This window comes from Mauremys reevesii, linkage group 9, assembly GCF_016161935.1.
Source record: "Mauremys reevesii isolate NIE-2019 linkage group 9, ASM1616193v1, whole genome shotgun sequence".
Classification (NCBI taxonomy): domain Eukaryota; kingdom Metazoa; phylum Chordata; order Testudines; family Geoemydidae; genus Mauremys; species Mauremys reevesii.
Window position 1 is genome coordinate 98,180,068 of NC_052631.1, and position 214,343 is coordinate 98,394,410.

At 43.3% G+C, this 214,343-nt stretch overlaps 5 protein-coding genes, 1 long non-coding RNA gene and 1 pseudogene across 13 annotated transcripts; 2 read left to right on the plus strand and 5 right to left on the minus strand.

The window, feature by feature from the left end:
* The first annotated feature begins 12,678 nt into the window (after window positions 1-12,678).
* ARHGEF6 (Rac/Cdc42 guanine nucleotide exchange factor 6) lies at window positions 12,679-69,545 on the plus strand. 5 transcript variants are annotated; one of them, XM_039488148.1, is made up of 22 exons: window positions 12,679-12,843; window positions 14,003-14,086; window positions 25,768-25,852; window positions 31,840-31,967; window positions 32,384-32,585; window positions 36,988-37,058; window positions 38,567-38,661; window positions 40,496-40,591; window positions 41,985-42,107; window positions 44,168-44,306; window positions 48,499-48,558; window positions 51,806-51,952; window positions 52,785-52,871; window positions 53,763-53,841; window positions 55,009-55,133; window positions 56,493-56,618; window positions 60,952-60,972; window positions 61,872-61,965; window positions 63,237-63,326; window positions 64,984-65,083; window positions 65,865-65,919; window positions 66,801-69,545. In XM_039488148.1, the coding sequence occupies exons 1-22, from the start codon at window positions 12,679-12,681 to the stop codon at window positions 66,939-66,941; spliced, it is 2,313 nt and encodes a 770-aa protein (XP_039344082.1). In that variant the 3' UTR covers window positions 66,942-69,545. The 5 variants fall into 5 exon arrangements, with proteins under 5 accessions (XP_039344082.1, XP_039344084.1, XP_039344083.1 ...); XM_039488150.1 differs by lacking the exon at window positions 66,801-69,545 and adding an exon at window positions 65,191-65,283 and having other exon boundaries at window positions 65,865-65,911; XM_039488149.1 differs by lacking the exon at window positions 60,952-60,972.
* An 11,346-nt stretch (window positions 69,546-80,891) lies between these two features.
* On the plus strand, window positions 80,892-178,981 carry LOC120371367. 2 transcript variants are annotated; one of them, XR_005584306.1, is made up of 4 exons: window positions 80,892-81,094; window positions 102,330-102,506; window positions 135,841-136,058; window positions 177,417-178,981. It is a non-coding gene; the product is annotated as an uncharacterized LOC120371367 (long non-coding RNA). The 2 variants fall into 2 exon arrangements; XR_005584307.1 differs by lacking the exons at window positions 80,892-81,094; window positions 102,330-102,506 and adding an exon at window positions 135,035-135,563.
* CD40LG (CD40 ligand) lies at window positions 84,047-101,006 on the minus strand. 3 transcript variants are annotated; one of them, XM_039487023.1, is made up of 6 exons: window positions 100,923-101,006; window positions 100,317-100,372; window positions 96,776-96,913; window positions 92,845-92,890; window positions 90,797-90,862; window positions 84,047-86,394 (listed from the first exon to the last, which is right to left on the minus strand). In XM_039487023.1, the coding sequence occupies exons 2-6, from the start codon at window positions 100,329-100,331 to the stop codon at window positions 86,024-86,026; spliced, it is 636 nt and encodes a 211-aa protein (XP_039342957.1). In that variant the 5' UTR covers window positions 100,332-100,372; window positions 100,923-101,006; the 3' UTR covers window positions 84,047-86,023. The 3 variants fall into 3 exon arrangements, with proteins under 3 accessions (XP_039342957.1, XP_039342956.1, XP_039342955.1); XM_039487022.1 differs by lacking the exon at window positions 100,923-101,006 and adding an exon at window positions 100,751-100,903; XM_039487021.1 differs by lacking the exon at window positions 100,923-101,006 and having other exon boundaries at window positions 100,317-100,682.
* On the minus strand, window positions 121,920-128,706 carry LOC120371361 (annotated as a pseudogene).
* On the minus strand, window positions 153,996-165,723 carry VGLL1 (vestigial like family member 1). Its single transcript, XM_039487024.1, has 5 exons — window positions 165,388-165,723; window positions 160,180-160,409; window positions 158,959-159,375; window positions 155,446-155,505; window positions 153,996-154,890 (listed from the first exon to the last, which is right to left on the minus strand). The coding sequence occupies exons 2-5, from the start codon at window positions 160,388-160,390 to the stop codon at window positions 154,850-154,852; spliced, it is 729 nt and encodes a 242-aa protein (XP_039342958.1). The 5' UTR covers window positions 160,391-160,409; window positions 165,388-165,723; the 3' UTR covers window positions 153,996-154,849.
* HTATSF1 (HIV-1 Tat specific factor 1) lies at window positions 169,515-186,683 on the minus strand. Its single transcript, XM_039487020.1, has 9 exons — window positions 186,368-186,683; window positions 182,686-182,884; window positions 182,295-182,342; window positions 180,185-180,339; window positions 178,975-179,138; window positions 177,800-177,899; window positions 172,780-172,869; window positions 172,022-172,159; window positions 169,515-171,527 (listed from the first exon to the last, which is right to left on the minus strand). The coding sequence occupies exons 1-9, from the start codon at window positions 186,536-186,538 to the stop codon at window positions 171,246-171,248; spliced, it is 1,347 nt and encodes a 448-aa protein (XP_039342954.1). The 5' UTR covers window positions 186,539-186,683; the 3' UTR covers window positions 169,515-171,245.
* Window positions 186,684-197,376: 10,693 nt separating this feature from the next.
* Window positions 197,377-202,023, minus strand: BRS3 (bombesin receptor subtype 3). Its single transcript, XM_039487026.1, has 3 exons — window positions 201,442-202,023; window positions 198,538-198,889; window positions 197,377-197,878 (listed from the first exon to the last, which is right to left on the minus strand). Exons 1-3 carry the CDS (start codon window positions 201,873-201,875, stop codon window positions 197,483-197,485), a joined length of 1,182 nt encoding a protein of 393 aa, XP_039342960.1. The 5' UTR covers window positions 201,876-202,023; the 3' UTR covers window positions 197,377-197,482.
* Between the last annotated feature and the right edge of the window lie 12,320 nt (window positions 202,024-214,343).

A 214,343-nucleotide genomic window follows, 5' to 3' on the forward strand; every position in this document is an offset into this window, starting at 1 on the left:
TCTCACTTTTAAAGGAACATCTTTGATTCCAAAGGCAAATGGAGAAAATAAGATAAGCAAAGAAGTCTTTCTCTCCAACTTCTCAAAGGCTTATGACTTCATAAAAACAAGTGAATCTTTCAGCATTCCACAACAGATTTAAAGCATCAAATGCCTGTGAAACAGCAAAGATGGGTAAGCAAAGCAAACTAGTTTTTCAGTCTGTCAAAATTGAACCAAATTACCTTCCTCTTAGTACAGTAAGACATGCTGTACGTCATGGCAATGGAAGTGCTTTCTGTATTTAAAACAATATCTTATGGAAAAGCAATGCTGGAAAGCATTAGAAGTCTTCCAAATTCAACATTTCTTCTTATGGATATAAAGCATGTATGGCATCAATTTTGAAACTAAAGCGTTTAAGAATGCAGCTCGTAGACAAAATATGTTGCAAAGTAGGGTTGGGAGGGGGAATTCTATGCTCAGTATGTTTCATTGAAGACACTTAAAACAAGCTGCATATACTATATTTCTAACAAATATTAAAATCCTGATGAAATCAGGAATTGGCTTAGATTGCCAAATATATCAGCTCGGATATTGGGCATTTTCAAGCAAGCCATTGCAAACTTGACGTTTAGTTGGATGCCTGACTTTATTTTAGTTTTGTGAAACTGCATTATATGGGGAAATTCTAGTACAAGTGGCAGAACCTGTGGTGAGTTGTCATGTCCCAGGTAGAGCCATGAAGTTCAAAAGATGCTCTTGAATATAGTAGACTTGAAGACCTCCAACTAAAAAAACGTTGTTACTACTCTAGTCCTCAAAATAAATTTGCCGTTCATCTTATGGATTTAACATGGCAGTGCACCATTGGAAAGGAATGAGAATCCATAAGCCATGCAACCTATCACTAAGCCATTCCAGTCCATTCCAAGCCAGTGAACCTTCCACCACTTAAAGAGAAGTAGTAGAACTTGACACACATTAATCTGCAAACCCAAGCTTGTGACTTTTCTGGGACCGGGACAGTTATAGGTTGGATAACCATTTTAAATCTGTTCTAGCTCTGTCATATCTGTTTTAATTGTTGCAGGTTGATTACCGTCAAAGGCGTGATGGTCTGAGGTACAGTTCTGACACATCTGCATGGATAAGTGACTGCAGCTGTAACAGAAGGAAAGGTAAATTATATAATAGCATTGTAACTTTACAGAAATTAGCTTTTTTTCCATGCTCAAACTTTTGATCTCACTTTTTTTGGGGGGGATGGGGGAAGACCATGCCTGTTTTTATGCTTGAAAGCAAAATTTTTAGGACGTTTGAACAGAATACTTTAGCAGGTTGGGAAGTGGCAAGGATTACTGGAAGGGACTTGGACCAAATGCATACACAGAGGCCTTGTCTGTGTGAGATACACTAGCTTGGCTAAGAGTTCAGTAAAGAGTAGTTAAACTAGCACAAACTGCTGTATGGATGCTTATTTTGTTTGTTGAGTTTGCTTTTTTAGCTTTAAATTTACTCCTGAGCTAATGAAGCTAAGCCAAAATAAGCCTGTTTAAAAGAAAATGGCCATGCTGCTTTTGCAGTTTAGCTTTAATTTTTAAGCAGTGCCACCTTCTTTATGGAGATTTGATCCAAAATCATATGACTAAGCTTAATTTAATATCTAATGATCTTTGAGTTTGCCTTTGAGGTTCTCCTACTAAACTGGAATAACAGACAAATGAAGCAAAACAGCTCAAGTTCTGTAGGTCATTTGCTTATTGTTTAGCGCAACAAAGCCTACCTCTTTCACATCAGTGCATGTTCCCTTTAATCAGGGGCCCAGCAGGCACAGGAACAGATGTTTCCAGTTTGCTGGGACAACTGAATAAGGATGAAAGGATCACTGAAACAAATATCTTCCCCCCCCCTCCCCAAAAGCAGATGGATTATTGCTCTGTTAACACAATTTTACCAAAAAGCCTCCAACCAAACAGTTGCAGTAGCAAAGATGTGGGTTAACTTGGATGTTGGGTGAACCTCAAAACCTAACAAAGCATAGAAAAGATGGAACATTCCCATTTAAAAGAAACGTGAAAAATCTATACTCTAAAAGAGAACTTGCAGTAAAACATTGGCTTCTTGTTTGCTCTCTAAAATGCTGCTTTAAAAAAACTGAAATAGGGAAGCAGGTACTGCCTTGTGCATGTGACTTTCACTATTTGTTTTAGGAAAGTTTTTTGGAGAGTTTTTAGCTGACAAAGGTGGAACATGTCGCATACCAGTGTGACTTACTGTGTTGGGTGTTTTCACATTATTGTTCTGTTGGAATTGTCATTTAAAAGTCCAGCCCCCAGGGGCTTACATAGCTGCTCGATTCCCTGTCAGAATGTTATAATATTGCTTTGTAACTTACCTTGACTACTTAAAGCTATTTTGACATGAGGAGGAAAATATTTACTAACTAGGGTGCACTATTAATTTAGAACACTGTTTTACTCTAGGATTTGTTCCTGCACTAATTTACTTTTTCCCACTACATATCTAGGACAGTATAGTGGATGCAACAAAGTTGTGGGCAGCCTACATTCCTATTCCTTATCAATAATATGTGACTTTGGAAAAGCAAAATTAATTAAAAGATCTCAATTTGCCATTAGGATCAGTATTAACATCTCTAAGCCAGTGGTTCTCAACCTTTCCACATTACTTCAGGAGTCTGATTTGTCTTGCATATTCCAAGTTTCACCTCACTTAAAAACTACTTGCTTACAAAATCAGACATAAAAAATACAAAAGTGTCTCAGCACACTATTTTAATGAAAAATTGCTTGCTTTCTCATTGCCATATAATTATAAAATCAATTTGAATATAAATATTTTACACTTCAGTATATAGAGCAGTATAAACGTAATTGTCTGTATGAAGTTTTAGCTTGTACTAGTGCATTTCATATAGCCTGCTGTAAAACTAGCCAAATATCTAGATGACTTGATGTACCCCCTGGAAGACCGCTGTGTACCCCTGGTTGAGAACCACTGCTCTAAACCACCACCAACTGGAGCCCAGAGTCAGGGCTAAGGTCCATCTGGGAACCAGGAAGCCCAGTTTTATTACCAGATTGGCTACAGGTGATTTTTGTGGCATTATACAAACCACTTAATCTCCACTTTTGTTTCCTTACCTATAAAAGTTAACCTCATGGGGATAAATGACAGAGCTGTTCGAGTGCTCTGAAATCCTCTCATGGAAGGTTTAGTACAGAATTAACTTTATCTGAGTCTAGGGCTCAAAAAAATCTTGCCAGTGGCAAATAGGAAGACAAATTCCTAGCTTTAACGGCTGTTAATATAGCCATCAAAAGTAAATCAGTAGGTTTGCAGAATCTGGAAAAGTACTCAACTGCTGCTCCGTTTTGCAGTGCATCTCTAGTGTGAGACTGACACTTAAATATGTTTCAGTGACGGTAATTCCAAACCTTGTGGGTGAACAAACTCTTAAATTGACACTGTTTAGAAAACTTACAAACATCAGCAAAGGTAGACATTGATCCTTCCCTATAAATTACTCACCCCCCTCAAACTTCTGTTTCTGGCATTAAGAAGCAGGCGTCTTTCCTTACTGAGTCCTCTTTCCCACTTGCATCAGTGAGAGAACTGGAGAGTTGAAGAGATGGTATGTTTTTTCCTGCTAGGGAAGGTGGAGCTTAATTTACAAAAAGCCAGAGCCTTGATCAGAACATGAATTTCCCCAATCAAGAGGAAAGAGCCCAGTTAAGTGGTGCAGCTTGGACTGCTTGCCAGGCTTTTGCCAAGGCATCTTGCTGGTAGAGCTCACTTCTCTTCATCTTTCATATAATTATCTGGCTTAATAGATGTAATTCTCTAGCCATATTAAATGTATTACAAAATTGTCATGCCCATGTAGAGTTCAGTTACTGCAATGAGCAGTTATACTCTTGGCAATTGAACAACTCCTAATGTTTTGGATAATGGAGCTGATGCTTATGTCAATAAATATCTTGACTTGTCATCTACTGTGTACTGGACCAGTTGTAATTCAGAATATGTTACATGTAAGCATTGTGTGAGGTCTACTGCAACCTGTAGATTTAATATACACTCGTGCCTTATTTTTCTAATTCTTTCCTCCAAGAATGGCAGCTGTGCTAATGGAGTAAACCATTGCAATGGGCATTAATGCAACAAGTCATTTGCCTCTACTTGAAACAGTTTTCTTATAAACAGTGTCTTGATGATCCAGCTGATATACTTATCACTCCTTGTAGTCATGGTTGTCCCAGAATGCACTGGTATTCTTCGAAATGGTCCTAATGATCAGCAAGTGACTTTGGTTCTCTGCAACAAGTGTGGATCATTTCATGTGTGGGGAGTGAATTAGCAGATGGACATGTAGCTGTAATGTTTTCGTTCCCACAGTTGTATCAGTTTGGTCTGAAAGCTTTGTCCCATGTCTTAGTTAATTCAGTAAGTCATAACCTTTGCACATTCCAGCTACAATTAGTGCAAGAGCTGTGCATATCTTGGGTCACACTCGAATGTTCCAACCTAGTGGCTTTTGCCATCATTTCTTCTAGTGTGAAACGGATGCTGAAGAGCATTCTGCTTCTTGAAGTCTAGCCTAGGCCTAAACTTATTCAGTTACCACTTAAGGAGAAGAAACTACATTACCTCATTGTTCTGCAATACACAATGTACTAACACATTTCCTTTCCTCAGTTACAGAGTGACTGGAAGAAAGCGATGGAACAATGGATGCGTATTGGGAAATCGAAGGATAACTAGTGCAACACACAAATTTTAACCACCTCTAAAAGTGGTCTTGGCCAGCATTCAGCATGTGCAGATGTTAATGTTCGCTTTGAAGAAAAAGTTGTTAATTACTATTTTAGAGCTGTTCTTGTTGAAGCGTTGCTGCATGAAAGGTTACTAATGGTAACATCTGAGGGGAGTATCTCCTTTATAGATGAAAAGTGTGAACTAAGTTGCATTTTTCTGGCTTTTGTAACTGTCCACTTCCAAGAAGTAAGTGTGGGTGTGCTCATGTTGATGCTGCAGCAGAACAAACATTCCTGTGCTACTTTTAGGCCTTGTCTACACTGCAGAGTCTTATCCAGAAAAGGCAGCCTTTGTCAGCAAAACCGTGAAGGTGTAGACACTGCAGTGCCACTTCTGGCGACAAAGTGTCAGTGTAGATGCTGCTGTTCATTAGATTGCCAGTACTGGCCTCCCCCAGTATCTTATCAGTGCCCGTTGTGACTGATCTGCTCACTGTTTGGAACTCTCCTGCCCTGCATGCATGTGCCCCTCCCCTTTCAAAGCTCCAGGAAGTTCTGGAATTTTTGACAGTTAAGCTCCAGCAGCAAAGAGCAAATCATTAATGTGGAATGCTGCTGTCTTCTGTACTAGGAACATAGAGGCAGGGGTGTGTGATGAGAAATTGCTGTGCAGAGCCAAGTGGGAGCTGAGGTATGCATGGGGGGAAGAGGGAGGGTGTCTCCCTGCCTCAGGACTGGCTGATTCTAGCAGCTGTCTGAACTTAAAGACAACACGTCTACACACACTCTCCCCCCCCACCCCCCATACCCTTCAGTTAAAAAGCAATGCCCAAGGAACCATGAGCTTCAGAAACCTGCATCATGTGATGCTGTTCTGTACCTGACCCATGAGACATTGCAAATCCTTCCTAAAGCACCCTATGGCCAGTTGCACAGTGGGATAGCTACCCACAATGCACTGCTCTCTCTGTCAATACAAAAATGGCTAGTGTGGATGTGCTCCAGTGACACAAGGAGCATAGTGTGGACTCGCAACAGTGGTTTAATTGAAGTGGCATAACTTCTGTTGATAAAACTCTGTAGTGTAGATAACCTTAGTGAACAGTTTGCAGAAACTGTCCCTCTGAGCTGAAAATGGAATGTCAGGTCACTTAAGCAAAAGCAACTGCCCACTCACAGTAGAGGGGAGGACTTGCAAGCACAAGAACATTTTTATGTTTCAGGGTATTCTGCATAAGCAACTTAATTTTCCAACCTTTAGATCTTTTTTGGGTGTAGGAGATGGGAGCGTTCTTCCATACTACATGCCACTATATGACCTATGAGTTATGGTGGCAGTTTTGTAGGGAGTTGTCCACCACCTAACAAACTGCATTTGTCCTCTAAAGTGAATTTTTTGGACATTGCAAGAGAGCAGAAATAGGTTTTTCCCTTTTGGGTCAGAGGTAATATTCATAAACCTAAAATAAGGTGTAGAGGACTTCTGGGGAATGTTCAAATCCATCCTTGGAGTTATCGGTACCCTTGTACCAGGTATCATCTTTCATAAATGATTACTTCCAGATGTGATCCTTCTAAGATAGAGCTAATTAGTTTGTATGGAATCTTGTCTTTTAAGTACATCTCCAGGTTGTCTGTATTGCGTTTGTATTCTGTATTACTATGTTTATTGCTTATTTTGCCAATATATGGTAGAAGTGAAATCCAGTTTTCAAGCATCAGTAATTCTATATGCTATCCCTCATCTTTCTCATTCGTGAAAATGCAGTGTCATGGTTAATAAACTTTACATTGACTGAACGTGTGATAGATGTGTAAGTGAAGCAGCTAAGCTTCAGTTTACAAATACGGTCATTGAGCATGTTCGTGCCTGTCCCTGACCTAGCTGTCCAGACAGGATGGCTTGAAATGAAGATACTAACTTTGTGTGAAGTACTGTACAAATCTAGTTAAAGTGCAGAGTTGAACTCAATCTTACAGAAACAAGTGTAGTGGTATGTTGTTCATTCAGTTGGGGTGGGGGGACTAATTCTAAAATTTGAAGGTTAAGCAGAATATCCACCGTGTTCATCCTGTGCGCCCAAACGCCAATGTGTATGTTCCCTGGTGCCCAGTATCTACCTGCTAAAAATCCATCTCTCCCCTCCCTTCTACAGTTGATGTAGGCATTATGGATGCAAAAAACTAGGCCATGTGATTTAGTGTGCCGGGAAGTTCTGGATGGTGGACTTAGTTTGAGTCTACGCAATTTGTAGTAAGAGTGCTGCTGTAGAATTTTAGGTCCTGCTTACCATATTGTGCATAGGTTGTAGACTTCTATATTGATATGTATATTAAAGGTGCATAACTCCTGGAATATTAAACAGAATCCAGTTTTTGCTTGGAATAGTGCTGATCTCTGATGGGATTGACTACAGTTACATATAATACAATGAACCTTTGTATTATGTACGTTACAAGTAATTGTCTTCTAAATTCTGGTGCTAGTCTTAGTATTTTGTAATTGTTAAGCAAGTGTAAGGTTAACGGAACTCTTGAAATGTCTGATTTTAAACACATTTCTTAACTACCAAATACCTCAGCTTAGTTCTGTACCTGCCTCTATTCTTGTACACGTTTTCTGTAGTGTAAAGCTGTTTAACAAAACTGACCATAATATAAAAAAAGAACATGTGGGAATTGGGAAACAGTCTTAATTAACATGAATAGCTATACCACACCCCTTTCAATTCACCTTGTCAGCTGACCACCAAAGTCAGCCCAATGGATTCTTGATTATGTTCAGTAGCTGTGTTTTCAGTACCCAGAATTCTGGTACCAAAGAATCCATATCACTAGTTAGGTGAGCAACTTGAGGCATGCTGGTGGGGCTTTCTTTACTAGAGAGGGATGAGCACTCATGGAAAGATAAAGTGGCACACTAAAAACTAATTTTTAAATCTTTGCTTTAGTCTTTCAGGCTGCCTTTATATATCATAAAAGAGGGCACCAATTTATTTTTCTCTGTACAGGTTATCATTAAAACGTTATAGAAATTCAGGGTCTTTTTTATTTTTAAAACATGCAGTTGCATGCAAATCATGAAGGAATGGTTGCTTATTCAGGCAATCATGGTAATTGTGGATGCAAATTACGGATAGGCACTGAAAAAACTAATGGGGTCCACAAAAAACCCATGGCACTGCTATGCTCCCCCCTTTTAAAAAAAACCCACCTTTTTAAAGTATTAAATGTCTAAATCCCTGGGGTACTATATTTCCTCAAATGTAAAATCTAGTTTGGAAATATTAACTCGAGAAACAATTACAGCTAGGTATGTTTCCCTTTGAACAACACGTTTAAAATATCAGAGGGGTAGCTGTGTTAGTCTAGATCTGTAAAAGCAGCAGAGAGCCCTGTGGCACCTTAAAGTAACAGACGTATTGGGGCATGAGTTTTCGTGAGTGAATACCCACTTCATCTGATGCATGTGACATGCATCCGACAAAGTGGGTATTCACCCACGAAAGCTCATGCTCCAATACGTCTGTTAGTCTATAAGGTGCGACAGGAATCTTTGCTGCTTTTCAGTTTAAAATAGACTGAACATCTTTTCGCTAGGCATTGATAATTCTCTAAACCAGGGGAGCGTGTATTTTTGTGGAAGAATGGTGTCTTAGGCAAAGGAGAATTGTCAGGTTACCTTAAGTTCCAAATATAGGTCTTTCGGGGGAAGAAAAGTCTTAACACCAAAGATTAAAAACTGATGCAAATAAGTGTACTGTTTTGAACCTAGATACTACATAACAGCTAAAATATAAAACTCAGGATCACGTGTGAGAGAGAGGCCTTGTAATGGGCCCCAAATTTGAAGTTTGCAGTACATGTTTATATGGCAATAGGCATGTGATTAAGTTTTACTGTTTTTGTAGTTTAGACTGCGAGCTTGTTCATCTGCTTCAATACTGCTGCTACTGTACCTGTTCTTAATATTGCAAACCTCCAAAACACCTGTCATCTTTCTAAAGTAACCTCTCAAACATCTCTCCCTTCCCCCAACAGTGTGTTAGACAATTATTAGGGTTAAAATACTTTATGTGCCTTCCTGCTTACTGCAGTGTTGTGGTCTTGAGGCTTACTGGCTAAAAGGCTGTTGATTAGAAAGTAAATTCAAGGCATCTTTAAAATAGTCCATAGGGGGAGTCATTGACTAATGTTCCCTGAGACTCGTCGCTGGTGCGCCTTTTTAAAATTGTCTAGTGGTCAGTGCTGGAAAAAGAAACCTTGAAAATGCATACCAGTTGTAAACTATTGCATTGATACCTGCCATAGAATGTGAATTCAAACTTGATTATAAAAATCAGCACTGAATTATTCATTGCTCGTGTCTTAAGGAAAGACATCTAGTTTAATGTTCTTATCCCAAAGTGCCACACCTTTAGGTGTCAAAAGCCTCTACCAAGCTGCCAAAACTCAAGATTCTGATAACTTCTTTGCCAGGTCTATACTAGAGGCCTATATCTGTATAATTGCATTGTTTGAGGGATGTAGTTATACCGACCTAATCCCCTGTGGAGACAGTGCTATGCTATGTCAAGGAGAGAGTGTCTCCTGTCCACGTAGTTACCGCTTCCGGAGGTGGATGATTATGCTGATGGAGCTCTCCCTTTGGCACAGTGGTACAGCGGCATCCTGTGCTGCTGTAGCATTGTACATAAAGACAAGTCCTTTGCAGCTAGGTGTTGTCATTGCAAAAACAGTAGGAATAGCTTAGAATAAATTGGGACTCGGTGCATCTTTTAAAGTACATTTCATACCCAATTCAGTAAATAAAAACCTAACTCAGGTGTTCTCAAACTAGGGGTTGGGATCCCTCGGGGTCATGAGGTTTCAACCTCCACCCCAAATCCCACTTGCCTCAGCATTTATAATAGTGTTAAATATATTAAACTATTTAAACTAATTAAACTATTAGGAGGTGTTGCACTTAGAGGCTTGTGATGTGAAAGAGGTCGCCAGTAAAACAGTATGAGATCCACTGCTCTAACTGATCTGAAGTTGCTGCAAAATTTTGACTTGTGTGCTGCAGAATTCAGACTTATTAGCTGTGTGAGGTGCCCAACTGTCTAATCCTGGGGCTTTCAACAGGACTTTAGTGTGGTAGATTGGTATTGGATACTTATGCAAAATTGCCCACAAATTGGGAAAAGTTGTATTTTAGATCAACTTCATTTTGAAACAAAACTTGGTTGACTCAGGAAAGTGTTGCGTGCCTTTAACTTGCATGGAAGCCGGCAGGCTGTGCAGGAATACAGGCCACAATTTTCAGAAGTGATCGTTAATTGGAGGGGTTCTCTATTTGCAACACATTATGGGGGTTTGATTTTTAGAAGTGCTGAGGCCCCTCAAAACCACTAGTCACTTGTGTAAATCTTGGCTGCTGCTTACTGGTTCTGTGGCTGTTATCAGAAGACCTTTGAAAAATAAAACAGGAAATGGAATAACATTTAAAACTGACAAGATCACAACAGGCAGTAGAATGGGGGTTTACTCCAGGGGAGGATCACACTTTTCAAAAGATGGGGAGTCTGAGCTGATATTAGAAGTTCCAGTGTATAGAAGAAATGTATAGTTACTGAAATACCTGCCTACTCTCCTACCATGAAAACGCCTACAGGGAATGTGGGAACAAGGCCTCTTTGATACCTGGGGAAGTGCATTTTGGATATTCAAGAGCCAGAGAGGACTCCTGGGCCTTGCTATTTTTGCCTCAGTCACTCAGTGTTATCAGATGACCAAGATGCAGCAGAGGCGATATCTGCCACAAAGTTCCACCCTTCAGTAATAGTAGGAGAGACTGCTGGTGGCTGGATTCCTATCTTCCAGATACAACAAGCAGTCCACTTTTCTCCATGCAAACTCTTCCCCATGGCAACACTCCTTGTCCGATGCTTGGCTTCCTATGCAGAATCTTGTGTCCAGTCACCCCAACCCTCTCCAATTTAGGCTTCCACTGTAAGACATTCATTTGCTCTCTTGCCTCCAAGAGATACTCCACCCAATAAGAAGTGGAAGTGTTGCAACTTATTTCCCAGTTAATAGCGAGAAGCAAAGAGGCGGCCTTTCATAGCCAACTTTTGCTTCAATTGCTGCAAAGGCTTGGTGGGAACAGCCTCAGTCCCCTGCTGAAGAAGGTGAGATCAGTGACGCACAGTACTGCCTGCTCTTGCAGGAGATTAACCCTTTTTTCCACTAGAGAGTGTGCTGCCTAGTTTTGAACAGTACCCAAATAACCTGGGAAAAGAAAAGAAAAAAAAGAAAAAAGCAAGACTCCAATAGTAGAGCTGCTGGTGCTACTGGACTGTTGTAAATGATCCACACAGCCTGTTGTGCCATCATTTCAGTGCCACTGTGGCTCCATTTAACTGTTAAGGTGCCAATCCGAGAATAGACTCCCATATTTTCAGAGCTAAACAAGAAAGGAGGTACAAGTTCAACATGCAGAAATGGTTGTGCAATTGTGTACCTGCAATTGCTTGGGTAACTCCATGCACATTTTTGCATGTGGACCTTAGTGACTCAAATAAGGTCACACTTTCCCTGAAAATGGCACCTGAAGTAGTAAGCCTCAAACTGCCAATTAGTAATTAAAACTTTATTTTCAAATAGAGCTTATTCCTGCTGAGTGTTTCTCCCCAGCTGAGCTGTCAATTACTGTTTTGAAGGAGATAGTTACAGGTATCCAGATGACCATTTGTAACTGACTTTTCCTTGATGAGCCAGATTCCCTCTGCCATTTGAACCATGAACTTGTTAATAGATAGGATGCAGGTTCTGGCTCTGCTGGTGCAAGCTCTGAAGAGAACAGAAGAAAGGACAGCTGCTCTGTTCTAAATTACTACAAAGAATGAATGGGCTTTACTTTCTCTGAGATCTGTCTCATGTGAGTTCTTTATTCACACTACAGTAGCCAGATTTTCTTTTAACTTTCCAAAGTAGAGTGGAGTAGTTCATGTGTTTTAGAATGGTGTGTTCTGAGTAGAACTTGTTGAAAATAGTTCAAACTTCTGTTTCCAGTGGAAAATGTGCTTTTTTTCTGTTGTTTTGTGAAACTTCATGTTCTCAATATTTTTATCTAAAATGTCCATTTATCATTTTTCTGTGCTCAAAATAACTTCAACAGTGATATTTTAAACAAGGGGTGTAGGGGTGGGGGAAGGAGAGGGCAGAAGAAATCTCACTGTGGCTAAACTGCCTGAAAAACTAATTCTAACATTTAAGATTTTGAAAATGGAAAAATTCAATGTGTTCTATAAACACTTTATGTAAGAATTGTAAAAAATTGTCACAAATTAAACAATATTTCAAAATGCTTTATTGATTTTTTCAATTAAATTTTCAAGCTCTTAATTGTTTACTGTAGTCCTGATTCTGCACAGACTTGCAAACACTTAAACAGATGCATAACTTTACTCACATGTATTGCTATTGACTTCAGCGGTACTATAGTGTATATATAGTATAGGATAATTACTCACATCCTTAAGAACTTGCAGGATTGCTCTCCTATATTAGGATAAAGTACTCAGATAAGATACTGATGGGTGTGATATAAATATCTAAACAGAGAGGATATTCATTTTTATTTACAAGCAACCGTTCAACACAAAAGTTCTACTTACTTTCACCATATTTAAGCACAATAATAAAGGACCTGAAACCATTTATACAGCCACAAACTTGTTTCTTCATTTAGAATGAGCAAAGCTTCTGTTTTTTAAAAAATCACACGTTCAGAGGCTTTCAATGCAGAATTAAAAGTTGTTTCAAACCTTAGCTCGGCAGTCACTAGAAGAGGCAGGAAGATGCAATCACGGATGTGGGTTAGAGCTCATAGCTGCACTAAACTTCTGCAGTGAAGGCAGAATTCTTAACGATGAATCCAGAAGAGCGAATTGTGACATGGCTTATTTCATTAGGAGTTTTAAATTCCCCCAAAAAGATGATAGGTGATCCAGAGCAGTTCCTGAAAGCTTCTCTGAAAGATGGAGTAGTACTTTGCAAATTGGTTAATCGGCTTCTTCCAGGACATGTGGAAAAGGTAACTTCTTAAGTGTATTTTGGTAGTCACTATGGCAGGAGCATCTTGCCACACTGCTGCATGTCTCTAATACTCTGAGAAACCAAAGCACAATATTTTACCAGCAGGCACTGTTTCTAATGACTTTTTAGAGAAGGGAAGCAAGGAAAGATGCCATCTGAGTTTCAGAGAGACTTCAGTATTTGTCAAAGATACTGTATTGTTAGTTGGATATAAGTAAAATATAAATTTGGATTGTAGCTTTTTAAAAATTTGTAATTTCTTAGAGAAATGTTAGCAACAAGAAACAATCACAAAAGCATACTGCTTGCATTTACAATTGGAATTGGCTGAATTATGCATGCATGGCGTAAATCCTGGCATGACTTTCATGCATGCTCTTGTATTTGAAGTAGAAATACTTATTTACTCAACCAGAGGTCAAATCTCCAAGTTTTAGATAATGTATCTATGACTTGTAAATATAATGCTTGAATTTTCAAGACAATTCCATAAAGAATGTACTAATATCTTGCTAATCGGGAAAAATAAGAAGATAGAGAAGGGACTCAACTAGGAATAAAAGTACCTTTCATCAGTGCCAGTTTGTATTTGGTCTGGCCAATACATTTGCAATGTTTTGAAGCTGCTAAACCAAATCAGTACATCGTGTTATAGTTTTACTTGGTACGTAGGCAGACAGTTCAAATCAGCAATAAGTAACTGCAAGCAGAAAAGCGGAAGGAGCTTGATGAGAGATAGGAAATGGCAACACAGAGGACAGGCTGTCAGTAAAATGATAGAAAAAACAGATTCCTCCCCATCCTATAGAACAGGAGCCTTTAAAAAAAATAACTTGAGCTAGCTGGATATATATCTGCATTTATGTATGTAGTGGTGGTTTTGGGCAGTGGGCTGATAAAGGTCAAGCATCTCACTATCACTTAGGGCAGTGTCATATGCTGACATTCAAAACAATATGCCGACCATTTAGATTTATGCATCACTTCCTCCAGTGGCTCTTCCTGGTTCAACAGCTTGCCAACCACCCCCATACCTCCCTCTAAAAAGCTTCCCTAATTCAGAATAAGATGCATATGTCAAATATCCATGCAAGCCTGCTGAGCAGAGACTATCCTGATGGTAATGCAATAATAATGTCTGGGTTTTGTTTCTTTAGTATTGTCTGGAGCCCAAAAATGAAGCAGATTGCATCAGTAACATTCAGGAGTTCTTAAAAGGCTGTGCCGCACTCAAAGTGGAGGTAAGTTATTCCACTTCTCTCCATTACACTTTTTAAAATTATTATTCTGCTAATCTGTTTCCTTTGTGAATGTTCCTAAATGAGACCACATAACAGGAAATTAAATTGATCATTATTGATGATCTCTTGTTTTAGTAAAATACATGAGAGTCTGGATTCCTTAATATTCGGGACAGGGATTCAGAGAGATGTTGCAAATGTAATAGTTTCTCAGAGCTGAACAGACTACCTTTCAAGTCTTTGAGATGAAACTAAATGTTGAAATAGAAACATATACTAAAAATATCATTCTTTCTAGAGAGAGCTGAGCAGTTTGATCCTGTTGAAGATTTTTTGGTACTAAAGAAAAGTTCATGCAATCCTCAGCCCTGCTTGAATTGGCTTTATGTTGTAGTAATATTAAGACTACTTTACATTTATCCAAGGTCTTTCCTCACAATTGTGTTAATTGTGATAGAATAAATGGTTCCAGGGAGTCAAAGGTATTAACATGACCCTGTCTCTGTACAACACTAAATGGTTAAATAAGACTTCAGGTTTTGAGTACAGAGACCTTGGCCTAATTAATTCCAGGGCAAACATACTAGAAAATTCATGCCAAAGTTAGACATTTATTGATCAGGATACACAGGAGGAAACGAAGAATCAGAAGAAGGCATTTTGGAATTCAAATTGCCTGGTTAACCGAACAAAATCAAAAACTATCTAAAGCCCTTTTTCACGTAGAGCATATGTTAGTCTTATTTTGTCAGGCAGCCCTTCTTAGTGTGGAAGAAAGTGTTATAAACTTTCACCTACTTTCCAACAGCTAAACTTACAATTGGGGTAGGCCTGATAGACCCCAGTTATTACAACAGGATCCTAAAATGCTGTACAAATATTGGGCCTGATTCTGCAAAACATGCTTGTATAGATGTAGCCTTTATTCACACAAAAAAAGTCAATGAAATCAAAGAGATTATTTACGTAAATATTATCTGTTTAAATGAGATGGGGTTGCGGAATGGGCCTTTTATATGGTCCCAATGAGTGCAAGCTGATTCCTGTGCCCAAGCCTAACCCCAGTGTGAGTGGAAGGGTGTGCCCACACACAACAGGTTGTGGGATCAGGGCCTAAATGACTGTGCTGATTCTTAAAAATAGAAGTTCAGCTAATTTTGCTGTGTTCTTTCAGATTGGTCATGTGGCATCCCTTGAGTTGATTTAAAACAGCATTTAAAAAAAAAGCCTCTTATTTCACACAGTTACAATGACATCTTACTATGGAAGTTTATTTGAAAATTTGGCATTAACTTCCTTAGAGTGCTAATGATGAGTCTGAGGAAAAAATACTGTTTTCGAGGGAAATAAGTAGAGCTGGTTGGGAATTTTTTGACAAAACGTTTTTTGTCAGAAAATGCTGATTTGCAGAAACATGTCAGTTTAGACCAAACTTTCTTCTGAAAGGCTTTTCGGGTCCAGGATGGAATTTCTGGTCAAAATGAGGGAGAACGAGAGACCCACACCAGAATATCCAAGTACACTCACCTGGGATGTGGAAGAATTACTCTGCCTGATTTGGAGTAGGGACTTGAACCAGGATTGCCTACATCCCAGATAAGTGCCCAAAGCACTGGACTGGTGGCTAGTCTGTATATTAATTGAAGCACATGGCATTAATAAAAAGCCATTATTTAAACAAACAATTCCTTGGTTTTCACGTAATTATCAGAAATACCAGAAATAGTCATACTGTAAAAACATCTCTGAAAACAGGAATTTTGCTTTTCCTTAACTTTAGCACAAAGGGGCCAGATACTGCAAAGCCTTACTCACTCAGGTACCGCCACTGAATTTTACTTATGGAAAGTATCATTTCTGAGGCCAATAGGAGAACTGGCACTTACTTCAAAATTTGAACAATGTAAACTAGCACTATAGTTAGTCAAAAATGGGAGTTTAGCAAAAAAAATCATGTCCCCCTTTTTTTCCAATTTCAATATTATGTCTAAATTGGAAGAATTTCAGCCAGCTGTATTCAGTGGGAAGAGATGGGGAGGGAGATGAAATGAATGAACTTGGTGAGATGTAGGGAGGGTTTGCTCTCCCCAGGGAAAGCTCAGACCCACTCAGGCATGAGGGAAACAGCAAGCCTAGGATAGAAAATACAGAGAAGAGAGAAAGTCAGGTGAGACAATGGGAAAACCTGAGCTACCTGACTGAAAGGTAGGCTAACTGAAGAGAATTAAAAACTGGAAGGAAGGAAGGAAGGTAAGAAAAAAAAGAAGACAGGGTGTTGTATGCCATCTGGTATTACATAATCTACAATAAACTCCCTCCCACCTCAACATACCCAAGGCTTGTTCTGAAAGGACCATTTCTAGGGAGCGAGAAGGTATTGGCACATTCCTTATTTTCTCTGTTGGGACTGCTGGGTGTTAATTACACTGGTGGTCTCTTGTGGAGTAACACCTGAACCTGACCTCCATGAACCAGACTCAGAGCACCAACAGATCATTGGAGATCCTCCACAGAGCACTGGAGAGCCGTCAGGTGGTCATGACTTACAGTCACTATTGACTTTATCTGAGTTAAAAAGTGTAAATGCTTTCCCCACCCACCATGATTCAGATGTGAGGCAGGGCTGTGTAAGAACCACTTACAGTGCGACCAAAAGATTTGTGATGAAATTGGGTGCAATTTGAGGTGCAGTAGAAAGGACAATTTTTTAGGATGCCGTGGGATACAAAGCAAGAAGAAAGCTCCTGCACAGTCTCACCAGATACTATATACTCACATGCTCAAGGACACACTTAAAAGTCCAAGCTAGACCAACTGATAAAAAGCATCTTATCCCTTTTCCCATCTCCATTCCCTCCAAACCCATCTCCTGAAATACTGTTCCTTTTGAGGTCATCAGCTTCTGCACTTTCTTTCTACCTCATGTCATAACATTTTGTTGGTGACTTCACATCAGTTTCCACAGTAATAGTGACACCACAAGCAAATCAAGGATAGGTTTATTCAGGTGGAGAATCAACAGCAATATCTGTTTTTGGTACCAACCATTACCATATTCTTTGAGTTCCTCACAAGCTTTAATGTATTTATCCTCACACCAGCCCTGTGTGAGAGGGCAATGCTATTATCCTCATTGTACGGACAGGGAACTGAGGCCTAGAGAGATTGAGTGACTTGCCCAAGGTCATGCAGGACATCTGTCATGGAGCAAGGAATTGAATTTGGGTCTCCTGAATCCCAAATTTGCACCCTAGCCACTGGGCCATCCTTCCTCTCCAGTAGATTATTAAATTTTACCTTCACATGCTTATATGCAACTCCTAGCATGCACAGATATGTGAGGGCTGAATTTGACTGGATGTTTGTTTATTTTAACAAGAAGGAGAACTTTATTTAGCGAGGTAAAATGGTTATTGGTGTGAGAAAATAGTTCCTGCAAATGGCTGGATTTCTGAACCAAGCCAAGTACCTGCAAAATTAATCAAATGTTTGGATTAAATCATATAGTCAATATTTGGATAGTAGAGTATGGAACATTAATGCTGCAGTTCTGAGCAGTTGGAAATCTGGACTGCAGGTTCTAAGACCCTGATCCTGTAAACACTTTTGCATGTGCTTAACTTTAAGCTTATGAGTTAGTCTCATTGACTTCAGTGAGACTACAAATCGGCTTAAAGTAAAACATGTACAGAAGTGTGTAGCAGGATTGGGGCTAAAATTTTGATTTTTTATATTAGATCTCAGTCCAATACTTCCATGAGCCAAGAGGATGATTTAGTTGGTGTTGGTCCTGCTTTGAGCAGGGGGTTGGACTAGATGACCTCCTGAGGTCTCTTCCACCCCTAAGATTCTATGATTCTATTCTTTCCTTTCCAAAATGCAGCCAAATACTTTGCTGAAGTGTACTGGGAATTTCACACTTCATGGAAGCAGGGTTGTAATTGAACATAAGAACATAAGAAAGGCCGTACCGGGTCAGACCAAAGGTCCATCTAGCCCAGTATCTGTCTACCGACAGTGGCCAATGCCAGGTGCCCCTGAGGGAGTGAACCTAACAGGCAATGATCAAGTGATCTCTCTCCTGCCATCCATCTCCATCCTCTGACGAACAGAGGCTAGGGACACCATTCTTACCCATCCTGGCTAATAGCCATTTATGGACTTAGCCACCATGAATTTATCCAGTCCCCTTTTAAACATTGTTATAGTCCTAGCCTTCACATATGGAAACCCAGAGCCAGGAGGCTTTGAGTTTGCTATCTTGTGGCAACTACATTTTATTTTTTAAAATGTCACTTCCTTGATTAAACTGTGACTCTTTCACAAGGCCCTGCATAGCAATTTGTCTCTATTTTTAAAAAGTTTAGAAAAGGGGACGCTTTCATTTTAAGTCTGTTGTCTCTTTGCCTTTGTTCTCTTGATATTGGGCTTTTATTGGATTTTTTTTTCTGCCTTTATCCCACCTGGATATCAGATCCATATTGGTTTCTATCACCTTCTCTTGATATTTCTGACAGTTCTGTTGGTCATTACTACTACTAATTTCCCATCTTAAGGTATTGCGATAGTGGGAGCACCAGCATGTGCTGTTGCATATAGTCTGACAAGTTCTTTTTCCTACCGCAGGAGCACTGTTGGCTGGCTATGGGGAAAAGCTGCAGTGTTAGTTTGGTGGGTTTCTATTTGAGGGAGCTGTGGCAATTAGTAGGAGAGCTGGTTCTCCTGCGGTAGAGAACCGTGCGCTGGCGTTTGGGTGGAGAATCCCGAAAGCAAGGATTCTCTGGTTGATTTTGTGACCACCTTTGTTCCAGGACTGATGCAAATCGTGTAAATAAAACAAGTTGCACTAAGAAAATACCTTGACTTCAGGCCCTGGCATATGCTACTATTGGGCAGAGGGATGACAATATTTTAGAGGTAGTGATTAAAATAGATGGAAACAGGATGGGTGAGCTCCTGCACAAGCCAGAGCGCTTCCCCGTTCCCCAGCCAGGGCAAAGCGAGGGAGCGCTTTTTCCTTTGGCAGAGGGGAAACTGAGTTTCTCCCTTATTTAACCTGTTCCCAGGGCTGCCTTCCGCGCGGGGCTGGTACGAAGCTGCTAGCCGATGCACCGAGCGTTTGGTGAGGCTGCAAGCTGGATACACTCGCTTTGGCGAGAGATGCACTGGGCACTAGGCATCTCCGGGTGCTGAGTGTGGGGTGCAGTGCCGGGGAGCAGCTCTGTGCGCCGGGAACCGCCGGTGGCGCGCCAAGGAAGGGGGCAGCCGCAGCTCGTCCTGGGCTGGGGCGCCCTGGCCGTGCGCTCCCCGGACCCGGGCGCAGCGTGCGCGCTGGGGGGAGGCGCTCCCTGTCACTTCCCCTTCCTAGCGCCGCGATCCGGCTCCGGGTCAGAGCCAGCAGCCGCCTTCCGCACCCAGCAGCGCCGCCTCCGCCGCGGACAGACCCGGGGGCCGCTGTCATGCCCCGGGGGTGGCCGCCACGCCCCCCTGCGCCGCGTGGAGACTGAGTGCCCGCTGCTCCTGCCGTGAGTGCCCGCCGCCCCCGCGCCGCTCCCTGCCCTGGGTGCCCCGTGGCAGCCCCTTCGTGCCCTGCGCTGCCTGCACGGCCCCCGTGCTGAGTGCCCGGTGCCCCCTGCCCTGCTGCCCTGTTCCCCCCGCGCCGGGCTGCCCCCTCTTCCCCTGCCCCGCAGCTGGGGTCTGGTGCCCGCACTGCTCGCGGTAGGGCGCGTGGGAAGTGTCCCGTCCCCACCGCAGCCTCCTCTCTGCAGCCCGGAGCACGTTGATTCAGTGACAGCCTCTACCACCAAGTCCCTTGCTCGCCGCCTGGCATTGCAGACCCTTCTCTGACCTCCCGTGGCAGCCGGTAAAGCGACCCGCCCCTTGTGCCCGGCTTCCCACCGTGTGCTTAGTGCACGCAGAACTAGGGCGGTCCGTGCCCCGTACTGCCCGAAGCCGCTGTCTACATATTTTAATGTTCGGTGCTATTTACGTTTGGAGAGAGGATGCAACCAAGGCTGGTGGGGAGCAGAAACAATTGTTCCGGGGCCCTGAGCTCAGCTCTGGGTGATGGGTACTGGGTGAAATAGGAGGGGGTGGGGCCCAAGCAAACAAGAAATACCAGGGTCCCAAATGTCTCTGGACCGGCACAAGTTGCATAAGTGACATTTATGGTGGTCAAGTTGGAAAACGGATTTGCTCTTTGTGAGCAGAAGGCGCCATGCACAGAAGTGGTACAGTGCACAAGGACTGGCCGGTACCTAGGGTGTTAGGAAAGGAGGAGGTGTGACCAAGGTAGTGCTGCTAAGATTGTGGGACCAACTCTTTTGTGCTGTGCAGAATCTTCCTGGAGGAAATTCTCTCCATTAGAGCAAGGACTGGATAGTGCTGATAAAAACATTCCCCACTGTTCTGGAAAATCTCAGTTTTGCTGGTTTTCACAGATACATTGTGCAGATATAATATTTTCACAGATATAGAAGTTTGGACTTGTTCCTGCTCTCACTGAAATCCATGGCAAAACTCTCATTGACTTCAGTGGAAGCAGGATTAGGGTCCTAATTGCCAAAAAGGACTGACTGCGTAGTAGTTAGAGCAGCAGGTGGGACTACAGCTGTTGTTTTAGTTCACAAATCTTTGTTCTGTTTTGGTCACATGGGTCTATATCCTTGCTGTCTGTTTCACTTTGGGTTTTGGGCTTGTGCTAATGGTCTGAGTTTTGCTAGTTTCATGTTAGAACTATGCAAATCTGCCTTCTTTCATCCAAAGCCCTAATTCATTTCTAGTTTGCTAAAAGGGTCTTAACCCTTGGTGAACCTCATTCACGTACTGAGTTTATAATAAATCCAGATACTCCAAAACTTTCACACACATCCCTAGGTTTTGTTCTCAGTTAGTGACTTGCTAAATATGTTAGGGCCTGATTTTCAGAGGTGCTGAGCAGCGACAGCTCTCATATAATATGAGTGGACTGTCTCTCCCTTCTGCAGACCGTAAGAAATTAAAAATTGCCAGGCTGGGTCAGACAATGGTCCATCTAGCGCAGTATCCTGTCACCTGACAATGCCCAGTGCCAGATGCTTCAGAGGGAATGAACAGAACAAGGCAGTTTATCAAGGGATCCATCCCCTATCATCCAGTCCCAGCTTCTGGCAGTCAGAGGTTTAGGGACACCCAGAGCATGGGATTGTGTCCCTGACCATGTTGGCTAATAGGCTCATCAATGGCAATCCTCCATGAATTTATCTAATTCTTTTCTGAACACACTTATATATTGGCCTTCACAACATCCCTTGGCAACATGTTCCACAGGCTGGCTGTGTGCTGTGTGAAGTACTCCCTTCCGTTTGTTTTAAATCTGGTGCCTATAAATTTCAGTGGGAGACCCCTGGTTCTTGGGTATGTGAAGAGGTAAATAACACTTCCTTATACATTGTCTCCACACCATTCATGATTTTGTAGACTCTATTATAACCCCCCCTAGTCATCTCTTCTCTCCTCTCAGCTGAACAGTCCTAGTCTTTTTAATCTCTCCTCAGACGGAAGCTATTCCATCCCTTAATTATTTTTGTTCCCCTTTTCTGTATATCCTTTCCAATTCTAACATATCTTTTTTAGGTGGAGCGACCAGACCTGTACACTATATTCAAGGTGTGGGTGTACCATGGTTTTATATAGTGGCATTATGATATTTACTATCTTATTACCTATTCCTTTCCTAATGGTTCCTAACATTCTGTTAGGTTTTTTGACTGGATATTTTCAGAGAACTGTCCACAATGACTCAAAGATCTCTTTCTTGAGTGGTAACAGCTAATTTAGACCATATCATTTTGATTGCATAGTTAATTAATAAAAATTAATTAATAATTTAAGGGAGATATACCTATCTTCTAGAACTGGAAGGGTCATTGAGTCCAGCCCCCTGCCTTCACTAGCCAGACCAAGTACTGATTTTGCCCCAGATCCCTCAAGGATTGAACTCATAACCCTGGGTTTAGCAGGCCAATGCTCGAACCACTGAGCTATCCCTCCCCCATAGTTGGACTTATGTTTTCCAATGTGCATTACTTTGCATTTATCATCTGAATTTCATCTGCCATTTTGTTGCCCAGTCACCTAGTTTTGTGAGTACCCTTTGTAACTCTTCACAGTCTGCTTTGAAATAAACTATCTTGAGTAATTTTGTATCATTTGCAAACTTTGTCACCTCACTGTTCACCCCTTTTCCCAGATCATTTATGAATATGTTGAACAGCACTGGTCCCAGTATAGATCCTTGGGGAAGTCTGCTATTTACCTCTCTCCATTCTGAAAACTGGCCATTTATTCCCACCTTTGTTTTCTGTCTTTTAAACGTTATTGATCCATTAATTGGACCTTTCCTTATCCCATGACTGTCTACTTTGCTTAAGAGCCTCTGGTGAGGCTTTCTCAAAATTCAAGTACACTATATCCACTGAATCACCCTTGTCCACATGTTTGTTGACCTCCTTAAAAATTGGTGAGGCATGGGTTCCCTTTACAAGAACCGTGTTGTCTCTTCCCCAACATATCATGTTAATCTGTATGTCTGATCATTCTGTTGTTTACTATAGTTTCAACCAATTTGCCTGGTACTGAAGTTAGGCTTATTGGCCTGCAATTGTCAGGATAGCCCTCGGAGCCTTTTCACAAAAATCAGCATTTCATTAGCTCTCTGCCATTCATCTGATATAGAGGCTGATTTAAATGATAGGTTACATACCACAGTTAATAGTTCTACAATTTCATACTTGAATTCCTTCAGAACTCTGGGGTGAATCCCATCTGGTCTTGGTGACTTATTACTGTTTAATTTATTTGTTTGTTCCAAAACCTCTTCCACTGACACCTAATCTGAGACAGTTCCTCAGATTTGTCACCTAAGGAGAATGGCTCATGTGGGAATCTCCCTCACATCCTCTGCAGTGAAGACTGATGCAAAGAATTCATTTAGCTTCTCTACAATGGCCTTGTCTTCTTTGATTGGTCCTTTAGCACCTGGCTCCACAGGAAAGGATTGCTGCTCTTCTAATCTCCCTCCAATCTCCCACCTCTATCCACTTCCTCTCTGCCCCTTACAGCTGAGGACTGGGAAAGCTGTAGTTGATTTTATCCTAATATGATGTCACCAGTGCGGCCACATGTTTCCACAGGAGGAAGCCAGGATCTGTTATTTCTAATGTAGGAAAAACACCATGACTCCGTTTGGGTAAATTGGCGTAGGTCCGTTGACTTCAGTGAAGCTACACTGATTTACACCAGCTGAGGAGCTGGCCTCTTGTCTTTTACTATCATAAAGTATCAGTGGAAAGTGCCACACACACTTCTCCTTTTGGATTTGCAGCTCATCTTTAATTAAGAGAACAAAATTAGGGACAGGAGAAACAGAAGGAAAAGTGTTTATATCTTACAAGTAAGGGCTTGTCTACACGGAAAGTTATTCTGGAATAAGCTATGGAGTGAATTTCAAGTGCAGTAGTTATTTCAGAATAATTCCCTACGTGGACACAGTTATTTCAGAGCGCTATTCTGGTCAATTTCCCCCATGTAGATAAACCTAAAAGTTGTTTTCTTTCCTTCCATCACCATCTCTTTTGCACATGTGCGTGCGCACACACACAGAGGATAAGTCTAATGAAGATGAGCGCACCCATTCATTCTGGGTCTGGAGAGATCACGGCTTTCTTGAAGAATTGTTCTCAATCACTCCTTTAAAAAAAAATACTGATGCCACCATTGCAAGTCTGGACTTGTTTTCCTTGACTGCTGAAGTGGAAAGAAAAGGACATGACCCAGAAAATGACACAGCAGAGAAAACATAAGCAAACATTGCAATCCCAGTGTTTCCTTTCATCTTTGGCTTGGCAGAATGAAGCCGTGTTAATGTGACATAACATACACTAGTCACTGCCCATGGGGTCACTGTACTCATGAGCTTTTTTAGCCTGTCTTTTGAGGGAGGAACTAATGTTACTATTTAAAGCTGAAACCCTTGCTCAAGTGGCACCTACTGCAGGAAAACTACTTCAGACACCAGTGGATCGTGTATGGCCCACTCCTGTGGGAGTCTGACAAACAAACCCAATAATAGATTCAGCACACGCATTAGAAGATCTGCTTAGAGTATCCCCAATATATATGTGGAAACTTCCTTCAATCTTAGAGTTATAGAAGCATCAAAGGGATAAGTCTGGGTAGTTTGGAGTAGTGTCGTTTGAAAAGAGAGCTAAGTTTAACACACTCTTTCATACAACTCTAAATGGGGAGGCTTCTGCTTCCACTTATTAGAGTTTTATCAGGGGTGGTTTTAATACCTCTTCTTGCAGATGACATTCTCCTAGAATGCCTGACTGCAAGGATCCAAGTGGTTATATAGATTTTTAAAACCGAGAACTGCATGTTATTGTCTTCCTCACCTATTGTGTAATGCCTACTGCTCAGCTGCTCTGCGATGTGTGTGGCACATACGTCTAGAGAGAGAGAATATAGAAACTTGGATTCGGAGGAGGGAAAAGGCACTTTTTACTTCTGACTTTATTAGGAATTTGGTAAACGTGCATGAGGAACTCTATGTAGGAAATGAAAAAGGGCCCTATTAAAGAGTAACCCCTCTTTCTGTGAGTTTTTTAAGATAATGAATGATCTTGTGCTTGTTTTCACTAAGTACTTTTTAGTGCACCGGGAGAATCTGTCAGTGGATAGTGTCTGACTGGACAGTGGTTAAGGCCTTCCGTGCTCATTGGCTTTGCAGAACTATAGCTCTAGCTCCAGTACAAAGTATACCTCCGAATGAGCAGGTGGTGTCCCCACACAAGGCTTCTTGTACCTCTTCAACCCCACTCAAGTGGTTTGAAAGGATTTTCACAGACCCTCTGCACTAAGGTGAATTTCTCCCATATCAAAGAGTGAGACTGACGCTAGAGTGCTTTGAAAACCCCAAAAGCATCTCATCTGTTATGCTGGATCAATGTGTAACAGTGAATGCCACTTACAATGCAGAATTTTATCTCCATGGTGATGATGGTTTCTAATAGGCCAGGTCCAGAAGATCCACTGAACCCAACAGGTTACTGGCATGAAAATAAAACCCTTCCCATTGATATATATTTTTTCCAGCTGCTAACTGGAGCAATGAATCCTTTTGAATGGAATGTCTTGTATACTGGATAGTGAGTGCCGGCTGCCTGGGATAACTGTCAAGGTGTACTGCATGCCAGGTTGTAAGTGCAGAACATCCTGGTTTGGGCCCCTTCGCTGTTAAAGTATTTACACTCTCAGTCCCATTAGCTTAGATAACTAAAATGGCAGTGAAATCATTCCTTTCCTCCAAGCAAGTGACAAAACTCTGAATGACTTCAAGAGGAGCAAGATCTGACCCTCATTTGCAAACGTCACACAGTTGTTCCTTTCGTGTCCATAGCATCCTGCTCTGAATGGGTACATGCACCTTTTTCCAACATCGGTTGCCAGTTTAACCCCACTAAGCTAAAAGGAAGCTGAACAAATCAACTCCAAAACCTCTTCCTATATTTGAAATGCCACAAAGATGCTTAGGGGTTTTTGACCATTTAATAATCACTGTCGTTGCTTACCAGAGTGAGCCAGTAAGACTGGGATTATAAAATGTTTTGTGTTAAACTGACATAGTTCCTTTTTTACAGCTCTTTGATGCACGCGATCTGTATGCCGGAGAAAATTTCTCCAAGGTGCTGAGTACCTTAGCAGCTGTAAACAAAGCTACTGAAGGTATGAAAACTCTTATCTTTTTTTTAAAAAAAAAAAATACTACCTCTAAATATGATCTGCTATTTTTAGTAACTCATGATTTCTAATTATTTTCAAAGGTTTGGCAGACAGAACTGCCCACCTGGAGCGTGTGGTACAGTGGGATTAACATTTGCATGTCTAGTGATTTAGTACTGAAATGTGCTTCCTGAGAGATGTATTTTGAAGCTTAGAATCTTGTTTACACTATGGCCCTTTACATGGTTCTGGCTGTATAGATGGACCTTCAAGTGCATCAGCATAAATGGGCCTTAATATAAATGAGACTCTAGCCCCAACAAATGCAAGCATCGAATTTTAAATGGTACATTTTAAAGGTTGAACAAAAAAGTAGACCCATCTGCATTGGACATTTGTCAAATGTCTAAACACACAGAATTCCCAGACACTCAGTCCAATGTGTCAATGACCTTTGCTTTCCTTTGTGTAGGTCTGTGAAGTGTGTGTCCCTGATCAGGAATCAGATGCCCACTATGTGCACTGTGCCACTGACAGTACTGTCTGCTCTGGTCAGTGCAGGAGCAGGTCATCCAGGCAAAGCAAATCTGGTTGGTCCCTTCTCCATATTTAGCTGTTCTCTCACATTTTCCTCATTCTTATTTTCTGTCAAATCAGATATAAAGTGAGAAGGTTCAAAAGCAAACCACTAAACACCATGAGTGGGGAAACAGTCTTACTTTATTAGGTAGAACTCCCTGCACTCCGTACCGACCGTAGGAAAGAATTACATTCCTGGCACAGTCTATTCTGGAGAGTGGCGGGGATGGGGGGGTGAGAGGAGCAGGATGCCTTAATGGGTAGGTTTGGCAAGAGATCTGCATTTCACAGATCTGAAAAGAGGTTGGAGGCGGGAAGGTAGTTATGGCCCTAATCTTGCAACTGGATGTACACAGGCAGACCTCTGTGCCCAGTGATGGGATCAGGGCCCAGAGAATTCTGCAAGGTTACAAATGACATACTTTAAAGCCTCTCATATTTCCTGATTATGTTGCAAATTGCATCTCAGGTTATTCATGCAGAAAGAATTTTAAAATCCAGTTTGCATTTCTCTCAGGGTGGGAAGGGACAATATGCCCACTCTTGCCTAGTTAGTTGTGCTGTCAAGTCCTCTTGCACTAGTGCAATGCTGCAGGGGAACACTGACATACAAGGAAGAAACCTTCTCATTGGAATTAAAATGCTATAGAAACATTTTTGCTGAGCTGAGGTTTTATAAAACCACATTTATACAAAACCTAATTTTTGGGCCTGAGTTGACCTGACAATGCCCCTTTAAAAGAAGTCTCCCTTTCCTGAATGCTGCTCCTCTTAGATAAGAAAATACAAGTTCTTACCTCCAGGTCTCCAGCTGATCCACTGCTTCAGCTGGTTAGTCAGCTGTCTGAGAAGCTCACGATCAGCAATTCATCCTCAGTGCATCTTCTTAGTGGGCCTATTAAATGAGAAGATCTCATGGGGCCAATTCAGAAGATCCTTGTGGGCCAATGGGATGCTAGTACAAAATGCAGGTCAGTTGGAAGGTATGCAAGGCAAATTTGCATGAAAACAGGATCTTTTGTTTTCAGTTTTCATCTGCTCTGGTGTTTTTACCCACCTGAACTCAGAATCCTCTCTGATATTGACTGGTTGGCTTTTGAAATTATGATGACCATCACAAATGAAGATTTATTTCAGCTAAGGGATGAACTTCAGGAACAGATAAACATTTACAAAACAAAGATCCTGTTTTCAGTCAGTTGAAACCATCTCCTGTACCCATTAATTCCTTAGTGCCTTTGGATGTATACAACATACATCAAGCAAAATAGTTCCCATATGGCCTCAGCATATGTCCTACATCTCAGAACTGGAAAGGAAGAAAGTCTGATATGGTAGCAGAAATGTTACCAAACATAATGTAACTGGGAAAAGTTCTGTAGTGTCAGCAAACTTCATAACAAGTGATGTAATTATAGAGCTAGTGATATATGCTATACTCTGGATTGTTGCATTAGCTATCATCATTATTATTATTTATTATGAAAATGTAAATAACAGGACTATTTGCCAGCAAACTAGATGTTTTAGGAAAGAAGGTTTCTGCCTAATACATTTGGGCGATCGTTCAAGACTATTATAATCTCTGTCTGCTGTATATGTCTCAGGTATTTCCAGAGCACCAATCCTTACAGTGTTTATGGTCTAATAACAATAGTTTTACATCGATATAGCACCTTTCTGTCCGAAACTATTTACAAGCTATTTACATATAGAGCATCTGAAATGCATCCACCCGGGGCGGGGGGGGAGGGAGGAAGAGGGCACCAACTATCTGGAATGCAGTAGGCTGCATAACAGTGAAAATCTATTTTGTCTTGTGAATGTTAGTGCTTTTGCTTTCATGAGCACTGCTTGCTGGGGGTAAGCTGTCTCACTTTCCCTACACATCTGTGCTCGTGCAACTGAAGTGCCAAAGCACAATTGCTGCATTCACCCATTTCAGAAGCTAGTCGCCCCACGAGCCTGCATGAACATGGTAACAGAAGACTTTGTTCGTACAGTCGTTGTAAAAGTTGGAGCATCGCTCTGCTGTGTAATAGTCACTGTTGTTACTTTACCAAAAGGGCCGGTGAAACTGGAATCAGAGGAAGTTTCATGAGAAACATCAGTTTGAACACGTGCTTTTTCTGTTAAAAGTTAGCATAGCTTGATGCCTGTGACATAATTCATTGCTCAGAGGGAAAAAACCTTTGGGAAAAGGAGAGAGGTAAAAAGCTATAGTTCTAAAATGTCAAAGCACTGGCTTGGCCCAGTTCCCAGGAAACAGGAGACCTTGTCCCAGAAACCACCGCCACAGATGGCACAGATTGGCTCCCAGGTGTGTGGTCTCACCAGAGAGGCCCAGGACTGAGTGGAGCACTGGGGTGAAACGCCTCCGCATCCTGGGGTCCCTCCAGTTGGGAGCTGAGTCATCTTAATGGGACAGTGCAGGGAAGCTTGCCCTGATGCTGCCTGGCTGTCCTGTGGCAGGAACAGAGGTTCCTCTTAGTGGCTGCTCTGAGCACATACTTCCCCACACACTCCATTTCCTCATGTAAAGGACTTTGTGCTCGCCCTCAATGCATTTGCACACCCAGACCAGTGTATATTTGTGAAGCCCATATGCGTGGTGACTTCATGGATACAGTCGTGCAAGGTAACTCTGGTTTTCCATAATAGTGTGTAAAGGTAGAATGCAGGAGCTCTCTGCATTGCATATCAAGTGTTAGGCTTTCATTTTAGGGAAAAAAATCAGGCTATAATAATATGATCTATCAGGCTGTGATGATATGCCTAAAATAGTATCATCCAACTCTGAACAGAAAACTCAGCTAGTTTAACCATATTTTGACAACATATGGCGAGCTACATGCAGCACCATTCCATTTTGGAGCAGGCGTAAAGTAGGATGTCAATTTGATGTACCATAAATGATAGGTTTTGCTGCCAAACTGTCAGAGTCAGTTTTACATTTGTCCCTGGATATTTACGTACGTACAGAACTAGTAATACAAGGAGGTAAAACTTTAAAATCTACAGTAACCAGATAAAATTCTTGATACTGTTGTTCATGGCTTGGATAGGTTGAGGAATAGAGACTTGTGGTTTATGTACTCTGTCTTTTCAAAACAAATCATGGGGAAAAACATCTAAAATTGGCCACATGCCAGTCCTGCCAGCTTGCCCATCCTCAGAACACTGAAAACAGCTGAAACGAGTCTGATCAAATGTCAGTACATTTTAGAGAAAAACACCCTGTCTTTGCAAAGTGGGTTTTCATCCTGTTAGTTATTGCTACCAACAGTACAATTCAAGGAGCTAAGAATTAGATTTCACTTTGTGTGCATCAGGCAATGCGATTACATGGGGGTGAGGAAAAGAATTCAGTCAAGAAGGAGTGGTAGAATTATTCATGAACATTGCCACAGATAAGGTGGCACGCAGTGTAACTGCTGTTCATCGCCATGAGAGAGCTCTCCCACCAACAAAAAACTTCCACTCCCAATGAGCGCCGGTAGCTTTGTCAGCAGGAGAGCGTTCCTGCCGACAAAGCGCTGTTCACACCAGCACTTTTTGTCAGCCAAAAGTTTATCTTTCGAGTGTGTGGTTTTTTAACGCCTCTGAACGACAAAAGTTTTGTCATTCAGTTGCCAGTGTAGACATAGCCTTAAATGATCTGGAAAAAGGAGTAAACAGTGAGGTCGCAATATTTGCAGATGATACAAAACTACTCAAGATAGTTCAGTCCCAGGCAGATTGCAAAGAGCTACAAAACTGGGTGACTGGGCAACAAAATGGCAGATGTTACCACTCAAGAAAGAGATCTTGGAGTCGTGGATAGTTCTCTAAAAACATCCACTCCATGTGCAGCGGCAGTCAAAAAGGCAAACAGAATGCTGGCAATCATTAAGAAAGGGATAGATAAGACAAAAATATTATATTGCCTCTATATAAATTCATGGTATGGCCACATCTTGAATACTGCGTGCAGATGTGGTTGCCCCATCTCAAAAAAGATCTATTGGAATTGGAAAAGGTTCAGAAAAGGGCCACAAAAATGATTAGAGGTGTAAAACGGCTTCTGTATAAGGAGAGATTTATAAGACTGGGACTTTTCAGCTTCGGAAAGAGACGGCTAAGGGGAGATAATATGATAGAGGTCTATAAAATCATGACACGTGTGGGGAAAGTAAATAAGGAAGTGCTATTTACTTCTTCTCATAACACAAGAACTAGAGGTCATCAAATGAAATTAATAGGCAGCAGGTTTAAAACAAACAAAAAGAAGTATTTCTTCACACAACGCACAATCAACCTGTGGAACTCTTTGCAAGAGGATATTGTAAAGGTCAAGACTATAACAGAGTTTAAAAAAAAAAAGCTAGATAAATTCATGGAGGATAGGTTCATCAATGGCTATTAGCCAGGATTGGCAGGGATGGTGTCCCTAGTCTCTGTTTGCCAGAAGCTGGGAATGAGCGACAGGGGATGGATCACTTGATGATTAGCTGTTCTGTTCATTCCCTCCGGGGCACCTGGCATTGGCCACTGTCGGAAGACAGGATACTGGGCTACATGGACCTTTGGTCTGACCCAATATGGCCGTTCTTATGTTATATTTAAATGGAATAAGAGTACCTACAGCAAGTCTTTAAATCCCCTATACTTTACAGCTTCTTGAAATAATAACATCTGCCTTTGCTTCATTTGCAAATGACAGCATATGAAACTCACATGATTTGATTATTTTTCCGATAACATGGAAATGTGACACAGTAGTAGAGGGTAAATGAGAGTGATAATTTCTTGAAACATGATTTCTCTGCTTGGAAGCATACGAGTGAAAATTCTGTTGTGCAGATGACCGGATAGTTCATGGGATTGATAGTAGTATAAGCAGTTTCTAATACTTATGCCGCTGGTTTAAATATAGCTCAGGTCTATAGTGACCAACAGGTTTTTATCACCTGACAAATATTTTAAGTGGCTAGAGTAGAAACAAGTAAACTTATTGGTCATGAAATATAGCCATAAATACCAGCCACCCACTTATCTCCCACATCTTATGCAGGTGGCATTGAGAGTAGAGACCAAGAACTTAATTCCAAAACTGCAAGCTCTGTCTGTTGGAACGGAAGAAGAATCTCCACTAGCTGTCTGTAGGGATTTATTTTTTCTGTCAGTCATTAGAGGATGACATATCATAATCTCTTATGCTAAAATGTAACACATCTTAAACTATTTATTTACATGGTTAATGGCATTGGTCCAGTCAAAATAAGCACTGCAGCATTCAGCTGTCTGCTCTGAGCCCCTAAATATTTGGGGACTTTATAGTTCTGTGCATTTATTTGTTCTCTTAATTGTGAGGAAATAGAGACAATTTTGTAAAACACATTACATTTCAGTTTATGTTTTTCCTTCAACAGATCAACCATCAGAAAGGCCATGTTCACGTTTATCATCTCATAGCGCGGCTGCCAGCAGCTCCCAGACTAATTTACACGGAACAACATCTATAACTTCAAGAGTGTTAAGGAGGCAGTCGAAACCTGTGGTACTCTTGATTTAAAATCTAATATCAAGCCTAATGGTGACAACCATTGATCTATCATAGAGAGAGGGAACACATTCTAGTGACGAGAGCAGAGGACTGGGAATCAGAGTTTAAGTTCTCTTCCCAGCCCTGCAACTGGATTGCTATATGATCTTGAGCAAGTCAAAGGACTTCTCTGAGCTTCAGAATATCTATCTGCAAAATGAGTATACTAATACTTATCTGCCTCTCATGCTATTGTGAAGATTAATTATTGCTTGTAAGAGACATTATGGTCCCCTGATGGAAGGTTTTAGATAAGGGGGTGATATTATTGGTGGTATAAAAATGCAAAGAATAGTATCCTCATGACCTTAGTATAATTTTGGTTACCCCTTGAATTGGTTTCTAATGCTCTTTAATGTTTGTTTCCTTAGGAGATGGTCGAAAATGGTAGTTATCAGTTGGTGGTAAAGGCCAGATTCAATTTTAAGCAGACCAATGAAGATGAGCTCTCGGTGAATAAAGGAGACATTATTTATGTCACCAGAGTTGAAGAAGGGGGCTGGTGGGAAGGTACATTGAATGGAAAAACAGGCTGGTTCCCCAGTAACTATGTCAAAGAAATCAAGTCTGCCGGTAAGCAAATCTTCAGTGGCTCATTGAATAACAGGATAATGCAGTTTGTCCCCTGACGCCTTTCAGGAATTGCAGTTGTTTGTTAAGCACTGTTAGCGTGCTCAGTGCTGTACCAGAAATAGTGACCGGACTAGGGACAGAAGGAGACAGGCCCGCTCTTTGCACGCCTTGCTCTGCAGCTTCTTCCCACCTCAAGCCAGCACTCCCGTCTGAAACTGCACAGCCCCAACAGCACAGAGTGGGAGCAGAGTAGCTTCCATGGCTTTAGAAACGGGCAGAGCATGCTGTGTTGACTCCATGGCATTTGCCTTCAGTTTTAAGTGGGGGCCAGTTGGTCTCTCCAGTTTCTAAGCACAGAGCTCGCTTTCTGTTGAGGACCTTTCTATGTGTCTGGTGCATATTTTCCTTTTGATGTATCATGAACGCTCACAATTTCAGCGTGGAAGCCAGCAATAACTACATGGCCATAGGGAACGATGCCTTTGTTTATATGGAGCTCTGGCTGATTTCACACAGTATGCTTTATGTAGATGCATCTTCAGCTGCAGGCAGCATAAGAGAAGAGAACCTGTCTGATGAAATCTTAACTCCTTTCAGTTTTGCCTTGAATTTCCTGTAAATTTTCAGAAATGTAACTTTTCATAATTATGCAACAATCATGACGTCAGAACTCATCCTGGTTAACTGCCCTCTTGTGGTTCCAATTCCTTTTAAATAGAGCTCCCCATGTTAGATGTGTTACGCGTTTGGTGCCACTTTGTGATGACGAATGTTGTATTTTTGAAAACAAAGTTTTACCTTTCAATTATTATTGTTTATTACAGCAGGGTCTAGAAGCCGTAACCAAGATCAGTATATTATTGTGCTAGGCGCTGGACATAGGTATAGTTAGAGACAGTCCCTGCCCTGAAGAACTTACAATGTAAATAGACTGCGGGGGGGAGGGACTGAGCACTGAGCGAGGAAGTGACTTGCCCAAAGTCTCCCAGCAGGTCAGTGGCAGAGCTGGAAATTGGTCTCCTTATTCCCATTTCAGTGCCTGGTCCACTAACCCACACTGCCTCAGTGTATCTATGAGTTTATATCACTACTGGTGCAAGTAGCGATACAGAGAACCCATCGCTTTGATACATGCGACGTTACAAGCCGCAATATAAACATGGGCATAAGATCAGTCCTTCCGCTATTTCCCTTTGTCTAAGGAAAATGTAAGAGCTGCACCAAGATTTTACAGTGGAGTCATAGGGTCCGTCTCCACTGCAACTCCCCCTTCCCCCAGGGGCAGCGGGTCTCAGAGCTTGGGTCAACTGAGTCAGGCTTGTACAATGGGGCTAACGCTAGAAGTGTAGATGTTCCTGCCTGGGCTCTGAGACCCACCCTCCTGGCTGGGTCTCAGAGCCAGGCTCCAGCTGAGCGGGAACGTCTGCACTGCTGGTTTTAGCTGGGTAGTGTGAGCCCCGGGAGCCCAAGTCAGTTGACCAAGACTCTGAGACTTGCTGCTGCAGCTTTTTCAAAGAATGAGTCTATCAGGGAAAGCCGGGGGAGGGAACAAATGTCAGTCACATGAAGCAGAAAAATGAAGGTTTCATAAAGTAAGAGGAAGGGGCCACACTGGAGCTAATCTCCCAGCGAGCCCAAGAGGAGCATGACAGCCTTTAGATCTGTAAATCTGTTCGCCTCCAATCCTCCCTCTAGCACCCAGCTCAAGTAGCTCCATGGGGTGCTAGGAATTCACTGGGCAAAGGCTGCAGGGCAAGAGCAGCAGGAATAAGTAGCCTGTATGCCAGCTCTAGGCCCTGCCCCCCTTCCCCTCCCCCACCATATCTGGGGGTGGAGATGGACTAGAGAATCCACATAGCTGCTAAACCTGTAACCTCACCCTGCCTCCTGACACCCCCCAGTCCCAGCGCCCTGGTTCGTGTGCTCATGCCAGGAGCCCTTCCAGAGCTGGGCATGCGGAAGGGATTGGCTGTGTTTGTCAAGGGCCTCCAGGCGTCTGGAGGAGGGGGCAGGTTTGGGCTGTCAAGCAGGAAGCAGTGACCTGTTCGCCAGGTAACTGCAGACTGGCTTGTGACGTCTGAGTGGAGGTGGGGGTGGTTTCAGGGAGCTGATTTCCCTCCTCATGTGCTGAGTTTTGAAATCTGCTTTCAGCAGATTTTTAAATAGTGGGGAAAGTTTTCAAAGGTGGGAGCTTAAAGTGAGGTCCCTTAGATCCATATTTAGGCACCTGCCTGATCCAACTCTCATTAAGTCAACTGGAGTCTTTCAATTGACTTCAGTGGAGTGAACCAGGCCCTTTGTGGCCAGTATTTTGGAGGTGAGCCCCAGCTGTTGCCATGGATTTTTTACCTATTTTGGGGATAGATGGACCTTGTGCTGGCCCTCTGCACAGGCTTGACAATGGCCTAGCACGGAGAGGCCCAATTTGTATAGAGAGCCAATGAACCAAACTAAACCACTTCAAGCCGGCGGGGGGGAGCAGCAGCCCCAGCGCCCTTAGTTCCAGCACCTATGGGCAGGGCCTGTGCCTGCTGCTTTGCTAACCTCTTGCAGGGCTGACCCTGCACACACACTCTAGTGTCATGCAGGCACTGCTCGTTGTGCCAGGCTTCATGGAGGGTTTGCAGTCTGCACGGAAGGGGAAGGCTCTAAAATGACCTAAGTTCTTTACCTGTGACGTCTGCCAAGACATGGACTCTGGTATCCCGACGGAAAAAGCCAGTACATACATACGCACCCCTCTACCCTAGAGGCTCTAGGGTGACCAGATGTCCCGATTTTATACGGTCAGTCCCGATTTTTGGGTCATTTTCTTATATAGGCTCCTATTACCCTCCACCCCCTGTCCCAATTTTTCACATTTCCAGTCTGGTCCCCCTACCTAGAGCCCTCAGAGCCTAAAGCAAGTTAAAGCTCAGAAAGGACCTGAACCAAAGCCCCCTAGGCCAAGTTTAATAGAGGCTGTAGATAAATTTGCTGCAGGCTTATAATTAAAGTCTCTAAATAACACGATGGCAGATGTTAGAACACAGACATTAACTCTCATTGATTCAGTTACCATTGCAGCCCGAATGCATCTGCACAACAGAGTCGCTCTGCCTTTTTTCAGTGCTGCAGTCGCATGATGCTATTTGCTCTCGCGCTGTATCCTCAGTGTATTTTGGGGCCATAATATCTACCGGTGTGGAGTAAAGCATCATCAGGTGCTTTAAGTGATGCACAGGGACCCTCTGTGGAGGAGACAGGAAATGCCGCAAGGGCAATAAATAGAAAATACAACAAGCTGCAGTCTGAAATATGCTCAGTTTATCAGCTTCGGCTTCTCCCCTATTGTCTGCGTGACTGTGAGTGTGCTTTGGAGATTGCAAGAAGAGCACACACAGGACAAAATACCACTGTCTATTCTGCCTGGCAATGCTCAAGCTCTTCCTATATGTTCAGAGCTCCCACTAACACCAAGGGGAGCTTGGTACACCAAAGGAATGCAGGAATGAGCCCGTGGGCAGCCCATGTATGGGCTGATTACCCTGTACAGGTGGAGGAGCAGGGCATACCATCAAACCCGTTCTTCTAGACAGAGGAAACAATGCCCGAAATGGAAACGCCTCCTGGCAAGTACCATGAATTGCAGAGTCATAATGTGGTTTTTTAGGCCCTTAAAGTTAAGAGCCGCTTAAGGCAGAGGTATTGTTCTCTTCCTTGTGAACCCACAGCAATTTACCACTGCACGTTGTTGGCATAGTTAGCTTTTTCTAGGGAAAAGAGCAGTGCAACAGTGACTGGGAGGTGTGGGAGGAGGGGACAGACCAAATGGATAAAAGGGGCTACTGTGAGTCATCTTAGCAAATGGATGTAAGAGAAAGATGTATAGATTGAACTTTGAGCCTTTCAGCTTTGGTCTGTTCCTTATTCACTCAAAACTCCCTTAATTTCAGTGAGGATTTTGCCTTTCAAAGGACTGCAGGGTTGAACCTCAACTTGCAACTACTTATTAAGGTGTGTTTAAATAAATCATGAATTAGAGATCACCCACAGCAAACCCAGAAGTCCCCAGAGTTAGGAGTATGACATCTGAATTCTGCGGATTGGCTGAAGCAAAACCCCTGCTGCAAACCCCACCTGCCGTTGCACGGTTGCCAGTTATTTTAGAAAAAAACTTGTAAATATCATAGAATGGCTGTGTTGCAGTTCTGTCCAGACTTACACAGCTGTCAGTTTCATGCATGCATTCACTTTGCTTCAAGTTTAATTTAAAAATCCCTGCAATTGAGCTTCTCTTTTTTCTGTGACTATGTGACTTTTTGCAGTCTGCTGGACAAGATACAGATGTGGATTTTCCTGATAGGATGATAGCAGTTCTGCTTTATCATTTACAGGGTTTTTTGTTGTTTTTTTTGTTCAGATAAACCACTCTCTCCCAAAGCATTAAAAGGACAGGAAAGCCCTCAACTTACAAAGAATTATTATACGGTGGTAAGTTTTAAAGCACTGGTTATATGTTTTAATAAGCAGAGTATTATTTTTATCCTCTGGACCAGATCCTCAGCTGATATAAATTGTCGCAGATTCACTGAAGTCCTTGGAGCTAATTTAATTTATGCCAGTTGAGGATCTGGCAGTTTGTGTTTAAATTTAACTATTGAGACTTCACTGGTTCAAGATGTCTGCTTGGTTATTGAGATGATAAACTACACATATAAGATGCTACAGTATGTGAGAGAGAGAGAGACTCAAAATAGAGAGCCCAGATAGAAGAGCGAAGATGGAAGTTTAGTAAGTTGCGAGATTGGTATTTTAAAAAAATAATTTGCCTTTGTTCCATTTTATTATTTCTGATGTAAATTATGTACCTTCATATAAGTCAGAAAGTAATCGGGTTTGTGATGGAGCAAGGCAAATTAAACTGAGAGGTAAAATAAGCATTGCACCATGGCATAAGAGAGAGTTAAAATGTCTGCATTTGGACATACAGACTGGCGGAGGTTAAATGCATTTGTCAAGATGGCAAAATATATTTTGTACAAACCAGCTGAAACAGCACATGCCCAGGTGCTGAAAACCTCGACTAGGAACAGCCTCATCTGTCTCTAGAGCTTGATCTACAGTAAGAAAGCTGCTGTTCACTGACAAAGGGTGACTGCAGTGGGTCTTGCTGCACCAGTGCTGAAAAGAGATTAACTGCCAAGGTAGGCAGGCAAGGCGTGAACCAACCATCAAGTGATGACTGAGCCCTGGTCTTGGTTGAACTGGGCTTAGTCCTGTCTACTCTTGCAGTTACACTGTTTTCATCTAGCACTAGTCCAGTTGCATGTGATTTGTGTGTAGTTACTGTGCCTGCATGCTTCCCCAGTCAGTATTGGCATAGCCAAATAGCCACTTATTCATGCAAATGGCCTTTTGTGGGAACAAATACCTAATCTGCCTGTGCATTTACATTATGTTCCAATAGCATCAGGGCCGGCTCCAGTGTTTTTGCCATCCCAAGCAGCAAAAAAAAAAAAAGCTGCGATCGGCACTTCAGCAGCAGCTCTACTTCATTCTTCATTCAATGCCGCTGCTTCATTCTTCAGTGGCAATTCGGCAGCAGGTCCTTCCCTCCGAAAGGGACTGAGGGACTTGCCACCGAAGAGCCGGACGTGCCGCCCCTTTCCGTTGGCCGCCCCAAGCACCTGCTTGCTGTGCTGGTGCCTGGAGCCGGCCCTGAATAACATAAAAGAGAAGTCAAGAAGGAGCAGCTCCTAAGGCTTATTTTTACTGCTTTCCTGGGACACTCTGCACCTTGTGAGATCAAATCTGTAATTTGAAACCTCATTCCTGTTTTGCACAGTTTCTGTCTTGCATTAGCATGTTCTTTAGGCATTAATAAGTTCAGAGGTGGATTTAAAATATGTTTCCAGGTTGCTCTGTTGTTGGAAGCTGATGTAGTCACGCACCTAGTCATTAGTGCTGAGATCTGCTCTTTGTTCTGTCTCTCACTGTAGGTACTGCAAAGTATTCTGGAAACAGAACGTGACTATGCTAAGGAACTACAGTCCCTTCTGGGAACTTACTTGAGACCCCTCCAATCCTATGACAAGTAAGACCCAAGTCAGTCTGTGATGACACAACACTTCAAAGCCTTTTCACTTTTGAATATTTAGGGGCCAGTTCTGCTCTTTAAAGGTACTCATGCAAAACCTCAGAATGATCAGGAAAACAAAGCTTGTGATAGCTTCTGACTCTTCCTTTTCCTGCATTTTTGCGTAGACATCTGATTGTGCGATGGATTATTAAACATGCGATTCTGATAGATATGATCACTACAGGCTCATACATGGAATTGTTCTCTCATGTGTATTCTCCTCCAATGTGCCTTATTTTGGCTGCTCAACTTCAAATGGGACCTCCTAGTCATTTCTTCAGTGGACTTTACTTAGACCAGGCTATGATCTAGGAATTGCATTAACTATGGTTAGTCTGGCGCTTGTTTATTCTGAACTTGCTAACTAGTAAGCATTGCCCCGCTCTCTGTACATTGATCTGCTTGAAGTGTTTTCTTGTTCTCTACACATCATCCTGCAGCTATGGATAGCCAAAGTGATGTCTGGACAACTGAGGGTCATTGTCAGGGTCTAGGTGCAGAAATAAGACATAGTCCAAAATGTTTTCCATCACTATCATGAGAAAAGCTGATGTGAAAATTTCAGATTCCATCTACATCCAATCACAAATTTAGGATTTTATCAAACCTTTGTCTTTCATTTGTCCAAGCAAAGGCATGTAGATATCTCTCGGTTGCCTACACATCAATAGTGTCACTGTGCATAAATTATTCCAGTTTCAGTAACCTGTCTCTTATGCTTACTGCATTGGCTTCTCTGTCCTAGGTAGTAGCATAAATAGGCACAATATGCATGCTTGGATAATTCCATCTAGTAGAGCCAGCCACCCCCTCTTTAGAAGTTGTGCAGTTGTAACCGTGGAGTAGCGGTATCTCTGGATTTTGGTGCTGCATACTGTGAGGAGAAAGTAGAACTCCAGTAGGTTACAAGCGCAGAGGTCAAACACAGCCTTTTTCCAGTTTAGAGAGATGTGAGGGCAGAATCTCAAGCCCTTCATATTTTCTATGGGAACAAAGTTTCTGTTTTTTAAGTCACATGGTGTCCAGATTCCTCAAACCTTTGGAAATATTTGTGTGGATAAATTCAGCAATGGAAAAGTCTCAAGATCCCAGCCTTTCTTCTCCACAGGATGCATGTTGGCCTTCTTAGTCATAGCTCTTATCCTGGGATCCAGGGGCACAACACTAGGTGATGTGACTTTCTCATATTGCTGTAACAATTGTATCTAGAAGTCTGATTTATCACAGAACTGTAGAGAGCACAAAGGGAAGTAAGGCTGAAATGACCGAGGGTGCTGAGCTGATGGTGGGAAGACTAGCAGGAAGTGCAGGGAGCACAGAGATTGTCATTGTAATTTGTGTGCAATAGCTCCTAAGTGCTAGGTGCTGTACAAAGTCCATCCCTGGAAGAGGTTACAATCTAAAGCTCCAATCTTGCAACATGAGTCAGGGTTGGCCTGCCTATGAATACTATTCTGCCCGTATCTCTGTGTCTACATCCTCCTTCTCTGCCCCCAGAAGAAATCCTGTCTATATCAATGAGGACAATTAAACAATGTGAGACGATTACGGGATTAAAATACAATTCAGTTAAGCCTTGATAGCAATCTTCTATAAGGTATTATTTGTGTATCATGAATTTTGGTTTTGTATTTCATTACATTAATTTGTGATTCTTAATACTTTAAATCTCCCATATTTTGAACAGGTTATCTGGAGATGTTCTCAGATGGTTTTTTTTTATATGAGATTTGTTTTGAATCATTCCAAAGTACCTATCAAGTACTATTCAGTATTTTAATTCTTTCAGGCTAAGTGTGGTGGATATTGCATCTTTACTGGGAAATGTTGAGGAAATATGTTCGTTTCAGCTAACACTGAATCAAGCCTTGGAAGAATGTGCAAAGTAAGCATCTGCCATTGCAATTAAGGGTGATGAGTTACTAACCTGTGGTTAAAAATAATACAAAGGCCTATTTATTAACCTTGCTCCTAGCTACTGTCTGTACATTTGTTTTAATATAGAAGAAAGAGGAGCTAGAGAAGGCTGTCATCAGTGCTTAGAGGGTAAGAGAAGGTAATAGAAATAGTGACATGTGTACTTCTGAGGTGTCTTCTGAACTGCCCTGCTTATAAACAGAAAGTTAAGACTGGCATTTGCCTTTAGGAGACCGATGCCAAGTCCCATTGGAAGTCAGGGGAAACTAGGTGTCTAACTCTCGTAAACCTTTTTGAACAGTATCAACCTAAATCTTTTCCTTTCATCTCAAGTGAATGCACCATCCCCAGCTGTCAATGTGACCAGGGCAGAACCTGAGCTAGAACTGGGAGAAATGGATAGTTCTGTCTCATCCCTCTTACTGGGGGTTGCTGAAAAGAGAAAAAGAAAACTGACTAATGGGATAGGGGTGCGGGGAAGCTGGTCAAAATAGCAGAATCATTTCAGACCCTGGGCTTCCTTTCTCTTTCTCATCTCCTATTCAAGCACTGCACAGAGCTTCTGAGGGAAGGAGCCATGCAGGACAGGGGCTCCTTTGCCCCAAAGCAACAGGCCAGAGATGTCAGAGAGAACACTCACACTTCATTAAGCAGCCACAGCAGAGACCTGAGAGGCACTTCCATGTGTGTCCTCAGCTATGGAGTGTTTGACCAGCTAAAGTTACAGCACCCCAGCTAGAATTCTGAATTCTGTCACTGAAAAGCTCTAAGTGTGTTCTGTCTTACGGTGGGCTACATCAATGGCTCTCAACCATTCCAGACGACGGTACCCCTTTCAGGATTTGCCTTGCGTACCCCCACATTCACCTCACTTAAAAAACTACTTGCTTACAAAATCAGACATAAAAATACGAAAGTGTCACAGCACACTGTTACTGAAAAATTGCTGACTTTCTCATTTTTACCATACAATTATAAAATAAATCAATTGGAATATAAATATTGTCCTTATGTTTCAGTGTATAGTATGTAGAGCAGTATAAACAAGCCATTGTCTGTATGAAATTTTAATTTGTAGTGACTTTGCTAGTGCTTTTTATGTAGCCTGTTGTATAACTAGGCAAATATCTAGATGAGTTAAGGTACCCCCTGGAAGACCTCTGTGTACCCCCACGGGTACGTGTACCCCTGGTTGAGAACCACTGCTCTACATAGCTGAATTTCTACCACAGCTAGCACTGACAGCTGGTTATGAAATAGTGTGTGTCCATTTCACTGATGCTTTGTCATGTCTGAGGACCTGGCTCATGAACTCCTGTTTCAATGACATGCTCTGAAGATGTTGCTGCTTATATTTGCAGGCTTCCCGAGAACCAGCAGAGAGTGGGAGGCTGTTTTATGAACCTGATGCCACAGTTCCGATCTCTGTACCTCACGTATTGCGCTAACCACCCTTCCGCTGTTAACGTGCTAACCCAACACAGGTCAGGAACGGCTTGTGTCGAAAGAGCAAACCATCCGTTTTTTAACAGTGCCAAGTCCAGCCAGGGCCTTTGCCTGGGATCTCGACAACAGGATCCAAAGGCAACATGTTTGCACAGAGCCTTTGTGCAGAGGAACCTGCCACCACGCAGATCAACTTGTGCTCACCTACCTCCACTGCAAGGACACACAAGCATCCCACATGACACTGACACGCCGATATCAGGGGTCTGATCCTGTGAGGTTCAGACACCTTCAACTTACATTCACTTACTTGAGGGTGCTCCACACCTCTCAGAACCAGGCCCAAAATATGGCGTGAAGAGACTTGAAACAGAGGTTTGCTCAGCAAACCACAAAGAGGCCACACAGTTCTGTACATTATTGCACTAGTCACGGCAACATTCTCATTCAAGGTGTGACTCCTGGGCAGACACCTGCCTGTGCCTTAGCTTTATACTGTAAACTGAGAACTAAGAGAGTCCTCTGAGCTGACAGGCTACTGCTGCGTTCCTCCCAGTGCTGCTTAGCTCTCCTGCACACAGCTGGGAAAGCAGTGACCTCAGCCCAAGGCCTTTCAAATGTTTCTCTTGTAGCACATCTGATTGTAATTTAGTCTAATTACAGTCCTGGCTATTGTGAGTGACTCCTTCATTCAGTTCATTAGCCAGAGAATGTTTCAAATGCGCATTTAACTGATCTGTTTTGGTGAATATGCTGGTACACACACAATGTGCTCTCCAAAGTGCTGTGAGCCAAAGCTGAGCATGCTGTGCATGTTTAGTAGGTGCCAAGGCCAAACCAGACCATTGTGATCATCCAGTCTGATCTGTTAAACACAGATCATAGAACTTCCCCAAAATAATTCCTAGAGCAGAGCTTTTAGAAAACCATCCAATCCTGATTTAAAAATGGCCAGTGATGGAGAATCCACCACAACCCTTGGAACAACTTCCAATGTTTAATTAGCCTGACTGGGTAAAATTTACGTTTTATTTTCAGTCTGAATTTTTCTAGCTTCAGCTTCCAGCCATTGAATTGTGTTAGGTTGGATTGTGTCCACTGGGTTATGTTAGCCCTTTCTCTGCTTGATTGAAGAGCCCATTTTTAAGTCTTTGTTTCCCATGGAGGTACTTATAGACTGTAATTAAGTCACTCCTCAACTTCCCTTTGTTCAGCTAAATAGAGCTCTTTGAATCTGTCACTGTAAGGTGTGTTTTCTAACCCTTTAATCGTTCCTTGGCTCTTCTCTGAACCCTCTCCAATATAGCAACATTGTTCTTGAATTGTGGACACAGTCTTCCAGCAGTGGTCACTGGTAACTTAGTGATCGCTATAAAGCATGTTCTCTAGAAAGGAAATCCTGCTTACTACTCCCAGTGGGTTGTTCAGGCACCCAGCAGCAAGTGGATCCAGGGTGCCCAGGCCTCATGCCACAGGAGAGAGGCCTAGTGGTGGTAGGCAGAGCCCTGGCAGTACTTGGCATGCCTACGCTACAGCAGCTTGTAACAGCAGTCCCTACTTGCCATCTAACATGAGCAACTGTCATTACAAACGTGTTCTCCGGAACTGTACATTGGGCCTGCGTTGTGTCTGGGTCCTGGCACAGGTATGTGGGGGTGGGGGAAGGGTGCTAGGAGCCATCTCTCACTGGGGACTCCATGCGAGGGCCAGCTGCAGTGGGAGGGAGCACAGGTACTGCTCCTTCCTAGTGTTCCTGGGGCTCAAGTCACCCCAGAGGAACTTGGTTTCCTACCCCTGCAGAGCTGGCCAGTGCACTAGTGTGTGGAGGTGGCTGCACCTACCTGTGGTGGTTGCACAGCATGCACACGCCTGCAGAGCACCAGGGTTTTCCAGAGGCATGATTTCCCCCCTCCCCAAGCTCTCCGTGGGGAGCAGTGGCTTTGATCTGCCAGAACCCCAGCCCGGCCCTCTCTGGCCCACTGTGTTTGCGTCAGCTGGAAAATGTAGAAGAAGCTGGGCCACCGTTCTTTGGACAGTGAAGGTGTTAGTAAAACATGGCCCTTAAAGGCTGGTGAACTTTCCTTGTCTCTGTTTATAGTGATGAACTGGAGAAGTTTATGGAGAACCAGGGCGCATCCAACCCAGGGATTTTGATCTTAACAACAAGCCTCAGCAAACCCTTCATGAGACTGGATAAGTACGTCACCCTTCTCCAAGAACTGGAGCGGCACATGGAGGTAAATGAAACATAGTGTCTGCCGGGCAGATCATAAGTGGGGTTTTGTGCTGCCAAAAAAACTGCATTGAGAATTGCTTGTACCCGGGGTCCTTCTGTCTAGGGGGGCGGGGGAGCCACTAATGTAGTAGCTGAGCACCCCACATGCTTCAACATATTTCTCCTCACACGCCCCTGTGAGGTAGGACAGTGCCATTATCCCCAGTCTTCTGGCACGGAGGAATTAGAGACTGGCCCAAGGTCACACGGGAAATTTGTGGCAGAACAAGAAACTAAACTTGGGTCTTCCAAGTCAGAGACTAGCACCCTAACGGCTGGGCCATTTTACTCTCAAGCTGCGGCTAATCATGATGCGTAATCAGGTTCAAGGTGCTCTACTCTAACATGGGTCAGCTGAGCAGTGAGGGCAGTGAGCCACTGGGCTGTCACTCACGTAGAGACTTAGTGCATCAGCTCTCCCTCCTCAAAGCTACAGGCTCTCAGCTGCTCATCCTCCAGCCCCTTCCCCATGGAGCCTCGTGACCCTGAGCCCGGCCCTCTGGACACTGCAGCAGCAGGAGGGAGATATGGGAGGGCAGGGGGCTCTTGGACACCGTGGCAGTGAGGGCTATGAAAGTACTGGGTGCCTAGGCTAACGAGATAGGAGGTTGGCCAACAGTCTCGTTTTGAGCAGGACAGATTTGGGCCTCTGTCCTGGGTCCCCATGTTGTGTCTTTGAGGAGCTGGACCAAAATAGATGTTTTGTTTGCAATTCTTGTCTGTGGCCACAAGAGGCCACTGCTCCCAGCGTAGCAACCAAAGGCTGCTCACAAGCGCGCTCATACCACCGAGGCAGCTGCTCTGCTCAGGCCCCCGGTGTATCCATGAACAGACCCTCCCAGTGGCAAGCGAGAACCCTGCAGGCAGCAGGCGCACACAGTGGGGCGAGGGCAATGAGGAAGGAGGGGATACAACCAGGGTGGGGCAGAGGAAGAGTGGAAACGGGGCTAGTGCAGGCAAGGAGGAGCTAACCCGGGAAAACGGCTGAGGCACAAGCAGACCTGGTGGCACCAGATGGGGAGCAGGCCCCTAGAGGATGGATGGGAGAGGCTGCTCACCCGTTGGGAGATGGGGATTTCTGGAGAAGGGTCTGGTGAGGCTCCGGCGTTAGGCCCCTCTTCCGGAGGGTTTGCCCAAGGCAGCTCCCACGCGGCTGCTTGGGGAGTTGCTGCTGTCCCATGTGCTTGCAGCAGTGGGTGAATTGGCGAGGAGCTGTGGTGCTCTGCGGCAGTCATGGTGGGCCACACCATGGTGGGCTGAACGCAGGAGGCAGCAGAGGGTCCTGAGAAATGCCCAAAGAAGGCTCAGTTTTGAGGCTTGCTAAATAAGATACTTATATTTTTGGAAAGCTTCTACAGTTCCCCACAAGCCCCCATGTCACTGGCTTATTTGGAAATTTGGCCTTAGCAAAATCTATCAAATGCTGACAGCAGCAGAGGGGTGAGAGAGGAGAGATCCGGTCGCCTGGTTACCGCACCGGGATAGGATTCAGTCCCAGAGGACACATTTTATCCAGACTTTTTTATCCAAAATACAGCTCAGCTCTGGATGGGCAACTAGAAGCTTGTTCACACCAGGGAAGTGTCCTAAAAATGTCCTACCATTGTTAACCTAGGTTCAGGTGAGCCGCTGTGTTAAAAACTTTGAAAGCCCTAGTACAGATAATCCATCTGGTTGCTGACCCAGGCCAGTTATATCTGTGTAACCCAGTGGTCTCCCACCTTTTTATGCCCAAGATCACGTTTTGAATTTAAGGGCAACCCAGGATCTATCCTGCCCCTTCTCCAAGGGCCCCGCCCCTTCCCCAAAGCCCCGCCCCACTCACTCCATGCCCCCCTCTCTCTGTCGCTCACTCTCCCCCACCGTCACTCACTTTCATCAGGCTGGGGCACGGGGTTGGGGTGCAGGCTCTGGGCTAGGACAGGGGGTTGGGATGTAGGAGGGGGTACAGGGTACTGACTCTGGGAGGGGATCATGTGGGGGCAGAGGGTTGGGGTGCAGGAGGGGGTACAGGGTGCTGACTCTGGGAGGGGGTCATGGTGGGGGCAGAGGGTTGGGGTGCAGGAGGGGGTACAGGGTGCTGACTCTGGGAGGGGGTCCTGGCGGGGGCAGAGGGTTGGGGTGCAGGAGGGGGTATGGGGTGCTGGCTCTGGGTTGGGGTCAGGGCTGGGGTTTGGGGTTGGGGTGCAGGAGGGGGTATGGGGTGCTGGCTCTGGGTTGGGGTCAGCGCTGGGGTTTGGGGTGAGGCCTCCCGCTGGGCAGCACTTGCCTCTGGAGGCTCCCAGTCTGTGGCTCAGTGTGGCTGCCGCTGATGCAGGCTCCCTGCCCACCCTGGCCCCACACCACTCCCGGAAGGGGCCAACGTGCCCCTGGGGCTGGGGGGGGCACATGGCTCCTCATGCTCCCCCTCTCTGCAAGCATCACCCCTGCAGCTCCCATTGGCCCCTGCTCCCGGCCAATGGCTGCTGCGGGGACAGTGCTTGCAGGCAGGAGCAGTGCGTGGAGGGCGACACCTTCCTCCACCCCCGGGGCTGTGGAGCCGCGCTGGCCACTTCCGGGAGCAGCGTGGGGCCCGGGCAGGCAGGGAGCCTGTCTTAGCGGCAGCCCCACTGCGCCGCCGGAGCTTGCGATTGACTGGGAGATCCTCTAGGTGTAACCCCTGCCTGCTCGGTGTGGCGCCCTGTCCCCCTCTAGTGGCCCCTCGCCCCGCTAGAGATTGACGAGTCTGCTACAGCCTTAGCTAAGCGACACGTGGCTTTTAGCTCGTGCAGTAGAGGCTCCTGCACGACGTTTCCCAGGTCCCAGGTTCGATCCTGCCTGCTGATGAGTGGGGTCTCTCCATGTTACATCTGCTCCAGGGAAAGCTCAGCCGTGTTTTCTATAGCTGGGCTAGGTCTGGTCTGCACTTTGCACTTACGTTCCTTCCAGCAGCATCCCAGCTGTGCATGTCAGCAACGGCTAATGTTTCTAGTGTAGGGCCCAGGCTAGCGAGGGAATGGGGAAAAGAGAAACTCCCCTAATGCTCTCACTGACTGCTGCCCATGCTCCTCTGACTGCATGTCCGCTGTGGCCAACACCCTAACCAAGGTGAGAGAAGAGCTGGAGGGTTGCTCAGACACAGGTCACCTATTTTTGTTGGTTTCTAGATTGCGAACATGGTGAGTGGGTTTATACGTGCTGCACCTTGTATGAACCTCATGCCTGTATGAGTGTATAAATCAAGGGTATAAGCAAATGTGATAGACGTGGGAGTGGCTGTATGTTGTGAGCTTAATTTGTGGTGTGGCCTGCCAGGGCTGAGCCTCTGGGTCTGCTGCATCAGTTATGAAAGTAAAAACATTTTATTTGAGCCCCCGGCACCTATTCGTGTGAGTCCCAGCACCTCTTTTGTTACAATTTAAGCACTGTTCTTGGCCCATCTGCCCATGACTGGGCCAGCTACTATGTCCAGCGACTGGGCTCTGGAGTTTGGTTATAAAGAGTGTATGATGTATAGGCCAAATTCTGCCCACAGATCTGTGTGAACTACTCCAGTGGAAGTTGATGGGAGTTGTGTGTGTCTGTTCAATATCAGAATGGCCATATGCATACAGTGATGGAGGCAGAGACTAAGGGCAGTGTCCTGCCCTGATCTCTGCCCCTCTAGCCTTCTGTTCTCTGTGCATGTGCAGAGCTCCCACTGACGTTAATGGGAATTCCATACATGGGAGGTGATGTGGTGGAATATTTCATATGAGAGTCAAGATGTTCTGTGGACAAGAGAGCAGAACTTTGCCCTATACAATCTGGCACTGGGCTGTAGTTTTCTTAAAAAGCAACGTTTGGTTGAGCTGAAATGATATCTATCCTTGATCCCTTTTCTTTTGTTGAACAGTTTTGCATCAGCACCTCACTTAGTTGCTTTATATCATATGAGGATGACGAAGGCAGTAGAAGAGTGTAGGATAGAATTGGGGGGTGGGGTCCTTCACCCTACTGGAATGTGCAGTTCCCTGGGCCATACTGCATCCTCCCCTGTGCTGAAAGGCTGCAGCCCAGCTCCATATGGCCATATAGAATTTCCATGGCTTTTAAACCATGGCAGTAATGGGGGAAATCTGCATTTCCAAATGCTGTTGCTATTCGTAAGTAACAAAGATTTCTTCCTTCACTAGGAGGCACATCCGGATCATGAAGATGTTTTGAAAGCATTCACATCTTTCAAGTCCCTTGTGGTAGGTGGTGATTCTCAAAATAGAGTGCTCCTTCTCTGTGCTGTGTTTCACAAAGAGTGAGTCAAGCCTGACATTTGTCTCCTTGTGAAAAGGTCTTTTAGAATGGAAAAGATGGGTTATGGAGACACCTTATTTGAAATTTTGCCTGACTTTGCCATCTGGCAGCATGTTCCAACAATTGCATTGTGATCTTTGTAGTGTAGGACCTAACTAGATAAAGAAACATATTTTAAATGTGTGCCACATAAGGAAGCCACGTGTGGGTGGGGAGTTTCCTTTCATCTCTTTCCCCTTTACACCTTTGTCATTTTTGCTGCATGTAATTGCACAATTCCTTACTCATTAAAATGAGCTGTGAAGGATTAACGCAAGTATATGACTCAACTGCCACTTCTAATAAAGAGATGCATTCCGGGGCTGATCCAGAGCCCATTGATTTAATTGGGATTCTTTCCACTGGTATCCATGGGCTTGGGATCAGGTCCTTGTATATTAGAAACATTATAATATAAACATATAATAAACAGGTCCTTGTATATTATAAATATTATAACACCATGTGAAATGGCAATACGTAGAGAAGTTATTAGTCTACTGTCTCTTTGTGTCTTTATAAATAACAGGAAAGCAATCAGTAGCAATTCAATAGTGAACATATTTCAGTTAATCGTTCCAAATCACTTTAGAACCTTTTGGCAAATGAAAGGAGAAAGAAAACCTTCCACATGGTTGACCGTTTTACTGGGGAAGGTTTAATCCTCAGTTATCAAGGAAGTTATGTTCTGTGTCTGTTAAGCTACTGAATACCTTTCACTATAACCACTCCAGATGTGGTCCAGCTTGCTTCCTTCCTTCCTTAGCAGAGAAGATGCAAGTTTACAATGATTAGTGATGCCGATGAAGAAAGGAGGGAGGAGAAATTTCATAGAAAACAGGAAACGGGGTGTCACGTTACATTTACTTAGCAGCTCAATGATTTGCATTCGTTATAGCAGATAATAGGGGAGTAATTCAGTTATATTAACTTCAAAATGGCTTAAAGCTTTAGAGATACTAGTAATGTAAGGAGATTTGTACTTGAGCTATTCATGTATTAGGTCCTATTGTTGAACTCTCTGTGGTGCATAAGGTAAGATAAGCACTTAATTCTGCAAGGGGCTCAGCATCTGCAAATCTCGTAGGCTTCAATGGAATTTGCTGAAGCTCAGCACCTCTCAGGATTGGGCTCTTACTTATCACTGTAGTGTACTTACTATACGTCTGAGGTTAGATGGTCAAAGAGTTAAATTCTGCCTTCAGAAATGCGTGCATGACTTTCATGGAGTCAGGGATCAGTCAAGTGTATGCTTCCAAGCACAGTGTATGAGTTGCACAAAGCTAACAAAAATGCTATTTGTAGCCCTGTCGTAGCAGCAGGGTGATAATACAGTGGTTTCAGTTTATAGGGATTGCAGAAAACTTTTGTAGGTTTTATGTGGGTTTGCATCTCCTGAACTGCAGGTTCAGCCAATCAGGGTCACAGAAGATCTACCATATGACTTGTACCGCATGACTTTTGGCACAAAGTTTTGCAAACCAAAAGGAAACCACTAAACTCTGGTTCTAAAAATGAGTGCTTCAAGGGTACAGCCAAAAGGGGCTCCTCCTCCAGTCACAGCGAAAGGGTCACAGCCCCTGAAGGATTTGTACAAAACTGGCTTAAATCCTGAGTTTGAAATGGAATAAGAAATAAGAGCTTGGCCAGTGTGAGTGAAAATTGAGCCAAGGCTTGGCCTTGCAGGATTTTTCCTCCCAAGTCATGAGAACTTCACCCTGTATTAGGTTCCATAATGAAATGCTTCCACAGCCCCACTGAGTAGTGCATGTGCTTTAGGACAATATCCTGCAATCCTTGCTCAGTCAGCCCCTCCATTGACTTCACTGGGAATTTTGCCTGTGTATATACGGTATGAAGACTTCAGGAGTTAGGGCCTATTGAGGTCAATGAGAGGTTTCCCATTGACTACAGAGTGTTTCGGACCAGGCCCTTTGCCCTCAGAGAGTGAGATCAGTATGTCTAATCAGAACTCCTGAACCTAGATACAATTAATAAAAATAAATGTATAATGACGTTCTTAGGGTTTTTTAAATGTAAATTTTTCTCAGCAGCTCTTTCTTTTTCTTTTCCATTTGCATCTTGTATAATTATTCCCATGTGCCAACTAAGGCAGCAGGAAAGAAGAGCAACACATTTTGTTCATTGGAGCCATACGCATTTAGACAGGCCGAGCGTTTGGCCCATTCTGTTGAACTATAACGAGATATTCTGGTTTTAGATCAACTTAAATGGATTCCTTTTAAGTTATTCTATTCCTCTATCTACATACTCAAAATGTGCAAAATTCACAGTTTTTGTTGTGCAGTATTTAATAGGAAAATATTTGCTGATTTGCTTCATGCAGTTTTGCACTTTATTTACAGTTTGGACAAAATTGCTGTTTTCCCATTAAAAACCTACAAAAACAGAAAGTTCACAATTCCCGCTCTGTGGCCACCTTGGCTTAGAAAATGGGTACATTTTTCACTTAGATACAGGGCTGGTTTGACAAAAGGACATATACCTCAGTGCCCTTTATTTTCTCTTTTTCTAATTTTCATGTTTAAAATATCTTCTGACTTTGTAATTCGTCAAACTGTTGTGACTTTAACAAACTTAGAACAATAAAGCAAATTTCAGATTTCCTGCCTGCTTGAATTCTATGGTATAAAGCTGAGTGATGCTGTTCATTTCTCACTGAGATAATTGGTGGTGGCCTGGTCTCTTCTGGTCTTCCTCTAAGGCCAGATTTTTGATACTTTTTATTAAGGGAAAGTTACAATAAGCCATAATCTTTAGCCAGGTTCATGTGACCCTAAATAAGTAATGAGTAATATACAATGCAGAATGTTAGGGCCAGATTTTTAAAGGTATTTAGGCACCTAGTTGGATTTTCAAAAGCACCTATGCACCTAACACCCATTGAAATCAATGCATTTTAGATGTCTAGATGCCTTTCAAAATCCTAAATACCTTTAAAAATCTGCCCTGTAGAAAGACATTCTCCTTGTGAAGTGGTCACACTAATGACTGCATTTGGTGTTAGCCCTCAGACTGATAGGAGCATTGCCAGAAAATCTTTTCTTGGTGGACCAGAGCAGGTTTGATTCTGAAGTTTTCCTGTTCTCATTTGAACAAAACTTTTTTTTGTCTGTGATATCGGCTTTACAGTCACAGTGCCAGGAGCTGAGGAAGAGGAAACAACTTGAATTGCAGATCCTTTCAGAGTCCATTCCAGGATGGGAAGGGGAGGATATCAAAACCATGGGCAATGTAATCTACATGTCACAGGTCATGGTACAGTGCGGGGCAAGTGAGGTAAGGTGTTTAACATGGCAAAAGTCCTTCTCTCCCTCTCAATGCTAAAATGGTAAAAGAATGCTCAGGTCTAAACATTTTCTTTATCATGGTCGTGTTTGTGAAAGATACTAAGAGCTCTGGTCCCAGCCCAACAAAGCACTTAAGCATCTGCTTAACTTTAAGTTCAGGAGTCAATGGGACTGCTCATATACTTAAAGTTAAGCATGTGCTTAAATGCATCCCTGGATCAGATCCTGAGTGCTCAGCCCCATGCAGGCTCATGCCCTATCTGGCTGGCATTTATCTCTCAAACAAAAAGCTGTTTTCATATTGTCAAGCGAATGTGTTCTGTCATCAATCTATATGCACTACTCCTGTTGCCGTTACCCGAAGTTCTGCGGGTAGAATCAGGCCAGGTTTTGACCTTTAAGTTTTAAATAAACAAGTGAGATGTGGTAGTTCTAATGCTCTCTCTCTGTATATATATTAATATATGTGTTATATATTCTAGTACATATATATGTGTACGTGGGTGTGTATTATATATGAGTAATTTCTTACTACAGTAGCTCTTATTGGTTTTGATTATTTACCTAGTTAGAGCATTGGTACTTCTCACTACCAGCCAAATTAATGCTTGGGAGGATGCATATATGTTTATAGTCTCTGAAGGGATATTAAGTAAAGAAAATAAGTAAATTTCAAATTAATAGGCTCAGTTCTGGTCCTGTTATGATCATTGGGAACATTGCCTTTGATTTCAGTTGAAACTGGATCGGGCCCATTATACTAATGTCTCTGAGGAAAATCTTTGTGATGCATTGTAAGATGGACGTATTTTTCACTTTAGGAGAAAGAAGAGAGGTATTTCATGTTGTTTTCCAATGTTCTGCTAATGTTGTCTGCAAGCCCTCGGATGACTGGGTTTATCTATCAGGTAGGCACATTTGATTTGAAGTTGCAAGTATTTGGGCGTAAAGAAGGAAACCAAATGTCTGTAATCAGATTAAATTCCTCTGCTTTCTGAAACTCCTCTGTTGTGGTGCTAACCCCCCACCGCCAGGAAACTGAGAACTCTAGCTTACCATACATACAGCATGGGGAGTCGTTAGACAGTTTCCACCAGCGTGAGTGCCCTTGAATTAAAATATCTCACTTTCTTATACTCAGAGAGTTCTGAGCAATTACTTTGGTGCATGCACAATAAATGCTGACATGGCTTTACCATTCTGAACCCAAATAGAAACTTCAAACTGGGTGTCAGTGGCGTATACCACCCCCATCTCAATAATGACTGGTTAAAAGCTTTCATTATGACCTTTTTTTTTTTAACCATAGGCTGATAATTTCCATTTTACATAATGCGATGCTCCAGGCAATGAGTTTTCTGGGGCTTACTACACGACTGAGTGGTGGAAATCATTCTCTTTTGGCTTTATTCTCAACAAGCTACTGGAGGCATGAAATAATTCCCAAGAAAGGAACAGCCTCATGCCAATTTATCTCACACAAGCACACGTGAACATGAGCAATCATGATAATAGTAAGGAGTCATGATGGGTATTCTTTGGCATTGATTTGAGACTGACAGCTCAGTTGTGCAATGTGACCTTTCCTATTATAATTAAGTTAGCATGGGAGTTCCTTTAATGGACTTGACCTTGTGTTTGGCCAGCTAAGGACAGGGAAATCTAGATCCACAGACTGAAGGGGAATCTTTTCTGGTTTTCTGAAGCCTTCAATGATTTCTGGTGGTGATTCCTGAGAAAGGTAAATTGGCTAAAAATGATAGATGTAGAGTCTGAATCATTCTCATTTCTTTTTGTAGGGAAAACTGCCATTAACAGGAATGACGCTGACAAAATTAGAAGGAACGGAAGGGACCGAGCATGCGTTTGAAATCACAGGTCACTACACTTTTTGCATTTCCTGTCCAGTGGGAGCAGCAGCTATTGTATAAGTAGTTCCCAGCTGCTACTGCATGATATGCTTTACACTTTCACTGGTATGATATGCTATTCTTTTCTTGTTCTTATGCTACAGTGACATCTGAGTTGTGTGTGTCCAGCTCCCTTGATGAGCAAGAAGGGGGTCTGCTTTTGATCCATCTGTGTGCAGTTTAATCTGCCATGACTGGGCTTGGGCTGCTTCAGACTCCATTATGAGTTACCAGTAGCTTGTATGCTGAGGAAAGAGGGGAGTGTAGGGTACAGCCAAGGTCTGCTTAAGTTGGTAATGTCCTCTGAAAATGTTGGGAGCCACTTCCATAATCTACTACCAGTTTATTCACAAGCTACTACTTCTGCGCATTGAGTCAGAGTATCATCAGAGCTAGAAATGGAAAAAGATCTGGATCATCCAGTCCATCCCTGACCAATGCAACATTGTTCCCTGATTTATATTTCCTAATTTCTTGTCCATTCTAGTTATAAATGTCTTGTGCTTTGGGGTCCCTTGACAGATCATGCTACAGCCCAAAACATTTCACTGCTCGGAAGCTTTTCCTAATAGTCAATCTAAATTTTCCCCTTTCATAATTTCATCCCACGACTCCTAGTTAGACCAACCTTGTACCATGCTCAGTACTTTGGCTGCATCATTAGCATTTGAACCCTGTAAATATTTGTAGACTGTTATCATGGCCCCCATTAGCTACTGCTTAGTGAAGCTACATTTATCTTTTAATAAATCCTCACAAGTTTATCCCTCCAGTACCCTGGTCATTTCTGCTGATCTTCTCTGAACTCCCCCCAGTTTGTCAGTATCTTTCCGGCAATGAGGTGCCCTGAATCGAGTACACTGTTCCAGATACATTCATACCAGAGTCACAGAGTGCTTGATCCCCAAAGCCCACTGACCCTAGAAGAAAAGCTCCCATTGACTTAGTTGGGCTTTGGAACAGGCGCATATAGAGGCGCTTGCACCTTCCTCCTCTGGGATGCAGTGCTTTTTTTGCAGCCATATAGCATTGCAAGCACAGGAGGTGCTTGTTGTCAGAATGAGCTGGGCTGAATTTCTCTCTTCTGTGGATTGATGCTATTTTATAAAGAATGTAATTTAATCCTCTAATTCAGGGAACATGATAGAACGAATCACAGTGTCCTGTAACAGCAGCCAGGATTTGCATGAATGGCTCGACCATTTGCAAAGGCTAACCAAAGGGACAATATCCAAAACACAGTCCTGGAGTCCTCATTCTGTAAGTATGTTGGACCATTCCAGCCCTTTCTGAATTTATTGCATCTCAGTATTGTCACTAGGCTTCTTACCTAATGTGACAAAAGCAGATGGTTTTGTATCTAGCCAGTTTCACAGAATCATAGAAATGTCGGGCTGGAAGGGACCTCGAGAAGTCCTTAAATCCAGGCCCTTCTGCTGTGGCAGGACCAAGTAAACCTAGATCATCCCTGACAGATGTTTGTCCAACTTGTTTTTAAAGCTTCCACAACCTCCCTTGGAAATCTATTCCAGAGCTGAACTAGCCTTGTAGTTAGAACGTTTTTCCTAATATCTAACCTAAGCCTCCCTTGCTGCAGATGAAGCCCATTGCTTTTTGTCCTACCTTCAGTGGAGATGGAGAACAATTGATCACCATCTTCTTTAGAACATCCCTGAATATATTGGAAGACTGTTATCAAGTCCCCCATCAGCCTTCTTGTCTCAAGATTAAATGATTTTCTAAACCTTTCATCATTTTGTTGCTCTCCTCTGAACTCTTTCCAGTTTGTCCACTTTTTTCCGAAACTGTGGTGCCCAGAATTGGACCCAGTACTCCAGCTGGGGCCTCCCCATTGCTGAGTAGAGTGGTACAATTACCTCCTATGTCTTACATACAACACTTCTGTTAATACACCCCAGAATCATATTTGCCTTTTTTGCAGCTGCATCACATTGGCCACTCCTATTCAGCTTGTGGTCCACTATAACCCCCAGATCCCTTTCAGCAGTACTGCCACTTAGACAGTTACTCCACATTCTGTAGTTGTGCATTTGATTTTTCCTTCTTAAGTGAAGTACTTTGCACTTGTCGTTATTGAATTTCATCTTGTTGATTTCAGATCAGTTTATAGAGCTACAGGATTTTTCACATTGAGGTCATGGTTCTGGGGCCTCCTCATGCCTGTGACTGTAGAGTTCACACCTAACACTATAGCTAGCTATTCGTGTCATTTTTCTAATGTCCCTTGCTATCTTTGTGGTAAGCCGTGATCTTACAGTAATTCAGATGGAGAAAGGTCCTTTTTTTCCTCTCACATATTGTAATGATTCTGATTTAATTAAAATGGGGAGGAGACTTCAGGCAAGAGACTTAAATTTTACAGACACTTAACATCAGTACTGGAATGGGTTACTTAGGGAGGTGGTGGAATCTCCTTCCTTAGAGGTTTTTAAGGACAGGCTTGACAAAGCCCTGGCTGAGATGATTTAGTTGGGGATTGGTCCTGAGTTGAGCAGGGGGTTGGACTAGATGACCTCCTGAGGTCCCTTCCAGCCCTGATATTCTATGATTCTATGTGAAGGCAAACAGCCTTCACAATCTCATCAGGTATTTTCTCAGACTTTTAGTTCTACTGGACAGCTTCGTGGACCACTGGAACCGCCCAAAATCCTTAAACCCTGGACCTTAAGTTGTCTCCGACCTGCTCCTCCACTCAGACCATCAGCAGCCCTAGGTTACAAAGAGGTAATCTTGGATACATGCAGCGTATTGTGCTTTTCATAGAAATCTTTAACGTTTGTGCACAGAGTTGTTTTGCATGATGATAGTAGAAAGGAGTAGGTTGAATGACCTTTAACGAAGATAGGTGTTAAATTAAAGGACTCCACAAAATAAAGCCCCGATCTTGCAAACACTTATGCAAATGCTTAACTTTCAGCATGTAAGTCCCACCAAGTCAATGGAACTGGTTTCGTGCTTTAAGTTAAGTGCATACGTATTTGCAGGATTGAAGAGTTAATATTTTCCACTGATTCCAGTCCTGCAGTCTTTAGGCAAAACTTCCATTTGAGAGTTTTACGTATGAGGACCTCAGAACTGGGCTTAACACAGAAAGTTGGGGGAAGGAAACCACCATTAATTTTGATTATATTTCTCCACCCTGTATTTTTGGTGCTAGATCATGGATCCCCTGTCAGTATTATTCCCCTGGGGAAACTCAGTTTCCAGGGCTTAGGTGACACACGGGAAGTCGGTGGGGAAGCCCATAACAGAACCCAGGTCTGATTCTTAGTCCCCTGTTTTAACCACAAGACCATCCTTCCCTCCCTTAGAATAAACTGAGAAATGGTGTAATGTTCCCGGTAGCAGTAGATGACTAAACAGCTGAATCACCAATCATCCTGGTTACAGCAAAGGTGTGAACATTACTGTCTCATGGTCCTAGAAGCATCCTAGCCTTGTGTCATCCACCCTTCTGTTATAAGGGCCTGCAATATTCTGAAACCTGGTGGGCAGGGGGTCAGCGGGCTGCAGGAGCGAATTATTTAGGAGGAGGGTTGAGACATCACTGTGGCAGTTGAGATGATTTTTTTAATTTAAAAAATTCAGAAATTTTATTTTGAAAACTAAATTGGGTTTTAAGACCCCTTAATCTTTGCATGCTCTGAGTCCCTAATGTTGACTAAGCAGCTTCATACTTGCATGGCAAACTGTTGCCCACTGACTACATTTTAATCTAAGGATGAATCACTGCTTTGCAATAATAAATGGATTTTTTTAAAATAGGCCAAAAATGTATAGGTTGACCAATATAACTATTGACACCACAGCCCTTTGAATCCCATTCACAAGTTATTACTGGGTAATTGCAACACAGCACATGTTAGACTATATGTCTAGAAAACAGTTTAAGATTTCTCAAGAACAGAATTTATTATTGGTGATTCCATAGCAACTGTTGTGTGATAAGAGAATGACCATGTGACTTAGGGTCAAATCCTGGTGCGTGAAGCCTACGGTACAATGAAAAACTCTCCGCAGAGCATGGGGGCAGGCTGCGATGATCCCCCGCACAAAGTGGATGTCAGCAATGCCCTGTGTGCTAAGCAGAGGCATATTATCGCCTAGGCCAACAAATTTACAGGGGCAGCACATTTATAATAGCAGCATTTTTGTAATCACGGCATCAGGGACGCCGCGATTCTACCACGCATAGCGCGTATTGAAACCACCAGTGACGACGCAACACCATTTAGTAAACATACTCACGAGAATCCTAAACATCAATAATATGACCGGAAGGAAGAAATTAAACAGTTCTCAGTTTAAAAAAAAAAGCTATACAAAAGAAAGAAAGGGAAAATGAAATGATAGCAAAAAATGTGCAAAATAGATTCCTTTGTTGTATCAGTTAGTGCCAACAGTGAGACAGAAAAAATAGTTGAAAGTAGTAGTGAAGTAAAAAGTGAAAATATTGGTGTTGATATTGAAAATATTGATGTTTAATAAGTTCATATGGGGCCAGGGGTGGCAATTATTTCAGGGCCTAGGTCGGCAAAATAATTAATCCACCCCTGGTGCTAAGGGGCAACGTTCTGGTGGCAGCCCCCAGCCACACAAACCTTAAGGTAAAATGTGTAAGTGAAGTTAGTGTTCTTGGAAAGATGCCAGGTTGACAATGAAAAGCCACTTATTTAATGTCTATGGACCAGGCCCAGCATGGGCAGTTGGTGTGTCTCTCACTGCCCTATCAGCATGCCTCACGTGCATTTTGGCAGGATTGGATCTAGGAATGAGCCATTCAGCTCAGACCCACTCTACTGAGGTTCCTGGCAGGGTGCTCTTTAGCGCCAATTGTGAAGAGGGGTCTTGGGAAGTGGACCTCACCTGCTAGGATCTGTATGTGGACCCTCCCCGACATCATTTTGTAGCTTAAAGATAAAAAACCTTTTCAGAGCTGTTTGCGTTTTGCAAATCAGAACCCCAATTCCAAGTAGAACCAGATCCGACATGACTCATCTGGAATGTGCACTAATTGATTGGCCCACGTTGAGCAGGAAGGAAAAAAAGTAAATTTTAAACACATAAGGCAACATTCTGATCTTGGTGTTACACCTGTGTAAATTCAGATGAACTCCAACTGGAGCTATGTTCATGGACTAGAAGCCAGTACTCGGCTCTGTTTTTAAAGGCATAACATTTCTGTTCATACACTAAGTGACTCAAAGGGCTCCAACACAATGCATTCTTAATTCACACCTCCCGCAATTACCTAGCGCACAGTAATGGCTTTGAAAGAGACCTTTTAAAATTTAGGCTGCACCTCATGAATACAACCATGTAATGGGGATGAGAAATCAGACCAGGTCAGGTTCCTGTTATGAGACATATAAAAGTGATTTTAAAAATCCATTTCTGAAAAGAGAATTTAGAGCTTCAATTGAAAGAAATTCATTATTGCCTTGGGGGGGCGGGTGTGGAGTTTGATGGAAAGAAAGGAGATTTTTAGACATCCACTGAGATTTCAATTGGTTTCTTGTTCGTAGGACGGAATTTCACAGATTTTTGTGCTCTTTCTCATAGCTAGCTGCATTCAGGAAACCCCAGAACCTTGCTTACGCACTGTGTATCAGTGTTGCCATTTCCATGTAAACTGGGTCATTTTTCCTGTTCTGTTTCTAGTCATAATTTGAAATTACAGAGCAGGTGCCCATCAGTAAATTCTCATGTCCATATTTGGGGTAATGGGGTGTGACACACATTTCCTAGCTTGAAAAATTACCTGGTTTGCATGACTTGTAAGGTTTCTTCTTACAGCAGCACATTTCTGTGCAAACAGCAACTTCTATTGGGTCAGAGGGCACCACGTGCGTGAGTGCACCCGGAGGAGGAATCTTGCCTCAAAACCCATATCATATAGGTTCTCTGGGTCTTTCCCAGAGACCCCACAAAACCATTTGTAGTAAGAGCTGCTTGTAGGAGCAAATCTGGCCCTCAGTACTTCGGCTATGAAACTTGTCTAACTGCTGGGGAACACCTGACAGCAGGTTATCAGGCAAGGAGCTACTTTGCTAATCCATCCTAAGGACTAGAATAGTGTCTGTGGCCTTTGTAGCCCACACTAGGGAAGGGAAAAGTAGAGGTTCAGTCAACCCCTGTCCACACCACACTGTCCTCAGAGCAAATGGATACCACAGAAACCCATGGTACGGGACCCTATTGGATGCAGCGTGTGTGGACACCTCCCTGCAAAATCTCCTGGCATCTTTCTGTCCTCTTCTGCAACAGATCCACAGTGGTTCCACCGTGTTGCTGTGTGCCTGCTGAGGATTGGGGCCATATTGATGATGGTTGTAGGGGAAACTCTCTATTTCTAGTGAAGTAGGAGGAGAGTTCTGGTGTATTTCAATGCCTCGCACTGTAGCAGTCTCCCATTTAGGGGGACGTTGATCAGGAAAAAAAAAATTCGCTGGGAAAGGGTCCCATTCTGCTTTAGAAAACACAGTTCACAGCACGCCAGGGCGCATTGCCACCTTGACACCAAATGTTCCCTCACCCCCATTGACTTGAAGAAAGGGTTACTGTTCTTGAAACAAATCTGAGCCTAGAGCAACACCCCTGAGCCTGACCCTACAGCTTCTCCGCAAGTCTGGGTGGGTGGGAGTTGTGGATGCAGAGCAGCTGCAGAGTCAGTGCCTTAGCTTGCATATTGAGGTTGGATTTTTCGTGATTTATTGCATTTCTAAGATGTATGGTTATAAATAGGCAGAATTTACTGACATCCTACTACTGCTCATTGAAGCATGATCACTATTTTTGCTGTATTAGGAGTATATGAATGCCTGCTTGCCATGTATTTCATATTTCATTTATTTTTCAACATTCATAATTTTGCATGAAACCATGCCCTTTTTGGTTCTTTTGCATGTTGATATTGAGGGTGTGATAATCCTTGTAGCACATTAATTGCAACACTAACATTTAAATGTTGTTTTAGAATTATTGATTAAATAGACTTGGTCAATAAAATCATCGACCACTCACACTCATCTTCTCTTTCTTTACATATTCATTTTAGAGGATGTCTTATATCTTAAAGGTAAGGGTAGATACATCTCTTTGGCTTATTGTAACATCGAATGCTTGTGCTGTGACCTTTATTAAGCAGATCCTTCCTCTCCTGTTTGCTTTTTCCTAATTGTGCCTGCTTTTAATAATTTACAGTATGACTCAATTCTGATTGGTATATACATTTTGAACAGGCTCACCAAAAATATTTAGGACTGTGACACAAAGGCTGAATTGCATGAAAAACATGACACTCCTGTTATTTGTATAGTTACCAGATCTTTTAGCCTTGATATATATATATATATTACACATAACCTGTCATATACAAATGCTTTCAAAATCAATCAGAATGATTGTGGCTCAACAAAAGAACTAAAAACTTGTTTCTTATCTTTACAATCTTATCAGACACTGACTCTGTGTGTATATGCCTATATTTCATACACATGTGTGTGGGAAGGTGTTTATAATTATACACACACAGATATAGTGTGTGTGTATATATATATAAACAAACACTATATCATTTATGATATGTTCTATATTATAAACAAAAATGTAGTATAGGAATTAACATGCATACAGTTCCATAGGGAATTTTATAACTGACCACAGAAAAGTTGATCATACTGATATTTCTAGTGAATTTATGTGAGTCACTTACCAAAAGATTATATTTCATCTGATTGCGTTTTATTCCCCAGTCATTTCCCTGAGATACATGCACAGTTCCCGTTGCTTTTACTGGGATTTGTGCACACAGACCTACTGCAGGGAATAGCCCTAAGTGCTGTGAAGTTCCTTAACTTTATAATTGCGTGCAAAGGAGTTTAGTGCATAATGCAAGGAACCACCTTCAGTCTGAATTGCTCTGCTATTTTAGCTACCTTTGGCTCTTATTTAGAAGGAAAGTCTGTTTCTCTATAGGATTCCAGCAAGAGTCCAAAGACAATGAAGAAGTTTCTTCCTAAAAGGAAAACGGAAAGAAAAGCATCTGATGAGGAGTTTGTTATTAGAAAAAGTAAGTGTTTTCTTTTCTGTAGGGGAATTCTGTTTGCAGAGTAATTTACATGAGATTTTAAATGAAAACAGAGCCATTTGTTCAATGCATCCTATGTTGCACATAAATAACTAAAGGTACTTTGTTTTTGAGATTTTTTGAAAGCCTTCGTCATACTCATAAGCTTCCCACTATGTCATGCACAGCTGCCATCTATCTTAGTTTTGTGAGACCCTTGTGAGAATGCTTAGCATTTATATCACTTTTACCATTGATTTAAGCATCACAAAATCATGATGAGGTAGGTAGGGAAGTTATTATCCTCATCATACAGATAGGGAAACAGGGACCGAGATGATAATCTTCAAAGCAGTTAATGGGTTAAATTGAATTTCAGTCTATGAAGGTCACAATAGCTGTGCTCTTCTAGGACAATGCAGATCACAAAGCCCAAGAAGGAAGCCTGAGAGAGCTGGGGACAAAACTTTCTTTGTCAAGGGGATCTGGCTATGAAACTAACTTTCAGAGGAGATCAGGCCAGTTCAGTGTCTGCCCATCTTTAAGGAACACTGCAAAACCTATCTCTTCAAAAAAGCTTTCCAACATAAGAGTAATATTCCCAATGCAGGCTTCTTCTTGTACTGCTAAACCCCTGCCAACAAAAAAAAATTGATAAAATCTAACTCTCCTTCTCTCCCTCCCCCGCCCAAATGTTTTTATCATGCTAAGGGAGATCTGTTGGAGACTCCATGAGGTCTACTTAGGACATAACTTTTGATTTTTACATGGAAGGGGATCAGATACTGTGATGAAGAGTGGCAGTACAAAACCCTAAAACAGATAAGTGACTTGCCCAAGGTCACAGAGTGAGACAGTGGCAGAGCCAGGATTAGAAATCAGGGCGTCCTGGTTCTTAGCTGTACCTCTCTCGAGGATCCTGGCAGTGGGGTTTTAAGCCTGCAGCTTCTTAACAAGTGCACTTATTTCCCCTGCAAGTCCTTCATACCGTGGGTAGTAGCTACCTCACTCTTCACAGCACTTGCTATCCAGTATCCCCATCATTCCTTTAGTCAGACCTCAGCCAGAGGTAGGCACCACTCCACTTAACTGGCCTTCATGTGAAATACAAAGCTCTCCGTCCCTATCACCTCTGCCTCACTCCCAGAGACAATACCATTTGTCATACAAGCAAGGCTGTCTCTCCTCATAAGTGAGTTTGTTGCAAGGGTTTTGAAAGAGAAAAAAGAAGCCAAAATATATTGCTTTTAGCCAATATTTGCAATGTTTTACAGGTACTGCTGCACTAGAAGAGGATGCCCAGATTCTGAAAGTTATTGAGGCCTATTGCACTGGTGCAGGTTTTCAGCAAACTCTCAGTTCAGGTAGACACACAAATCTATTACATAATTCACAAGGTATCTGAAATGATCATCACCTCTTAGGAAAAAAACAGTGTTGCAACATATGGCAATCAAGCTTGTGCAAAGAAACCATGATGTCTGAATCATCAAGATAAGGACATTTCATACATCTAGTGGTTTATTTGCTATTGTTTTTCTTCTGTCACAGAGGATGAGCAAGTAGGAGGTAAGATGGCAGGCGCTCTGGGTTGTAGAACACAGCTACTTCACTAGCACTTGATAGGAATTAAACAAACCTAGTTTGTGCCTGTGGCTGTGAGTAAGAGAAACTGATGCTAATCTCAGGTTGGTAGGTAGCTTTTGAAAGGAAGCTTGAATATTATCTCTTGATCAGCCGCATGTTTAAGAAGAAGCTGCTTCATGAGAACCCGAGTATCTAACATTTTCTGAAACTCTGGAACTACAGCTATTTATCAGTGCTGGTGAGAGATCAGAGTCAATTGGTGAACTATCAGATGAGGAAACATTTTTAAATTGGTACCCGTGAAACATGTATCTTCTAATGGTTCCTACCCTAAACAAATACTTTAATTTATAAGCAATCAAATAATTTTAGATTCAGGCAGTGCCTCCAACAACTTGCCATTTACTGCTTTAGCCTCAGTTAACTTAAGCACATGCTTAAGTCCATCCTTCTTCAGCAAAGCACTTAAGCACTTGCTAAAGTCCCATTGAAGTCAATAGGATTTAAACACATGCTTATATTTAAGCATGTGATTTAGTGCTTTGCTGAATTAGGCCATTGCCCATAATGTACCTTCTTTCAGTATTCCTGCTGCTTAGATTGAGAATGGCCACAGCTATCATGGGGATCGCTCAAAAAACAAGTTTTTAAGGGTGCTGACTCTATGTGGGTATTTAACGTACTGCAGTGTAGGCATTGTGGGGATCTAGTGGAGTCACTTCTGCTCTCATTGTTAGCGGGCTTGGCCTGTCTGGCTCTGCACATGCTGTTGAAAGTTTTACTCCTGGATGCACATTGTTTGTGCAGAAACTAGTGCGTTATCAAGGTTTAAATGGCAAGTTAGCTCAAAGGAGGAATGTTGATCGTGGCCTTTGAAGAAACCCCCTAAGACCTGGGCTACACTAGTGGGGGGGTTCAAACTAAGATACACAACTTCCCGTAGCTGAAGTCGAAGTATCTTAGTTCGACTTACCTGGCCGTCCTCACGGCGGCGAGTCGACTGCCACAGCTCCCCCGTCAACTCCGCTTACTCCTCCTGCCGAGGTGGAGTACGGGCATTGATTAGCGGATCGATTTATCGCGTCCAGACGAGAGCGATCCTCGATACATCGAACACTACCCGCCAATCCAGCGGGTAGTATAGACGTACCGTAAGGCAGGGGACATGTGTAGACAACAGGGATCCCATCCTGCCTGGAGCTTCTGGGTGCTACTGTCATATAAATACTAAATAATGAATGCTAGCAGGCAACACAAGGACCTAATTCTGCCTTCAGCAGTTTCACAATGATCTATCCTCATTGGCTTCACTGGAGGTGTTCCTAATATAGACTAGGGTGAGCCAGTTCACAAGTAGGCTTGTGATTTCTAAATGGTGTCAGCTGATGTGGAAGGTTTCAGTTTTTCTTTTTGTTTGGCAACTCTCGTTTATAGGCTCTCGTAAAGACTCCCTACCCCAGGTCCTACTGCCCGAGGAAGAGAAAATCATCATAGAGGAAACAAGAAGCAATGGTCAGACTGTCACAGAGGAAAAGTGCGTGAGGCTTCCCTGTTTGCGTGTTCAGTCTTTAAACTTTATGATAAATTCCAGTGGATTTTGGGTGATACCTTAAAAACCAAGGCCATGTCTTCTCTGTGTAGGTGTCATTGGAAGGATATAGGTACTCAGGTCAGAACATGCCCAGTGCATCCTTACAAACTATGGCCCTTGACAGTCACTGTGAGTTTCAGGTGGTGAGGACTATAAGATTGATTCCAATTTGTATTTAGCTCCTTTTCTTTTTAAAATTGGAGGCCAGATCCTCAGCTGGTGTAAATCAGCATCATTCCATTGGAGGCTGTGCCAGTGTACACCAGCTCAGGGTCTGCACCTGGATTTTTCACTGTGACAGCTAAGGTAAATCCTTTTTATTTATTTGTAAAATCGTTACTGCTCCTGCCAAGCCCCGACAGATTCATTCATCCATCCATATTCCATGCATACCATTCGATGTAAATGCCTTGTATGTTTTGTTGTTGAGACCTAGATAAACAATATTTTCTAAAATTTGAAAAGATATCTAAATTTTGATGGTTGTGAGGTTTAAATGCTCCTCTGCTAAGACTCCAGAACAAGGTCTTATGGATGGACCCTCAGCACTGAAGTGGTGGCACATACTTAGCTCAAGAAATGTTAATAGCCTTGCTGGAATAAGCAGCCTAAGATAAAATACAAACTGCCAGCACCTCCCCCAACTATTTGTATGCAGATCTCACTCTGATGTCGATTTACTGCACCTCAGCTCTCTTATCTTAATTTTCTGCTTATTTTCTAGAAGTCTGGTAGACACGGTTTATGCACTGAAAGATCAGGTCAAAGAATTAAAGCAGGTAATTAGAGCATTTCTGCATGTGATGTCAGTAAGGAGCGGTGATTAAACAAGTGGCCTTGCTCTACCAACATTCTATCAATTAGCTGATCTTTGTTTGAGGGCTCAGATGCCTTCAGAATGATGGGTCTGATCCTGCAGCTGCCTGACAGGGACACTTCCCATTGATGTCAACACGAGTTCTATGTGCCAAGTGGCTGCAGGATCCATGGGGCTCTATGCTTTGTCTCAGTATATGAAGAGTACAGAGCAGGTTTAGCTTCTCTCAGCTGTATATTGGCTTTTTAATTGTCCTGTCCTTTAATCTCTATTGTCCGTAGTGTTCCTTTTATAGGATTATGATAAACAGATGTAAAAATTAATGCCCGTTGGGGTAGGAGAGGGAAGCATCCCTCCTTCCCCTCCCCTGCACCCCAGTTCTGGATCTTCTTGACTCACTCCACTACCAGAGGGCCTTGAAGTCCCGGTCCTGGAATGGATTCCTGCAGGTGGATGCTTATGCCCATGTGAAGTCCCAGTAACTTCAATGTGGACCTGTACAGCAGCACAGCTCTTGCTGAGCAGGATCAGGCCCTTAGTTTATTCCAAACCACAAGTGACCCGGTCTGCGAATCGTTGGAAACCAGCACTAAATTTTGTCAATTGTCCCTGTTTTGGGTGTGTTTGGGTTTGGGGGCTTCCACCCACCACCACTTTTCGGCGACGATTAAGGCCATGGTACAGCAAAACACTTAAGCACATGTTTAAGTCTATTACTGTTCAGCAAAGCATTAGGCCTGCACTTAACATGAACCGCGTATTTAAATGCTTTGCTCTTTTGGGCCTATAAGGTTTTTGAACGTTGCTAAGAATAAATATAGCGGTTTGTTCTTCCCCCCACAGGAGAGTAAAAAAATGAAACAATGTTTGGAAGAAGAGCTGAAGTCAAGAAAAGATTTAGAGAAGTTAGTCAGAAGGCTATTGAAGCAAACTGATGAATGTGCCAGGGATGAGACTGGGCGCAAGTCCTCGGTTTTAGCTTGAATTCTGGACGAAGCTGCTGGCAGTTGCGTGTGACCTCAGGCGTTCTTGGGAAGCAGAACTGGATGCTTTGCCTCTTCTTGCTCCTTATTTTATTTTGTTGTGGGGTTTGGTTTTTTGTTACAAAAAAAAAAAAGTGGTAATGAAAAATAGTTTGTTTCTATTCCATAAGGATATAACACATACCACAAACAAGTAAATAGTCAACAGCTAAAATGGTCAGCAAGGGGTCTACGATTCACAATTCATCTGCAGCAACTAATACCTCATTGTACCTGCTACTGGAAGCAAATAAGAAGTCTGCAAATGACTGCCACTCAGAAGAGGGGTTTGGCAGTGGTTTCCTATAAAGGAAATGTAAGCACTTTTTATGCTTTCCTTTTTATGCTTTTTAACGTGCCCGGTACTTAATTTATTAAATGGAAATGTTATTGAGCTGGAGTCAGGTAAAAACCAAAAAGCAACAAGCACTTGTTTTCTGAAAATCAAGAATGGAAGTTTTCCCCTCCAAATATTCCCCCCGCCCCCCACTAGTTGTCTGTAGCAAGATAGTGCTCTGCAATAGTGTGGTTCCCATGTGGCCTTTATACAGATGAAAATGTGCAATTAACATTTTAAGACATTTTTAATTTAACTCCTTGGAGCAGTAGGATCTTCTTCTGTCTTTAGCACATCAGGAAGTCACATTGGATTAAACTGCCTCTTAGCAGCTAATGGTTAACACAACAGTTAACGTCTCTTTTGCCCAAAGGCCTGTTTCTAATGCATGACCTCTAATACTTGGGTCCTGTTACACTTTCACTTTCTAAACCTCCATGTAGTGAATACGTTTTATATTTTCCCACTGCTTTTACCTTGCCATATGTGCTCCCCCCCTTTATGGAATGCATACTTGGCTTGACAAGGGGTTGCTAGGGTTTTTTCCCCCTACTTAAAACATTTGCAGTTCCTTCACCTTGGTTATGAAAAAAAGACAATGACCACTAATTACTCCGTCCACCCCAAAGGGGCTTTATAATAGGAAACAATGTTCTGATGCAACAGGAAAAATATTTACATTTATGCTTTGACGAGAGCTGCAATGGTCAATCTCCCTCCTGTGTAAGAATTTATACAGTTTTTACAAATTGCTGGCAGAAATACCAGCTAAATCAAAGAACACATACAGTGTGTATATATAGACTATCTGGCTCTGGGTTTCCCTTGTTTTGTTGTTGTTGCTTTATTTTCCTTGCTAGCAATTCATCATTCATGGTAGCAGAAGGTCTGGAGTATTCTAACTGGTAAGAATGAATATCAAGGGGCAGTGTCCCACAGTGATGTAGACACATATCATAGCACATTACTCTTTAAGTTCTTCATGAAGGAAATAGTACAGGGAATAATTATTACCCCTCATATTGCAATTAAAGTTCAACCTGAGTGGTGCAAATTGCATTTGGGGTTGAGAAGCAATTAGGCTGAAAAGCTTGATTCTAAAAGCGGCGGAGCATTTTCAAATGGGTTTTCATTTTATTGTGAGTTTGGGGTGATTTTGTTTGTTTGTTTGATTTTGATTTTTTTTTTTTTTAAATCTTGGCCCTTGTTTGCTTTGGCCAACATTCACTGTCCCTGTCCTTACTTATCGATGGTAGGTGGTCCCTGAAGCAACCAGCTCTCTGACTCCTCGCACATCGGCAGCGAGTGTGTGAAGCTGAGATGTACTCAGCTGACCACTAACCATGGCAATCTGGCCATGCCCCATTGCACGGGCACTGGGCTTTAACATGCATTCACTTCTGAAGGGCAGAAGTGTGAAATTTTGGTGTGTGGCTGGGTGTCATGAAGCTGGTTCTCTGACTTCCCTAGTAACATCCCTGTGCTTAGGGTGACCAGATGTCCTGATTTTATAGGGACAGTCCTGATGATTGGGCTTTTTCTTGTATAGGCTCCTATTACCCCCCACCCCCTGTCCTGATTTTTCACACTTGCTGTCTGGTCACCCTACCTGTGCTGCTCCTGTCAGAGTAACTTCTCCACTGATTTTTGGGGAGCCAGAGTAGGAGAGGCAGTAATCTACCCCATGCTCCAGCAGCAGGCCAGCTGTGTCTTCGGACTCGCTGGGCTGGCATGCACTTACGCACCCAGGCCACATTTGGCTCATGAACTGTAATCAATAAGTGAACTAAACCAGACTGTGACTTATAGTCCTGAGCAAAAGATATAAATATATCCATCTAGTTAGAGTTTATTTGAACCCATGCTGTGTACATATGCATGTTTTATAGGATTTTTGATGTGCTGGAGGATGTGCTAGTACGTTTTTGGAACAGACGCATGTACTGAGCGTAACAAGCCAAAAATAAAATAAAAGAAATAAATAAAGGAAAGGAAGCCATGTCAAACTGATAGCAGTGTTGCCATAGTTACTTTGTTTACAGTACTTTGTAAATAGGTTCTGGTTAGTCTGTCTTAAGATGGATGCTCTGTGTCAGCTGCCTTCCACTTGATCTTTTGTCATGTAGATTTATTTACTGTTACTACTTATGCAAGTTCAATTTTTCTAATGTTTTTATTTTGAACTATTTTTAAGTGACATTTTCAACAAATAAAGAAGGATAAAAATGGCTTCTTTGCTACATCTGTTGATTTCTTTGTGTCCAGTTCCCCTCGTCCCCGGGATTGGAATCCTCAAAATACAGCACCTGTTCGGTTAGGCTTTGTGTCTGGTCACAGGATCGCTGGTTTCTGTGGACAGACTGAGCCCAGGGCTACTGGACTGGAGCAGGGGAGCCCAGTCCAGCTAATTGAAGAGGGCTGGGTACACCTGGGCCTGTAAAGTGCAGCTAGTAGGCAGCTGGTGGGACAGGGCTGAGCCCCAGTCAGCAGAGGTCACACTGGACTGGAGCTGACCCCTGTGGTGGGTCTCTGGAGCAAAGGGGCAACTCCACAGCTCCAAGATGGGAGCAGAGCTGGAGGAGACAAGGTGCTGCCAGGAGCTGGAGAGCCAGAGACCCCTGGGAGGGGTGACTAGCAGCCTGGGGACCAGGTGTTGGCTTAAGACTGTGTTCACTTTGCTTGTTAACCTTTGTTAGAAAAGGCCTGGGCCTGGGCCTGGGCCTGGAATCGCATGCTTGGCGACAGGGCAGGGATGCCCCCCCCTCCCGTGTGCCCACTGACAGTCTGGCATTTGGCCCAAAGGCCATGCCAAGAACGAGTTGCTATGGCAATACAGAAGTCAATCTAAGGCTAGAGTTTGCAGGCTCAGGGTCCTATCTTATCTAGGATACAGGCTGTTGGCAGGCTCTGGCATCAGTGGATTTTACTGAAAATCCTGCCGCGGTGAAATCTGGAGGTGTTCAAAATACTGCCCACAGTCAACCAGATTTATATGGAGAAGGTGAGTTGTGTGGTGATTGCAGGCTGATCTCTGCTTCATCCTCTGCAGCACAGAGAGGGGTGGTGGGCTGGGATGTTGGAGAGCTGGCCACTCCCTGAATCTCTGCCTGACTCCAGCCATAGGTTAGAACAGCCTGCTCAAGCCTATGTCAGCTGGCAATGGTCCCACCCTGCTCACGTCATGCCCCCTGTGCTTGGTCTATAGGGACGTGGGTGGAAGTGCCTGCTCAGCCAGTTCTGTCCACTGGGCACTCCTCCATGCTGGGGGATATTCCAGCAAGCAGAGGAGTTGAGTCTCTGCTCCATTTGTGCTCCTCATGGATAATATGCTCCTTCACATGCCAGCTTACAGTACTCAGCTCTGGTCTTTCTCACTGGCTTCTGGCAGTGTAATGATGTCCTGCATGGACATCTATCTAGGTAAGTACTCTTGCATGGCGCCATTACTGTAGTATCTGAGTGTCTCACTATCTTTTAATGTGTTTATCTTCACAACCCTCTGTGAGGCAGAGCAGTGCTATTATCCCCATTGTACAGAAGAGGAACAGAGAGGCTAAGTGACTTGCCCAAGGTGTCACACAAAGGCTGTGGCAGAGCAGGGACTTGTACCCAGGTTTCTCAAATTACAAATTACTCAATCCTGGCATAGATCTGCTGTAATTTACCTGCATAAGCGCTTGCAACATCTACCACTAACCTGTCACCCTCTGAAAAATGAGAAAAGCCCTTCTAGCTAGGACACGTGAAGACAGCAGTGAAGCTTTGGCTCTCAAAACCTTGCCTGTGCCCCATATTCATTCTTGTAAAGGTTTTCTAACAAGGGTATTTTACAGAGAAGTATCTGTTCTTTCTACTGCATGAGTCACTTGCCTGTTATACAGTATGTTACTTTCTGCCCAGGTGGAGTTTATTGCTCCTCTTTGCAACAGGATTTCCGTTAGTCTCCCACTTGGACAAAACCTCTAGTACCTGCCCATGTTTCTACTACATCTGTAATAGTACATTGTGATTTTAATTAATTCAACCATCCTAAAGGAACTGGTGCTCCCCATAAGTGGTTTACTGGTGTAAATTCAGGCTTAAAGTCAGTGGAGAGCGTGGCTGTGAGGGTAGTTGTGGAAGGGAATAAGTTCTTGCATCGTGTGACAATCAGCGTACAGACACCCTCCTGGTAATGCTTTCATGGGGCGTCCAGAACAGTAAGTCACCTTGTTACCTTTCTGCCTCAGCAAGAGAGATTTGCTGCTGCTAAACTGCATCAGCTCCATGTCACTCCAGATTGTTAGCTAGCCCAACAAACTCCTCAGGACTCTGCTAGTCCTTGCCTGGCAGCTAATTGTTGGTGCCCCTAGTTCCTGAGCCCTGCTGGAAGAGTGTTCCTCTGCAGAATCCAGGCCCTCTTGCTGGACACGCAGAAATTACCAAGCCTGCTGTCTCCAAAGAGACCGAACACACACCAGCCTGCTGGCTCAGCAGAGGATGCACACATCACTGTTATATAACTGCACTGAGATGAGTTCATAATAAAACTAGTTTATTAATAAAGAACAGAGATTTATGTGATACCAAGTAGAGATAACAGAAACAGAAAATGATTACAAATAAAACAAAAGTATAACATGCTTCTAGGGGACTCCTAGCAGGCTCCATGCTCTGTCTAAAGCAGTTTTCTCCCCTACAGTTTCTCTTCAGCGTCACCAACCCACATAGCGGGGGAAACCCACTGTTCAGAGATGCAAAGAGAGCCGACCTCTATTCCCTCAGTGATGGATGCCAAAATGGTTTTTGTTCTTCTCCTTATGTTTCCCAAAACTCATTTTTGTAGCCAGAGACAGGATGACTCCCACCACCCCATCCCACGCCACCCTCACGGTTCTTCTCTTCTTCTTGACTCCTCTGTAAATAGAGCTTCCAGTGTTTCGGTTCCACTCCACAATGCTTAATTCACAGTGCAGACAGGGAGATAGCTGCCTGCCCTCCTGCCTGGGAGAAAGCCTCTTTCTCCCTTTGTTTGGTCACAGACTTTAAAACATAATTCAGTAAATAGACAGAATTCCTCATATAGTGCTGAAACATACAGATCATGCTGATATGCATCACCAGTAAAAGACCTTACTGGATACACTTTTTTAGGACAATAATATTGTATGCAATCAATTGATTCATTGCTTATCCTTCAGGATTCAGACCCCTGTTCTCACCATGCGGTGTCTGGACCCTGATTGTCACAACTCCCTTTTGGCCACTGGCCATGATGTAAGCTTCACTTCTGCCCTCTCTTTTCTGGACAGGGCATTGACTACTTTGTTCTCCAGTCTCACTGTTGGTTTAATGATATCTGAAATGACCATCCTAAATAAGGTGACCATATTTCCCTATGCTAAATACGGGACACTTGGTAAAATTACTCATATTCAAGCGAATTCAACAGCAATCATATGCAGTACAAATGTTCAAATTAACATCAAGTTGACTAAGCCTGTGTTAAAAAGAAATACTGCATAGTTGGATTCTTTTTATTTACTTCCTTATCTTTAAGGCTTTAGGGTTCACACAGGGAGGGGTGACACACCCAACTCTACCCCACACACAGGGAGGGGTGACACACACACTCTCTTGCACACCTCTCTCACACCAGGGGGAGGGAGTGACCAACCGACTCGAATCTCCCTGGCCAGCGCTCTCTGCCCTCCATGCCTACCTGGGCCCCTGGCACAGACACACCTCTTTACTCCTGATGGAGTCCTGGCCCACAGTAGATTCTGGGCCACAGCATCTTTGAGCTGTGCCTGCTTCCTTCACTCAGACCAGTGAAGGGTTCTGTCACCCCCTTAAGGTGTGAAACCAGATCTCTTACCACTCGGCAGATGGTTCCCAGTAGAGTCCAGAGCTTTACTAGCTGTACCAGTGACTCACTGACCCCAGCAGTCCACTGAGAGCAGGGAAGACCCCTGGGAGTGGTCAGACTCTGGCACAGCTGGGAAAGATGTGAGCCTGCATGCCACTGAGAGCAGGGAAACTGAGGCACGGTTGGATGGGGCCGTGAGCCAAAACTGCTGTGTCAGCACTCATCGCATTTCTGAGCAGTAGGTCCCTGATTCTGTGGCTTGGTGATGCTGGAAAAGTAACTAGGTGAGAAAATTGCTTTAGACAAAGCTTTGAAGCATGTCATACTTTTAATTTATTTGGAACCATTTTCTGTTTCTATCATCTCTGCTTGGTATCATGTAAATCTCTGTTCTTTATTACTAAACTTATTCTAGTTTTATTGTAAATTCATCTCAGTGCTGTGATATTCCAGTGTGGTGCCCATCCTCAGCTGAGCCAGCAGGCTGGTGTGCGTTCTGTTTCTTTGGAGACTTGGTTATTTCGGAGAGTGGCCAGTATGGAGGAATGTTCTTCCAGCGGGTTTGGGAGCTGGGGGAACCCAGGGTTACCTGTAAGGCAAAGTTTGGATTGGCAGAATCCCAAGGCGTTTCTTTGGCTGGCTGCTATCACATGGCAAATCACTCTCTTGCTGAGACAGAAAGGTGCCAGTGTGACTTACACCTCAGGACTCGCTGAGAAAGTATCTCACATAGTAACAGCAGGCAGAGACAAGCATCTGTTCTTTGATAATGCACATGGCGCTTCATCTGACACCAGTGGAAAGACTCCCAGTCAGACTCATGAAATGGAGCTATACTGAATAACAGTAGAGGGCTGTAATCTGCTCTTTCCTTCAGTGATTCTGTAGCTGTAGTTTAATGCCAACAGACCCCAGTCAGTGGTGTGTGGGATTGAACCTAGGACCTCTGGAGCTTAGTGCATGAGTCTCTCCACCATGAGCTAGAAGCCAACTGGCTGTTAGCTAAGGGTGAGAGCAGACTCCTTTTCTCTCTCTCTAAGTGGTCTCGGTGCCACTAGATGGGACAGAGCACCACACCCAGGAGGTGTGTGGGTTACACTAGCACTAGCGTTTGTTTTAAGGCGAGGAGAAACACATCAGCCTTGCTGTGGAGGCAAATGTTTGAGGCTTGGCTGTGAGGTGCATTGGAAGGGATACTTGGTGCTTAGGCTGGACTGTGTTCAGAACTGCACAGCGTGAACACAGCTGAGTGCGGGGCAACACTGGTGTTTCCCAGCAACTTTTGCGGTTTTGATATTTGTTTTCATTCTGCTTTGGAACAAACAAGCCCTTTCGAAAGGCTTCGTGAAAATGGGCCTCTGTCAAAATGGTCATTTTCAGCTGGAAACCTGAGCAGTTTGGGAGGCAACGGGGGCCACCGCTTCCTCCATTCAAGTTCAAGTCTCTGCACTTCCTGATTCAGAGCTGAATATTTTGTCCCCAGATCACTATGAAAGAGTCTGTCTCTTTCTCTTCCCACTCTTCCCTAAGCAGCTTGGATCATGAGGCCAGATGTCTGGGACCCAATTGTCCCCTTGGCTGCATATGCACAAATCTCAGGAAGTTACTAGCAGAATCTAACCCTTCTAAATACCTGGTCTTTTGAGACCATCTCCTCTCTGATGCCTCACAATGGTTTAATGTGGTTCTCAAGTCTGACTGAAATGTTAACATCATCTTGTTCCCATGGCAGGGGAAGAAGAATGTGACCACAAAAAACCAAATTGCAGCAGGATGGGAATTCCCCTCCCCTCCCCCAGGTCATACGCACTGAGCCTGGTTACCTGTTGCCCTGAACCTTGTGTTGCCACTGACATCAGAGCAAAATGGGTATAAAGCTCCGATTCTTTCCCTGTACTCAGCACGGATGAGGCCTCAGCTGGAGGACTATGTCCAGTTCTGGGCACTGCACGTCAGGGAAGATGTGGACAAATTGGGAAAAGTCCAGAAAAGATCAGCAAAAATGATTGAAGGTTTAGAGAGCATGATCTACAAGGAGAGATGGAAAAACCTAGGTTTGTTAGTTTGGAGAAGAGAAGACTGAGGGGAGACATAATCTTCAAGTATGAAAAGGTTGTTGTAAAGAGGAGGGTGATAAATTATTCGTTTTAACCACCGAGGACAGGAAGTAATGGGCTTAGGGAAGCAAGGAAGATTTAGATTAGACATTTAGGAAAAACTTCCTGTCAGGGTGATTAAGCCCTGGAATAAATTGCCTAGGGAGGTTGTGGAATCTCCATCAGTGGAGATTTTTAAGAGCAGGTTAGACAAACACGTGTTAGGGATGGTCTAGATAATATCTAGTCCTGCCTCAGTGCAGGGGACTGGACAAGATGACCTCTGGAGGTCCCTTCCAGTCCTACATTTCCTTGATTCTGCTTTGGTGGAGTTTGACACCCACTTTGCACTGGTGTCAATGACTGCACAAGGTGTACAGGCATGGAGACTCAGCCCCCCTGTGTCTAGTTGCAGGGCTTCCTAGCAACAGGAATTTGACAGGAATTAGGCAGATTGTCCCTTCAGAGGAAAAAGGAAGAATAAGCACCAAACCTAGGCAGGAAACCGTGTGAATATCAAGAAACGGTGCCCTCAAAGCCACTGCAACCATAACCTTGCTGAGATACCAGTGTGAGAGGTGGGCTTGGGGGTGGGGAGAGGGAGAGGCTGTAACTGAGCAGAACATGTGCTACTTGAGGGAGTACCTAGTACAGCTTCAGTGTTTTCCTGAGAATGAACATAAGAACATAAGAAAGGCCGTACCGGGTCAGACCAAAGGTCCATCTAGCCCAGTATCTGTCTACCGACAGTGGCCAATACCAGGTGCCCCTGAGGGAGTGAACCTAACAGGCAATGATCAAGTGATCTCTCTCCTGCCATCCATCTCCATCCTCTGACGAACAGAGGCTAGGAACACCATTCTTACCCATCCTGGCTAATAGCCATTTATGGACTTAGCCACCATGAATTTATCCAGTCCCCTTTTAAACATTGTTATAGTCCTAGCCTTCACAAACTCCTCAGGTAAGGAGTTCCACAAGTTGACTGTGCGCTGCGTGAAGAAGAACTTCCTTTTATTTGTTTTAAACCTGCTGCCTATTAATTTCATTTGGTGACCCCTAGTTCTTGTATTATGGGAATAAGTAAATAACTTTTCCTTATCCACTTTCTCAACATCACTCATGATTTTATATACCTCTATCATGTCCCCCCTTAGTCTCCTCTTTTCCAAACTGAAGAGTCCTAGCCTCTTTAATCTTTCCTCATATGGGACCCTCTCTAAACCCCTAATCATTTTAGTTGCTCTTTTCTGAACCTTTTCTAGTGCTAGAATATCTTTTGTGAGGTGAGGAGACCACATCTGTACACAGTATTTGAGATGTGGGCGTACCATGGATTTATATAAGGGCAATAATATATTCTCAGTCTTATTCTCTATCCCCTTTTTAATTATTCCTAACATCCTGTTTGCTTTTTTGACCGCCTCTGCACACTGCGTGGACATCTTCAGAGAACTATCCACGATAACTCCAAGATCTTTTTCCTGACTCATTGTAGCTAAATTAGCCCCCATCATGTTGTATGTATAGTTGGGGTTATTTTTTCCAATGTGCATTACTTTACATTTATCCACATTAAATTTCATTTGCCATTTTGTTGCCCAATCACTTAGTTTTGTGAGATCTTTTTGAAGTTCTTCACAATCTGCTTTGGTCTTAACTATCTTGAGTAGTTTAGTGTCATCTGCAAACTTTGCCACCTCACTGTTTACCCCTTTCTCCAGATCATTTATGAATAAATTGAATAGGATTGGTCCTAGGACTGACCCTTGGGGAACACCACTAGTTACCCCTCTCCATTCTGAGAATTTACCATTAATTCCTACCCTTTGTTCCCTGTCCTTTAACCAGTTCTCAATCCATGAAAGGACCTTCCCTTTTATCCCATGACAGCTTAATTTACGTAAGAGCCTTTGGTGAGGGACCTTGTCAAAGGCTTTCTGGAAATCTAAGTACACTATGTCCACCGGATCTCCCTTGTCCACATGTTTGTTGATTGCATAATGTGCATACAAGCTGCCACAGTTCCCTGCGGAACAAAGAACCATTAGAAAGGGCAAGGCACTGAAGAAGAGCCCATAGTCCAAGGCAGGAGACTGACACCACCAAGAGTCCTAGAGGCAGAGTGTAGGGAAAGGGGTGGAAAGATCCAGTGCCAAGAGAGCAGAGACCCAGTTGCTGTTTCCCTGGGTTCCCTGCATGCTGTCCACAGGTGTGGCTGCATGACTGTCTTCCACCTGTGCACCCCATTCCCTCTGCGGGGAGGGATAGCTCAGTGGTTTGAGCATTGGCTTGCTAAAGCCAGGGTTATGAGTTCAATCCTTGAGGGGGGCCACTTAGGGTTCTGGGGCAAAAAGCAGCACTTGGTCCTACTAGTGAAGGCAGGGGGCTGGACTTCATGACCTCAGGGGGGTCCCTTCCAGTTCTATGAGATAGGTGTATATCTCCATATCTTAATATATACTGAGACTCAGTAGGGGGCATCACGTGGAGGCAGAGCTTTCTACTGGGGTCCTGCAAGGATCAGTACTAAGCTCAACACTATGTCACAGATGATCAGGAAGTAACTGCTGATAAAATTTGTGGATGACACAAAGATTGGTAGAGTGGTAAATAAGGATGAGGACAGAGCAGTCCTACAGAGTGATCTAGATTTAAATAAAATACATCTAAGAACAAGGAATGCAGACCGTACCTACTGAATGGAGGACTCTGTCCTGGAAAACAATGACTCTGAAAAGGATTTAGGGGTCAGAGAATCATAGATATGTAGGACTGGAAGGGACCTCAATAGATCATCAAGTGCAGCCCCTGGCACTGAGGCAGAACCAAATACACCTAGACCACGGAGTCTCAAACTGGGGGTCGGGACCCCTCAGGGGGTCACAAGATTATTACAGGGGGGGTTGCGAGCTGTCAGCCTCCACCCTAACCCCCGTTTTGCCTCCAGCATTTATAATGGTGTTAAATTAAAAACACTTTTTTTATATATTTATAAGGGGGGGGTCACACTCAGAGGGTTGCTATGTGAGAGGGGTCACCAGTACAAAAGTTTGAGAACCACTGACCTAGACCATCCCTGACAGGTGTTTGTCCAACCTGTTCTTAAAAAGCTACAGTGATGAGGATTCCACAACCTCCCTAGGAAGCCTATTCCGGAACTTAACTATCCTTATACTTGGAAAGATTTTCCTAATATCTAACCAGAATCTCCCTTGCTCCTTCAGTGGGCATGGAGAACAATTGATCACCCTCCTCTTTATAACAGTCCTTAACATATTTCAACACTATCAGGTTCCCCCTCAGTCATCTTTTCTCAACACCAAACATGCCCAATTTTTTTAACCTTTCCTCATAGGTCAGGTTTTCTAAAACTTTTATCATGTCTGTTGCTCTCTTCTGGATGCTCTTCAACTTGTCCACATCTTTTCTGAAGCATGGCACCCAGAACTGGACACAGTGCTCCAGCTGAGGCCTCTCCAGTGCCCAGTAGATTAGAGCAGTCCAATTATCTCCCATGTCTTACATGTGACACTTCAGTTAATACATCCCAAAAAGATAATAGCCTTTTTCACAACTGCATTACATTGCTGACACACATTAAGTTTCAGAGAGGTAGCCGTGTTAGTCTGTATCAGCAAAAACAATGAGGAGTCCTTGTGGCACCTTAGAGACTAACACATTTATTTGGACATAAGCTTTTGTGGGCTAAAACCCACTTCATCAGATGCATGGAGGGAAAAATACAGGAGCAGGTATAAACACATGAAAAGATAGGAGTTGCCTTACCAAGCGTGAGGTCAGTCTAACGATATCCTGCACACAGATCGCTGCCATTAGTCGTAAGGGATGTGGCAGGCAGACCAGCTTATAGGACAGATCTTTGCTGAGCATACATAGAGGCCAGCGTTACATGCTGAGAGGCCTGTGCTAGCTGGCAGCCTGGCCCAGATCATGTTGCCAAGTCTCACAAAGGGGAAGAAAAGTGGCACTGCCTTTCAAAACAACTTCACCCTGTAGCAGGGTGGTTACCCGCTCCTGCCCTTTTGGGGCTTTAAAACAGCCCAAACTTTAGGTTGGGCTGATTGGGGAAGTGGCTGCAGCTGGGGCCACGCCCCAAACTGAGCCACAGGGCCTTATAAGAAGGCCAGGGAAGCCAGAAGAAAAGACGGTCTCTTTCTGCATTCAGAGGGAGATGGGCCTGGCTGCAGGGAGCTAGATCAGGTACCTGAGTGGAGCAGGGCTGGGGAAAGGCAGAGGAGCTGGGGAGCTCTAGCCTGGAAAGCCCCAGGCTGCGGCCTTGCATTGGGCTAACAGGTACTGGTGGTTGCAGGGGGCAACCCAGGGGTAGGCCAAAGCAGCAGGTCCAAACCCTCCTTGCCAGTGATGAATAGGCTGATACTGCAGCCTGCCTCAGGACGTGGGGCTAGACAATGACTGACAGTAGCCATACAGTGAGGCAAGGTGGGGATAGTGGGTGGGGGTTCCCTGGGGAGGGGAGACCCTGAGAGAAAGGGGTTACTGCTAGGGGGGCAGCACCCTATGTAAAAGGGCACTGGGGTCCAGGGAGGGACTCGGGGCCAAAGAACAGGCAGATCACTGGCCTTCAGAGGGCGCTCCGTGCTGGAAACCAAGCTAATTCCCAGGGATCACCAGCAGGAGGTGCTGTAGGGGTTAGTCCGACCCATTACACACCCCATTTCAGAGGAAGGGGAGTGTGTGTGTGGGGGGGGGTATATAAATGTCATTTTTTTTAGTAGTTCTAGTTTTGCTGCATACAGCATTGTGACACATGAAAAATAATACATTTGTCTGTACTTACATTATTAAAAAAGGTCATCCTTGTTCTCTCCATCCTCCATGGTCTCTGTTGCCTCAATGTGGTATATGCCTGTGTTGAACTGTTGAAGCATATCCCGGTTTGGGACAAAGAACTGGAACATAGGCTGTGTCAAGTGGACGGGTCAGAAAGTTCACAAACTTGGGTGTGTTTTCTTAAATGAATGGGCGTGGGGATAGGAGGATTCTAAAATTCTAATGAAGTGCATATACCTTGATGCCAGTCAATCACCGAAACCACTCCCAGAATCGTTTTTAAACTATAACTTTGTGTTGAAGTCGCCTGTTACAAAAAAGCCCAAAATAAGGAGTGATTTGGTGTCACTTTGCACCAAACCCCTCGTGAAGCCAGACCCTCCCTCTCCAATTCTACTCCTCAGACTACAGCTCTGTCACTACAGTCATGGTGCACTGTGGGTAGGGATCCCAGAGTCCTTCACCTCCTTCCCAAACCCACCCTCATCCCACTCTCCCTGGTGGGATTACCGGGGGGAGTGTCATGGCTGACGGGAGTGGTGCAGTGTAGGATTGCAGCGGGGGGGGGGCTGCCGGCATGGCGTCAGTGTGCACGTGCCCGACACCGCCACCTTCTCAGCCACAGGGCCTTGGCCTGGGCATGAGCCATTCTGGCCATGAAGTGAGGCACTCTGGCCTTTTGGGGAATTTGAGCCCTCTGATTGGATGCCCAGCCTGCTTGCCTGCCTCTTGGGGCAGAATAACCAATCAGAGCTACTGCAGGCTGAGCTCGCTGGTGTGCTCGCACTCTCTCTCTCTCTCCTCAGCAACCTCAGGAGGGGGTGGGGTAGCCCCACCCCCTCCTGTGGGCAATGGGGACAGGATGGTTCCTCTGCCCCCTGCAGCATCGCCTGGGGAGGGGCACTGGGGAGTGAACAGCCCATGAGCTGCCCCCCGCACCCCCAGCCTGGAACCAGGAGGGGACCCCACTGCAGTCCCTAGGCCTGGAGAGGGGTGTGAAGAACCCAGGAGGAGCAGAGGTGAGGTTGGGGGGCTGAACTTGGGGATGGGGACAGAACTAAGGGGGAGGCTGAACTAAGGGGGGCTGGAGGGCTGAACTGAGCAGGGGGCTGAACGGAGGGGGGCAGAGGGGGCTGAGCTGAGGGGCACAGGGGGCTGAACTGAGTGGGGATTGAATAGATGGGGCTGAGGGGGCTGAACGGAGGTGCTGGGCACTGAGGGCGGCTGAACTGAGGAGGGTCTGAACAGACAGGGCTGAGGGGCTGAACTGAGGAGAGTTTGGGGGGGCTGAACAGAGGCGCACAGGGAGCTGAACAGATGGGGCTGAGGGGGCTGAAGAGATGGGGATTGATGGGGCTGAATGGAGGGGGGCAGAGGGGGCTGAACTGAGTGGGGATTGAATAGATGGGGCTGAGGGGGCTGAACGGAGGTGCTGGGCACTGAGGGCAGCTGAACTGATACAGGTAGGAGGACTGAAGGTTCGAGGGGTGGGGACTGAACTGAGGGGGTGGGAGCTGGGGGGCAGAATTAATTGCTGGGTAGAGGACAGGCAGATGTGGGGGTAAGAGCTTCTGCAGTATGGGACAGAATCAGCTTACCCAATAAATTTGGGAGAGTGGACAATAGTGATTGACACACACACACACACACACACACACGCTGGGGATGGGCCAGGGGAGATCTGTGGAGATTGGCAATACAGTACTGATGTCTGTGTGTCCATGTTGATGTTGTGCCAATATAGGTCTGCCATTCGGGTTTTGTGCCACTCCGAAAAGGGGAATAACTACACTGAAAAACCTGAAGGATATTTTGGTGGTAGACACACATGAGTTTGGATGTATGTGTGCTGCCACCGAAAAAAGATGAATTCTACTGGTGCAGCTCTTGTGTCTATTGTATTCTATTCTATATAGAGTTTTACACCCACTTTGCACTGGTGTCAATGACTGCATAAGGTGTACAGGCATGGAGACTCAGGACCCCTGTGTCTAGTTGCTTGGCTTCCTAGTAGGAATTTGACAGGAATTAGGCAGATTGTCCCTTCAGAGGAAAAAGGCAGAGTAAGCACCAAACCTATGTGAATATCAAGAAACGGTGCCCTCAAAGCCACTGCAACTATAACCTTGCAGAAATACCAGCGCGAGAGGTGAGCTTGGGGGTAGGGAGAGGGAGAGGCTGGAACCGAGCTTAGTACTAATCCTTGCAGGACCACACTAGAAAGCTCCGCCTCCACATGAACTCATGCATGCCACCCACTGAGTCTCAGTATCTCACCCTGCAGGGAACAGTGTGCACAAGTGGAAGACAGTCATACAGCCACACCTGAAACCCTATTCTATATAGCTTCTTCTACCACCCTCATCTCCATGGTATCTGAGCACCTTCAGTAGAGTGCATTAAGCAAAGTGACTAACATCTGTCACATGTTATGTGTTCTCTCATCCTCTCTCCAGGGGCGAATTGTGTGTGCAGTGGAATGTTTTGTTTTGATAGGGTTTTTTGTTTTTGTTTTTTAATACACATTACTCTGTCAAATAAATGCATCTTGCATTTGGAGTAAAAGGTAGAGAGATTTGTAATGATCCTTCGTTCCTGTGGGCTACAATAGCTCGCTGCTCAATGGGAGCATCACGGTATGAAGAGTGTGATTATGTATCGGGTAATGGCTCTGAATGTAGAGGACTCTACTTTCAGTAAGTGCTTGAGGAGAGAGTGCACTATATGTGGAGGAAGGATTAAAGCCTGAAGGATGCTCTCTGTTTTTATGCTCGAACACAGAACACTGGGGGAGTTTGTTCCATAGTCTCCGACCAGTCCCCAGGAAAGCTCTGTGTCCCACACAGAAGAACCTTACCCTTAGTGCAGAGAGTTCCATCGTGCCTGAGCAGTGCAAGTGTCGACCACTGTCTTCATCCCAGGTCTTTAGGCTCTTTTAGATGTCTTGGGACCAGGCCATGGAGTTCCTTGATCATAGTGCTTTCCCCTGGATCCCTGCCATCTCTTTCAGGTGAGATGGCAGTATCTCATGGTCAGCGGTGTTGACTGCTGCAGAGACCTGGTAAAAGCCCCTGCTTCAGGGACAGAAGCCTTGATAAGTTAATTGTTTCCCAGCTGTAGCTGATCTTTGGCGTGAGATATCTGCTGTCCATTCCCATTGGCTTCTTTAGCGGGGTTCAATTTCTATGACAATGTGAAATGATTTTAAAAACTCCATAAATTTCCATTGTGCTAAATATCCCATATTGTTTCTTATTTTAATATTGGTTGTTGAATGCAATAGACACCTCTATGTATTACATGCTGCAGCTGCCTCTTTCCCCCCCCCCATCACAGGACTCACCACTGCTGCATTGAAGAAATGAGAGTGCAAAGAGTTGCATTCACAGAACAATCTGTGAGAAATAACTATCCAGTGGTTCTACAGATCCTTGTTCTTTAACTGGTTAATAATGGCTGGCAACCAGCTAGGGTACATATATTTCCGTACTACGTAGTTATTGCACAGAGTCAGTATGCAAGTAAGATTCCCTAAATCAATCAGTGTGAAGAGAATTGTACGTAACTGCACTCTGATTGGCTGAGATAATTTCACTTTTCCACTTCCGTCTGATGAAGAGTAACTTTTGCAGGAGGAAGAAGTTATGCAAAAAAGAGAGATGGGAGGAAACTCATACAGAAAATACACAGGAAATACATGGATAAAAGAAGCACAGGCATATTGTGTATGGCAATAGAGGAAAAGTCAAAATCCCTGTCAAACTGCAAGAGTACATATAATGTTGAGTGTCATGACTTCAGTTAGGAAAGCACATACAGTATCCTGTAGTGTAAGTACTCAGATGATACAGTGATGGGCAACAGTACAGAACTCTACACTAAACCCCAAATCAGAGTGGCAAACTCTGGCATATTTTTTAAAAAATGCAACCACGTTAAAAACTGTATAAAATGAAATTTTATTGGTTAATTTATAAATGGTTTGTTATTTGTAACACTACAGTATGCAGAATTCTACACCAACTGTTGTAGCGAGACTGCAAATTAGCTCAGTGCTGTGATGTGTAAGCAACACAGCACTTCCTGTTTAGCACTTCAGAACTCAACATTCAATACTGGGGCTCCAACATTACTGCACAAACATAACAACAGTCATGTTTATTCCTTGCATACTTTCTATTTTTCAATGCAACTTTGAGTTGTTCCCTCCCTTTGTCCATTAATATAATACAGCTTTAATTAAATAAATAATTTTTACACAATTCATCAAACAAAAACATTTCACTGACTCCATTCTCTAATAAAGTTATGCCACCAACACTACATATAAAATTAGACTGGCAGATTCTGAGCATGCCTCCCATTGACATCCATAGGTACAGCATCAGGCCTTAAATCCACAGTCACTGGTATTGGTGTGTTCTGCATGTAAAGACTACTGCTTTCCATCCCAGAGGTGGCTACATATTGAAGATGGGGCAAGTGACCATGCTATGCTATATGGGCCAATCTCGCAATCTTTACTCAGGCAAAAATCCTATGTCCCAATCCTGCAACCTTTATACAAGCAATTTTATTTACTTCATCCGAGCTACTCCCATGAGTGAGTACTACTTGAGTGAGTCAGAGTTCCAGGATCAGGACCGTTAAAAGTCTCTTGGTTTTGGGGATCTTTGGGTGCAAGGTGCTATGTAATTGTCTTAATTTATTATGGGCCGGATCACCCTCTCACACAGTCCATGGGAGGAAGGTCTCGGGGAGAAAATCTCAGCAAGGACATCCCATATTACCCATTGTTCCCACATGGAAAAGGCTCTGGGGCCTATCCATAGAGGTCCAGTCCCTCTGCACCAGCTATGGCCCTAGTGACTCCAATGGAGCCTCTCTAACAGGACCTACCCTGGCAGTGGTAGCCCCAAAATGTCCAGGGGAGGCGCTACACAATAGATAATACAGCTTGGAGATGTATCATAGGACTGGACAAGGGATCCTGCCTGGTCCAGCCTTCTGCCTTCTCATTTCTTCCCCTAGTGTGGAATAAGGGCCCATGGAGGAGGCCTGGAGAGACGGGGTCGTGGTATGGGGAGGGTGGCTGAGGCTCCCTTCCACATGGTTGTGGGTTGTTCCATGAGCAGTGTCCCCTTCGTTCACAAATCTATACAGGACAGTCTAGGCCTGTGGATGAAATTCACCCTGGGGCAGAGGACTATTTACATCTCACTGAAGCCCTGTTCTGAGGACAGGAGTGGCACATGGACCTTGTGCAGGCCCTTCTGCTCCAGAGTGAATTTCACCCAGTGTGAACAAACCCCAGCAAATATCACATGATTATAAAAGGTACAAGGCTCTGCTGATTGTATATTGTACATATACAGAGATGAAAAGAAGGGAGACTTCAAGTGAAATACACGATTTAAATGGTAAATATGTGTCATTGGCAGTTACCGCTTAAGGATGGCAATTTGCTGATTGCTTTTTTCCTAGAGAACATATTTCTAAACCATTAAAGTTTTTCCATTGTTACTTTATAAGCAGATTGAAAAAGAGGTACATATAATCTATCTGACTGGAGTCCCCTGAGAGATACATAATGTTGTTTGGAAAGAAACACTCATATTATGTTCTACTAAATAAGCATATCCACTCTGTCAGACAAGTGATAGCACACGGGGCATGGAGGCTTAAATACATATGATACAGATGTGTACAGACATTCCACAATGAGTAAAGGTGAGAACAAAGTGCACACAGTAACAGCTCCAAACTTTGTTCTGTTTCTGTTCTAAGGGCTCATTCTGCCCCCGTTAATAAATAACAAAATATACAGAACTAGATACAAGAAAACTAAAGATGCAGAGGAACATAAATATTGGAAACCAGGATTCACTTTGTTCAACAAAGTTGGGATTGGGCCTCCTGCAGTTCTGTTCTTCGTGGCAGGTCACTTCTCAATAGAGTTTAAACATACCAAAGTATGTGTTTCCATGATCATAGTTCACTTGAGTCGAATCCGTCACATTAACAAACACCACGTCACCTTTCCGGAGTTCAAACACTCCTCCCAGGTGAGTGGATTGTAGGGCACAGTAAACACTGGATGAGCTGTGTGTATCCTGTCCCTTCAATAAGAGCCGATCAGATTCTGATGGTAGGTTCAAATAAATAAACACTGTAAATGGCGCCCCAGGTGCTGTCTTGGTGCAGAAGCTGACCTGGGAGTAGATGTAGTAGAGCCCTTCTTTTTCCACCTTCAATTTCCCTCCTTTGTAGGATATCAGGTTGCTCATAGGGGCATACCCAGTTTTCTGCCATTGTAAAACTGTGGAGGGAAAAATATCACTTTTGAGTTGAATGAGTCAGAAATCACATTAGGAGAAAAAAATACCATTAGAACGTTTCATGTGAATGGAATCAATCCCACCCCGAGTCTCTCTTGTCTGTTTAGACTGTAAGCTCATTGTGGTAAGAACTGTCTCTCGAAGTGTATCTACAGCATGTAGCAAGATAACTGCTCCCCAGCACAGCTTCCCAGTCTCCATCCTGCTCCTGCCCAGACGCTTCTCCTCTGTGGCTATGAGCGCTGCCCACAGCACAGCACAGCCTCCCTCTTTCTGCTCTGGGAGAAAGGGGATCCTTGTTCTTCATGGCAAGTAATTGTATCAGTTGTCATCAGGATTCTCTGCAGCTTGAGGTCTTCAAACCACAATTTTTGAGGACTTCAATAACTCAGACATAGGTTAGGGGTTTGTTATAGAAGTGGATGGGTGAGATTCTGTGGCCTGCATTGTGCACTGCAGGAGGTCAGACTAGATGATCATAATGGTCCCTTCTCACCTTAAAGTCTATGAGTATGTGAGGTACAAGCTGATGGGAATTATTAGAGCTGGATTGGGAGCTCTAGGTGGATATTCTGTCCTTCCCCTCTGCGCTCTAATGGGATCCCAGCACTAGAGTGGCCTTTTGCCCTGCTGTGTTATTTATACACGGGAAGGAAGTTGGGTTTTTCTGGTTCTTAACCCACACTGTCCCCTCTGATTGACCTGGTGTGTGGCTTAGCATTTGGCCTTCTTTACGCAGCAGAGAAGTAGTCATGGTTATAATATGTTTTGCTACAAATAATAAACACAAAGAGCCAGATTCTCAGCTGGTGTAAATGGGCATTGCTCCATTGAAATCAATGCAGCCTTCAGGTGCTCCGGCATTGCCTTTGAGAGGAGCTGACTCATAGCCATGAAGAGTCCCTCTGAAATGAATGATTGTTTTTATGTTATCAGGTGTGTTCAACACCCAGGTGCTGACATTTGTTTCTGACCTGTACTCTGTACTTAGATTCCTCCTTCCATCACCCTCTTCCAGCTACTGAAGAGGGTGAGAATCAGGTGAGGAAGTATAAAAATAAACTTGCTGCAGGTTTCACTCTACAGTTGTAGTGGGTGCCTCCGAGCCTAGCAACTTATGTACCATAAATGTTCTTGTGGCAAGACACAAATCTCCACCAACAGCATCTGCAGCACTATCTGCTGCATGCCAGGCTGGGCTGTTGTGTGTGCACCAGTTGCCACAGCTAGTGGGGGTGAGTGGAGGTGCCAAGGACATTTTCGGAGTACATCCTTACTCAGGTAAAATGCCCATTAGAGTCAAAGAGAGCTGAGTAAAAGAGCACAGGAGGGGCCTTTTCTTGGCTGACTTGTACAACCACCTTGAGCATCGTCAAATAACTAAACTAAACTAACTAAAAACCCTCTCTAATTTAGAACATGAAATATGACAAGCGATTAGAGTACGCACCTACACAGCCTGCAGCAGCGAGTCTCCGCTGCAGACTTGGTCTCACACTACAGCACTAAAAACTGCGGCGCAGATGTTGCAGCTTGAGCTCTGAAGCCCACCCTTCTCCCTAGGCTGCAGAGCCTGAGCTCCAGCTTGAACCCTTTGGATATGTCTGCCCAGCAGCTAGACGCTCGTGGCTGGCATGTGCCAGCCGAGAGGCTTGCAGGCCTTGGGCTGCAGGGCTGTTTCATTGCTGTGAAGATTTCTGGGCTCGGGCTGGAGCCCGGGCTCTGGGACCCTGTGACGTAGGAGGATCCTAGAGCTCAGGCTCCAGCCCGAGCCCAGAAGTCTACGCAACAGTGAAACAGCCCGAGTCCCACGAGCCCAAGTCGGCTGGCGCAGGCCAGCCATGGGTGTCTAGTTGCTGTGTAGACATACATTTAGAGGGCTTTTTTCTCTGCGGGCCTGATCCTGTGCCCATTGAAGTCAATTACAATGTTCCATTGACTTCTCTAATGCAAAATCAAGTCCTATTGAAGTCTACCGAGCAAATACCCATTTTCAACTTTAAATTAAAAAAAAAAAGTCTTGATTTTTTTTTCCTAATAGGAAAAAAAGAGTGAGAATCAGGTAAGGAAGTAGAAAATAAATAACTAAGGTTTTTGGAAGTTTGCTAGACCTGATGGAGTTCTGAGAGTGGCACTGCAGCACAGAGCAGAATTTAAACACCCAAGGGCTGATCTGGATTTAGGGCACACAAATAATCCCATTGACAGTTATGACTGTTCCAGAGCAAGCTATGTATTGAGTGACCCTCGATAATCCAGTAAAGAGAATAGAATGAACTCCAGCTTCAGATATTAATATGAAAATAATATCCAGTATCAGTGTTTCTAATTACCTCACCAAAAAACCCAACCCTGGAGAAACTGAAATACCATTCACTGCAATGGGAGCAGGATGGATATCTTGTCCTTTAATGAGAAGTTCTGTTAGTGAAGGAATAATCCAGCATGGGATCTATACATGTGCATGTTACTACTGTCTTGTTTTCTTTTTCCCCAATGGCTGAGTCTAAGCACTGAGTTCCAATTTCTGAGTGTTTGTTAGTTTGCATTATAATATCAATAGGATTACAGAGAGTTTTTTTTGTGATTTTTATCTGATACTAAGGTTTCCCCAAGGTTATGGGTTGAGCTATAAAGTGGAATAAAGTCTGTGTGAGTTGTAGCGTCAGAGATGGAAAGAGCAATTTCTGTTTACTGGTAGTTACTCCAGAGTCAATCGAAATGTGCTTAGGTTTAGAGATTTTTACCAGATTATAGGTCTGATCTTGCAGACGCTTACTCATACACCTTTGCTCTTGCAGGCTGTCTCCTGGGCCAGGACTACTCTAGAAAATTTACCTATTGCTGACAATTAGTGCAGCCGAACCAATGATGAATATGGTATAAATGCAAGTGTAGACAGGACCACAACGTATTGAGCAGTTTCAGAAAACTGTTCTAGGTAAATGTAATTGAGGTGGTACAGAACATGGCTCCGTGGTGTCTAGACGTTCATTGTAGTGACTAAGGATATGTCTACACTACAATTAGACACCCGTGGCAGACCTGTGCCAGCTGTCTCAGGCTTGTGGGGCTCTGGCTAAGGGGCTGTTTAATTGCAATAGAGAGGTTCAGGCTCAGGCTACAGCCCGAATTCTGGGACCCTCCCACCTTGCAGGGTCCTAGAGCCTGGCTCCAACCTGAGCCCAAACATCTACACTGCAATTAAGCAGCCCCATAGCCTGAGCCCCGCGAGCCTGAGTCAGCTGGCACAGGCCAGTCATGGGTTTTTAATTGCAGTGTAGATATACCCTTTAAAGCCAGTGACCATCAGCGCCTTATCTAATGAGTGTTCTCACTGTTGCTATCAAAGGGGGGAAATGTGGAGACAGCCTTGAGAAGAGTGAGACGCTTTGCATGAGTAAGGACTACACTCATGACGAAGGGTTTGCAGGACTAGGCCTTATTTTGCCTATGCCATGGGCTATTTCAGATTCTGCATATGACGAACATTACCCTTCACTTAAACCAGCCCTAACCCTCTCCGCTCACAGCTGACCCTGACAATCCCTGGTATGATGCTATTCTTCATTTGGCATTTATCTTGTAAAATGACCACCAGAAATAACGTTACGAAAAGCACACACATACACTACACACACATATACCACACACACACAGTCTTTGCGAAAGGCACCCAATTCCCCAGTCCTTCAAAGTGTGTGACATGCCTACAAGATCAAATGTATTTTAGCCAGGTTGCAGCAGGAGGGTGGTCCATTTGAAAACAATGACATTATTTTCTTTTCTTAAAGAAAATGTATTATTTATTTCTAGGAAACATGATATTAAAAAAACCAGAAAACAACCAGGAATGAAGCAAAAGGAAAAACGTTCATTGCAAGGTTTAGTTTATGTTGTCACCAACCTCCTGTGCTAGAATTATTGTCTTCTAACTCTCTGTAGCCCTTCAATTACACTTCACATAGGACCAAACTAAGCCCACCTTATTCAAGTGCATTGACCCAGTGGAGTCCAGTGGGCAGATGCGCATGAGTAAGGCAAGCAGGAGTTAGCCTACGTGCAATATCATCATACTCAAGAATAATACTCTACATAGTTACCGCTGAGTTTGATTCCCTGAAGAGCAAAACCCCACACAGGAAAATGTGTGCCCAGTGGCTAGAGCAGAGGACTGGGACTCGAGATCTGAGTGCCATTCCTGGCTCTGCCACTGGGCAGCTGGGTGTCTTTGGGCAAGGACTGACTCCTGGGGGACTCCACTAGATATGCCCTCCGAATTATTATAATAATTACTATGATTATTTCACCACTTATAAATCCCACTTTCCTTCTCCACCGCTCTGATTTGTGAATAAGGTCTGGCAAAGCTGAGTTCCTTACCTGATATTTTCTTGGTGCTGTTTTTGAACCCCATTAGGTGAGCTGAAATTGGTTGCTGCCTGTCATCTGCAATCAAACAAGGCCAGTGATTTATTCATGTATTTATCCTTATTCATTATCTTGGGCAGTACAGCAACTGCCCTGGACGCACTGTGCTGTGTAATAATATTAAAGTACACAAGAGCCAGAATCATCAGGACTGATTTTAAAAAGCCCCACCCCGACAGAAAACTTCCCTGTCTAATAGAGTTAATGGCCCCGATCTTGCAATGAGCCCTATGGAAGCAGCCCCCTGTGCCCATGCTGAGACCTGCAGGACCAGGGCCTAAATTAATATTCAGTCAAAAGTCTGACCGAACAAAACATGTACAAATTTCCATGTGTACGAATGCAAATTCAAGCTTTGATGGGCACAGCAAGGTGGGGACTTTCAGCTCAGAGTGCCTTGCTGCTGACCTGAAAGGCACTGACAGCAGAGACATCTCATCAAACGTCAAATGTAAGGTTCAAATGAGGTGACAGATGGTGCATTAAATAACCAACTCCCAGACCCTGAAGGGCTGGCTCGCACGCTGAATTACCAATAGGTTGCTTGTGGGGCACACAGTGTAAAGGTGTTATGCGCTCACAGAAACCAACCTCACCCAGACAGTAGGATGCTGTGTACTGCAGCGACTAACCACTTCAATAAGCCTTACCCTAACACCCTCTGCTTGGGGTGAGCAGGGAATGTCTTCACTGCAGAGTTAGCTCAGGCTCTGACTCAAATATTGCCCCTAACTCCCCTCCCTTCCACACGCAAAAACCCTTTCACCCCAGTTTGATGGTGCTTTCACCCCGGGTTAGCTGGGCTGGCTGGGGTGATGGTTAGAGCCTGGGTTCCACTTTCACTCGGGCTGGTAATGTGCCCGCTTTGCAGAGAGGACACAGGCTAAATCACTGAATGCTGATAGTCCTCCAATGCCTTCCCATAATTCCCCATGTGCCTAGAAGGACAGACAAATCCTCCCACAATTTACTGGGAAAAAGTGGCTCAATTTACTGCAGTGCCAAGCATTATGGGATGTGCCCCCAGCAGTCCTAGTTACACACATAGGTGAGTGTAGCATCAGTGAGGATGCAGTAATACAGGCATAGCTTTGCTGTGTGGCTGCCCACATCTGAGCTAGCCTAACTTGAATGCTCAGACTCAGGTGCTAATCACCTGGGCTAACTCTGCAGTGAAGACATTCCCTTATAGGAGCCCAGTCAAGATATGACAGATGCACAAACAGGAATCCATCAGGCAGGACTGTAAAATGCACACCACCAATAAGTATTTACATGCATGCCACCTTGACACTCCTTCTGTATATGCTGTGTTTCAATCCTCCCTTTGGTTGCAAGTGTACAGCCCCATTGACTTCAAAAGGGCTTTAACTCGCTGGCTTTAATTAGCAGCAGGAACTCTTTAATTTGTTTGGTACAAACACTGGCCTCACACAGATGATGGGCATACAATACATAGTAAATAGTTGGTAAAATATTTTCTGCCTATGTAAACTAAAGGATTAGCAGCATGGGGGCACTGGCAGAACAGTGCTTCGTTACTGGCTTATATACCAGCAGATTTAGCAATTCAGCACTTTTTGGTCACTTTCCTGGCAAGCACTTTCTATTCTTCTGACATCTTATCCTTCTTACGTTCGTAGAGATGTTCTGCTGCCTCATGCTATCATGATATAATAGCACTGAAAGAGCCAGATGCTGAGCAAAGGACGCCTCAAATCTTGTTCCAAAATGACACTGTAAAGCTAACGTATTGCCAAAGGTATTAAGATACTGACTCTAGACCTTCTGAACCATAAGGAACAAAACCTGCTGCATGGGAGTGTTGCCATTGACTTCACTGGGAGCAAGATCAGGCTCCAAGCAAAGTGCAGGCCATTCCCAGATTTCCTATGTTATCTTTGGTGTTTTCAGTGATGCAAAGAAAATTGTCTCTTAACAGACCTAGTTTCCACTTTATTTCATTTAGTAAAAGTTTCCCAGAATATCAAGAAATGTACCTTTTTGCATTTCAAATTTTGCATCATCCTTGCTGACTTCTGTATCCTAAAACCAGAGCATTAAAAAAGGTTATTCAGAGATTTGAAATCACATTTAATTAGTGTTCCAAACATAGCACATCTCATCCTACAATGTATGCGTGATAACCAAAGCTATCGGAATAGTACCCTTGGAGTTCTCTGTGACCATGTAACAATATTCATAGTAAAAGCACACCAGCATCACTGAGAACAGAGTTTGACCCCTAATATTTTAGATGTACATGAAACTTATCATCCTAAAGGATCGCAGGGCCGTATGAAAGGAAAGGCAGCCAATTCAGGGAGCTAGAGGGTAGGACAGCACAACGAAAAATAGTGGCAGGGTGGGGGAACCAAACCTTTACTCATATGTAAATATCCATACAGAGCAAAACAGTTTGACCCTAAAGGCTTAATCCATATTAAACTGCATGTTATTCCTTTTGTCTGACAGGAGGATGAAGGGCTGCTTGCATTTCAAATCAGATGCTTAAAACACTAAGGCATCCCCTACCTACCAGCCTCATTATACAGTAAAAATTTCATGAGTGGAAAAAGATTGGAGAATAGATCACCCAATTTTTGTTCTTCTGGCAAACCACCCTGACTTTTCATTAGCAGAATCAATGCTAGTACATAAACAAAGCATAGCACTTGTGGGGGACAATACAGTGCCCCTCCAACACAGATACCCTACAAGTGACATTGGTTATTACTGTTTGGCAAGGTTTGAATAAAAGAAATTGACAGCTCATCATCATTGAGTGTAATCCTCTCAGTTCTCTCTAGTGCCTGAACTACCTTATCAATGTTTCTGATGTATGGAGAGAAGATAAGATAAATATTTGAGAAAGCAGAAAGAAAAATGCCAGTAAGTTCCCATTTTCATCAACTGTGTTGTGAGATCTTTTCTTCCCTTCAGTGCAGCCTATTGGAATTCATTTTTATGGTAAGCAGTATTTTTCACTGCTTTGGTACAGCAGAGATTTAAGACCTACTACTGACCTCATTTATTCCTGTTCCCCAGCACTGGATTCAAAAGGTGTTAGTGAGGTTACAGTTTGGCCCTGAGAGCTCTTTGGCTCTCGGTTCTGGGATACCTATCAGCAGAACTTGTGAAAACAGCTCTGCTGAGGTCACGTGCAGCAGAGTTTTGACTTTCCATTTGTAGTTCACAATTTAAAGGGCCTTTGATTTTAGTTTTTATATCATTAAAATACTGTGACAGGAAAGGTGTATTTGAAAACACTTAGAAGAATGACTGTACAGGGCAATTCAAAAAGTGTGAGGCTTTCCTAAAAGGCTATAGCATAGAGCTGCAATGCTGGTTTCCTCCAGCTCATACACGTGATTAGAGGGTATTCAGAACTGATGAGGCTGGTCAGTTTCAGGCATGATTTGCTTTATTAACTAGAGCCTGATTGAAAACGTTCGGAAGGACTCCCATTTGACTTTGATGGGCCCCTGATGGGCCTGCCACCAGAATCCACTTAACGCAGGTAGAAAATGCCAAATTATTATATTTACTGAACAGAATAAACACTGCTAATTAATTATTCCAAGAGATAGGCAGATTGAGGGCGCCTTCCCCTAGTCTGACACCAATTCAGAGTTCATTAGCTGGTTCTCTTCACCTATTCCATTCACTGGGAAATGCCGGAAGGAACTTACTGACTATACCAAATGGATCCTAGTTAGTGCCTCATCAATGAGCTCATAGTTAAGTACCTGAATTTAAAAATCCCATGATGATATGTGTCCATGTAGCTGACATCAAACATCTGGAGCCCTGTGCTAGCTTAGATATATGCGTGGAATTCTCATTAACATTAATGGCACTGCACTTCCATGTGCAAACCAAGGACTGTGTAACATAAAGCGTCTATGCTGGAGCAGAATTTAGACTCAGATGTGCTATGCACACTGTTCTCACGCATCTTGAATAACCTGCTGCCTTGCTTCTTCATGAATAGCAGACTTTTTTCTAGCTGCCAAACAGTATGTGCTGCACCTCACCCCCAGAAATCAAAATGAGCATAGTGTCTGGGCTCAGTTCTCAAGCGCTTTGCAACTTGTGTAGTCATTGACACCTGTGCAATGTGGGTGTAAAAACACTACCAAATCTCACACTGGTGGCAGCATTTTACACCCACCTTCCAAAGGTGTCAGTAAGGTGCAAGACAGTGGAGAATCAGGCCTTCTGCATACTGTTTAGCACACAGGGTCAGATCCTACCAGCAGCCCACAAATGGAGCTCCCTCCAGTTCTGCATGAAAGCTGGCATCAGAGCAATGTTAATGAATCATAGGACTGGAATGGACCTTAAGAGGTCATCTAATCCAGTCCCTGCACTCATGGCAAGACTAAATATTATCTAGACCAGTGGTTCTCAAAGTAGGGCCACCACTTGTTCAGGGAAAGCCCCCGGTGGGCCGGGCTGGTTTGTTTACTGCTGTGTCCACAGGTTCGGCCGATTGCGGCGCCCGCTGGCCACAGTTCACTGCTCCAGGCCAATGGGGGCTGCGGGAAGCAGCGCGGGCCGAGGGATGTGCTGGCCGCCCTTCCTGCAGCCCCCATTGGCCTGGAGTGGTGAATCATGGCCAGTGGGAGCTGTGATCGGCCGAACCTGCGGACCCGGCAGGTAAACAAACCAGCCCGGCCCGCCAGGGGCTTTCCCTGAACAAGTGGTGGCCCTACTTTGAGAACCACTGATCTAGACCATTCCTGACAGGTGTTTGTTTAACCTGCTTTTAAAAATCCCCAATGATGGAGATTCCACAACCTCCCTAGGCAATTTATTCCAGTGCTTAACCACCCTGACAGTTAGGACGTTTTTCCTAATGTCCAACCTAAACCTCCCTTGCTGCAATTTAAGCCCATTGCTCCTTGTCCTATCCTCTGAGGTTAAGGAGAACAATTTTTCTTGGATACAATATGAGATCAACTTGCAGGGCGTCAGCTCCAACACTCCCACTAAGCCGATGAGAGTTAGGGTGTCAAAGTCCTGAGTACACAACCTCTTGTGTACCCTTTTGCAGCTACTGTCTTGTTTGTTAAATAATGGGTGAGATTGTCGTTACATAATATAACTCATTTTAATGTAAAAAAGAGCAAATATTGTGAAGGGCTTAGAGTGACCCAGTATTTTGTCATCTATATTTTTCATGCTTGGCGCATTGCAAATATTGTTCTGGATAATGTTACTCCTGTGTAATAATTACGATGTGTTAAGTGCCACTGGTATACCATGCACTGGGGTGCGGGAACTAGGAGTGCAGGAAGTGTGGCACCACGCCTTGGCTTGAAGTGGTTTCCATCATATACAGGGTTTATAGCTTTGTTCAATGGCTTTTAGCTTCCCCTCTATAAACATTGTTCCAACGCCACTGCCTTGCACTATATTTAACATGGAGGAGACATGATCCGAGCCCTCTGGAGCTCACACTCTAAACAGACACAGTAACTGAACTCCAATATAATTGAGCCTTTCCTATACCTTTGTCTTCAGTACATGATAAATAATGAAATTTCATTTTATCCCATGTCTGTTAAAAGTTTCATTCAATGCAAATGATCGTCAAACTTTCTAAGACAAACATTCCACTGTCAGCTGGGGCAGATTGTGTGAGTAAAATTACCTACAGGTGTTTGTGTTTGCACAATCAGGCTCTATAATGTTTGTTTTAGTGGGCCAGATTCTGATCACACTTACATTATAATAATTCTATTTACTTCAATTGAGTTATTCTGAATTTAACTCCAGTTAAAATGGGATTAGAATCTGGTCCAATATGTGGAAGTGTACAAATATTACTTTTTAAATACAACTTTGCAATATTGTGTGTGTGTACATACATATGTGACATTGCCAATCTTTATCAGCATCTTTGTTTATTTAATAGCATCTTACCTTGACTAGCAGATCCTGGAATCTGTTTATGATCTCCTTACAGTCCAATAATGATGATCCCGCACCTTCTGGTTTCCGACATTTTTGTATTCTTCGGAGGAACAAATAATCTTCTTGTAAGCTCAACTCCTGCTCCAACTGTCAGTGAGATAATAGAGAGGGTAAACAGAATGCTAGAGGCCAACAGACAAAAGAAAATAAGCTCACTGTATTCTGAAACAACGTCTCATGAAACAGTAGATCCCTACACTATACCTCAAGCGCCCAATCCTGACGTCCATACTCAAGCAAAGTTCCCATTAACTTCAATGGGAATTTTGTCCATAAAATGAATAACAGCAATTGAAACTTGCTCTCAGATCTTTTGTATTAATTTTAGGGCTGTCAATTAATCGCAGTTAACTCATGTGATTAACTCAAAAAAATTAATCACAATTAAAAAAATTAATCATAATTGATCGCACTTATAACAATAGAATACCAATTGAAATTTATTAAATTTTTTTGGATGTTTTTCTACATTTTCAATATTGATTTCAATTACAACACAGAATACAAAGTGCACAGTGCTCACTTTATTTTATTATTTTTATTACAAATATTTGCACTGTAAAAATGATAAAAGAAATAGTATTTTTCAATTCACCTCATACAAGTACTGAAGTGCTATCTCTTTATCCTGAAAGTGTAACTTACAAATGCAGATTTATTTTTTGGTTACATAACTGCACTCAAAAACAAAACAGTGTAAAACTTCAGAGCCTACAAGTCCACTCAGTCCTACTTCTTATTCTGCCAATTGCTCAGACAAATAAGTTTGTTTACATTGGTGGGTAATATTGCTGCCTGCTTCTTATTTACAATGTCACCTGAAAGTGAGAACAGGCATTCACATGGCACTTTTGTAGCCCGCGTTGCAAGATATTTACATGCCAAATATGCTAAACATTCATATGCCCCGTCATGCTTCGGTCACCATTCCAGAGGACGTGCTTCCATGAAGATGATGCTCGTTAAAAAAATGATGCATTAATTAAATTTGTGACTGAACTCCTTGGGAGGAGAATTGTATGTCTCCTGTTCTGTTTTACCCGCATTCTGCATATATTTCATGTTATAGCAGACTCGGATGATGACCCAGCACATGTTCGTTTTAAGAACACTTTCACTGCAGATTTGACAAAACACAAAGAATGTGCAGATGTGAGATTTCTAAAAATAGCTACAGTACTCAACCAAGTGCCATCCAAAATCTGAAGTGCCGTCCAAAAGCTGAGAGGGACGAGGTGTGGAGCATGCTTTTAGAAGTCCTAAAAGAGCAACATTCTAATGCAGAAACTACAGAACCCAAACCACCAAAAAAGAAAATCAACCTTCTGCTGGTGGCATCTGACTCAGATGATGAAAATGAACATGTGTCAGTCCACACTGCTTTGGATCGTTATTAAGCAGAACCCATCATCAGCATGGGAGCATGTCCTCTGGAATGGTGGTTGAAGCATGAAGGGACATATGAATTTTTAGTGCATCTGGCATGTAAAATATCTTGCAATGCCAGCTCTAACAGTGCTGTGCAAACCCCTGTTCTCACTTTCAGGTGACATTGTAAACAAGAAGCAGGCAGCATTATCTCCTGCAAATTGTAACCAATCTTGTTTGTCTGAGTGATTGGCTGACCAAGAAGTGGATTGAGTGGATTTGTAGACTCTAAAGTTTTACATTGTTTTATTTTTGAATGCAGGTTTTTTTTTACATAATTCTAAATTGTAAGTTCAACTTTCATGATAAAGAGATTGCACTACAGTACTTATATGAGGTGAATTGAAAAATACAATGTTTTTGTTTTTTACAGTGCAAATATTTGTAATAAAAATAAATATAAAGTGAGCACTGTACACTTTGTATTCTGTGTTGTAATTGAAATTAATATATTTGAAAATGTAGTAAACATCCAAAAATATTTAAAATAAACGGTATTCTATTGTTGTTTAACAGCACAATTACTCGCGATTAATTTTTGTAATCGCTTGACAGCCCTAATTAATTTACATTTTTCCCCTTTTCAAAAGGCAGAAGGCGAGACTTCATTAGTTGCTCTAGGTATCTGTGTGTGAATCTTGATGAAGAGCTTGATTCTGCCACCCTTACTCCTGTGGAGTAGAACCTTGAATCGGTAAGAAGTCCCACTGAAATCATTGAGGCTGTATTGGGATGGAAGAACACAGACTCCTGTGCCAATACACATTTCAGTGATTGGAACAGACTTCTGCATGATCTATGCTAGTGGATCAAAATGCAGGGTCAGACTCACTGCTCATCATGAGTAAGGGTGGCAGATTCAGACTCTTTCTATGGTGTACGACTGCATTTCATCTTCTTTTAGACCAAAACAGTCAATGTCATAACTCGGAGAAGAAATATTTTGTTGTAATAACTAGTCATTACATTCATTCAGACAGACTGTGATGCTTCGTTTCTCTTGAGTAGTACCATACTACTGCACAAGTCGTTCCATTCAAATCAGTGGGACTACTGCATAGTAAGGTACCACTCAAAGTGGGTACAGAATTTACAAACTAATCCTCTGCATGCAAACTAACCCAGTCTTCATCTTCCAGACTCTTTTGCCTCTTGTACTTTAACATTTGGAGCCCAGCTCTACATTCCATGATTAGGGATCAGTATTAACGCATTTAAATTTAAATTATAAATGTGCAAAAATGTATATTTTTAATTTCAATGAGAAAATATTGTCTGCATGCCTTTTAAGGAGAATATACTTTATTCTATACCCAATTCGGTTGTTTTACTTGATCTATGAAACACAGCTGGCTCACTTACTGTATATCATTTCTTTTACTTGACTAAAAATTAGTTTTAGGCAAGCGACTATAAGCATAGCATAGTCTGGCTGCAGGTTGAATCAGAGCAAACTTGAACAGTTTTGAAATTTTGAATTCTTTAAAAAATATGGTTAGAAGCATGAAGCAGAATAATTTGGATTATGCTTATTTAAAAAAACTCTACTCTCCTAAAGTGAAACTTACTATAAAATTATCACAGGCAAATATTTAAAAAGCTTTTGAAATCTCTTCCTCTTGCTAGGTATCACTTTAAAGCTCAATACTGCTGAATCTAAAATACTATCACAAAATAAAAGATGTCACCTTACTCCCGACAAAGAGCATAGAATAATTGTCAAACTGTTCAAACCAACCCAACAAATATATCATTCTACTGTCACTGTATTTAAACTGATAAAATAAGCAGCTTAGTTTGATATAATCTACAGTGCCCTTTGCTATGCTATTATCATTTTGTTAATTAAAGGGGAAAACTCTTCATGACAACATATCTTTTATTAAGTGGAAAATTAAGGCATAAACAAGAAGGTTTACGCGATAAATGCTGCTTCTATGTAAGTACAACTATTTGCATTATTCTGCCTCATTTTCCACTGTTGTTAATTAGTTTTCTTTGAGCTAAATGTAAATCATTGTTAGAACCAGTCCATTTAACATGATCGTATTTCTAATCTTACCTTATCCAGCTTCATGTGAAGATATAAGCAAAAAAGTACAGTCCCAATAGTCTGTGCTATAATAAATACAATAAGAAAACACATAAACATTTTCATGGTGTTAGGTGAGCTGGTACTGATAGGTCGAGGCGTCGTTGGACTATAAGGTTCGTTCATTCTGTGTTCAAGTGGCTGTGGCCTCCCCTTCAAAAGCACGGTGCAGGAGCAGCATGAGAACTGCCTCGCTAGCACACTAATCAAGATAGTTAAGGGATAGATAGTTGTGACAGCCCACACTTCCTGGAAAAAACCCTTCGTAGTGGGTAGGTTTGTTCATTACCATCTCCCACAACAAAAAGTGACTTGAACTTTCTTTTTTCATTCACTTCCATACTTTTTCCTATTGTTCTATCAGAAGTCAGTTGAATGTTCTTATTCCATGTATTCATACTTGCCTAGCAATGCTCCAGAAAATAACTTTATTTTTTTCCTACTGAGGACAAACATTTCATGGCTGATGGCTTCAAAGAAATGAGGAAAACAAATCCACAAGCAAAGCTGTTGAATTTCAGTGTGAAGAGTAAAAGATTGGGAAATAGTCAAACCAACACACACAAAAAGTCTTACTTTAATTTTTGTTTTCCTCAGTGAGGAAAGATGGTTTTGTAAGTAAGGACCTAGATAGGACTCAGGAGATGTGAGTTCAGTTCCTGGCTTTATCACAGTCTCCCCCTTTGTGACTATGGGCAAGTTGCGTAATCTCTCTATGCCTGACCTCACCGTATGTGAAAAGGGGGGGTAATAATGGTTCTTGTGTCTGCTTTGATGGTCTCTCTTTAGGGCAAGGAATGTCTCTTACCATGTGTTTGTACAGCACCTGGCAAAATGGACTGCCAGGCTTGGTTGGGGCCTTTATGTGCTATCATATCAACAGCCATAGTCTTGGGTTCTATGTCTTCTAGTATCTATTTACTTTTATAGCCAAGTTTTCAATGAATCTTCTGACTTTATGGGATGGCAGAGTTGGCCTTAGGGAAAATGGCATCCTGGGCGAACTTGTATTTTGGTGCCCCAACCCCCGCTGGCTGCCTGTGCTACTCACCCATCCCCTCATCCATCCCCTCATCGCCACTGGCACCCACTGCCTCTCTGGGCTCCCCATCCCTCCCATCACTCCAGGACCCAGCTGCCTCCCCTCCCCATTGCCCCAAGCTCACTTCTGCTGCCTCAAACCCCATGCCCACCCTGCTTCTTGCCTCTTGACTATGGCGCCCTCCTGACCACAGCACCCTGGGTGGTTGCCCACATCACCCACCCATAAGGTCTGCTCTGTGTGACAGAATGTCCACCCCACACAGGCCTGAAGGGAATAAATTAGGCCAATTAACCCATAGGCTGCAACTGGAGTAAAGCCCGGGTGTACTAAGGCCTAATTGCTGATGACGGCCAGCTGGTAGAGGACCTCGGCCAGGTTTATAAAGATAGGAAGTTGGCTTCAAGAAGGAGCTGTGGGGGAAGTAGTCTGTAGTCACTCCCTTGGAGAAGGGAGGTGTATTTGAGGGCTACGGTGCCAACTAGCCTGTGGTAACTCCCTGGGAGGAGGGAGTTTGGGCTGGTAAGCCTAGAGCAGAGGGGAGCCAGAAGGTAGAGCTGGGAAGTAGGAAGGAGTCATGGGGAAGAGCAACATGGTCTGGGAGCGTGTAGGCCACCTTTGCTAGAGAATGGGTCCCTGAACTGGAACCCAAAGTAGAGGGTGGGCCCAGGTTCCCCTACCAGCCACTGGAGGAGTGACACAGTCAGGGCAGTGAAGGGAAGACTGCCATTTTTTGGGTAAGGAATGGTGTCCCTAGCCTCTGTTTGTCAGAGGATGGAGATGGATGGCAGGAGAGAGATCACTTGATCATTGCCTGTTAGGTTCACTCCCTCTGGGGCACCTGGCATTGGCCACTGTCTGTAGACAGATACTGGGCTAGATGGACCTTTGGTCTGACCCGGTACGGCCTTTCTTATGTTCTTATGTTCTTATTTTTATAGGGAGGGACTTTGATATCAGAAGGGATGGACTATAGTGACCTGATTGGAGGGCTGAGTCATGAAGGAGCACTCTGAGTCCAACAGAAAGGCAGACCATGGGGCGAGGAACTCACAGAAGTGAGCATCAGAGCTGGAACTAGCTAATTCCCAGAGCAATCAGTAGGAGGTGCTCCAGTGGTGAGTGGACCCGATGACACTTGCACAATTAGGTGACAATCCTGCTCACGTTGAAGTCAGTGGAAGTTTAATAACTGAATTCAATAAGACCAGGTCTTTAAAGAGAGACAGTACTTTGGAAATCTGGTCCCAACTGTTCAATAATCTGAGGGCCAAATCCTGGAGTCCTTGCTCAAGCAAAACTCTCCAGGCTTTTCGCTGGGATCCCCAAGAAGAGGGGTAGTCCCCACCACCTAGGTATGGAGAAGCTATCCACAAGCATCCCCCTTTTACTCCTGCTGTCTGGGGAGTGAAAGCATTGACGAGTGACCTCATGCTGTTGCAAACTCACTGGCCATACTCCTCTCCTTCCCCTCCACCCCACCCCATCACCTGATGTGGAGAGAGTTGTTATAGAGCAGAGACTCTTGGTATCAAGATCCTTGCCATGACCTTTCTGCAACTTGACCCATTTAGGGAGCAACCAAAGCTCATGAGTGCTAGCAGTTGGGGGAGTGGGATCAGCACTTATCGTGAATAACAAGCCCTCTATTCGTAGAGAGGAAAGTTGGTCTCATGCTTAATGCACTGGCCTGGGATGCAGGAAATCTGCATTCATTTCTTGGCTCTGCCACAGACTCCTTGTGTGACATGTAGATCCAAATGTCACTTCATTTCTCTGGGCCTCACTTCTCCAGCTGTAACAAGGAAATGGTATCCCTTCATTTGTCTGCCGTGTCTGTTTAGACTGGAAGCTCTTTAAGGCAGAGACTTATTCCTAGTCTGTGTTTGTACAGTGTCCAGCTGAACGAGGCTTTGGACTGAGTTGGACTCTTGCTGTAACAAAACCATGGTAATCCTGTGGGCTCCTAAACCATTAGCAATTAGTGGGATGGAGTGTTCGGATTTTGTGTGGTAGCTGAAAGTGGATCACACCATCGCAGAGAGCCAGGTCTGCAGTAGCTGTAATGTGGGATTAGCAGTTTGCAACATAAATCAAAGGGTTAGGTCTCTTGTTCAGGCAGCAATCAAACCATCATATCAAGTTGTTAAATGCAACAATCTTATCTGATGTGCACATGGTAATTAAAGAGCCAGATCCTGCGGGAGTTTGAGTGCTAGCTGTGAAGTGCTGAGTGCTGCTCCACTCGCATTGACTGCATTTGGAGTTGAGGATGCTCAGTGCCTTGCAGGGGTGCTCAGTACCTTGCAGAACTGAGCTCGCAGCTTCCTGCAACTATACACCCACTCTCCAGCATCCTGTCCTGTGTGGTTGGGGAGCTGTTTGCTGCAAATGCAAATGCTGGTAAGCACAAGTACCAGTGCCACCAATTCAGTTTGACCTTGGGCAGGTCACTGAACCTCTGTACCTAAATTTAGGATCAGTAAAATGGATGCCCTAATACTGCCTGAGCCTTATCTCATATGAATGTAATAGAATAGCAGAGGAAGGCTGGCCAGCCTTATGGTTAAGGCACTAGCTGTGGACTCGGGAGGTCTGCATTCAGTTCCTAGCTCCTCCACAGATTCCTGCATGACCTCAGGGAAGTCCCTTATCTCGGGGTTCCCCATTGGTAAAATGAGGATTATTATCCTTCTCTCTTTAGATTGTAAGATCTTCAGAGCCGGGACTTTCTCTTACTATACATACACATACAGCTCCTGGCAGAACAGTGCTCTGAACTTAGCTTGGGCCTCTCAGCACCACTATAATGCAAAGAACAGCAATCCTGGGCTCATTCACAAAAACCCTTGCTGCAGTGAACTGTTCCAGGTCAAGTTTCTTCTGCACACCTGGAATCCGATTTAAACATTACCTTTGCTTTTCTATATGACAAAAGTTCCCCATCCCAGTTAGCCAAACTACAGCCCCTTCTTCATTCAAAAGCCTCTTGAATCACCCCATCCTCTGCCAAGGCCAAAGGAAGCGAGCTTATAATTTAAAAGATGCAAACAAAGAGAGCCCCCTCCTTCCCAAGTTACCCTACCTCTGGGTTTCCCAGTGTATCTTGTCTTCGGGCTGTCTTTCTTTTGGACAAACAGCTCTTCGGGGATGGGACTATTACTATTCTTGCATATTATACATGGATAAGCCCACTGTATGGACCAAATCTTATTATTATTTATTATTATTATATGTATTGTGGTAGCAACAGAGAGCCTGACACATACCCCATTGAAGTCAGTGGAAAGATTCCCGTTGCCTTCAATGCGCTTTGGATTTGGCCCATTGGTCCCAACTGAGTTCAAGGCCCCATTTTGCTAGGCATTGTACACACACATTGAGAGTCGCTGGAGACTAGCATTTTGTTCCTGTTAACTAGGTTGACTAAGACCTTTGCAATTGCTAAACTAGACACTCAGCAAAGATTTGTGCTAGGACAAAAATGTTTGTGCCTATTCTAGACATGTGCTGAGAGACAGTTGCTGCCCCAAAGAGTTTACAATCTAAATAGATAATGCAGACAGAAAGTAGGTTCAGTGGGGCTATCTCCATTTTACAGATGGGGAACTGGGCTCACAGAGATTAAGTGACTTGGTCACACAGGGAATCTGTGGCAGAGCCTGGAATCAAACGCAGGTCCCTGAGTCCCAGCTCAGTGCCTTTACTACAAGGGCATCCTTGCTCTTTAAGCACATGTGATAGTAACCTCAATTTTCCTGACTTCTTCAAAGTTGCTTCTGAATTTAAGACTAGTTTTTAAAGGAACTGTTTAAATGAGAGAAAAAAGTTCTAAGTTAAGTCGTTACTTAATACTTTCCCCGAATCCTTCAATGTCAATAATGTGTGAAACCACAACGAAGCGTTTTATAAAGAACAGCAGCTGAGGTTTTGCACAGATATTCCTAAACCCTGGCTGTCACCTGCAGATGAAACTCATTCAAATCATCTTTTGGATAAGTACCAGCAGCTATTTCACCGAAATGAGCACAGCCTCTGAATAACACCGGAAACTCTTAAAGCCCTTGACATGCACCCTGCAGGGAGGAGATGGTACTTTCTAGAACTGAACTCAAAAGGCCCAGGATTTCAAAAGGTTTAGGGTGGCCTCCATTTTTGGTTGCCCAACATGAAACCCTTAAAGGGGTCTGATTTACAAAGGTGGGTACTCAGCACTTTCTGAAACCAGGCCCCTTTCTGGTGTTGCAAGTTGAATACCCAAAATCACTAGTAACATTTGAAAGTCTTGGCACAAAGTCACTTGAACAATGACTGTATGGGAGAATAGTACATCTGGGATTCTGGCAGCAATTATCAATGCCCCCCTTGAGATAGGGAAGGTTGACAATTTCTCTTAAAGAAGTCTGGGCTCTGCTCACTTGAAGTTGGCAGTCTGGCCAATCACCATCCTGTATCTCATCTACCTTTCTGATTAAGATTATTGAAAAGCTGGTGGCCAAGCAACTCTCTGAGTGTATGGCAGCCTGAGGTCTTGAACTGTTGTGGGGCTGAGTACCAACCCAGGCATGGCACTGAGACTGCTCTGGCTGGGTGAGTAGGTGATGCTAGCAGTAGATCTGCTGGCTGACTTTGACACCCTGGACCATGAGATGGTGGTGACTCTTTTGTGGACTTCAGTGGGGCTGGGCAAAGCTGCTCTTAGGAGGCTCCATCCTTTTCTGACTGAGCATTCTCAATAGGTGGTTTGCTCCTCCAAACCAAGGGAGCTCTCCTGGGAGTCTCCAAATGGCTCCATCTTGTCACTCCTCTTGATCAATGGGCGTCTATGGGGCTGCTGGGAAGGCTAGGGAGGAGAAGGAGGTTGCAGTGGTTTTAGTATGCTGTTAACACCCAGTCCTATAGTTTCATCCCCCAGGGCCCTGCCAGTGTTCAGTTGCCCAGCCTAATGTTTGATGAGATCAAGGCAGTGGAGGGTATGAGGAAGTACACCCTGTCCCCACAGGGCCCTCGAGGAGGCAGAAGCCCATGCTGCACGCCTCCCCACCATGCTTGGCGGCAGCAGTCATCTGGCAGTATGGAAGACTTGGTGGATGTAACAGAAGGGCCCTGTGGGTGGTTTAACTGTCTGAGGGGGAAGGGCAGTTGGGAGCACAGAAAGGCCCCAGTGGAGGATGTGAAGGGCGGGGGAGGGTTTAGTTGTGTAGGATACCCCATGGGAACTGAACTCTGTCAAGCTGAACCCCTCAATGCAGACCTGCAGGGCTTGGGATGGTTTCACGCCCAGATCCCTTTGAACAGAATCCCAGGGCCCAAGTCACAAACCCCCTCCTGAACCAAACCAGGCAGGGTTCTCTCACAGCCAGATCACCGCCTGCTGTGTGACAGGATGGGAAAATGTGATCCATCGCTTGGATGCCGAGTGACCTACTTAGGGTATTTCCACTGATCAGCAAATTGTCACAGCTATGGTTAGAGCATTCAGCTTTGTTTACTAAGAAAATATCCGGTAGCCTCCCCTGATGTTCTGGCAAATACTGTAGGGTTGCTGCAGCGCACCATTGAGTTTGCTGATGAAAGGTGTGATTTCGTGTTCTCACTAGTGGTTTGCGTCTGGCTAGCTGATATATACCACTTGCCCCCTGATGCTTTACAGGGTCCTGCACTTCATGAACATGCCACGGTGCAACGTGCTAATAGCAATACAGTGAAAGGGAGGATTTTATTTTGAGTCTCAAAGGCAGTTTGGTGTAATGCTGAAGGAGATACAAGGAGTAGAATCTTTAAGAGGATGTAGATTCAGGGGTATGGAGGACATTAATATTTTAGCTTCCCCATTTTTTTTTATAGCACCTCTCTCTTATTGCCACGTGAATCTGAAGGCCCTCGGTTTAACAATATATTTAGAAAACCAGGTATCAGCCCCAAGTTTCAAAATGGTCTTTGCAAACAGGGAACAAATATAGCCAGAAAACACAAAATGCCATCAGCATAAAGAGAAATGTTATGTTTGACTCTCCCTAGGTTTAACTATAGAAAGTTATATCTAGTCCACATTAGCACAGAAAGGACACGCAGGAGTGATTGTGAAAAGATCTGAAGCTCACAGTCCTGTGTTTGTTTTTTTTTAAAAAGTATCTTTATCATGGCCATGTACAAACCAAGAATTGCACTTGCAAATTGTCATTTGAACATGGAAATACAGAATTGGTGCATGTAGATATAAGAATGTGTAACAACCTTCAGCAAGTTTGAAACCTCTGCCTTCAGTACTGCAGCAGAGACCTCCACCACTTGACCTAAAGAAGTAACTCTGCTAGCTAGCAGCAGTAATAGATTTTTCTCCTCTAGGGAACACAGCACACGCTCTGCCAGTATGGTGCATATGCAGACCTATCTGCCGTACTATATTTTGGTCCCAGGGTTGGCTCCACATTTCAAAGCAGCCAGGCTGAGTTCTGGAGAAACACTCCATCAGTCATCAAATGGAGTTGCAGAGAGCAACTAAAAAGAACCGCAGGGTGATGTGCTGACACAGCAGCATCAGAATACTGTGCCCCAATCACTCTGAGGCTTTTTGCAACTACATTTCCCATAATCTTGTCTTCTTCCCTGCCCCTCTTCTCCTCTTCTGACTGCTGCGGGGAGGAAGATGTCTCTGTTCTTCTTTCCTTCCAACCTTTCTTACTCTGCACCTCATCTGTCTGGAGGGACAGCGACTGCAGTTTGTTTATTCAGTGCTGCTTCCAGGGGCTCAAGTCACAGGGAGCGAGAGGAAGGCCCCCAGATGGTGGCTTGTTCTCTAACCAAGGCCAGGCACAGAAAAGTAGCTCAGGCCATACACTTGGCTTTGATGAGAGCAGAACACGAGCCTCCAAATGCTCATTACATGGCTTTAGTGCTCCTGGCTGAGCTTCTTGATTATAAGACTAAACCCACCGTCTTTTCACCAGGAGGGCACCTTTGACTTTCACCAGCTCAAAAGTGATGCTGCATCCCACTGCATTTACTGAGACACAAATAGCATCAGAAACTGCTCACTGAGGCGGCTGTACCTACCACTCCCTGCTTCCTAAAAATAGACCCTGGAAAAGCTCCACGCTGTGGCATTAGCCTTGCCAAAGCCTTGCTGTCTGAGTCATAGGGGAAGAACCCGTCAGGCAGAGGCGCCCCACGAGCTCCCCAAGCAGCGCGTGGCCAGGCTTAGCACATGCCGAAAGCAGCTTTCACCAATAGTTTTCAGAGGCTTGTGCGCATCAAAGCTGAACTGAAATGCACAAGTGGGGCTCTGCCCTTTTATCTTGTGACAGAAAAGAGTAGGTGTGTGGAAGAGCGAAAGCTGCGGGAGGCCCCCAGCCCTTCTAAGTGCCAACACCATCTTCCTACAGTGCAACTCTGTAGGGTGGGTGGGGAGGGTCCCAGCATTACGCTGGCACTCCTACTCCTAGGCCTTTCCTGAAATAGATACGTGACAGTGTTCTTTATCTCTGCCGTGTTAACCAGCAAAACAAAAACACACGGCGCACTGACAGAAGACACAAGCTGAGTGAGCAATTGCAACAACCTATCAGAAACTAGGTCTGATAGTGGGTCACTCCAAAGATAGTGGGTCACTCACAATGTACTTAGAGCAGTTTTCTGTTGTGACCCCATCACCTGTACCTGGGATTGTCCACATGCTGGAAATAGCATTAAAAATGCAGGGGCTGCTTAACCCCTGCCTTGTGCTTTGTGCAGTGATTTACACCTGCTGCAAAGTGGGTGTCAAATGCTACCAGGTCAGAATTTTCCACTTGTTTTCATGGTGGGAGCATTTTACACCCACTTTGCACTGGGTTTTCACAAGGGTAAGTGATAACACAAGGTGCAGGACAGTGCAGGATCAGGCCCAAAGAATTTTGGAAAGGCTCCTTTGCTTACATGGTGGGTGAGACACAAAATCAATAAGGGCCCTGTGGCAGGTTGGGTCACAGAAACCTCATTGGGACTACCACCTGAAGTGCTGAGACTACCTCTGAGCCCACTTTCCCTGGCAGCTTGGGACTTCAATACCCTGTCTTGTTGAGTCAGACACGCTAGCCTGCTACAAACACAGACCCAGGTCTGAACCACGTCCCCCACAAGCTGCAGACTTAACTGAAAACAGGTTAAGCAGTGCTCCTGTCTCCAGCACCCAGATACCCAGTTCCCAATGGGGTCCAAACCCCAAATAAATCCATTTTACTCTGTATAAAGCTTAGACAGGGTAAACATTTTTGCCCTCTATAACACTGATAGAAAGATATGCACAGCTGTTTGCGCCCCAAGGTATTAATTACTTGCTCTGGGTTAATTAATAAGCAAAAAGTGATTTTATTAACTATAACAAGTAGGATGTAAGTGGTTCCAAGTAGTGACAGACAGAACAAAGTAAGTTGCCAAGCAAAATAAAACAAAAACACGCAAGTCTAAGCCTAATACAGTAGGAAACTAAATGCAGGTAAATTTCACCCTCAGAGATGTTCCAATAAGCTTCTTTCAGAGACTAGACTCCTTCCTAGTCTGGGTCCAGCAATCACTCCCACCCGCATAGGTACTGTCCTTTGTTCCAGTTTCTTTCAGGCATCTCTTTGGGCTGGAAAGGCTTTCTCCTGAACCAGATGAAGACAAAATGAAGGGGTTTCCAGGACCTTTTACATTCTCTCTCTTGTGGGTGGAAACCCCTTTGTTCTCCTGTGCAAAATCACAGTAACAAGATGGAGTCTGTAGCCACCTGGGCAAGTCCCATGTCTATGAATGATTCAGTTTTTTGCAGGCCAACGCCATTGTTTACATGTTAGTTTGAATGTTCCCAGGAAAGCTCAGATGTGGATTGGCATCTCCCAAAGTCCCAATTACTTGAATAACCCCTTCACACTATGTTGACCAAATCTGCCTTATGTGCTTCCTATAGCAAATAATACAAGCATAGAGCCAACGCTCATAACTTCAGATATAAAAATGATACATACATACAAATAGGATGAAGCTATTCAGTAGCTCATAACCTTTGAAGAGATATGTTACATGGCATATGTAGCATAAAACATATTCCAGTTGTCATATTTACATTCATAAGCATATTTCCATAAAACAGTATGGGGTGCAATGTCACACCCTCCTCCTGAACTTAAGGCCAGAGACTTGGACACTGTCCATGGTGGAGGCAGTACAAGTAAAATCCCTGTTTGTCTCTGGTCACACCCCCTTCCAGTACCTTTAAACCTTACGATGTCATTCCTAGGTGTTTTAGCAAAGTTCTGGGTTCCTGGTCCCTGGGTGCCTGAAAACATGTTGGGGTATAGTATCATTAACAGAATTCAGATAGCAACATTGGTTAAAGTGTAGGTGTCTTGGCGTTTAGCCACCAATGCCATGAGGCAGCGTGCCTCAGTTTCCCCTTCTGCACAGCAGCGTAGGCCTGTTATGCTTTTGCTTCTGTGCCAAGCTTCCATCCCATTTACAGGTATAAGCTGAAAAGCAACATGATTGTGGGACTGTTTTGTCACCATCCCTAGCATGTACAAAAGTTTTTTCCACAAATCAGGTATGTCACACATCTTTAAAGGGTTTACCGTTAGTATTAACTCCTTTGTCTTGACCCATAGATGAAGTAGCAAAAGACACAAGATTAACAGCAAATCTATGGTGGACAGGCTTTGTTCACACAGTTTAGCTTATTTAGGCCACATCTTGCAAGGTGCTGAGCATCCCCTAACTTCTACTGCCTTCAGATGTCAAGACCAAAACCAGGAACACTCAGTGTGAGTGCAACTCCTGCAGATTAGATGGGAATTTGTACAGACGTCTGTACTGGGACCAGTCCTATTCAACAGATTCATAAACGATCTGGAAAAAGGGTAAACAGTGAGGTGGCAAAATTTTCAGATGATACAAAACTACTCAAGATAGTTGAGTCCCAGGCAGATTGCGAAGAGCTACAAAAGGATCTCTCAAAACTGGGTGACTCGGCAACAAAATGGCAGATGAAAATCAATGTTGATAAATGCAAAGTAGTGTACATTGGAAAACATAATCCCAACTATACATATAAAATGATGGGGTCTAAATTAGCTGTTACCACTCAAGAAAGAGATCTTGGAGTCATTGTGGATAGTTCTCTGAAAACATCCACTCAATGTGCAGCGGCAGTCAAAACAGCAAACAGAATTTTGGGAATCATTAAGAAAGGGATAGATAATAAAACAGAAAATATCATATTGCCTCTATATAAATCCATGGTATGCCCACATCTTGAATACTGCGTGCAGATATGGTCGCCCCATCTCAAAAAAGATACATTGAAATTGGAAGAGGTTCAGAAAAGGGCAACAAAAATGATTAGGGGTATGGAACAGCTTCCGTATGAGGAGAGATTAATAAGACTGGGACTTTTCAGCTTGGAAAAGAGATGACAAAGGGCAGGGATATGATAGAAGTCTATAAAATCATGACTGGTGTAGAGAAAGTAAATAAGGAACTGTTATTTACTCCTCATAACACAAGAGCTAGGGGTCACCAAATGAAATTAATAGGCAGCAGGTTTAAAACAAACAAAAGGAAGTATTTTTCACACAATGCACAGTCAACCTGTGAAATTCCTTGCCAGAGGATGTTGTGAAGGCCAAGAATATAACAGGGTTCAAAAAGGAATAATATAAGTTCATGGAGGATAGGTCCATCAATGGCTATTAGCAAGGATGGGCAGGGATGGTGTCCCTAGCCTCTGTTTGCCAGAAGCTGGGACTGGGCGACAGGGGATGGATCACTTGATAATTACCTCTTCTGTTCATTCCCTCTGAAGCACTTGGCATTGGTCACTGTCAGTAGACAGGATACTGAGCTAGATGGACTTTTGGTCTGACCCAGTACGGCCAATCTTAAGTTCTTAAATATGACATGTTGAGTACTCCCCATTAAGATCAACATGTGCTTAAATGCTTTGCTGGAATAGGACCAGCTGCAGGATCGGGCTCTTAGGCCTCAGCGTTCGATCCATTTCCTGGCTTCCCCAACTAGGTTACTAAATGCTAGCTTTGCTCTGGAAACCATTGCAGAAATATTAATAATTAATTTTCTTCTTCTTAACATGAGGACAGACCCCAGGGTGGGTCAGCGAGGGCATGAGATTAAAGCATGAGATTCTGCTGCTTGAGCTCAAATACTTACCTGTGTTAGCCAAGGCCATAGTATGACTAACTGGGGACAAAGCCACGCTGGGTGGGTGTGGGTTACATAAGCAGCTGGCACATGTTAAGGAGGAAGGCTGACCTTGGGGTTAAGACATGATACTAGCACTCAGGAGTTTTAGGGTCAGTCCCCTGCACTGGCACAGACTCCTTGTGTTCTCCTCCAGCTGTAATATGGGGATAATATTTCCTTTGTGTAGCTCATCAATTTAGAGTGTAAACGCTTCACAGCAGGGACTGTCCCTTACTGTGTGCAAGTATCTCACCTAATATAACAGGTGAGGTAGGTGCTGCTGTAATATAAAATAATAGTAAGGGAGGAAGGATGGTGCAGTGCTTAAGATGGCAGCCTTGGACTCAGCAGACCTGCATTTAATTCCCTGCTCCACTGTAGACATAGAGCTATACAGTAAGCAAGTCACACAGGCCCAGATCCTCATGGTATTTAGGTGCCATAGATTTCAGTGGAAGTGAGGCACCTAAATACCTTTTGAGGATCTGAGTATTAGTCTCTCATTGCCTCTGTTCTCCATCTGTACAATGGGGCTGATGACACTTCCCTGCCTTACAGGGGGTTGTGAGGATGAATACATTAAAGATGCGGAGGTTCTCAGATACTAGGGGGATGGGAGCCAGGTAAGCAAATACAACAGATAGAGTAATAAGAACTGGGAAGGGCAATAAAAAGGTCTGTGCAGTGATTGGTTTGCCAATGGAGAGGCTGCCACAGAGGGCAGGACCGCACCCCTGAACAGGACCAGCACTCAGTCTGAGACAGCTGGTTAACTGTGGAGTCAGGAATGGGAGAGGAACTGCACAGAGCAAGGACCCACAGGAATCTGAGTCTGTGCAACGGGCCGCTCCTAGAAAGCTGTTTCCATCTGAAGGCTATTCTGGCATCTCTGTGATATGTGTTGGCAGTTTCACTCCACCTTCTAGTGGACAGATTTCCATATAATGAAAATTACCCCCACCATTAGCCACACTTCAGCAGAGTGGCTAACGACCAGAGGGGCCCTTCATGCCAGAACATCCCTCGGACGTTGGATGGCTCATCCAGGTCAGGGTCCAGGTGTGCCAGCCTGCTGAGGAGGGGATGCTGTTTTGTGAAGAAAGAACTCCACCCAATGATCACTTCAGCACCTTTTCACTTATTCTTACTAATATTTAAAATTTGCATGATGGTAGCATCTAGAGGCCCCAGCAGAGATCGGGACCCCCTTCCAGGCACTGGGAGTTCACACAAAAGAGACAGTCTCTGCTTACAATCTAAACAGACAAGGTAAAGAAAGCATGGTAGTGCTATTGTCCCCGTCGTATTGATGGGGAGCTGAGGCACAGAGATTGTGTTTTCCAGAGGAGTCTGTAGCTGAGTCAGGAACAGGTCTCCTGTGTCCCCATCACACACTTAAGGGAATGTCTACTACACTATGATAAAAAACCTGCTGCACCGAGCCTCAGAGCCTGGGTCAGCTGGCTCAGGCTTGCAGGGCTTAGGCTGTGGGGCTATAAAACTGTAGTGTAGCTGTTCAGGCTCAAGCTGGAACCCGGGCTCTGGGTCTGTGGGGTCTCAGATCCCAGCCCGAGCCCCAATGTCAACACTGCAGTTTTATAGCCCTGCAACCTGAGCCCCATGCACCCAAGTCAGCTGACCTAGGCCAGCCATGGCCAGACTGTAGGTCTTTGATTGCAGTGTAGCCATGCCCTTAGTCGCAAGGCCACCATTCATCCACTTTCCCAAGCATTTTAATCATTTCAAAACTTCTTGTGAAGGGATTGGGTGACTTTGGATTGAGGGGCACTCAGACAAACGGTGGTGCATGGGCAGCCTTTCTTCCTGGATCTTGGTCCCTGCTCAGGTTCATGTACAATAATACTTCCATGAACATGAGATATTCCTGAGTTAAAAAATGGAGCTCAGCCCACTAGAAAAGGCGGACAATCAAGAGTCAGTGCAACTCAGCCCGTCAGGCTGAATCTTATAGACCCTGGTCATAAAGATGATGGAAAACCTTCATGCCCAAATTAGCTTCTTCATAAAAGCCTGACCACCTGTCTGGGACTTAACATGAGGATTAGTATGGGGGCAGATGGGATCATTGCACTAAAATGGCAATTTGCATGCTGCTGAAATCTCCAGAGAGTGCTCCATTTAGTACCTCAAGCCAAACAGAGAACACAACCCAAGCATGATCAGAGCCAACGCTAATGCTCCGGTATCACAGAACCACTTGCAAGACAAGGCTGGGGCACAACAAATAAGACTGGTACCGTAATAACAGCCCACAACACTGCAGTGTTAGTATTGTAAGCTGTAGCGTTTGTGGCCACTAGTGTAAGGGTTTCTTTATAAGGAGCTGAAGCTCTGAACGCCGCTGACATTACTATTGCCAGAACATAATGCCTGCATGCTGTTTGCCACAGGCTCTCCTGCAATTCCAACCATCATCCCCTCCCACCACCAGCCTTTGAGATGGTAGCCGTCTCAGCCAAAGCCAGGCACTAGCCTGAGATTGCAATAACCCTTCATTATCCTTTGCCTTCAGAAAGTGATTCTGCTAGCAGAGAGCCCTTATAAAGATGCTTCACTGTAAATGTTAAATTGCTAGCAGCATGTCAGATGCCAGCTCAGCTCTGCCACCTACTGATTCATCATGCACCCATCCATCCATCTCACACTTAGTCACACACTGCTTGGTAAGGAAAGTGGCTGGTGAAAAGAAATTAACAGTGCAGCAAATGTGATGCACCAAGTGATGCTGGGGAAAACTCTAAAGTGGGACACACAAGTAAATTCATTTTCCAAAGGCTGTCTAACAATGACACTTGGAAGTACACAAGAAAAAGAGTGTTGGCCTCAGGCTAGTTTTAAAACTGCAAAGCAAGGGGCTCTGTTAAGAAGAGAATAAAATAAAGCTGCATTAGCATTCATGCTGCTGCAGGCAAAATCACTTTCTACCACTCAGTCCAGAGGTTAAGTGACGCTTCAAGCACATCTCAAAGTCTGGGCCTGCTCCTGCCCTCACTGACGTCCATGAGAGTTTCTGGTGCTCTGCACTTACGAGGATTTGCCCTTTGGAGTTGGCCCAGTCCTGAGAGGCTAAATATAGTGGGAGTTGAGGATTGCTCAGCATACCACAATGCACGTGTCCCTGGGATGCTGTGGTGGTCTCCCAAGAAAAAACATTTTAAAGAGCATTCTTTTTGAGAAGGGGTTTGCAGGGATTCCACCATTTTCCCTGTTTAACTTCCCCTCTGCCATCTTCACAGGCCTCTTGAGGCAACCACTGGCTTCTCATATTAGTACATCAAGGGGATGAAGGTTGGAAAGGGAATTGCAGGAGAACAGCACCATGCACTCCCCTCCCCAGAACGGGCCACAAGGCTTGTGATTCTTCCTCTCACCAACAAGTGAGACTCTTGGCTGCCTCCCATAAGGCTGCTGAATTATCTGGATAGATTGCAGAACTGTCCCTTGGGGAAGGAAATTCAGCCAGGTTCAATATCTCTCCACCACACTCTAGCTAGGTTGACTAAAGTATTCTTCCGTCAACCTAGCTGCATCTACACTGGGGGTTAGGTCAGCATAGTTACAGTGCTCAGAGGTGTGAATCTAAATGTAGATTTATGTAGATCTAAATTTTAAGTGTAGACTAGGCCTCAGTCTGCAGAAGGCCTGGAACAATAGCTTTGAGTGATGTGAACTGCTCCAGTCAGCTCAGCGAAGGGTTAACTCAGAAGCCCAGGAGGATAATTTAAATACAGCTTGTTAACTATTTAATTGCTCATGGAGGAAAGGACAGGGAGGGTCACGGATCTGCACAATTTACTGTGAGTGTTGTCTCCCTGGGAGCAAGCTGGGAAAGACTGTGTAAACTAGGGTGACCAGGTCTCCCGATTTTATAGGGACAGTCCCGATATTTGGGGCTTTTTTCTTATATAGAGGCCTATTACCCCCTACCCCGTCCCAATTTTTCACACTTGCTACCTGGTCACCCTAGTGTAAATGCAGCAAGGCAGAGAATGCAGGGGAGCTCTCCTCTCTTCACAACAATGTGGGACTTGGTCACAATGGCAACCCTGGGCCCAGGGGCGGCTCCAGGCACCAGCGCAGCAAGCGCGTGCCTGGGACAGCAAGCCATGGGGGGTGGGCTGCTGGTCGCTGTGAGGGCAGCAGTCAGGCAGCCTTCGGTGGTGTTTCTGCGGGAGGACCGCTGGTCCCGTGGTTTTGGCAGCAATTCAGTGGCAGGTACGACGAAGGCGCAGGACTGGCAGATCACCCGCAGAACCACCGCCGAATCTGTGTGACCGGCGGACCTGCCGCAGAAACACCGCCGAAGCCTGCCTGACTGCCGTGCTTGGGGCAGCAAAAAACATAGAGCCGCCCCTGCCTGGGCCCAGGGAGCCGAAGAATTCAGAAGGCTACTTCCCTTGTCCAAAGTGGACAGGGAGAGGGCAGGGCTATGACTCTGCTCTGCCCTGACTAGTGGAACTGGACATGGGCCTGATCCAAAGCCCTTGACATCATTGGGCCATTGACTTCATGGGGTTATGGATCAGGCTTCATGTTCAGAGTGGAGCTGACACAGCATCCTCTCCAAGGATGGCACAGCAGCCACACGCCCCCAAATCCAGTTCTCTTCGCTTAAGAAGTGGTTTGGCCCCAACAGCACCTGCTTGCCCGATAAAACATGTTGCAAAGCAAATGAACACCTCGCCCCAGTGGTAGCACTCTCTTTAGATGGTGAGAAGGCCTTCAACCACGTGGAGCTGGGGAAGTATCTATTCAACACTTTGGAGGCAGCACTGCCTTCTCTGAAGCCAATGGGAGCAGTGTATTGGCTCGGACCCAGCCCAGAGTTTATTGATTTCAATGGGATTATCATTTAACCCATTGGCAAGAATTTTAGCGGATGGGATTTTGTCACAGCCCTCTGGTTTACACAGAGGAATTGGCAAGGACAGGCCCTTGAATCCACATCCTTCTGGCACTAAAACCTTTATTAGGCATATTCAGAGGTGACACTAACCCCAGCTCCCACAGAGTCCAGTGTGCCGCAGCTCCTCCTCTGCAGAGTTACTATGAGGGGAGCTCTACAGCATAGAAAACCAATGCGAACAGGTGAAGTTCTCCCTATCATGTGAAGTAAATATAAGTCTTAGTCTATAAAAAATAAAATACAAGGAGAAGATGAGGTTAACACTGGATTTACTTTTATTAATATTAAAAAATCAACCAGCATTTGCAGCATTGGAAATAAAAATAGAGAAAAAAGCTCTCAGTCTTTGTGCTATAAAAACCAGCCTGCCACTGCAGGAAGGGCGACATCTCCAAAATTAAGTATGTATCACTGGATCCGTTCCACACTTCCAACATTCAAAAGCAAAAGGGCATACGTGTCAAAGAATGGAACAGCTGGAGACATTTGGAATTATATGGAATTGTGAGAATGATTTTGATACTACAAAGATGAGAAATAATATGTGTTTTCTAACTCAAAACGTGTTGTAATGTATACTGATGAACTCTGTGTAATAAACATATTATATACACACACACTCAGTTATATACACACAGGGATTCCTTTTCCCAGTTCTTTTTTCCTCTCTTCTTCTTTACATGTGCAACCTGTAAAAATCCAAGAGTTTCTAAACTTAGAGGTGGTTTTTGATTCTGGTCTTTTTTTGACACACCACATTAATCAGGTGGTAAATGTCATAGCTGGCTCCTCCAAACTCCAACCCTGAATGTAGCAAAGGATTTGGTGAGGAGTGCTAGAGAAGAGAACCGCATTTCCACATGCTTCCACCAGAATAACCCTGATTCCATTTATATCCTCAGAGCTAGGGGTTGCCTCTCTGATTTCTCTACAGATGTAACTGATGGGTGCTAGGGCAGTCATGTTACTGGTTCAGTATCTCAGCATGCTGCTGTTTCTATAGCTATCAACACCAATCAGCAGGGGAGGGGCTTTAAGAGACACATCTATTCCTTATTCTAACCAGGCATTGGCCAAGGGAATGGGTTTATGGATCCAGAAGAGCGTGAAAAGAGGGTCCAGACTCAAAGCCTAGAATGCATAAAGTGTTTGGGATCTAACTCAGAAGCAAAGCAATGCAGGATCAGGCTTTCAGGAACTTGTGCTTAATTCCTTGCTCCTGCACAATTCTCCATGGAATTTTGCCAGAAGAAGGAAGTCAAGTTTGGTCTAACCTATTTCCCCTCTTATTTCCAGCCATCTCTACCAGCTGGCACATTCCTGGAGGGCTGGGGATGGGATGGGGAATTCCTCTGTCAGTGGGTGAATTTCACCCCTATTATATGAAGCAAATATATAAGGCTTAGACAAAGACTCCACCCCTTCCCCATCCATTTGCTGCCAGGGAATGGATGAAAAAGCCAAAACACAAGCACTGAGTTCCTCAGGATGCCCAGATCTGCTGTGCAAGCAGCCGCCTAACAACCAGGCATGGGGATGAACATGTCTTTCTCTCCCATGCAGCTGGATTAAGTCAACATCTACCGCTTGGGTTTTTTCTGAGGAGATGAGCATGTCACCTACATTCTCACAGTTTGTGCTGATCTAAAATACAACCGATTTACTGTAGTCAATGGGAATTTTGCCTGAGTTGGGACTGCAGGATCAGACCCTACACTAACATATGGTGGGTGTTCCTTCATCGCCAGTAACAAGGGCAGATTCTGCTAACAGGCAGAAAGTACATTTACTGATCTGATGGGTGTTGAAACAGTACAGTTTAAAAGCAGAGGACACAATGAGGAGACTAAAGACATGGTAGCAGCCTTAGCTGCATTAGCTTATTTATGCACAGGCTGTACCACAAATGCAGTATTTTATTAAGGTCTGAACCTCCTTAACAACACCCAGCTCCATCTGGGTCAAAATTACAAGGGTGAATGGAATGACCCTTTGAATATATCTATCAATAATTTTCTTCTTTTTTTTCCCTACTGGCCTAACATTTCTGGGAGGGGTAGAGAAGAGTGTGTTGCCAGACCCACAGCATTTAGAGTTTTGAGGCCATTAATTTAAAATGAGTGTTAAAAAAGCAGCAAAAGCTGCCAGAAGGCCCAGAACACAATGCTAAACTATTTACATAACACATCCACGCCACAATCTATGCGTCATATGTGGAATTTAGTATTTAGTGCAGTCGGACACAGCCATCAGCAATAGGATTGCCATACTCTTTTCTCAGAACCTGCTTGTGGAGAGCAGCAGCAAGACTGCATTTTCTTTGGTTGCTTTCAGTCCCAAAGCTAAGCTGACAGTCCTCCATTGGCCAAGAATTTCTTGTTTAATTAGTACTAAATCATGAGAGAAATGGCACAAGCGTCAATTGCAGCAGCTGGCTCAGGGAAAAGCCATGAGCATCCTGCTCGTAGAAGCTGCAGTGCCTCTGAACTGTCCTGAGGGGTAAGAAATCACGTCCTTCACAGGGCTTGGTGTGCTAGGGTCAGTCTGGGTTGTAGAGGGGTTAGGAGCCACACTGGGAATAGGAATAGGACAATACTGGCTGTGTGTTTGTTACAAGGCGAGATAGCTCGGGCAGACAAAGTGGTGGGGCTAGCTGCCTGGAGGCATGACTGCCCATCCTTGGTGCTGGGGAAGGATAGCTGGTGTTCTGGGGTACTAGGCTGAACCTCTGCCCTACAGGGAGGGAAAGTAGAGTGGGATGGGTAGAGAGGACCCTAGGCGCTAACAGAGGGCAGGAGGCAAGAAGTCCAGCTGGATGAACTCTCCTTCATCTAGGCAAGATTGCACCTTATTCACAAACAGGAATGGGGGAGACAGAAGGACAATGTTGCACTTGGAGTGTTACACTTTTACCAGAATAGGGAGTGTCTGGGACTTTATATAGCCTTTGCGGTTCCAACAGCAGCCTTGATATTAGCTGGATATCAAGTAGCTCACACACACAACTGGAGCCGGGGGAACAATAGTGGGACAAGTATCAGAGGGGTAGCCATGTTAGTCTGGATCTGTACAAAGCGACAAAGAGTCCTGTGGCACCTTATAGACTAACAGATGTATTGGAGCATAAGCTTTCGTGGGTGAATACCCACTTCGTCAGATGTGGGACAGTAATTTATTTAGCACTTCTCCCAAACAAAACTAAATGGGAAGGAAACAATGGTAATTTTAAGCTTGTGGAATAAAGAGTGAAACTTTTCTGCTAATGTTCACCCTATTCCTGAGTTGGAATGTCCTTTACTGCACCCATCTCCAAAAACATACAGGACCAGGTTTGACTGGAGGGCAGTGCAAGCAGCCTTGGCATTTAGCGAGTGTCTACACTGGCAAGCCTTTGTCAAATTTCCCCACCACAGTGACTGCCAGTTCAACTCCAGCCATTGCAGCCCTAATACAGACTCCAGGTGGCCACAGAGCTACCTGACACAATGCTTTAAATTCCAGCAACTGCACTGTCTCCTCTAGCACTCTCACTGTTGCTACCACCTGTGGAATTGTGCAGCTGGGAGCAATGGAAGGAAATGTTAGCAAAAAACTCTAGCATAGAAAGAGCCAGAGATGGTTAGCTCCTTAGGGCAGGTACTGTCCTGCATGTACAGGGGCCAAGCACACCACTGCATTTTGACACTTAGGCTGTGCAAAATAATGTGAAACAAACCATTCTTTACTGTTCCCTGGATTTTAAGGCCAGAAGAGATCAGAGTAGCTTATCATAACAGGCAATATCAGGCAGACTTCAGATCAGCATATTTCTTGACTGGCAGAGGAGGATAAAAACATTAAACCAACAAAACAGTATCTGATAGCTTTTGAAGCTCTACCACACAAAGCTGGATGGTTCAATTAAGCAATTGATGTAGTGGAGTCACAGTCATTTTGCTTAAAAACAATTTGCACTTCTGCATTGACACTAAGAATTGTGATTTGAAGGGCTGATAAGCCAGTGCTCGAGCAGCTCCCCATGTTAGGATTTCAAGCCTTGGGGTCTAGCATTTTTGTACGTGTTCATGAACAAAATGCTACTAGGTGAATAGAGACAAAAACTCTAGAAATAAAGACAGAAAGGGATTTTAGGAGCCTGTTTCTCGCTCTGTGACTAGGTAGCATAGATCACACAGGTATTTCTCTCAGTTCACCATGCTGCAGTGTCACTGGCCCAGAAGAGGTATTTCCAGGAAAGATGATTTCAGTGCTAGTGAATCAGCGCTTCTGATGGCAATAACAGGTCATCTACCATTCCAGAAATGATATAGAAAAAACCATTACAGAACAACCATTACTTCAGAATTAAGAGGGTCACAAACATTTTGTTGATGTTTCTAGGTAGAAATGTTTCTTTGCCAGTAATGTTTGTTTTACTGGCAACGCTGAAGTCTATTCCAGTAGCTTGCATACATGTGGTATTCTTAAATGTGTAAGATTTAGGGCATGTATGCTGAAGTGTGAAAGGCTGCTAGCCGACAATCTCCAACCGTGATCTGTATTGCATCTTCTTCTTCTTGGCAGACATAAACCTAATATCGTTGAGTAGTGAGAGTCCCATGGGCCTCGGTGATGTCTTCTATGTTCATCCTATTGTTCATTTCTATTGGGAATTGGGACATTCTTTCATTGCTGGGCCAACATAGAGGTTGAATGGAGGGTTGTAAAAGCAGTTTTTTGATCTAAACTTTGTAATGAACCACAAGAGTCTTTTGGTTTTTTGAAGAGCATTTAGTGTTATTTTTGCTTTGCCTTTCATCCGCCGGTGTTTGAGACAGGGGAATCTCCGTTATCTGGCCAGCTGTCTCAAAGTTTTGGCTCTCTTTTGAATTGAGTATGTTTTCAGTACACTGAGGGAATGGTCCACCTTTTACTAAAGTGATAAAACACCTGTAGAACTAAAGAAGAAGAAAAATTGAAAAACTGAAATTCAGCAGAGCGTATGCTAAGAACATAGTCTTGAGCAGCCCCTTAAGGATCACGTCACACAAACCTGAGACAGGAAGAATAAACTTCATATTATTACTAGCTCCCTGCACTTTATCCTGTGCATAATAAATCTGAGGAACTGGCCGAGAAGCCTGTTAGTGTAACCCACTCATCAATGTGTATTACAGGTCCCACTCCATGTGCCATCCACAGAGAACACAACTGTGTTACAGCCCCCCACTTACATAGCCCATCTTTATAACTCAAGATGTAGAGCCCCATGATTTTAGCTCTGGAAGTCCCCAGTTTAGTCCCTACTGTCAGCCAATATGAGGGCCATCCCCTTTTTAATCACAGCTTTGCTACCCAAATCAGCTGACAAAATGTGGACTGTTTCAAAAGCAACACCCTCCAGGGTGCAGGAAGTGATGGGGTAATGAAGCCGGCTATAAAAGGGAAGGAGGAGTCACTGTGGAGGAGCAATACGCCACTACACACAATGGAAAACCAAATGCAGACCCCAAGACAATCCCTACCTCCCTACTAGAATTTTTCAACTTTGCTCATAGATATACAGCTTTAAGGATGGATTTCCCTTTATTTTGATTGATCTTCTGTTCAGACTTCATTATCAAGCTATAGCTTAGCTCCACATGAAGCACAAGGAGAGAATATAGGTTGCTTGTTTTTAGGATCTACTTCCTTTAAGAGGAACTCTTCATAAACATAGGACTAAACAGATCCTAATTCATGCTATTCACTAGGCTTCTGACTCTGATGCAAGGGTTGAAGATCCCCTTTCAAAAGAACCTCACCCCTCTTTTAACAGCAATCCCCATGGTCTAGGAAATGTGGCAGGCTTTGGTTGAAGTATTACATATTTGACACAGATAAAGATGATAGCAACAAGAATGGGCCATTTACTGAAGAAAAAGAAACCCACATACAAAACCACCCAAACAGAATTAAAAACAAAGAGGCCAGTTTACATTAGTAATAGAACCTCATCACTAACACTGAATTTAGGCTACAAGTCAGGATGCCAGCTCAGAATTTTGTTGACCCTTGACCAGAACTTTGTTAATGTAATCAAAGAAGGTGCCTAAAGAAAGCCCTGTATGAAAGAGAACATTGATGTAAGGACAAGAAGTGCTAGGGCTGGAAAATGTCGCCATTCCAGAGAAGCACAAGTTACAAATCTATCACTGCCAACTTTTATCACTTTTCTAAGGAAGCCCAGCTATAAGACTGGGTGTTGTAATGGTCCACTGGAAAGGGACTGAGACACCCCAACTCATTTCAGACAGGTCCCCATACAAAGTTGTTACATATATTTTAACAATAGCACTTACTGATCACAAATCTAATATGAAGGAGCAATTGTATTCCAGAATAAATACAAACAATGTGAAATTCTTACCTGTTTGTTCAAGAGCACACAGAGAACAGGATTAACAAATGTGCTAGTCTTTGCCAAAATGGATGGGACAATGCTTACTGTTGGAGTGATTATTCCTGGCTTCCCAAATGTTGCAATCAAAGATACTATCCCATATGGCATCCAGCAGAGGAGGTAGCAGGTAACCATGGATACCCCCATAAAAAGTATGTGGTGTTCCCTCTTCTGAACCATTGTCATATTAAACCGAGAAACCTGCTAAAATAAAATACTGTTTTATGAAACTCAGGAGTGGGGATTATTTCAGTCCTAAATTCAACAAGTTTATAGACGCTGAAGGATTATGTGACACATGCCAAGGATTTTGTCATGTAACCATCCTGATATTTGCAAGGGCACAGCTATTCTGTCACTAATATTCCTACTCATATGGGCAACATGAAATCGTTTGTATAAAAGAAGTCCGTTTATCTGTGCCATTTTTCCTTATCGCAGGGTGTAACAAGCCGAGAACATATACATCCAAACTTAGCATAGAATACATGTAAACAGTGACCTCTACTGGAATAGGATAAGCCTGTTTTGATGTACAATTTTGCTCTAAATACCTGCACATGTGCTCACCCAATTACAGCTACTTATGACCAGAGCCTTGAATTGTCCAAAGCATGTCACAGTAGATTGTTGCACATGTAATAACATGTTGCCTGATGTGCAACATTGCAATCCACTAGGTCCTGTGAACAAGTACCTGAGCCACCCAGTACCCAGGAGCACTGGGATACTGCCGCAAGAAATGTGTTAACTACATAATAATAGTCATTACCCTCACTTTCCATAATCTGGTAGATATTTGTTGTGTTCTATACAGTCTTTATTGCTAGCTCTCCCACCTATGCTCCAGAGATACACAGCAGTTTCCCTGGCCAGTTAAACTGGATTTACAGCTGTGTTGAGTCAAGGAGCAGATAGTGAATCTAGACCAATAGCTGCAAACCACAACTAAAGTAGATTGAGGCTGACTCAGATCATGGGCTCTTTGGCGCAGAGATCACCTTTCTATTACATTTATTTACATAAAGGGGCATGCCATTCCCTGATGGAGCCTCCCAGAACTACCACACTAAGTTCAGCATTTGGCGTCACTGTCAAAACACCCATTGACTTTATGGCAGATTTCATTCCTGATAGGCAGCCATGGATATCACATGTCCTGCAACAGGCAGAACTCTAAGAATATCCCCATTCAGTACAGAGAAAAGAAGAATGCAGTTACAACCACCATATGTTAGAGCAGCTAGAGAAGATACTTACCACTTTGATTGCTCTCAGTATTTTCCCGTAACAATAGATCATTGTTAGAAGAGGCAATATAAGGCAGAAGATAAAGAGGCATATGATGTAAGAGATATTGTTAGGAGACCTGGAGTGCCATGCTACTGAGCAGGTGGTGCCCGGGCCTTCGGGACCATAGCTGCTCCAACCAAACAAAGGAGGCAAAGTCCAAAACAAGGAGTATAACCAAGACCCTGCAATAAAGAGACAGGATTTCTGGTAGCTGGACACGTTCACTTTCATGCGTCTCCTGAGCACTGTGACATAGCGTTCGGACGAGAGGATGGAAAGGGAAATCAGAGAGACAATGCCTGCAAGGAAAGAGAAGGGCATGATGTTAGTGAGTCAGAAAGATGAAGGGGGTTATTCCCATGGAGCCAAGCCCTGCAGTCCTTACTCAGTCATGACTCCCACTGCAGGTACATGCCAACTCTTGCTGACTTTGGCCCTGCAGGATTCTCCCCATGAGTCTGTCAGAGCTACTGCTCAGTATAGGCACAGTTGGCTTTTCCAGATTCTCCCACTGGGAGAGAAGCAAGCACACAGGGTAGGGATAGATGTAAAGTGCACAGATTCTGACCAGGCAGCCAGCTGAACCCCTTGGGCCCGGTCCTGATGCCCTTCCCTCTCGTGAGTACTCCCTTCTCACTGAAGGGAACAGCTGCAGGATCAGGCATTTGAAATGGTCGTGCAATAAATCTGAGATTTTTAATTTCAAACAAGAGCAAAAAAAAAAAACCCCCCATCAGAATGGCTGCAGTAAAATGCATCTGGATATAAAAATATCAGTCCCAAGCTGCTCCTGGCAGCACCTCTTTCTGCTGATCGCTTGTTTATTTCTGCTGACAGACCATGGGGCTGATCCTGCCTCCATAGAGGTCAGTGTGAAACTCCCACTGACTACAGAACAACAGTTCTCGAACTGTGGGTCGGGACCCCAAAGTGGGTCACTGGCTTAGACTTGCTGGGGTCCGGAGCTAAAGCCAAAGCCCAAACCCGAGGGCTTCAGCCCTGGTTGGCAGGGCTAAGGTTTCAGGTCCCCTGCCTGGGGCTGAAGCCTGGGGCAGTGGGGCTTTGGCTTTGCCCTGCCCACACCTGGGGTGGTGGGGTGCGGGTGGGGTCAAGCTTCGGTCCCCCCTCCTGGGGTCCTGTAGTAATTTCTGTTGTCAGAAGGTGGTTGTGGTGTAATGAAGTTTGAGAACCCCTGCTGTAGACCATCACCCATACTGACCATCTCTGCATTGTTCCCATGTGTTTGTTTTAGCTATAAAATCCCAAATCCGCGTAACTCATAGCTACATTAGTGGTCACAGTTATTATAGCTTATCTATATGAGGAAATTGACCCAAATAGCTATTGCAGATAGCTCCCCACGTGGATACTCTGTTCCAGAATAATTGCTTTGCTTTGGAAGCATGCTATTTTTTCTGAAATAAAGTGATTTATTCCAGAATATAGTATCCCCTTGGGGAGCGACCACAAAACAGCCATTCTGGTCTATTTCCCCTAAGTAAAGGGGGAAACCGTGCTAGCTTTGGTACCACTAGGTGGTAGCTATTAGCAAATGCTGCCATTTTGAATGCAGACCTCTGTAAGAGAGCTGGGTGGAGAAAAGCAATTTAGTTTCACAGAGGATTTTGATATGTGGTAGATGGCATGGAAGGACTCTTCCAACAGCTGGAGTGAATGTGAAGTATCAGGGAACTAGGTCAAAGGTGAGTGAGTCTGGGTGAAGTGATAAGGGTTAATGGGTGATTGCCGGAGGAAAGGGGGCTGAAGTGCACAGAAGTGTGAGAGCCATGTGCTAATCTCCCCTGTAGGCACTTATGCAATACAAATAAATATCAATAATAGTAAGTGTGATTGGCCTGTGAGCCAGTGATAACCGTAAATTACAGGCAGGAGAATCTGGTGCCTGCTTAGCTCTTCAGTTGTGCCCATAATCCATACTGACGTCAGCTGACAGGATGAGTGGGCTCCAGCTGTATACATTTAGTCGAGGCGGCCCTAAAACTCCTTGGTCACCTAAAACTCAGAACATCTATAGATGATGTGTCTAGCAAAGCATTGCCAGGATAACGGGGGCGGGCGGGGGGGGGGGGAGATACATGGTAGAATTTTTTGTTAAAGCAAAGAGCATTCTTCCTGCTTGTTTTAAGTTCAAAAGATGCAGGTCTTAAAACTTCCCAGAAACAACTCCTCTTTGAGCAAGACCAGGCATATGCAGTTTCATCCCATAAGGAACTCAACTGAGCAAGCGACAAATAAGTGGAAAGAGAGGGTTAGGATGATGGAGATAGGGTTGCACACCTCTGCCACTGAACAATGCTGGAGAAGTGCCCAGAACTATGGTCTGACATGCAAGGATTTAAAAGAAACCTTGTAGACAATGATGGTTTACTAAAACCCATAGCAACCAGAATCTTCTTCGGAAACCGACACACAGGGCACACTCAGCAACACCTGCCTTCCACTTCACCTTCTCCATCCCCAAACCACAACAAGGCAACCAAGACAGTTTGTTCTCTGTTATTAATCAGACCCTCCACCAAACACTAGAGCCAACACTTCCAAGGTTAGGTGCCTTCAGTTCCTCTCCTACACCCATATGTAAAAGAGGCTTGATGTGCAGAGGTGTTGCACACTTACATACTGCCCTGAAATTCACAGCAGTTGTGCATGCTGGGCATCTCTGAAACATCAGCCCAAACTTTTATTTAGGTGCTTAATTGTGGATTTAGGAGCCCAAATGTAGACACTCCTGTTTGAAAATCTTGGCCTAGAAGACAGAATAAACCAGCACTAGCAAGAGGGCCTAGTTGTCTTGTCCTAACAGGTCTCTGGGGCCAGGTTTTCCAGTGGGTGGAAGCACACACCGCTTTCCCTGCCAGTCTGTATATTTCTGCTCCCACTCGGGAGGTGGCTGCATGCAAGGTGGGGATCCTTACCCCAAGGAACCCGGGGCCTCTGTCCCCGTCAGCACTGCGCTGCCAGCGCCCTAGAAGAGGAAGCGTGACTCAGCCCGGGCACTGCCCCTGTGGGCTGCGGCAGGGCTGTTTCCTCCCCTCGGTGGGAGCTGGGCAGCCGCACCCACCGAAGAGGGCGTTGGCGAAGCCGTACCACTTGCAGCCGGCGTCGCCCAGGAGCCAGCGGCCCCGCACGCTGGCGGCCAGGCTGAAGGGGGTCCCGAAGACGCAGACCAGCAGGTCGCTGAGGCTGATGTTCAGCAGGACCAGGTTAATGGGGGTCCGGATGGACTCGAACTTCAGGAAGAGCCGCAGGACCAGCAGGTTGTTCAGGCAGCCCAGCACCAGGATGATGCCCAGACACAAGCCACCACGCTGTGCCCCGTGTGCCCCAGGCCCCCAGACGCCCAGCCCAGCAGCGGCCCCTCCAAGCTCAGGTTGCCGGAACCCCAAGCCCAGCTCGGGTTAGTGAGGTTGAGGCTCCGCTCCGCCAGGACCAGCCTCATGTCTGTGGCGCTGCCTGCTCCCCGCTGCGCCCTTCTCCCTTGCGCGGGGGTCTGCTACAGCTGCGCCCTCTTCCCCTTAGCGCCCTGCGCCCTTCTCCATTGCGCGGGGGTCTGCTACAGCTGCGCCTTCTTCCCTCAGCGCCCTGCGCCCTTCTCCATTGCGGGGGGGTCTGCTACAGCTGCGCCTTCTTCCCTCAGCGCCCTGCGGCCTTCTCCATTGCGCGGGGGTCTGCTACAGCTGCGCCTTCTTCCCTCAGCGCCCTGCGGCCTTCTCCATTGCGCGGGGGTCTGGTACAGCTGCGCCTTCTCCCCTCAGCGCCCTGCGCCCTTCTCCATTGCGGGGGGTCTGCTACAGCTGCGCCTTCTCCCCTCAGCGCCCTGCGCCCTTCTCCATTGCGGGGGGGTCTGCTACAGCTGCGCCTTCTTCCCTCAGCGCCCTGCGCCCTTCTCCATTGAGGGGGGGTCTGCTACAGCTGCGCCTTCTTCCCTCAGCGCCCTGCGCCCTTCTCCATTGCGCGGGGGGGTCTGCTACAGCTGCGCCTTCTTCCCTCAGCGCCCTGCGCCCTTCTCCATTGCGCGGGGGGGTCTGCTACAGCTGCGCCTTCTTCCCTCAGCGCCCTGCGCCCTTCTCCCTTGCGCGGGGGGGTCTGGTACAGCTGCGCCTTCTTCCCTCAGCGCCCTGCGCCCTTCTCCATTGCGGGGGGGTCTGCTACAGCTGCGCCTTCTTCCCTCAGCGCCCTGCGCCCTTCTCCATTGCGCGGGGGTCTGGTACAGCTGCGCCTTCTTCCCTCAGCGCCCTGCGCCCTTCTCCATTGCGGGGGGGTCTGCTACAGCTGCGCCTTCTTCCCTCAGCGCCCTGCGCCCTTCTCCATTGCGCGGGGGGGTCTGGTACAGCTGCGCCTTCTTCCCTCGGCGCCCTGCGCCCTTCTCCATTGCGCGGGGGGCTCTGGTACAGCTCGACCTCTTCCTCTAACGCCCTGCGCCCTTCTCCATTGCGCGGGGGGGGGTCTGGTACAGCTGCGCCTTCTTCCCTCAGCGCCCTGCGCCCTTTTCCATTGCGCGGGGGTCTGGTACAGCTGCGCCCTCTTCCTCTAGCGCCCTGCGCCCTTCTTCGCTGCGCCCTCTTCCTCTAGCTGCAGCCCGCCACCTCGCCACCTCTAGCCTACAAGGCAGTCCGGTACTGCTGCGCCCTGCGCGCTTCTGCTCAGCGCTGGGCGTCTGACAGCGCTGCGCCCTTCTCCCTTAGCACACGGCGCACTTCGCCCAGCCCTTTTCTGCCTTGGGGCCTCAGAAAGGTTCCCCGGCCACGCGTCTCGTCCGGCTCCTGCTGGGGAGCCTAGACTAGACTTCTGCACCTTGCGCGCCTCTCCCCTATCGCCTGCACGGCCAAGATTGCTGCGGGGATGGGTTGGGGGGGGTGTGTCCTAGACCTCTGCGCACCTCTCCCCTAGCGCCCAAGGGAGGAGGAGGATGCCCCACGGCGCGGCGCCCTGCGCGCTTCTGCCTAGCACCCGGCTGACATAGCAGGAGACTCAGCCCGGAGCTAGCGGGGGCGGCGGCGGCGGCGGCTGGAGCTGGCTCAGAGAGTCCTAGGCGCTGGCTGCTTTCTATCTTAGCGGGTGCTCGCAGCTGCCAAGATGCACCATGGCAGCAGGCATAGAAACTCCTCGGGGCGGAAAGGGGGCCTCTGTCTCCGGCCAGGTGGAGGCACAGAGCCTGGGGACTCCGCCCCCAGAGAACTCCCCCGTCTCGCAGCAGGGACCTGCCTGGGCTGCCCTGGCGCAGCAGAGGGTCTGGAGGGATTTCTCCCACCTCCCTGCGCGGAAGCCTCCATCACTCCGGATCCTGAGCTCAGGTGGCCCTCGGCCTCCTCCCTTCCTGGGCTCAAACGTCGGCAAAGCAGAATGGCGATGAAAGGAGTCGCAAACACTGGAGCAATCCCGCCTGCTCTGACACATGCGGGCACCACTCTGCGCTGCCAGGTGCTGGTACGGAGCGAGTGGCGCTTGGAGCATTCAGCGGGCTTTCGCTGGCGGGTGTGGAGTTCCTTGGGAGCTCTCCCCCGGGCGGGCAGGCAGGCGATCCGTGGGGCTTGGTTGAGACCCTAGGAAATCGTTTCCCTGCTAGAGGGAAAGAGCTTAGAAACTTTACACACACTGAGTCCAGGGCACTATCGTGTGTACCAGATATTAAACTGTTTGCACGATTAGGATCTTAACTAGTAACTTGAGCAGATCGGAGCATGAAATAAACCAGCGTAGTTTTGGTGAAATGTAGATTGTAATATAAACTAGGGGTCACCAAATGAAATTAATAGGCAGCAGGTTTAAAACAAATAAAAGGAAGTAGTTCTTCACGCAGCGCACAGTCAACTTGTGGAACTCCTTACCTGAGGAGGTTGTGAAGGCTAGGACTATAACAATGTTTAAAAGGGGACTGGATAAATTCATGGTGGCTAAGTCCATAAATGGCTATTAGCCAGGATGGGTAAGAATGGTGTCCCTAGCCTCTATTCGTCAGAGGATGGAGATGGATGGCAGGAGAGAGATCACTTGATCATTGCCTGTTAGGTTCACTCCCTCAGGGGCACCTGGCATTGGCCACTGTCGGTAGACAGATACTGGGCTAGATGGACCTTTGGTCTGACCTGGTACGGCCTTTCTTATGTTCTTATGTTCTTATGTTTCCCTTTGCCTGGAGGTCAGGAAGGTGCCACGTGCGAGTTCTTTGCCCTTCACATGTTGGGTTTACAGTGGGGTCAGCATTAGAGATCAACCAGGGACTGAGGTCAGGGGAGTGCTGGGGGGGGGGGAGACAAAGGAAATACATTTTTTTGAACTGTGACTTTCAAAAGTTCTTGCCTGTTTTTTCCTATACCGGAACTGAGCATAATATAGAATAGGGCACGATATGATTTAAGATTGCAAGTGAGGGAGTGCAGAATGATTTTCGGACGGGAATGACAGATTCTTCTTTTGAGGCAGAGGTGTCCATGTACTCCCAGTTCTGGCTAACTTGAGTATATCAGCCCTGTATTATGAGAGGTCAATGGGAGTTTTTCCTGTTGATTTTCTAATAGGAGTTGGATCAGGCTCTTTGCAAGGTGCATGCTAGTAAGGGACAGGCAAACAGACTGTCTACTGGCACAAAGAATGGATCTGCTGCTAAATTCCTTTTGCACCCAAAACTCCCATTAATTTGAGAACTTTTGAGTATACAAGGAATGCAGGATCAAACTCTGTGTTTGCAATCCAAACACTGAGGCATGATGGTACTGTACGAAAACCTAGGATCTGATTATGCAGTCAGTTAAGTTGACTATTAAGAGAAAAAACAGTGAAAGGGACTAATCTATTTTCCTTGTCCTAGCTGAGCGCAAAAAATAAACAATGAATAGTGAAAAGAGGTTTAAAGTTTTCAAGTTTAATAATCTTCTGAAAGGTGTGATTTGGAACATAATACATGTTAAACTTGACTGTGTCACTTTGACTATCTGTGGTGATGAAATAAGTTCAGATGTTTCAAGCTACAGCTTGGGCAGTGATCCTGCTTGCACCCTGGGCTGCACCTGTGAGGAGTTCTGTGCAGGACTGGGGTCGAAGAATAGACTAATATTCAGACAGATGTTGATGGGAACCCTAAATATACCCTAATGATCTGGAGTATTTGATCCTGCAGCCTGGACTAACACTGAAATTAATACACCTTGGTGATACCTGTAGTGTTTTATAATGTGTAATTGTCTCGTTGGACCTGTTCTTGTCACTGATATTGTTGTTCACTCCAATGAAGCAGTCCCACAGATGTGAAGTTGCAGGACTGAGTCCAGTAAGGTGACCCTACATCTCCATCTCTCCCTCATTTGTAAAGTGGAGGTACTAATGCCCCTCCTAGAGGTGTTGCAAGGTTTAATTAGCTCACTGTAAAGCCCTTCAAAAATAAGTGCTTGCGATTATTACCACCTGCCATGAGTTTTAATTGTATTACCACTGAACAGAATGTGCCTCTATTAGCTATTTCACTGGTGTGGTCCACGGCCTGCCTGATGATCTGGGAAAACTAAGAGCCACTGGAAGAGAAGAAAACACACACATACACCACAGATCCCTAAAATAAACAAGCTGTCTTGATTTTCGGAAAAAGCATCCCTTCCAAAAGATGGGTCCTGTTGCTAAGGCAGTAACTGCAGCTAGTCCTGTGTCTCTCGGGAGTGACAGGAGCCAGACTGGTTTGATGATGATTATATGAAGCCAGATTGATTTTATGAGGTTGTATCTCAGGGCTCATGTTAGTTTCTTAGAATGATCACACACTGAATTCAGTTCTTGGAAAGTCTGCCTGCTTTAAGGCTGTAAGCACTTATAAACATGCCCCCACTCACACTGAGCCAGGCCACTGTTTCACTTCAGCCCAGGGCGGGCATGTTCCCAGTGGGGCTGCATCAGGGGGAGCAACAGTAGGAAATACACCAGCCCCCAATGTATGTGGTGTTCAGTTATCCCCAGGAAATGGACATTGTCAGATCCCTTTATTGCCATTGTCCCAAAGGTGTCTGAGAAGGCTACGCTTTCCCTCCATCATTAAAATGATGATCGCTGTCTGGGAGCTGACCTCTGGGTGACATCTGACGTGTATACTTTTGAAAGCAGTGTTTGATCGTTTAGCCATTCTTATTGTAACCCAATTGTACCTGCTGCTTCAAAAGCAAAGCGTTTTGAGAGCAAAGAGATCTCCAGAGAAAAGTACTGAGCAGCAGGTGAACATCTTGCTGTGTTACACCTGTGCAGATCTTGGCTGCAGGCACTTTAATTACAAAAAGCAGTGAGTAAAAGAAACAGATGAGAAGAGTAGGAGGAAAAAAGAAGAATGAGATACATGTGGTTAGACAGAGCTGATTTAGACACTAATCACTACAATAGAGCTACTGTATTACCAATGGGGGGAAGGGAGAGAAAGGACAAATGAAGCTCAGGAGTGATGGTGGAGAAAGGCTGGTCTTGTGCCTAAGGCATGTGGCTGTGAGTTAAGAGATTTCCTTCCTGGTTCTGTTACAGACTTTCTGGGTTACTTGCAAGTCACTTCATTGCTGTGGCCCAACATTGTCAGGACAGGACTGTTTGGGAGAGAAACTACAAGTAGCATTGTGGAGATTCCCTTGCATTGTTCTGTCAGAGAGGGAGGAGGTGGCCTTCTGCAAGAAAGTCACTCCCAAATCTGGCCAATCCCCGCTATCTACAAAACACCAGTGTCAGCTCTGGTTATTATTCCATTTGACCTACTGCAGTCTTCCTGCTCTCAACTAGGCCAGTAATCCTGCACCTGTTCAGAGACCTGGCATTCAGTTAGTTTGATGTTGCTAAATCCCTTGTTTGTTCCCCCCACCTGGTGTTCAGATTAGTAGATTTAGCAGAGATTTCCTCGGTGTTGTTTGTCACAGATGGGATGGTTTCCACAGCAGAAAGTATCTTCTTTGGAGTTAATTGGCTCCTGCGATGCTGGGACAGAGAACTCCTCCAGCTAAGGGTTGGTAGGTACAGCTGCCTGTGGGGTGTCCCTCAGTTTGAAGAAGATCCAATGATGTGAGCAAGAGTGGTAACAGCACATTCCACATCTTTGGGGGTTCTGATGGTCTATTTGCTTTCTATTGTTCAGGGTAACACCTTAGTTGAGGAAGCAGGAGCTCCTGATTGACTCTTGCACTCAGCTCCCTGTTCCAGCCCTGTCCCTGCACTTCAAATTTTAACTGATTTTGTAATTGGTCATTGGTGGCAATGATTTTAAACATAGTTTGTGTCTACATGCAACCCCATGTGTTTAAAAAACCATGAGATTGGCTTAAACATTAGGAGACTTTAATACATCTTGGGTTAGGATTATTTGCCTTCTGGTTTTGTACCTCTAGAGTTCACTTTTTCAAGCTTTTCTCCCCAGCTATGAAGGTGGGCAATGCTTTTATTAAACAAAAAAAAAGCAAAGTTTTTTCCCATAATAACTTACGCTCTTAGGGGCAGGGATCATTTTTTTGGTCTGTGTTTGGGCAGTGCCTAGCACAGTGGGGTCCTGGCCAATGACCAGGACTTCTCGGTGTTACTGCAATACGAATAGTTAATAATCTAATTCCAGGAGCTGGGGCTTTAAGAAAAACATATAACTGGAGCCCTTGTGCTCAAATCAGGAAAGTGGTGACACCGGGTGCTGATCCTGCCGTGGACTGTGTTTGTGTGCCATCAAGTGGTCAGCTGCAGGTTCAGGACTTGATTAATAACTATAGCCTCAAGCCACAGGTCACCCACGCACAAGGCCAAATGGCTCAGGGGCAGGAGGAGGAGTGTAAACTCCTTCTAACTCTGTTTTCAAAACTGGCTGGCGTTCAAGTTGACTGTATCCATTTGCGTCAGCTTTTGGGCTACTTTATTTTGGGCTGCAGTTATGGAGATCTAACAGCAGAGGACTCACAACCTATTGTTAGAAACAGGGAAATGAATGGGGTTGGGGAAGACTATATCTGTGATATTTTGCTTAGATGTTATCGGTCGTTCTGTCTTTGCGCAACCCTTGCTTATAGTCTCACAGTGGTGCAAAGCCCACCCTGGTACTGAGAGTTAACAGGAGCCTGAGTGCTCAGTCAACCCACCAGCTGGCACTTGGGCACTAAACAGGTTGATTATCGGGTCCACCTGGAAAGGAGTCGGGTTTCCCGAGAGAGCTCAGTTAGGGGAGACCCAGGAGAGGGGAAGTTTGTGTGTGTTGTGACTGGGATGGCAGAAATCAGGAGACTTGGGAAAAGCCTGAGAAAGCAGAATGAGCTCCTATGGGGCATGACTCTTGGGAAGCAATCCTTGAGTGCTGGTGCTCAGGTGAGGAGCTGCATACTGGGGAGGACTAGTGTTCAAGCCTGGGAGGGATGGAAGTGGTTTGTGGTTATGCTGTTGGTTTGGGGTTTGTTGAACTCCAGGGAGGAATCCTGTGACTCACGGCCCTGAAGGAAAGGTGAAACCTGAGGCTTCAGGGAGCCTGAGATACCCTGGTACTCTATGAGCCCAGGGAGGGGCTGTGTGAAAGACCAGAAGACTGTCTGAGGTAGAAAGAGGATGCAGGGGCCCTGAATAGCCAGATCTTGCCTGTTTATTACAGGGGTACTGGGCTGGAACTCAGAGAAGAGAGCGGGCCTGGGTTCCCCTACCAGCCACTGGAAAAGGTGATGTGACGACCCTGGAGAGCCTGAGACCTGGTTGGAGGGCCCAGTCATGAGAGGAAGCAGACCACTGCAGGGCTGGAGTGACCGCCAGCAGGGGGTGCTAGATGAAGAGAGCCTGCTATGTTATGCCCAGCTATGGGGAGGTGAATCAGCGGTGAGTCCACTCCTTTACAGGCTGTCTCTTTGTATGTGTTTGGAGGGTGTCTATCCTATGCACTGTATTGTGGGTGTTACTGCAATTCAAATAATCAATTCTCTCTTTTGAAAGAGCCCTTGAGTGACAAATGGAAAACACATTTTTTGTTTATGAAAATAGCTTTTTTTCACTAGGCCAAATTAATCTCTGGAGTAACTGCACTGGTTTCAAACTAGCATTACAGCTTGTGTTTAGGAATTAGTCCCACTTTGTCTATGATTACTGCTCTGCCTTCACAAGCAATATGAAGAAGGCCCTTTCTTAGAAAGGGAGAACACACTGTATGCAGGTTAAGAAGATGAAGTGTATTGTTTAGATCTAATTTGGGAAAGTGGAGCCATTAAACTTAACCTTAGATTATAGTTAAGTCAAGTTTTAAAACTCAAATGAAGTCTGACTCTTGGTGCTGCGCCAAACAAAAACATGCTGGCTGCTTTGTGCTTTTCCTACAAACAATTTCTTTTCAACATGCATAGGAATACTGCATAAATGGTACATGTGTTGCATTTTTGTACCCTTAAAATCCATAAGCTAGTGTCCAGTTTTGTAACTTTGGCTACCAAATGCTAATTTTATTGCAGGAAACAGAATGAACTCTGTATAATGTGCATGTAATCTTGATCCTGATTGATCCCTTATTTGGGCAAACCCAAACAAAAAGAGAACAAACACGTTGTAGAGGTTAGTCACCTTGCTTAAAGCACTACTTGAAAGTGTTCCAATACTTCAATGAAGAGAGTGGTATAAGAACCTGTGTAGACTGGAATGGATTTTTCCACTGATTGCAAAGACTGGCCCTATATGTCATTTACTCAGAAATAAACTGTTTTATATTAATACAGTGCTGATATCAAAGGAGGCTCAAAGTACTAAAAATCTAGGGAAAAAATGCAATTATCTATTGAATTATTGTTTAAAATACATTTTATTAGTCAGAAGTGAAGTTGGGACATACAGCCCTCTGCATATTACAATCAGCAATAATTGTTGAGACCTTGGGGGGCGGGGGAAAGACTTTTTTGATGCTAATGCTTTTTGAAAACATGGCCCTAATCCAGCATCAATAAAACGGTGCCTGGTAAGTGGAACTACTACAATGTCACCATATAGCTGAAATATTGCATTTTCTTTGGTAGTTGCACTAAAGCCAAGAGACCTTAATTAAAATCTGTTTTTAAAAAAAAAAAATTGAAAGGTCCAGAGAGGGACTAACTCTAATTGTCTACAGTAATTGTTTTTAATTAGCATTTATATTTTTCAATAAAGCAATTTGAATATGTATACAGATGGACTGGCGAAGTATCAGCACAGTGTGCTTGACTTCGGATAGGTTGTACTTGTGAGAGGAAGAGACCAATGTGTTATTAACCCCTCTGTTACTCAGGGTTAAACCTACCCCATCTTACTATTGTATCCTTGGTATGCTGCTGAGGTTTGTCTCTCATTTGGGGCAATTACAGAGAGTTGGGCAGGTCTAGAATATCCATGCCCTGTCCTCCCCCTTGAAAATAATCAAACAGCTTGACTAGTTTACTATGTGTTTGTGATAAAACATTTATGCACCACTTGACAAAAACAGGCTCCCAGATACTGATGCCACAGCTAGAGCCAGGCAGGCTTGGGGGTCTGTTCACATGGCACTGTAGAATGAAGGCCCTACCAATTTTACAGATGTAAAAATCACATCATGGACAGTCAAATAAGCCCTTCCCTGTGAAATCTGATCTCCCCCTGCTGCTATGAGCACCCCAGCCAGGGGGCTCCCAGCTCCTGCAGGGCTGGGATGGGACAGGACTTGCTCTCGGTGGGGGGCGGGGGGAACCTCAGACCCACCTCTGGGAACCTCTGTGTCTGCAGGAAGCTCAACAGTTGCTGCCTTCAGAGTCCAGTAACACCCCCACACACACACACTCCTCTGTTGGGTTGGGACGCCCACAGTTACACCACCATGAAATTTCAAATTTAAACATCTGAAAACATGGATTTGAAAAATTGGTAAACTGCTACGGCCATGAAATTGACCATAGTGGACTGTGAATTTGGTAGGGCCCAAGCCCTAGGGCTTTGCAGCAGAGTAGAGGCACCCTCTCATTTATATCAAGGGACAATCCAGTTCAAAGGCCTCTGCAAATGTTTGGCCAAACTGCCTGTCACCTGGCCAGATACTACAGTGACAGGTGGTGATACAGGTACTCCATTACGTAGAGAGAAACTATGATTTAATGACAATGCAGATAGACTTGAGTAGCCTGGCTTAGTCTGATCCCAATATCCCCTTAACTCAGAAACAACCATTCATAAGATTTTTGTCTCATGCACTCACCTTTCCTAGCTGTGAGCTTTCAAACTCACCATCACAGCCTGTCTGATTGCCTGTGAGAGAGTACTTCCTGAATAGACTTCAAAACTAGCCATGAGCAAAGAGTGGATTTTAAATAGCTTGCAAATAACAACCCACCTGTAGCTACTAACCCAGTATAATAACTACAGACCCTCTTGAAGTGGTACCCAGTTTATTCTGCTCAATTATCAAATTGTACCCTAATGCCGACAAGCAATCGATGTGTTCGGATCCCAGGCATTTGTCTAAATGAATAATTTGTGTCTTTGAAATACTTCTGTCTAGACTTGAGATCTCACTACTCAACTGGAATGGCTTGTTCAACACTAGCATGTGGTCTAATGTCCTCTTTGCAATTATTCATAAGTCCCAGCACACACTCTGTGTTAAGAAACTGGGCCAACTTCTCAGTTACAGAAGTGGGGGGAGAAGGCAAAGGTAGCTTCAAGCCATCAATATGTTCCTTCTAGTGTGGTGCAGTCAGGGGCCTGCTCAGCTCTCAGTGTAAACTAGTGCAGCCCCTGTCCTTTGGGCAAAGAATGAGCATGTGTGGAGCTCTGAAATCCCAACACTTCTGAGCACATTCAGGTCACAACCATAAGACAGTGTGGGAAAATGTAGAAGATTTTTTTCAAAGGCACAAACAGAAGTCAGGTGCTTAACTCTCAATGGGAGTTGGGTATTTAGCTGCCCCATGAAAATCTCCCCCTTAAACACAAATATCTTATGATTTTGTAGCAAATAAACCTATTTAATGCTCTTCTCTTGATTCTGAGAAAATTCTTCTTGTCCCCTATTCTTAGTATCCCATGTGCAAACAAGCCTGTTACATTGATCTGAGAGGTAGTGGGGTTGAAAATATGACTGAGGTTAGCAGTCTAGACTTGGCTTACCTGGGGGATTGTAACTGACATGTATTAACCTTTTGATTAACCAAATTACACATGGTGCTTCAAAGAGCATAGCTTTACAAAGCATCACATTGATGCTTAACCAAGTGCCAGATCTATAATTTTTTCAATCATTAGAACCCCAGTGCCCATTACTCAGCCCCTGCAGAATTCTAGTAAACAGGAATACTAATGTTTGTTAAAACTTATAACAAAGTTATTTTTAGTTTCTTTGAATAATCTGGCTCCCTGCATCAGTTCCAGGGGAGACATTTAATGATAATGGATGGAAGGATTCAGTGTCTATCTGTGTCTCATTAGATGCTCAAAGACTCCATAGGGGTCCGCGTGATGTGAGTACAATTCTGTTGGCATTGTGTCTGCTCAGCAGTAATGCTCAGGATTCTTCTTATACAAACTCCTGACAAAAGAAAGGGAGGCCACCTGAACTATTCTTCCTATACAACACATCCCCACAGACCTGTTCTCCCTTTGGAAACAATATGCAAACAAAAGGGACACTGCAGCGCTAAGAGAGGGGTGATCCTTAGTAAGTGAAATCCAAGCTTATTAGGGAAGCAGGGCTTTAGAAGAGAACCTGACATCTGCTACTCAAAGGCCAGCATGCAACATGTCCCATTATTGGTGTGGCCTGGACCAGGGAGAGAAACGCAGCACACTCCACTGTCCTGGGACTTTGTTCTAAACTGCATGGTGTTTAGGGTTGGCATAGAACCAATCCTGCGATCAGCAGTGACAACTTCCCCACAACTGTGCCCACTACTGCTTATGGGGCGCAACTGAGGATTGGGTGCCCAGTGCCTGGTGCATTCATTCATTTAACTAAGAGACCCCAGAGCTCAGGGTAAAGAGCTCTGTTACATCAGTGTTTCTCAGACTGGGGCCGCCGCTTATGTAGGGAAAGCCCCTGGTGGGCCGGGCCGGTTTGTTTACTTGCCCCGTCCACAGGTCCGGCCGATCGCAGCTCCCACTGGCTGCGGTTCGCCACCGCAGGCCAAGGGGGGCTGCTGGAAGCGGCGTGGGCTGAGGGACGTACTGGCCGCCGCTTCCCGCAGCCCCCATTGGCCTGGAGCAGCGAACCGCGGCCACTGGGAGCCGTGATCGGCCAGACCTGTGGACAGGGCAGGTAAACAAACCGGCCCGGTCCACGAGGGGCTTTCCCTACATAAGCGGCAGCCCCAGTTTGAGAACCACTGTGTTACATAGTGCAGTTTGGAGTCCAGCTGCGTTAACCAGGTTCAAACTGGGATACAGAAGATGAGTTTTACTCACAAGGATGCATTGTTCAAGTGACCAGCTGCATGGGAGATATTAGGAAATTAGAGGTATCTATCTTTGTGCCACTGGCACAACAGGTGTTGATGTTTGTATTCCAAGTGCTTGTACTACAGATAAGCTGTCTCTACTTACATGAGACCACCAAGAGCTGTGAGTTTCATGGATTTCTTTTAATTATATAAAAAAAAAAGTAAATGCATATTACACTGGGGGTGGAAAAAATTAAATGTAAAGAACATTAAGATGGCAAAGTCAAGCACTCAGAAGTTAGGAAATGTCTAATTTGCCTGGATAGCGAAGGAATGTTGGGACTCTGGTTCCATTTCAGAATGTGGAACGGAATCTACTTTCATGCTGGTAAACCTTCAGAGGATCTCACAGCAAACTAGAGAGCCCCAACTTACTGGGGGGAAAATAAAGCCTCTTCAGAGTAGTTTCTTTGACCAAGGCACCACTGCCATATTTAGCTGACCTTTCCCAAAAAATTCAACAAGAGGCAGATATCTGGCATGGGAGAACTTCCACCCAGATGGTTAGAGTTTGGCAAAATTATAAATGACTGAAAACAAGGTCTTATAATGGAAAGTCTGAGGCAACCTTTGCTATACGCAGAACTACCTGTGCCACCTATACTATAAATAGAGACATGGCTAGAATATAGGCTGGCTTAAACCAGGATGAATGGACGAAGAGAGAGGTCAGCTTCTGTGAGAACTGTCTTACTTTTTGTTCTTTTAAAAAAAAAATTGTTAAGCACATCCTCTGAAATAACTTGCTCTTTGAGATCTGCTGTGTAAGCCAATCATATGGGTGGATTTATCCACATTCCATAGGAGAATTGGAGACCATAAAGAGGAGCTTCTTTCCTAAAATCACATGGCCTCTCAGTGAGAGGTCTCCATCTCCCACAACACTGTTCTATGAACTAGACTGTGCTGCCATGTACGGAGCTCAATTTTAGAGATGGGAGTAGCTTTGAGTAAGAGGCAAAAGCTTAGTTGCATGTCTAGGAATGGATCAGGGAAATAAATGTGATTCAGAAGTCTCCTAGCCACTGCCAATTGTATCTGAATCATCTGCTCTACCAGTTGGGGGTGTGTGTGTGTGTGTGTATCAACTTTAAGGTGATCTGCAGCATTGGGTGGCAGCTCTGATAGGAGGACCACGGTCAGATGTCATGAAGATAAGAAATGGCCCAAGAGCTGGAAAGAATTGGGTTGAATAAAGTCTGATGGAAAAAGCGGAAACTTTTTTCCACCAGAGATTGTTGTGGCAATGAACTCCGTGACTGCTGTATGATCTTAGGACAGAACCCTGCACATTGAATGTAATGTATAATTTGATAAAAAAATAATTAATTAGCTCTCAATACACTTAAAACATGAATATGAAAAGTAAAATTATCTGTATTTTTGGTAATGAGAACTGAACGTTGTATAACTAGTCTATGGCAATACATTAACTGACAGTTCTCCAAGCACTAAACAAAGGCTTGTAATAATTGATCCAGGCAGGATTATTTTTGACTCTGCTTGATTACAAGAGATGCACTTTAGACATTTAGTACATCCAGCTTCCCTCCAACAATTCAATTTAATTTTCCATTTGGCAGAGAGGCATACTGATGCTATTTTGAGCTCAGTGTATGTAGTTTACAATAGATAACATGCATTAAGACTTGCAGTGTGGAATGATCATGCCCATGGGGTCAAGAAGGAATAAGTGGTGATATCTCCCCAGTGCCACCCACTTCTGGTAACAAAATGAGACTGGTGATTCTCCCTCTCCTTTCTTCTTTAAAGCACAACTGGTACAGTAGCACAGCTGGAGTGTAGACTCTGCTAAACTGTATTGTACTGTTCAACCACTAGGTGGTGCCATATATTACCTATTCCAGAGGTTCTCGAACTGTGGTCGGTGGACCATGAGCTCCATTCAGGTGGTCCGTGGATAGTTCCCTCTAAGGTGCATGCCTGGGTGGCTGCACACAACAGAATGAAGGGCCACCCACCTAATTAGTGGAGCCATGCAGGTGTGGCTCCACTAATTATGTGCCTGGACCCAGGAGAAGACACACACATAAGGTGAAGTGGTGGCCTTGGGGAGGAGTAGGGGGTAGGTGGGAGGGGGCAGTGGGGTGAATTTGGGATGTGCAGGGCTGTGGCAGCCAGAGAAAGAGGCGACTTTCCCCAGCTCCAGGGCTGTGGCTGCCGGGGAGAGATGGTCCTTCTTCCCAGCCTCAGCTCTGTGGAGGGGGAGAGACCCCGCCACCCCCTCCTTCCCAGCCCCAGCTCGGGGGCTGCTGCAGTAGAGGAGAGAGGGCACATCCATTGCAGTAGAAAGGTAAGACTTCTGATATTAATATATGAGTTGTGTGCTTTTATTTGTAGAGCAAAACAAGTTACAGTGGGGTTTTTGTTTTTATATATATATATATAAATCACTTTTATCCAAAGCGCTTTATAATAGTTGGCTAATGGTACAAACAACATTTGGAAAGATTAAGTGGTCCGCCAAGACCCTCAACAATTTTCAAGTGGTCCACAAAAAAGAAAAGTTTGAGAACTACTGACCTATTCAACTTAAGCTCACAACCTCCATTCCTAGAGACACAAACTGGGGGGAAATAATATTTATTGGGCCAACTTCTCTTGGTGAGAAGTTTTTGAGTCACCCAGAGCTGCTCTTAAGGTCCAAATCTTCTTAAACTCTCACCAACAGAAGTTGGTCCCATAAACACTATTACCTCTCCCACCTTGTCTTTCTAATGTCTTGGGACCGACATGACTGCAGCAACACTGCATACAACAGCCATTCCGAGCAGTACATTAAATGATCTCCTGGCAGACATGGCTCCAGTGTATCTGTCTGACAAAGAGGCTCTGTTGAAAGTCCATATCTGGTACAAGAGCCTGACCTGAAATCTACTGTGTATATGGTGTACGTGGCACTTAGTACAGTGACCGAATGGGCTTTCCATTGTTGTAGTAAATCCACCCCCTTGAGAGTTGGTAGCTAATCAATTGATTTCTTCCATCAAGCAGCTGTATCTACTGTGGGGTTTGACTCGACCTATATTGCACAGGATTTGAAATTTTTCACAGCCCTGAGCTATGTAGCTAGGTTGACCTAATTTTCAGGATAGACCTGTCCTGAGGAATGAAATAGTTAACAATGCTGACATTTCAAATTACCCCCTGCCCAATGAGGGTGTCTATGCTGCACGCCAAGCTAAGGTCTATGGGACCTAGGCTTGTGGACACAGTGTTTCCAAGCCCTCCCTTGAGCATCCACGCCACAGTGTAAACCTGGGTGTCTCAGCCATGCTAATGAATCCATGCTGCACTACACAGACCTGACTCGAGTCTGCTGCTTGACCTGTGTCCCTGCTGCAAAATGACAGGGCTGGGACCTGAGTAACAGGAAGACTTGGGCTCTGACCCATCCCCTACTAGGGTCCCAGGACCCACGTCCTGAGCATTTGCTGATGTGAGTCAGTCTGACTTGTGTGTGGACAGAAGGGAGGTTTGGGCTCAAACCTGAGTCAGAGCCCAGGCTTACGCAGTGTAGACATATGATACGCCCTCAGTGAAATGAATGGGGCCATTTACACCTCTGAGGGTATGTCTTCTCTACCATCCGGATCGGTGGGCAGCAATCGATCCAGAGGGGATCGATTTATCACATCTAGTCTCGACACGATAAATCAATCCCCGGTGGATCGATTGCTGCCTGCCAATCTGGCCGGTGATGAAGACACACCCTGAGATGTCCCTGAATCTGTTTATACTCGGGGTCACACGTTGAGTTTTTCTTCACAACCATGAGAGCTAGACACTTATTTTATTCTCCATTAAAAACCTCTTTATAGAAGTAGTGGTACATGGTACTGGCTATTTCCAAGGCCTGATCTTATTCCTCAATGGGACTTTCTGCAAAATAAAGTACTATCTCATTCTGAAAAAGGATAGTAGAATCTGCAGATTGCATGTATCCAATAGCTGGCATTGTAAAGAGCCTGGGGCATTGTAAATTTCTATTTAAACTAGCTGTGTGCATCAGTTGTCATTTCCAGACAGATACAAAGGATATTCAAATTACTAGTGAAGCATAAAAATGGCATATTTATAAAAATGGGGCTATTCCTTTTAAAAACATTTATTTTTGTTAAACGGGAGCATTATAATAACTTCATTTGTTTCCTAGCTGATTTTTGTAGTTCGGTCAAGCCTACTGCCTGGCTTATAAACAATCCCTCTTTTTAAAAAAATATTTCCTTTTTTAGCTAAAAGTAGTCTGTTCTTGATCGGTTGCATGTTCAACCCTGACAACTACTGGGAGTAGTAATTGGCATTTAAATCTGATACCCCACACTAAAATAAGGGAAAGGTTAATGGGACTGTGCCTTTTTAACAGGTTATGTAAAGTTATTTAAAATAAATCTATGGCAAATCACAGCTTCCTTTTTAGTTAACTTTCTTTAATTAAAAAAAAAAAGCAGGCATCCTGGGGGGGGAATTAATCTAAGTAATGCTCAGCAATAACATACCACTTATTTTCAAAGCACTGTGCGGTCATTTATGACATTGATTATGGGTTTGCACTGCTGGTGTAGCCATGTTGATTCCAGAATATTAGAGACAAGGTGGGTGTGATAATATTTTATTGGACCAAATTCTACTGGTGTTTGAAAGCTTGTCTCTTTCACCAACAGAAGTTGGAACAGTAAAAGAAATGACCTCACCCACCTTGTCTCTCATTTATTACGGATAACTTTGACCGTTATACTCTGAAAAGTGACTAAACTTTTAATCAGGAGTGTCCATCTTTATTGACTCTCTGACACTAAAGCAGATTTGGGCTGTGTCTATGCTACACAGCCTCTGTTGGTATAGGTATGTCACCATAATCCCCTGACATAGATGCAGTTTACACTGACAGAAGGAGCTTTTCTACCAGTGAAGAAATGCCACCACCAGAATTATGTTTATGCTGACAAAAGCACTTCTCTGTCAGCATGGTGCATCGACTCTGGGGCTGACTCCTGACTGACATAGCAATGCCAATATAAGCTTTAAGTGTAGACCAAGCCTTGAGCGGCTTGTGTAAATGATGAATTTCTAAACAGCCAGCCTCAGAAGCTCAGCCTAGGGTTCTAGTGCGGAGGTGATGAGCTAATAAAAAAACAACAACTCATACCTAGTCACCAGCCATACCTATAAATAGGTTGCAATCTAAAGTGTATATCTCAAAATAAAGTTTGTGCTGTTGGAGCCTGGCTAACAATTTCATTGGTAATGGATGGGAAGGACTAGGATCCAGCTGGATCTCACCCTCCCCTGTAGCTGGATCAACTCTTCAATCTCAGCAGGAGAGAAAAGCAGTAATGCCTATCTGTCCCTGGACCTGCATAGGAGGGAACAAACCTTACTCCAAGCTGTATCCCACCATGCCACATATGTTAGAGCAGCACAGTGAAGTAAGAGGTGCTGGGAACTAATGCAGGTAAAGCTGTTTGGTAAATGAGTGCAACTTGACATAGTTGGAACCACCTGCTGGGCACTTGAGCCAAGGCCTTGTCTGCATAGGGAAGCTATTGAGAAATAAGGGGGGGTATGAGGTTTTGGTTTTTTTTTTTTTAAACGCGTAGCAAGCATCCTGCACTAACTCCCCATGTGGACATTTCTTTTCTCACTGTAGTTTACTGTAATCCACTTCCAAAGTGGATTAAGCCAAACTGGACAAAGGCACTTGGTGTAGAATGAGTGTCCATGTGGGGAGTTAGTGTGCGATAGCTAATCTGGACTATCAAACCCTTATTGTTTCCAAAGCACCAAATGACTTTGGGTGCCCAGCTTGAGATATTTTATCAAAGGGGCCTGGTTCTAGACATTCTTTGGTCCAGTGGTTAGGACACTAGTCTTTGGCTTGGGAGATGGGCGTTCCATTCGCCATCTGCAAAAGGGGGATGATAGAGCTCCTGTATCTCACAGCAAGGTTACATTAAAGATTGAGGCACTTAGATGCTATGATAGGGTGAGAAATATAAGTACTTAAGATGGATGGATGGACCTAGAATTTGTGGCAAAGTACACTGTATCTGAACTCTCAAGCACCCAGTTTGTTCCTCTTTAAATTGCATTATTTTTGTTGGTTTCAGCACATTAGGACCATGTCAACAAAGCAGATGGATACTGGTTTTAGCAAAACTGTGATCAAAAGTGCTCACTCTGTCTCTGTGCTAGGTTTCTGTGCCATCTAGTGGTGCCTCTAGACATCGTTGACCTGAAAGCTGTTTGATGCGCCTGCTGCTTCTGATCTCGTTTGCCTCCGTTTTACACTGCTGTTCCTCCATTGCTTTCAGTGGAACTACTCCTGATTTACACTGGGGGAAGAGCAGAATTAGGCCCAGAGTCTTACTGCATGAGTGAATTAGCAGTATAAGAGGCTATAATTCTGTGAGCGCTCGCTTGCTTTGTCAAGTGCATTCTACAGCATGAGAGGCTTTGAACCAAAATTAAAACAAGTGCTAGTCTATGTGAAAGAAACATCCGAAATGTAAATTTCAGCCCCGGACTAACTGCACTAATTTAAAAAATAGGCAGTAAATGGTAATAAGAGGCAATAAATTTGCCAGTGCAACCCACTGTCAAAGTTGGCTGCTTTTGCTGTAATGGGACACGTTTACCCAATAGTGTATTCCCCTCCCCCTTAAGCTTTCAGCTTGTTTTGCTAGTAATAAGAATCTCTATCTGCAACTACAGCAGGAGACTATTTTTAACACTGTTAACGAGTGATTAGAAGGTAGGGTGGAATATCGAACCAGTTTCCAGTCACCCATGAAAATTATCACATCATAACAGCAGGAGTTGGAATATGGTCATCTCACCCATGAAGGAGTCAGAAGTCTGCCTGCCTGTCTACAAATATAAACAAGCAAAAGAGAATTTCAGACTTTTTGGTAATATAGTCTTTTAATTTGATGATCTGGCCAGAGTGTATTATAGCTTCATATACAGCGATCACCGGGATTACATATGAAACAGTTGTGATGAATTTAACAATTCTTCAACTTGATGCCTTCTAATAGGGCTGGCAGAGCAGATCGCTTTGCCACTGTGTGTAAGAACTTGTCTGGACTACTGTGTCATGAGTCTTTACAAGAATTTATAACAAGTTCATTAATAAATATGGAGAGCCTTCATCTGATCTTCACTGATCCTCATCACGTAGAGTTTGTAAACTGATAAACACACATATTCAGCAAACTGGTATTTTAGAGCACTACATTCTCTTCTTTCCCCAAAAATTGAGTGCAGGGATTTCCTTTCTGGGGTAGTTTACAGGAGCCTGAAAACCTAATGATGTGGATTGCAGTGTAGTTGTATCTGTGTTGGTCCCAGGATATTTGAAAGACAAGGTGGGTGAGGTAATATATCTCATTGGACCAACTTCTGTTGGTGAGAGAGACAAGCTTTCGAGCCACACAAAGTTCTTCTTCAGCTCTGGGCTAGGTATTCTGTGTCATTGCTAAATGCAAGGTGAAACAGTGTTAACCACAAGGAGTTAACACATTGCAATGCAAGAGACCATTCCAGGTGATGTGGGCAGCTAACACCACTGCAGTCACAAAGGCAGGTTACAAATTGTTGTAATGAGCCATTGATCCAGTGTCATTACTAAGTCCATGATGTTTAGTATCTAGCAAAGTTATGAATTAAGTGCCTAGGATTGTCTTTGGAAGATCTCATACAGGTTCTTTGAGAATAAGGACAGAGGTCAGATATGCAGTGATTTGTTTTCTGAAAAGTGTTTGCCCGGGGTGATATGGTAATTTTGTCATCACTTTTCTGTGAGTGCTTCAAACGAGCGCATAATGATTCTCATTTCATCTGCAGAGTTTTGGGGCATTTGATGCACTGGATGAGGTATACCACATATGATAGGCATGCGCAGGACCCATGGATCTTGAAAGGTGTGTTGCAGGGTAGGAAGGTGTATTGATCATCATAACAGTGGAGATATGTCGGCAGGTTTTGAATCTGTTTTGGCAAGATCTAGTGCAGTGGTCACCAACTAGTTGATCCTAGAGAATCTCCCAATCGATCATGATCTCCAGCGGCACAGTGTAGCTGCTGCTAAGGCAGACTCCCTGCCTATCCCGGCCCCACGCTGCTCCTGGAAGCAGCCAGCACAGCCCTGGGGGCGGGGGGTGGGGGCAGGTGTCTCCCTCGGTGCGCTGCTCCTGCCTGCAAGCACTGCCCCCACAGCTCCCATTGGCCGGAGGAGCTGCAGGGTCAGTGCTTGCAGAGAGGGGCAGCGCACGGAGCCACGTGCTCCCCGCCCAGGGTAGGCAGAGAGCCTGCCTTAGCCTCGCTGCGCCTGCCACCGACTGGGAGCCACTGGAGGGAAGTGCTGCTCCTAAGGGAGGCTGCACCCCAAGCCCCATCCCTGAGCCTCTTCCCAGAGCCTGCACCCCAAACCTTCTCCTGCATCCCAACACTCTGCTCCAGCCCTGACCCCCTCTCAGAGCCTGCACCCCAGCACCCTGTACCCCCTCCTGCACCCCAACACTGTGCCCCAGCCCAGAGCTCCCTCCTGCACCCAAACTCCCTCCTAGATTTTGCACCCCTCACCCCCTCCTACACCCCAACCCCCTGCCCCAGGCTCAGCCCAGAGCCCCCTCCCACATGGCAAACCCCTCGGACCCAACCCAGAGTCCACACCTGCTCCTGAACCCCAACCCCCAGCCTGGTGAAAATGAGTGAGGGTGGGGGAGTGGGGGGATTGAGCGGGCGGGGCTTTGGGGAAGGGGCGAGGTAGATCTTGGGTTGCCCTTAGATTGAAAAAGTGATCTTGGGTTAAAAAGGTTGGAGACCACTGGTCTAGTGCTTCTTTGAATTGGTGGGGAGCTTGCTTCTGATGGTGTTTGGGGAGGTTGGGGGTTGTCTGAAGGCCAAGAGTGGAGGTTCATGAAATAAATCTTTCAGGATATGATCCCCATTGAGTATGGATTGTAATTATAAAGGGCAAGTCTCGACTACAAAATTAAGTTGACTTAAGTTATGTCAACATATAGTCACAGCATCGGTTTTACATGATCACACTATGCTCCTTCTGTTGGCAGTGCACATCCTCCTGCTCTCCCAGGAGAACTTTCACTGATTTAACTGTCAGTGTGGGGGGTGGACTGACAGCCAGAGCCCCACCACTGCCCGGGGCTGACAGTCTGATATAAGTAAGTGTCCACACTGACACTGCGTTGACCTAACTACATCAACCTAATCTCTGTGCCTCTTGTGGAGGTGAAGTTAAGTCGGTGTAACGGGCAACTTACATTAGCAGGAGCAACATTGTAGTGTAGATGCTTACAAACACTGTAATGTAGACCCCACTTTAATGATACCTCACGCGGAGTGGTATGTGACAATCACCTCACCCACTTGTCTTTCTAACAATATGGCATGTCTTCCATAATGCTTTGCTGACTGGATCAGTGTTTTTGTGCATATTCTGACTTGGAAAAGTCACTTCCTTAGTAAATGGGAGGCTGCTACTGAGATTGTGCTGATCAAGGTGTTACCTGTGACTTTAATGCCTGAGAGTATTTCCATTTCTGACCCCACTTCCCCGTCTCACTCCCACCAAACAGTTTCTGCAGAGGAAATAGAGAGGTTGCACTAGTATTTAAGAAAATCAGAAGTCATTGGTTGATGTCCATTATTAGATAGGAGTGGACATGTCTCAGTACTCTTCTCATCACCATAGTGATTAATCATTTGGAGCTGAAACTGAACAGAAACGTGGGAAGCACCAGATGGTAATTACAGAAGGCAATATAATATTTTGCCAAGTCTTTGTTAGGAAGAGGATATGTAGTGCATGGGAATGAAGACATCTTCTCCAGAGGGAACAGTACATCAGCATAATCAGAAATACAGTTGTGGATGAAAAGTCAAAAGGAGCAGCAAAAAATGCACTCTACCACCAACATTGTTGAAATGCAGAGGCATTGTAGCTGTGTGGGTCCCAGGATATTAGAGAGGCAAAGTGGGTGAGGTAAGATCCTTTATTGGACCAACTTCTGTTGGTTTGTCATATGTCTACAGTGGTGTTCAATGGGCCACTGCACTTTGAATGGTTCGCATAGTCTGTGCTAAGTACTTATGCTAATGCTTATACTTATGCTGTTTAACCATGTATTTAGCTGAGTACCTTTCCCAGACCTGTGGAAGAGTTCTGTGTAACTCAAAAGCTTCTCTTTCACCAACAGAAGCTGGTCCAATAAACAATATTTTCTCACCCATCTTGTCTTTCTACCATTGTTTAGAGGAAGAGTAAAGCTAGGCATGGGGGCAAATCTGGAGAAGTATTGACCACTCCCTGATGGCCAAGGGAAGAAATACCTCCTCCTGGAACATTGGTCACCAACTGGTAGATTGCAATCACTGAGACTGAGAGAGACTGTCAGAGGCTCCATTATTGACAAGTCGATCACGATAAGGTTGCCAACCCTCCTGCAGCCAAATGGGGAGGATTGGCCGCTAACAGTCCCGCAGAGCAGCGGTGCTAAGGCAGGCTCCCTGCCTGTCCTGGCCCCGTGCTGCTCCCAGAAGCAGCCAGCATGTCCAGCAATGGCTCCTGGGGGTGGGGTGGGGCAGGCAGCTCCGCCGCATGCTGCCCTCACCTGCAGGTACCACCCCCAAAGCTCCCATTGGCTGCGGTTCCCCATTCCCGGCCAATGGGAGCTTCACGGGCAGTGCCTGCAGGTGAGAGCAGCACGTGGTGCCATCTGCCCCTCTCTCCACCCCTGGAGCTGCTGCTGAACATGCCGGCTGCTTCTGGGAGCAGCGTGGGGCCAGGGCATGCAGGGAGCCTGCCTTAGCCTCACTGCACTGCTGCCGCCTGAGGTAAGCAGCACCCAGCTGCAGCCCACACCCTGAACCTCTTTCACCCAGCCCAGAACCCCCTTCTGCACCCCAAACCCCTCCCAGAGCCCATACCCTACACCCCAACCTGCTGCCTGAGCCTCCTCCCGGAGCCAGCACCCCACCCTCCTGCCCCGGACTCAGCCTGGAGCCCCTCGCAGACTCCACACCCCAATCCTGTCCCAGCCTGGGCAAAGCGAGTGATGGAGGGAGCGGGGATGGAATGAGTGGGGCGAGGCCTTGGAGAAGGGGCAGGGCAAGGGTGTTGGTGTGGTTACTGTTGTTTCTACATTTTCTTTAAAGTAGATCCTGGGTTGCACTCTAAATTCAAAAAGTGATCTTGTGCTTTAAAAGCTTGGAGACAATTTTCCTAGAGGAACCAATCCTTACCCATTACTGAGATAAAAACAAGTGCTCAGAGTTCTTGTACATACAAGTAAAGAGAAAATCCCAGTATCCTGGAAATTTGCTTTCTGCTTAAATCCCTCTGTTTTTTCACCTGTCTATGGTACTCTTCCCTTCCCTTCCCTCTCTAAATCAATCTGATGTAGCTGTGCACTGCTTTGTATGTGTTTAAAATATCCTCTGAGTGGAATGTTGATGGGTATATGATATGGGGTGTGTGTGTGTATGATATGAGAGAGGGGTGCATGCCTCATGTCATCCCAGTAAAAGATACACACCTTAAAAAAACGTTTTGGTGACAAATAAAAAGCTGGACAGTGGCAATATAACAACCTTTTATATTTTTACAATTTTCAATCTTGACATTCACAGTTTTATACTATCATCCTTATATCTTCAGTTTTTAAAGGAAAATCATTTTAACTATTGCAATTTCAAAGTTGTAATTTCATCTATATCAGCTTTGATGCAGGAATTGCTGGATAGACTTCTATGGCCTGTGTTAGACAGGAAGTCAGAGTAGATTTCATTCATATGTTTAAGGCTATGATAAAGACTCATTGCAATGTGAGCTGGAATGGCCGGAGTAGTAATATCAAAGAAGAAACTTATTGGAAAGCTACACCTAATGCTGGATCAGAAGAAGAAGAAAAACAGTTCTGACTAAATATGAAGTGTTAGTTTTCAGTGTTTTTGTTTTTGCAGAGCAGTGGCACTGGTATAACAAATCAGTCAAACTGGTGCAACTTTTGTGTATAAATTCTTATGGGTTTAAAACTGGTCACTGGTCTTTAGCTTGCACTGATAAGTTTGCAGGCCTGAGCTAATCAGCTATAAACCAGGATTAAACAATGATGAACAACTTTTTGTGTGTTATACTCTTAACTAAATCAATATATAATAAAACCCTTAGTTAAATAGGTATGACTGTGGGTAGACCAAGCCTTAAGGACCGTGGCCGATTGTCATTTAGTGTAAAGGGAGCTCAGCATATTTATACTAGCTGAGGATCTAGCCTCTCAGCTGCAAACTCTAGATTTTCAAGTGTAAAATTTGCTTATAGGTTATGTAGAGATGGCACATGAAAGAAGTATCCCTCTGGTGCATTAAATGGGTTATCTTTCAATGCAGCGAGTAGATATGTGGCAAGGGGGGGAAATTCCCAAAAGTGAGGGGCTTCTTAACTTATAAAAGTCCCAATGACTTACCATTCAGAGCTTAAGCAACAACAGTGGGTCAGAGTTAGACCTCCCTAGTCCTGCTACTGAGTAGTTGCTCACAAGTTCCATTGAAGCAGATGGGGATTATTGATGAGAACCACTCACCAAGGAAAGTGTGCAAGGGGCCCTGTGTATTGGGTCACGTCTTTTTGTCCACATAACTTTTGAATATTTTCAATCCCCCGTCCTCTGAGCTTATTCAGCTCAAGATACCTTATGAATGGGAGAAATTAGTGGCATGACTATAATTAGGAAAATGTACATATTAAGATACTCTGGACCTTTACTTCCTGAATACTTTCGGAGGCCAGTAGAAAGCACTACCAGTTGCCCTACATTAGTGAGTTGGCTTCTTTCAAATGCCATGAAGGGTAGAAAGAGCTCCTGGACAGTGTTTCTGCCATGAGATACTGCAGTAGTTACACATGTGAACTTGAACACTGATCCAGTGAGGTTTTTTCATGCAGTAATTGCAGCAGACATGTATGCTAGAGGAGATCAGTGTGAAAGTTAAGAGATGAGTGTGTAATATCAACAGGCAGTATGTTTTCTGGGCAGGCAGCACAGGGGAGTGGGCGGGGGGATGGGGGGGTGGAAATTCATGAATAAGACATGCTTGTGAAAAGAAGATCCCTCCCAGGTCAGAGGATTACCATGTACTGCCATCTGCCCAGCAATAATTACTCAGAAGTCATATTACTTAAGTTGCTTTAAAATTAAACCACAAAGCGCTGGAGGATACAAGTCACTATCAACAGGAAGACTGGGCCAATGACTTAATAGGTCATCCTCAGCTCTAACGTCTATCACTGTGGAACACTTTCATCTTGCCCAATAAAGACCCAAAATTCCTACCAGATCCACTAGTGCTACTTCACTGAAGCCCCAAGGAGCTGCACAGATATACCAAGGACGGAATTGGTCACTAAGGGACAAGTATAGCCTCAGAAATGACCCATCCTTGCTGACGGGGGGGCACAGTGAGGGTAGCTGGCTTCAACAGTGTTACTGAGCATGCTCAGCACAAACTAAGCAGTAAATCTTGGGGGAGTATGTGACCCTGCTAACCCTGCATTGCCTCTGTATAGCCTTGAGTCTCCAATGGATGCCAATGGGAATTGAAAGTATGAATCCAAGTATTGGATCCCTAATGTTTCCAAATCTCTAAAGACGGGGGAGAGAAATGAACTTGGCTATGTTGGCTTGTTTCTCATTTTCAGTCCTCCTGTAAATACATTCAATTGAGCAATTTTAAACAAGTTCAAATCCAGCTGCCAAGTAAGGGAACTTGCCAGTGTGAAAGCTTGTGGCATTGAATGCATCCCCCCATAATGGTAATTCTTTCCAAAGGATGGAAAACAAAGGGTTGCAGGGGGATTTTAAAGTGCTAGGAGTCTTTAGAAGGCCCAAGGGCAATGCTTCTCTAGTCAAATATTTCATTTATACAAGGCAAACTACTATGGTAGAATCACACAGGCTGGAAGTTATTTACTTAGAAGTAAATCACACTCATTTACAAAATAGTATATTAGCATGTGTAGTCATGCAACTGGCTGATGGAAAAAAACACAGAATGGCTGTGGTCTATTTCCTCCTGATTCACAATTGCGAATTATAAAAGTTCACGGAAAGAACTCTCCAGGAATAAAGCAGAAATGTCCATTGGCTAAAAGTATAAGTCTCGTCTTCTATCCTGAGACTGGATACCTGAAAAATACAGCAATATGAAAGTAGTCAGTACAGCACGAGCCTACATAAATTCTTAAAAGGTTTTAAAGAAATTTTCTTTTTTGGCACCTGGTGGTCATTTCATTGGGGCTATTTTAGTTCTGAGATAAATCACATCACGGAAAGTATAAAGAAGCCATGTGACCAGAGCAACCTCCCAAATGTGGGAGAAAGAGCTAAGGTGAGATACCGGCAATAATACTGGAAGCCTGAAGGATCTGGGGATTATTGCTCTGCTAGCACTAACATTGTAACTGCTGCTGCAGGGTGTGGTGTTTCTAACATCTCTACTAAAACAAGGAGATCATACTAGAGTTGTGTAGGATGAAAGTAAATCTACCCTAGAGGTAGACAGTTGAGAAACACAGCTATGAAGTGTCCCAACTAGCAGAGCAAACCACGGTCTCCACAAAGAAACATGACTATTCTTAGAAGTATGTAGCACACCTGGAACTACACCTTGTTGAAGATTACAAGAGCTCATTCCAATTTCATTGACACTGTTTTACTGTAACTGCTGGTTCCATTACCTACCTGAACTGGCAGGAGTGATGCTGGGGTTTCCTGGGCTTTGATAGGAGCTGGCTTTCCTTTCTTAATTTTAAGGGGAAAAAACATAAGCTGTAGTGGTACAACACTAAAAGTAGAATACACAGGCAGTAGTTCTTACATGAAACATTGTGCTTTTGCAACCCAGGACCATTGCACAGCATTCTGTGCTTTTATAAATGTAAATATCAGCAGGTCTAGAAAAAAGTCCCTAGTGCATAGAGAAGTATCCTCTCTTGGTGAGAGCCAAGAACTAGAAGTCAGAATTCCTAGGGCCTGATTATAGACTGCAAGGGGAGTAGCTGTAATGACTCGCTGTGTGAACTTGAGCACGTAACTTAATTTTTCTGTGCAGTAGATTGCCCGTATGCACAGTGGTATGTCACAGGGCTGTTAGAGCTTTTCAGACCTATTAAAGCCTCCTGAGATCCTCAAAGGGAAGACAGTAGTTGGAGAATGGCAACATTCCCCCCCCCCCCCGACAGTTTTTCCCTGACATTTTGATTTTTTTAAAGTTTCAACCAGCTCTGATGTTAGCATTATTGCTTCTCTGTCCTGACCCTATGCTCACTCACCCAGCCTACATGAAATGCTTCCTGCTAGTGTAAGCGTGAGTTCCATATGCTTTAATACCCAGACCCACACTGCCAGACCTTAATTAGAATCCTATAAATCCAGAGCAAATTGTTAATGTAGTAAGAACAACACTTAGTATTTGCAAATATTAACAATGGCAAACATTACACCCTGCAAGGAGAAATCTAGGAAATACATGTGCAATGGAAACACAAAGCTAAGTCCATCTATTAATGGACCTAAAGCAAAAAAAATTCTGTTTCAGAAATACACACTGCGTTTTCCATATGGGGTCTGAGAACAAAGACACACTCTGTGGTCTGACTTGAGAATCTCCTCTCTCCTTTTCAGCTCCACTAATGTGAGTAATGATGGAAGCCCTTGCAGAGATGAGATGGCAGCCTGTCCAGGCAGACAGGAGGCTGAGTGTTCACCTGTTTATATTCATGGCTGGATAGTTTTAAACACCTCCTACTCTGAATTGCTTTGTTAATATATCATTGCCCCTTCCTGCTGTGGACAGACATTCAGCTGTCTGGCCCATAGCAGATGCGCTACACATTCCCCAGTGTCTCTTTAAGGAGTTTTAAAAACCATTTTCTTGTGAAATTAATGGGGAGAAGGGGCCAGATTGACAGCCCTGGTTAGAGAAGTCCTGTGTTAACCCAGAGAACAGGGATAGCATAGGCAGCAGCAGTGCCAGCATCCCCACCAGTGTGTCCAACCCAGCCTGGAGGAACATCGAGGGGAGAGCTTCAATGTCCACCTCTGTTCAGCCCTAGGTGGGTCTGAGACTAATAATGGTGCCAATTAGTCCCAACTGCAGTGGCTGACTTTGTGATGTGGGTGCCAGGGAAATGGACTAAACTCCTCTCTCCTGGGTCCCTGAAAGATGTAAATTTTGGTCACAAAGCTCTTTAGGGCAGAGACCATCTTTTTGTTCAGTGACTGGCACCTATCCAAATGGGATCACCTATGGGTGCAACCATGTTACAAATAACTAACTACCAGATTTCCCTGGTGACTGAGTTTGTCTGAAGCTGTTCTGTCGTATGTTTCTGCCCCCCATCACCGTAGTATTGGAGCATCTCACAGTCTTTAATGTATTTATCCTCATTTCAGCTCTGGGAGCACAGCAGTGCTATCAACCCCATTTTACAGATCACCTCCCTGTCCCTCTGTTCCCTAAGTGACTTGTCCAAGGTCACACAGGAAGCTGTGGCAGAGCAGGGACTTGAACCCAGGTCTTCCAAATCCTAGTGTCTTAACCCCTGGACTACTTTAATCCCTTTTGGAAAGGAACAGGGGTAGCCATAGTGTGAATTACACCCTGTCTATAGAGTCTACTGAACATCATGTTAAATATTTATTCAGTAGTGTTTGAAGTGAATATTAGTGCCGTTTCCTGGGTCTAGCTGGGAGACCAGCATGGCTCAAGGACCAGCCTTTTAGCCCAATTATTGTTGTAATGGGGAGGGGAAAAAACTCTTAGGCACATGGACTTTTTTTTTTATGGGTGCTGTGGTTTGTTTCTATATATGGGGTATAATTAATGCCTACACAATAGTCATAATGCTCAAATAATATCTAAACGTTCTACTCCATTTATAGCCATACTCTGAGCTTCCAGCACACACCCAGCTGTTTGTTACCCACTTTGAAATCTACCGGTGAAAAGTGATATATAAGAGCTAGGGGCACTCAATCATTTGTGTGTGTTCTGAATATATTGTCGCTTACTTACATATTCGGTGTCTCCTCAACATAACACAGAGGAGAAAGAGTGTGCAAGAAACTATAGAGGAAACAATTATGGTGCTACACTATGCAGCCAACACACAATTCCCAAGTACTACAGTACATATCATTGATGCTCCGTTGAAAATACTTCCAGCCAAAGGCTCTGAATTGTTAACTTACAACCTTGTCTTGTGTATCATTTTAGGTTGCTATAAGGGACGTTATTGGGATGTAATATTGATTGTGTATTGCTTATTGTGCTAAACATAAGGGGGCAAGTCGGAGAACACAAGTAATGGGGTTATTAGGCTTTGCTGTGGTTAAAGGCTGATTTTATTAGTATGAGACTTTGTGGAAGTAGTTATGCTAAAGGCTGAGTTTTAATTAGAAGTTAGCAGGCCCAAGAAGTTAAGCCCAGGTCATTAATTCTGGACTCTTATTCTGAGAGAGAGAGAGAGAAGTGACCACAGTGGTACAATACATCCCAGAATTATAAAAGTAATTCTGCAATAAGGGAGTTCTGGCAATTTGGTAACTAGGCAGTTAATTCCTATGCATTAATGCAGTCTAAGAAATAATTGATGTTTAGTGATTAAAAGCATAATTTACAGAGATCCAGAATGCCACATACGAATAAGAGACCGGTATTAATCTTGTTATGGTCCAATATATCACATCAAGATTAGGTATAAAAGTTCCAGTCTAGTTCCCTGGTTTTTGGCTTCCTGAACTGGTGTCAGCTAACTCGTGGCCTTCAGGAGTGCTCTGCTCACTGTGTATTCAGCTCTATCTCTAAGTGTTGTAAGTGTGCTATCGTATCGTATGGCTTAAAAGTAGCTGCTATGTATAAGGCTTTCTGCTGTTTGGTTATATTGATGAGTAGAATTGTGGTTTCTATGTAAAGGGTCAACTGAATATGTATATCTCGCTTGCAAATCAAGTCAGTCCTGTAATGAAAGAAAGAGAAACTTCTGTATAGCCCACTTTTTTGAAAGAACCTGTGAAAATCAATGTGTGTGTGTGATAGGTTTATAGTTTCATTATTTGATCAGGCTACAGAATAAACTGGATTGAAGAGGAGCTAGACTGAATGAGTCTGCTTTTACCACCTTCAGGCATAGATTTTTATTTTTCATTTATAAGGGCAAATCACAGTAAAAGGAATAGTAAATATTTTCTTACCTTCCCCAGGAGTTAAACTTTGACTCATATTTTGTAACCTAGCTGATCCAGTAATACAGGCTGAGTTAGAGCTTTGCTTCACGATAGATTCCTGGCTAGATGCTGGGCACCTTTCCTGTTGCAGAAAATCAAGAAGAGAACCGTATTTCCCATCAGACATTGGTCCCTGCACCATATGAGGGTCAGGCAAGGGGCGAGGATATCCTGAATCAGTAAGATGTGGATTAGCTATTGAAGGGAAGTGCCACAACTCTGCAGGCTGAATAGGGGGATTCCGCAGAACTGATGCCTGATGGTGGTCTGTAGCAGCAGCCGACAAATTCAGATCAGAATTTGATGTGTTTGTAGCAGGAGATGATTGATATGACTTGGTCCAATGAGAAGAGAAATTCCACTGATGGGGAGACATGTGGCTATCTAGTTTTAAAGAAAAGAGTGAAGCTTTATTGAAGTTCTTATTTACTTTTCCAAGACAATTTCCAACTAACTTTTATGGGAATTTTATCTAAGTAAAGGCTGCAAAATTTCATCCAGATTACATAAAAGGAAACTCTTACAATAATTGACTTATTTAGTACAATACTAGTTTTTAAAAAACAAATCTACACTAGAATAGACTAACCTAGAAAGTCACTACCACCTCTAACTGTGACTGTGAAACATCTCAGGCATTTTTTCTGAGGGGTGGGTGGCATAGGGTTCCTCGATGTCTGAATTTTTTTTGTCTTAAATTCTGCAGCAGCCCTGATTAACTGCCTTCCCTACTTGCCCACCTCCTGGGGAAGAGTAGCCAATCAGAGGTGGTTTCCCTGCAGACAGCAGAAATTTGGGTGGAGGGCTGGAGCTTCTCATGTCATGGCAAGACAAACTCTCTTCAGTTTAATTTTAAAAAATGATCTAAAACGATGTCCTACATTGGAGACAGGTGGAGACTTTCTTCATAAAGTAGAGCCCTGATCCTGCCCTTGGACCCATGCAGAGATTCACTGGGGATCCACACAGGCGGGCCCAATGGCTTACCCATGAAATCCTAGGTACAAGATCAAGGCTTTGAAAGAATGATTTCACTCTTGATCAGAATTTGGACTCCTTTGTGAAAATGGGGCTACATAGAAGTAATTTGATAATTTGGCCCTCAGTGTCTAAATGTCCCAGCATAACTCTCTAGTGAGTTAAACAGCAGCATTGCATTGAAACACACACTGATGGAAAACTGCTCACCATTCTTCAGGGTAACATCCTCACTCTTGTGCTTTGTGCTCAGATCTTGTGGGTTCTTGGCATTGCTTAACGCTCTAGAAAAGTGTTCATCTATCACACTGTTAAGGTCCCCTTGAAAGTAAGTAAATACAACACTCTGAGACCCCCATTCTGTTTTCACAGGCTGTTTGCTTTTACTCAGTGTTGGAGAGTTTTTCCTTTCTGCTTCCATCTTCAGTAACTAGTAGTGCCTATGAACAAAAACAAGGACTTTTGAACCAAAGTTGTATTGCCAATGTTGGGTTTGATCATCTCCCCACTGAAGTTAGTAGGACTTGAAGGACCGCTTTCAGTAGAAGTGGAGTCAGATCCTGTATCTGGGCTCCTGCTTGCTGCACTCTCCCTCTTCCCACCAATTTGCACAAGGACTTACAAACCCTGTGTGTACATGATTGCTAGCTCAGATTCGATGGGTGCAGATGGATATCTGTACAGGAATGCCAATAAAAGAGCTAAATGATGCCAACTGGCCAGGTTGGTCCTTGCAGTAAGATTTATAATCTATAGGTGCAAAGGGTGGTATGAGGATGGATAAATTTATCTCTGCTACATAGTTTCTGTGCATGTATAGGATCAATGGCTGGAGCTCCCAAATAAGGCAGAAAGAAAGGGTGAGGTGGGAGGGAACCAGTGACACGAGCTGTTCACTCACTAAGCAGTCCTCTTTTGGAAGGCACTGTGCCTAGACGCCATGTGTCCTGCCTGGTATTATCCAAGTCACGAAATGGGAGCCTGATGGTCCATTGGCATTAGCTCTAGGAAGGAATCGTGTCCATCTGGCCGAGCTGGCAAAAATAGTATTAAGATGGTCTTAGTCAGCAGCCACTGTGCCAGTCTCTCAGGCAGTGTACTCTATGCTGTCTCATGGTGGTGCCACAGAACCATTACGGAAGTTACTCAACTGTTACACTTAATGTTAAATTAATATTTATCCTGAGGATCAAAGAGTGCACTTCAGGGATTCCCAACACATTCCAATGTTTGTTTAAAATAGCCCTTTCAAGCTTATATAATAAAAATATTGCTTGCACACAAGCATAGATGGATACAAGGTAATAGCTATGCCATACTAGCGTCAGAAGCATTTGCAGAAGCCCTAGATTTATGACCACGTGTCTATAGTCTCTGAACAGCTGCAAGTTAAATTTGTTTGCTTGGCCCACTCAACTCATTTTCTATCATTTAAAACCAGTGCTGGCAAGTGCCTGCTTGGCATCAGTTATTGTTCTCTAGTACCACTGGACCAACTGTAGTACAGGAGCTATTCTTTGTAACCTCTATAGGAGATGGCATGGTCTAGTGTTTAGCATGGGAACCTGGGAATCAGAACTACGGGGGTCCCAGTATTGTCTGTTGCATGCATACAATTCCCAGAGAGGTCAAGGGAAGTGGCATGGATGCAATAATTGAGCTCAAAAGTTCTATGCTACAAATTCAAAAATGTCAGACTTCCAAAAAACAACAAACCCCCCATAATTAGCCCCTAAATTGAGAGACAAATTCTTTTGTCTTAATTCCTACATCAGTCCTGGTTGGCAACTCTTCCCCAGAAGGTGGGCAGGTACGGAAGGCAACTACTCAGAAGAGGTTTTCCCTCCAGGCAGGGCTGAAGCTTCTCACAGTTGTGGCAAGACAACTTCCAGTCCCGGCTGAAATCACAAGGGTTGGCAATACTGACTTACTGTGTGACCTTGGAGCAAGTCAGTTCAACTCTCTGAGCTTCATTTATTCCATTAATAAAATGGGAGACCACCTTCTCTTAGCTCACAGAGCTAGTGAGCAAATGGATTTTCTGTCCCCCAGGAAATTTAGACATTCTGAAATTTATTTTAGAATTTATTTTGTGGAATATTTCAAGATTTGACTTTATCCTGATTTGGGATGAAAATAATGTGATTTAGAAACATCAAAATGACCTTGTCAAAACACTTTAGCCAATAAGGTTGAAACTTCATTTTATAAAGTTTAAAAAGTTAATTTTTTAAAGTAAAAATGAAATGTCTAAATTAAATACTCCTTTGAATTTTTCCCTCAAATGTTGTCAAAGTTAACACATTCTCACAGAACACCTTCAATCTGACTAACAGCATTTTGCAATGAAAGTGGTGATGAATTTTTTGACCAACTCTGTTCTGAGGTATTAAGGTTGATTCACTAATGTCTGGGAAATGCTTTGAGATCCTTTAAGGAACAGATCTCAAAAAATGGCTCTGGCTCCAGAGTCTTGCTACCGTCAACATAAGAATGTTATATCAGAGAGGGAAAGGAAAACCCTGCACCATGTTCTCTTATGACACTTACTTCAGTGGAACTTAGACACATAGTCTAACCTGAATGTGTAAGGAACTATCAAGTGACAAACCAAACACAAACAGATGATGCTCTGTATATTTTAATTTATATTTCATTTCACGGGGCAGGAGAAACAAGCATTGGCCCAGCTCAGATATTCAAGTCAGGGAATTCCAAAAAACTTTCAAAGCCTCTCAGGATTAAATCACATCTTGCCACACACAAATGATTGCCCCTATCTAGATAAGCTTTTTTTCTTGTTCAAGGCAGGCTGTGTATAAATTGCCATATAAGAAATCCTTTGATTACCATATAGTGGACTTTCCAAGGCACTGCTAGGAGTGCATTTATTCATACTAGGCTCACTGAGACCAGCATTTCCCTAACTCATTTTAAACAAATCTTTTGTTGGATAGGTGTAAACACTGATGAAATTTGCCATCAGTTTAAATGTGAATCATTAGCAAAGGGACTGCATTTTGGAAAGTGATGCTGAAGAGACTTGGAGTCTGGTGGATAACCAACTCAACTTGAGCTCCCAAGTATGATGCTGCAGTTAAGAAAGCTAAGATCTATGAAAAAGAACAGGAGTACTTGTGGCATCTTGGAGACTAACATTTATTTGAGCATAAATGTGTTAGTCTCTAACATGCCGCAAGTACTCCTGTTCTTTTCATGGATACAGACTAACACGGCTGCTACTCTGAAACCTAAGATCTATGGATGTATAAGCAGAGGAATATACAGTGGCAGTAGAGAGATGGTATTACCTCTCTATACAGCATAGGTGCAATCTTCAGCAGAATAGTGTGTCCAATTCTCATGTCCACACTTTGAAAAGTATATTCACAAATTGGAATGGGTTTAAAAAAGATTCAATAATGAGGTCTGGAAAACCTGCCTTACTGTGAGAGACTAAAGCAGCTCAGTATTTATCTTATCCAGGAGAAAGCTGAAGAGGTGACTTGATCACAGTCTTTACACACCTATGTGGGAATTACATTTCTGATCCTAGCACTTCTGATCTTTACCTTTAGCAGAAAGATGTAATGAAATCAAATGGCTGGAAGTTAAAAGCAGACATAAAAAAAGTAGACTAAAAATTAGGTGCAATTAAAAAAATTTGAGATCTTATGTTTATACACATTTCCTAGTACAAAGAGGTCCTGCTTCGTGATTGGGGCCTCTAGTGCTATCACAGAAATTAATAAATGGAAGGTTCAAAGAGGAAGCCTCGAAGAGCTTGGACTCCAATACACCAGAAAAGCACACTATTCCTACTTGATTCTCCACTGTCATTGTTCATATTCTGCACCAAACAGCACAGCTGATTTACCTTAGTGAAGAAATAGTGGCTTTTACTTTGCCTTGATTTGGGAAATCTCAGGCCTACATTCAGCTGCATCATGTAAATTCTAGTATGAATCATTAAGTGGGACTCTCTACATCTGAGTCCACAGGTGGTTTTTTCAGGCTAGTGGAAGGGATTATGCTCAGGATCACTTGCTGCCAGAGCACTTGCAGGAGTCAAATCTATCCCATGCCTCACTTTTAGAGGGATGGCAAGCACTCTGTGATTGAACTCTCCCTAATGAATGCTCTTTTAAAAACACCTGTTCCAAGATTTCCTCCCTGTTGTTTGTGATTACACATTAAAAATTCATTAAGATTGTACAATCAAGCACTCAATTTCCAGGCCAAAGGACGACTACTCATTACAAATCACTGATAATGTCCCTAGATCACCCTAGTTAACCATCCTCAAGCTATTCAAGACTTTAAATTGCATCCAGAGGCAGGGTTTTTTTTCCAGTACGAGTGCTCAGGCATCTTCAACTCCTCTCACTTAGTGAAAAGGGCTGCGTAGTTACAGCACTAGACAAGATACAACAAAGTACTATGAGAAAATAATCAGTATCTATCTAGTTTTCCATACCATGCTCATACTCATGGTATCTGTGCACCTAAAACCATGAAATACTGTTTGAAGCCAACTTGTGGCAATAGAATCATGACTCAGGTCATTTCTATCTACCCATCCCCTAGAATTAATCATTTGGACAAGGTTTGAGTGATAGGGAGGTTGACAGTATAAAGGCAGGGCCAAGATTTGGGCGGTATGTTAACCACCCCAACCTTAACTTCCCACTCCTCCATCTCCAGCAGGAAGACTACAAAGAGGTAGCATACATTGTGACCATTTGCCCTGGAAGCCACTAGTTCACTTGCCTACCACAAACTCCTCTTAAACGCATTTTGACAGTAATGTATTGATTCAGGGTGGACGAATACAAACAGGGTAGGATTTAAGATTTTTTTTTTAAAAAACCTCTTATTGAAATACAAGGACAGACTTATTGCCTTAAAAATGTATCCCCAGAGAGTCTCCCCCAACTGTAGTGAGACTTGGTGCAGGTAAGAACATAAGAACTGCCATACTGAGTCAGACCAAAGGTCCATCTAGCACAGTATCCTGTCTTCCAACAGTGGCCAGTGCAGGTGCCCCAGAGGGAATGAACAGGTAATCATCAAGTGATCCATCCCATTGTCCATTCCCACCTTCTGGTTGTATAAAGTTCATTTGCTCTTTGAGAGCCAAGGTGTGTAGCTAGCAAGTCCCAGGAAATCCGAATGGTTAGAGTTGCTGCAGATGACAAGGCTCTGCACTGGTTCTCCAACAGACAGTGTCTCATGGAAAAACTTTGTCCTCTGTTCCCTGCTGCCCAGAGATCCAGAACTGCCTGGAAAAAAATTTCTCCTTTTTCTCACTGTTTTTCCAAGCAGCATACAAACAGCTCAGTGAAAGCCTCACCCTTTTCCAAATACATGTGGAGAAGTTACTATAAGAGTATTGAAACCACAACAGGATTCTCTTACCTTATTTTTACTGCCTTCAATTGAGCCACACTGGGAGACTATCCACACTCTGAACAGTCATGCTGTGGTATGCAGTGGCGTCTGTGATCCTTTCCCAGCATGGACGTGTGAGTTTTGCAGAAGAATCCAGGGAGTGTGCATGAACTCCCTAGCTGCTTTCTACCCCTCTAGCTGTGACTGAACTAGGCGTTTCCTTCAGCTTGTTACTAAGAATGCATGAAATGCACTCCAACAAGTCAACCAGGTTAGGTTGTTTCAGGAATGAGGAAAATAGGCTTTTAAAAATAGGATTTTGTTGACAATGTGTACATAATCAAGGAGACAATATCTACATTGAAGAACAGTTCCTAGTAATAAAAAAAAAAAAAGTGGCAAAGAACCACTGGCTACGTGACCAGGGTCAAAAATGTTACCTTCCTACAAAAGGTCAGACATACCTGAAGTCACTTATATAGATTGTATTCAACATTGAAGAGGAAAGGTTGCTTAGATGCCACTCCCAGATGCCTTATTTTCCATTTTCCCTTTCTCCTACCCAACCTTACATCCCTCTGCTTTCTGGTCCCACTGAAGTGATGGCTATAGCCGTGTATGTGAGTACAACAAAAAGCATCTGTTCAACAGAATACAAGAGTTAGGTTGCTTGCTTGCTTAACAACTTTCTCTGTCCTAAACACTTTCTACCCTGTCATCTTGATGCAAGTTACCCAGCAGAAGCTGCAATTCTGCAATTAAGTTTGGTTTTAGTCTGCCTATCCATTTTCAGAAACTTTTTTATAGCACAAGAGAGAAAAAATAGAATGTATAGATTGTAAAGTAACCTTACCAGAGATACAAAGTCTGGCTCTAAAATATCAGTGTATATGTACACATGCATTAAAATTCCTGTTCAACCACAATTTATAAATATTAATTCATGCTACCTTAACAAAAAAAAAAAACTTACAAAACAAATCAAATGAGGAATTAGCCTAAAAACACTGATCAGAGAAGCAAAGACTGGCTCGTTTATTAAAAAGGTAGTATAAAACACAACCCCTTTAAGAAACAAAAAAAAATTCAAGACAAATCAAGAGCTTCGATTCTGTCACAGGGCTAGAAATTATAAGTATGAAGGAATATTTTTTTAAAAAGTACTTTTCAGAATGAGAATTTTAAATGGTAAATTCAATTTCGCTCTAAGGGAAAAGCCAATTAGAAAAACTCAATTTATTGAAAGACTTAATCTTACAATATTACAACAGTAATATTACATAATGGGTCAGTGCAAAATTGTAACACTAGCTGTGAAAGCCATTTTTTATTTCTATAACCATATTTGATAGCACTTTCAGAATACCTTAATACCAAAAACGTCAAGCCCTGCATAATCCAGCACACTCACATCAATTTAACACAACTTCCTTAATATACAAAATTTAATTTGTCATACTACAGCGTATTTTCTCAAATTCAGAAAAAAATAAAACTGAGTCCAATGAAAAATCTAAAGCGGTGTGATATCTTAGAAAGACTTTAGCCAGGTTGTAATATAGAGTTTAAGATGTGGATACTGATTCACTGTACTATTCAAAGGTCAGTGTAGTTTTATGAAGCATCTAATACCTGTACACTTTAGTGAACTGGGACTAAATATTCAACAAAATTAAATAGTTTAGCCTTGTGAATGAAATCTGGGACAAGTTTTTAGGTCAAAATGCACTGCATTTAATACATTAATTATTTTAAGCAAATTGCAATCCCTGTACAAAATGAAACATATTAAGGATTGAAATTCAGTTGTTAAGTATATCCAGCTGTATTTTAAAAGTGAAAGTCAGCAGGAGCAACAAACATTTTGATGCAAAATGAAACTAAACTATCCCTACACCTCCTCTCTTCAGACACGTACATGCAAATGTGAAAAACACTTAAATCTGCTCCTTTGCGGCTTTTTCCCCCTTTTCCAGTCTGATTTTTGCATAGTATTTAATTGGTTTAGTTTTACCACCTCTTATGCACATAAGCATCTATGAATCATTAGACTATTATTCAATTATAAAATGACAGATCAGTATGATTTGGCCATTCAATACTAATCTATTCATTATTTTGAACTTGGCAATATTATCCACACTTTATATAAGTGCACACTATTTAATATTCCCCCCTTTGTATTTAAATTCTTTTAAATACACTCATACACTACCTAAATCTACGAGCAAGATCTTCAGAAAGCAGGTCTTTGAATTTGAGCTACATTGATTACTGACAAATCCTTCCAATTTACTGCTAGACCAGAAACAGTTGGTCTTTTCATAAGACACTATAATATATATATTTTTAAAAAGGGCGGGGGGGAGAGATAACTTCTTGAAATGTTCACTTTTGACAAGACCTGTTTTCTCTGCTAACTGTAACAACTTCATAAAGGTATCCAGGCAGAAACAGCACAGATCAGATTAGGAAAACATCTTTCAAAAGCTAAGGTTTAAAGTAGGGTCTGAAAGCAAGCAGTATATTGACAGCACGTTGGTATGAAACATAAGGAAAACTGGAAACCCATATTGAATCCTGATCTTGCCATCTTTACTGAATTGAGGGGATCAGGGACTCAATCCTATAAAACTGTACTCACAAGAGCAGTCTACTTCAGTGGGACTGGTTATGTGAGAGTTTTGTAAGTCTCAGGCCATGTGACAAGACTCAAGTTTTCTGCTACTTTTGGACTGTACCCATGTAAAACTATTTTGGGGGTAGATATTGAATTTCAGAAGTTTATTACTACAGTCACTTGGCATAAAAACACTTGCTAGACGTCTAAAAAAATTATTAAACAATAATACATTCACAAGTTCTGCTCGTCTGCAGATCAGAGTTAAGAATTCCACACTATCCATTAATTTATTGTACTGTAATATTAGAATTCATAATCATGTGCTTCAAATTCATGTTTTGTGATCAAGTGATTCACTATAACCAGATTGCAAACTGTAATTTCCCCTATAAGCTAATGAATTATGAAAACTTTCATAATTACTGTATATAATAAAAAGGGGAAAGTATTCTAACTTAAAACCACTATTTATATAAACACCCCACTGAAAAGTCATTTGTCTCACTATTTGTTTTCCAATCACTATCACAATTCTTGTATTGTTCATGGATAAGCAGCTGCTTTTAAAAAAATATTTTCCCTATTTTACTGTCAAAGCATAAAAGGAAGGTGAAGAGAGGTGTACCAACTTCAATGTTAAGATCTCATTGTAGACTGTTGTTTGGCTAGAAGCGGAAACAAATGGTTCAGAATTTCAGGCAGTGTCATGAAAATAATTTTTATATTCTTAGAAATTATTTCAAAATGCCAGCAAAATAGTTTTGTTTTGTTTTTGTTGTTGCTTTGTTTCCAGTCTGAAATAAGGAAAATTTAAAACTTACCCCACTCAAATTTCAGTAGGTAGGCAAGCCAATCAAATTTTAAATCAACTGAGAGGGAAGTTACTGTACATACATCAATTCCTTAGTTTTACATGGGTTTTTAAGCATATTGTTAAATAGTCAATACTAAATTATATTTGATTTGACACTAACTGATAAGTCATTGTAGTACTGTAAAATATTCATTTAAGCATTCTCTACAGCAACTTCAATTCCCCTTTTTAATTGGTACATTGAACTGCCCAGAATGTTTTATATAATTAATTAGGACCTCTAGAAATCTAACAAAGCATGCTAGCTTGACAGGTCCAAAGCCTAGAGTTTGGGAGCTAGAACAGAGAAGCACTGAAAACAATGCCCATGGTATTAAGCTGCATGTTGCACACACAAGCTTTAAGTATTCATGTTTGTAATCATGACAATGGTTAACTACATACTGTACCAGCAGAAACATTTTGTTTAGAACTATATGGGCTAGAGATAATTTGAATTTGACACTATCCATAATTATATGCTAGCCAACATAGAATCCCTAAACAAATCAGAAGCACTTATTTTGCTAAGGTTTATAATTCATGATGTGCTCAAAGGTGGGAAAAGAATCTACTGAGATAGTGAGAATTTAATGGTTTCCTCTCAAGGGCATAATCAACTTTAAAAAAAATCAAAGGGTGTTTTATTTAAAATTAAATTGTCACACTAGTTTATAATTAAAGTATCCATCAATTTAATATAATCAGGAATTACAAGTCTGATAATCTTAACTACTATTCTGTTATCTAGGTTGCTCATAAGGAAATAAGACGCAACCACAATGGCAAGTATTATTTTATACGAACTTATTGCCATAACCTACATAAACACACTGATTACCAAAAAAAACCTAGCTACAGTGTAGTTTTTCTAACAATTTCAAAAAAATCAAAGATAAGTACAATACAAATTAAAGACAACCAAGGTCCTTTATCAAAATTGAGTGCTTCAAGTTAGAAGCACTAGTACTAACAACCATAATCTTTCACAACCCACTATCTTTTTTTTTTTTTTTTTCTTTTTTCAAAAGAATCAACAATTCCAGTTGGAAGTTTAAAAGGTATCCTCAAATGAACAAATAATCCAGAGCAAGTTCCAAATCTTAAACAGATATGTTGAGGAACTAGGGCCAATATTTTTAAAGAGGGTGCCTAAAGTAATGTTGTTCAAAAGTGCTCAGCATCCAAGCTGATCCACTGAGGTCACTTTTGAACGTTAGACTATTTTACACATCTAATTAAGGTGGCTAACTTTAGGCATTGTTTTGAAAATCTTTGCCTAATTGAACAAAAATGTTTAAGTCAATTTAATGGCTAGTAAAACAAGAAAATATAAATATAAAAGGGCAGCTAATTTTTGAAAAATGTGTTCCCCAATATTCATAGTGTGTGTGACAACCTTGGGATTAAAGGTTAAAATCTTTTAAATGTTATGAAGTCTTTGGTGGAAGGGGCCCCTCAGGCTGTGAACTAAACCAAAAGCATCTATCTCAAAAAAGAATATGGTACATACTGACTCCCCACCCTACCAAAGAGAGAAAAAGCATTTCTTAAATTTAAGGCAAAAAAACCACAAAAGCCCTGTGTTCAATGTATAATTTTTGCATGCTTTCAGCATATGGAAATACTTCATTCTACCATCTGAATTTAAATTGAAGATTAGAGGTCAGCTTTATTTACATAGTGTTCCAGTGTTGAAGAGTTTAGGGGTGCTAATCTCCTCTAAATACTCACAACTTGTTTACATCAATGGAAGATTCAAGGAGCAGATGAGACCCCCCTCTATACTGAACATTCTGATTTTAAAATATCTTCTCACATATCTGTGGCTCCGTGTAGGCTATGGCAAGAATTTTCAGTTTTGTAGACTGACCAACAATTTCATGTTCCATGATCTGCTATCATGGAGGGTGAATGTATTGGGCCTTTCTGCAACAACTGTTCTGTAAAACTGTCGAAAGTGCTCAAGCCAGTTACTTTAATAGGAAGATACCAAGTTCCAAAAGTGTAGGGAAACTAAAGCAAACATTAAAATCAACTTTAATATCTTTGTATATTACTAAAATGTTTTTAGATTCTGTGTAATTGTTCAAACTCTGGAGTTTCACATACACTTCACATTTATATAATTTAAACACTGACAAGCAAATATATATGACATAAGAAGCCTGGTCAGTTCTGCTGTGCTCTTGGCAACTTGAGATATTTTGCTTGAACAATAGCCAATTAATATGAACTTTTTTAGATCTTCATTAACTACTGCTTTTAATAAAAATTTCAAAGCACAAGCTGATGACATCAAATATGCATATAAACACATGAACACTGTCTGTAGTCACCTTGAAGCACAGGATAAGAGAAATCCAAACATCACCCTAAAAAGCATGCTTTCATAAAATATTAGAGATGTTATGTATCTGTTTCATCATCACTGCCTGCAAGGCTGCTGTCTGTTGATGCAGTGCCATCTTCATTAATGCCTTCACCATTATCCTCTCTCTTATGAGCTTCAGCATTCACATCACCTTTAGATGTGCCATTATCTTTTGAAGGCTGATCTTCTGGCAGTTTCACACTACTCGCTGCAGAATTTGAAGCAGCTGCAATTTTCTGTTTCTCTGCATCAGACTCTCCTAAAAATGACCCCCACAGCTTAAGCCTTTCCTCTCTTTCTCTTGAGGTCTCTTCCACCTGTGTATAAACAAACCTTAATTAAAATTACTACAGAAATCCAACCTTTCACTTAGTGTAAAAAAAATTAGTAGTTTACACTTGGTAAAACTATGCAACAGCTACTTTATTATAATCAGCACTGACTGCATTAATACCATGAGGTTTCACTTGAGTGAGGGCCCATTGTGCTAGTTGTTAATGTCTGTACAGCAATGAATAACTGAACAATTTACCTTCCGTGTACAATTAAGATAATTGGGGGCCTTTGAATATTGAATTAAATACAATTTTTAATAGAGCAAAAAATAGGCCTGCTAGGATCCCAAATAACTAGCATCTGCGGCTAAGCCAGGCTTAATATTTGTTCTTTGAAAAGAACATTTAAATTCCTAATTTTATTTAAATTTAAAATTTTGTTTCCTCTATTTTTAAAATTAAATTGATTCATAGTTAAAGAATTTTTAGAAATTAAAATTTGGTTAAAAACAAACAAACAAACAGTTAAGGATTACCTGATAATCTGTTGTACCATCCCATGTTTCAGCACTTAGCTGACGACCACCAAACCACCTTCCATTGAGAGCTTGTATGCACAGATCAGCTTCCTCTGGTTCTTTAAATGAAACAGATGCCACACCATCTGGGTGTCGCTGTAAGAAAAAGACAAAACCCTATGATATACATCTCTAAACAGGAATTAAATTTTGTTCCAAAGATCTTTACTCTGCCCTTGTAAGAGATCAGGTACCGTTTTATATGCAGACATGTACAAGCTTGTTCATGTGCATATATTTTAAAAATACGTATCCTTCCATTCTTTTCAGATTTTGAACCAGCACCATCTTTAGTACTTCACAATTATGGTTTTCAGCTTTAGGTTTTAAACAAAGCTACTTCAGATCTTTTTGTACACAGTCCAATGTTTAAAAAAAAAAAAGTTGAATTTAGCTATTTGCATTTTCTTGGGTGCATGCTTTTCAACTTCTAATGAATCTGTCCCCAAATCTGTTGGAGAAGCTGAACATTGCATCTAGACAAAGGGGGAGCTGGAATATGCAGATGTGCAGTTTAACTTCACTTTTGTTAAAATAGGAAGAAATTCTGAATTAAACTCAAGAACTGAAAATTTGAAAAATGAAATTAAGATTGCATGAAAAACAAATTTTAGAGAACCAGACATCTTATATTTTAAAAGAGCATGAACATCTTGTATATTTGCTTTGAGACGGTACAGTAATTATGACCATGCAACATAATAGAAAATACCTACATCAAATAAGAGAACCTTCTTTACTTCTCCAAACTTTTCACATTCTGTCCGTAGGTCTTCCCTAATCTCATTCAGTACTAAAGGATCTTCCTGTAAAGAATACATAAATAGATGGATTTGTTGTAAAAATAAGCTTTTTAAACAAAAAATAAAGCTGAAAATTCCCTTAAATGTGTGTAAGCTGCAGACTAGAATTTACACTCTAAGGTCCTACAGTTTAAAGGATTAATAGTGGCAATGTATCATACAGGAAAAACACTGGGTACTTTCCCTTATATAGTATGTTGCAAAATAATGACAATCCAAAATATTAAGAAATAAACAGAGATTTGGAGCAATCAAATTTTTGAATTGCTTCGCTCCAGCTCCGGGCAAAAACCTACTGGTCCGTGCTCCAGCTCCAGCCTCCACTCCAGAGCCCTGGAAATAAGCATGAAGCTTTGTTCCAAACATAAGAAACAGTTTAAGTGACCACTCACAGTACTAGCAGAAGTCTACCTCTAGGAATCAAATACTGCATTCTTTTCCAGACACCACCTCCTGAGAAAGTTTTATGAAATATCAGAGGGGTAGCCGTGTTAGTCTGGATCTGTAAAAGCAACAAAGAATCCTGTGGCACCTTATAGACTAACAGACGTTTTGCAGCATGAGCTTTCGTGGGTGAATACCCACTTCTTCGGATGCAAGTGGTGGAAATTTCCAGGGGCAGGTTTATATATGCAAGCAAGAAGCAAGCTAGAGATAACGAGGTTAGTTCAATCAGGGAGGATGAGGCCCTGTTCTAGCAGTTGAGGTGTGAAAACCAAGGGAGGAGAAACTGGTTCTGTAATTGGCAAGCCATTCACAGTCTTTGTTTAATCCTGAGCTGATGGTGTCAAATTTGCAGATGAACTGGAGCTCAGCAGTTTCTCTTTGAAGTCTGGTCCTGAAGTTTTTTTGCTGCAGGATGGCCACCTTAAGATCTGCTATGGTGTGGCCAGGGAGGTTGAAGTGTTCTCCTACAGGTTTTTGTATATTGCCATTCCTAATATCTGATTTGATCCTGGATAAATGGACACAAATCAGATATTAGGAATGGCAATATACAAAAACCTGTAGGAGAACACTTCAACCTCCCTGGCCACACAATAGCAGATCTTAAGGTGGCCATCCTGCAGCAAAAAAACTTCAGGACCAGACTTCAAAGAGAAACTGCTGAGCTCCAGTTCATCTGCAAATTTGACACCATCAGCTCAGGATTAAACAAAGACTGTGAATGGCTTGCCAATTACAGAACCAGTTTCTCCTCCCTTGGTTTTCACACCTCAACTGCTAGAACAGGGCCTCATCCTCCCTGATTGAACTAACCTCATTATCTCTAGCTTGCTTCTTGCTTGCATATATAAACCTGCCCCTGGAAATTTCCACCACTTGCATCCGAAGAAGTGGGTATTCACCCACGAAAGCTCATGCTGCAAAACGTCTGTTAGTCTATAAGGTGCCACAGGATTCTTTGTTGTTTTTATGAAATAGAGGAAGTTCAGAGAACAACAAAAGTGACCAGGGAGGCACTGAAGGGCTTTAATGTGACCAGACATACTCACTTTTGAGATTATTTTGGTATTCAAGCCAGTCTACACATCTCTGGTTTTACTAAAATTGGGATCACATCTCAATCCCAAGGACTTCTGACTGTCCTTTTCCATTCCCAGTGTACTGCTCTATGTGCTTTAAAAAGGAGCATTGTCAGGTCCTGCCTCTCAGTTACTGCTCAGCTCAGACCTTCAGCTCAGACTAAATGTGTGGTGGAAGCATAAATCTACAAGCAATTAGAAAGAAACCCTCTGAGGAATGAGTGAGATTTAGTATTGTGAAATGGGATAATATCATGGAATAAAAGCAAATTTAGTATTGGTATCAGGGAAACTTCTTGATTGAAATAGGATACAATAAAAGCCCCATTGATTGGAACACCTAAAGCTACTTAAAAATACATTTCTAGAAATCTATTTTCTAGAAAATAGTGAAATTATTCAAGAAACCACTCTTATCAGGCAGTCTCCTATTCTTAAGAGACCATGTCAAACTATCCCCAAATGAAGTGTACACATCCTATTGTAGCCAAACCCCAGCAATATGAAGAATACGCATTACCTTCCTAATGCATGGTGCAATGTCTCTGAATATGCCCAAAACTATTAGAAAGACAAGGTGGGTGAGGTAATATCTTCTATTGGATCAACTTCTGTTGCCGAAAGAGACAAGCTTTCGAGCTTACCTATAGCCTGGGACCAATACAGCTACCAGTGCAAACAAAACTACTCCAGCCACTACGAACTATACTACTTAACAGATCACATGGCAAACTCAGACCTAATTTGTGCACTTGCAGCATTCCTTTTCACATTATTTCTCAAATTTTGGACTGCTTTTTTCCAAACCAAATCTCACTTTCTAATTTTCTGCTCTTTCCTACACTCAGTGTTTTCTACTAGTATTTGCAATGTCTCCTACTTTAATATCATTTTTGAGCTTCATTAATATTGTTTACTCCCTCTTCCAAATCAAGATGTTTAATTAGTTTACATTTGCCACCAATCCCTTTGGCATTCCATTAGATCTTTCCATCAAGATGCACTGCTGTTTATCACTGTCCTTTGTGTATGGTCTTTCAGGCCTTGTCTTCACAGCTAAAAAGGTGAGATTATTACCACAAGATAACTTGCAAATTAGTTCTTAGGGTGTAAACACAACTATGACTTTGCACTTCAGTTTTACTGCAAGGTAAACTAGGTGAGGTCAACATAGTGGTATAGTACTGACCTCACCTAGTTTACCACAAATGATAGTTACTGAGAGGCTAAAAAAGCACCACCTAGCAGTGAAGACAGGGCCTCAGCCAATTTTGAATCCATGTGATGTTTTTTCAACCAAGCCATTTTGATTTAAGAGTATAAGAATCTAAGTTTACTAAACTGCAAACATTAAATCTCCCTATTTCCCTTCATCCACTGACTCAAGTGATATTACATGTTAGAACTTAAAATCCTCAGTACTTTAAGGGATTCATGCTAGCAGCCAAATCAACATTACTGGCACGTGTTCTTTTGGACAACTTATTTTTCGTAGGTGTAATTTTCTTTATTTTACTGGGGAAAAGGGAAAACCCACTTTCCTTCTGCCTCCCACTCAGTTGCCAATGGCAACCAAAAAAACTGCATGCTGTTAAGATGACAACAGGGAGAGAGTCAAGACTGCTTTCAGTCCAATGCCACAGTTTAGTTTTAATTATTTTTTTATCTCAAACTACTGGAGGAAATGTAATACCACTACGGTATTTGTGGAATGGGTTCTCCATGGTACACAGGGATAGTTTTGGAATTTGGCATGCAAACAAATTTAATTTTGAATCCTAAACTAAAATTAGTCTAGTTCAGTGAGATTTTTAAAATACAGGTCTTAAATACATGGTGCTCCTTATTAAAGGGATATAAAGTACTGTATTAATGGACAAAATGTATTTTGAAAACTGGAGCATATACCTCTAGCTTTCCAGAGCTCACTGGAGATAGCCATAAATTTGTCTGGTATTTCAGGAGACAATTTCTGAACTAAAACATTCTCACCTTTCTCCAATCTGCCAATGTTCCTACAGCCTTTGTTTTACCAGAGCAATTACTACCATTAGACTAATCCTGCCCAAGCCTGAAGGTTGAGAGAATTTATCAGCATGTATAAATGTGTGTGTCTTCATACCATAAATTCACAGACAGCATAGCTTATGGAAAAGAAAGTGAAGAAGAGTTATTTTTCATGAATGTGGGTTGAACTAAGGCCTTTTCTACATGATAGTTTTGTCAGCAAAAAAGGCAGCTTTTGTCAACAAAACAGTGGAGGTGTACACGCTACAGTGCTCCTCAAAATAAAACCACCTCAAGAAGAGATGCAGAGCTTTTGCCAGCAAAGTTAGATTGACGAAACATCAGTGTAGACACTGCTTTCATTGTAACTGGTCTCCAGGAGGTATCCCACAATGCCCACTGAGACTGCTCTGCTTGCTGTTTTGAACTCTGGTGCCCTGCATCCAGCTGCACATGCATGCGGCCCTTCCCCTTGAAAACTCCAGGAAGGTCTGAAACTGCCCAGCGTGGAGAGCTCACATAGCTACTATCCAGCTGAGCAGGCCAGCTCTCAGCAGCAAACACAGTGCCCGGATACAGGGGAGGGAGTGGATCTCCTTGGTCTGTGGGAAGAGGCAGCTGTGAGAGTATTCTGAGGGAATCACAGAATCAAAACATTAATGTGGAATCCTGGTCTCCCCAGCACTAGGACCACAGCAGCAGGCAGGCAGGGCCAGCTGCTGCTTGCAGGGGGGAGACAGCTGTGCAGAGCCTGGGAGGGCAGCAGGGGCTGATGGCAGGGTGTCCTGTGTCCCCTGCTGGTGGTGTGGGGGGAGACACACCAGCTGGTGCCACAACAACCTCCAGCAACCAGGAGCAACAATTGCAGGGCAAGTCCTGCTTAGCTCCAGCAGCCCTGGGATGGAGCATGCTCAGCGCAGATGGTATCTTCAGAGTATTTGCTACCAAAAAAACAAGTTTCTATTGAGCATGTGCAAAGTGTAAATTTTCATATTTTAACTTGGCCATATTTTGCAGAATTTCCATGGGGATGGCAAATGGCATCTATGATAGCAGCGAGAGACACACAGCCAAATTTCAAGCCCCTGCTACAAACCATGGAGGCATTCGAGCTTCTCGAGGAAGATGCTAAGGTTTTTAAAACAAAAACAAAAAAACTACACATGGGCAAGGCAATATTTTCCCTAGCTTTGTTCTTGGAAGTAGATGAACCATATTAGCTGAAATTTTCAAAAACATTCAGGCTGAGGCAGACACTTGGCATGGAAGATTTTTGCCTGAAAAGTTAACATTTGGCAATGTTATAAGCAACTGAAAACAGGGTCTTATAATGGTAAATGATGGATGATGACGACTATTGCCAGCACTACCAGCTTCACCTATTATTTAGTTTTTCCTACCTCAAAATCCTTTGGGTGGAACATGTTCCTGATGATGATAACACGCTCATGTCGCTTTCGAACTGTACCATCTTTCTTCTCAGGCCTCCAATCCAACTGTCTAATGAAATGAAGCAATAGTAAGACATTATTGCACCTTTCTTCAGGTTCTACAAGTATTTGTTGAAAAAAAAATCATTAATTTAACATACAGATTTCAGTAGTGATAGCTACTTTGGTTCTAAAAAATTATTTAAATGTTCTAGAAAATAGAATAGAAAGGTGATCAGCAAGTTAATCACTGTCCTCTAGCAAAGCAGCTTCAAATACCATAAACATGCACAAGAATGTCATAATACAGAGACAAGCCAAATTTAACTTCAGCAGTCAGCGAACATTCAGAAATATTCTGTAGGCTGCAGCTGAACATGGGATAAGAAAAGTAGGCAGACTACATAACTGGGCTATTAAGTACCTTGAACGATTTAGGACAAAATATTTGAAGTCACCTAATGTTACAGTTCAGACTAGAACTCACTTAAAAGAAACGTTAACAGAATACCAACTTTAAAGTACAACAAACATCTAAAGATTCCCAAAAAGGTAATTCACCTCCACATAAGAAATTTTTTAAAATAAAAACATTTGAATGCTGAAGGCAGATATCCGTGTATAAACAGGCAAAAATAGAAAGCAGTGTACTTATTCATTTACTAATTGGAACTTCATGCTAACTGCTCTAGAATTGTACATGTAATGCAATTATTAAATTTAACTAACAGTAACATACAGAAAGCTAAACAGTCCTGTCTCCTTACAGGATCAATGTTAATCACAAAAGATTAAAGTGACTCTACAGGGTTCGGTAGATTCAATAAATCAGGAAGAGAAACTTCCATCACGTTTGAAAAAAACAAAACCACACACCAACACTTTCTGCCTATCAGCTGTAACACTCCGTCCGGAAGAAAGTAATGGAAGTCTTTGATTTTCTATGGACTCCAACCAAACATGACAATCCAAGGGACTTTCAAGATGCCAGCATTTAACTTATACTCCTCACCCCACCCCAATGAAATAACTCTAAACCTAATCTTTGATCTTTCATGGTTGGTATAACATTGAATAAATGACTATGAAAAACTGTTTTAGCTAAGACATTTAGAAAAAACATTTTACTGAAAGAAGTTACAAACTTTTGTTGTTGGGACAGCCTCTTCTTGTAGTCTTTGCATTTCTTCTTCTTTTTGCTTGCATCATACTCCCCCTTTAGTTGAAACTTTGCTACTTCAACATGTAATTTGTAGCCTCTAATCTCATCCTCATCCAGAAGTCTCAACGCAAGCTCAACTGATTCTCGCTATTTGAAGATAAATCAAATTATAGTAAGCCTTAAAACAAGCATCAATGAGAAGGTTTTGATTAAAAAATTAAAAATGGATTCCTCTACGACCAAACAAAGCTTGAACCGGTTTACAAAAATTAATGTTAAAAAAGGGGCTACGCTTTTAGTATTGCTTGACTCTGGCCCAAAAACACATTTCACCAGTGTACTTAACAGACTCACTGCCCCCCCCCCCAACTGCAGTTCACCAAATCACCACTTCTCTTCATTCCAATTGTTTCTAAAAACTGAACTATGACAGTTCCAGTGAGCTATTATAATTATAGGTAAGAAGTTAAAAAGAGAGAAAATTTTCAAAGAGACCTAAGTTCCATTTTCAAAAGTGATAGACTCAGGAGTTTAAGCCTCCTTGAAAGTCAATTGGAAAGATCCTCATGATTAAATACCTCAGTCAGTGTTTTGCAGCCTGCATTCTGAAAATACAAATCGTTAACAGAATTCAGAAAAACTATCTTGCCAATACTATGGCCATAATGTTGTGATGCAGCTTTTCTGAATTCTGCTCCCGTGTATTAATTATTTAATATTTGTAGTGCATAGGATCCCGCTGTGGAAGACACTGTACAAACATAACAAAAGATGGCACCTAACCCAAAGAGCTTGCAATTAAGTAAAATGAGTGAAAACAGGTGCATACAATGGACTGAGAGAGAAGAAGGTAAAGATTGTGAACAACTCTATGATCACTTGTCATCTTAAGGCATCAAAATGCCCACTCAGAGCCCTCTATCAGCAACATCTAATAAAAACCAACAGTGGTTGGTAAGTGTCAGGAAAAGTGTTGTAGCCAAGCTGGTCCCAGGATATTAGAGAGAGAAGGTGAGTGAGGTAGTATCTTTTATTTGACCAACTTCTGTTAGTGAAAGAGAGAAGCTTTTGAGCTAGAGAGAGCTCTCCATGTCGGAGAAAAGTTGCAGCCTTTCATATTTGACAATAAAGAATTACTTTGTCATGAAGCAGAGCCAACAAAAAAAAAATATTACACTGAGTACACCACTGACCTTGAGATAACAACAGAGGCCATCTCCTTTAAGATTTCCTTGCTTGTCTTTATAAAGTTTAATTTTATGTTCTTCTGTCTGAGGATCTCGCATAATGATACCACACTTTGACATAACTTGTATAAACTCATCCTTTGTAATGTCTGGAGGCAAACCTGCAAAGTAAATTCAACCATATAAATCTAGAATGTATTTATATAGTGAATTCCAAATCCACTTTTTCCACCACCACCAAGAGGAAACAAGAATGAATCAGTCATAAAATGAAAAATACCTGTCAGTGCAATGTTCTGGGTGAGATTTTACATGCACAAAAATAAATTTATTTTTGTTAACTAGTTTAGTTTTGAGAATGTTTTATTTCCTGTTAATTGAATGTTTAGTAATCTTTTTGCTTTTTAAGCAAGTGAATTGTGGAAATGTTATGTTTTCTGTAGTAACCATTAACTACAGCCACAGATCAGAAAACTCAGAAAAGTCTCTGTTGCATTAAGTGTTTCTGGACTTAGTTTCCTTAATATCCCAAAACAATGACATAGCAAACACATTAACCTATGTGCATATAAATATATTAACCTAGGGGTTGGCAACCTTTCAGAAGTGGGGTGCCAAGTCTTCATTTATTCGCTCTGATTTAAGGTTTCGCGTGCCAGTCAAACATTTTAACGTTTTTAGAAGGTCTCTTTCTATAAGTCTATAATATATAACTAAACTATTGTTGTATGTAAAGTAAATAAGGTTTTTAAAATGTTTAAGAAGCTTCACTGAAAATTAAATTAAAATGCAGAGCCCCCCAGATTGGTGGCCAGGACCCGGGCAGTGTGAGTGCCATTGAAAATCAGCTTGCGTGCCACCTTCGGCACCCATGCCATAGGTTGCCTACCCCTGTATTAACCAATGCACAGGTTTTTTTCATGGTGCACACATTTAAGTATCTACACTTTAACTGGGACAGAAAGTTAGACACTGCATAGCCAGCACATAGGTCATTCTTACCATTTTTTTCTAATTTAGTACAACATGCCTTCATTTAAGACTTTGTACATACCAAAGTTTGAATTTTTTAAACAAATGAGTTATTTGAGCAGAAGAAAAACAGCATTTGAAATATTTTTAAATTATGAAAAATTCCTGAGTTAGCCAAGCCTAGAGAAGGGAGAGTTCCATGTTTTAAGATATGCTGCTTCACATGCATGTTTTTCTTGTGCTCATGTAACTCAAAAAACAGGCAGTTTTCAAACAAATTCATCTTTGGGCTAAGAACAAGCATGAGAAGGTGCAAAAGATACAATATTTGTGAAACTACATTATATTGCTGTAAAATTGTCTTCCCTTCCCCTATTTATTCTGGTTTTTGCCTCCATTGGCTAAGAGGGGTGAAAACATTATCTTGTCCTAGTCTAGACCAGGGGTTCTCAACCTTTTTCTTTCTGGGCCCACCACCCGCAACATACTATTAAAAACTCCACAGCCCAGCTTTAGGGAGCAGCAAGCAGGGCCATTGCCTGGGGCCCTATGCCACAGGGGCCCCCGCAAAGCTGCACTGCTCAGACTTTGGCTTCAGCCCTGGGTGGCCAGATCAGGGCCCCGGGCTTCATCCCCATGCAGTGGGACTTCGGCTTTCTGCTGAGGACCCCAGTGAGTCTAACGCTGGCCCTAATTGGCAGACATCCTGAAACCTGCTCACAGCCCTCTAGTGAAACCCAGGTTGAGAACTACTGGTCTAGATCAATGATTCATGAGTTGTGTCCATGTACCACCGCAACCTATGGAGCACTTGCTGGTGGTTCTTGGAGTACTGGCTGGCCACACTGGGCTCTCTCCCCTGGTTTCAGCCAGCTAAATTGTATTTAAACAGGTAAATTTATTCAACACTTTCTTAGTACTACTTTTCCATCTCAGCAACTGCTGTAGTTGTCACAGGGATGTTATACAATCATAAAGGTGAGCATAAGTAGGCCGTGCAATTATGAAGGTGAGAAGAGGGAGTCAATCAGTGAGACAATGTCCTAAAATGAGATCCACACTATTAAGTGTTCTGGAGCAGACTTATTTATATAAATTGCTTAACACACCTTTGGCACTATATTTAAAAAAAGTGATGACTTACCCGTCACATACACATTTGTGTTTTTGTCTTCTTCAACATGAAACCATCCTAAAAACAGAATCATAATTGTAAAAGTTGTGCTAAACCCCTAGAAATACAACAGGATTTTAAACATTAAGCTCTTATCAGTTTCACCAACTAAATTTCCAAGAAGCTTCCACTTAACCCTAGAGAGCTCAGAACACTATTAGTAACTTGATTATATTTCACATTAGAAATATAGGTTTTTAGAACCTAGTAAGTGCTATGCAATTTCAGAAGTGTTTCAAGAATTTTCAGAACAGATGCCTGAGCATCTCTACTGTGCATAATACTAATGCACAATTACATTTGCTCATTTTTTTCTTAAATATTGTACATTTTCCAGCTTATGCAAAATGGAGACCCTTACCTGCATCAAGTTTTCTTTTTTCTCCTTTTTGTTTAGAATCTGTTTGTTGGGGTGCTTTTTTATTTGTCGACTGCTGTGCTCCTGCTGTCCTAGAATCCACAGCTGGCTTACTTTCAGTCTTTGAAGCAGAGGAACTGTCTAAACTATCTGTAGGGAAGCCATAGTTAGCATGATATGTTGCCAGGAAGTCTTCAGTCACCTAGAAAAGGAATGTTAGATATTAATCTATAATAGAGTTCAAAGATAAACCCCAGGGAACAATTACAAGTTTACTGGTGGCGAATTTCTGAAGATAACTACTGAAACAGTAATCCAGATGCCTTCACTTACAGAGGAAAATATAAAGGCTCAAATGGACACTGCAGTTGAAATTTTACAAATGCCAGATATTAGTAAAGCCATACTGAGAAGTCTGCACACGCTATTCAGTAACTTTTTTCTATATTGCAGACAAACTTAAACACATTTCATTAGTGTCCCCTTTTTTCAAGGGGAAACTTTTAATACTTTCACTTACCAAGTTAGATTTGTCTGAGGCAGAAAGAAACCCATAATGTAATACTAAGAACAGAACTCAATTGCTCTCAACCATGAGCAAGGAGAAGTGACATTGACAGGCAGCCAAGAACCAAAACACTGACTATTAAATTGACTGACACTTGTGGACCTCTGTCTTCTTGAAGAAAGATTTTCAAACAAGATTGATTGATGTTAATAGATAGTGTAAATCTTAGTATAGGCAATATGCACTAATGCACGATTAAGTCAAAGATCATAATCTTTGGCTCAGACTATTACCTGAATGTTAGCTGTTTCCCTCCCAACCAAGCCTCCCTGTAGAGTGAGTGTATGAGCAGTGTCTAAATTTGTCTTTCACACAAAAATTTACTATATTAAATTAGATGCAAAACTTACAATATCTTATTTGTTGCTAGATACATTTTAGTACAAGGTTTTTACAAATCATTTGCAGAACTGTATAGTTGTAACAGGACAAGAAAATATACTAGTTGAAGTTTAGTTTGACATTTTAGTGTCACAAAATGATTACAACCTCTCATTGTTTAAACCAACTTTTCCACTGTCAGTATAGTCAAGTTTTCAGATAGCCTCTTCAAAGATGAGAACTCAGCTTTGTAAGAAAAAGTTAGGTTTTCCTGAACTAACCTATATGCTAGGAGTTTCATCTGTGTTCAAAAATACAAGAGTGAAATAGTAGGGATTCTGAATAACTCCATGCTTGCATAACCGATAACTAATTAAATCACTACAGCCTACTTGAACTTTTATATAGATTATTTTGTTTGGAAAACTCTTATGTTGAGACCAAACCTTTATCTTAACAAGGACATGCCCATGGCAAAGAAAGAGATGCAGAATTGTCAATTTTCAGAGTAGCAGCTGTGTTGGTCTGTATCCACAAAAAGAACAGGAGTACTTGTGGCACCTTAGAGACTAACAAATTTATTTGAGCATAAGCTTTCGAGGGCTACAGCCCACTTCATCGGCTGCATGTAGTGGAAGATACAGTAGGAAATTGTCAATGACAGTCATCTTTCTCTAACACAGAATTAATCTTAATATAAAGTTTTCTGGAGTTTAGTAATTTGCCAAACTGCTGCAGAACCATATAACACTAAATTCCAGTGTTTAGAAAATCACTAGTATATCACAAGTGTAAGAGTTTGGTTACACAATGGAAAGTCTGTCCATCTAAAAAGGCCCAGGCCTAATTTAGGAGGGATGCATTGACCTTTGAAGAATCTTATATTAAGGTGCCACCGGGCTCCTCATTCATAAAGACCAACAGATTTATTTGGGAATATGCTTTCATGGGTAAAAAGCCCACTTCTACCCCTCTCCACCGTAATCCACACTATATTTGGCTCCAGCCAATCTCAACAGCTCATTACTTTCATGGGTGCTGAATTTTATCTTAAAGGGTTTTTTAAATAGTTTTGAATTTTTCAGTGAATAGTTGAGTTTTGTTTATCAAATAACTTAATAAATCAATGAATCAATACACCTCTAACTAGTTGTCCTGCAGCAGCATAATTTTTAGATTTGAGTGGGAAGAAAAATGTTCCAACAAAATAAACTTAAAATTACTTCTGAATACATTACCAACTTTGTTTTATTTCTTGAAACTGGACTGGTTGCTAGTGCAAAACAATTTTTGTTAAAGGGGTTATTAATAAAAAACCTCAGTGGAATATTAATATATTTGATATTCCATTTACCCAAGGCCAGCTGAGACATATTATCCAAACCAGGAAGATAAAGGGAAAACAACTGTTGCTGGGACTGATCTTCTGGAATATTAAGCGGACAACTTCATTATAATACCAGCCATGACCATAATAGCAGCTACTGTACTCGAAGAGTGAATTTTCAAGCTGTGAAAGGTTCCAATCGAAACACTAAAAACCTAAATCCTCTCTCCCCAGCACAGGCAAGTGCAAATTCTCACACAATTGCTTACCAATGGCCCTCAATCATGTTCTGGTGGAACATTAAGAGATCATTATTTCAATGCACATCTAGTCATCAGGTTCATTTAGGGGAAGCAGAAACTATGAGCAAAAGAATACTGGAAGATATACTTATCTCTTAAGAAATCAAAAAACTTAAAATGATTAGGTATGATCCACACACAAAAAAAAATGGGGAAGCATACCAGACTTCAGACACAGACCTATGGTTACATCATGGCTAAGGAGAAAACCCCATAGGCAGTGCTCTATGAAAGGGTGGGAAGTTGCTTGCAAATTACTGACCCACCATACAATCCCCTATCCCTAATGTCTGCATCTGTACAGCAGCAGAAATTCTGATCAAGTGTGAATTCAGCCAGTCACCTGAGCCATTCTCATAACTGGGTTGCACAGGGATTAACAACTCCTGTATTTAATTAGCTCTTAATGCTATCAAAACCCAGGGCTGTGAGTTCAATCCTTGAGGGGGCCACTTAGGGACTTAGTGATCTGGGGCAAAATCAGTACTTGGTCCTGCTAGTGAAGGCAGGGGGCTGGACGCAATGACCTTTCAGGGTCCCTTCCAGTTCTATGAGATAGGTATATCTCCATATATTATCTCTCCACAGCTCTTTGGGAAGGCTTATCCCACAGTATATAATAAATATGTATTACTCCAGAAATTTCTGAAACTTGTAAAAACACTGCTGCAGATTGATGCTGAAACAAAAATCATCTGCACAGGCAGACTTCAAGGAAGCCCTAAGAACTATCAGAGCCTTTTGCCGCCTCCCCCCTCCCCCCCCATATTAGTTATCACCCAGATACCAAAGCACCCTTGATGTTACACCAGGCAGCACCGCGGGAAAGAGAAAGCCGGGACCCAGTAATGCTGAGACGCCTGGGGGCGGGGGGAGACTGTAAATTAAACATGAGCTTGCAATGAGATACAGCAGCTGAAGAAGGCCAATGCTTGCTCGTGCTGCAAAGGCATCAGCCCCCTCCGCCGTGACACGCCAGCCCCTCTGGGGCCCTGCTGTGCCTGCCCCTGCGCTCGGCCCGGAGCCCCGCTCCTGGGCGGCAGTAGCCAGCGGGAAAGGCTGAGGGAACCAGGGGCACCCGCTGCCCTCACGCCCCCAGCCCGGGCGCCCCGCCCCGCCCCCGGGAGGCCCTGGCCAGCGCGAGCCGCCGCCCCCGGCCCGCCTCACCTTAGGGAACCAGGCCTTCTTCTCCCGGTCCCACTCGTAGGCCGTCCCATCCGCCGGGTCCACGTAGGTGAAGGGGTCGGGCTCGCCCTCGCCGCTGCGGCGGGCCTCGAACAGCTGCTGGAGCCGCAGCTGCTGGTAGAACTCCTCGTTCCCGTCCGAGCCGCCGCTCATCGTGCACGCGGGGCTCGGCGCCGCCCCCTCCCCCCGCAGCTCCGAAGCCTCGCGAGCAACGAGCCCCTGCCTCCCCTCAGGGAGGCAGCCGCTACCCACCGAGTCCCGTTTATTTGCCGCCCGGCCCGGGTCTCAATGCGCAAGAGCGGAAGTGACCTCTCTGCCGCCAGCCTGCCCCACCCCGGAAGAGAAGGGCTGGGAGGAACCATTCTGAGAGAGTGTAGGTGGGTATGGGTGGAGGGAATGGACGTGCCCAACGGGCAAGGGCTGGGCCGGCACGTGGTCAGCTGCGGGCCAATGGGAGGCACAGAGAGAGCGCTAGCCCCTTCCGGGGAGCAGGCAGGCGGTGGCTGCTTTTCCCGCCTGGGGCGTGGCCTAGCGCAGTGGTTCCTCCAGGGCGGGGCCTGGGACGGTTCCAAATGGGTCCCAGACCAGTTCAGGGCCTAGGCAAACATGTATTTCCTGAGGGAGCTGCCCCCCCTCCCCCACCCCCAGCAGGGCCCCTTTCCCAGCCACCCGCCCAGGCGTGACCCAGTGCAGGAGGCTGTGGTGCTGCTTGGGTCACGAGGGAGGGCGGCCAGGCCAGACCCCGGCAGCACGGTGACCTCCTGCACTGGGCAGCGAGGCCTGGAGCAGGGAGTCGGCCCGGCCCGGCTGCTGTGCTGGGGCAAAGGGCGGGGATGAGCTGTCCAGCCCCTTCGCTCCCCAGGGCTTCCCTGTCGGGCCGGAGCAGGGCAGAGGGCGTGAAGGGGTAATGGTGGGGCGCAAAGCAAGGCAAAGTGCAGCTGGTGGGTTGCCTTAATAAAAGACATGGGAGCCACTGACCTGGTGTCCTGCTCCATTCAACTTTGGGAAAGGGGCCCTTGGACCTGCTCAGGGCAGGCAAACCCTTCCTCTCACACCGGAGGTCCCTCGCACAGTCCGTCCTGCTCCTCTGGTCCTTGCTGTTCTGCATGGGCTCAGCTCACCAGAGTCTGCCCTGCCACAGGGACTTTGAGCACAGTCTATTTGTCACTCTCGGGCCGCATTGCTGCAGTTTATGTCCTAATCCCTTGTGGGCCATCATCTTAGCCTGGCTGTGCTGTCACATATGCCCCCCTCAGGCATGCCTAGTGGTGATATCTTGATGTTCTTGAGATGCCATTGTGCTGCTGTCATTGCTGTTGTGCCGTGATGCTAACTGTTTATCTTGTCCACTGTGCACTTTGGCAGCACAATTTGCAAAGTTTTTCTGAATGATAGCAGCAGCACACTGCCCCGTTAGTGATTCCTCAGCAGGAATCTCTCCAATCACGCAATAGAAGCATATGCTGTTGGGCAATAGACTTGTGCAGCAGGTTTAGCTCAAAGGATGCCAGCTAGTCCCATCAAAATCAAGACACACCTTCACATGTCTCTCATTCACACCTGCCTGATGTTCATTTCAAAGGATAGCAGAGGCCATCTCACTTCTCACCAAGGTAAGAAAGACAGTGTCATTTTATCAGTCTTCATTTATACTCTTAATATGGAAATGTGTTTTGTGTATGCTGTCACATTTATGCAGAAAATGGCAATGCATCCTGATTAGGTCTTCAGTGTATCTGGTATCAAGTATCAGGGGGTAGCCATGTCAGTCTGTATCCACAAAAACAACAACGAGTCCAGTAGTAACTTAAAGACTAACAGATTTATTTGGGCATAAGATTTTGTGGGTAAAAAACCTCACTTCTTCAGATGCATGGAGTGAAAGTTACAGATGCAGGCATTATATAATGACACATGAAGAGAAGGGAGGTACCTCACAAGTGGAGAACCAGTGCTGACAGGGCCAATTCGATCAAGGTGAATGTAGTCCACTCCCAGTAACAGATGAGGAGGTGTCAATTCAGCAGAACTAAAATTCATTTGCAAATTTAACACCATTAATTTGGGCTTGAATAGGGACTGGGAGTGGCTGGCTCATTGCAAAAGCAGCTTTGCCTCTCCTGGAATTGACACCTCCATATCTGTTATTGGGAGTGTGCAGCCCCCGATCAGAAGGGAGAGAGACATACCTCTCCACCCAAGAGAGGTGACAGCTGGGAGCCAGAAGTCTAAGTGTCCTTGCTGGACCATGGAGGGGGAATACAGGTGCAGTTGCCCTAAACTATGACCAAATCATCTAGTGATTTTCAGAAGATGATCAGACTTTTTGAGTTGCAAGTATGTTTATTTGCAAAAGAATATGAATAGAAAACTTTCTTTTTATGTGCATTATAGAAAGCATATTATGTAGACTTTTTTGTTATATGAATTTTGGCTTAGGACAACAAATTTGAAGTATTTATACAACTTATTTGAACTCTTTTTCTAAATAAAAACTTAGTTGAACAAATCCATACAGATTGGCAACTGTTGATTGCTGCAGTTGCAAAACAAACTTTTTACCCTACAGTGGGAAGGATATGCAGTCTAGAAGCTTTTTGGAAATCAATATTCTAGGAACAAATATATCTTTACTGGCTCAAATATATCTTTACTGTCATATACACTGGAATGGTAGTAAAATCAAAGTAAAGCTCTGAGGCGAGAGAGAGATTAGTTAGACTGTCATATAAGAATGCTACTGCTATAAATATAGACTTTAAGTAATCTCTGGCTGGTATACAGAGAACATCCAATGTGTAGTTAGTGACATCATCTTCCATCTTTCACGAATTTTCTTTTGGCAGAGCTATGATAATAGTGGTCCAAAGATAGTTTGTAAGTGATTGTAAAAACAGACAGCTTGAGAGGCATTTGAGTTACTTTTGTTTCAAAGCTCCCAAGATTAACATCAATTTTTTAATTAACCTAAATTTTATTTTCATATCTTTGAATAAAAACATCAACACGTGCCAGGAAAAGCAGTTTCTATGGAGCAGTGGTTCCAAAACTTGTTCTACCGCTTGTACAGGGAAAGCCCCTGGTGGGCCGGGCCGGTTTGTTTACCTGCAGCGTCCGCAGGTTTGGCCAATCGCAGCTCCCACTGGCTACAGTTCGCTGCACCAGGCCAATGGGAGCTGCTGGAAGAGGCAGCCAGTACGTCCCTCGGCCCACGCCGCTTCCAGCAGCTCCCATTGGCCTGGAGCAGCGAACTGCGGCCACTGGGAGCTGCGATCGGTCGAACCTGTGGACGCGGCAGGTAAACAAACCGACTCGGCCTGCCAGGGGCTTTCCCTGCACAAACGGCGGAACAAGTTTGGAAACTACTGCCATGGAGTGTTGTTTTAATCCAGGAAGCTCAGCATAGCCTAAATTAGAGGGTTGAAGGAAGAACTATAATGATCCAGTTAAGGGAATTTGACATCTGCTGATCCAGATTATGACTTCAATTAAACTGGTGAAAGTGAAGAGTAACTGAGATCAGATTATTGTAAGCATTTACAAAAACTGATTCTGATGTTTGTTTGAAGGCAGAGGGGAAACAACATCAATACTAAGTAATGTCTCTGAATGCTGTAAAGAGAATACAGCTTACATTTTATATTGCTTTGATTGTTTTGTCAGATCTGTGTGTAACAGTTTCCTGTATCTGTATCTTTGGCAAATATAGTAAGTATTTAACTCATATTTATGGAGGACTTCGAAAGTGGTAATGGGTTAATAGAGCTTTCCACCTCAGGGCAGAGTAGGAGACCATCCCAGATCATTGAGTCTGATTCTCAGAGGGGCTGGGCAATATACATTGCTGGTACTCAGCATTTCGTAAAGTCAGGCACTACATGTCCAAAAGATACCATCATGTGCCTGTTGGATGACCTGTTTACTGGAAACTGAACTGACACTAGATAAATGTCCACATCAGAGTACTACCCCACATCTGACACTAATTAGCACCACTGTTGTCAATTTCAGTATAGAGACGGAGCATTAAATAAGTGTGGAAAACAAACTATCCTCTCACACATAAACATGGTTCCTCCAGGTTGAAGCTTAGGCCTCCTGGCAGGGCAGTGTGAGGAATGCTTGCCCTGCTCTCTGTGATGTAATCGGTCAATGAATAATTAAAGGACTTCAGTCTCTAGACCTAACGGTACATTTTTTTAAGATCATTAAATGTGAAATTTTAAATTCCTCTTCATCTGTGACTTGGTACAAACTTCTATTTATTTACTTTATTAGTTTATCTTGCGCTCCTTCTGACTGTCCAGCACAGGTTTCCTGGCTGTTTTTAATTGGACAAAACAAACAGCATATTTTCTGCTGAAACTGCAGCCTGCAAACAACTTAGCCAACATACAGGAAGTATAAGTAAGAAACATATTTTCCATGTTAGTCCCCATTTTTAATCATACATGACTGTTCTGTTTAAACAAAATAAATATAGGCTAGCATTGACCATCTAAATGATATGTATTACAGTATTTTGCTGTTAGGATTACAACATTTTATGATGTGTGGCATACTTTTCAAGGAAATGAAAGCCAAAACACAACTGGTTTTTCAGTTGTCACATGCTGTTTCAGAAGATTGTGATGTTCCTTCTTGTATTTTGTCTGATTAATTTCCATGCAGTTGTCTGTTCTCATATATATTCTAAAATAATTGAATAAAATGAAACCATTTGTAATTTATTAGTAATTTCCATGGAGTCGGATTATTTATTGAATGCAGGACATTATCCGTATCATATCTGTTACAGCTGTAAAACATCCACTGGCTCACTATGTGTAGTGATGATGTCCAGTGATGATAAACTGCAGAACCATGTGATAAATTGGCTGACAGTGTAACCAGCCGAATCTGTCTCTACTGAGATTACTTCTTACACTTCCAACTGCACAGCAAATTCAAAGAGATACCACTTAAAAATGTGTGGTTTTGTTTTGTTTTGTTTTCCCCCATTTCCCCAAAGATGGATTTCCTCTGTCCTGGCCCAAGACACAGGACACAGTATTAAGTTTTGGAGCAGTGATGAGTTTAAAATCCAATATCTTGAATCATCAGGGATAGTTTACAACGGAATACGGTACTTTTTACTAGCTCATGATATAGCAGATAGCAAATTGCTACATTATTATATATAGAAAAGCTATTTTAGAGGTTTCAGAAATCTGTTATAAATTTTCCTTCTCACAGACTGCTGTTGGATTTATTGTAGTAATGGTGTTTCATTTTACAAGCAGAAACGTATTAAAATAGTATCAATAAATTGTTTTTAAAACTCTCTAAAATAATTTCTCTTTAAAATCTGTGATATTAAACAATATGCCTGAGAATATATTGTGATATAAGGTTTGATTTTTGGATGACCTATACAATTCGTAAGTACTCCAGCCATCCCAAACTCATTCAGATAAAATTTTACAAAACACCACACATTCAAGTATACACACACATACATATGTTAAATGTGAAATATATAGTATAATACATTGATTAGTTTATTTACCTAACCCCCCCCCCCAGAAGAGATCAGATGTCCTTGTGTGCTAACTCTTGCATTTTGATCTCCTGGTGAGCTGATAGCAGCCAAAGATGGAGTGAAGAGAGAGGAATTTTTTATGTTTTATTGAAGGGAGTTTCAGAGAGTCACAGATCTTACAACAATGTTTGCATCATGGCATTGCATCAATATGTGATGGGGCTGTGCCATCTCAAACCAGCATCATACCACAAAGCAATGTTAGGATGTTGCACCATGATTGTTTGGTGGCTGGCTGTGACTCCATTCATTGAGAAAAAGGGGGTTCCCAGCTCTTCAGAGTTGATTATTAGTGCTCTGAATGTGACAGTTAGTAAAATTATAGTGTGAAATTCTGGCTCCAGTGAAGTGACTTGTCATTTCCTTCAGTGGAGCCACAGGATTTCACCGTTTAGTAATCAGACAGAGAATTCAGAAGAATATATTTTAAGGGAAAATGCCTTTGGGCAAATCTAAATGGCCACTCTTGAGTTTGCAGAGAGGTATTCTGGGTTGTGCCTTACCCTAGGGCTGATCTTGTTGTCCTTATGCACATAAGATTCCAATTACATTCAATGGCAGTCTGAGCTGCATAAAAATGACAGGATCAGGGCCATTTTGTTAAAAATTCAGGCCGATACTGTCCATGTTCACAAAGAAAATGACTTCCATGAAATAGCTTACCTTTCTGCTGAACAGAGCATCTGCTGCAGAGCCAAGAATCATCCACTGCATAGAGCCTGTATTCTTTTTAATAAGTACCACTGATTGAAATGTACAAATAAATGCTTTAGCTGTGTGCAACTTTAGTTTATTCTTTAATTGTAATATGCTTAGCAGAAATACATTACTGTCAGCAGGCAGTCCATGTTAATCTACTTACAGTAAAATAAGGCTCTTTTCTCAGAAGCATAAAAGAAAAATAATTAAAAATTGGTGATTTTTATGAAATAACTTTAGCATTTCTATTTTCCAGAGATTCAGGTTCTTACAATATATGCATGCTTTGATATGATTTGGTTTGCTTTTCTGAATGAAAGGTAGTTTCAGTCCCATGCCAGTATCTTACATGATGATAAGCACAAATTAAAATACTGATAATATTCATGTTAGCAACAGTTCTTTTAACAATGTCTACATTTTTACTCATTCAAGCAGGTAATGTTTACAACACCTAAAAAGCAGTCATATTGTAATGATTGTCATTTTAAAAAACTTTTTTGTTTAAACATAACATAATGTTTTTAAAATATATTTATAAAATTACTAAATAGTGCAAATACAACAAGCAAGTTCCACAAAACGGAAAGCCAGGATTTGGAGCCAAGGATCATTTAATTAAGGAACCCCTTGATAGGTGAAGAGATACTGGAATTATTTTACTGGCAGATAGAAATGTTTTAAGTTCAGCTGAATAATACTTTTTGGCCTGAAGAAAGACTTTGGCCCTGATTTAGCAAAGCATCTAAGCATGTTCTTAAACCTCACTAAGTCCTATGCTGAATTGGGGCCTTTATAGTTAACGGGGCTTTTAAATGTGCACAAGCAAATTAAAACATCATTAGATGAAATTATATGTTACGTGCAAAAGAAAGCAACCTGGGCATATATCTCATTTATAAAATAATATAGGGTCCCATCCTGCAAGCCTTCATGTTACATGAGTAGCACTTACGCAAGTAAGGCTTTGCAAAATTGAGCCCCTAGTTTTCAATTATTTTTTGTTTTTACATATTTTGCATATTATAGTCTCTACCTCAATATGAATTTGCATTATAAATCCAGACTCCATCATGTCACAATTCTTTTCTAAATCACATTCAGTGCTGGTGTAAGTGGGCATCACAACCTTCACTTGAGTAGATTTAGAACTGCATTACCCAGGGCTGAATTTCACTCATCATCTGCTTTCTAGAAAGAAACATTAAGAAAAGATTGCCGAGGAAACCTTAACACCTTTTCCCTTTATCTAATGCTGGTAGTCTAGAGAGATATTATTCATTACGTATGGATTGTTAGGTGGATAGGTGGAGTAGTTACATCAGATTGTTCAGATCAAGTAAATGCTAACCAATACATCACTCTGATACATTGTATCATGAGAGTGCAAATATAACTATTGTTGAAAAAAGGTAGAATGATAAAACCATATAGTGTGTTATATGATGGTGTCAAGAATCTGGGCCTGCAGCAGAGCCAGTCTCTGGGCAACGTAATGAGTGCTGCTGGCCCATAGTAGACTGCCTGATTGTCTTCCATGGCCTGATTGTTGGGAAGAGTCCACAGAGCAGCTCTTAAGCCCAGCAGTTTGGTGGCTGCTCATTGCTATGATAACACATGCCTCAGACCCAGTCCTGCTCCTGCCTTGCCTCCAGGTAACTTGGTTCTGACCTTTGACACCAGTTTCTGACTTTGGCTTTGACCTTTGGCTCTGGCATCTGTCCTCAGCCTCTGTTTCTGACCCTGGCTATTGACTCCTGCACTAACTAGTAGGCATAACTCCTGCTTCAAGCACTAGGCACAACTGCCGACATCCCAGTCACTGACAGATGGAATGATTAAGTCCTGTCATGGCCTGCAATATAGTTGATCCCTAACTGTCAATGTACAATGTCCAGCAGAAACATACATTTATAACAGCATACAATAGCAACAAGTTAGCTCATTTAGAACAATAGATACAGAAGGCAAAAAGTAACTAATGCAAAGCAAGAAAAACGGTGAATCTTAGAAGCTGCCATTTCTAGGAGCTGTTGTGGGGAATACCCCAAGATTATGTACTCTAAAGTTTAGCCTTCAGCAGAGAAAGTGTGTAAAGTTTGGAAACACATGGCAGATTCACTTTCCAGAGGCCCTTCAGAAATGGGGGTATGAAAGTATGGAATTTAAACGCAAACTCTAGGTGAGGAAAGAATGCTTTCTTTTGTTTAAAGTTCCCCATGTTCAACTCCGTGATGATAAAAGTTTGTTCATATTTGTGTGGGTTTATTTATCAATTGTAGGCCTATCCCCTAGCCCTATTAGAGGCAAAGGGAAGGGGTGCATCTAAATGTTGTTCAAGGTACATGGGGCCTGATTCTTTGCTCCAGCCAAGCTGTGCTTGGTGCAGGACTAGCGAGGGAGGGAAAACAGGACTTGAAGGCACTTTTACGTTCCCCTTATCCTGGCCAGGGCCCAGCTGAGTCCTGAGCTGCTCTGACACCCAAGAATTTCCTGGCAAGTGAGGGTCATTGGGGTTCAGGAAGGCCCTGACCATGAGCCCTTTCTCCCAGGAATGCACAGGAGGCTAAGAGGAAGTGGTTCTACACAAGTGAATGTGCTGTATCAAGACACAGAGGATAAGAGAAGATTCCGGGCCTTATTCTCCATAAAATTGTAGTTTTATGCTAGAATATTTCCACTGATTTCAGTAATGGTGTAACAGAGTTGGGAATCAGGCCCTTAGTAGTCATATGAAAGTTACTGCTTGAAGCCTCCAGAATGACACATGCAGAATTACAATGACATATGGCCAGGTTTGATGGATTTAAATGGGTAGTCATTAAACTAGTTTAAAGCAGACAAAAAGGGTTCATTAGAATGACTTTAGGATTTGCACGGTTTAGTTTTCTATTCTGTATCAGGGAGGTAAGCAGAGAGAGAATATATATGCACTGTCTACACAATACAATCAAACCCCCAAATTATGCAGGAGCATTTCATCCATCCATCCAGTGTTCCAGTTTTCTACATACCGGTCGCTCTTGCTAGGGGCACTACAAGTAATTGCCGCTCAAATGTGTTGCATCTTCAATAGTTAATTTCCCTTCTGATTAGGAAATAAAATATAGGATTTCTCCACCCTGCCTACATACCATATTTTGTCATGCTAACACCTACACTATAGTCTCTATTCTATAAATTCCTCCCCAGCTTCCTTATTCAGATAGAAATTCTGTTTCCTCATTTGGACAATGGAAGGTCCATGGGGATTTCCTGACTCATCTCCTGTAAAGCAAAATTCTAGTTCAGGTCTCAGAAGTGGCTCTGGTCAGCACCGCCAACCAGGCCGTTGAAAGTCCCAGCGGCGGTGCTGCCCAGCTAAGGCAGGCTAGTCCCTAACTGTTCTGACACCGTACTGGGCCCCGGAAGCGGCCAGCAGCAGGTCTGGCTCCTAGGCAGGGTGGGGGAGGGCCACAGGGCACCGTGTGCTGCCCCCGCCCCAAGCACTGGCTCTGCACTCCCATTGGCCGGTTCACAGCCAATGGGAGCTGAGGGTAGTGGTGTCTACGGCCAAGAGCTGCACGAAGGAAGCCTGCCTTAACACCCGTGCTGCGTCGCTGACCGGGAGCTGCCTGAGGTAAGCCTGCCCCCCAACCCTGTGCCCCAATCCCTTGCCCCAGCCCTGAGCCCCCCCCAAACCTGGAGCCCCTTCCTGCACCCCAAATCCCTCATCCCTGGCCCTACCCCAGAGCCTGCACCCTCAGCCCAGTGCCTGACCCCCCTCCCACACCCCAATCCTCTGCCCCAGCCCTGAGCCCCTCCCACAGCCCAGCCCCCTCATCCCCAGCTCTGTTGGGTCACAGGCATCAACAATTTTCTTCAACTGGGTTTCCAGAAAAAAAGTTTGAAAACTACTGCTATGATGCAAACTAACTCCCGGCACCTGTTCTAGCTCTTACTGACTGTTGAGTTGATAGGATAGATATATTGATCAAGGGAGGAAAAATCAAATACTAAATAACACTTAGTACTTTTATAGGACTTTTTTACCTATAGAGCTCAAAGTACTTTACAAAGGTGGGTAAGTATGATTATCCCCATTTAACAGATGTGAGTGCCAGATGTGGATTTTCCACCCGCCTAAGCAATGCTGTTATACTGACATACGTTTGTAGTGTAGACCAGGGCTTAGCACTGTCTCATCATTGTGCTACCGCTTTCAGCATAGTTTATTTTTTTTCATAAACTGAAATTAAACAACCTCCCCCTAAACTTTCACACCAAAGTTTTGACCATTGTTCAATATTTGGTGCAAGGAAAGTGACAAAATAAGAAACCTCTGTGGTTTGTCATTCTATGGAGAGCTGCTTCCATTTTTAAAAACATCAAAGGCAACATAAGTTCTCAACAAAAGGCAGCGCTCATTGTCACTACTCTGCGGCCAAGAGTATAACAACAATTCTAATTTTCTGAACACAGAATCAGAACAAAAATATTCCTGCAGCTCAAATGAGTTTAAATGTGTTTTAACTGAGCTTAACTTTGTCAGCATGGTGCAGAAGCCTCAGGCAGATGGAAAGGATGCATAGCATTCCCGGGGAATAGGCACTATCCTCTTGACTGAGCTTACATCAGTTGTGTTTCTTCTTTTCCCCACACACACTGGTGTGATTTCTCCATTGTATAATTGAAGATGTTAAGAAGTCCTGCTGAAGATGCTTTCACAGACTGTATAAAGGATGCATTCTTTTGTTTACTTGCAGCTCCTAGCAGGGTCCCGGTGCACTAGAATCTTGGGGAAAGCATGATGTTGGCACTTCTCCATGATCGAAGAACTAAACACTCTCCTCTTCTTTTGTGATACTATAATCTGTTAGCAAAGTAACACTGATTTCTGAGCCATTTGTGCTGCCTGTGGCTGACAAAGCTCTGGTAGGTGTGTTGCTGGGAGGCTGTGTGGGCAGCCTCGCCTTGCAACACAAGATTTGCTTTTTAAAATGTTGCCGGAAACTTTTACTCAGCCAATAAAGAGCAAAGGGATTGACACAGGAATTGCTGAAGGCCAGAGCCCGGGAGAAAATAGTGACTATAAGATGAAAGGCAGAGGCATCTACGGAAGAGTGGTAGGTGAAAGATCGATACAAATAGAGAATGTGGTTAGGCAGCCAGCAGAGGGCAAACAAACCAACTAGCGCCAGCACTGTTTTTGCCACTCTCTTGCGAGATTCAATCTAGGAAAAAATAATTGCATATCTAGTATTAATAATACGTATTTATGTATTATGCTACTCCCTGGAGGGCTCTGAGACCCTTAATAAAAATCAGTCTACCAGCGATCATTATTGAAAGGCAGCCTGGCAACAAAGCAGAAACTAAAGCATTTTCATTTTCACCCTTACATTTTTGTGCCTTTGGACAGGGTGTTTTCACCTGGGAGCATCTGATTATGAAACTCCCTCTCCCACCCTTTGGTCTGATAGAACCCACTGAGGCCTCATCTAGACAAGGATTTAAGGATGTGATGTTACCATGTTAGCTAATGCATTCTAATGCAGGCTCTGTCCCTCAGTGTTTAGAATTTAGTGAAAGGTGCCATAACTACTAAATTCAGTGTGGTCCTGATTCAGCAAAGTATAATCCATTGCGATTCAGCAAAGCATTTAAGCACATACTTAAAATTAAATCAATAGGATTTAAGCACATGCTTAAATGCCTTGCTGAATCAGGGCTATTGCTGCCTGTGTATACAGGCTGCACTTTACATAGACTTGTTACTTGTCTGCTGTGTATACTGTATATGTAAAATGTTTGCACTCAGATTAAATTAAGATTTCATCACTATGCTTAGATTTCTAAAAGATGGGCACCTGAGACTGTGATCCTTACTTACCTGTTTACGGGCATGACCATGTTCTTCAGCTGGCATGTTGAATGTGCTTTTGTACAATGTTTTGGCAATAAGAAAATAATAGACAGAAATGACAACTAGCGGTATAATATAGAACACCAAAAAGCAAACCAGAGAATGAGCTTCTTGCAGAATCTTCTCAGATACAGGATAAGGGGCACATGCTTCAAAAGATACATTTTTTTCAGGATTGCTGAATGAATATAAATCCGAAAATACAGCTTCTGGGATTGCTAATATCATGGAGACAATCCAAACACAGCCAGCTTTACAGCAGGTCTTCAGAACTGCATCTGATGTTTGCAGTTCCAAGGGCTTAACAATAGCTCTGTACCTAGAAACACAACCAACATCATAGTGTTAGAAAAAATGTAGTAACATTAGTTTTGTGGCACCAATAATTTAAATTTGTGGGGACAAATTCATGCCTGATATATCTTCACTAAGGTTAACATAATTATCTTGGGAATTTAAAGTGATGCTAGCCTCTCCATAAGGAAGGCAGAAGGTCAAGGATGAACTTTAAGCATGTACTTAAATCCTATTGACTTTGATTGTCTTGAAACTTTTCTCCCCCAGAATGATCATATGTCCAAAATAGACTGGTCTGCAAACTCCAAATTCAGTTTGCTTTGTAAACCATTCTGAGGAGAGGTGCCATCTAGTGTTTGGTGGGGTTTCATGTGTAAGTTAATATTTGGGGGGTGGAGAGGTGGAGTTGTATATTCTGTATTATGTGTGCACAAGGGGAGGTAAATGGGGAATTTACAAAGATATGTAATATAAAGAGCTTGTGTGGAGTTGCACATGCCCCACATTAAAGGTAAGCTTGAAAGGGTTGAATTAAAGTTTTGTCGAGGTAGACATAGCCACAAAAGGCAGAGGAGGGCACTTGAAGGGACGATGGAGTGCTCCTTCCCAGTCTAGTTCAGCCTAGAAGAAGGACCAGGAAGCTCCCAGACATGGAATGAGGGGCGGGACTGGAAACTGACCATTTTGCTACTCCAGATGGACTAGTCTGCTCTCAAGAGGCTTTATAAGTTCAGGGATATTTGTTTTCCTGATGGCTGCAAGCCATTCCTTGGTTGCTGATGGTTTGTTCTTGTTTTTGGACCAGGCAAAAGAAAACTTTCGCACTGATTCCTTGTGGAAAACAATCACAGCCCAGGTCACACTCACACAGGACAGTTTACACATGTATACAGAGCAAGATTTAAAATAATATATAGACACTTATAAACTGACCTGCTGTTGATTCCTGGCTGTACTGCTGCAACAAGTGGGCTTAGCCAGACCGGGTGGGGGAAGGGGCGGGGGAGGACCTGGGTAAATGTGTGGGGACAGGAGAATGTGGAGAGGGGACATAGAGAGTTAGGCAAGGGACCAAGAGGGAGGACTGGGCATAGGGAACTGGGGAGCACATGAAACCACACTCCCTGCTCTCAGAATGGATGAGCCCTGGGTTAGGCAGATTGGGGAGATCCATGGAAGAGGGCAGGAGACAGCCATGAAAGAGAATACAGTGAAACGTAACACAGATCAGTATGGAGGGAAGGCAGAGCCTTCAGTGGAGTTGTACCAGTTTACACCAAGTGAGGATCTGGCCCTCTGTTTCTTCTCTGGGCAAAATTAGACACACTACTGCAGACTAGAACTTTAGTAATAACCGTTTTCTGAGCCCAGGCCCTCATAGCCAATCAGAATACAGTAGCTCATGGTGTTATAATTAACACATGTTCTAAACTTTCAGAGTCATTTTAACCATATAATTACTGGATTAAAATATTGTTCCAGGCAATTACACGATGGCATCCAGTAAGAATTGAATTCAGCAGCAGTTGCCCATTGTCCTAATACCGACTTGGATTGATTTTTTTTCTTCATTCTATATACTTGACCTAGTTTGCTATTAACTAGTTTTTCTAGTTACTGGTATTTGAAAACCTTTTCCTTCCTTTAACCTTGAGAGTTCACTTTGACTGTTTGTAGTCTTTGATAATTCATGCTCATTACACTGCTGCCTTCTATTTGTTGTTATTCAGTCATAAATAAAGCACATTGTAAATGCTTCTTGGTTAAAAGGGTTATTCCAAATCACTTGTGAAGTCAGTCAGATGGAAGCACTTATGTGCTCTAATAATAAAGTATTCAGATTAGTCTGAGTTTAATTTGAGGTCCTATGAAGTAAAATGTCACTGGAAAAGCTACAGTAACTAGAAGTACAATAGCAATTAAAATATTGAAATAGTGCTACATTGCATCTCAATCATAGTGAACAATTGCCATGCTTAAAATTATTATTGTATTGCAATAGCCTTCAAATTGTAAAGAGTCTTAAAAGTAATTTGAACTAACAGTTTTGATTATATTTTACCCCTCAGTGGCAGTCAGTTTAGTCAGAGTTTTAAGGCCTGATCCAAAGCCCATGGAAGTGAATGGAAGGATTCCCATTGTCCTTAGTCCTTTTCACATGAGGATGTGTTGTTCATCCTCATTGACTTCTTCTGTACACCACTAGGTAGCACCAATATACAAACTATCTTTTCCCTGCCGTGAGCCTTTTATCTTTCTTGATTCAGTAGAGGGGAAAATGCCTTTCTTACATCACTTCAAACTAATAAAAGGTCAGATTATTTTTTAAAATTATTTTTAAATTCACTTCATTAACACTTTCAGAGAATATTGATCTCTTAAACAAATTGGAGTTGATTTTTAATGATCATTGGAAAAAATCATCTAGTTTTTAATGGGAACATTTAACATCATATTTATCTATCCAAGGACTAAGTATTACAGATTAATGCAAAGTGATGGCTTCTTCCCTTTTATTCATTTCTATCTTAATGCACAAGTACTTCCTGACAAACCAAATTGCTGCAGACCTACCTGTCAGCACTGAGAACAGTTAAAGTGAACACTGATACTCCAACTGAAGTTAGCTGGATAAAAGATAACAGCTTGCAGCCAATTCTTCCAAAGAGCCAGGTATCCACAATATAGCGTGTTGCATCTACAGGCACACAGGTTAACAAAAGAAGCAGGTCTCCAAAAGCCAAGCTGGTTATGAAAATGTTTGGAACCGTCTGCATTGATTTAATCTTGAAAAAGACTTTGATGAGTATAGCATTTCCGAGGAGACCCACTGAAATGATTACAGCATATGTAACATAAATTGTGCACAGTATTTCTAATCCTGGAAAGGAGTCTTCAGTCCATCCTTGATCTACAATATCGTTGTCAGTGATAGATCTCAGTTGTTCTGTAATATTGACCGATGCGTGTGAAGTCTGATTAGCTGAATGCCAGTGTGCCAGAGACATCTCTTTAAATGTGTCTTCTGTCCAGGCTGAGTTGAAATTGTTGAGAAATGTTTAATTCTCAACCTGTAGCATGTCAGTAAGAAAGACCATTTAAAAGGTATATAATTATGTTTGAAATTAAGATTCCTTAGTACATTAACTAATTCCTTTCCCCACTCCTGAGTCCCAAAGTATGATTGGGATAATGCACACAGATCCAGTACTGAACTGTGTGGGAGGTGGAGAATTCTTTTATTGGCTTTTCAGCCATTGGAGGTGGGGAGGGAGGAGGAAAAGAGAGGCTCTTAAAGGTATTATCTGCAGTCATTTTTTTCTCATTGAGATACTTGTGAATAGATTTTTTATTATTACCTAGTAAATATTTCTTAAGGCTTTGTTAAATATTTTACAAAAGAAATATACCCTGTACTACTTATATAGGAAACCTTTCAGGTTTTCAAAAGATTATAGATAAGTGTAAAGTCTACTAATTAACATAGTCCTCCGCAGCATGTGTTAATATTGGATAAAAACATATTGAAACACAGATAATGAACATCTATAGGAAAAGATATCAAGTCATGAAGCTGTGTTGATTTTTACTATTGTATAGATCAGTGCCCTACAGAAATGTGGACAAATTCAGGTGTAGCACAGTAATCCAGTGTGCTGCCAAAAGACAATTTAAGGTAGCAAACTATGGCTCCATTGCTGCTAATGCTTACATACGTGCTTAATTTTACTGACCTGAGCAATCCCATTGACTTCATTAGAATGACTCGTGGTTAAAGTTAAGGAGATATACCAGGGGTTGCAGAATTGAGGCCTGTTATCTTGTGATCACCCATATACCTGTCAGATATGACTGGTAGGACTGATAACACAGATCTTTTGGCAGATAGTTATAGGAAATGTTTAGATTCCCTATACAGGAGGAGATTGTAACTCCAGATATTAGTAGCTCATTTCTTCAATTATTTTTAATTCACTGGTTAACAAGTACAAACCACAAACTATTGAGCATGTAGATGGTAGAAGTGATAACACAGATCATTTGACAGAACAGTAACTTATTAGCTTTCTTTATGTTACACTACTTCAGAGTTATTAGTGCTATGGTTCTTAGTATCCCAGATTAGGCAATTAAGAGTCAAATTTTATTTATGGACCAAATTCTGCTCTGAGATGACCCCATTGACTTGCATCCCCAAGATATTGGGAATTGGACCCTCTGAGTCAAATATACCCTTAGTATAAGCAGGCAACACTCTCTTTTTCCTCAGCTTGGGAAAGGGGGGGATGATTAAGGGCAAAGATCTGTGTTTGGAGTATTTTTTTTCTCCACATTCCCTTATTTAGCTGTTAGACAATAGGACATTTTCCTTCTTTCATAGTCTTACAGCATCCATATTTTGAATCACTGTCTATTTCTCTCCACCAATCTAAATAAAATATGAATTTTTGATAGAGGGGATTTGCTGGATCTCAGCACAAAATCCAATCAGCATAAATTGAACTTGTTCCATGTAAAGTGATAAAAAAAAATCAGATCCTAAAACCATACAGGAATCTCCTGATTTTTCTGTCTGACAGCCAAAATATCTGCACTCACCACTATGCCATATTTAACATTCAGAAATCAGAGGGGTATGCACAGGTTGAGTCTGTGTAGAAAAACAGGTCATGGATACATAAAAAGTATGTAAGTCAAAAATTCAAATTAGGACTCTTTATTGGGTTCTTTTTAGTAGACAAGTTCTTATCACGATCATCCCTCATAAGTCCTATTGTATGGATACAGCGTGTAGGCTGCTCACAAATTTAGGTACCTTTGAGGATGGCCTGATTATATTGTCCACCCACACTGGCATAGTTGTGTACATTATGCTTAATATGGAGTGCTGCAACTGTAGCACATTGTGACAGTTTAATGTCACATAGTTATGTAAAATTGTTTAGATTCCCCATAAAGGAGGAGTATGTATTTCCAAACACTAGGAACTAATTGCTTTCATTATTTTTATTCACTGGGGGACAAATACAATCCACAAACTGTTGAACATCTACTAGAATAGCACAGAGAATGAAACACCAGATGTGTGTACCTAAAACTGGGATTTAGCTGAGATAAACTTGTAAATCACATTGGGATTATATTCAAGATTGGCCCATGCTGCAGTGTTAGGGTATAAATCCAGATGTGAACTTCCCCAAAGTCTCACGATATTCAGACCCACGAGAGAGATTGGAGCAGGCAAAATAAAATCTGAGGCCCCAATTTTCTTCTGCAGTTTGACCACTGCACACGACATTATTGGAGAATGCTGGACCTAAGCATATGTAGCTGACCCTGGGAAGATCACTTCAGTGTAAGGGATCCTCTCGTGGCTTGGAGACTCCTAAACTACCACCTCTTCCAGCAGCTAGCATAGGGGCATGTTCAATGAAAAGGACGTACATGATGGGCTTCCCTGCATTCTGGCAGTCCTCAGTGGCCATATTGGCCCCTTGGGGCTGCTGACAGCTGGCACAAACTAAAGCAATGCAGGAAGAGGGAGCACAAGGAGGGTGTAAAGCCCCCTTTTCAAACACTCCCAAATTGTACTGTGTGCTCCTCAGCCAAAGCCAAGGATCTGGACTCTGGATCTGAATCCAGCTGTCACAATTTGGTGCAGGGGGGGAGGGTGGTTCTGTTGCCGAGTTTTGGATCAGGGCATTTCCATAATATTTACAATTTAAAAGCTGATGTTACTTGGGAATATGGGGACACATTTAGCTTTCAATCCCAGTCAGGAATCATCACTATTTTCATGCAAGGTGGCAAGTTAACAAAGCATGGCAGAGTGCTGTATACAAAGACACATTACTGGTGCTCATTGTCAGAATGTTGCCTCAAAGCCTCCCTGATTCAAATAGTTCCCTGTTATGCCCTTCTAATAGTCCTGGTATCTGGCTTCTCAAAATAAGCCGCCAGGCAATCTGCCTCTGCGTTCCATCCCGGGGGAAACTTTTCACCCTTAGCTTTGCAAATATTATGGAGCGTGCAGCAGGCTGCTATGACCATAGGAATATTTTTATCCTTTAGGTTTAATCTACCGTAAAGGCAGCACCAGTGCACTTTTAATCTGCCAAAGGCACATTCTACGGTCATTCTTCACCTCCTCATCTTATTGTTGAAGTGCTCCTTGCTGCTATCCAGGTTTCCCATGTAAGGCTACATGAGCCATTGGGAGTAAGAGGTACACTGGGTCTCCCAGGATCACTATGGGCATTTCAGCATCCACTGCACTGGAATCATCTGGTCTGGAAAGAAAGTCCCTGCTTGGAGCTTTCCATACAGGTCAGTGTTCCTGAAGATGCATGTGTATGCACCATCCTGGACCATTGGTATGTGCTGACGATAGAGCCATCCAAAAGGGAGGACTTAAGTGTGGGTCAAGGGCAAAGTTTCTGCCTGCCAAAGGTATATGTTTTATGCCCTGAGGTGGCGCACATACCTTTGGAGGGAGTTAGAGGATTCATGGATTGCAGTTTCTTCTCAAACAAGAGGAGGGAGAATGTGCAAATGTCATGATATATAGTGTACATCCCCAAATCACAGTTGACTCAAGTTATTGCTGAAGAGCTCTGTCAGTCTGAACAAGTGATGCTCCATTTGGCACAGCACTTGTGCAGGAGTAGTAAGCTTCACATTAGTAGGAGAGACTGTTCCTGATGTAGTAAGGCCTTGTGACAGGGTATCTATGTCCCCATTCCAGCACACACTGCATCTGTATTTCAGTTTCCCATTGGCACTTCCTTCTAGTGATAGAACTGAGTTGGAGTTTAGCACTCCAGCTAAACCAATAAGAGTCCTCCCCTTCTAGGGCAAAACAAGAGTCCAGCTAAATCAGATAGCCTTTCACCCAGGGTTAGCCATTTTGAAACAGAGGTGAAGGGTGACTTCCTCCTACCCTCTGCAGAAGCCCCATCCTGGGACCTCTTAACAGTTCCCCAGCCTTTAGCTGCCACCAGAAATGTATTGTCCAAGGCCCCTCTCTTCTCTTTTACAGCTTCTAGCCACAGATCCCTTTGCAGATTCTGCTCCAAACCTCTCCTCTGAGTCCATGTGGAAAGGCTCACTCCAGATCTCAATCCCTAACCTCCTCTTATTGACCAAAAGGATGTCTCATTTATAACCCAATCCCCTTCTCCCAGGAGGCCCCGCTTCCCGATACACAACCCTTCTGAGTACTCCAGCTCTCAGAATCCTTGGTCTTAAAGGAGCCAAGGTCTGAGTAATAAGCCTGCAAGTTTGGATTAACCTTAAAAGGCCAGTATGATCTTTTACAGTCCTCGTGACCTGAGAGCCCTGGAGCTACAGATTTGCAAGTATTATCTGAACTGGCTCTGCTAGAGGCATACAAAATAACAGAGAGAGGATCATGGGCATTGTTGGCAATTCTCTTCTCACTGCTACTTTTTGTTGTCTTTTGGTTTCTCCAGTCTCTGTCTTTGACACTGAGAACAAACCAAAACTTTGTTTTCATTTCTCAGGTCTCTTTATGAGTATGCACTATTTTTAGTTGTACTTTTCCTAGGAGAATTCTGTAAGATCGGACTGAGGATCATTGGTGACACCTCCCCCACCTTTGGTCCTGCTTAGTTGGTCTTGACCATTTCACCTTCATGTTGGGCTAGTGGGAAGTGCTCTGGAACCTATCTAACCAGTGGTCTGCCAAGCACAGAGCTGTGTAGTGCATTGGGGTGTAGTGTACATCCAGCACTTGAGCGTCAGCTTCAGTAACTCCTGTTTAAATGGAAGTTGTTAATAGTATGTTAAATTATGGTAACACAAAGTCACTGAGTTAAATACAGCTCAGGTCATTAGTAATAATGAGATTATTATCTGATTGCTGTTGAGTGGCCTGTGTAATTTATGTGATTATTTCCTGTCCGTTTTCTAGTGGGCAAGAGGCTAAATATATCACAGAAAAACTCCATACAATTACCACAAACTGGCACCTGTTGTTTAGGCAACATAATTGGAGAGGCCAGAGATTGACCGTACATGGAGAGTAAATGCTTCTGTCAGAGACAGAGCATAGTTATTGCTTAGAGCACAGGACTGGCAGTCCAGAGTTCTGGGTTCTATTCTCAGCTCCATCTCTGTCTTTCTGTGTGACCTTGGCAGAATCACTTAACTGCTCTTAATCTTCCTGATTGTCTTTGCAGGTCAGGTGAGTCACTTTGTCAAGGAACTGTGCACTTGTACTGCCTGTGTTGTTCCTTTTAAAGGGATAACAAGAGAGTTCTGTTTCTAGGACTGTCAATCTGATGCTATTCACCACTGAAAAATAAAAGGATGCAAAACTGTCTTCACACCTTTCATTTTAATCATTTCCAGTTTACCATTGGCCCATCTCTCTGGAGTGTTCATAGTCTCCATCAATAGGGCACAAAACATATTTTGAGCCACCAAAATGGGTGGCCAGTGTTGAGGAAGCCCTAGCAATCATTATCTTGGCACTGCATGATTCTGAGCAGCATCTGGTCAGTAGTAATTATTGAAGGCAACCTTTTTATGACAGAAATACATTGCATTAGTATTGAATATGTTACCCTGTCCAGTGCTTAGAGCTCCATTCTAAATCATATGTGTTGTAAAAAGGGCACATGGGCCTGAGCAGACTTTTCGAGACTGAGATACAAGACCTCACGGTAACATCTGATCAGAAATGAGCCTTTAGATTTGGAAGTTATTCAATTCTATTTTCAAATAGTAAAAGATTTATCAGTGTCTCTAGAGGCAGAAATAACACTATGCCACTACTTCTGTGTTGCAAGAGGTAGGTTGGAAGGCCAACTCTGATGAGCTCTCAGAATCATTGCTTAGCGATGCAGCACCGAGAATGATAGCTTATTGGTTAAAGCTTGAGAGAATGGCTTCCAAACTTGCTAGAAGATGTAAACCCAGAGTGTCCAGTAGAGGAGCTAGTGGAATTTAATTTTCTTTGTGATATTTGACAGGTGGTGAAAGGCATTTACCAGTCATTAGCTTGAAACTTCTACTGTTCTCCACCACTGTAACATCACATCATCCCAACCTTCTTGACAGCTTCTAAGAATGCCTCACTAGTTTTAATATATGAATGTTCAGAATCTATTTTCATATTGGTTTATTAAAGGGATTTCTTTGGTGTCACTTCTCTGCAGAGAGGAAAATGAGCATAAAAAATCTCTTAATTTCTGTTAGCAAATGAATGCTCAGAAAATGAAATAACCCATCTGGAGTAATTCGTGTGGGTATCTTTAAAACTTTAACTATGCATTTAATTTGGATCCTGGAGTTTTCTATTATGTGCTAAATACTCTCTGATGCTTAAAAGCATTCAGTATTGTGTATTAAGATTGAACTATATTATGCAACAGATAATTATTCTATACAGTATTTTGATTTGTAACCTGCAAGTCGGTTTGCCTTAATGATTTGCCTTTCATTTATCAAATAACAGTCTTCTAATATCTAAAGAGAGACTGAACATCTAGGAATATCCCAGATATCTAGCTGTAAACATTATTGAATCTTGAGTGGATATCAAAGGATAATTTATACAATTTGTAATGATTCAACAATCATGCAGTAACATACATATCTATTGCACAGGTTGTTAATATGCCGTAAATACATTGGGCTAGAATGTGACTTGTAGTGCATGCCCATGCAGAGGAGTGAGAACTACCCATATACTCCAGTGTGAGTGACATGGAACTTGGGCCTGAATGCTGAGGAGTAAGCAGATGCTGGATGCCCGTTCAGTCTCCCTGGAGGAAGGTGGGTGGGAACGGGTGAGGAATTGGCGGAGTCTTGGCTCCATTTCTCCTAGTGCACTGCTCAGTGTACTTAAGCTGGCATGGGGAGGGTGTGGTAATTTTGTGCTGATCCAGATTTGTGCGAATGACACAAAGTTGAGAGGTATTGCCAATACTTAGGAGGACTGGAATATCATAAAAGAGGGTCCGGATAGCCTTGAAAACTGGAGTAATAGAAATAGGATGAAAGTTAACAGTGCAAAGTGGACAATCATGCACTTAGGGACTAACAACAAGAAGTTTTGCTATAAGCTGGGGACTTAGTTGAAAGCAACAGAGGAGGAGAATGACTTGGGTGTATTGGTTGATCACAGGATGACTATGAGCTGCCAATGTGATATGGCTGTGAAAAAAGTTACTGCGATCCTGGGAAGGCATCAGGCAAGGTATTTCCAGTGGAGATAGAGAAGTGTTAGTACCATTATACAAGGCACTGGTGAGACCTCATCTGGCATACTATATGCAATTCTGGTCTCCCATGTTTAAGAAAGATGAATTCAAACTGGAGCAGGTGCAGAGAAGGTCTACTAGGATGATCAAAGGAATGGAAAACCTATCTTACGAGAGGAGATTCAAAGAGCTTGGCTTGTTTAGCCTAACCAAATGAAGGCTGAGGGAAGATATGATCGCTCTCTATAAATACATCAGAGGGATAAATACCAGGGAGGGAGAGGAGTTATTTAAGTTAAGCACCAGTGTTAACACAGGAAGAAATGGATATAAACTGGCCATCAACAAGTTTAGGCTTGAAATTAGATGATGGTTTCTAATCATCAGAGAAGTGAAGTCCTGGAACAGCCTTCCAAGGGGAGCAGTGGGGGCAAAAAACCTAACTGGCTTCAAGACTGAGCTTGATAAGTTTATGGAGGGGATGGTATGATGAGACTGGCTACATGCCATTATAGGCAATCTGCGACTACTAGTAGCAAATATCCCCAATGGCCAATGATGAGACATTAGTTACAGCTAGTGAGTTACTACAGAGAAATTTTCCCTGGTGTCTGCCTGTTGGGTCCTGCTGAAATGCTCAGGGTCCAACTGATCGCCCTATCTGCGGTTGGGAAGGAATTTTTCCCTAAGTCAGATTGGCAGAGACCCTGAGGGTTTTTTGCCTTCCCCTGCAACATGGGTCATGGGTCACTTGCAGATTTGAACTAGTGTAAATGGTGGATTCTCTACAACTTGAAGTCTTTAAACCATGATTTGAGGACTTCATTACCTCTGCCAGAGGTTAGAGGTCTATTATAGGAGTGAGTGGGTGAGATTCTGTGGCCTCCAGGATGCTGATCATGATGGTCCCTTCTGGCCCTAAACTCTATGAGCAGCAAATTACTACATCTAACTTGCCCAAAGCAAGAGAGCAGAGAGGGAACTTTGTTTCCCAGATGTATCTCTGAGACACTATGCCTCCCAGTACTACTGCTGGGGTAGTGCAGCTTACGCATCACCCCCTTGTTCAGTGATGGATCTAAAGGCATAATCTAGCCCAGTGTTAATAACCAGCTGTGATTTGACAGAAAATCTTAATGGATTTTTTAAAATTCCCTATGTGAGCCAGTTTAAAGCAGAACATGTTTTTCTGGTGTATGTACCACCTGTAAACAAGCAATTTAAGGGTAACTAAGAACAATTCAGAAATCAAAAGAGCTTCAGATGAACATATCCCCAGAGTGAACACATTCAGCAGATGCAACTAAAAACCCAGTGTGGGACATAATTTGTTTTTGTAACAAATCTTGAGCCTTCATTTTAGATGCTAAACTGGAACTGCAGCATCAGAAGCTATTCCAGTCACTAAAAATTATTAGGGTGTGAATCATGAGAGCATAACAATTTTTAATTAGATTTGTCTTTGTGCATCTCGTATTCCTGTGAATAATATCACTGCACAATTCTATGACAGAATGTCAGGGGAGATATGCTAAAGGAGAGCAAATGTAATGGGGCCTCTGCAGAAGATATTATTCAGGCCCAAAGAAAATTACACATCTTCAGTCTTGCTGACAACTTAAACAATGCTGCATTTGAAACATAAATGATACACTGTTTAGCTGGAAAAGCCATTAGACACATGATGTAAAATGAAGCTAACCACCTTCCTAGAACAAATGGTGCTGTGCTTTTTGCATAAGCAAGTTGATGTATTTTTAAGTTTACTTCCAGATTTTGCTCTTCAGAATGAAAATCGGACTACTGAGGACTAAAACATCCACCTCTCCTTCAGTTTGCCTGTTGACCTTCCACTGTTATAACATGAGAAAGAGAGATGGATCCTGCCCTCCTTACTCAGGCAGGACTCCCAGCTATTTCTCGCCTTGCTGAGTAGCAGTCAACACTCCAGCATCGTCACTTCTTATTGCTTGCCCAGTTTCTAATCTAGCTCGTTTGTCCCTCTCCTTGTGGTCATTTATTTCCTTTGAGTCTCTTGTAAGACTCCTTATCAAAAGTTTTTAGAAAATCGGCTATGTCCCACTGGGTCACTTTTTTATTAACTCATTGTAAGTAATGTAGCAGGTTGGCAAGAGCGTGAGTTTTCCTTTAGGCTCAAATAGCCTGGCTTCTTTATCAGGATATACTTATCCAGTTAGGTACTGCTCATCCAGCCACTGGAGAAGTGAAGAGTACAATATGTGTAGCTGCATAGATTAAATTTTGGATTCACTTTCTCTTTCACCAATCCCACCTTTATCAAAATAAATTATTTTTTGAACCACCAGTCCTCAAAAAAGTCTATACAGTCTTTGTTTTTTCATGACCAGGTTAGAAACCATTCTAGGCACTAACTGAATACACACACAATTCAGCAAAGAGCTTAATGGGGCCAGAAGAGATTTGGAAAACAGAGTGTAAACAACACATTGGGCCAGATTCTCAGGACCAGCTGGGGGAAGGGGCAGAGTTAGCTTTAAGTAACTTTTGCATTGCCCCAGTGCTAGAGCATCCATGTGCCAGCAAAATCCCCAGCACACATTAGAATATCCCCTTGGCTACCCTATCTCGTGCAAGCTGCCAACAGCCACTAGGATCATTAGAGCAGCTGAAATCAGCTAGATGCTTAGGGCTAGTCTACACTGGCAATGCTAAAGTGTTGCCGCGGCAGTGCTTTACCATGCCTTGTGTGATCGAAGCGCAGCACTGGGAGAGAGCTTTCCCAGCACGCTAAAAAACCATCCCAAGGAGGGGCCTAGCTCCCAGCACTGAGAGCGTGGCTCCCAGCGTTGGGGCACTGTTTTTTCACCCCCCCTAAGCAAGAAAGTTGCAGCGCTGTTAATTGCCAGTGTAAACAAGCCCTAATTAGACAGCCCAGTCACATCCCCTCTTTCCTTTGCATGGGCTGGCTGGGGGGCTGCTATAGTGATTCTGTGCCTCACAAAATTTCTCTGATCTGAAATGTCAGGGTGCACTGTCTATGGCTGCATGTGCTAGTAAAGTGATAGAAAGGAGCCCCACTGTGCTGGAGAATTGGGGCCATTATGACTCCTTGACTTACTTTACTGTAATTAATTTTTAATGCTATGATACAGTGAACATGTATATACAAAGAGATTCAGCAACAGAAAAATAAGGGGACAATAAGGGCTGAAACCACAGAAGCTAAGGAAGAAAGTCTGGTATCCCTGCTCTGTGCCCCTTGTGCTATATAAAAGGGCTGGAGTGGTGTAAACGCGACCCTAAAAGCTGTGGCTCTTGCTGTTAGTGTATTCCCCCAGTGCAGACACTGTAAAGACAGCTCCTGAGGAGCCATAAGTTGTGCTGATGGGGCTGGGGGTGAGGGGGGCATCAAATGTGGGGGTGCAGGCTACAGCATGCAGTGCAACCCTGTGGAGATTCCAGGCATCCCTGTAACCCAGGGAGGCTGCCGTAACTTATATAGGACCCCAGGCCTTTCTGTGTCCTTTCCAGCCTGCAGCATAGCCCAGGACTGGGAGGTGCTGCACTTCATTTTGCTGTGTATTCAGTCTCAGAAAGCAGGTGTGCTTAAATACTTCACCATAAGCAGTATTAAAAGGATACTTAGCAGTAGATGTGAAACATAGAGATAATATTCACAGCACTGTTGAAAATAAAATAGGTAGCCTTGGGCTTACTCATGCAGTGGAAGACAATGCAAGCATATCTCTGACAGTTATATTGCTTCTCATATTAGGTTCCTTCCCCATTAATAGCATTTCAAGTTACAAAAGGGTAATTACTAGGTGGGGCTTTTTTGTTTGTTTGCTTGTTTTCATATGCTAACCTTTTCCCCCATAAAACCATGCACCTGAAGGTTATCTGTCTAATTTCAAGAAGGCTTGCTGTTGCTACTGTTCATTGAAATATTCATCTTCCCCGCTAATTGCCGTGTGGGAGTTATTCACTGAATAAAAGAACCTTTTATAGTTCCTATTTCATATACAGACTCTAAAACATCATTCCATTATATTCCACTTCACTTCTTCATCTCTGGTAAAGGTTAGTCTTTTACTGTTTAAGAGCAATTATCAAAAATCTGAAGTTTGATAATGAGCTGGAATGATATGGAGGACAGCATTCAAAAGTGCAGCTATTATCCAGTTTGGCATGCACGTCACTGATTTAACCATATCATGCTGAAAAAACCTTGAGTAAAAGAGCAAGGCTCTATCTACCATTCCTCTGGCTGGTTTCGTTATTTGGGGGAATATTTCTTACCAGAACATCAAAATCCATCCCTCACAGAAACAGCCTGGTGACTATGGGCTTGAGCCAGCCCCCACTGGAAAGACTCCTGTTTGCTTCTCGGGGAGCTGAATTAGGCCCTGAACAACACAAGGGAGTTGACTGAGGTATCAGGGAGTACTTGCCAAGCAGTATGATTCCAGCCATCCGTGCTGACGTTTAATGATCTTATTAAATAAAAGACGGCATTCAGCTCCTAGTGAATTCAGAGCAAAATGTTTCTCCAGAGAGAAGATTTGGCAGCTCTAGAAATGGTAGAAATTAAAATAGTTTATTTTTTACACTATAAAAGAAAACTCGTTTATCACTCAAGCCCGTGCCATGTACTTGGATGTTTATTATACAGTAGAATGACTACTAGGGATGGGCAAACTTAGCATTGCGTGATTTCAAATTTCACATGAAGACGTTGGAGAACATTTTCAAACATGGGTGTCTCGAGTGGGTCCTCTCAATCTGTATTTATTATCAGAGAGGTAGCCATGTTAGTCTGGATCTGTAAAAGCAGCAAAGAATCCTGTGGCACCTTATAGACTAACAGACGTTTTGGAGCATGAGCTTTCGTGGGTGAATACCCACTTCGTCGGATGCATGTAGTGGAAATTTCCAGGGGCAGGTATATATAAGCAAGCAAGAACCAGGCTAGAGATAAATCTGTATTTAGATTCTTAAATCAAAGCCTCCTGATTTCCAGAAGCAAGGAACACTCAAAGCTCTCAGCAGCTCAGCATCTTTGAAAATCAGGAAGGATGCTAATTTAGGAGCATAAATACTGACTTAGATGCTTAACACTAGACGCCCATCTTTAAAAACATTGGCCAAGTGGCTCAAAAGTTTGGCTGCAAACTGAACATTGTTGTGTACATGTTCCTTGTAGGAAAGACTAGGGGGAAAAAAGTTTCTGTCAAACTCATTGGGTGAAAAATGGAACCGAGGGCA

Excerpts from the sequence above, each read along its gene's own strand:
- ARHGEF6 (XM_039488148.1), top strand. The coding sequence starts at position 12,679 with ATGAATCCAGAAGAGCGAATTGTGACATGGCTTATTTCATTAGGAGTT. Across the intron at positions 32,586-36,987 it reads CAAAGAAATCAAGTCTGCCG|ATAAACCACTCTCTCCCAAA; the intron begins GTAAGCAAATCT and ends TTTTTTGTTCAG. Across the intron at positions 65,920-66,800 it reads AGGTCAAAGAATTAAAGCAG|GAGAGTAAAAAAATGAAACA; the intron begins GTAATTAGAGCA and ends TTCCCCCCACAG.
- CD40LG (XM_039487021.1), bottom strand. The coding sequence starts at position 100,472 with ATGAACGAACCTTATAGTCCAACGACGCCTCGACCTATCAGTACCAGC. Across the intron at positions 92,891-96,775 it reads TCCAGGATCTGCTAGTCAAG|GATACAGAAGTCAGCAAGGA; the intron begins GTAAGATGCTAT and ends CTCTGGTTTTAG. Across the intron at positions 86,395-90,796 it reads CAGCACCAAGAAAATATCAG|TTTTACAATGGCAGAAAACT; the intron begins GTAAGGAACTCA and ends TTCCCTCCACAG.
- VGLL1 (XM_039487024.1), bottom strand. The coding sequence starts at position 160,390 with ATGGAAGCAGAAAGGAAAAACTCTCCAACACTGAGTAAAAGCAAACAG. Across the intron at positions 159,376-160,179 it reads GGATGTTACCCTGAAGAATG|ATAGCCACATGTCTCCCCAT; the intron begins GTGAGCAGTTTT and ends CTTTAAAACTAG. Across the intron at positions 155,506-158,958 it reads AAGTTTAACTCCTGGGGAAG|AAAGGAAAGCCAGCTCCTAT; the intron begins GTAAGAAAATAT and ends CTTAAAATTAAG.
- HTATSF1 (XM_039487020.1), bottom strand. The coding sequence starts at position 186,538 with ATGAGCGGCGGCTCGGACGGGAACGAGGAGTTCTACCAGCAGCTGCGG. Across the intron at positions 182,885-186,367 it reads AGAAGGCCTGGTTCCCTAAG|GTGACTGAAGACTTCCTGGC; the intron begins GTGAGGCGGGCC and ends TTCCTTTTCTAG. Across the intron at positions 180,340-182,294 it reads CACAAATGTGTATGTGACGG|GTTTGCCTCCAGACATTACA; the intron begins GTAAGTCATCAC and ends TTTACTTTGCAG.
- BRS3 (XM_039487026.1), bottom strand. The coding sequence starts at position 201,875 with ATGTCTCTGGCACACTGGCATTCAGCTAATCAGACTTCACACGCATCG. Across the intron at positions 198,890-201,441 it reads ACTGTTCTCAGTGCTGACAG|GTACAGAGCTATTGTTAAGC; the intron begins GTAGGTCTGCAG and ends TTGTGTTTCTAG. Across the intron at positions 197,879-198,537 it reads ATGGTCATGCCCGTAAACAG|ATTGAATCTCGCAAGAGAGT; the intron begins GTAAGTAAGGAT and ends ATTTTTTCCTAG.